Source organism: Bufo gargarizans, chromosome 7 (assembly GCF_014858855.1).
Source record: "Bufo gargarizans isolate SCDJY-AF-19 chromosome 7, ASM1485885v1, whole genome shotgun sequence".
Taxonomy (NCBI): domain Eukaryota; kingdom Metazoa; phylum Chordata; class Amphibia; order Anura; family Bufonidae; genus Bufo; species Bufo gargarizans.
In genome coordinates, this window is record NC_058086.1 from 45,004,404 (window position 1) to 45,292,761 (window position 288,358).

At 44.7% G+C, this 288,358-nt stretch overlaps 2 protein-coding genes and 1 long non-coding RNA gene across 8 annotated transcripts; 1 reads left to right on the top strand and 2 right to left on the bottom strand.

The window, feature by feature from the left end:
- Window positions 1-4,578: 4,578 nt before the first annotated feature.
- Window positions 4,579-210,159, bottom strand: ROR1 (receptor tyrosine kinase like orphan receptor 1). 5 transcript variants are annotated; one of them, XM_044301983.1, is made up of 10 exons: window positions 209,922-210,159; window positions 77,307-77,378; window positions 48,947-48,997; window positions 48,550-48,837; window positions 48,417-48,447; window positions 23,385-23,512; window positions 21,101-21,418; window positions 20,132-20,377; window positions 17,315-17,529; window positions 4,579-8,014 (listed from the first exon to the last, which is right to left on the bottom strand). In XM_044301983.1, exons 4-10 carry the CDS (start codon window positions 48,809-48,811, stop codon window positions 6,590-6,592), a joined length of 2,625 nt encoding a protein of 874 aa, XP_044157918.1. In that variant the 5' UTR covers window positions 48,812-48,837; window positions 48,947-48,997; window positions 77,307-77,378; window positions 209,922-210,159; the 3' UTR covers window positions 4,579-6,589. The 5 variants fall into 5 exon arrangements, with proteins under 5 accessions (XP_044157918.1, XP_044157916.1, XP_044157915.1 ...); XM_044301981.1 differs by lacking the exon at window positions 48,947-48,997; XM_044301980.1 differs by lacking the exons at window positions 48,947-48,997; window positions 209,922-210,159 and adding an exon at window positions 161,300-161,437.
- LOC122943890 lies at window positions 189,680-200,915 on the top strand. Its single transcript, XR_006390904.1, has 3 exons — window positions 189,680-189,733; window positions 192,324-192,398; window positions 200,732-200,915. It is a non-coding gene; the product is annotated as an uncharacterized LOC122943890 (long non-coding RNA).
- Window positions 210,160-246,529: 36,370 nt separating the features above from the next.
- PGM1 (phosphoglucomutase 1) lies at window positions 246,530-280,166 on the bottom strand. Of its 2 annotated transcripts, XM_044300725.1 has the most exons (12): window positions 267,710-267,874; window positions 264,462-264,723; window positions 261,534-261,696; window positions 259,651-259,797; window positions 258,590-258,715; window positions 258,195-258,385; window positions 256,701-256,855; window positions 255,229-255,344; window positions 252,857-252,992; window positions 251,557-251,740; window positions 251,230-251,364; window positions 246,530-246,769 (listed from the first exon to the last, which is right to left on the bottom strand). In XM_044300725.1, exons 1-12 carry the CDS (start codon window positions 267,856-267,858, stop codon window positions 246,680-246,682), a joined length of 1,854 nt encoding a protein of 617 aa, XP_044156660.1. In that variant the 5' UTR covers window positions 267,859-267,874; the 3' UTR covers window positions 246,530-246,679. The 2 variants fall into 2 exon arrangements, with proteins under 2 accessions (XP_044156660.1, XP_044156661.1); XM_044300726.1 differs by lacking the exons at window positions 264,462-264,723; window positions 267,710-267,874 and adding an exon at window positions 279,775-280,166.
- Between the last annotated feature and the right edge of the window lie 8,192 nt (window positions 280,167-288,358).

A 288,358-nucleotide genomic window follows, 5' to 3' on the forward strand; every position in this document is an offset into this window, starting at 1 on the left:
TTATCATTAGAGGGCAGGATCAGCAGAGTCATCTCATTATCATTAGAGGGCAGGGTCAGCAGAGTCATCTCATTGTCATTAGAGGGCAGGATCAGCAGTCATCTCATTAACATTAGAGGGCAGGATCAGTAGAGTCATCTCATTGTCATTAGAGGGTAGGGTCAGCAGAGTCATCTCATCATTAGAGGGCAGGGTCAGCAGTCATCTCATCATTAGAGGGCAGGGTCAGCGGAGTCATCTCATTATCATTAGAGGGCAGGGTCAGCAGAGTCATCTCATTGTCATTAGAGGGCAGGGTCAGTAGAGTCATCTCATTATCATTAGAGGGCAGGATCAGTAGAGTCATCTCATTGTCATTAGAGGGCAGGGTCAGCAGAGTCATCTCATCATTAGAGGGCAGGGTCAGCGGAGTCATCTCATCATTAGAGGGCAGGGTCAGCGGAGTCATCTCATCATTAGAGGGCAGGGTCAGCAGAGTTTTTGCATCAATACAGTATGCATGCAGTGTGCTCCCACTAGTGGCAGCTGCAGGTAACACAGTGCCTGTGTGAAGTGAATCAGGGGATTTGGAGCTCTGACCCATATATAAAAAATAATTGCGTTCATGATCACAGAACTGAAGACCTAAATCAAAATGATGTTCATAGCTCTAGAAATGACTTATATAGTGTGTGGCCCCCCCGTGTCAGTGCTATATCGGCAGTGGGCGAGGAGTGATGTTACATCGTAGACAGGACCCTTGTCTGGTTACACTCGTGTATTATACAGCAATGTGTACATTACCCGCCACAGCAGTCATTAAACCATAGGAGTTTGCGGTTTCTTGCCGCGTTGACCGGTGGTGAATGGACGGTCTATCATCTGGTGTCTTACCGTACGCACTGAGCTTTTCCTGCACATAACTTTTTAGGATCCAAAAAGAATGATTTTATGAATATGGATCGAACTCCCCCAACAAATGGGGACTGTATTTCCTGGAAATATATCTTTCCCTTCAGCTCTATACATTAATATGGAACATGGCTTCAAACTTTCCTTTAACGGGCTGACTGTGAAATCTGCAGCCAGAAGTTTCCTCAAAGTTTCCATTCATTGTGCAGTCGGCTAAAGGTGAAGCCACTCTGAATATTCGGTGACATTATTAGTACAAATATTATTAGTGTGAGAAGCCAGAGAGCGCCCAGCATTCCTCCCAGGGCTGCTCCGGCCGCTCACACCTCGGCCACGGATAGTTAACGCTTTTGTATCCTCTGGATGGGGGGTGGTGGGAACGTCCCTCTAATGCTCTGAAGTGAGGCCAGGCGAAAATAAGAACACTGTCCCTTTAATTAGACCCCTCCCCTTCTGACATTTCAGCTGAACCATGGAGCCAGCCAAACTGTGAAAGGTCCCTTCTTCTCTGGAAGATTTCGACAAGACTGTTTGTTTCACGGGTTTGCAGAAGCCGCTACAGACTGGGCTAAGGATGCAGGATTCTGATATGTTATATTTCTTAATATTCATTTCCAGCTTTAGTGTCCCTTTAAATCACACGGGGAATGTTAAAAGGGTTAATACCAATAATCCATCCTCTGGATTGATACCCAGGACCCCCACCGATCAGCTGTTCGAGAAGGCACCGGCGCCGCAACCTTCTCTCTGCTCACCAAGCACAGCGCCGTACATTGTATAGTGGCCGTGCGTGATATTGCAGCCCAGCCCCATTAACTTCGATGGGGCTGAGCGGCGCCTAGGCCATGCGACCGATGAACATGATGTCACATGGCCTAGGGAAAACTGTGAAGAGGCCGTGGCACTACTACGAACTCTGGTACTTTCTTAAACAGCTGATTGGAGGAAGTCCCGGGTGTCAGACCCCCACCGATCAGATACTCATGACCTATCCTGAGGCCGGGTCATCAGTAAAGAGAGCTCGGAAAACCCCTTTAAGGCTGAGTTCACACGGGCGAGTATTCTGCGCAGGTGCAATGCGGGAGGTGAACGCATTGCACCCGCACTGAATCTGGACCCATTCATTTCTATGGGGCTGTGCACATGAGCGGTGATTTTCACGCATCACTTATGCATTGCGTGAAAATCGCAGCAAGCTCTATATTGTGCGTTTATCACGCAACGCAGGCCCCATAGAAGTGAATGGGGCTGCGTGAAAGTCGCAAGCATCCGCAAGCAAGTGCCGATGTGGTGCGATTTTCACGCACGATTGCTAGGAGACGATCGGGATGGGGACCCGATCTTTATTATTTTCCCTTATAACATGGTTATAAGGGAAAATAATAGCATTCTGAATACAGAATGCATAGTACAATAGCGCTGGAGGGGTTAAAAAAAAATAAAAAATAATTGAAATCACCTTAATCCACTTGCTCGCGCAGCCGGCATCTCTTTTGTCTTCTTTTTTGCTGTGTGCAGGAAAAGGACCTGTGGTGACGTCACTCCAGTCATCATATGGTCCGTCACATGATCTTTTACCATGGTGATGGATCATGTGATAGACCATGTGATGACCGGAGTGACGTCACCACAGGTCCTTTTCCTGCACCCAGCAAAAAAGAAGACAGAAGAGATGCCGGCTGCGCGAGCAAGTGGATTAAGGTGAGTTCAATTATTTATTTATTTATTTAACCCCTCCAGCGCTATTGTATATGCATTCTGTATTCAGAATGCTATTATTTTCCCTTATAACCATGTTATAAGGGAAAATAATACAATCTACCCAGCACCTAACCCAAACCTGGGTACCAAACATGCAGATTTTTCTCACGTGAGTGCAAAACGCATTACAATGTTTTGCACTCGCGCGGAAAAATCGCGTATGTTCCCGCAACGCACCCGCACCTTTTCCCGCAACGCCCATGTGAACTCAGCCTAAATGTTAAAATTTTCATAGTTCCCAAGATATCTTCGCATTTACTTGAGCTGCAATACCAGACACAACCCATAAGGAGGCGCTGTTTCTAGAAAAAGGACAGCCATGTTTTTAAATGTTATTTTATACAACCCCTTTAAATGAGATGACCAGTATAACAAGCCCAATGTGCTAAAAGGGATTGTCCAGTTTGGTTTAGATGAGCTGATTGCGGGAAGGGAAGAGGGGGAGGGGTGTAGGACAATCAGTGGGGGGCTGATTTTAGGAATCAAGGGGCTGAAGCAATGATTTATTGTTTGCTGTTTATCCCTTCAGAGCTGCGCTCCTGGTCACATAGGTAACTGCTGAGGTCCATTCAATTGAATGGGGCCATCTGCAAATCCCTGCATAGCTGATGTCCACATACCCTGATCTGCAGGGGAAACTATCAGGGGGATGTAGCTCTGAAGTAACGCTGCAGCCCCTTCATTATAGAGATCGGTGGGGGTCTCAGGGGCTGATACTGTGGCCGCCTCTCCTGTAGACCAGGGTCATAGTTTGCCGATCTTCACTCAGGGGTAACATTGAGTCTACTGCCCTTGCTCTAAATACCTTGGCACCCCGTCCAGCACCCAGTACCTAAGGCAAATGCCCCATCAGCGCCTCCTGCTGTAAATAAGCAGTAATGCAATTCAATGAATGTAAAAAGAAAAGGCCACACGCAGACATAAAACACAGACTTGTATTTCCACTTCTGCTGTATAAAACATAACACTTTGTGCAAAACTCATAATACAAAACTGTCAACGGCTGCATCTCCCCCCTCCCCCATAATTACAAAAAACTAGTATTTATATACATAACCCGACAGTGTGAAGATCAGAATAATATCAAAAATACGGTCTGAGCAATGCTGAGTGGTTTTCATAAGAACAGTTCATATTCGCTACAAAATACGGTTCCAAAAGATTCATACAAGTAAAAAAAAAAAGAAAAAAAAAGAAACGGCACAGGGGGAGGTAAGTACCAGACTGTAGATAGGTAACTGCGGTTCACTGGTTGCTACTATATTGTCACCTAAGCAACAGGAATGTTTTTGTAGGTGCCCAAAGATAGTGACTCTAAGAGGAAAAACAAAAACATCTGGATACATTGTATCTGTGGCTTTCCAGCTGAGGTGAAACTACAACTTCAAGCATGCGGCTGTCAGGGAATGCTTGGAGTTGTAGTTTCAGCACAGCTGGGAAGGTTGATAAATATGGTATAGAGTGTAGTGTACTCTTTAAAGGGTAACTCCAACCACAAGTGATGGAGCAGTACATTTCCCTAAAATACCTAACAAACCAATTTTCCAAAAAAATATTAAAAATCTATCCCAACATGCCTCAGGTTCCAGCAGATTGCATTTCATCATGGGAGGAGCTTTCTCTTAGGGCTCATGCACACGACCGTATGTATTTTGCAGAGGAGGTGGCATTGACACAGGGAGCGGGTGCCGTCTTGCATTCTGAGCTCCGACACTAAACGCCCCTTTTTAGGCTACATGCACACGACTGTATGTGTTCTGCGGTCCGCAAATTGCGGATCTGAAAAAAATAAAAATAAAATGACGACATCCGTATGATTTTTTTTAACAATGTCTAAAACGGACAAGAATAAGACATGTTCTATTTTTTGCCGGGCTACGGAACGGACTTACGGATGCAGATAGCACACTGTGTGCTGTCCGCATTTTTTGCGGACCCATTGAAATGAATGGGTCCGCATCCTATCCGCAAAAAAAAAACAACGGAACGGACACGGAAACAAAATACGTTTGTGTGCATGAGGCCTTAAGGTAACCATAAAGGCTGTTTCACATAAAGGCTCCGTTCTCGATTAGCAGGAGCTCTCAGCATTATCATGCTTTATAATGCTGCGTGCCTCTGCTTGACCTTACTTCTGCTGAATCATACTGACATAAAGCTGTCAGTATGAGTCTGCATCTGTAAGGTCAAGCAGAGGCACGCAGCATTATAAATCAGTATAATGCCCTGTGCTCCCGCAAGTCCAGAATGGAGGATCACACACACGGAACGTGTTTCCCCCAATGGACTCGCTCGAGTGAAACAGTCCTAATGCTGATGGGACCCTCTGTGAAAATGAGCTTGACACCCCATCTAAAAAGTAGGAATTGCCCAAAGTGGAGAACCCCCTTTAAAGGGCCTGGACTGCTAAGGAGACAATAAGTCTGGCGCTGCCCTTACATTTTACAGGCCTGGATCCATTACTAGGAAGGTGGAGCCGTGACAAATGCCATGGGTGGATGGATTCTTGTCCTAACAACCTAAAAAAAATGACTTTAATGTGGTCTTGTGGTTGATTGATTATTGCAATTTCGCTGTACAAGGCTAAGGACCAATATTTAGATAGGAAAAGGCTTAAAGGGGTTTTCCAGGTCTTGTATACTGATGGCCTATCCTCAGTATCTGACTGGAGGCGGCGTGACTCCCAACCACCTGTTTGACATCGGACACGTGGCCTAGGCTCAGCTGAGTCCCACTGAAGGGAATGGGACTGAGCTGCAATACCACGCACAGCCACTATCCAATGGACATTCTTAGCTGTGAGGGGGGCTGCGGCACACACCGGAATGCCCCAGCCTCTTCAAATTGCTGATAACCAGGGGTCCCGGGAGTCGGACCCCCACCATCGGATATTAATGACCTATTCTGAAGATAGGTCATCAATATTAAACACCCAGAAAACTCCCTTTAAGAAAAAATAAAAGATAGTATTTTGCTTTGAAGGTTTGTTTAAATTGAAGGGCTTGTTTAGGATTAGACAACATGGCCGCTTTCCAAAAATAGTGCCACACCTGTCCACAGGTTGTGTGTGGTATTGCAGCTCAGCCCCAGTCATTTCAATAGAGCTGAGCTGCAATGCCTTCAACACAAGCTGTGGACGGGTGTGAGGCAATCTTTTGGAAAGCAGCCATGTTTTCTAATCCTGGACGGTCCCTTTAAGTATTCATACACTGTGCGCAGAGGGCAGACATCATACACTATAGAACTACATGAGGTGCACCACATGTCATTATTTTGCCCTGTTGGATACATATCTCAATGTTTTGCTGTCGTTTCGGACAAGGAGGTGATGTTCATAGGTCGGACTCGTCATGGAACGCTGATGACAATGACCAAGGGATTACAATCCGCAGGCAATGGCTTTTTAATGGGTCTCGTCTCACTCAAGATTTTTGGCAATATCATAGATGCATATATATGAAATTAAAGGGGTTGTCCAGGATTGAAAATAAAAATAAAACATGGCAGCTTCCTTCCAAACACAAGGTTAACACCAGTCTATGGGTTGTGTTTGGCATTGTAGCTCAGAGCCATGGAAATGAATGGGACTAATCTACAATACCACGCACAGCCGGTGGATAGGGTTGGCAGTGGTTTTGGAAGAAAACAGCCATGTTCTTCCAATCCTGGGATCCCGTTTAAAGGCAATTATCTAAGGCGATGACACTGATATGAAACGATAGAGTCACCAATTTCTGAACTGCATACAAGTCCACCTGTTGAGGACAATATTCAAACTTCACAGAAGATACATGAAGGAAACATCCGCGGAAGATCTGGAATGACCTCTGTTCAATAAAAATACTTTATATAAAACTTTTTCTTCTTCTTAAAAGGTCCATTCGATTGTTTTCCTGCATATAGTATGTACATATCTACCACAAAAAAAAAAAAAAAATTACAGCTCTGCTGAGATCATTGAGTCGTTGTGTCCACGGAGGTCCGAGTCTTCCAGTAAGGAGGACTGTTTCATGTCCACCTTGTACGGTTTCATACCTTTGCTTCCAAAGGACTGTACTCCTATACTACTGGGATGGCTCTGCATAGACATATGGGATAATAAAGGGATGTTTGCATCCTGATTGGATCCTGAAGATGGTAAGCTGGTCACATGACCAGTACTTGTTGACCCGCTTGCACTACTTGGAGAGCGGCTCTTTGGTGGTGGGCAATGCTGAATGACTCTTGGTGGCCCAGGTGGTTGGTAGTGAGCAGTTGGGAAAGCAGCATATCCTGGTGGGATGGGGTATCCATTGATAGGTATGAATCTTTGATTTTGAGGTAATGGTGGGCCTATAAAACCAGTAATCTGGGCCTGTGGCATTCCTTGTGCTGAGAAAATAAAATTAGGATACCTCTGATTGCTCAAATTGCTTACCGGGCTAGCACTCAGAGATGTGGTCTGCGTTGTGGCATTACCTCCCGACGGCGTCGTGGAGCTTGTATGGCTTGAAAGTCCTTCCCATGACCTCAGCCTCATGTGGATATCCTTGAACCTCGGCCTTCTTGATGGCATCTCCTGCCAACATTCAGTCATGAGACTGTGCATTCGCGGTGGACAGTCTTCAGAACATGGAAGCAGTTGCCTCTTCCTGACCATCTCGATGACTTCTTGGTTACTGAACCCATAGTAGGGTTGAAGACCAAAGCTGAAGATTTCCCACAACACCACACCGTAAGACCAGATGTCTGAATCGGTGGAAAATTTCCCATACATGATGGCCTCCGGAGGCATCCATCGAATAGGAAGAAGGGACGTGTTTTGGACTCTGTAGTAATCAGCCGAGTAGATTTCTCTCGAAAGTCCAAGGTCGGAAATTTTTACATGAAGTTGTTCTCCAACTAATATGTTGCGAGCGGCAAGGTCTTTATGGACAAAGAAATGACTTGACAAATACTCCATGCCGGCTGCGATCTGAACAGCAATGTGGAGGAAGTCTCCATGGTCGAGGCTTGACTTAACCGTCCCATCCTCATCGCTGCTACAGCCAACGTCCGAATGAGGGGACCTCATAATGAGGAACTCATGTAGATCCCCAAGATTCATGAACTCGAACAACATGCACACCGGCTGCTCCTGGGTGACCACTCCAAGAAGACACACAATGTTGGGATGGTGTAACTCCGCCATGAGAGACGCCTCCTGCTGGAACTCTGCCCACTGCTGTGGATTGTTATAATCCTTCAACGTTTTGATGGCTACAAGTTGAGCGTGATCCATCCCTGGGATGTAGAGGTGACCTTTGTAGATCTTCCCAAAAACACATTCCCCCAGCTCTTCCATGAAGCGCACCGCAGACAGGGGGAGCTCTTTAGCCTTGGTCTGCAAAGGTAAAAAACAGATGAAAATCAATGACTTGGGAACATTTCCACCCAAATAGTACACAGCACTCTGAATGCTACAGAATGCTACAGAATGCTAGCTTCCGTAGGCAGCTCTGATGGCATTTATGAGGAGCTGCTCAGTCACCAGGTCACCCGGCCTGCATACACAATTTATTTATTTCTCTTACCTCTCCTTTTACTCTCCTAAAGGGGTTATGTCATGACGGATGTAAAGAATGAAAATCAGACATCATAGATAATGACAATCTCTTTCTAACAAAGCTAGAAAAAGCCCTGCACCTCCCATGGATCCAGAGATCTCCCCATTCATTGCTCCACTTGTTCTGCTAGATTTATTTCAGACTGACAGCTCAGGGGATATGTCCTTTCTGCTGCAGCTCTCACCCTATCACAGCTCAGGAGACATTTCCTTTCTGCTGCAGCTCTCTCCCTTTCACAGCTCAGGGGAGTGTCCTTTCTGATGCAGCTCTCTCCCTTTCACAGCTCAGGGAAGTGTCCTTTCTGCTGCAGCTCTCACCCTATCACAGCTCAGTGGTTGTGTCCTTTCTGCTGCAGCTCTCTCACTTTCACAGCTCAGGGGAGTGTCCTTTCTGCTGCAGCCCTTTCCCTGTAACTGCCACAGAAGATATGGCTGGTGACAGCTGAAGATTTAAACTAAGCACATGCGACCACCTCAGTGAGTGGACAAGAAATAAGGAAAAGAACAGCAGGTGGCGCTATACAGATACATGTTACTGAATAGCTCACTGGCTGGTCTAAAAATTTTGAATATTTTTCGTGGCACAAATCTGTATTATGTAAGGGATTTAGCTCTCTACCAGAAGAAAGAAAACCGTCTCACTCGTGCCACCTGTTGGAGATAGCTACCTAAAAATTAACATCCAATCCATTAACTCCTGGTATATGACTAGGGATTTAGCAAGAGACTCCTCCAAAAGTAAGAGACACCCATCTGTAGACAGAAAGTTCTTGCCCCTCGTCAGTAGAGAGCAGGGTACGTGGCCTCCCTCATACTGACATTACCATAATTTACGTCAGAAACTAGCATAAAGTATGGTAGAACATTTTTTTTTTTGGGTGAATGGAGCCAAGGATGGGTGTGCCCCTCGAGAAATTTGGCGTATCTTCCTCCAGCTTACTTTGGATTAAGACTGGCGTATGAACCGCCGCCCTCGATAAATCTCCCTCTCCCTCTCGGACCACCTATTTGAGGAGACTATCCTGTAAGCCAGAGTCTGACTTTTTAATGGTTTGGCCTCACAGGGTAGCTAGCTCCAATAGGTGGCAGTAAAGAGACAATTTCTTATTAGTATTATGAGTATTATATCCTGGGGTAATACATGAATTACAGTGGAGGAAATAATTATTTGACCCCTCACTGATTTTGTAAGTTTGTCCAATGACAAAGAAATGAAAAGTCTCAGAACAGTATCATTTCAATGGTAGGTTTATTGTAACAGTGGCAGATAGCACATCAAAAGGAAAATCGAAAAAATAACTTTAAATAAAAGATAGCAACTGATTTGCATTTCATTGAGTGAAATAAGTATTTGAACCCTCTAACAAAAAAAGACTTAATACTTGGTGGAAAAACCCTTGTTTGCAAGCACAGAGGTCAAACGTTTCTTGTAATTGATGACCAAGTTTGCGCACATTTTAGGAGGAATGTTGGTCCACTCCTCTTTGCAGATCATCTCTAAATCCCTAAGGTTTCGAGGCTGTCTCTGTGCAACTCTGAGCTTGAGCTCCCTCCATAGGTTTTCGATTGGATTAAGGTCCGGAGACTGACTAGGCCACTCCATGACCTTAATGTGCTTCTTCTTGAGCCACTCCTTTGTTGCCTTTGCTGTATGTTTTGGGTCATTGTCGTGCTGGAACACCCATCCACGACCCATTTTCAGTTTCCTGGCAGAGGGAAGGAGGTTGTCGCTCAGGATTTCACGATACATGGCTCCGTCCATTTTCCCGTTTATGCGAATAAGTTGTCCTGTGCCCTTAGCAGAAAACACCCCCAAAGCAAAATGTTTCCACCCCCATGCTTGACGATGGGGACGGTGTTTTGGGGGTCATAGGCAGCATTTTTCTTCCTCCAAACACAGCGAGTTGAGTTAATGCCAAAGAGCTCTATTTTGGTCTCATCAGACCACAGCACCTTCTCCCAGTCACTCTCTGAATCATTCAGGTGTTCATTGGCAAACTTCAGACGGGCCTGCACATGTGCCTTCCTGAGCAGGGGGACCTTGCGAGCCCTGCAGGATTTTAATCCATTGCGGTGTAATGTGTTTCCAATGGTTTTCTTGGTGACTGTGGTCCCTGCTAATTTGAGGTCATTAACTAACTCCTCCCGTGTAGTTCTAGGATGCTTTTTCACCTTTCTCAGAACCATTGACACCCCACGAGGTGAGATCTTGCGTGGAGCCCCAGAGCGAGGTCGATTGATGGTCATTTTGTGCTCCTTCCATTTTCGAACAATCGCACCAACAGTTGTCACCTTCTCTCCCAGCTTCTTGCTAATGGTTTTGTAGCCCATTCCAGCCTTGTGCAGGTCTACAATTTTGTCTCTGACATCCTTGGACAGCTCTTTGGTCTTTCCCATGTTGGAGAGTTTGGAGTCTGCTTGATTGATTGATTCTGTGGACAGGTGTCTTTTATACAGGTGACTAGTTAAGACAGGTGTCCTTAATGAGGGTGACTAATTGAGTAGAAGTGTCTAACCACTCTGTGGGAGCCAGAACTCTTAATGGTTGGTAGGGGTTCAAATACTTATTTCACTCAATGAAATGCAAATCAGTTGCTATCTTTTATTTAAAGTTATTTTTTCGATTTTCCTTTTGATGTGCTATCTGCCACTGTTACAATAAACCTACCATTGAAATGATACTGTTCTGAGACTTTTCATTTCTTTGTCATTGGACAAACTTACAAAATCAGTGAGGGGTCAAATAATTATTTCCTCCACTGTACTCCATGCTCATTATACTGCACCACATCCAGCGTCCTCCAGGGGGCAGCAGAGTGCTCAGGTTTCTTTGAATATCTATGGCAAATTCCTAGGCGTCTATTAATAGGAGTCTATCAAACGAGCTACTGGCTGCAATTATAAGATGGAAACTTTCCGACAGCCGACGTATCAACAAGCAGATTCCATTGTGTCTGCAAAGCTACGTCTGCATGAGATGATGAGGTTTATACTCCTGCGTACACAACTAATCAGTGCTCTCTCGGCCGGGAGTAGTTCTGTATGTCAGATAATTAGTATAAATGGTGGGATCTATGGCTGAGACCCCATCTCTTCTTCTGTGGTTCCCAAGCCTTTGCAAATCTACTACAACTCCCAACATGCCAGCACGGTTATATGTGACCTCTATGGATAACCCTTTCCTGTAAGGCAAGTGGAGTTTATAAAGGGAGACGGGTCAGTGCAGAGAGAATGATTGCTACTCTTTAGATACAAGGGGGGCAGGTACCCCCTTTAATATATGGCAGTAATAATTCCCCTATTACTTTGTGGCTTCTAACAGCCCCGCATCCCCTACTAAGGGTCCGAGAGATCGGACCCCCACAATCATAGCATGATGGCATATGCTAGCGACATGCCATCACTTTATGATTTGGAATACCCCATTGAGAAAGGGGGTCCCTTATTTAGATACAAAGAGCGTCTCTCTCTCTCTCTGGAGGACCCAGCTTGTCCAAGCATTACACACACCATCAATGATGTCAATCAGCCCCGTGTAATTCTCAATTTCCCCTGCGGAGGCGCTGTGGAAGAAATGCCAGGTTCTCCCAAAGACTACAGCGGATTACTTGGTGGTCTCAGCAAGTCTGAGAGACCCTTCTAACAAAATAAGGCCTCATGCACACGACCCCGCAAAAAAGGAGTTCCGTTGTCCCGTGTCCGTTTTTGTTTCCGTGTGTCTTCCTGTATTTTTGAAGGATCTCCAAACATGAAGGAAAGTAAAAGAAAATCTAAGTTTAGTCTGCCATGCAAATGATAGGAAAAAAACGGACGCGGATGACAATCTTGTGTGCATCCGTGTTTTTTCACGGACCCATTGACTTGAATAGGTCCGCGAACCGTTGTCCGTGAAAAAAATAGGACAGCCCGTATTTTTTTCACAGACTGGCAACACGGCTCATGGACGCGGATGACAAACGGAGCATTAGCCGAGTTTTCCACGGACCCATTGAAAGTCAATGGGTCCGCAGAAAATCACGGAAAATGGAACAACGGACACGGGACACTACAACGGTCGTGTGCATGAGGCCTTAGTTCAGGGATGGCCAACCTACGGCTCTCCAGCTGTTGCAAAACTACAACTCCCAGCATGCCCAGACAGCCTACAGCTATCAGCCTACAGCAGGGCATGGTGGGAATTGTAGTCTTACAACAGCTGGAGAGCCGCAGGTTAGCCAGCCCTGCCTTAGTTGTATAAGGGCTCATGCACACATCCGTAGGTATTTTGCGATCCGCAAAAAAAAAAAGATCTGCAAAAAAATCCGGATGACGTCCGCGTGCATTCCGTATTTTGCGGAACTGATTGGTTCCACATACGGTCTGCAAAAAAATGGAAAGATAATATGTTCGTCTGCATGAGCCCTAAAACAGATCCCCTTTAACCTACAGTTTACAGTTATGCAATAGAGATGTGTAGTGCTTCTGATCAGAAAATCATGAAGCGCATAATTTTGTGTGACAAATTAAAAGGGGCTTTTACCCAAAAAGTACAATAGTAATTCTTTCGGTCCTCATGGCCCCACAGCTCCTTCTACAGCGGAGATCCCCCTAACAAGACACAAGCGTCCAATTTTTCTCCAATTACTAAACTATCGGCCCGATGTAACCGTACCCCGGCGCAGTCAGTGACCATGTTACTGCCTGATTTCTCTTCACACAATTAGTAAGGAGAGGATATCGGACCCCGGTACTGAAATATGGAGCCAGTTAAGTGCACCGCCACGTCAGGAAATTAGCTGTGTTGTCGGACTCCAGATGGTTCACGTTACACGAATCCTTTAGGCCAAACTTGTTTACATCTGGCATATTGTAAATTATATCCCAGTAATGAAAGCGAGGTGACCTCTCCCTCACCTCCGAGCCGGCCGGCCTGAACCCACATCACAGGGGCCTATTAATACAACCACCAAACTCGCCAAGACTCGGCGCTGCCGGAACGTGTGCAACGAGACGAAGCTAAGAGAAAGACAGAGACACACGGAGAACGTCTTCATCTTAGACATTGGTGGCATGTCGCTAGGATGGGCCGTCCAGGTCAGATCGGTGCGGGTCCCATCTCTGAGATCCACACCTAGCTCCAGAGCGCATGCGCAGTGCGCTCTCCTTCATTTTAGGGGGCCCCTTCTGGAAATAGGTGTGGATCTTAGAGGTGGGACCAAGACCTATCTGACTTTGATGACACATCCTAGTGATACACCATCAAAGTCTGAGAGGACACAACCCTGGAGGAACACAGAAGATTAAAGGGGTTCTATCATCTCAGACACTGTTGGGATATGTCGCCAATGTCAGATAGGTGCAGATCCCACCTCTGGAGCCTGCACCTATCTCCAGAACAGGCCCCAGAAAGTGAAGGGGAGTGAACTGTGCATGCTCGGCGTGCTCTCCATTCATTTCTATAGGAGTTCCGAAAATAGCTAAGCAAGTGTGCAGTATTATAGTAGTTATATTCTTGTACATAGGAGCAGTATTATAGTAGTTATATTCTTGTACATAGGAAGCAGCATTATAGTAGTTATATTCTTGTACATAGGAGGCAGTATTATAGTAATTATATTCTTATACATAGGAGCAGTATTATAGTAGTTATATTCTTGTACATAGGAGCAGTATTATAGTAGTTATATTCTTGTACATAGGAGGCAGTATTATAGTAATTATATTCTTATACATAGGAGCAGTATTATAGTAGTTATATTCTTGTACATAGGAGACAGTATTATAGTAGTTATATTCTTGTATGTAGGAGCAGTATTATAGTAGTTATATTCTTGTACATAGGAGGCAGTATTATAGTAGTTATATTCTTGTACATAGGAGGTAGTATTATAGCAGTTATATTCTTGTACATAGGAGCAGTATTATAGTAGTTATATCCTTGTACATAGGAGGTAGTATTATAGCAGTTATATTCTTGTACATAGGAGCAGTATTATAGTAGTTATATTCTTGTACATAGGAGCAGTATTATAGTAGTTATATTCTTGTACATAGGAGCAGTATTATAGTAGTTATATTCTTGTACATAGGAGCAGTATTATAGTAGTTATATTCTTGTACATAGGAGCAGTATTATAGTAGTTATATTCTTGTACATAGGAGCAGTATTATAGTAGTTATATTCTTGTACATAGGAGGCAGTATTATAGTAGTTATATTCTTGGACATATGAGCAGTATTATAGTAGTTATATTCTTGTACATAGGAGCAGTATTATAGTAGTTAAATTCTTGTACATAGGAGGCAGTATTATAGTAGTTATATTCTTGTACATAGGAGGCAGTATTATAGTAGTTATATTCTTGTACATAGGAGCAGTATTATAGTAGTTATATTCTTGTACATAGGAGCAGTATCATAGTAGTTATATTCTTGTACATAGGAGGCAGTATTATAGTAGTTATATTCTTGTACATAGGAGGCGGTATTATAGTAGTTATATTCTTGTACATAGGAGACAGTATTATAGTAGTTATATTCTTGTACATAGGAGGCAGTATTATAGTAGTTATATTCTTGTACATAGGAGGCAGTATTATAGTAGTTATATTCTTGTACATAGGAGCAGTATTATAGTAGTTATATTCTTGTACATAGGAGGCAGTATTATAGTAGTTATATTCTTGTACATAGGAGCAGTATTATAGTAGTTATATTCTTGTACATAGGAGGCAGTATTATAGCAGTTATATTCTTGTACATAGGAGGCAGTATTATAGTAGTTATATTCTTGTACATAGGAGGCGGTATTATAGTAGTTATATTCTTGTACATAGGAGCAGTATTATAGTTATTATATTGTACTTATTTTCTTGTCTAGGGAATCTATCATGTTAATATCAGTTCTGACTGTAATACGTCTTTAAAGTTTTAAGGCATTAGGCGCATGTTGCATTGGATTTGGAGGTTGGTTGTGATTAGATATTTTTGCAGGGATGTCTGTGTATTCAGGATAATCATAGTCATAAACTGTAATGTTTTTGAAGAATTTGCGGTTATGAAATCAGATTTTGTTATACTTTGAGAAATCACGTTTTATGTCTGTACATTATATTTGCGCCTGTTGGGTTCATGTAAGTACGCGATATTCTGCATCAGATTCATACACAAGGTCAAAATTGTGATAATTGGTAACAGAGCAGGCTTACACCGGATGATTGCTATTCTGCGACTAGATAAATATTCCTCTGACTTTTCTTAGCCCCATCTGTGAGTAACATTTCACTACATCATTTGGGATGCAGAATCCATGGGATCTAACACCTGCTGGATTATCAAGCATCAAATAGTTAAAAAACTGCTTAGAGGAGAACCTGTCATCTTTCTCCAGACATAACCACCTACCTAACCATGCCCACAAGCCAATGTATAATAATAAAATTTAGAACTTTCACGCTATCTGCACTGACTGGGAGTGCACCAGAGAAGATGCTCAGCAGGACAAATGCTGCTTCTGAAGAGCCTGCCCAGTGTTAATACATTCACAATGGCAGTATCCATGCTCCCTTAAAGGCTACATACACCTTCGGGGGCAAAAAAAAATTATGATTGCATTTTACTAGTTTTGGGCTCAAATATTTTTTTTTAATTGATTGTTATAAAAAATATTCAACCGTTCTGTCTCAAAGGATGAACAGTTTGTCTAGCTCTGCGAATTGTACCTTCACTTTGTGCCTGTCATCTAATAAACCTTATCTCTAAATTATTAAAAGGTCATAAACACTTATTTAAGCCTCGTTCTCATCAGTAAGATAAGAATTGAGCTCTAATGAGAGTTTAGGAGGTCAGAGATCAGAGATGAGGAGCCGTCAGCTGAGCTGCCTGACGGGAGACAGGAAAGATACAGAGCCTGCTACTAGAGAATCTCAAGGCTGTACAGAGAAAGGGACTCAACATTTTTAATAAAGACCAATTGAAAAAAATATTTTAAGCTCAAAATGAATGTAGTAATAATACTAATAATACTAATAATACTAAATGCCCCCAAAGGTGTACATAGCCCCTTAGTGACCACACATTTTATTTTTATTTTTTATTGCATTTCAAAAGCTATAACTTGTGTTTTTTCATCAATGTACTTGTATGAGGTCTTATTTTTTGCAGGACAAGTTATAGTTTTTAATGCACCATTTTAAGTACATGTGTTTAGCTAAAACCCCCTTTGTTTACGTCAGTAAAAAGGCGTATTGTTATGGCATATCAACTATGAATAATGGGAAATTATGCAGTTTAATGGGTGACTCAGTTGGCAAATTTTTCGTCTTAATTTGCAAAAAAAGAAACGCCAAATCATCCAAGTGATTTCCTCAATTGAACCCTTAAAGAGATATTCTCAACTTACACATTAATGGCTTAGCTTCCATTCTCCACCTACATGGAGAATGGAGGTGGCACGCTATCTCAGCTGTTTACATGTCTCCCACAGAAGCGAATGGAGAGATCTCTGCTCATGTGCGACCACCTCACCTAGATATCTTACCAGGCAGGCCAGGGGCCCCATTCTCCATATAGGTGCAGGACCCAAAGGAGAGACCTGCACCTATCGGACATATCCTGTGGAAGTGCCATAAATGTCTACATTGTGAATACCTCATTAAGGCAGCGGGGTCGGTCCTGAAACTTGATTTGCGCTAATCAATCCCCAAACTATAAACGACTTCATAATACGGAGAATGAAGGAGTTTGACTTCATAAGATATGGAGATGTCGTAAGACAACCTTCAGCCCAGTGATGGGCAAACTACGGCCTGGCAGACCTTTTTATCTGCCCCGCAGAGCTGTCCGGAGGCAGCAGGAGTGGAGATGAGCGTTTCCATTGTGGAAGCGCTCATCTCCATATTCATCTGTATCGCCGCCCTCAGGAAAGCTATACAGATGAATGGTGCGGAGGAGCAGGGGAGGCATCTCCCTTGCCCGTTCCTCTGATACAGGCCTAGTGCCTGTAGCCTATCAGAGGCCGGTGCAGGCAGCGCGATGACGTCCCACCTCTGGTATAGCCTGTGCTGAGGGTTCCCAATGAACGCAGTGTCTCTTTCTTACCTTTGGTTTATACGCATTTAACATGGACATCTCAACATTCTGCCCGCGGACGTGCTTGGGTTGTCGCTGCACTGCTGGAGAAGACGACGTCTTCTGGTTATTGCGACAGATGCAAATGAAGAAAAACAGCAAGGCGATCGCCAAAGGGATTGTGACACTTGGAACCAGGATGTAGAGAATCTCCATTTTGCTCTTTTCTTTGGAGTCCTGGGTTTCTAACATTTAAAAAAAACACTTAAAGTGAATTAAAGTTCCCTCTAGTGGCCTTCAAAGCCCACAGAGAAAAAGTGTAGATTAGGAGACCTTCCTGAAGAAATAAGTAGAAGTAATTAACTACTGGGAGATGTATGATAATGAGGCCCTTTCTGACTTCTGTCAGGTACAGCATCATCATGGAAACCTAGTGCGGACCCAAATCTACATGAATGTTCACATATATTCAAGCTGGAGAGGATGTTAGATATTGATGTAGAATTATCCTGATGACATCACTGCGCCAGAAGATGACGTGTGACCATCAGAATGTCCCAGTAGTACAGACTCAGGCTTTGGGCCTTTAACCTCAAGCGATCAGATCTCAGCCTAGAAGGAAAGCCGACCATACATATGGGAAAACGGCTATCCCTCCCGGTCACCCTGTACCTCATATGGATCCAAAGATATCCCTATTTATTGCTTTATTTGTTCTGCTACATTCATTTCAAACTGGCAGTTCATTGGTGTGCAGTTTCTCAGGGGGCATGTCCTTTCTGCCACCACTCTCTCCCTATCACAGCTCAGGAGCGTGTCCTTTCTGCTGCAGCTCTCTCCCTATCACAGCTCAGGGGGAGTGTCCTTTCTGCTGCAGCTCTCTCCTTATCACAGCTCAGGAGCGTGTCCTTTCTGCTGCAGCTCTCTCCCTTTCACAGCTCAGGGGGGGGGGGGGTGTCCTTTCTACTGCAGCTCTCTCCCTATCACAGCTCAGAGGGGAGTGTCCTTTCTGCTGCAGCTCTCTCCCTATCACAGCTCAGGGGGAGTGTCCTTTCTACTGCAGCTCTCTCCCTATCACAGCACAGGGGGGAGTGTCCTTTCTACTGCAGCTCTCTCCCTATCACAGCTCAGGGGGGAGTGTCCTTTCTACTGCAGCTATCTCCCTATCACAGCTCAGGGGGGAGTGTCCTTTTTACTGCAGCTCTCTCCCTATCACAGCTCAGGCGGCGTGTCCTTTCTACTGCAGCTCTCTCCCAGTAACTGCCATAGCTTCTAACAGTATATATTGCTGGTGGCAGGATGGAACTGAGCATGTGCGACCACCACAGTGATGTTACAGAGGTGGACAGAGAAATAAGAAAAAGAACAAACAGCAGGTGGAGCTAGACAGATTTCATTTCATTGGCTATATTACATTTTTTATTACAAAAGTGTTCAGATCCGGTTGCTGTTTTGAAAACTGCAGAATATTTTTCATGGGACAGACCCTTTAAGTTTTCATTTTAGAAACCATTTACAAAAAAATGCAAACTTTGTAACTTGGCGACTGATGGATCTGATGTGTGGCAGTAACCTTGAGAAATATGTACATGAGGCTTCCTATACAGCAAGTATAAAATCACCATTGTAGATGGAAACCACAAGGTCACAGATGGGAAACGGGCAGTAATGGGACCAATTAGTGCCGTAACTGGGGCCCTTCCGCAATGTTAGCAATGCTTTGGGCCTGAGATATCAGTGCGGATATTTTCTTTCCTTGTAAACATCTACAGTGAGAATATTTGCTGTAATTTCGGGACTTGCTGCACACATGGAGCAGCGGTGAAGCTTTGCCTTGTTGGGGAATTTCCTGTTTGAGATGTTGTGGCTTTCAGATCCCGGCTGCGCTCGGCTCCTCAGCAAGGCTCGTTTTTCATGTACTACAAAGGCCGCCTGTGTCCAGGGGCAGCCGCACCGCACAGTAGCACCGCTAACACGAAACAGGCGCCTCCCTCTCTCCACAATAAAGGGGCATATCGAACTTCCAGCCAGAGGGATGTGTATGGTGCATGCTATTGGAGGTATGACTGGAAACTGCAGGGGGTGCTCCCCCCCCCCCGGGTTCGTCCCCCCCTTCCCCCCCCCCCCCAAATCATTACTGGAAAGGTATCCGATGGGCCGGTTTCTGAGCAATGTGGCTGAGTTATCAAGTCTGCTTTTACCAAACTCTGCTTAAATCTGCTTAAAGGGGGATTCTGGTTAGAACAAGTTATGTTATCCCCGATCTAGTGGATAGGCAATAACAGTAGGATCAGTGTAGGTCCCACCGCTGGAACCACCACCCATCAAAACAGAGGACCCGTGTTCTCCATTTCAACAGAGCATTGTCAAGCATGGCCTATCAGTAGGATATGCATCAAATAGGTGCGGGTTCAAGCTGTGGGACCTGCTCCTGTCTACAAAAGGGGGGCTTCATAAGATATGGGAGTACCAAAAATAGCAGAGCGCACAGGGCGCCCAGCTGTATTCAGAAGTCCCATAGCTCGAAATGGAGAGCGCACCGCGCAAGCGCAACCACCACTCCGTTCATGCTCTGTCCCGGCTATATTTGGATCTCCCATAACAGTGAATGGAGGTGAGTGGCTGCTCTCTGTTCACTTTGCATGCCCCATAGTGGCGGTAGAAGTGGGTCCCAGACAAGGGATTGTAAGACCTCGCGGGCAGGGCCCTCTCTCCTTCTGTACCAGTCTGTAACTCGTCTTGTTCATGCTTGGTGCAATTGTCTGTATTATGTATGTGCACCGCTCCTCATATGTACAGCGCTATGGAACGAATGGCGCTTTAATAATAAGGGTCTCTCACGCTTACCACAGGCTGGGATGTCGCACACCTCGTGCTTGACGTTTTCGTCCAGTGTGAAGCACCAGGGAGCTTCTCTCTGATTCCCGGGGTTCCTGCAGTAGGAATGACCCCCGTTAAGCTCCTGGTAACGCATGGCGTTAAACATGTGGGTATGCGGATACTGGGAATTCCACGGCTGACACTGACGTCCTGATTTGGTGACGCTCACCGTTCCCCGATAATCCACCCCGGTGCTGTTGTAGCATTTATGGTCTGCAATGAGAACGGGCGCATTAAAGTAACAATCATAACAAAAAACTACAAACAAGGAGTAAAATCCGACCGATCACAGATCAGCTACTAGGAATCTGGAGCAAGATGACTAACTGGTCCCCACTGGTTCTATGGACGACGTGGACCCTCATCCTGCGGTATGTGCTAAAATAGGAGCCATGTGTTGCTGTGCGAAGGGGCGATTATGTAACATAATGAAACGATTGAGTCCGCGGTTTGTAGCAGATATCAAATTGCCGTGATCAAGAGCTGAGGCTCTCGACCGTGATAGTAAAAAAAAAATTACATATGGCCCTTCTGTGGTGTTCCGCAAAAAAAAGTCTGCAGGCGTCAAGGTCCTCATCGTGACATGATGGATCATGGTATACGGTAATAAAAGGAGGACAAGTCGGCATAAAAAGATACAGGCGGTCTCCCAATGATTATAGTGCCGAGCAGCGTGAAGGGGGCGGGGCTGCGGAGTGATTGACACATCTGTTCACACGTCTGAGGCGTCTCTCGGGGATTCCGACATATTTGATGGCAAGAATGGCCCAGCATGCGGCAGTATTCTTCTCATCAAAATGACGGACGCCATGACGAAACTCATAAGTCAATGAGGTCCACTGGGCGCCATTGGTGTCCGTCATATGGCGGATCTGGCGATGGAAGTGTGAACAAAGCTTAATCTGTCTCTCAGATGAGGTCATCGGAAGCACTTACTTTTATTGATCGGGTCCGCTATGGGTATTCCGATCCGTATACAGTTACTGGCCTCGGGGCTGTCCGGCTGCGGAAGGTCCTCGCAGTTGGGTAGTTTTAACGTCCTTAAAATAATCGGGTTGGATCTGGCGAAGATGTACTCGGCCTGACACAGGACGTTCTCCAGGATCTCACACTCGTCCCGGCACAGGTCTCGCGGTTTGGCCGACGAGGATGCTTCAGAGCAGTATGGGAAGGCGTAATGGCAGAGAGAGGGGATGGCAAACTTCGAGCACTTATCCGATAGGTGATTGGATGTACCGATCATTGTGAAGGCAGCTGAAATAGAAAGAATGGGTTAATAAGCTAGGGGGAAAAAAGAAGGATTCCCCAGAAACAGTGCCACTCTTGTTCTGGTGGCCGTGTCTAGTAATGCAGGTCAGCTCTATTCACTTCAGAGGCAGAGAGCAGCAAAACCAGACATAGGAGATCCGTACGCCATCCGTTTTTTTTTTTTTTGCTGATCATTGTAAATGAATGGGTCCGCATCCTATCCAAAATACGTTCATGTGCATGTAGCCTAAACCAGTACCTTGTGTCAAAATTCTGGGGCATGCCATCAATAAATCTGCCACATTCTAGAACAAAATGGGGGAGATTTATCAAGACCAGAACTTTCTGTGCCGGTCTTGGTATCCTCTGCGCTGCCGGAGGATGAGCCTAATTTATGACGAGGCGTAGGCCCTACGAGGCGTAGTCATAAATTAGGCGCATCCTTCAGCAGTCCATGCGCCTAAACAGAGCCCTGAGCTGCTGTAGAATCCTGGCTTCATTTGCGCCAGAAAACTGGTGTAAAATGAAGATAATTTTGTCTCCGCTTACGAAATAAAAAAAATAGAACATGTCCTATTTTGTCCGTTTTCACTGACCAACAGCCCCCATACAACTGGAGGGGACCGTTACCATTTCTCTGAAAGGTGAAAAAAAATCTGCGTTAAAAATGGATGGTTTTGCAGTTTTTAAGATTCGCTACTTTTTTTTCACTGTCGTGTCAATGCTGCCTTAGGGCTCGTGCACACGGACGTATTTTCTTTCCGTGTCCGTTCTGCTGTTTTGCAGACCATATGCTGAACCATTCATTTCAACGGGGCCGTGTGCATTGCGTTTCCGTATCTCTGTTCCGCAAAAAAATAGAACATGTCCTATCATTGTCCACATTAGCTGTTCTATTAGGGGCCAGCTGTTCTGCTCCGCAAAATATGGAATGCACACGGACGCTGTGCTTATTTTTTGCGGATCCGTTTTTTGCGGACTGCAAAATACATACGGTCGTGTGCATGAGGCCTTAGTCTGGTTTCACACGGGCGTTGCGGGAAAATGTGCGGGAGTGTTGCGGGAACACGCGCGATTTTTCAGTGCGAGTGCAAAACATTGTAATGCGTTTTGCACTCGCGTGAGAAAAATCGTGCATGTTTGGGATCGGTGTTCTGTAGATTGTATTATTTTCCCTTATAACATGGTTATAAGGGAAAATAATAGCATTCTGAATACAGACTGCAGATACAGTAAAATAGCGCTGGAGGGGTTAAAAAAAATAATAATAATTTAACTCACCTTAATCCACTTGATCGCGCAGCCCGGCTTCTCTTCTGTCTGTCTTCTGTGCTGTGTGCAGGAACAGGACCTGTGGTGACGTCACTCCGGTCATCACATGATCTTTTACCATGGTGATGGATCATGTGATGGACCATGTGATGACCGGAGTGACATCACCACAGGTCCTGTTACTGCACACAGCAAAGATGAAGACAGAAGGAGATGCCGGCTACACGATCAAGTGGATTAAGGTGAGTTAAATAATTTTTTTATTTTTTTTAACCCCTCCAGCGCTATTTTACTATGCATTCTGTATTCAGAATGCTATTATTTTCACCTGTGTGAAAGGGGCCTTAGTGTTTTTGAATCCTTGGGTTATGCTGAACCCCTGGGGCCCTGTTTTACCTGGTGTGTTCCTTTAAGAACCAAGAAGTTAAGTACAAAGGGTCTGTCACAAAGTATTAGAAGGAACTAAACACTAACATAAAATCTAAACACTATTGAGTCTTGTCTGCTACTGGGAAAGCTGGGTGAGGTTGAGCACAGTCCTGAATGCCAAATCTGCCTATTAATGGAGTGACATGTGATCTGCGGATACATTACGAGGCAAGAGTCTGGGAAAGCAGAGTGATGTCACATATCATACAAGTATATCAGACTTCTTAATGGATAAATATCAAACAAAATGCAAACCCAATGGTGTCTGCACCTGTGATCTGGTTCTCTATTTCTCCTTGCATGTGCAGAGACTCCATGTAGATGGTCCGGTTGCCGATAAATCGAGCGCAGGCAATTCCTCTGTACGGTTGGCAGTAACCGTCTTCTTCAAACTCATCCCTGGTCAATATAATAACAATTATTAATTATAAAAATAATAATAAATATAATAATAATACAGATTCTGATCCACCACTAGAGGGCGCCAGAAAACAGTGCACTAAAGAGTTCAGAGCTTCCTTCCTAAAACACAAGAATCCATCAAATGGCATGAGGGGTAAAATACAAGGGCAGGAATAAGAATCACCCACAAAAAGTCACCTTTATTATTCTGCTTAAAATTAAACAAATCCACATCCAAGATATTCTTACATAGTGGGGTATTATAGGACTCCTGGGCCCAATGCATAATTCTACACCTATACGTGTGTCCTCTTAGGTGGCAGAGGGAGGTCAAGCTCCCCTATGGGACCAGGGCCAGGGGGCGACTGCTACCTCTGCACCCCCTATAGCTGTGCCCCTGTAGGGGCTGTGAGGCCTCGTTCACATTCTGATTTACTGCCCTGAGCGCTTTTCAACTTCAGTGAACCTTAAGATCAGAAGAGCAGTCAGCCTTTGACCGTAAATTTTGTTAATTAGCTCCTATAGAGTGTCAGTATGACCCCTAGTCAAAGGACCTACTGGTATTCTGCTCCTTAAAGGGGCACACGCTGCATAATCCGCAACAAAGAGAAAATGGTTACAATTGTTGCAGATGCCTTTCATGCAGAATTCTAATTGGACGGATGCAGCACCAGAGAAGCGGATGGCATTTTAAGAAATTCCATCCACGCTGCAAAAAAAAAATTAAAAAATTTAATCTTGGGTACGGATTTTAAATCCACAGTGTCAATTTATGCTGCAGATTTCCTTAGTGGATTTCACACTGTGCAATGTATAAGGTAAAATCCACGGCAGAATTTTCTCTGCTCAAAATCCGTCCCTTGTGGCCGTCTCCTAAATTTTCCGACATAGGCCAAACTGCTAGACCCCATGTTGACAGTTTGTTACAATGTATCAACGCAGTTATACTATATCAGTCTGGACTCCAGAGAATTGTCTAGACTGGAAACAACTGTAGCAGAATCTCAGCAGTGAAAACTATCAGCTCAGGATGGGTAATAAATGTAAATGAAACCATTCCCATTCTCTGACAGCAAGCAGAGACCGTGAAACGGTAAGGAACTGAACTTATTAATATTCACAGTTTAAACTTTTATCGGAAAATTAAAAAAAAGATAATAAATCTGTTGAATGTTTAGTCTGGTGTAAATTCTGCAGAACATGCTGTTGACCAGCAGAGGGCAATAAAGGTATATGAAGCCCTGCACCCTGAGAACTTGCCGTAGATCAGCAGAATTTTGAATGCAGCTCTGGATGTAACTGTTGCATACAACATGATGTCACTCAAGTAATGCAGAGTACAGGGCTATACTCAGGGGTCTTATGGCAGGGGAAAAGTTTATACTTTCTTACAAAACTGGCTCTGGGTCAGATTCAAAAATGAGAGCTTTGCAAGTGACTGAGGGCTTATTCAGACAAACATAAGGGCTCCGTGCCCGTGCTGAGGACCGCAAATAGTGGGCACCGGCTGTGTTCACTCCGTGCTGCGGATGCAGACCCATTGACTTGAATGGGTCTGAGATCCTCAAAATACGTCAAAACATAGGACATATCCTATCTTTTGCGGTGTGGAGGCACGGATCAAAAACCCATGAAACCCTTCCGTGGGATTTCGTGTCCATGCCTCCACACCGCATAAGATAGGCCATGTCTTATCTTTTGCCGTATCTTGCCGATCGCGGACCCACTAAAGTCAATATGTCCGAACCTCAGCACGGTGTTCACATGGCCGGTGCCTGTGTATTGCGGACCCGCCATTTGTCGTCCGCAATACAGTGGCGGAGCCCTTATGTTCGTGTGCATGAGCCGGAATAGTAGGGATAGTACGCTAGTAAGAACTGGACTGAGGGAAGTGATACGGCAACTCTGGCACAGCATTCAGCCTGAAAGACTCCACTGGATTCTATAATCAGTAACAAAAGAGGGGCATTCAGGAGGTGCCAGGCGCATTCTGAGTGCCCCAGTGATTAGACTGCCTGTTGGCACTCCACAAGGTGAAATGCACCAGGGTGACGCCTATTGGCTGCTTTGTGATGTGAATGCAGGTTGTTGTTTTTTTTTGTCTCCTGTTTGGATCATGTTTTAGACTAAAGGGGAGTCCGGGCTCTGAATTCCTGGCTGCCCTCCATGCGAGTATTGTAAGGCCTTCAGGAATGGAGGGCTGGACGAGCAGACAAGAAACGCGTTGTGTGCGTGCTGGGGGTTTGGACACAGACTAGGAAATCCCTCTTGTCTTCATTTCCTTTTTCCTCCATAGGCATTTCTGTGTCCACGTTGGCTTGGAAGTTAGGTGTGATGTGTGTGTCCTCTTTGTAAAGGGCCATGAGCCTCCAGGTCTTAAAGGGACAGCAGATGCGCAGGTTGCCTTCATATACTGTGCGTGCGGAACATAGGAGGTCCGGGCTCTCGTCCCTTCCTGCACCAATTGTACAACTCACAGACTGGTATACACATGCCCACAGATGGGGGTCTGATCGCCATCTGTGACTGAGCATGCCAAATCCTGGCAATGACTTTTATTACCGACTGCTAATTATTTGTCAGACAGCGCTTGTAAACCTCCGCAGTTTGATCCTATAGAGCAGAACATCTGATTTACATTCGTCCACAGACCCGTTTACAGCCGCGCAGTAATTATGGGACCAGATGTACTGAGATCCCGGCTTCTCCTGACGAGATTCTCATTAGATTGAGCTCAAACGTGTCTCAGGGTGTAATATTTTAGGTGTGGCCTAAATAAGATTGTCGCCCTCCTCCGGCTAGGCTGCCTGCTCCTCGCATCCCTTAGGTCAGGGATGTCCAACCTGCGGCCCTCCGGCATGCTGGGAGTTGTAGTTTTGAAACAGCTGGCGGGCCGCAGTTTGGTCATCCCTGCCTTAGGTCAAGGCAATCCTGTGTGTGACCCTAATCATGGGACGCAGGTTATGGGGCCTTTTACTCCTACTGTACTTTTCATCCAGCACCCAAAATGGGGAACCCTTCTGGTGAATGACATCGCACCCCTGGCGGTCTATGGGAGCAGGTTCTGGAGCAAGCTTGCCCCATATCCCCTTGGCAAGGATCCTATCACCCATAAGGGGCTGGCCTCCCTCTGTCTAGGGACCCCATAAGTGACCGCTATGTACTTATGCCTAGTCATATAAATGGGGCGAGTCATGTTTAATGGGGTCCCCTAGGGCCATCGATATTTCATAGATGGGGGTCCAACCTCTGAGCCCTCCATGTGTAAATTCTGCACAGAAATCATTGTGTTATTTCCACCATGACCCTGGAATCCAGAAGCTGGGAATGACAATTGCTCCACTCCATGGTTCATTTATGTATAGGGCAATTATATGTATATGTATCTATACCACCAAACATCCTGGCACCACTTACTATATGGCACTGCTGTCAGGGTATAGGCAGTACTATTACTCTCCATGGTCCTCCTTCCCAAAACGATAATGTCAGCCCCTGACCCAATGTTACCTATGTGCAATGAGATAACACTACCCGCTGGCACACCCGGTCGGCTGGCATGACTCAGGGAGCGACGTCATCGACCAGAAGTTTCCGGCTGATGAGGTAATGTGATGAATGAATCCAGTGGAGGAGCTTAGGAAAACCCATTCCTCCGCAGTGCACTGATGGCTCCTGTGAGCAAAAGAGGCAGATAGTGCCCAAGGGGGATCTGCCACTCTGCCCCCAACAGGATCTAAATTGGCTGGGTCATTATTAGAAGCTATGTAGGGTTATATGGACATAACATAGTTCTGTTATTTTGGCAGTGTATACCAGTGCTGTGTGGCTTTATTATGTAAGCACTATATGGTGGTATTATGTGGGCACTGTATAGTATTAGATTTAGTACCACAGGGACATCTTAATCCAGCGTTAGGCTCTTTTCACACTGTGCCTTGTACGATTTTCAGAAGAGGAGCGTCATGTTACCAGATTCCCAAAGTGCAGATCCATACAACTTTGGAACAATAAGTAACTTTCTCCTACAAGCAAGTTATGAGTAATTAAAGGGTTTTTCCAGGTTTTTAATATCTGTGACCTATCCTTAGGGAAGATAATCAATAACTGATCACTAGGGTTCCGACACTTGGTACCCCCGCCAATCAGCTGTTTGAAGAGGCTGCAGCACTTCCATGAGCTCTGCAGCCTCCTCAAAGTTTATTAAGCACAGCGCCATACATTAGATAGTGGCTGTTCTTGGTATTGCAGCTCAGCCCCATTCACTTCTTTAGGACTGAGCTGCACCTAGGCCATGTGACCGTTGAACATGACATCACTGGCCTCTACATACAGCTGGTTGGTAGCCACTGAGGCACTACTGGGGGCACTATACCTCCTGGGGCCACTATAGGGGTGCAGTGTTACTACTGGGGGTGCTATAGGGGACATTATAACTGCTGGGGCACTATATGATTGGCTTTTATTACTACTGGGTGTACTGTGGGGGGCATTACTATTACTGGGGGCTCTATATGATTGGCTTTATTACTATTGGGTGTACTGTGGAGAGGGGCATTATTACTACTGGGGGCTCTATATAATTGGCTTGTAGAATGGCTTTATTACTATGGGGACTTTATGTGATTGGCTTTATTAATACTGGGTGTACTGTGGAGGGGAGGCATTATTATTAGTGGGCACAATTTAGAGGGCACTTATTAATGGAGAACTCTTGCGGAGCTTTATCACTATTGGGGGCACTTTGACTAATGTGGGCAACGTAGAAGACAATTACAATTGGTAGGATTTTGGAAATAAATATTACTGTGTGGGGACTATCTGTACGGCACTATTATTTCTTCAGGATAGTATCTGGGGGCATCAGATAGTACAGTGGGCACGGGGTGGCAGCAGGATGACATTGTGAGGCACCAGGAGGGGGAGGTTGATGGGAAGGTGAGAAATCTATGATATCTGTGTGATAAACTCTGCAGAGACAAGACGCAGCTGAAAGGTGTCATCATGGCGGTCTGCTCCTAATGGAGAAGATGAAGAAAGAGAACGTCTACATCAGACGAGAGGTCGCAGAAATTAACAGGTATGTGTCGCTATAGTCTCCTGTATATTTGATAGCACTGAATGTAATGTGAATGTAAATATGCCTATAGCACTGGGGTGGGGGGATATATATATATATTGCATATATATATTGTGCCGTATACTTTGGAACAGCCGAGGGCCTTTGTGCCACTTCATCTGCCCCTGGGTACAACGTGCATGCATTATGAGTCTGGAGCACTGCCCCATTACTAATCCCAGCAGACGCCGATGATATGCGCGTTTTATCCACGTTATTTACCTGAGTGATATGTCAGCACAGAACTGCTGACAGCGATATCTCTCCGAAATTAAAAACTGATGTGGAATGTATGGCAGGAAAGATAAGCCCGAGCCTTTCAGCACTTTTAATTACAGCTCATCTGGCTGATGGCGCTCGGCGACTTGTACGGTTCTGACTCCAAAACGGGGCAGATTTATTAAACTGTCTGAAAGAAAAACTCACTCTGTTGCCCAAAGAACCAATCACAGCGCAGCTTTCATTTTTCAAGAGGAACGAAAGCTGTGCTGTGATTGGTTGCTATGGGCAACAAAGGTGTTTTTCTAAATGTCTGACTGTGTAGGCCTCAACCAGACGACAGAGGGGGCCCAAGGTCTAGGAGGTTCTGTGATTGGTTGCTATGGGCAACAAAGACACCTTTGTAAATGTCTGACTATGTAGGCCTCAACCAGGCAACAGAGGGGGGTCAGGGGCCTAGGAGTTTCTGTATTTGGTTGCTATGGCCACAAGACACTTTAATGAATTTCTGACAGAGTAGGCCTCAACTGAGGGGGGCCTGAGGCCTAGGAGTTTCTGTAATTGGTTGCTATGGGGAACAAGACACTTTCTGAATTTCTGACAGAGTAGGCCTCAACCAGGCGACAGGGGGGTCCGAGGCCTAGGAAATCTGTAATTGGTTGCTATGAGCAACAAGATACTTTCATAAATTTCTGACAAATTAGGCCTCAGGTACTGGTAATGGAAACTTGGCAGTCAGGAATGAAACGTCACTAAACGGCGTCTACTGACATGCCAGTTTTAAGGATGAGACCGTGAAAAAAGGCACAAAGGTGTAAGCGCCACTCTCTACGCAACCAAGGTGGAAGGAGTAATGGTAGCCCAAGGGACCAGTGAGACAATAATCAGAGTGGAGTGGTGTATCCTCCACCCAATACAGTGGTGTTACTGGTAGTGATAAACAATTTAAAGGTGCCAGATGCTAAGATAAGGATATCAATAATATTAAAATCAAAACATCAATTAAAACATCAATCATGATATATTAAAACCGTAAGAAACATACTGTAATAAATCATAGAATGAAAAATCATAAGGTAAAAAACCCAACCAGAGTGTAAACTCTAGTGAACGCACTTCACTGGGGGGTTGGCACCAGGATAAAGCACAAGACACCTGGGGCAATACCCTCCGGCCGGGATCGCCTGTAGTGTGGTGGAGATTGAAGTCAGCGCTCCGCTCATGCAGTAGAGATGACAAACAGCACGCAGGTCACAATGGGAGTGGGAGTGGAAGCGGTGGAATCTATTTTACGTGAAAGATTTTTAATGGTGAAATGGTGGTGGAGAGTGAGTTTACGTATGAATTGGTTAAGGTCTACGAACAATTCAAAAAGGTCGGGTTGATTGGTAGGACAAAAGGAAAGGCCCTTACTCAACAGTTCTATTACTTTTTTAGTGTGGACATACTGTGATAGATTAAATATACCCACTTCCCTTTCTAAGGTTTTTTGGTCACCGATGTTACTCTTAGTGGTCTCAGAATTCCTTATTGTTTGGGTTTTGCGGGTCAGCAACTTCTTCTTCAATCACTTTATTGCAAGGATATGCGGCTCAACGCGTTTCGGGGAAAGCATAAAATCCCCTTCATCAGGAGCAATAATAATAATAAAAACCGGGTGACCGGTAGTACACATATAAATACACAAACGGATAACATCAAATAACCGCCAAAGGCCTAGGAGTTTCTGTAATTGGCCTCCTAGGTCCGAGGCCTAGGAGTTTATGTAATAGACCTCCTAGGTCCGAGGCCCAGGAGTTTCTGTAATTGGTTGCTATGGGCAACAAGATACTTTCATAAATCTCTGAGCGAGTAGGCCTCAACCGAGGGAGGCCTGAGGCCTAGGAGGTTCCTTCTAGCTCCCAGTCAACGGAGGTGTCTTATTTACACGGCTGTCCCTGTACAATCATATGAAGCCTGGTGGTTGCGAGGGGTTTCTCCACAGCTGGAACGCTTTGTAGCAATGCCCGCCCACTCCTACTAAGCCCCGCCCACCTTTAATCACCCCTTTTGAACAGTAGCGAGAGAAGTGAAAACTTTTACGCGGGAGTATATTATAAACTAAGACATCCCTTTACATACAACCTATAGGGCTATATGGACGTCATATAGCACAGGGTTTCCTACAACCCTGAGGCTTTTTATCTGCATCCTTCATTCTAGGAAGTTGTTTATAAGATCCCGTCGCCGATTTACAAGGTCTGTGGGGCTTAAATGTAAAAAAGGCAACTTCACGATATCTCAGGCCTTGATTACATGGAAGATTTACATACGTGCTCTCTGTAGCGCTGTAATGAAACTCACTGATTACAATTCTATGATGTCAAGTCTAATTACAATAGACCCACGCTGAGACAAGTCAGATTTGTACCGAGACGTAAACATCGGCTGCGGAAGGTGACATGTTAAATGTCCAAATTAAAGGGCGGTCTGCCGTCTAAGAGACGGTAAGAAATCGTGCCAGCATTGTGTGAAGACATTATTTATTGTAGAAGATACAGAAAAATGTAGACTGTAAAAAGACATAAAATGCAACACCTAAAATACTGTATATGAATAATAACAATAGTAATTAGATATGGAAATTTCCCAACCAATAATATTCATATAGTTGTTTATAGGGGGGCACAGCATATTCTTGTACATAGGAGCAGTATTATAGTAGTTATATTCTTGTACATAGGAGCAGTATTATAGTAGTTATATTCTTGTACATAGGAGGCAGTATTATAGTAGTTATATTCTTGTACATAGGAGCAGTATTATAGTAGTTATATTCTTGTACATAGGAGCAGTATTATAGTAGTTATATTCTTGTACATAGGAGCAGTATTATAGTAGTTATATTCTTGTACATAGGAGGCAGTATTATAGTAGTTCTATTCTTGTACATAGGAGCAGTATTATAGTAGTTCTATTCTTGTACATAGGAGGCAGTATTATAGTAGTTATAGTCTTGTACATAGGAGCAGTATTATAGTAGTTATATTCTTGTACATAGGAGCAGTATTATAGTAGTTATATTCTTGTACATAGGAGCAGTATTATAGTAGTTATATTCTTGTACATAGGAGCAGTATTATAGTAGTTATATTCTTGTACATAGGAGCAGTATTATAGTAGTTATATTCTTGTACATAGGAGGCAGTATTATAGTAGTTATATTCTTGTACATAGGAGCAGTATTATAGTAGTTATATTCTTGTACATAGGAGCAGTATTATAGTAGTTGTATTCTTGTACATATGAGCAGTAATATAGTAGTTCTATTCTTGTACATAGGAGGCAGTATTATAGTAGTTATATTCTTGTCTATAGGGGCAGTATTATAGTAGTTATATTCTTGTACATGGGAGCGGAGCAGTATTATAGTAGTTATATTCTTGTACATAGCGGCTGTATTATAATAGTTAAATTCTTACACATATGAGCGTATTATAGTAGTTATATTCTTGTATGTAGCAGCAGTATTATAGTAGTTATATTATTGTACATAACGGCAGTATTATAGTAGTTATATTCTTGTACATAGGAGCAGTATTATAGTAGTTATATTCTTGTACATAGGAGCAGTATTATAGTAGTTATATTCTTGTACATAGGAGCAGTATTATAGTAGTTATATTCTTGTACATAGGAGCAGTATTATAGTAGTTATATTCTTGTACATAGCAGCAGTATTATAGTAGTTATATTCTTGTACATGGGAGGCAGTATTATAGCAGTTATATTCTTGTACATAGGGGCAGTATTATAGTAGTTATATTCTTGTAGCTAGGAGCAGTATTATAGTAGTTATATTCTTGTACATGGGAGCAGTATTATAGTAGTTATATTCTTGTACATAGGAGCAGTATTATAGTAGTTATATTCTTGTACATGGGAGCAGTATTATAGTAGTTATATTCTTGTACATAGGGGCAGTATTATAGTAGTTATATTCTTGTACATTGGAGCAGTATTATAGTAGTCATATTCTTGTACACATATGGCAGTAGTATACCAGTTATATTACTGTACATAAGGACAGAATTATAGTACGGTAGTTTATCTTGGATGTAATATAGCTTGGGTGCTTCACTGTTTTTGTGACTCCCCTAACTGCCAGTTTAGGTGTCAAAGGATGAAATGCCCACGTATCCAGTTACCTAAAGACATCATTCTCCTACACTTTGGCGTTTGCCCTCTACAGACCACATGATTTCCTGATAATTTCCTCTTAATTACACAAGGTTATTTTCCAGGAGTGTAAATAAGGCTGTAAACACTATTTGTGGGGCAGGTCACATTAATGATCATATTAACCACAGGAGTCAATGAGAGCCTCATTTAGAGGGCAATTACTTATTTCACCACAAATGACCTAACCACAATTAATCACATCTCTTAGAACCGACTTAAGTTTTTCTTCCTCCCCTCTGGCCTCACATGCTGCTGGTAATAATAATGTATCCGCCATGATTTACAGCCATTAATACATTTATTGTTCTATAAAACTGGAGATATGTTATAACTGTTAATGTAATGCATCGTATGTCAGCTCCAGGCAGAAAACAGCTCAGTAAGAATTAATAAAAAAAGAACCTGACGCCACATGTACAGTTCCTCTAAACGGGGGCACTTATTGTACAGAAACTGCTTTATGAAGGAACCACAGCTGCACATTTCTGCTGGTGAGAATGCAAAGTACATCTGCAGGAGTCCCGGGCACAGAACAGTCCCCTAGCCAATCACATTGGGAAAAAGTGCCCCTACATGTCGTAGGACTGGCTAAAACCTACACATGATTAGTAGAGGGGGTTCCTCTATACCTCTGCAAGTGTCATTTGCATTGGCAGCAGGTAAGATTTCAAGGCTCCTTACTTCAACACTCACAGGATGTTGTAAGCAGTCTCTGTGCAGACACTAAATAAGCAGGGAGTATTGGGAGATTTCAGCTTTGAAACAAGAAGAATAGTGAATGCAGCTCTGGAGTATTACACAAGCCGTAACTCGGGATCAGTACAGGATAAGTAATGTATGTACTCAATTACTCCACCAGCAGAATAGTGAGTTCACACGAGCGTGACAGATTAGGTCCGGATGCGTTCAGGGTGCGTTCAGTTAAACTCGCACCATTTTGCAAGCAAGTTCAGTCAGTTTTGGCTGCAATTGCGTTTAGTTGTTCAGTTTTTTCCGCGCGGGTGCAATGCGTTTTGATGCGTTTTTCACGCGCGTGATAAAAAACTGAAGGTTTACAAACAACATCTCCTAGCAACCATCAGTGAAAAACGCCTTGCATCCGCACTTGCTTGCGGATGCAATGCGTTATTAACGCAGCCCCATTCACTTCTATGGAGCCAGGGCTGCGTGAAAAACGCAGAATATAGAACATGCTGCGATTTTAAAGCATTGCAGAAGTGATGCATGAAAAAAAACGCTCATGTGCACAGCCCCATTGAAATGAATGGGTCAGGATTCAGTGCAGGTGCAATGCGTTCACCTACTGCATTGCACCCGCGCGGAAATCTCGCCCATGTGAACGCAGCCTTACACAAGCCGTAACTCGGGATCAGTACAGGATAAGTAATGTATGTACACAGTGACTGCACCAGCAGAATAGTGAGTGCAGCTCTGGAGTATAATACAGGATGTAACTCAGGATTAGTACAGGATAAGTAATGTAATGTATGTACACAGTGACTACACCAGCAGAATAGTGAGTGCAGCTCTGGAGTATAATACAGGATGTAACTCAGGATAAGTAATGTAATGTATGTACAAGGTCACTGCACCAGCAGAATAGTGAGTACAGCTCTGGAGTATAATACAGGATGTAACTCAGGATCAGTACAGGATAAGTAATGTAATGTATGTACACAGTTACTGCACCAGCAAAGTAGTGAGCAGGGGCGTAGCTATAGGTGGTGCAGAGGTAGCAGTCGCTACCGGGCCCAAAGACCCTTGTGTCACATAAAAAGACACTGGTATTATAAAGTGCTTGATCGTCACATCTCTGGCTGGAGGGAAGGGGTTAGGTCAAGAATTTAGCATGGGGAAAGGGGGGCCCTTTCAATTTTTGCCTCAGGCAGCAGGAAGGCTATGTGCTCCCCTACCCCTGGCCACAGAGCACTGAGGGAAGGGGGGCCCAAGCTGAACTCTTGCACCAGGGCCCATGAGCCTTTAGCTACGCCCCTGGTAGTGAGTGCAGCTCTGGAGTATAATACAGGATGTAACTCAGGATCAGTACAGCATAAGTTATGTATGTACACAGTGACTGCACCAGCAGAATAGTGAGTACAGCTCTGGAGTATAATACAGGATGTAACTCAGGATCAGTACAGGATAAGTAATGTATGTACACAGTGACTGCACCAGCAGAATAGTGAGTGCAGCTCTGGAGTATAATACAGGATGTAACTCAGGATCAGTACAGCATAAGTTATGTATGTACACAGTGACTGCACCAGCAGAATAGTGAGTACAGCTCTGGAGTATAATACAGGATGTAACTCAGGATCAGTACAGGATAAGTAATGTATGTACACAGTGACTGCACCAGCAGAATAGTGAGTGCAGCTCTGGAGTATAATACAGGATGTAACTCAGGATCAGTACAGGATAAGTAATGTATGTGCACAGTGACTGCACCAGCAGAATAGTGAGTGCAGCTCTGGAGTATAATACAGGATGTAACTCAGGATCAGTACAGGATAAGTAATGTATGTACACAGTGACTGCACCAGCAGAATAGTGAGTGCAGCTCTGAAGTATAATACAGGATGCAACTCAGGATCAGTACAGGATAAATAATGTAATGTACACAGTGACTGCACCAGCAGAATAGTGAGTGCAGCTCTGGAGTATAATACAGGATGTAACTCAGGATCAGTACAGCATAAGTTATGTATGTACACAGTGACTGCACCAGCAGAATAGTGAGTGCAGCTCTGAAGTATAATACAGGATGCAACTCAGGATCAGTACAGGATAAATAATGTAATGTATGTACACAGTGACTCCACCAGCAGAATAGTGAGTGCAGCTCTGCAGTATAATACAGGATGTAACTCAGGATCAGTACAGGATAAGTAATGTAATGTACACAGTGACTGCACCAGCAGAATAGTGAGTGCAGCTCTGGAGTATAATACAGGATGTAACTCAGGATCAGTACAGGATAAGTAATGTATGTACACAGTGACTGCACCAGCAGAATAGTGAGTGCAGCTCTGGAGTATAATACAGGATGTAACTCAGGATCAGTACAGGATAAGTAATGTAATGTATGTACACAGTGACTGCACCAGCAGAATAGTGAGTGCAGCTCTGGAGTATAATACAGGATGTAACTCAGGATCAGTACAGGATAAGTAATGTATGTACACAGTGACTGCACCAGCAGAATAGTGAGTGCAGCTCTGGAGTATAATACAGGATGTAACTCAGGATCAGTACAGGATAAGTAATGTAATGTATGTACACAGTGACTGCACCAGCAGAATAGTGAGTGCAGCTCTGGAGTATAATACAGGATGTAACTCAGGATCAGTACAGGATAAGTAATGTATGTACACAGTGACTGCACCAGCAGAATAGTGAGTGCAGCTCTGGAGTATAATACAGGATGTAACTCAGGATCAGTACAGGATAAGTAATGTATGCACACAGTGACTGCACCAGCAGAATAGTGAGTGCAGCTCTGGAGTATAATACAGGATGTAACTGAGTATCAGTACAGAATAAGTAATGTAACGTTTTTACAAAATGCCTCTTCTTTTTATGTAGATTAATGTAATAACAAGCAAGTAGTCACAATACACAAATAATATTTGAACCAGAAGAACACATTTAGAATCCTCTTATTTCTATTACCACCTTAAATGAGGTCATCTTGGCTCCATCAGTACGTAGATTAGCTTGTATAATATCAGAATTTCCTTTCCTGCTTTCATGGTACATAACTGGTTCTGTACACAACTGGTGCGCTTTCGTGGCCTCAGTCCCAAGCGGCCTTGCAAGGGTTAAATGACAGTCCTAACATGTTTACAACAGCGGCTGCGCTGAGCAGAGTTAATGCAGCGCCGAAGCCACTGGACAATTAGAGTCCGGCCCACATCTGGAATTCATCTCGAGTCTCATTTCTAAAGAGCTGCCGCGAGATTGCTGCTTTCCCAATGACAAGTGAATGAGTGTGCGGGAGAACTTCACATCTCATTGATTATAACTTATTAAACACACAGCTCTAACTGCTTCTCCCAGAATGCTTCATTAACTCAACCGGAGCAGAACTCCCCCTCCCCCCACAAAACATATATTTCAACTGGAAAATGATTGAGGTTTATGAACTCGAAAGGACACAGCAGACTGAGCCCATTCCGTACGTGATTTACATTGAGAAGCCGGTTAATAATCGCCAATGGGGCTTTTTAATTCCAAAGTCAAAATTGTATATTAAAGGCAAATCTGCCCGACCTTTTCTAATTATGCAATAATATATCATTAGACGTCCATTATTCCACCCTGCAGCTACATTCACACTGCATGATCACAGGCATGATACCGTAACCTGCATTCCTGCAGTGCTGCTTCTTAAAGGGGCAGTAAAACTGAAAACAATCGAGAGATACTGGCCGTAATATCTTCCTCTTTCATGACCCTGCTTATTGTCATAATACACATCCATCCATAAGGGCAAAAATTCGATAAAGCCGTCTTCGCATGGTGCCTTGGAGACATACACTTTGTTTCCCTTTATCTTCACATTCTATTACTACAGCTATTGTGCAACATGCTTGGTCAAACGAGCGCGTGATGCCCGTTGCCGTATTGCGGACTGCATTTGCATATCCGCAATACACGGGCACCGTTCCGTGTGCATTCCGCATCACGGATGCGGATCCATTCACTTCAATCGATCCGCAAATCCGGAGATGCGGAACGGAACACTACGGAGTGCTTTCTGGGGTTCCGTTCTGTGCCTCCGCACCGCAAAAAGATAGAACTTGCTCTATCTTTTTGCGGAACGGAATGGGTCTGCGATCCTCATGCGCCTGCCCCACGGACGGTGCCCATGCATTGCAGACCGCAATCTGAGGTCCACAGTACGGGCTATTTAGGCTGTTTCTTCTGTGGCTGAGAGGCAACTTACTGCTGCAGTAACCTCCCTCCCTGCTGTGTCTGTAAGAGGGGCCAGGCAAAACTTACTGTAGCCTCACCACTTTATCTAATTCTACCCCCAGCAAATATGGAAGCAGCAGGAGGTATTTATTTGTTCTTCTGGTTTTTATAGGACTCTTATTATTTTTAGGTTCTGTCCCGAATAAAAGATTCAGAATGGCATGAAAAAAAAGTCATACTCATCTCCTCCACCGATTCCCTGCTGCTCCCGTTCCAGCGCTCCACTCTACTTCCTGGACACACAGGAAATTCATGCTCAGCCAATCACTGGCCGTAGCAGTGACCCGTCCCAGCCAATGGATGGCTTCGTAGGCATTTCTTGTGTGTCAAGAGTAACATTGTCTATGACAATGTATCACATTCTCCTGATGTACCAAATAGTTTGTTTTTTGTTTTTTACCGCCATTTCCGGAAAATTAGATTCAATACCACGAAATGCGAGGAAATTCGGCCTCACAGCGTATCGAATTTTTCCTGAAATTCGAATTGAAGTCAATTTGTTTGGCTTCGACTTGCTCAACACTACTGGTTACACACCTGACTGGCGTCTGTAATAGATCATTGCGTGCTTTTGTGGATTTGGACGTTGTTTTTAAAGATTTTGTAAAAAGTACATTTTAGTCAAAGTATTTTGCTGTGATACAGTGTATCAGGGCTGCATCGGGTTGATCATCATCCAATTCCGAGGAGGCAATTGATACATGCCAGTGACTGGATTTAGAAGTCATGTATGAGCGCAAATCCAGTTCTTCATCTTGATCTGGACCGCAAAATGTACACACGAGAGACAGGGCTGTCTTTAATATTGATTGGACCCTGGGCAAAAAATTTGTTGGGCCCCCTGGATCCCGCCTTTCCACACCCTAACAGGCAATCACACCTCCACCTCAACACACACACAAAAAATCCACACACCTGGTAGAGAACAGTGAATGACTGTAAATACTTCCAGTTCTGAAGACTCCAGCGGCTCAGGATCAGTGCTCAGGGCTGGAAGTGGGCACCGCTCTGTAGGAAGGAGACCGGGGCTCACCCTTGTGTTACAGTGCACCCCAGCACCCCACAGTATGCAGTAGAGCAGTATAGCACCCCACAGTATACAGCACCCTATAGTATATAGTAGAGCAGTATAGCAAACCACAATATACAGCATCCCACAGTATACAGCCCCACACAGTATACAGCACCCCACAGTATACAGTAGAGCAGTATAGCACACCACACTATACAGCACCCCACAGTATACAGTAGCTTACAGTATATTAGTATAACAGCCCCTGTCACCTTTTCCTGATGTAATCTTCACAAAAAAACAAACTTCTACAGCAACACTCCTGCTAGAAAGAAAGGACCTTTGATTACTTCATAGCCATGTGACCAGTAATATTGCTAGGTTACTGGTCACATGGTGATAATGTCATCTAAGGTCCTTTACCTAAGAGAATCACAGTCTGCTGCCTGGAGTGCCGGCAGGCAGGCATGGCAGTACCCCCTGTGTAGCTGACAGTCTGACACCCGGGGCAGTGGCCAGCAGGGCTCAAGAGGCAGCTGCCTTGGGCCCCCCCAGGAGAAACTGGGCCCGGGGCAGCTGCCCCTTTTGCCCCTTGTTAAAGACTGCCCTGACGAGAGAGGCTGTGAGCCCCATAATGAAGACATGTTCTAGTGCTGGCCGCACTGTGGTGAAGATGCAATGTTTTATGCGTTCTGTAACATATGTGGATGTCGGCTTCTTTACTTCTTGTGCTTTTTGTCTCTGGGATATTGGTGCGAATCCAAATGCTGATCCGTAAATGAGCTCCTGGAGATGGGTTTATCTCTGAGATTTCCCTGTCCTGCTCTATGTCTTTCTAGCTTTGTATCACATTTCTGGATGTTTTCATCCTGCACGGTGGAGGAAGAAGATTGCTGGAATTCCTTACTTGTTGCATGGACAAAGAGACGTTACCGCTGAACCGAAAATCATTCCGCTGGTTTCTTCTCTGGCATCTACAAGGTTATTTTAAGCAAATGCAAAGAAAGGAATCTAAAGAGATGTGACTACTGGGGAAGGAGGTGCTAAGAAGGGCATCCAACAGAGAGAGATATGGCTTCCAAGAACAGTTATTCGATTCCATGTCTTCATGGGTGGTGTAGACCTTTGAGATGGGGTCACAGACAAGCAAGGACCAGGTCTTCCGGTATGGCTTGAGTTTGCACAAGGACAGCGTCCAGTTTACATTTTGCTAAGTTCTCTCTTAGTCATGCATGTAAGCTCAATGTTAAAGGGGTTCATTAGACTAGAAAATGATGGCCTATTCTTAAGACAGGCCATCGATATAAGACTAGTCTGGATCTGACTCTCAACGCCTCTGTTGATCAGCTCATTAGAGGAGCTGTGGTATTGCGGAAAAGGCAGACATTTGAGACCCCCATAAATTGCCCGGAATAAAGAACAGCACAAAGAGCCTCCCTCTTCCTGGGGAACCAAGTAGGTCCATGTCTCATGGGCACAAATTCCTTTCAAGAAGCAGCATGTGATCCCTTATTTCCCCTGTGGTGGCGCTGCAGGGGAACCGGAGACTTGCTGTTAGGTCCCCCTGCAGATTACAACTATTTGTTTAGGGCTCCATCGATGGACGTCCTGTCATCGGCTTCTTTTTTTTTGGCCAAAATATCATGTAACAAAAATAACAGCTCCTTTATATATTTAAGGATGAGCACTTGAGGAACACCTACTGCTTAAAGGGGTTGTCCACGGTAGATAACCCAATTTTATAAAATCAGTTAGGGAATTCTGGGTTAAAGGAGGGTGTCCTCTGTTTAGGATCCTCATTTTTGACCAGATTGTAGAGCATTTATGAAGAGCATCTCTTTCTCTGGAGGACCCCTCCTGTCCTATATTACACAGACAATCCATTGATTTTAACGGACATTGTGTAATACTTCCTTTACTCTTTAGGGGCGCTGCAGGGAAACTCAACACTTACTGGCAGGTTTCTCCATTTTTTCTTATTTTGTGATCAGCTTCTTTTCAAAAAACCCTTCTACAGATGCAGTCCGTGTGCCATCTGCATTTTTTCTTTTTTTTTGCACACCCATTGACCTCAATGGGTCCGTGGTCCGTAATTTGCAGCGGAAATTTATCATGAGGGGAAAATATGAAGTCAGTTTTGCTGACATTTATCAAATGTCTTATGTTACTTGATAACTTTGTCTTATCCTTAGACCTAAGACTTTTGTCTAGAGAAGCTTCTCCAGTTTTCCTACTCCACCTCCTACTGGAGTGAGATTTTTATTTTTTTTAAATAAGTCTCAGTAATAAATCTGGAGTGACTCTCTTTAACATAGCTAAAACTAACCATACCCACTTCTCCAGCCAAATTACAAAACTGGAGTGAGTAGTGTAAAAATGCAAAAAGTCGAAAAATTTAGCAAAAGTGCAAAAAGTCACAAAAGCCCTATTTTTGCAACTTTTTGATGCCATAATTCTAAAGTGAAGGTATGATAAATCAGGACATACGGATGCAGAGAACACACATACAGTATTATCTACAACGTGCTTTCTGCATCTGTATGTCTGTTCTGCAAAACGGTAGAACATGCCCTATTCCTGGCCCCAAAATGCGGACCACAGACCTATTGAAGGAGGCAAAAAATGCCCATGCAACACGGACGGTATCCGTATTTGCGGACCACAAAATGCATACGGTCGTGTGCATGAGGTCTAACAAGTAGGGATTTTCCAAAGAGGAGAACTTCTTTAATATAGAAACCACCGCTGCCCCAGGGGCCAAACAGCGACCTACATTCTCAATAAGGAGGGCACCGAGTCGTCGATGAGCATGTAATGTGGTTCAATGTAAACACGAGCGTATATGTGAAAATGATTTTGCACGACCACAGACAAAACCACATCCCTCCCGTTGTGAAAAAGATCAATAAAACCAAGGTGGTTTAAACACCATTTATCAAGAAGGTAATGGAGGCGACTGCATTAAGCGCTCCGTCCTCTGCATGGTTTTAATTACAGAGGTATATTATGTAACACCTCGTAATTGCCTTTTTTTGGACCTCAATTTTTTTTTTATAATGTGATGGGACAATTGGTTACGTTTACCATTTCCAACTATTATAACCTTAGAGGGTAAATTATATTGTCAGGCACTTTAAGGGCTTTTTAAATGCTTTATAACGCACAGCCACAGAGGAAAGTATATTGGTCTAGCAGAAATTTTACGACCCCATTTAATGTTTTTATTAGGTCAGATAAACATGTTCCCCGGGCCGCTGGGACTGATACAAAGGTCCCTGCGCCGTGATTGACAAGTCTCTACAACAATGGCCTGCATTGTCACACCAGCACGCCCATTGTTCTCCTCGGCCCCCTATTATGTTTCGCGGTGCCCAGGTGGTCCTGGAAGCACAAACACCATCCTGATTAATGACATCTGAAAGAAGCTAAAATTTCCAAAGCACTAATCCTCAAGGAAGGAAAGAAAGGAATAGAAATGAGTCTTTCGGAAGTTCACACCAAGACCACAGTAAATCTAAGGCAATGAAAATATTTTTGAAATTTTTTGAATATCTTTGTACTGGAAAAAATGTGGCATTCCAGTAATTGAAGGATATTGATTGATGATTGGTGCGGGTCTGACTGCTGGGGCTTCAAGTGGCTTCTGTCCAAGTGCTGTGCCCCGTTCAAGTAGATAGGGCTGCAATATCTGTCCCTTGGGTCCACAAGTGATTCAAATACCCTATTTAAAAATAATTTCTAGATCCTTTTTTTAAAAAAGGTCATCAATAACTATTAACCTTTGATTGGTCCCATGGGCAACTGTCCGTGCTTCTCATTCCTATTTCCGCAGGATGCAGAAAACAGACTGAGGGCCGCTCTTCAGCTTTTGTCTGCATTTGATTGCTCATGTCTAATATTTTTTATTATATTGCTTTAACAGCCTCTGTGGCCAAATGCAGTACTGCACGTGAAATATACAGTACGAATTCAATACTTTGCAAGGAAAACAGTTTTGGGAATTTTTCACTAAAACAGAATAACATAGCAGCCTGTGGTGTCTATATATAAATGTATCCGGGTGGCATGAGCAGCATGTACAGTATATAGTGCAAACTGTGACAGGCACCTGAACAAGGACTAATCAGCCTTTACATTTCCGGGTTGCTTATTTTCTTCTGTCCTTCATACAATGGGTGGATGCTGGAAAAAAATACTTATGTGAATTCAGGATAAGCTGGGGTGAAGAACCACCTGGCCGATGATTAAAGCCTAATTCCTGCAAAAATATAGCGTTGCGAGGTGGTCTCCCGCCGGCCCGCACCGCACTGTATCCTGACCTGTATTCTCACATACACACACCGTCAGGAGGACAGTGTAGTGTGTGAAGAAGAGGCTGGAAGAGCTGTGGAGTGTCAGCAGTGCCCCTAGCAGGAAAGGTAAGTATTTCACTGGTGCTGGGGACTGATGGCTAGGAGGGGGAGATGGTGGCACTGGGGAGTAACTTATTGCACTGGGGGAGCTGGTGGCATGGGGGAGCTGATGCCACAGAGGACTGATGGCACTGGGGGGAGCTGATGGCACTGGGGGAGCTCATGGCATGTGGGGGTGATGGCACTGGGCGGGAGCTGATGGCACTGGGGGGAGCTGATGGCACATGGGGGGAGCTGATGGCACATGGGGGGGAGCTTATGGCACATGGGGGGAGCTGATGGCACATGGGGGGGAGCTGATGGCACATGGGGGGAGCTGATGGCACATGGGGGGAGCTGATGGCACTGGGGGGGAGCTGATGGCATGGGGAGGTGAGCTGATGGCATGGGGAGGGGAGCTGATGGCACTGAGGACTGATGAAAGGGGGGGCCAAAGAGTTTTTATTAAAGAAAACGTTCTTTTAATAACTTTTTTTCTTATTAGAGTACTTGATTAATCGTTGGATTCATTGGTAGAATACTTAATTACTAAAATGATCAATAGCTGCAGCCCTACCTAAGACCACCGACTCATTGTGCATGGCACATATGTACAGGACATGGCCCATAATACAACGCAGGCTATGGCCCCCTGTAGATTGTAAGCTCTAGCGTGCAGTGCCCTACGTCCCTGGGGCTCAATGCTTGCAGACATTAGAAGTAACAGGACGTAGCCTGAAGCCTCCAGGTGTAAAATCCTTACCAGGGACCCCAACCACAGTATTGCTGCCAGGGCCCCTTGTGACTCCCACCTCTGCGCCCCCTATAGATCCAACGCTGAATAATAATAGCGCTAACAATGATAATAAATTGTAATACGGCTGAGCTGCTGACATCTGAGACAAGATAGAAGTCCTTGTCTGATCCCATTAAGTCGCTTCTTAGGTTCCATTAGCGAGAGGCCAAATATAGTAATTAAGTCTCATTCGGCTTGAAATGTAAACCATTCTGGAAGAATTCTCTGTCGCTGTTATTAATTATCTCCCGGCTATTTGCTCATCCACATCAGAAGAGTCCCGGTTATGCCCCCCCCATGCATGACCAAGCAGAGACAAATACAGATCAAACAGACTGAAGCCGCAGCCCAAAAAAAAAACGGCTCAGATATTCTCAAAATAAGCATGAAAAAAAAATGTCATAAAACGGCAAGAAGGCCATAATAATGTACCACTAAACCCCCAGCATGCTCCGACACGTGCCTTCATGGGTTAAATAAAACGTAATCAGTGTATAATGAAAAGTTCTGCAACTTTGTAATATACATTTAGGGTCATCTACTAAACTGTCAGTCAGGGACTGGTAGCTTCCCAGCTTTTCTGATACTACTACTCTCAGCATGCACTTCCAGCTTCCAGAGGACCTGTAACCTCCCATGACTTGTCTGTTTTACCAAGTACTTGCATTCCCAATTAAATAACAACTCTGGGGCACCCATCCATATGACTCTGTTTTGTTCAATTCCTCTATTATACTTTCTAGAAGTTATAAATTCATTGCTAGCAGTTTGTAATAAAGGTCCAACTGGGTGTTACCAGTTGGTGGGGGGGGGGGGGGGGGGGCGTCCCTAACACTGGTAGCACTCACTGGATAATGTCAGACACTCCCCCAACTGTTAACACACGGCTGCACCTTTATTTCAGACTGCTGGCAACTAATTTATAATTTCTAAAAGGAATAATAAAGGAACAGAACAACATAAAGTCATAAGAATAGATTCTCCAAGACTGTTATTACATTGGGAATGCAAGTAGTCAGTAAGACATGTCAGTAGAGGGGGCAGCCCCTCTTTAAAGCTGATTGACAGTCTCTGACTTTGACTTTGTTTTAAGAACACTCATTCATTAACTTTGCCCTGGCAATCCCTGTGCATGCTGAGAGTTGTAGGTTCAGCTCATAGGTCTACAGCTAAGTGTTTGACTTCTTCTACCCAGCGGGAATTCTTAGACTTTTAATGGCCTTTAAAAATGGCGCCTGCTCAGAAGCTGAGCTGGGTGACATAACTGCCGGGTACCTGCTGTTTTACACAGCAGACACCCTTAATCAATATCTGTGATCGGCGATATGGCTTATCATGGACATTCAATTCCTCAGATGCTGTGGTCAACTGCGATCATGGTACCTGAGAGGTCTTTCTCCAGAAGCGATGCTCTCCTGGGGCCCGACCGGCTCCTCCACACTCCGTCTCGGGATAGAGGGAGCTGTTCGGTTTCTGTGGCAGCCTCAGGCCTTCTGAATGCTCCAAGGCCTCCCATAGGCTGCATTGATAATTCATTGCATTCTATGGGAATAGCAATCTGACATTGGCATATTAAAGACCCCAGGGGGGACTTAACAGAAAAGTGGCTGATTTGCCATTTTTTCTTCAGTTCACGTCTCAAAAATTGAATAAAAAGTAATCAAAGTCATAGGTACTCCAAAATGGTATCAATACAATCTACAGATCACCCCGCAAATGATGAGAACTCGCACAGCTCCGTAGATGTAGATATATAAAAAGCTATTTATGGCGATGCAAAGAAAAAACAAATTCTAAAGTATTAAACTACAAGAAAAACTAATTGTACTGACCCAGAGAATGAAATTAATAGGTCATTCTAGGGAACACAGCAAAAAAGAAACCCATTAACTAAATTTTTTCCCAATTTGAATTTTTTTTCTAGCTTCCCATTATATTGTATGCAATATTAAATAGGGCCATTAGAAACTGCAATTTATACCGCAAAAAAATAAGCCGTCATTTGGCTATGTGAAGAGAAAAATAAAAAAGTTATGGCTCCAGGAAGGCAGGGGAAAAGTAAAAAAAAATATGGAAAATCGCAGGGTCTTGAAGGGGTTAAATGGAGTTGTAGAAGTTCCAGCAAGATGACTTATGAAACATCTGTGATGAGCTATTAGGGGTACTAAGCCCTGACACCCGGCAGAGCGGCTTTCATGTGTTGCACATGTCAGTTTTAGCACTCCGGGCATCGCTAGGAAACATAAAATCTGAAACTTATATCCATATTTGTCAAAATCAAAATCGTACCCCCGTAGTGCCAGGGAAACTGGCAGGATATTAAAGAGAAAATATCTTGCAGCGTCGGCCGTTGGAGGCAGCGAGTTTGGCAGCTTTCAGTAACCACGTCAGGGATATTTTTGCTTTATTAAATGAAAGGGGAACTGGAGGGCAATGAAAGAATAGGGGGGAGCTATGAAGCTGCAGGCTGGGGGTGGCGGGGCGCATAACCATGTGGGGGGCACCCGGGCTGATATAGAATACAGTCACGCAAAGCATCCAGCTGTAAGAGGATATGAATCTAATCAAAAATCCAAATCCGCATTTAACATTGCTCTATAGCGCCCCCTCTGGAACAAACTTTTACAAAACTTACAATGAGTATTTGCAGATACTTTGTTTCGCTTATCTTGAGTTTTATACTGATGAGATACGCTGAGAGATGAGATCGGCAGGGGTCCGACGCTGGGCACCACTGATGATCAGCTGTTTGAGGAGGCCGCATGGCTACGGTAACCTACCAAGGACAGCGCCATCTATTGGATTGTGCCTGTGCCAGGTATTGCAGCTCAGCACCTAGGGACTGGGACTGATGAACGTGACGTCACTCGCCTAGGAAGAGGCCGCGGCAATCACTGATCGCCGGGGGCTGCTGGGAGTCAGGCCCACAACGATCTGTGGACAGGTCATCAATATCAAAATCTCGGACTCCCCAGTGTTTTATACTCCAGTCACATCCAAAGCTGCATTCAAAATGTCACTGGCTAATGACAGACAGACTTAAAGGGGTTGTCTCATCATGGACAATGGTGGCATATCGCTGGGATATGCCTCCATTGTCTTATAGGTACGGGTCCCACCTATATAGAGAACGGAGTCCCGCAAGTGAAGGCGGGCGCACTGCGCATGCACAGCCGCCCTCCATTCATTTTCTATGAGGCCGGCGAAAATAGCCGAGCGGGGGCCGCGCATGCTCCCATTCACGTCTATGGGGAGCCGGCTTGGTGTCCTCCAGAGTCCTCCAGCCACCACCTTGCGGGGCTCCGTTCTCGATATAGGTGCGGGTCCCAGCGCCTATCAGACAATGGGGGCATATCCTAGTGATATCGGGCAGCATGGTGGCTCAGAGGACAACATCTGCATGGAGTTTGTATGTTCTCTCCGGGTTCTCCGGTTTCCTCCCACACTCCAGAGACATATTGATAGGGACCTTAGATTGTGAGCCCCATTGGGGACAGTTGGATGCTAATATCTGTAAAGCGCCGCGGAATATAGTAGCGCTATATAAGTGCATAAAATAAATAAATAAATAAATATGCCCCCATTGTCCATGATGAGACAACCCCTTTAAGGCTCACACACACTGCCATATGTCAATGTTGTATGGATCTGTATTTTTGCATCCACAACCTGCTCCGGGCCCTCAATATATCCTTACATACAACCGGTAACAGTTCTAGCATGTTCCGTCATACAGTGAGACAGAGAGCTATTCTGCCCTTCATACTACAGGATGCTGGACTGAGGTTTGGGTAACAATTACATCTTCTACCAGGCACCACAGGTGAATACTGTCTTATCTTCCATTCTAATCCTGCCTGTAATGATATCACATCTGCGTATAGATAAGCAGATAACTGCAGTAAAGTGATCTGTACAGACCAAGAAGTGGCGACTATTATTAGGCTTAGTGGTCTCTGCGAAAACTGCAGGAATTCTTTTTTTTTTTTGTTTAAATACAGATATTGACATGGAAATTAAATTTGAAGAAATCACCAAACATTCATTAAAAATATGTTAAACATAAAACATGCTTTAGACAATAGGTCATTTTCTGATGATACATTCCCTTTAAGTGACAGGATTCTATGTAACAGGTCAGAATTAAAAAAGAATGTGTTACTTACACAGAGCCAGGACTTGCTGTAGGAGGGGGGCCTGGAAATGCAACGATAAGGAGTTTAATTAATCCAAATGATTCCATAATTACATTAATGTTAAGACACAAAGATTGTTTCTGTTCTCTTCTCAAAAACTCACCAAATTTGACAAACAGGACCCCGGTGGTGGAGACAGTCTTCCTCCCATTCGTGGCCACACACTGGAAATATCCGGTATCGGTTGTGTCCAGGTTTCGTATCCGCAGCCTGGAGCCATAATTAGTGGCGCGGAAGGATATCCTGCGGGGTTCTTGCACAACAGGAGCATCATTTTTCAACCATCGAATGGTAGGGGAAGGATTCCCCGACACCCTGCAGTGCAGCTCTGCCGTCTGGCCCAGCGACGTTGTTATATTATTCATTGGTTCATCAAGCGTCAAATAAATATCTGTCAGGACAAACCAGAGGACGGGAGTGTTACAAAAAGTTACATAGTTGCCTTGTGTAGAAACTGTTGACTGAATCCTATTGCACTTGTCCCACCCTCTTATACACACCTGTCAAAAGAGCTGTCAGCCTCTGAGCTGCAGTTTACATACAGATAGGATCTATATAAAAAGTTGAGATACTTTGTAAATACATTGTGTAACTTATTTTGTGCTGATATTGAGTTATGGCTGTACTGAACTCCAGAGCTGCATTCACAATTCTGCCCGTTGCCATGGCAAACAGTCAGCAAGCTTCTTGTCACACACCCCTAATAGTTTAGCTATAATTTAGGGAAAATGTTTTGCTTTTTTTCCATCAAATTTCTGTACAGTATGAAATCTTTCTGCAGACCCTGCTGGTTCAGTGTCTTTACAAATGACCCCCTGTTCATTTGCATTTCAATAACCTCTCACCTGTTTCTTTACATTCTGGGAGGTGTTTTCCTAAGGCCTCTTTCACACGACCGTTTTTTTTTTCCGTTTTGCGGGCCGTTTTTTGCGGTCCGTATACGGTCCGTATACGGAACCATTCATTTCAATGGTTCCGCAAAAAAAACGGAATGTGTTCCGTATGCATTCCGTTTCCGTATTTCCGTTTTTCCGTTCCGTTGAAAGATAGAACATGTCCTATATTTGGCCGCAAATCACGTTCCGTGACTCCATTAAAGTCTATGGGTCCGCAAAAAAACGGAATGCATACGGAAATGCATCCGTATGTCTTCCGTATCCGTTCCATTTTTTGCGGAACCATCTATTGAAAATGTTATGCCCAGCCCAATTTTTTATATGAAATTACTGTATACTGTATTTGCCATACGGAAAAACGGAACGGAACAACGGAACGGAAACGGAACCACAACGGAAGCAAAAAACGGAACAACGGATCCGTGAAAAACGGACCGCAAAACACTGAAATGGACATACTGTTGTGTGAAAGAGGCCTAAGTGACCTACCGCAAGGTAAATCATGATAAGAACAGACACTGAACAAGCAGAGAATTTTGTTTTTAACCAAGTTAGAACATCAGTGTGAATATAATACACAATGAAAGCAGATTTACAGTATTTTGAAAGTTGCTCAGCATTGTACATAGATAATATATAGCTATGAAATAAAAAGAACTGTGATCACAGAACAATAAAGACTTACATCTTGAGGAACACAGCGAAGAACCTGTAGATCATTAGGCTATGGACACCTTTAGGGGTATTTTTTATGATTGCATTTTGTGCTAAATTTTTATTTTTTTTCAATTGGTCTTTATTAAAATTCTTTAGCCATTTCTGAGATACAGGGGTAAACATCAGTATGTTTGTATTTTAATCCTGTCATCTGACAGTTCATGTGTAGCTGTTATCTCTCATCTCCTGACCTCATAAACACTTATTTAATTTAGGCCTCTTTCACACTTGCGTTGTCCAGATCCGTTGTGTACTCCATTTGCCGGAATTACACGCCGGATCCGGAAAAACACGTAAGAACGCATCATTTTTTCTTTCCGGATGCGTCTTTCCGGCAAGATACTGATCCGGAAATCCTGAAGCCAACATCAAAGTTTTTTTTCCGGATCCGTCGCACGGATCCGGCTTCAGGATTTCTGGATTTTCGCGCCAGCCAAGCCCTTCCTACTTCCTGGCGCAGGCGCAGATGCAACTTCCGGATCCGTCGTTGCATCATAACAACTGAAGATGTTAGGACGGATCCAGAATAATACATTTCAATGGGCTATTATTCCGGATCCGGTATTTTCTCCGGCCAAAAAAACTTTCCGGTCCTGAACTGAAGACATCCTGATGCATCCTGAACGGATTTCTCTCCATTCAGAATGCATTAGGATAAAACTGATCAGGATTTTTCCGGCATAGAGCCCCGACGACGGAACTCTATGCCGGAAAACAAAAGCGCAAGTGTGAAAGAGCCCTAAGCCATATTCGTATCAGTTTCAGAATTGAAATTTATCACTTTCTGTTTTCTTTTATTTAATCCTGTCATCTGACGGTTCATGTGTAGCTGCTATCTCTGATCTCCTGACCTCATAAACACTTATTTAAGCCATATTCGTATCAGTTTCAGAATTGAAATTTATCACTTTCTGTTTTCTTTTAATCCTGTCATCTGACGGTTCATGTGTAGTGCTTATCTCTGATCTTCTGACCTCATAAACACTCATTATAGCTCAATTCTTAACACACTAATAAGTATATGGTTTAAATAAGTGTTTATGAGGTGAGGCGAGCAGAGATAAGAGCTACACGTGACAGCTTGCAAACACACTGATCTTTAACCCATGAGCTCAGAATCAGCGGAACATTTTTGGGGGAAAAAAATAATTTTCAGCCCAAAAAAAGAGTCAAATGCTATTATTTAAAAAATACCCCCAAAAGTCTACATACGATGTTGCCAACTTGAATTATATACTGCAGTTCTCACAGTTCTCAGGGTCCCATATCTTCCTATAGACCCTGCTTGTTCAATATCTTTACAAACCACGCTGAGCCCAGTTTTTATTCCAGTGGCCTCTGACCAATTGTGTTTCATTCTAGGACACCTTCCAATATGTACATCATGATTAGAACAGACACTGAACAAGAAGGGTTTGCTTGGAGATTTTGAGCCTACAGCCAACTGGAAACCAGCAAAATAGTTTGCAGAACATTGTTGCTTGGTATTAGACTATAGAATATGCAGTGTATATCTGTACAGCGAAAAACAATGGAACGGCAAAGGTAACGAACATCCTGCGACACGTACAGGGTGTAACCAACATGAAAATGTTACCTATTTTCCCAGTCTTATATGAATTCTATTTGACCTATTGTATCATATGGATACATTGTGTCAACATAGGAATGTTTCCCGTGCCAAAATAACACACGGGATGACTAATAAAGCTATCCTTGTTTAATTCCTACTAGAAACTGTCTGTTTAATAGCATTCTTGGATTTTGCCAAGACAAACGCTTTGGACCAGTCTCTAGATATGACATGGACATCAAAGCCAGGGGGATCACATAAAAACAGAAGCTTCCCAGAACCAGTCAAACAAAAACTTATTTTTCCCTTTCTTCTTGGCACCGCGGCCACATTGTTCAGCTGCCGCCACCATGTGCGTCTCTTTCATGTCAATCTCCAGCTATTCCTTAGGAAATGAATACTTTTGCTTTGGCTCGGGAGTGCACTGTAAAACGGTAATAATCCCCGATTTTGCCGTGATTGTCACCAGACCATCTTAAGAACCAGCCAAGACAGACGGCTTCGTCAGGAGGGCCCTGATGATGGGACCTGGCAGATTGAAGACTTATCCTGTAATTCTACGGTAATGAAAAGCCAGAATGTTCTTCTAATGATTCGCAATCTTTACTTCATTATCCGAAGACACTGAACACAAGCTCCGCCGTCTCCAAGTAATCTTATCAGGAGAACGGACAGGGAAGGGTGTCCGACAAATGATTCAACCACTGCCAGGAGAACTCGCCAAAGATGCCACACAAACAAATGCACTGTACCACAAAAGTAACCATAGTGGCTGCACCTGGGTCCCCAAAAATAATGGGAACAAAAAAGGGCCCCTTAGAGACTGGTAACATAAATTGCGCATGATGGGGGCCCTGTTAGATCTCCCATTAGATTCTCAACTCAAGTCCTGCATTGATTACATATGAGGCAGTATTATAGTAGTTATAGTCTTGTACATAGGAGCAGTATTATAGTAGTTATAGTCTTGTACATAGGAGCAGTATTATAGTAGTTATAGTCTTGTACATAGGAGCAGTATTATAGTAGTTATATTCTTGTACATAGGAAGCAGTATTATAGTAGTTATAGTCTTGTACATAGGAGCAGTATTATAGTAGTTATATTCTTGTACATAGGAAGCAGTATAGTAGTTATATTCTTGTATATAGGGCAGTATTATAGTAGTTATATTCTTGTACATAGGAGCAGTATTATAGTAGTTATATTCTTGTACATAGGAGCAGTATTATAGTAGTTATAGTCTTGTACATAGGAGACAGTATTATAGTAGTTATAGTTCTTGTACATAGGAGGCAGTATTATAGTAGTTATAGTCTTGTACATAGGAGCAGTATTATAGTAGTTATAGTCTTGTACATAGGAGGCAGTATTATAGTAGTTATGTTCTTGTACATAGGAGGCAGTATTATAGTAGTTATATTCTTGTACATAGGAGCAGTATTATAGTAGTTATAGTCTTGTACATAGGAGCAGTATTATAGTAGTTATATTCTTGTACATAGGAGCAGTATTATAGTAGTTATATTCTTGTACATAGGAGCAGTATTATAGTAGTTATATTCTTGTACATAGGAGCAGTATTATAGTAGTTATATTCTTGTACATAGGAGCAGTATTATAGTAGTTATATTCTTGTACATAGGAGCAGTATTATAGTAGTTATATTCTTGTACATAGGAGCAGTATTATAGTAGTTATATTCTTGTACATAGGAGCAGTATTATAGTAGTTATATTCCTGTACATAGGAGCAGTATTATAGTAGTTATATTCTTGTACATAGAAGGCAGTATTATAGTAGTTATATTCTTGTACATAGGAGGCAGTATTATAGTAGTTATATTCTTGTACATAGGAGCCGGTATTATAGTAGTTATATTCTTGTACATAGTCGCAGTATTATAGTAGTTATATTCTTGTACATAGGAGCAGTATTATAGTAGTTATATTCTTGTACATAGGGGCAGTATTATAGTAGTTATATTCTTGTACATAGGAGCAGTATTATAGTAGTTATATTCTTGTACATATGGAGCAGTATTATAGTAGTTATATTCTTGTACATAGGAGCAGTATTATAGTAGTTATATTCTAGTACATAGGAGCAGTATTATAGTAGTTATATTCTTACAGCATTTTAGATGTGAGCATGTCTCCTAATATGCAAGAATGTTTGGCACAGTACTCCCTAAATGGTATAATTGTAGGCAAAAAAATATAAAAACAAATTACAATAATTATGTTATTATTTAACACCATCATTATTTCCAGATTACACTGTTAAAATGTGGCAGAGATTTTCTTCTTCAAGGGAGGGGGATAGAATCTGTGTTTTGTACAGTAATTGAATCGAAAATGCATCAGGTTTTGTCACGGTTTGGTTATAGAAAGCCATTTTGGGCCCATATTTTTATTTGAATCAGGCATAACCCCTTCCCACAATGAATAATATAATAGGCATGATGTAGATATAGTGGTCCAGGATTGCTAGTAATGGGTTAATGTGTTGATAATGGTCCAGTACCACTTTGTAAAGACCTTCTCCTTCCTTCATGTACCTTATCCTCATCCAAGACATCTGCAGCGACTTAAGCCCTTGGCACTTTACTCTGCATGATGCGAGCTCTACCAATCCACAGTCCTCCATTCACTTTCACCAAAGTGAGTTTGGCTCGAGAGCCCGAGACTGCAGCCAGTGTAATATGCCTGCCAGCTACTTCTCTATCTCAGATCTTAAAAAGTAGTAAGAAAACCCAGTAATTAAAGCCCAAAGCTGAAATACTAATTATTTTGTGTCAAAGCGTATCTTCTCTACGATAAATTTGGATTCACATATTTCATAGAATTTAACTGTCTTCATTCAGTTCACCTTATATTTACAGTATAATTCCACTTTTAATACGATTTCAAGACCTAAATTTACATAAAGGAGTGACTTTATCAATACTTTACTTTTGAGTTATATTTTTTTTCCCCCCATTTATATTCATAGCTGCTTTCAAATTTCCTTTGGTTGCCGGTTGAAACAGACAGAAGTTTAGCTCCACCCCACCGACGGTCATGTGACCTAACAAATGAACTCACGTGCAACATTGTTGCAAGGAGCAGATCTTACATGAAAGTTGCAGAAAACCGAGGATGAAGCTTCAGACTAGCAAAGTGATGACATCTTCACTCAGTGCGCCTGCACCGATGACGTCACCTCTAAACCCGAAAGAGAAGACGTCATCGGCGCAGGCGCACTGAGGAAGTGCTGAGGAAGAGAGCGTCCTTCTCTAAGAGCGCCTGCGCCGAATTAAGACACGTAAGGTGCAGGCGCGGGATTTGAATTGCAGACAGGGCCAGCCGGAGGAGGAGAGCGCTCCCTGGCCCTGTCAATCAACAGGAGGAGGGGGTGTTTTTTTGAAAGGAGGATGCGGCGGCTACCAGCAATTAGACGCCCTACTTGCTTGTAGAGAGGTAATTTACATATTATATAAAGTGTGGTTTTTAGTGAAGCCAAGCCACAGAACAAGGTAAGAGCCCTATATAGGAAATAGTCGTCCAATAAGGATTTTAATATGCCCAAAAATGAAAAATGAGTTTTGGGGGGGTGACAGAAGCCCTTTAAACTCATAACACACAAAGAATGAAAGGTTATCATGTTTTCATTGAACACACCATGTATACATTCACAGTGCAGGTGGAAAAAGTATGTGAACCCCTAGACTAATGACATCTCCAAGAGCTAATTGGAGTGAGGTGTCAGCCAACTGGAGTCCAATCAATGAGAGGAGATTGGAGGTGCTGGTTACAGCTGCCCTGCCCTATAAAAAACACACACCAGTTCTGGGTTTGCTTTTCACAAGAAGCATTGCCTGATGTGAATGATGCCTCGCACAAAAGAGCTCTCAGAAGACCTACGATTAAGAATTGTTGACTTGCATAAAGCTGGAAAGGGTTATAAAAGTATCTCCAAAAGCCTTGCTGTTCATCAGTCCACGGTAAGACAAATTGTCTATAAATGGAGAAAGTTCAGCACTGCTGCTACTCTCCCTAGGAGTGGCCGTCCTGTAAAGATGACTGCGAGAGCACAGCGCAGACTGCTCAATGAGGTGAAGAAGAATCCTAGGGTGTCAGCTAAAGACTTACAAAAGTCTCTGGGATATGCTAACATCCCAGTTAGCGAATCTACGATACGCAAAACACTAAACAAGAATGGATTTCATGGGAGGACACCACAGAGGAAGCCACTGCTGTCCAAAAAAACATTGCTGCACGTTTACAGTTTGCACAAGAGCAGCTGGATGTTCCACAGCAGTACTGGCAAAATATTCTACGGACAGATGAAACCAAAGTTGAGTTGTTTTGAAGAAACAACACACAACACTATGTGTGGAGAAAAAGAGGCACAGCACACCAACCTCAAAACCTCATCCCAACTGTGAAGTATGGTGGTGGGGGCATCATGGTTTGGGGCTGCTTTGCTGCGTCAGGGCCTGGACGGATTGCTATCATCAAAGGAAAAATGAATTCCCAAGTTTATCAAGACATTTTGCAGGAGAACTTAAGGCCATCTGTTCACCAGCTGAAGCTCAACAGAAGATGGGTGCTGCAACAGGACAATGACCCAAAGCATAGAAGTAAATCAACAACAGAATGGCTTAAACAGAAGAAAATCCGCCTTCTGGAGTGGCCCAGTCAGAGTCCTGACCTCAACCCAATGGAGATGCTGTGGCATGACCTCAAGAAAGCGATTCACACCAGACATCCCAAGAATATTGCTGAACTGAAACAGTTCTGTAAAGAGGATCGGTCAAGAATTACTCCTGACCGTTGTGCACGTCTGATCTGCAACTACAGGAAACGTTTGGTTGAAGTTATTGCTGCCAAAGGAGGTTCAACCGGTTATTAAATCCAAGGGTTCACATACTTTTTCCACCTGCACTGTGAATGTTTACATGGTGTGTTCAATAAAAACATGGGAACATGTAATTCTTTGTGTGTTATTAGGTTAAGCAGACTGTGATTGTCTATTGTTGTGACTTAGATGAAGATCAGATCACATTTTGTGATTTGTGCAGAAATCCATATCATTCCAAAGGGTTCACATACTTTTTCTTGCAACTGTATGTAGAGTAGAAGAAGAAATCAAAATGGCACCCCCTTGAGGAATCAGTTCACTTGGCCACATATTAAGTCCTTCTCATCTTTTTCTCCAGTATTAGAAAAACATGGCCACTTTCTTCCAAAAACAGAGCCACAGATGTCTACAGGTTGTGTTTGGTATTGCACATCAGCTCCACTCCTTTCAATAGATCTGAGCTGCAAAATCAAACACATGTAGACGTAATGTTGTTCCTGGAAGAAAGAAGTCATATTTATATAACCGTTTGCAAAGAGAAGAATGACCTCCAAGCTAATTCTACTTAGGGTCATTCAAGGCACTGGGATGGCAATGGCCTTGTGCCATATAATTCTGCACTCAATACCCGATAATTAGAAAGTGAGAACTGAACGATAGAAATTTTTGCTAACTAAAAAATATATGTTGCATTGACATAAGTATTCAGACCCTTTACTCAGGACATAAGTATTCAGTCCAGGGGCGTAGCTAGAACTGACTGGGCCCCACAGCAAATATTTTGCACGGGCCCCCCTCTTCATGACCATCCTGGCATTGCATGTATGCATATGTAAGAGTGGGTTCACATCACCTTTTTACCATCTGTTTGACGTATACGTTGGAAAAAAGGGATACAAAAACGCAGCACACCGCGCTTTTGTATCCTGCAGAGTCCGGCAAAAAAAGTACTTTTACAATAGAATCCTATATATGCCGCTGTATGACACTGAGTCATCCGTTAAGGTATATGTTTTTGTATATGTTAAACACATGGCAAAAAGGTGATGTGAACCCAGCTTTAGTGTGCCAAAGTAAGCATTAGTACACAGCGGAGCAACACATCAGAGAAGGGAGGCTGCCATGGACTGTAGGCTATACTACAGAAGGCTGGTCCTGGTAATATATTAGCCCTCCAACCAAATAATAACAGCGCCATACAATGACCTGATAACGCCTACATACAGGGACTGGATAACACCTACATTCAGTGACTGGATGATGCCGCCATACAGTGACTGGATGATGCCGCCATACAGTGATTGGATAACAACGCCATACAGTGACTGGATGACGCCGCCATACAGTGACTGGATGACGCTGCCATACAGTGACTGGATGACGCCGCCATACAGTGACTGGATGACGCTGCCATACAGTGACTGGATGACGCCGCCATATGGTGACTGGATGATGCCGCCATACAGAGACTGGATGATGCCACCATACAGCGACTGGATGATGCCGCCATACAGCGACTGGATAACACCATCATATTGGATAAAAATCGCCATAAAGTGACTGAATGAAGCCACCATACAGTGACTGGATAACGCTGCCATACAGTGACCAGATAACACCTCCATACAGTGACCGGATAATGCCATCATACAGTGACTGGACAACGCCTCCATACACTGGATAACACCTCCATACAGTGACCGGATAATGCCATCATACAGTGACTGGACAACGCCTCCATACACTGGATAACACCTTCATACAGTGACTGGATAACACCTACATTCAGTGACTGGATGATGCCGCCATACAGTGACTGGATGATGCCGCCATACAGTGACTGGATAACACCATCATATTGGATAACAACGCCATACAGTGACTGGATGACGCCGCCATACAGTGACTGGATGACGCTGCCATACAGTGACTGGATGACGCCGCCATACAGTGACTGGATGATGCCGCCATACAGCGACTGGATGATGCCGCCATACAGCGACTGGATGATGCCGCCATACAGCGACTGGATAACACCATCATATTGGATAAAAATCGCCATAAAGTGACTGAATGAAGCCACCATACAGTGACTGGATAACGCTGCCATACAGTGACCAGATAACACCTCCATACAGTGACCGGATAATGCCATCATACAGTGACTGGACAACGCCTCCATACACTGGATAACACCTTCATACAGTGACTGGATAACGCCGCCATACAGTGACTGGATATAGGGTATTAGGGGGCACAGTATAGAGTATTAGAGGGCACAGTACAGGGTATGGTAAGGGGGCACAATGGAGTGTATAAGAGGGCATAGTACAGGGTAGGAGGCACAGTACAGGTGTATCCCCTTATCCCCCTGTATTGTGCCACCAACAGTGTATGTTTAGGGGGCACAGTCCAGTGTAGGGGGCACAGTCCAGGGTATCAGACTCACCAAAGCTGGCAGGGAGTCTGAAGCAGGAGGGTCCTGACTCCTGGCTCTGGCTTGCAGGCAGCAGTGGTTCTCAGAGGTGGGTGGTGGGCAGCAATTCAAAGCTGCAGCTTGGCGGGCATACAAACGTACGGCTGGCCGGGCGGCCATACAATATGGCTGGGTGGAAGGGTGGGCAGCCATTCAACCATGCAGGGTGGCTAAGCAAGAAGGCAGGCAGCCATACAAACGTGCATCAGCAGTAGGAACCCCACTATCACGTCAGGAGTGGAATAGCACCAGGGCCGTCTTTAATATTGTTGTCTTTAATATTGTTTGGAGTTGGACCCTGGGCAACCCCACAGATCATCCGCCCTTTGTACTTGTTCCAGTGATCCGCTCCGTATTTGCGAGCTGCGTGGGCATGAGTTCAGTCACTTAGGTGCGCAATCCCGTCCTGCTACGCGTGATCCCGCGGGACCCTTGATTGCACACCGAAGTGACTGAACTCATGCCCGTGCCGCCCACAAGTACGGAGCGGATCAGTGGAACAATTACAAGGGGGGTGGGGGGATGATCTGTGGGGTTGCCCAGGGTCCAATCAATATTAAAGACGGCCCTAGAATAGCGAAATAAAAAAAATTTAAGAATTTAATAGGGCCCTGATTCCCCCCCCCCCCCCCCCCCTCCTCTGCTGCTGCTGCTCCCGGGCCCCTCCTCAGCCACTTCCCCAATAGCTACTGCCACTGATTCAGCCCCTTTATTCAAGACATAAGTATTCAGACCCTTTACTTAGTTGAAGCCCCTTTGGCAGTGATTCCAGCCTCTGGTCTTCTTGGAGATGATGCCACAAGATTTATTTACCTGGATTTGGGGATATTCTGCCATTCTTCTCTGCAAATCCTCTGTTAGGTTGGATGGGGGCTGTCGGTGGACAGCCATTTTCAGGTCTCTCCAGAGATGTTCCATTGGGTTCAGGGCTCTGGCTGGGCCACTCAAGGATATTCACAAGGTTGCCCCTAAGCCGCTCCTGTCTTGTCTTTGTGCTTAAGGTCATTGTCGTGTTGGAAGGTGGACCTTCGGCCCAGTCTGAGGTCTAGAGCTCTGGATCAGGTTTTTATTATGAATATCTCTGTACTTTGCTTCCATTCAGCTTTCCCACAGCATAATGCTACCACCTCCATGCTTCACTGTAGGGATTGTATTGGGCAGGTGATGGTGCTGGTTTCCTCCAGACATGACACTGAGAACTGAGGCCAAAAAGTTTAATCTTGGTTTCATCAGACCAGAGAATTTTGTTTCTCAGACTGAGAGTCCTTTAGTTTCGCTTTTGCTGAGGAGAGGCTTCTTTCTGGCCGCTCTGCCATAAAGCCCAGATTGGTGGAGGCTGCAGTGATAGTTGACCTTCTGGAAGTTTCTTTCTGGAGCTCCACCAGAGTGACCATTATGTTCTTGGTTACCTCTCTTACTAAGGTTCTTCTCCTCTGATTAGTTGTTTGATGGGACAGCCAGCTCTAGAGAAGAGTCCTGGTTGCTCCAAACTGGAAACGTTCAGTGCAGCAGAATTTTTGTCTCCTTCTCCAGATCTTTGCCTCCACACAATCCTGTCTCTGAGCTCTACAGGCAGTTCTTTCCTCCTCATGGCTTGGTTTTTGCTCTGATATTCATTGTCAGCTGTGAGACCTTATATAGACAGGCCTGTGTCTTTCCACGTCATGTCCAATCAACTAAATTTAGCACAGGTGACTCCAATCAAGGTGTAGAAACATCTCAAAGATGTTCAAGAAAAATGGGAGGCCCCAGAGCTAAATGTCAAGTGTCATAGCAAGGAGTGTGAATACTTATGTCCAGGCAAAAGTTTCTTTTTTTTCCTTTTTAATACATCTGCAAACATTCTGCTTTCACCTTCTCATTATGAGATATTGAGTGCAGATTGATGGGGAAAACTCGATTTATTTTTAATTTTAGCAAGAGGAGCAACATAACCAAATCTGAAAAAGTGAAAGGGTCTGAAGACTTTCCAAATGCATTGTAGGACCAGAATGGGAGCCACATTTTATTTGCCTCCATGTTATGTGCACCCTTGACCGTAACGATATTCCTCTACATATTCATATTTTCCAGCCCTATATCGCTGGAAATCTCACCTCCTCTAGACTCACAGGTCCTTCCTCCTTGCTTCTTCAGGCAATATCTCGTTCTCTCTACACCATTTTTATTGCCAGTTGTTAATTTAAAAGTTGAGAAAAAAGTTTAATTCTTTCCACAAATCAGTAAAACGTAAGAATAGTAGAGATATATCGTTGGCGATAATGTCTTGTGATGTATGGCGAGATTCATGGCTCTCTTATGTATAGTTCTGCTGTAACACTCAACATAAATATTGTTTAAAGCCTGTAAATGATCAACCACAAAGCATGAAATGTATGGGAAGAGCCGTCTCTGGCAGAGGAGAGCTGCGGGCCTTCAGGAATGGGGCTCTTTCCTCACTAATGAGAGAAGTCTTCCCAACAGTGCTTTTTTTTTTTTCTTTTCTGCTTCAAAAAATTGGCTTTCTAGTGGGTTCCTCAACATTTTTCTTGGCTCATCTTCTCACCAGCAGAGGAGACAAGGTTTTCCTTAATAAAATGTATCAATCCTGGTGTGACTTCCTTAAAGAACATTAGAAGCCGTTGCGTTTTTGAGGAAAAGTATCAGACAGGTACCGCCTTGCACTGAAGATGTATGGGGGAGGGGGTGAGAGGCAGCGCTGGGAGTAGTTGTTCCCCTGCCAAGTTCTAGACTCATGGTCTGAAGTGATGTTGCTGGCCACCAGTTCTTTCCTGAATCTTGATGTTTATGTGAACATTTAATGAGTTCCGTGCTGTAAGCATGAATCAATGTAAAATCACGGAGCAGCGAGCGGGGACAGTGAACTGATTCTGCAGGGCAGCAGATCTCAGCACAAGCTGTGAAACAACAGGGAATCAGAACAAAGAAGTGCGTGCAGGTTCAGGAGGGGCCACAGATTCGGTCAGGGCACTGTGCACTTTTTTTTCCCATTCCATTGCAAAACACTTAAAGAGCATTTCCAGTCACTACTCAGATAAAGATCAATGATGCAGTAACATTCCTCAGTTATATTGTAAAGATATAACAGAAATAGATTTTCTTACTAATTATCACTCCCATATTATGTCAGGATAGAGGGCACTGGTTAGATAATCTCTTTCTACTGGGAGAAGTGTTTGCTGTGTGCTCATTACTGCCCCCTATGGAGTAAAAAACTTTGTATCAGCTACCGTAAGGAGTGAGGGAAGAGGAGTGACAAATGCTCTGAAAATACTTCAAGAGTGACCTGCCAAATAAAGGAAATATACCATATTTTTTAGACTATAAGACGCACCAAACTAAAAGATGCACCTAGGATTTGAAGGAGGAAAATAAGAAAAAAATATATTCCATCAGACCTCAGAGCTGACCCCCAAATCAGATCCCTACTCTTCATCAGACCTCAGATCAGACACAAAAATCAGACCTCCAAGCTCTATCAGCCTCAGATCAGACTCCCCAACTTCCATCAGCCTCCTATCAGACCCCCTCCCCAGCTTCCATTAGCCTCAGACAAGCACCTTATCAGCCCCCCCAGCCCCCATCACACTCAGATCAGACCCCCAATCGGCCTCGGATCTGGCCCAGTCAGCCTCAGATAGGACCCCCAAGCCACAATCAGCCTCAGATTGGAACCCCCCCCAACCCCCATCAGTCTCAGATCTGCCCCATCACACTCAGCTCAGACCCCCAGCCCTGATCAACCTCAGATTGGAACCCCTATTAGACCCTATCAGTCTCAGATTGCACCACCATGAGCCTCAGATCGGACCCCCATCAGATCTTGCTTCCTTATCTTATAGTCCGAAAAATACTGCTCCTATGTACAAGAATATAACTACTACAATAGTGCTTCTATGTACAAGGATATAACTACTATAATATTGCTCCTATGTACAAGAATAGAACTACTATAATACTGCTCCCATGTACAAGAATATAAGTACTATAATACTGCTCCTATGTACAAGAATATAACTACTACAATAGTGCTCCTATGTACAAGAATATAACTACTATAATACTGCTCCTATGTACAAGAATATAACTACTATAATACTGCTCCTATGTACAAGAATATAACTACTATAATACTGCCTCCTATGTACAAGAATATAACTACTATAATACTGCCTCCTATGTACAAGAATATAACTACTATAACACTGCTCCTATATACAAGAATATAACTACTATAATACTTCCCCTATGTACAAGAATATAACTACTATAATACTGCTCCTATGTACAAGAATATAACTACTATAATACTGCTCCTGTGTACAAGAATAGAACTACTATAATACTGCCTCCTATGTACAAGAATAGAACTACTATAATACTGCTCCTATGTACAAGAATAGAACTACTATAATACTGCCTCCTATGTACAAGAATATAACTACTATAATACTGCCTCCTATGTACAAGAATATAACTACTATAATACTGCCTTCTATGTACAAGACTATAACTACTATAATACTGCTCCTATGTACAAGAATATAACTACTATAATACTGCCTTCTATGTACAAGACTATAACTACTATAATACTGCTCCTATGTACAAGACTATAACTACTATAATACTGCCTTCTATGTACAAGAATATAACTACTATAATACTGCCTCCTATGTACAAGAATATAACTACTATAATACTGCCTCCTATGTACAAGAATATAACTACTATAATACTGCCTCCTATGTACAAGAATATAACTACTATAATACTGCCTCCTATGTACAAGAATATAACTACTATAATACTGCCTCCTATGTACAAGAATATAACTACTATAATACTGCCTGCTATGTACAAGAATATAACTACTATAATACTGCTCCTATGTACAAGAATATAACTACTATAATACTGCCTTCTATGTACAAGAATATAACTACTGCAGAATAAAGCAGACTTGTGATTAAGATGCTGGGATACTCAGAGGACAACCCCAGCAGGAGTTTTAGAAGCCATATTTGTTGTCACCCTGGTTTCCCTGGAACGTTTGTGATAATTTTGGGTTTTATGGAAATCCTATGTACAGTGAATACTGTAAAATTCCTTACTTCTCACACCATATGGTGAGTTTCAGATGACACTGATTTTAGGACCATTTATTATGAATGTTAAGACACTGGATTCTCCAGAACATTTGGTGCCAGATTAACAAACCGCCATCAATATGGGGGAACCCCTCTCCCACACTGACATACACAGATCGTCTAGGATGTAACGTCTATTTTTCAATGCACCAGCTCCATGAATTATAGTCCCCCCAGATGTCCGGAGGGGTCTCCAGACTCAATTGATCACAAGAGAACAGTCGGAGTCTTTCACCTCCAGGACATGAGTGATCTGCTGTCACACGGGGTGCACATACATACGAGACAGGAGGGGCTCATTTATAAGCTTTCATGAATATCTATACGCCTGACTTTCAATAATAAATATCCACATTAGATCTATTTCTTTACACCCCATAATTCAGCCGCTTTGTGTTTTCGGCTGGTGGATGACATTTCCCAGGCGGGAGGAATGTAGCAGAGCTGTGTGTAAAGCCATCTCACATACAACATGCTCAGTCACTGGAAAGATGGAATACCATACTGGAGCTGGCTGACTCCCACCGACAGTCCAGGCGCTGCCATAACTCACCAGTGCCCTAAGTCATCAACATAGAATATTGTCCAGTTTTCTTTATTATATGCAAGTTCCTCCTTCACTTTCATGTTTATTTTTTTGACATATTGTTTGGTTTGTAGCCCGGGTGGAATGATGGTTTGGCAGTTGGACAGTAGCACACAACCCCCGAGCAAATGGTAAGACCAAGTGGTAGACCATCATCTGAACCTCCAATGAAAGCTTTGCCAGCTAATTGCTTCGCCTTGTCCCACTATGTGATGTCACAGCACTGGTCGATGATGTCACTGAGGAACCCATCTGTCCACCCTTCCTACAACACTATCGTTCTGTCTATTGCCCAGGTGTTCACTGGCCATTTCCAGTTGAAGTCTCCTGCAGCCACCTTTGGTGGCCAAACTATGGTGCACTGCAACACATGCGCACAGGAGGGAGTGTGCAAAGTTAAGGCTATGTGTAAAACCATAAAAAAATGCAATATTGTATTTTAATGTATGGCTCCATTATTTTATATCACTTTAGTTTATTAGCATGTGTCCTCCTGCAACTTTTGCATTTTTTTTGTTCATTTTAGCCATGAATTTATATAATTTGATACAACTGTAACAGAAAAATACAAAATAACCCAAAATATTATTGTCTATGGTGACACTATGGTGTGGATGTTTTGGAGACACCATAGAGATGACCATTGTAATGCAATAGCCTGATTGCCCGGTGGTCCTGAAGATACAGTCTTAGGCTACATGCACACGACCGTGGTGTGTCCGCAAATCATGGATCCGCAAAACACGGATGGCGTCCGTGCGCGTTCTGCAATTTGCGGAACGGCACGGACAGCCTTTAATATAACTGCCTATTCTTGTCCGCAAAACGCGGACAAGAATAGGACATGTTATATTTTTTTTGCGGGGCCACGGAACGGAGCAACGGATGCGGACAGCACACGGAGTGCTGTCCGCATCTTTTGCTGCCCCACTGAAGCGGCTCGGATGCGGACCAAAACAACGGCCGTGTGCATGAGGCCTTAGCCTGGACCCTCAGCAATTGGAATTTTACCAAAATCATATGTCCATATAGTTTTAAACACAATGCAACAGCACTCGGCAAACGAATAAAGTAAAGTGTGTGTTTCTATAAATGGCGGTGTGCACCTGCGCATTGGGATGTGCTGACTGACCCCCTTTTTTTGCAGTTTGTACTGGAGGTGTGGCTGACTCCAGTTGGTCTTGCACCCCTGACTAGCCTGTCTGCCCCACTGGCTGATTTTAATCTGTTTAAGGCCTCCTGCACACGAACATGTGCGCCCTGTGGCCGTGCTGCATAAACACCGACTGTGGGGCAGCCGCAGCAGATCGCGGACCCATTCACTTTAATGGGTCCGCGATCCGCCCGTTCCGCAAAAAGATAGGACATGTTCTATCTTTTTGTGGAACGGAAGTATGGGACGAAACCCAACAGAAGCACTCTGTAGTGCTTCCGTAGGGTTCCGTTCCGTGCTTCCGTTCCGCACCATTCCGCATCTCCGGATTTGCGGACCTATTCAAGTGAATGGGTCCGCATCCGTGATGCGGAATGCACACGGAACGGTGCCTGTGTATTGCGGATCCGCAAATGCGGTCCGCAATATGGCAACGGGACACCCACGGTCGTGTGCAGGAGCGACCAGGAGAGGTATAGAGTGGGCTCAGCATGCATGTTGGTACCTGCATTCCCTAGATTTAATGGAGGCCATCATGGCACCAAAACTGGTAAAAGGCAGAGTGGACCCGGCATGCATGTGGAACCTGCACTCCCTGAATATTATGGTGGCCAGTATGGCACATAACAGGTAGCATTTAGTGTTAGGTTCCCGTCTTCTAGAGCAGTGTTTCCCAACCAGTGTGCCTCCAGCTGTTGCAAAACTACAACTCCCAGCATGCCCGCACAGCTAAAGGCATGTCCGGGCATGCTGGGAGTTGTAGTTTTGCAACAGCTGGAGGCACACTGGTTGGGAAACACTGTTCTAGAGATCACCTTGACGTTTGGCAGACGGGCCCAAATAATTTTGAACAAAATGTATTTGCCAAGAATATCAAATTTACAAAATAAGCGCAGCATTGGCACCAGAATATTTTCTATAACTATGGCATTATTGTACTTTATTTGTTTGCAGAGCGCTGCTGCATTGTGTTTTATTTTTCATATAGTTTTAAAGTGTTTCTACCACCAGAAATACCGTTATGTAGCTGACTGACAGTAGCGATGCGCTAATGTCAGCACTACATAACAGTATGTTTCTGACATTTGTCCCTGCAGCCGTTTTTGTAAAATAAGCACTTTTGTAATATGCTAATGAGCCTCTAGGTGCTATGTGGGCATAAAATCAGCACCTAGAGGCTCCGTCCACTCACCCTTTATCCCGCCCAGGTCTCCTGTTCTGCCCGCCCCGCTACTCACTGTTCCCTGCATCGCTGCCAAAATCCCGCGCCTGCGCCGTTCACTTCTGTCTCCGGGCAGGCGCAGTGAGTGAATGATGCGGTCCTGGTGCCGGATTCCTCACTGCGCCTGCGCCGACTACGTCAAAGTGAGGAAGCCGGCATCAGGAGAGCGGCCTTCACTCACTGTGCCTGCGCCGAATACAGAAGTGAACGGGGCAGGCGCGGGATTTCGGCAGCGATGCAGAGAACAGTGACATCAATCAAGAGGAGCGGGGCGGGCAGAACAGGAGAAATGAAGCATTACACATGTCCATTCAAATCAGCAGGATGTTATGTCTGTGTAATGCCGGACAGGTCTACAAGAAGGAGAGATGAGGAACCAGAACAGAGGACCCCCCTCTACTAATCCCCAAATAGTGTGTGCCTGGCCTCCAGCTGAAAAGGACTGGGAGGAGTGTTACAAAAAAGTTCTGTCTGTTGCAGAAGACATGATATGATTGGACATAGAGGTGCAAATGGAAAACTATGACCTCTTTATGGACACAATTATATATTTTTTTAACGCCATTGAAATTCAGAGTCTTTACACCAGTGCACACCCACAATGGGTTAACGCCGGAGCGTGTAGCAGCGTAAACAGTTGTCACCCATGTTACATGCACCACATTGCCGTATACAGGAAACATTACTCATCGATTTCTGCCATAACTAACGCAGGACGTTTTATTTAGCCGATCCCATTCTTAATATGTTCCAAAATCTGCGTTCTGTTAAGAAAATGTTTTTTGTTTTTTTTTACTTGGAGAGCGCGTCGGAGCCCGTGCGTTTCGTATCTGTGTACAGTATATGTTATGTGAATTATGATGTGTTTCGTGGGAGCTGGCAAAATATCAGAACAAAGAAAATATCTCAGACTGACTTTGCAGATATTGGTGAACGTTCCCAAGTTTATAACTGCTGACTACCCCATTGTTATCCTTTATGTATACAGATAGTGCTGACAGAGTCCGCCGCCGCGCTGGACCGGAGCGGCCCCTGCAACAGCAAAGCATGCAATCTAATGGTCATGTCTGCGCAAATTAGACTCAGCTGCTGTGGAATACACAAAGGGGAAGGAGGGCAAAAAGCAAAAATGGAAAGGAGGTCCCCTCCTGTCACCTCCACCACCCCACCTACAGCTAGAAGGACCTGCTGCATGTTTTCTACAGCCTCCCTGAAGGAGAGAATGATGGTGTGGCCCTATAACCGGTTCCTCTCTCATTTGCTAATGTTCCTGTAGGGCAGGCATGCTCAACCTGCGGCCCTCCAGCTGTTGCAAAACGACAACTCCCAGCATGCCTGAACAGCCTACAGCTATCAGCCTACAGCAGGGCATTGTGGGAGTTGTAGTTTTGCAACAGCTGGAGGGCCGCAGGTTGAGCATCCCTGCTGTAGGGAGAAGGAGCATCAGCTGCACTTCCCCCCATCTATATGCTCATCGGGGGTGTATCTATAGGAGGTGCAGAGGACGCAGTCACACCTGCTCACCAGTCCCTGAGGACTGTCATAAATGGCTGCTATGTTACAGGTCTTGCATTAAGGAGGACCAGGTTCTTCAAGTTAATCCGTTGGGCCCCATAGATACATATGGCCATGCTCAACTGGGTCAGGGCCGTCTTTAATATTGATTGGACCCTGGGCAAAAATTTACTTGGGCCCCCTGGATTCCGCCTTCCCACACCTTAGCAGGCAATCACGCTCTCCACCACAACACCCACACAAAAATCCACACACCTGGTAGAGTCCAGTGAATGACTGTAAATACTTCCAGTTCTGAAGACTCCAGCGGCTCAGGATCAGTGCTCTGGGCAGCTGGGCTCAGGCTGGAAGTGGGCACCGCTCTGCAGGAAGGAGACCAGGGCTCGGCTCACCCTAGTGTTACAGTGCACCCCAGCACCCCACAGTATGCAGTATAGCACCCTATAGTATATAGCAACCCACAGTATTCAGTATAGCACCCTATAGTATACAGCACCACACAGTACAGCAGTATAGCACTCCACAATATACAGCACTCACAGTATATAGTATAGCAGCCCACAGTATACAGCCCCCCACACTATACAGGCCCCCACACAGTATACAGGCCCCCACACAGTATACAGCCCCCCACACTATACAGGCACCCCACACTATACAGGCCCCCCACACTATACAGGCCCCCCCACACTATACAGGCCCCCAACAGTATACAGTCCCACACAGTATACAGGCCACCCCCCACACAGTATACAGGCCCCCACACTTCTCCTGCAACACTCCTGGTAGGACCTGTGATGACCTCATAGCCATGTGACCAGTAATATTACTAGGTTACTGGTCACATGGTGATGATGTCATCTAAGGTCCCAGATCACAGTACGCTGCCTGGACTCAGTGCCGGCAGGCATGGAATGGCAGCACCCCCTGTGTAGCTGACAGCCTGACACCCGTGGCAGTGGCTAGCAGGGCTCAAGAGGCAGCTGCCTTGGGCCCCCCAGGAGCAACTGGGCCCGGGGAAGCTGCCCCTTTTGCCCCTTGGTGAAGACGGCCCTGAACTGGGTAATATAGGATCCTGCCCAAAGGGTAAAGTTTTGGGGTGCAGTTGGAATGTGTCAGAGGAAGGGATAAGGCAAAGTAGGACCTATGGAAAACCAACATGAACATGGGGAGAGCAAGCAGTTTTGTGATGGGGTCTGATGAACAGGGGTCCAGTATTGCTTCACTCACTTAATATTTATCTGCAATGAACATGGAAAGATTGGCCGAATTCCACCTGTACTATGAGGTCCCAGGATGGTGACCCAGATGGGCCCAATTCTACACAGCTTGAAACTCCTGTGCCCCCCTAATAGTTTGCGGACCCTTATAGTCCTCCAAGGTGCAAAAAGCCTTTAGGCCCCCAACAAACGTGACTGTAACCTCGGCTCTACACCCCCATAACTAACCCACTGGTCCCATTATGACTTTTTATGGATTGGAGTGAAAGAAAGTAAATCCACATGAACACCTCCTTTCAGTAGTCATGGGAGAATTAGGAAACAAGAGCAAAAGTTTAGCAAGTGAATTAGGACCGGATTGAAATCTAAAACAAATGTAGGACACGATATTAAATTACCAATTAGCAGATACCGCGTCAAAAAGGAAACTGCGCCAGTTGACATAGTGGTCATGTGATATGCTCCCCATAGAGGGCTGACCTTAGGGCCTGTAGCCGCCCCTCTCCCAACCTTAAATTAGACTTGACGCGTGCTAAAAGTTTGAGGGACTGTCCTTTTAAGAAATGGAATACATTGTTACAATGCCCGATCCATCTTAAAGGGCCATTACTCCTATTCTTTTGGGATATGGGGCATGTGTTTTCCACATTCTCTAGACTGTTATTTCTCCTTATCTCTCGCAGACAGGCAGAGGAGCCCCCGAGGGGCATTGGGGAGCGACGAGTGTAATAATTTATCCCCCACTACCACGTATCAGAAGTCGGACTCTGGGAATTCCTGACATGCACACGGAGACAAACTTTTCCGATTATCTAGCAGTCAGCACATACCCAATCAGAGTCATGAGAGGCCTGATGAAACAAAGGCTAATGTGATATCTGTCTAACACGATTAGGTTGTATAAGGTTATGCCCCCCCCCCCCTCCCATTTTTCTTTAATAAATGTTTGCAATCGGGTATTATTGCAAAACTCCTCTGGAGCGGCTGGAGATGGACCCCATCTGGATGTGCAGCTGTACGGACCATCTGGGTCATCTTATGAAATGATAACACAAATATTAACAGAAGGTTAAACGATCTATTACGTGGTGTGTTTTGCAGGGAAGAAGCATTTGAAGGGCAGTTCCATCCCGAGACAAAATTTACAATACTGAGTCCCATCAGCGGCACTGATCTATAGATGGGTCTTTAAAAGGGTTGTCGAATTCAGGGAATATTGAGTTGACCAGAGCATCTACAAAGAGTGTCTCAGTAAAAACCATGCATCACACATAAAGCCCATTGACTTTAATGGGAACTGTGTAATTCCTCATTTGCCCTTTAGTGGCGCTGCAGAGAAAATGACTACTTACAGCTGGGTTCTTTTGTGGATCTCAGCTGATTGCTAGGGTTCCCTGCAGTCAGATTTTGGTTGCGAGATTTTAAAAGCAATTGACCAAAACAGACAATCCCTTTAAGGGCATTCTGATCATCCCATAACGTACATAGGTAGTATTATAGCTACTAGTGGCGGAATGTGGTACTGCAAGACAACTGCAAATGAAAATAAGAAAGCATTATTCCTTAGTACCTAGAACGGAGCATTAAAAGGGACTGTCCCCAGATTTATCCTTATCTCCTTCTCACAGAATGGCAAATAAGAACATTATCGTGGGGGTCTGATAATGTATGAGTTGAGCATGCACGCTGGCGCTCCATGGGACTGCAGGAGATAGCCATGCCCTGTACTTAGCCATCTCCAGCAGTCCCATGGAGATAAATGGAGTGCCAGTGCGCATGCTCCATGGTGCCCCCATTCATAAGACCCTCGTTCCCAGCAGTCAGACACTCCACCATCAGACGATCAGAGATTTGTCACAAATGTCATTTTTTTATTATGTGGATGAAAATTATGCAAAGGAAAACTTAAAAAGAAAACGGTAGTGCTCACTGACTATACCTAACTTTTATGGCAGCGCTTCATAAATATGGCGCCCATTACGACGCCTGTATTTCTGAATGTACTTTTTGCAAAAATACATTGATAAATCTTCCGCTTACACAGCGTATTATAAAAGTAGCTGCCTGCAGTCACCACAAGGGGGAGCTCAGTGCAAAGGAATGTATACAGTTACCATTGAAATGAATGGAAGTTGTACAAATCTCTTTTCATTATGCTCCCTCTAGTACAGACTTCAGGAAAATGCCAATTGCTTTATGTCGGGACCAAAAGAAGGAGTTCAGCGCTGGTCCCCAGGCCACAGAGCAAGAGCAGTCTCTTGGTCTTCCTTCATAGAAGAAGGTATGGCACTGCATAGATCTAACAGTTAATAATGATAAAATGCTGCCACCACTAGGGGGGAGCTTAGGAACTTACTAAATAGTGTGTACACCAGGGATGCCCAACCTGCGGCCCTTCAGCTGTTGCAAAACTACAATTCCCAGCATGCCTGGACAGCCTACACCTATTAGGGCATGCTGGGAGTTGTAGTTTTGCAACAGGTTGAGCATCCCTGTGTACACATTGAACTGAACAATAGCACAGTATGCAGACAGCTCCCTCTAGTGGCAGCCAAAATTGTATCATTTAAATACAGTTTGTCTGTGCAGGGAATTTGGAGCTCTGTAACTGCGATAAAAAGAAACCAATATACCGTAATATGTTATATTGCATGTGAGTTTGGGTCCATTGCATTTAAACCATAAACTAAATGAAGACTATAAACAACTTGCAAAATTGACACCTATTGCATATATGTATACATGTTACGGGCAGAACAAGATCTTAAATGTCTGCACCGCGCTGTGGATGCAGGGGATTTTTAGGGTCTATTAGTGCTGGGCATTATGGAAAGTAATGGAGAGAATTTAATGGCAAAAAGTTCAAAAACGCCAACTATTCTGACACTAAGACATATGGCTTTTATTGACTTCGGCTTCCATTAGCCTAAAGTTTACCTGCTAAGCGTCTGGTTAACAGCAGTGTCATATGACTTCAAGCAGAAAGGTATAATGGGACAAGTCTCTTGACCTCTTCATCACTTAACGTCTCCAACGAACAAAAAAAAAAAGTGTTTGGCGAGCCCGGCAGGCATTATTAATATAATGTGTTTAATTAGTTATTTACGACCGCACAGTTTGAGATGAATGGATCCCAGGAGAATTACATTTCACTCGGGGTCTCCAGTCCTGGAAAGCATGTGATTTGCGATACAGTATTGTGCGCCCTATAAATATTCATAGACCGGTAGTACAAAAATAAATAAATTATCATATAAAATGCTGTTTCCTCGACTCCTATGGAAAAGAAAACAAAAGGAGTAAATGTTCTGCATCTACAATAATGTTTAAATAAACTGCTGGTAATTTAGTGCTCGGGGCCGGGGGGGGGGTCGCACGCAGGCCTCGCTGGGAGTGATTTAGTAAATGGCTGAGGATGACTGGGGGAGGGGGAATAAAAAGGTTAATTGGGCGTTCAAGCCTCTGTTTGTGTTCCACTTTATTGGATAGAAGTCATTTATTAACACAAGATTTAAAGTGATGGATTAAAAGTTCAAAAGTTTGGAAAGAAACAGAATTCCTGCTGGAGAGATCCAAATTATATGGATTAAAGGGGAGGCCATCTAATGGGAATGTCCTAATTTACCCCCTCCGATGGCGGATGTTGGGGCAAAGAAGGTTCGGCCTGTTGGATTTCAACATGTCCAATGGGACTCAATTCTTGGGAGCGCCTTATTTGCATTTCATCGTAGCCAACGGTCCCAAATTTTTCAGGGATGGTCCCTAATTTTTAGAGACCGTCCCGTCAAATGGGCCTGAAAATATAAGCCTTGCCCATTTGTGGGCGGTGCTTTGTGGGGTCGGTTGTTCCTGTGGGCGGGGATTAAATGTCCCAAAATAACCGACTACAATGTTGCCATTTTGTTGCAGCCATTTTAATCTTGACTTGAAGACAGAAGAACCAACCCTAAAGAAAACCCGTGCGGTGATAGAGCTAGTCTTGGAATATAAAACATGATGGGGGTCATTTATTAAGACTAGAATTATACACCCTGTCTTAAAAAAAATCTCTGCGTTTGGCGTTGAAGTTATGAAGGGGCACCGGCCTCTACATAACTTTGGCGCATCCGCCGCCAGTCTACATGTAGGACGGCTTCCTCGCTGTCTTACATTTAGATAATTTTCTACACTTACAACAGGCGTAGAAAATGATAAATGAGACGGTCCTACTGGCCCATCCCCACCCACGCCAAGCCCACTTTTTTTTAGACATGCCGCGAGCGGGGAAAAGTCGCAGATAGCGGCGCCTCAATCTGTGACGGATATACTCCAGAAAACTGGCGTATATCTCATAGTAAATGACCCCCGATATTTCTACACACTGTGAAGCAGGAGGCGGCACATGAAACACGTCTTTTCTCCTGTTGTAATGAATACGTTTTCTCCCGCGGATATTATTACATCACAGTACGACGTCCAATTTCCACCTGTCAATCAGGAAAAGCAGGAAAATTGCTCCACCTGTACCTGACGTGTGTCAGGGAGCCGTGACCCGCTCTCGCTATCGGATTAGGTCACTTCCACATGTGGCGGATTTACGAGGCAATAAGAAGCCAGTCTTTAGAGGGAAAGTTGACTCGCCGGGTCAGCCGTGGCGGCAAATTCAAGAACAATGGCCTGTATTCAGTGCAGATCCCGGCTGCGGCAGGGACATCCCGAGCCCAAAGGTCACTCATATCTGCAGAACCAACAGTAAGGTTTAAGATGCCCTATAGATTAGTTACAGGCCGAAGCCTGAGGCTGCACTACTGAGAGATTATGAGGCCACCGGGCCCGCTTCCCATTAATATCAAATAAAGAAACACACATCACAGAGCAGCTTTCATCTCTTAGGGCAGAGGTTCAGCAACCTCCGGCACTCCAGCTGTTGTGAGACTACAACTCCCAGCATGAACATTTGCTCTGCTGTTCTCAAAACCTCCATAGAAGAGAATCGAGCACACTGGGAGTTGTAGTTTCACAACAGCTGGAGAGCCAGAGGTTGCTGAACGTTGTCTTAGGGGGTTCACATCACGTTTATTTCATACGTTTAAGGGGCTGTTCACATCTCATTTTCGTTGTACACAAGCGGATACATTTGTAGAAAAAAAACATATTGAAACGTATTAGGCTACTTTCACACTAGCGTTTTAGTTTTCCGGTATTGAGATCCGTCAAAGGGGCTCAATACCGGAAAAAAAAACGCTTTAGTTTTATCCCCATTCATTGTCAATGAGGACAAAACTGAACTGAACAGAACAGAGCTCCAAAATGCATTCCGTTTAGTTGCGTTCCCAGACCGGAGAGCAAACCGCAACATGTTGTAGTTTGCTTTCAGTCCTGGGATGCGGGGCAAGACGGATCCGTCCTGGCACACAATGTAAGTCAATGGGGACGGATCCGTTTTCTCTGACACAATGGAGTTCATGACGGATCCATCATGGCAATGTTAAAGATAATAGAACCGGATCCGTTCATAACGGATGCAGATGGTTGTATTATCAGTAACGGAAGCGTTTTTGCTGAACCCTGACGGATCCAGCAAAAACGCTAGTGTGAAAGTAGCCTGACTTGACTAGTACCCATGCTTTTTTTTTTTTTTTTCAGGACTAAATAGCGTAGCATACCACGCTTTTCTATGTTGCACAAAAACGTATAAGTTTTTTGTTAAAAAAATACTGACACAAACGTATTGAAACGTATGCACATCCATCAAATGTATACCAAAAAAAAGATAGATAACCACAACATTGCATACGTTTGTGTTACTGTATAGCTAAACATATCCGCTTGACGTACAGCAAAAACTAGATGTGAACAGCCCCTGAAATATATTAAAGGGGTTGTCCGTGTGCAGAGCTGAACCCAGACACATCCTGTTTTCACCCAGGCAGCCCCTCTGAGTGGAGCATTGCAGCATGCTTCCTTGCCCTGTTTGTTTGCCTTTCGACGCTGCTAGGTGGAGGCTTTCTCCTAGCAGTGTTGCCACCTCACCGGCACCGATGGGTGGGCTTTACCGATGGGTGGGCTTTAGTGCTGGCCTAGCCATTTTACAGCGCTAAAGACCGCCCATTAGTGCCGGTGATGTCACCGGGCTCACTGCTAGGAGAAAGCCTAGTTTACCCATGGAGAGCCCCGATACGTCACCGGATCTCCAGAAAAAGCCATTTCGATGCAGGGCAAAGGGGAGCATCGGCTGCTCCTATGCTTATATCAGAGGGGCCGAGTTGGGGAAGAAGGGGATATGCCTGGGTTCTGCTCTAACAGATGCCACAGACCAATGTCATACAGTGGGATCTGTCACCATAGAGTTTCATTGTAGAAAAAAACTAAAACGTATATGTTAATGTATACATTGTTTTCCTGGACTTTGCAGGAAGGAAACGCTTAGTGTACCCCGTTTTTTACTATCTTGCTAAAAAATTTAAATAAGTATACATTAACGTATCCGTTTCTTTTTACCATGCCGCTCTGTGGTGACGGACGCCACATCAGTCTGAGATATATGTTTTGTTTCGTGTTTTTTTTTTTACACTGTAACCCACTGCGGTACCGTGCAGCCACAGTGGGCTCTAATTAATTAGGATACACTGTTTAGGCGGTCTGCTTCGGTAATGGCTGTGTGACCCCCCCAAAACTGCACAGTTATTGACAAAACAGTGCGGCCCTAATTAGTTGTGTGACTGGTCGCAACTGCAGCGCGCCAGCGCCGTGTGGTCGCACCCTCGGACGGTTTTTATAAATTTGCAGTACCCCAGAGCATGCGACCAATGTAATCTCATAAGGGACTCCGGGACTTCAGTTTTCTTGATCGCTGGGGGTCTCAAGGACCCGATTAGTGTTGACAATGAAATGTGTAACTTGCACCCAGGACCACCCGCTTTGGGGTTAGTTTAGTGCCCCCCCAAACACTGCCCCCTTGTGGTCCGCCCTGCCTGTTTCTTCACACTGCTGTCAACTATGGTCCCCATCACACACATCCCAGTCCTCTTTACTATCATCCCAGAGTAGACCGGCCTTCCACTCCATCAGCACACTCCTTTCCTTAAAAGCTCTGTGCTGCTGTGCAAATCTTGCAATACTGAAGCTCAGTCATTAACTGAGTCTGGTAACTAAAACTGCAAGAACAAAGGCTTGTCTGCCCATAAGAAGAACATGAGGCAGATGAACCGTAAGCACCGAGGCTCCGCTGGGGGGACGCAAATGACCAAGCAGGTGATCACTGCGCAGCCGGCGGTTCGTAAGTAATTACTTCAATTATAAATGTGCCCCAGCGACAACCCGCCCAATTGCACCAGTGATCTCCGTAACACAGTGCAGGCTTCGCGAGGTACGAGACATCTTGAAACATTTTCACCATGTGGAACATTTTATAAAAAAGGAAAAAAATAATTCCCGTCAAATCACCAAAAATATCACTACTTAGATGTCAGAGGGATTACAAGATAAAGGCAGCCGCCTGCGGATCGGGCCGGCTGATGGGACGCACCTTTGTCGAGGTCACTCGAAGCGTTCCACGGTGAGGTAGGCCGTAAATCAGCGTCAACTGTCAGCTCGCTTCCTGTTCGGGACAAAACAAGACACATTTAATATGCATCAATTTATGAGCTGCCACCAAGTCTGAATATACGAGGCCGCGGAAATCTCTGGGTGAAATGGCCGACGCGCAACTAATGAGATGTAAGTGACTCCAGAGATAGCGAGCGCGAACGCGGAGTCAAAGGGTCACATACAGAAGGGGCCACATATAAAGGGCCACATATAAAGGCAGCACGGTGGCTCAGTGGTTAGCACTGGTGCCTTGCAGCACTGGGGTCCTAGGTTCGAATCTGACCAAGGGCAACATCTGCATTGAGTTTGTATGTTCTCCCCATGTTTTGTGTGGGTTTCCTCCGGGTACTCCAGGTTTCCTCCCACACTCCAAAGACATACTGATAGGGACCTTAGATTGTGAGCCCCATTGGGGACAGTTGGATGATAATGTCTGTAAAGTGCTGCGGAATTAGTAGCGCTATATAAGTGTGTATAATAATAAATATAAAGGGTCAATATAAAGGGATAAGAGTTACATATAGAGGGCGATATATGAAGAATATAATAAAAAGGGTCACATACAGAGAGGGCTATATATAAAGGGCCACATATAAAGGGAAAAGAGTCAGACGCAAAGGGTCACATACTGTATGAAGGGCGATATCTAAAGCGTCATATACAAAGGGCCACATATAAAGGGAGGCTTCCGCCCAGCAGTGTATTCGGTGACATTACCGGCTCTGATGGGCAGGCTTTAGCACAGGCCTAACCATTTTACAGGCTAGGGCTTCACTAAAGCCCGACCATCAGTGCCGATGACGTCGCCGGGCTCACTGCTGGGTGGAAGCCTACACCTGGCAGTCCCCATGGAGAGCCCGGTACGTCATCAGATCTCCAAAAAACTGCCTTTGCCTTGCACAATTCAGAGCATCAGAGCATTTCATATCGGGGGGGGGGGCTGTTGGGGTGAAAATGGGGATATGTCCAAGACAATCCCTTTAAGAGGACAGCAGCCATGTCTAATCCTGTACAAACCCTCTTCTCCCACCTTACAGAATTTGCCATGAGTCATCCCTCACTACAACCACAATCATCCTTCTCCCAAAATATTCAAGGAATTTCTTCTAAATGGATAATATTTAATGTTCTGTAACATTGAGGCATTGACTCTGGATGATGGGTCCTGAGAGTAAATGACTGAGAGGAAAATCATCACCTACAATTAACACAGATATGTCCATCAATGATGCTACAAATGAGCAACGCCTAAGAGGACATATAGTAACCAGATCACCTTCCCGAGAAAGAGAATAATAATAGGAGGCAGTATTATAGTAGTTATCTTCTTGTACATAGGAGCAGTATTATAGTAGTTATATTCTTGTACATAGGAGCAGTATTATAGTAGTTATATTCTTGTACATAGGAGGCAGTATTATAGTAGTTATATTCTTGTACATAGGAGCATTATTATAGTAGTTATATTCTTGTATATAGGAGCAGTATTATAGTAGTTATATTCTTGTACATAGGAGCAGTATTATAGCAGTTATATTCCTGTACATAGGAGGTGTATTATAGTAGTTATATTCTTGTACATAGGAGCAGTATTATAGTAGTTATATTCTTGTACATAGGAGGCAGTATTATAGTAGTTATATTCTTGCACATAGGAGCAGTATTATAGTAGTTATATTCTTCTACATAGGAGCAGTATTATAGTAGTTATATTCTTGTACATAGGAGGCAGTATTATAGTAATTATATTCTTGTACATAGGAGGCAGTATTATAGTAATTATATTCTTGTACATAGGAGGCAGTATTATAGTAGTTATATTCTTGTACATAGGAGCAGTATTATAGTAGTTATATTCTTGTACATAGGAGCAGTATTATAGTAGTTATATTCTTGTACATAGGAGCAGTATTATACTAGTTATATTCTTGTACATAGGAGGCAGTATTATAGTAGTTATATTCTTGTACATAGGAGCAGTATTATAGTAGTTATCTTCTTGTACATAGGAGCAGTATTATAGTAGTTATCTTCTTGTACATAGGAGCAGTATTATAGTAGTTATATTCTTGTACATAGGAGCAGTATTATAGTAGTTATATTCTTGTACATAGGAGCAGTATTATAGTAGCTATATTCTTGTACATAGGGAGCAGTATTATAGTAGTTATATTCTTGTACATAGGAGCAGTATTATAGTAGTTATATTCTTGTACATAGGAGCAGTATTATAATAGTTATATTCTTGTACATAGGAGGCAGTATTATAGTAGTTATATTCTTGTACATAGGAGCAGTATTATAGTAGTTATATTCTTGTACATAGGAGCAGTATTATAGTAGTTATATTCCTGTACATAGGAGCAGTATTATAGTAGTTATATTCTTGCACATAGGAGCAGTATTATAGTAGTTATATTCCTGTACATAGGAGGCAGTATTATAGTAGTTATATTCTTGTACATGGGAGCAGTATTATAGTAGTTATATTCCTATACATAGGAGCAGTATTATAGTAGTTATATTCTTCTACACAGGAGCAGTATTATAGTAGTTATATTCCTGTCCATAGGAGCAGTATTATAGTAGTTATATTCTTGTACATAGGAGCAGTATTATAGTAGTTATATTCTTGTACATAGGAGCAGTATTATACTAGTTATATTCTTGTACATAGGAGGCAGTATTATAGTAGTTATATTCTTGTACATAGGAGCAGTATTATAGTAGTTATATTCTTGTACATAGGAGCAGTATTATAGTAGTTATCTTCTTGTACATAGGAGCAGTATTATAGTAGTTATATTCTTGTACATAGGAGCAGTATTATAGTAGCTATATTCTTGTACATAGGGAGCAGTATTATAGTAGTTATATTCTTGTACATAGGAGGCAGTATTATAGTAGTTATATTCTTGTACATAGGAGCAGTATTATAGTAGTTATATTCTTGTACATAGGAGCAGTATTATAGTAGTTATATTCCTGTACATAGGAGCAGTATTATAGTAGTTATATTCTTCTACACAGGAGCAGTATTATAGTAGTTATATTCCTGTCCATAGGAGCAGTATTATAGTAGTTATATTCTTGTACATAGGAGCAGTATTATAGTAGTTATATTCTTGTACATAGGAGCAGTATTATAGTAGTTATATTCCTGTACATAGGAGCAGTATTATAGTAGTTATATTCTTGCACATAGGAGCAGTATTATAGTAGTTATATTCCTGTACATAGGAGGCAGTATTATAGTAGTTATATTATTGTACATGGGAGCAGTATTATAGTAGTTATATTCCTGTACATAGGAGCAGTATTATAGTAGTTATATTCTTCTACACAGGAGCAGTATTATAGTAGTTATATTCCTGTCCATAGGAGCAGTATTATAGTAGTTATATTCTTGTACATAGGAGCAGTATTATAGTAGTTATATTCTTGTACATAGGAGCAGTATTATAGTAGCTATATTCTTGTACATAGGAGCAGTATTATAGTAGTTATATTCTTGTACATAGGAGCAGTATTATAGTAGGTATATTCTTGTACATAAGAGCAGTATTATAGTAGTTATATTCTTGTACATAGGAGCAGTATTATAGTAGTTATATTCTTGTACATAGGAGGCAGTATTATAGTAGTTATATTCTTGTACATAGGAGCAGTATTATAGTAGTTATATTCTTGTACATAGGAGCAGTATTATAGTAGGTATATTCTTGTACATAGGGAGCAGTATTATAGTAGTTATATTCTTGTATATTGGAGCAGTATTATAGTAGTTATTTTCTTGTACATAGGGAGCAGTATTATAGTAGTTATATTCTTGCACATAGGAGGCAGTATTATAGTAGTTATATTCTTGGACATAGGAGCAGTATTAAAGAAGTTACTAACTGCCTATTTACTAATCCTATAGATGGTGTAAGCTTAGACCGGTATGAGATTTATCACAGTGGCTCAGGCTGGATGGTGAATGTGGTGCAGGGATAGACCTACATGTCAATTGCACCCCTCTCAGATAGAAATGTGGAGCCTGATCCCCGCTTTCTTTGAACTTTTGAGGTCCCGGAGAAAGAATGCTCACCAATCATATTTTAATGGAAGTTCTTCAACTTCCCCCGCCTTTCACATTATTGATACAATGTTTTTACAGGTTAAACAGGATGAAACTCCATTACATAAACATGAATACTATATAAATAACCAAATGTTCTTCACGTGCCCCCAAAAAAACAAAAGCACAGAGTTTCACTTCTCTTCTCTACCACCATGCTGCATATTTTCTGTATCGGAGCAGACAGTGTTCCCTACTGGCATTCTTCCACCCCGATCTTATCTTCCTGCGGCTTCATCTCGCCGAGACGTTACAGTTTGATCTGAGCTTCTATTGTGTGGAGTTTTTTTTGATAAGACATAAATTATTAAAATATAGCGGACCACCCTGGAGACGATGACAGATGGGCCTCGCTCAAGCACTTTTAATATAACTGTAATGTGTCATTTGTATCCATCCATGCTATGGGATGTGGCGTCTGATCCTGCAACACTGGATCCTCTGCTATCAAGGCATGCTGAGAGTTGTAGTTTCAAAGTAGTGGTTTCTAACCTGTGGTTCTCCAGCTGTTGCAAAACTGCAAAACTGCAACAGCTGAAGAGTCACGGGTCTAGGAACGTTGGTGTAGGACATACAATGATATATGGTGGAGTCGGTAAGTATATCTAATAGGAATCCTCTTACAGAAATGTAGGTGATTGACGACTTTTGACTTAGCTCTTGTACCAACACGAGGATCAGAGGGCACTTGTCTCGAAGTCAGGATTTTTATAATTATTTGAAGTTTCTAGGTAAGTTGGGTGACAGCTCGGGTTGACACCCAGTTTACCAAATTCCTAAATGTCAAGTCTGCCTAATTTTGCAGTACCTGGGTGTCCCCATCACCTGGTGCTTCAAACTTTAGCTAAGACCAGTATGAGGTCCTGTGCAATGGGTGCATCTCTTTTACTGGCACATGGGGGGGGGGTGTTATTACTGGCACATAATGGGGGGGCTGTTATTACTGGCACATAATGGGGGCTGTTATTACTGGCACATAATGGGGGGGCTGTTATTACTGGCACATAATGGGGGGCCTGTTATTACTGGCACATAATGGGGGGGGCTGTTATTACTGGCACATAATGGGGGGGGCTGTTATTACTGGCACATAATGAGGGGAGGCTGTTATTACTGGCACATAATGGGGGGGCTGTTATTACTGGCACATAATGGGGGGGGCCTGTTATTACTGGCACATAATGGGGGGGCATGTTATTACTGGCACATAATGGGGGGCCTGTTATTACTGGCACATAATGTGGGGGCCTGTTATTACTGGCACATAATGGCGGGCTATTACTGGCACATAATGGGGGAGCTGTTATTACTGGCACATAATGGGGGGGCTGTTATTACTGGCACATAATGGGGGCTGTTATTACTGGCACATAATGGGGGGCTATTATTACTGGCACATAATGGGGGGCTGTTATTACTGGCGCATAATGGGGGAGCTGTTATTACTGGCACATAATGGAGGGGCTGTTATTACTGGCACATAATGGGGGGCTGTTATTACTGGCACATAATGGGGGCTATTATTACTGGCACATAATGGGGGGCTGTTATTACTGGCACATAATGGGGGGCTGTTATTACTGGCACATGATTGGGGGCTGTTATTACTGGCACATGATCATGATGGGGGGCACTATAGGGGCATCTACTGAGGCCACAAAGAAGGGGTGTTTTATATGGGGTGCTCTGTACAGTAGAACTTTATACTGGGACACATTATGGTGGGTACTATAGGGAAGGGGGGCGAGTAGTACTATGGGGTCATCTACGGGGGCACTAAGAATTGCTATTTCATACCTGCAAATTATGGGGAACACTGAGGGCATCTACTGGGGCATTTTATACTGGTACATTATGGGGGGCACTAGAAGGAAGGGGGGAGAGGAGCACTATGGGGGCATTTACTGGGGGCATTATATTAGGGTATTTTATACTGGCACATGATGGGGGCACTATGGGGACATTAGCTGAACTGGGGGCATTACAAGGGGGTATTTTTTGCACTGTCACATTATAAGGAGAATTATTTCTACTGGGGGGGGCTTTATTACTCCCCCATGGTATGACCCCCTAGTAGCAGCACCGGCCTCTCCCTGCTCTGCTATCCCTCTGCCCCTTCTCCAAATCCTTATTATGAAATCTTTCTCACTAGGATAAAACACAACATCAGCTCCGCCGAGCCCCCGGCCAAAGTGTGGAAGTGGCGTCCGAGATCCCCAAGGGCCAAGCCAAGTAATTGTAAGTTTTTATATGAAATATGTATGTTATACACATATAGCATCCACTGTGCCACACAATATACAGTATACCGCTACACTGTGCCACACAATATACAGTATACCGCTACACTGTGCCACACAATATACTGTATACCTCTACACTGTGCCCCACAATATACAGTATACCGCTATACTGTGCCCCACAATATACAGTATACCGCTACACTGTGCCACACAATATACAGTATACCTCTACACTGTGCCCCACAATATACAGTATACCGCTACACTGTGCCCCACAATATACAGTATACCGCTACACTGTGCCCCACAATATACAGTATACCGCTACACTGTGCCCCACAATATACAGTATACCGCTACACTGTGCCACACAATATACAGTATACCGCTACACTGTGCCACACAATATACAGTATACCGCTACACTGTGCCACACAATATACAGTATACCGCTACACTGTGCCACACAATATACAGTATACCTCTACACTGTGCCCCACAATATACAGTATACCTCTACACTGTGCCACACAATATACAGTATACCTCTACACTGTGCCACACAATATACAGTATACCGCTACACTGTGCCACACAATATACAGTATACCGCTACACTGTGCCACACAATATACAGTATACCGCTACACTGTGCCACACAATATACAGTATACTGCTACACTGTGCCACACAATATACAGTATACCGCTACACTGTGCCACACAATATACAGTATACCGCTACACTGTGGAGTCTGTTCTATAAGCACCATTGTTTTGTGGCGGCGGACAGAAAATAATCTGGAAGTGCCCCTCCCGAGACCAGGCTCTGGATCCGCCATTGAACCCAGGGCCCCCCTCCATGCCCCCCCAGTCCAGGCTGCACCTGCTTCCCAATAATGTCCCGGTCCGAATTATTTTTCCCCAATTATCCTGACAATAAATATTTGACTTTGGCTGTCAGTGTTAAGTGCTTGCGTTGCCTTTGGACACATCAACGACTCCATTCACTTCCTGAACGACTGCAAAAATGCTTATTATTTTCAGCCGCGTCTGGCGTGACATAAGATTTCCATACAAGGCCTATATTGTTCGGTGTGAGAGGGACAGCAGACCATCTGGACAGTGCTGGAGATTGTTTATACAAGTGTCAGCGAGTCTGGGCAGCGAGGGCGGCAGGAAAATGCAAGATCTTCATCCACCATCACCACGATAAGGGTCATTCTGTCTGGGGAGAAAAAAATCTGAAATCTGGAGGCAAATCTTCCTGTCTATGGGCAACTATATACCTAACCTCAGATACTTCTGCTGTATCTGACTATACGCCATGGTCCCGGCACCGGCGTCTGGTCTGCTCCTTAAAGAAGCGATCCAATCTAATTGAATAGGGTTTAATAGGAATCTGTCACATTGAACATGATGTCTAATCCGCAGGCAGCAGGTTAGAGAGCAGGAGAAGCTGAGCAGAACGATGTATAGTTCGGTGGGAAAAGATTCAGTATAACCTGTATTTTGGTCATGTAAATCCCTGCACTTTCTAAGCTGAGGAGTCAGTGGACGAGCTTTCTCTATATGCAGGACCGCCCACCGGACTCCGACGTATAGAAAGTGCGGCGATTTACAAGAAGAAAATACTGAATATTTTCCCATAAGAATATATATCAATCTGCTCAGCTCCCCCTGCTCTATAACATGCCGCCAGCACATTAGACATCACATTTAATGTGACAGGGTCCTGAGTCCAGTGGTCTCTATATGCAGGACTGCCCACTGGACTCCGAAGAATTGAAAGTGCAGGAATATTGCAAGAAGAAAACACAAGATTTACTCAATCTTTTCCCATAAAACTATATATCAATCTGCTCAGCTGCTCCTGCTCAATAACATTATAAGCATTCTTGTTTGCTGAGGATTTGTTACAATGTGTCAGCAGAGAACAAGTTCAGTCTGGAATCTATAAGGCAGATAGAAGTTACATCAGCTCTGTGAGCATGAATAGCTTAGGATGGTTTTTCAACAATTAGTATTTGCATTCAGTGGCAGTCAGATCTTAAAAAGGATGAAAACACAAACATAAAGTACATTAGAAAGATACACATAGCCAATGAGAATATTCCAAGATGTGTTAGTTTCCATTGTCAGTACAGGATTAGGAAAAAAAAACATTGTTACCTTTGTAGCTGGCCAGCTAAGACCTGTCCTGGGTTGCTAATATAGCTTATATGTTTATACAGCTAAACCTGCCAATAACCTTAATACAGTTCCTATGTTTGTGTGTTAAAGACAAAGGCAGAGTTATTTAAAGTGACATCATGTTTGGATGTCATATAACTGTTATATATATTGTGTGTTCACAGAAGCAGAAAAGATAACATGCCTTTAAGATTCATTATATAATGTAAGGTAAGCTCAATGACACAGCAGAAACAACAGAAAGCATAGAGTTAAACTGTTGTTGCTGGGCAGGAGTCTCGACCAATCACAGCCAGTCTCACACACAGCAAGAGTTTTGACCAATCACAGCCAGTCTCACACACAGCAAGAGTTTTGCCCAATCACAGCCAGCCCCACACACAGCAAGAGTTTTGACCAGTCACAGCCAGCCTCACACACAGGCTGTGTGGGAAATTCCCCTAGCAGGATCCGCTAGAATCATTGCACTCCACTAAGAGCTGTGTTTTATGGAAGCAGACAGGCCAAAATAGGTATTTAAACCATAGAAACATAGAAAACTGTTATATAATGTTCCTACTGTTAATATAGTGATTAGAACTGTATACTGAACCAGTTATATGTGTGTTTACTTACAGTTCCACCAATTGCATACAACCTAACTACTGAGCCATACAATCATACATTACTACAAACTGCGTACAAATGCGAACTGCTCATACCAGATCAAGCAATTGTATAGAGCAAACTGCAAATCAAGTAGAGCAAGTAGAACTATTAGTTAGACCTCAGATATACCTCTGAGATCATAAAGTGCTTAAATAACTTAAAGTGAGAGTACAGATACTGAAGAGAGAAATATATCCACCATTTTATGTTGAATGACAAGATTGAACAGTTGAACCACTATCTTATGCATGCTGCCATTTTATGATACTTTATTCAACACGTGTTTTGTACATGGACTATCTTCTGCGGAGGCGGCAGTGTTATATGAAGAAAAGTTGAAGCTAATAAAGAAGTTATTTCAAGCATTTGATGTGCTATTTAAACCTGCTGTTTCCATAGAACGGCGCTAGAGGAATTACAGAGTAATAGACAGTCTGGTTAGACTAAAAGTCAGAGATATCAAAATTCTTCTAATGCCACAGCGCAAAAGGCACTTCATAGTGTTGTGCCTGCCACAGTCGAACTATTACCCTCAGAGGGCGAAGTGATATCGCTCCTCAACTTGCAACTGTTCCCAGCGTGAGGAAGCAAAGACACCTCAGCGGAGCTACCATAGAGCCCATAGAACGCGTGCATTAGTCAAACTGCAGCCGATTCTTAAAGTTGCAGAACAGCAAAGGCAAAATAGTCAGAGAAAGAGCCAACCCTCTTGCGATCCCTAGAGAGAGAAAGAGACGCATGGTGGGAGGCCAAAGTCCAGAGCTTGAGTGCCCGCACAGCTATCAACGGAGAGACCACGTACTGCAGCCAGTTAATTTCCCGCCACTAGGCCCAAACCTACAAGCAGCGTATCCAAGCCAGCGCATCGCAAGTCTGCACAGAGCATCGTGAGTCTACACAGAGCATCGCAAGTCAGCACAGAGCATTGCATCATTTCAAGAAAAGACACGTCTCCTTTCAGACTGACATTTGTTCCTGCTCTTCAGAATAAGGTCAGAGCTTTCCTTTTATTACTTATCATTGCATATAGGCTTTGACATAAAGAGTAATTTTTTGTGTTCAGAAATAAGAGACTTTAAACTAAAAACAAAGAACAGTTTGTAGTATATGGTATAAAGTATGTAGTATATGGTCACTAAAGTATTTAAAGTGAAAGTCATTTATTGCCTGCATCTATTGCTATTGCATTAAAAGTGAAAGTCATTTATTTCTGCATTTTGTCAGTATTTAATTTAAAGTGAAAGTCATTTATTTCTGCATTTGTCAATATTGCATTTAAAGTGAAAGGTCCTTTAATATTCGTATTGATTGTTATAGCATTTAAAGTAAAATGTCTGAGCCTAGTATTACCATGCCACTGTTAGAGGATGCAAAGATAGATAGAGTAGAAGTTGAAGAGCAAGGGAACCTGTCTGAGGTAGAATAGTCTGATGCAGCATTAGTCTTGCCTCAAACAAATATAGCCCAAGCAGATAAACTAAGACGTTCATCACGTGCCAGAAAACCGACCTCAAAGATGCTGGATAATTTGGAGCAAGAAGCAGCATTAAAAGAGAAAAAGTTTGCCAGTATGTACTGTATGATAAGTGGAAATTATACATTAAAGACATTCGTAAAAAGCTAAAGCAAGAAAGTATAAAAGGGAACTTTAGTGATATGGTAGAGACGGTAGAAGAATCTGAATCAGAGCTTATGGCAGTATATGTCAACCTGCGGTCGACACCTTTCCAGGATATTTTAAGGAACATGGACACATGTACTGCAGTCGCTAATGATTTTGTAAAGAGATGAGAACTTTCATCTGCATTTACCGTATTTTTTGCCCCATAATATGCTCTGGCCCATAAGACGCACCTAGGTTTTATAGGGGGACAATAAGAAAAATATTTTTCATCACACCTCAGGTCAGTCCACCAATCAGACCCCCAATGTTAATAAGACCCTAATAAGACCTCAGATCAGATCGCCAATCAGACCTCAGCTCAGACTCCAATGTGAATGACCCCCAATAAGACCTCAGATAAGAGCCCCATGCCTCTCTTCAGCCCCCATATGCCTCTCTTCAGCCCCCATATGCCTCTCTTTAGCCCCCCATATGCCTCTTTAGCCCCCCATATGCCTCTCTTTAGCCCCCATATGCTTCTCTTTAGCCCCCATATGCCTCTCTTTAGCCCCCCATATGACTCTCTTTAGCCCCATATGCCTCTGTTCAGCCCCCATATTCCTCTGTTCAGCCCCTATATGCCTCTCTTCAGTCCCCAGTGCCTCCATCAGCCCTGAAATAAAATAAAAAAGCACTTACCTTTCCTGCTCCAGACGCTCTTCACCGCCCGCGCTCTGTAATCCTCCTCTTCAGTCGGCTGTGTGTGGCTCCCACAGTGTGAGGTCACAACGTGCCCACACATGTGCTCAGCCGTCACAGCAGAGCGCCGAGGACCAGGAAAAGTGAGTATAGCACTTTCACCGCTTCCCGGTCCACCGGTACTAATCAGCGCTTCCATACGGTAATTATGATGAAGTTAAAGCAAGAAGTAGAATAAATGAGCTTTATATGAGAGACTATGCTAGGTCCTCAGGGGGAACCACAATCTCCAGTGTGACTTCCTTTGCTAGCAGAAGTACCACCCACATATCAGAGTCCTCAAATACTTCAGCCAAAAGAAAGGAATTAGCTGAACAACTTGCTGTCAAGAGAGCGGAAACTGAAATGGAAGCTGCCATCGAGGCATAGTGCTGTCAAATGGAAACACAGCGCCATCAAATGGAAGCTGAAATTGAGGCACAGCACCATCAAATGGAAGCTGAATAGAAAAGTCTGGAAAGGCAAAAAGAAGTTAAGATCATAGAAGCCAGACTCAGAGTACAGGAAGAGGATATGAATCAGAGTAGTCATAGGTTCAAATCTGTACAATGTAAAGAAGCAGACTCCTACTTTCCTACATACTCCCAGGTGAATGGAAGGAAATCTCCAACACTTATTGAGGAAATAAGTCATTATCCTTCCATCCCTGCTCAGAAAGACAAAGAGAGGCCTAGTCCAGTGTTAGGAAAAAGGTGTGTGGATTTACCCTCTATCTCTACCGGAAAAGAAGAAGAAAGGGACTCACCTAATTCAGAACTAAGTGAGAAAATAGAACCGGATGATTCTATTCCTAGATGCCACGGCAATGCTCAGAAGAATGTTACAACCATTGTCCCAGCAAGACCACAGAGAACAGTCCTAACTAGACTTCCCATTCCAGAACCTACTGTATTTTCGAGAGACATACTGAAGTTCATAGAGTGGAAGGCAAGTTTTGAAATGATCATTGAGCATCATTGCTTCAGTCCAGTTGACAAGTTATTCTACCTTCAGAGATATGTTGGTGGGGAAGCAAAGAAAGTTCTTGAAGGTAACTTCTATAGAAAAGACGAAGAAGCCTACAAGCTAGCTTGGGAAAAATTAAATGCAATATATGGTCAACCTTTCTTAGTACAAAGAGCTTTTAGATAGAAATTGAATAACTGACCCCAAAAAAGGTCCTAAAGAACACTTCAGACTCCAAGAGTATTGTGACTTCCTGCAAGCATGCAGCAATGCCATCCCACATGTTCAAGGTCTAGAAGTACTGAACGACTATCTAGAAAACCACAGGATGCTAGCCAAGCTGCCTGAAGAAGTGGTTTCTAGATGGAATCGCTATGTGACTGAACAGTTAGATCTAGGCAAGAACTTCCCAAGTTTTAAAGAGTTCTCTGAGTTCGTCAATAAGGAAGCACGGATAGCATGTAATCCAGTAACATAATTTAAGTCGTAAAATCCTTAAAAGAAAGGCCTACAAGAGAGATAAAACTTGCAAGAGCAACTATCTTTGCAAACAACACAGCAGCTAAAGGTCCAGATAGCTACAAGAGCAAATTCAAAATCACTACTGGAATCAGTAGAGAAACAGAACCAACACATCTTTAGACTACCTTCAAACGTATGTTCTGTGAAGAGAACCACTCCATACACAAGTGCCAACAATTAAAGGAGAAGTCCCCAGGTGAAAAGAACAGGTTTGTACTTGAGAACCAACTGTGTTTCGGTTGTCTAAGAAAAGGCCATGTTACTAAGGAGTGTAAGAAAAAGGCAACATGCACCGTTTGCAAAGGACGCCATCCTACACCACTACATGAAGAACGTCCAAAGAAAGATAAATCCTCAATACCTAAAGATACTGAGGAAGGAAGGAAAGTATCGGGTTTCTCTTGCAGAGTGAGGGAAGGAGAAAGCAACAGCACATCAATGGTTGTACCAGTGTGCATTTCAAATCCTAAATGGAGGAACAAGAAGGTATACGCCTATGTACCACTGGATGCCCAGAGTGACGTCACCTTCATTGATCAAGAAATCTGCAAGAAGATAGCAAGTGGCTACAGAACCAGTGAAGCTCACACTCACCACAATGACAGGGAGAGACACATTAGTGAACAGTCAAAAGGTCAAAGGACTGAGAATTAGAGGACTTCATTCAAACTGCACATTAGATCTACCTCCAGCTTATACAAAAGACGATATACCTCTAGATCGAGATCGCATACCTACCTGTGAAACAGCCAATGAATGGGAGCACCTATCTGTCATATTACATGAAATGTCCCCGCTGAAGGAGTTTGGTGTTGGACTGTTGATAGGCTACGATTGTCCCGAAGCTTTGGTACCACGTAAGGTAATCACAGGAGGAAATGGTGAACCGCTGTTCAAACTGATCTATGATGGGATGTTGTTGGAGGAAAACAGCAGATCGCAAACTCAAGACTTGGATTGTGTCATCGAATATCTGTCCAAGAGGTACCAACTGCAAGTCCAGCAAAAGTAATCAAGATCCTTAAATCCGACTTTGCAGACATAAGTTCTAAAGAAAAGAGTGTATCCCAAGAAGACATAAAGTGCGTACACACTCTAGAAGAAAGTATTAAGCAGAATCAACAAGGTCATCTTGAAATGCCCTTACCTTTTAGAGAACGACCTCGTCTGCCAAATAACAGAAATCTTGCCCTAGCAAGATTGAAATGTTTGAAGAAAAGGATGGGAAGAGATCCCAAACTCAAGAATGATTATTTGAAATTCATGGAAGGCATCTTTAAAGAAGAACATGCAGAGAAAGTTAATAACCAAACTAAAGAAGAAGTGTGGTACATCCCACATCAAGGTGTTTACCACTCAAAGAAACCAGATAAGATTAGAGTGGTGTTTGATTGCTCAGCAAAGTACGATGGTGTTGCATTAAATGATCGTCTACTTAAAGGACCAGATCTTACAAACACTGTGCCTGGAGTAATCTGTAGATTCAGAAAGTATCCCGTAGCGGTCATGTGTGACGTTGAAAGGATGTTCCACCAGTTTCATGTGAAGAATGAAGATAGAGACTTCCTGAGGTTTCTATGGTGGGAAGATGGAGATACAGATACAGAGCTAACAGAATACAGAATGAAAGTACACTTGTTTGGAGCAGCATCATCTCCAGGTTGCGCCAATTATGGTATAAAGTACCTGGCCAATCAGAATGAAAAGGATTGCCCATCAGCAGCAAATTTTCTGAAGTAAAACGTTTATGTAGATGATGATCTCATAAGTCTAGTGTCCACAAAATTATGCGCAAGAGGAAACCTGCTCCTTCATATATTCATCTCAAACAGAGAGGTACTGGAATCCATCAGTGACTCTGAACATGCATCATCAATGAAGAATGTAGATCTCAATTATGATCATCTTGCAGTCCAGAACGTACTTGGATTGGGATGGAATGTAGAGAATGACAATTTCTTCTTTGAAGTGTCTATTGAAGAGATAATTGCAACTAGACGTACCATTCTTTCCACAGTGGCTTCTATATTTGATCCATTGGGATTCTTGGCCCTAGTAATACTCAGAGCAAAAGAAATACTACAAGAATTATGCAGACAGAAGTGGGGATGGGATAAGCCCATACCTGAAAATTTGAGACCAAGGTGGGAGAGTTGGAGACCTGCAAAACTTGAGAGAAGTTCGAATACCCAGATGTTTGGTACCTCATGATTTCGGAAAATACTAGAAAATACAAGAAAATAGAACTTCATCACTTTTCAGATGCCAGTAGTTATGGTTATGGTCAGTGCTCCTACATCAGAGTGATAGGAGAAGAAAGGATACACTGTTCCCTGGTTATGGAAAAGGCCAAAGTTGCACCTACCAGTATTCAGACAATACCAAGACTTGAACTGACATCAGCTGTTGTTTCAGCATCAGTAAGCAAGTTTCTGAGAGAATAATTGGAATTAAAAATAGATAAAGAATATTTTTGGATACACTCACAAGTTGTCCTAGGATACATAAACAACAAAGCACAAAGATTCCATATCTTTGTCGCCAACAGAGTTGAGAAAATTCGGGAAATTACAAATCCGGCACATTGGCATCACATTGACACAAAGCATAACCCAGCAGATCATGCTTCAAGAGGCCTGAATGTAACAGAATTGAAAAATTCCAATTGGTTCACAGGCCCGGAATTCCATTGGAAAAAGGAAATCACGCCCAATAAAGGTTACACAGAATTGTCTATGGGTGATCCAGAAGTAAAATTTGTACAAACATTGAGCACTGCTGCCAAGTGTCAAGATGACATACTTGAAAGACCAGCCAGATGTTCAAAATGGAATACGGTCATAAATGTAGTAGCTCGAATTCAATGTTTGGCAAAGGGAATCAGAAAGAAGGAATTGTTGAATGTAGAAGAAAGAATGAAAGCTGAAGAAACAGTCATAAGACTCATTCAACAGAGATTCTACAGTGAAGAGTTGAAGAGACTAAGTCAAGAACCTAAAAGGCTTCCAAACAACCACCCATTGTACAAGCTTAAAGGGAGTCTGTCATCAAAGTTTCACCTTTTTAACCCTTCCCATAGCTTTCTAGCAGCCTTACAGTTAATAAAAATGTTACCTTTATGAGCAATCCTGGACTTATAAAACCGGCAAAAAACAACTTAGTAGCATATGCAAATGAGGGCTCGCAAGTGCCCAGGGGCGGCGTTACCCTCGTAGGTGCCCAGCTAGCTCAGCCTTATTGTCGCTTCCCCCCGCCCATTCTTTCCCTCTGACCACCCATCTACTTACTTCTTGTTTCGCCGAGATCCGGCGCCTGCGCGCTCAGTCCGTCAGCCAGCACATGCGCACTGTGATGCCCATTCCTTGTACGGCATCACAGTAATTAATGCGCATGCACCGGCTAACGGCGCAAAGCCGGCGCATGCACATTAATTACTGTAAGGCCTACAAGGAATGGGCATCGCAGTGCGAGAAGTAAGTAGATGGATGGTCAGAGGAAAAGAATGGGCGGGGGGAAGCGACAATAAGGCTGCGCTGCCTGCGCTGCCTACTTTATGAATGAAGTAGGCGGCGCAGGCACGTGACATCAGTGAACTACAGCCGGCTGGCCGCCCTGCTCTGCCTGCTACAGGACATTTAGTAAGTAGTACAGATGGGGCTGGGGACCGGAACTTCAATTAAAGTTATTATTATAAAAGGTTTAGGCATTAAGGAAGTGAGTGAGCGGTGGGGCCAGGGTACAGTGACCGCACCGGCCTCACTGCATTTGCATTAAACCGGCCCCTCCTCCCTTCAGCTGATACATCGCAGTCTGCGATGTAAAATGGCAGCATTCGCCCCATAAGACGCAGGGGCATTTTCCCCACACTTTTGGGGGGGGAAAAGTGCGTCTTATGGGGCGAAAAATACGGTAAGTAAATGTGTAGTCTGCAGAAAGGCACGTAGACCTACCGAAGAACAAAGAATGGCAGATTTACCGGCAGATCGTGTAAATCCATCATCACCATTTCTTTATAGCGGAATGGATTACTGTGGCCCATTCATCACCAAACAGAACCGCAAGTAGTACAAGAGATATGGACTAATATTTACATGTCTAAGCTCCAGAGCAATTCACCTGGAAATGTTACAAGATATGTCAACTGACGCATTCATCAACGCCTTGAGATGTTTCATAGCCATTAGAGGTCCTGTGAGAGAGCTTAGATCTGACCAAGGATCTAATTTTGTCGGAGCGAAGAATGAATTGAAGAAAGCTCTAAAAGAGATCGATAAAGAAAAAGTAACTGAGTATTTGTAAGAGAAACAGTGTGATTTTTACATGAATGCTCCACATGCAAGCCACACAGGAGGAGTTTGGGAAAGACAAATCAGAACTGTAAGAAATGTGTTAAGTTCAGTGTTGAAAAAGAACGCCGGAATAATGGACGATGCTTCACTTAGGACCCTATTCTATGAAGTAAGTCGTCCACTTACAGTTGATAACATCAACGATACAACAAGTTTAGACCCTTTAACTCCCAACCATCTACTTCACCTTAGGTCAGATTACATACAGCCACCGCCTGGCAAGTCCACCAAAGAGGATTTATATGCCAGAAGGAGATGGCGAAGAGCTCAATATCTATCAGAACAGTTTTGGAATAGATGGAGGAAAGAGAACTTAGCTAATCTTATGCTAAGAAGTAAATGGCAAACACCCAGAAGAAATTTCCAAGTTGGTGACATAGTGTTGGTGAAAGAAGAAGATTGGAGTCAATGGAAATTGGCCAAAGTTCTAGAAGTTCTAAAAGGATGAAGACAAACTAGTAAGAAGAGTGTTGTTACAAATAGGAGACTCAAAACTTAACAAAAAGGGAAAACGTCTCACTACTCCACTCGTTGGAACGTCCTATACAGAAGTTAGTTGTTCTACATGAGAGTGATAAAAGACACTTGGAAGTTTGAGAACCTGATGGAAAATTCCTCAAATTCATGTTCAAGTCCTACCACTAAGAACAGAGAATTATAGGTAATTTTGGTAGGCGTGTAGCTGGCCAGCTAGGTTGCTAATATAGTTTATATGTTTATACAGCTAGTCCTGCCAAAAACCTTAATACAGTTCCTATGTTTGTTTGTTAAAGACAAAAGCAGAGTTATTTACAGTGACTTCATGTTTGGATGTCATATAACTGTTATATATATTGTGTTAACAGAAGCAGAAATGATAATATGTCTTAAAGATGCATTATATAATGTAAGGTAAGCTCAATGACACAGCAGAAACAACAGAAAGCATAGAGTTAAACTGTTGTTGCTGGGCAGGAGTCTCGACCAATCACAGCCAGCCTCACACAAAGCAAGAGTTTTGACCAATCATAGCCAGCCTTACACACAGCCTGTGTGGGAAATTCCCCTAGCAGGAGCTGCTAGAATCATTACACCAGAGGAGAGAAGCTGAACAGACATTCACTCCACTAAGAGCTGTGTTTTATGGAAGCAGAGAGGCCAAAATAGGTATTTAAGACAGTTATATAATGTGCATACTGTTAATATAGTGATTAGAACTGTATACTGAACCAGTTATATGTGTGTTTACTTACATTTCCACCAATATCATACAAACGAACTACTGAGCCATACAATCATACAATCCAAACAAATTGCATACAAATGCAAACTGCTCATACCAGAAGCAATCGTATAGAGCAAACTGCAAACCAAGTAGAGCAAGTGAACTATTAGTTAGACCTCAGATATGCCTCTCAGCGAGATCATAAAGTGCTTAAATAACTTAAAGTGAGAGTACAGATACTGAAGAGAGAAATATATCCACCATTGTATGCTAAATGACAAGATTGAACAGTTGAACCACCATCTTATGCATACCGCCCTTTAACGATACTTTATTCAACACGTGTATTGTACATGGACTATCTGCTGCGGAGGCGGCAGTGTTATATATGAAGAAAAGATGAAGTTAATAAAGAAGTTATTTCAAGCATTTAGTTTGCTCTTTAAACCTACTGCTTCCATAGAACGGCGCTAGAGGGATTACAGAGTAATAGACCGTCTGGTTAGACTAAAAAGTCAGAGATATCAAAATTCTTCTAATGCCACAGCGCAAAAGGCACTTCATAGTGCTGCGCCTGCCACAGCCTTCTTCCAAAAACAGCGCCACACCTGTCCTCAGGTTGTGTGTGGTATTGCAGCTCAGCACCTTTGCCTTTTTGCAATACCAGATGCAGCCATGGACAGGTGTGGCGCTGTTTCTAGAAGCAGCTATGTTTTTCTAAACTTATGCAACTTGACCAAACTTTTTTTTATTTTTATAAAACTATAAATTGCATCCCCTTCGCCCACTGCACCATAGACGACTGCCTAATCTGCCTCTTCCATGTGTCTCTGCTAAATGCAGTGCAAAACTTTTTAAAACCAGAAAATTGAGTGTATGCCTCGATTTGATAACAACACCAGCTAAAATCAAAAACCGTGCCACGAACAAAAACTTCACATGCTCCTACTGACTACCTGCAAATAAATCATCAATGTGATTAGAGCAACCAAAAATGGCAGAAAATGCCACGGAGTAAATATTACTAAATATAAAAGTAACAAAAAATAAAATAATAATATAAAATGTGCAAAATGATATAAATATGTAAAATTGTATAAATAAATTTAAAAAAATTTACAATACAAGGTAATATAAAAATAAAATACATTTTACAATTTTCCAAATGATATAATCATTCCTACAGTTTTACTATATTATATAAAAACTTCCATAATTCTGGGATCCTTTGATTAAGCTTCGGAAATTTTCCTGGATGAAATCTGAGTCCTATCACCCCGCTGCCGTGCCTGGATTTTAGGCCTCTTTCTCAAGAAACTGAACTGATGGTTTTGCATGCAAGTTTAATCAGTTTTTTATGCAACTGTGTTCAGTGTGTGCGTTTTTTTTCCATCCGGATTGTACCCGGTTTAGGCTACTTTCACACTTGCGCTTGATCGGATCCGTTCTGAACGGATCCGATCATATTAATGCAGACGGAGGCTCCGTTCAGTATGGATCGGTCTGCATTAATAACTTTTAAAAAATTCGCAAGTGCGCAAGTAGCCTGCGCGGATCCGTTCAGACTTTCAATGTAAAGTCAATGGGGGACGGATCCGCTTGAAGATTGAGCCATATGGTGACATCTTCAAGCGGATCCGTTCCCATTGACTTACATTGTAAGTCTGAACGGATCCGCACGCCTCCGCACGGCCAGGCGGACACCCGAACGCTGCAAGCAGCGTTCAGCTGTCCGCCTGTCTGTGCGGAGGCGAGCGGAGCGGAGGCTGAACGCCGCCAGACTGATGCAGTCTGAGCGGATCCGCTCCATTCAGACTGCATCAGGGCTGGACGGAGGCGTTTGGGTCCGCTTGTGAGCTCCTTCAAACGGAGCTCACGAGCGGACCAACGAACGCTAGTGTGAAAGCAGCCTTACATGCGTTTTTCAGAAGAAAAAACAGAAGAATAACCATCTACATCTCCTATCGACCATCAGTGAATAACCCAATGCACCCGGATGTCTCCGGTTTTCACGCAAGCCCCATTAACTTCTATGGGGACAGAGCTGTGTGAAAAACACAGAACACAGAACCTGCTGCAAATTTTCCTGAACGCAGAGATGATGCGTGAAAAACGACGCCCATGTGCACAGACACGGATGGCTCAGGACTCAGCATGAGTTTGCTACATGCATCGCATCTGGGTGGAAAACTCGCTTGTGTGAAAGAGGCCTTAAACCGGACGACTATTGAAACGCTCCCTCAGCTCTGCTTAGTCATACAAGATACATCTGTTCTGTGCAAAGTGAAGCAGGAAGTACGCAGGACTCATGCATCATGAATGCTGGTTACAGGGCTCCAGAGCTTTACCAGACCTGGCCGCAGCATTCTCAACCACTTCTGTGCACCGGGCCTGGTTCAAAGTCAACGCCTACCCAAAAAATATTAAAAGCCATAAAAACAACACCCAACTTCCTTGTATTAAATTTCAAGCATGTTCAGACCATGGCCAATTGGTATGTCAGTCTTTACTATAATATTTACTTTCAGTTCATGCCCCACCCAAACAGAATGTCATCTATATGGGGCGTCCAGTAATAGTTTTTATATAAAGGGATTGTACAGGATTAATAAAACATGGCTGCAGAAACAGCGCCCCCCTGTCCATAGGTTGTGTCTGGTATTGCAACTCAGCTACACTGTAAGTGAATGGGGCCGAGCTGCAATACCACCCACACTCTGCAGACAGGTGTGGCGCTGTTTTTTTTAGCAGGGAAGCAGCCATGTTTTATTAATCCCATACAACCCCTTTAACGAACCCCTTTATGACATGGGACGTGATCCAAACCCTGCAGGCGAACTCATCTTGCATTCAGCTCCACCACCTCGGGCGGCCGAGACGATCCTTAGGAATTTACCTACATTTAAATATGCCGAGGGATTACACAATATTCTCTGGATTTATTTTGGCACTTTGGGAGGACAGCGTGGCGCCATTTCTGCAAACGCAACGATTCTTCAGTCCAAGATTGTTCAGATTAGGTTTATTGAATATTTAGAAAGATCAAATCTTGACCCAATTTTGAATATGGGGGGGGGGGGGGGGGGTTTTGGAGTCATAATAAAAGAAGACATCTGTATGTCTGTTAAAATTAAAAAAAAAAAACTGATTCCCAGAATTCAATAAATTTTTATACTACAGTTAGAAATTAATTTATCAATCCACTTTTATTTTACCGCATAAACTGTACATATAACTGCAGTTTAAAGGTGGTGTGCTCTTTCTGCTGCAGCTTTCTCTCTATCACAGCTCAGGGGGCGTGTCTATTTGGCTGTAGCTCTCTGTCTATCACAGCTCAGGGGGCGTGTCCTTTTGGCTGTAGCTCTCTGCCTATCACAGCTCGGGGGCGTGTTCTTTTGGCTGCAGCTCTCTGGCTATCACAGCTCAGGGGCGTGTCCTATCTACTGAATCTCTCTCCCTATCACAGCTCAGGGTACGTAACCTTTCTCCTGCAGCTCTCTCCCTATTACAGTTCAGGTGCTGTGTCCTTTCTGCTGCAGCTCTTTCCCTATCACAGCTCAGGAGGCTTTCCCTCTCTGCAGCTCTGTTCCACTGACAGCTCCGGGGGCATGTCATTTCTGCGGCAGCCCTTTCCCTATCACAGCTCAGGGGGGGCATGTCCTTCTGCCGCAGCTTCCTCCCTATCACAAGTCATGCAGTTTGAAAAGTATTCAGATCCAGGGGCTGGTTTGAAAAATGTGGAATATTTTTTGTGGGGGGAAAACCCTTTAGCTATAAATGCTGCTCGTTTCTGGTCATTTTTCTGAGATAGACCTGCCAAAATTGTGACTTTTGGCAAGACTGTGTCATCCAATGACTCTTAGGTCGGCAATACACATTAGATGGCTGCAGAGCGAATGTTCATTGGACTGACTGCAATCTCTTTTGCCACCTTTTACATGCATACTCAGCTCAGACGAGCATGCATGTCTCCTAAACACGGAGAGGGAAGAAAGCCATGGCCACGCTCCTCTGGAGGCATCGTATATGAATGTGTTGAAATCTAACAGCCGACATCTGTTCCACCACTCTGGTGCATGGACGCCTATTGAAGTGATACCAGGCACCGCCCAGGGGCAATGGTGGCGTTATTTCTAATCCTGGACAACCCCTTTAATGAGAAATCACCCCATTATCATGCAGATTTCATCAGTTTCTGGTGACTCCCCACTGGTCCCTATGTAACGAGGTCACGCTCATGGCCACTTCCAGGACAGGAACCAACCTGCACGTGATACTGGCAGCTGTAATGGATCATTTTAAGACCCATCATGTGGCGATGATTGCTCGGGTTTCATCATGTGGAGAATGCAGGGATTTCTCTGGAGACCTTTCAAGCCTCAATGTTTTCTTAGGAGGAAAGAAGCAGAAAAGCCGAACAGATATAAACAGATTTGTTGTGTGTTAAAAGCAAGAAGTAAATCCGATATTGTCACAACACTGCAGCGGATGGAGCGGCCTCCTCCATAGCTCCAGGGGAGGCCGAGAACACGTCAAGAGCCACGACAGCAACGTTACACCTTGTGGTAATGAAGTGACTAGCGTGAACGGAGGAGAATTCTCTCATAGACTGAAGTAACGCAAAATATCGCAATAAAAAGCACGAGAATATATTTATAATTAACAGTAATTTACCAGCCTAGAATAACTGTGTACATATATTATATTAATTATCCTGTATTATACTCCAGAGCTGCACTCACTATTCTGCTGTTCAAGACCTTGCGTGCATACATTACTTATCCTGTACTGATCCTGAGTTACATCTTGTATTATACTCCAGAGCTACACTCACTATTCTGCTGGTGCAGTCACTGTGTACATACATTACTTATCCTGTACTGATCCTGAGTTACATCCTGTATTATACTCCAGAGCTGCACTCAATATTCTGCTGACGCAGTCACTGTGTACATACATTACTTATCCTGTACTGATACTGAGTTACATCCAGTATTATACTCCAGAGCTGCACTCACTATTCTGCTGGTGGAGTCACTATATATATACATTACATTACTTATCCTGTACTGATCCTGAGTTACATCCTGTATTATACTCCAGAGCTGCACTCACTACATTACTTATACTGTTCTAATCCTGAGTTGCATCCTGTATTATACTCCAGAGCTGCACTCACTATTCTGCTGGTGCAGTCACTGTGTACATACATTACTTATACTGTTCTGATCCTGAGTTGCATCCTGTATTATACTCCAGAGCTGCACTCACTATTCTGCTGGTGGAGTCACTATATATATACATTACATTACTTATCCTGTACTGATCCTGAGTTACATCCTGTATTATACTCCAGAGCTGCACTCACTATTCTGCTGGTGCAGTCACTGTGTACATACATTACTTATCCTGTACTGATTCTGAGTTACATCCTGTATTATACTCCAGAGCTGCACTCACTATTCTTCTGTTAGTCACTCAGTCTGTATATTATTTACTTACCTTATGGGGGAGAGAGCAATTTTAATGGGGCTTTTCAGAACTTTAATTTTGATGGTGTATCCTTCTGCCCTCTTCACCAGGCTCAGCCACTACTAAATATACAGCACCATGCCTGGTCAGCAGTGAGGAGGACCCTTCAGGCAGGTGATCAGCGGGGGGGAGTCAAGAGTCAGACCACCGCCAATCTGGTATTGATAGTTTATCTGAGGTATAGGCCGTCAACCTCCCCCCAAAAAAAACCTTTAACGTTTTTTCATTGACATGAAGTGGATTTTGGAGGCTCCCCCTATTCTGGGGTCTCTGCTGGGGGTCCGGTAACAGGAGACGCTCAGTAACAAAACTGCCTTTGTGATGCTGAGAGACAGCAGATGGGATCCTGCAGGTTCGGGAGGAACAGAAATACCCCACAGACTTCATACCAGATGCCAGGAGCGCCACATACAGAGCGAGAGCGAGACAGAGAGAGCAAAAGAGACAGCAAGTCAGCGAGACAGAGCAAGTGAGAGACAGAGAGCAAAAGAGAGAGAGCGAGAGTGAGTCAGAGAGACAGAGCAAGTGAGAAACAGAGAGAGCAAAAGAGAGCGAGTCAGAGAGACAGAGCAAAAGAGAGACAGAGAGACAGAGCAAGTGAGAGAGAAAGTCAGTAAGATATCAAGTGAGAGAAAGAGAGAGAGAGAGCGGGATAGCATAAGTAAGAGAGAAAGAAAGCAAAAGAGAGAGAGCGAGAGACAGTGAAAGAGAGCAAATGAGAGAGGGACTGAGTGAGAGAGAGTGAGAAAGAGCAAGAGAGAGCAAAACGGAGAGCAGTACAGAGAGAATGAGAGCGAGAGAGAGATTCTCCTAAAGGACTTGTCTTATTGGCTCCTTAACTTACAGGTGTAGCTATGGGGGGCAGAGCAGTCACATCCTGGCCCTGGTGTCTGGGGGGCCCCTCTGCCTCATAAGAAGACACCAGTATTATATATAGCACATGGTGTAGGTGGGGCCCCCTGTTCAAGATTTTGCTTTGGGGCCCAGGCGCTTCAGCTGTGATCACATCCTATAATATATCTGGTAAGGGAAACCTTCTTCTCCAATGGAGAGGAGTAAGCGCTCCTTAAAGGCACTTCACCATGCGGGCAGAGACATTCCGGATTAGTTTTGCCCCAATTAATGGACTTGTCCTGGGGCTTTCACCTCTCAGAGGTCTAGTGACAGGCCTCTCCTGAGCTTATAAGACATCCATAGGGGCAGCCATATTGCCTCCAGGCCCGAGGAGTAACCTAAAACTCCTGAGCCCCTATACAAAATCACAGCTCTATTATTTTTGCGGGGCTACGGAACGGACATACGGATGCGGACAGCACACGGTGTGCTGTCTGCATTTTTTTGCGGACCCATTGAAATGAATGGGTCCGCATCCTATCCGCAAAAAAACCCAAAAAACGGAACGAACACGTAAACAAACAACGTTCGTGTGCATGTAGCCTTATTCAGTAAAAATGTATCCGTATGACGCTACCTGCTGTTTGCTCTATTTCTTATTTTATGTCCACCTTGCTGGGGTGGTCACACATGCTCAGTTCTATCCTTCAAATGCCACCACTCATATCTACTGTTAGAAGCTGTGGTAGCTACAAGGAGAGAGTTGCAGCAGAAAGGGCATGCCCCCTAAGCTTTGATAGGGCGAGAGCTGCAGCAGAGAGGGAACAACCCCCGAGCCGCAGCAGAAAGGACACAGCCCCTGAACTGTGATAGGGAGAGAGCTGCAGGAGAAAGCTTACATTTCTTAAGGCGTGATAGGGAGACAGCTTCAGTAGAAAGGACACGTCCCCCGGAGCTGTGATAGGCAGAGAGCTGCAGCCAAAAGGACATGACCCCTGAGTTGTGAAAGGGTAAGAGCTGCAGCGGGAAGGTCAGATCACATTTAAAGTGCAGCTATATGTACAGTACTTGCGGTAACATACAAGCGGATTTCCGGAAAAGGACACACCTCCTGAACTGTGATAGGGAGAAAGCTGCAGCAGAAAGTGCACGTCCCCTGAGCTGTCAGCTTGGAAATAAATCTAGCAGAGCTATCGGAGCAATGAATGGGGAGATCTCTGGATCCATGCGAGGTGCAGGGCTGGTTCTACTTTTGTTAGAAAGAGATTCATGGTTTAACCCCTTGATGGATGAGGACCGGCTTCTCTGGCACGTCTACAGTCAGCTGACCTGGAGACGGCTCAGGTCCTACTGTTTAGCTTTGCTGATAGCTGGAGCTTTATATGGGCAGCCAGATACATGAGTCTTGGCAGTGGTGGACAAGAAGCTAATTCCTTGCATCACCGGAGGAAGCTGCTGACGTCCCAGAGAAGAGAATTTCCAAAATGAAGATGATCTTGCAGACAAGGGAGATGCACTGTCTGTGGGCGACGTGTGGAAGGATGACCACGATCCTCCTTCAGATGGAAAAATTAAACACAAACACATGGACAGGTAATTGCCCCTAAATGCGCCAATTACAGGAGACATCATTTGGTCATTTTCGGTAAAACGATACAGAAAATTAGGCGAAAAGTGAAAATAACTAATTCGTCCTGACATACGAAGATTTAGGAATTATGTGAAATAAAAAAATGTGGGGGTCTGGGTCACCCCGTTACAGGGCTTCAATGTCATATCCCACATGTGGGTCAATCACTTCTGGAATTTTTATGTCATTTACAAAAAGTTCTTGATTTCCTTCTGGGTGTCATTTTATTTTTAGTTTTTTTATTTAATTAACATATCATGAAAAGTTGTACAGTTTTCTAATATACCTAGTGCTTCAATTCTGCATCATATTCAAGATCTTTGCTTGCTGTCGATGAATGGAAATACTTACCGTAGATGCATCAAATCCAAGTGTCTTTATGCCTTTTAGGTGAGAAATGGCTAGAATCCAGTCAGGACAATGCTCTGTGGGCGAAGCACATCAGCAGCAGCTGCACAGATCTGGTTTGTGACAATGTATCAGTCTGACGTCACAGAGCGTTGTCTAACCTGGTTATAATTGTATCCACTTCTCAGCTATCAATGTACTGTATTTTTCACCCCATAAGACGCACTTTTTCACCCAAAACAGGGGGGAAATGCTAGTGCGTCTTATGAAGTGAATACTAATGAGCGCTTCCATCAAGGAAGCGTTCATAAGTACTGGAGGACCGGGAAGCGGTGAATGCAGCACTCCCCGGGCTCTCTACTCACCGCCCTCTGGTCTTCCTCTGCCATCGGCTGTGCTGTGACTGTGCACAGAGTGAGGATGTCAGCACTCTGTGACCTCACGCTGTGCGGGTCAACTCACAGCAGAGCGCCAGGCAAGAAGAGATGGTGCCGGATCCTGGGACCAGCGGTGGCAACGCCCAGCGCAGGAGAGGTAAGTGGATTTTTTTTATTTTGTTTGCACTGAGCAAGGGCGTCTTACTGAGGTCTGGGGATCATTCACATTCAGTGGTCTGATCTGAGGTCTAAATGGGATGGGGGGGTCTGGGGATCATTCACATTCAGTGGTCTGATCTGAGGTCTAAATGGGATGGGGGGGTCTGGGGATCATTCACATTCAGTGGTCTGATCTGAGGTCTAAATGGGATGGGGGGGGGGTCTGGGAGTCGTTCAAATTGGGGGTCTGATCTGAGGTCTGAATGGGGGGGTTCTTATTCATATTGGGAGTCTATTCTGAGGTCTGGGGGGTCATTTACATTGGGGTCTGAGATGAGGTCTGATTTGAGGTGTTATTGGGGTCTTATTAACATTGGGGGTCTGATCTGAGGTCTGATTAAAGGTCTTATTAACATTGGGGGTCTGATCTGAGGTCTGATTGAAGGTCTTATTAACATTGGGGGTCTGATCTGAGGCCTGATTGAAGGTCTTATTAACATTGGGGGGTCTGATCTGAGGTCTGATTGAAGGTCTTATTAACATTGGGGGTCTGATTTGGGGTCTGAATGGGGGGGGTTCTTATTCATATTGGGAGTCTGATCTGAGGTCTGGGGGGGTCATTCACATTGGGGTCTGAGATGAGGTCTGATTTGAGGTGTTATTGGGGTCTTATTAACATTGGGGGTCTGATCTGAGGTCTGATTAAAGGTCTTATTAACATTGGGGGGTCTGATCTGAGGTCTGATTGAAGGTCTTATTCACATTGGGGGTCTGATCTGGGGTCTGAATGGGGGGGTTCTTATTCATATTGGGAGTCTGATCTGAGGTCTGGGGGGTCATTCACATTGGGGTCTGAGATGAGGTCGTATTTGAAGTGTTATTGGGGTCCTATTAACATTAGGGGTCTGATATGAGGTCTGATTGAAGGTCTCATTAATATTGGGGGTCTGATCTGAGGTCTGATTGAAGGTTTTATTAACATTAGTGGTCTGATTGGGGGGTCTAATGAAAATTATTTTTTTCTTATTCTCCTCCTCTTAGGTGGTGCGTCTTATATGGCGAAAAATATAGTATATAAGTGTGTTCTCAGCAAACAGATATCTTGAAAATGGTGAGGAATTGAAACACAATCTCTATTAGAAGATGCAGCACTTTTTATTATATAGTAATTAAAGGGGTGTTTCAGTAATAACAAGTTATCCCCTATCTACTGGGTTAGGGGTAACGGCTAGGTCGATGGGGATCTGACTGCTGGCTTTCAATGAAATCTGAGGATCCTCACCGGGGGACACCAATGACGTGATTGATGGCAATCTCTAAACAGAAGGAATCGGCAGCAGAATTTTAACGAATTTTGAATAAATTAGAATTCATGCAAAATATATTTTTTATGTACATGATTTTAGACAAACTATAAACAAGCAGAATATAATATAACACAACTGTTCTATAAACCTAAACAAGACTATAAGACACTGGACGCCACCAGCCCCTTGTTTCCCTCTCATATGATTCGTGACCTTAAAGGGCCCCATTAAGACTTAAGGAGTAAATCTTATATCTGTCCCTCCCGATTATATCTGTTTAGTAAATCTATCCTGAGAGTGACTCCCTGTGAGCTGCAATGAACTGTTCCTTCAGGGATAAGCTCATTAAAGAATGTTAATAACCTAAAGCAAAGTCATGCGTAGTGATACAAAACACAAGAAGTACCCGGGAAAAACAAAAACCTGCAGAACCCACATCACTCCATCGCTATATCTCCTAAATCCCCGCCGAAAGCCAAGGAAGCCATCAGGAGATAGCGACCACGGCTGATAACTGGCGCAGTCTGGCGGAGCAGGGATTCTAACAAATGACCTGATATCTCCATCCCTGTGATCGTCCTTCAGGCGGAGCAGATAATATATCTGGACTGGGCACATGCTGGATGTTCAGCCCCAGGTTTATCTCAGACCTTTGTTGTTGGAGTGATGGGTAACAAGTTGCAGAGCCCAACAACATCCTGGCTCCTGGCCTAACATTCTACCGCCAGATATCTGACAGGGCCACTAAGCCCAGAATAGAATTTGATCCTTTTGTAAAAGGTCTCAGCAAAAAAAATAAAAAATGGGAATGTTGTATTTTATAAATACATTGTATAAATACAAGTTGAAACATGTATCCAATTTTTTTACTGTTTAGATTAAAAAAAACTTCTCTAAATAATATTGAATATTAAATATATTGAACTAAATAAAATCCCATTTAAATGGCATCTGTCAGCAGTTTTGTCCCTATGACACTGGCTGACCTGTTACATGTGCACTTGGCAGCTGAAAGCATCTGTGTTGGTCCCATGTTCATGTGTGCCCGTATTGCTGAGAAAAATGATTGTATAATATATGCAAATTAGCCTCTAGGAGCAACGGGGGCGTTACCGTTACACCTAGAGGCTCTGCTCCCTCTGCAACTGCTGCGCCCCCCTCTCCACTTTAATTGACAAGGGCAGGTGTGATGACGTTTTCTCTGCTTGACCCTGTCAATAAAAAATAAAAATAAATCCCTGTCTGTAACTATAGAGGAGTAAAACATAATGAAATGACAATAAAATAAAATTCATCAAAAAAATGTCTTACGTAAATACATTTTCTTTACAGGATTTTTACGGTGCCATGGAACTAAATGGTGCTGTCCTAAGGGACTAGTGTTGTAGCTGGGCTTTCCCTTACTCGGGGTAAAGGTCCCGTTCTCTGCCCCCATAACTACCAACATTTAGAAAGTCAAAAATGGGACATTTAAGCCCTGCCCCCAGGGACTCCCCAAGCCTGCCTAGGAAGACCACCAGACACCCACTTTTGGATGGGCTTTCCTGCCTCGTTTTGGCAGTGGGACTTGGTTTTCTGGCTCAGTTGTGAATGTTGGTCAAGGCAAAGGTGCTTATTTGCATCGGCTGGCGCCCGGCACTCAGGTCGCATGCCCGGTAGCCCCCTCCAGCTATGACCTGGACTATGGCCCACCCTATAACATCTAAAAATGATGTAAGAAAGCCAGAATTTGGTTACTCACTGCTAACAAATCCTTCAAAACATTTTAACATTATACACTATTAAAGGGGTTGTCTCATCTCAGACAATGGGGGCATATATCGCTAGGACATGCTCCCATTGTCTGATAGTTGTGGGACCCGCACCTATATTGAGAACGGAGCCTCAAAAGTGGTGGAGGGCGCACTACGCATGCACAGCAGTCTTTATTTCATTTCCATGGGGCCCATAGAAGTGAATGGGAGCGGTGGACGGTCATGCGCTCCCGTTCACTTCTATGGGAAGAGCGCTTGGTGGTGGCCGGAGTCCTCCGGCCATCACCCTGCGGATAGGTGCGGATCCAAAAATGATCAACCTTCCCATATACAACAGCTACCCCTGAACTGCACAAAATATTATTTATAATGAAACCTAAAAACGGGAGCCTTGACAATTACATTTACAGGTGAATCTGCTCCACTCCCAGATCTGTGTTATTAATCTTAAAGGGGATGTCGACTAATAGTAAAAAGGCTATTCGTTTTCCAAGCAGTAGCGCCACCATAGGCAGTGAATGGTATTGCAACTTATTCCCATTCAAATAAATTGGCTCAGCTGCAATACCAAATACAGTCTATGCACACGTGTGGCACTGTTTAAAAAAGTATCCTTTAAATTCTGACTTTACGGCGAACGGATATAGACAATGATGGCGAGGACGTGAAGCAATCACCAACTGTAATGGAGAATTAATACGGGGTGGTGAGCAGCCAAGTGAATATTTCAGTTAATAAGTTGGATCTCTCCTCTTATTCTTCGAGCAAAGCCAGCAGGAATTCCCAGCGACTGATCTTCCAAGGCATTAAATTTCCATGAAAAGTTTTCCTTCCAAAACCACAAGTAATAATCTGTCTGAAGAGGCCGGGAAGGATTATGAGATTTATGCTCCGTACAGGCGGCTCCAGGTAGTTCGCGAAGGAGCCGATGACAACGTCTTTGTCTTTAGAGGCCGAAGATGAAGACATGTTAAGTTGCGAAAGGCTTTCGTCATTATACCAACCAGTCGGTAACAAAATCTGAGCGTCAACAAGAAGGTCTGGAAATGATCCTCCAAAAAATAGAAAAAGTGGCAAAATTCTACGGTTAGAAAGAAACCTGTGTAACCCATTAAACTGATATAAAACAACCCCCCTGCCAATATAATTTTTATGCAATACATGGTGTTTTTTGGCATCTAGGGAGGAGATGCTGCACAACTGGTCCAGTATAGTGCCATCAGATTTTCTATACACATCTCCATCCAATGGCGTTGGTGGGACCAAAAATGGGCAGATGTCTCAAGGACCCTTTCTTACAATATCTACCCAGCTACTTCTAAACCACTGTTTACCTATCTATAATCTGCATGCCTGATATGGCACAAATGCCGGCTGTCGGCCAGACAAAGAACGGTGCATGCAACAGTTTTTGTCTCGAAACTCGCCATCTATGCCGGAAAGCAGATGGATCACCGTTGGACCCCATTATAGTCAATGGGGGTCCGGCAAACTGTAGAATCCGGAAATGCTGGATCCTTTGAAATCTGGCAGGCTGCTCTGCTCTGGAACAGCCTCCGCTGATGCATATGTGAACGTACCCATATGTGAACGTATGCCGCTTTCTCCTGCCCATAAAAGTTGGGTAAACTGGGCAATTTTGGTCAACTATTGGACTGTTCATGATGGCCGGCCTCTCTGCCAAGCTAGAAAATTTTGGCCATGGTGGGCTGCACCTACAGTGGTACAGGCGTGATCAAGCTGATTTCTCACTACTCTGCCCACTTTTTGTCTACACTGGTTCCCTGATGGGCCAGTTTTGCCAGTTTTCAAAAACGGAACCGCTTTTGAGAGCTGAAGCTTTACATGGTCCTACAGGCCTGGTCCTGAATGAGGATACCATGTGGCCCCTTTTAATAAATGTATATAATACTGGTGTCTTATGTGGTAGAGAGACCTTTGGGCAGGGGTGCACCTAGCCTTTCTGCTGCCTGAAACCGTACCCCCCATCCCATGCCAATTTCTTAACCTAACCCCTTTGCCACAATGAAAGCGCTCATTGCCCGTGGCCCTTCCGCTGCCCCCCTCTTGCCCCTTCGTGGTGCGGCCTGAGGCGATCGCCTCACCTGGCCTCATTGGTGGTGCACCCCTGCCTTTGAGGCCTGTCCCCCTCCCCTGCAATCAATACAATACTGGGAAATGACGTGAGCCAATCCATAACATGCACCATATTTGTCCATTTTTGAATTTTTTTAAAAAAAATCTCTGCCTCTGCATTTCAAAAAAAGCAAAGGGTCAAAAAAATGTGTTACATGTACAGAAGACGTGCACCAATCAGTGTACATGTATGTTAACCATCTGTGCGTGGACACGACTGCCTTTCAGGTATAATTGAAATTTAAAGGGGTGACATCACCATCTCCTACATTATGACCCTCCAAACGTACATTGACTTCACTACTCACCAAGCACTGGGATGTTATTTTCCAGATATTCATGTCACTTGTGTAATATATAGTCATATACAATGTAGGCAGGTGTGCTAATTGGCAAGCGTCGGGCCCACAGAGCATTCCTTTTCCATTGTGTGATCTTTTTTGGCAATTTTGAATGTTTCTTTTTATATTATTTTTTATTTGTTTTAATAAATCTGCTTCGTTCTTTATGGCTTATTACACTGGCAGGATGTACGCAGCCCCGGCGCTGTCGCTCTTGTTTTATTATTATTTTTTACAAGTATTTTGGTGCAGAGGGGCTTCAAAACTAAAGTATGTTTTCCTTGGCCGATACGTCACTTTTTAATGCAGTTTCGACTGACATTTTAAGATTTTTTTTTATAGCACTGCTCTCTGCGCTTAACATCCGTGGAGGTCAAAAAGGAAATAGCTGTTCTAGAAAAATATAGATCTGTGGCATAGAAGACAGGAGTCAGCTGTGAATGGCTGCATTGTGGCCGTTCTACATGTTGGGTCTTCAGGGATGCGGGTAAAATTCAGGTTTTATTCCTAGGTCCTTGCTTTACAGACATAGGGAGGAAGAGTATCACTTTATAGAAGAAATTGATCCAATATTTAATATTTTATCATTATAGAATTATTATTTTTTTCCTCCTCTACAGATATACTACTATAAAGGTTTGGGCTCCTCATGGGTGTGGTCAATTTATTTACCATCAGACTAACCACACCCACTTCAGTAAAACTCTGCCCCTTCTTAACTGATGGAAATTGGACTACTGCAGGCGATAGGAGTAGGCTGCTGTATTGCAGACTAAGCCAATATACAAGGTATAATTAGGCACCAATTAATATTTCTGGTGTTATATAAAAATTATTAACAACAGATATCTATGAAGTGGAATAAAGCCACATACTACAAAGAATCGTGCAATTTCAATTCACCACTGGCTAAGGGGAAGAGTTCAGTAAATTAAAGGGGCTCTCTGATAACATCCTAGTCATGTTCTACCAAAAGACGGATGGGCTTCAGGACCCTTATATATTAGACAGAGGAGACAGCAGCTACAAAGACCATCTGTCTCTCTGGAGGACCCGACATAACTATGCATTCCATTCTAATTTAAAAGGAACGGTGTAATCCTTCAAGTTACCTGTGGTGGCGCTGCAGGGGAATTGAACACTTTCTGCTGGATCCTTTCACAGATTACAGCTGATCACTAGGGAATTTTGCAGCAGAACATCCTGTGACCACCTTATGATTAGGGGAAGGGACCCTTCTAAATTGAGGAGGAGAATCTAGATAGATAGATAGATCGATAGGAGATAGATAGATAGACAGATATGAGATAAATAGATGGATAGATATAAGATATGACATTTTTAGATATGAGATTTTTTTTAACACTTAACAAGTGACAAAATATCACTTTCTAGTTATTTCCGTGATATAATTCATTACAATATGGAGGTGTATTTATATCTAATTTATTTTTGCAAATTTATTTCCATTTTACGATGAATATTTTTTAGCATTTATGGAGGCAGTAGAAATATGCGGTACTTATTTTTTTTTTTATAATTCTGTATCATCACTCTGTAGTGGGCGGAAAATAAATTCCACAAGAGCTTTACAAGTAGGCGCTCTTCAAAGGTGAGGGATTTAGAAGGATATGCACTCGTACACCTCACAGGTCAAATTAAAAAATCAAAGTCGGGAACCTGGATGCTTGACATAGCTGAGACAAGCGAACAAATTCATCCACCGCTCCTGATGTGACGCCCCCGGGGGGCGAGAGCATCAGGCGATATCAATCACAAGTCAGGAGGGGAAGTATAGATAATAGAGGGGCAGATGTCCACCAATCACCTGCAATCATAATGTATAATATGTTACACAAACGCGGGACTAAGGCTACTTTCACACTAGCATCCTTTATGGATCAGCAAAAACGCTTCAGTTCCTGATAATACAACCATCTGCATCTGTTATGAACGGATCCGGTTGTATTATCTTTAACATAGCCAAGACGGATCCGTCATGAACTCCATTGAAAGTCAATGGGGGACGGATCCGTTTTCTATTGTATCAGATTGGGTCAGAGAAAACGGATCCGTCCCCATTGACTGGATCCCATGATGGAAAGAAAACTACAGCTTGCTGGGGTTTGCGCTTCGGTATGAGAACGCAACCAAACGGAACGGAATGCATTTTGGAGCGCTCCGATCTGTTCAGTTATGTTTTGTCCCTACTGACAATAAATGGGGACAAAGCCGAAGCGTTTTTCTCCTGTATTGAGACCCTATGACGGATCTCAATACCGGAAAATGTAAACGCAAGTGTGAAAGTAGCCTAAGACTGAAGAGGATGTCACTGCGGAGCACGAGGAGAGCAGTAACCAGAGGGCGGAGTGGTGGAGTGAAAAGGATACAAAGTAAGACAATGTATCTAACGTATCCACCGCCAATGGCGCTACTCCCATCATTCAGGTCCTGAGGCTGATAACTCTAGGTTCCTCCGCTGGCAGCACAGGTCCAATCACCATAGTTCTGCTACGTCCTTGGATGTAGATAGTGATGGAGGAGTCCGGCTGGTAAGTCTACTTTCACACTTGCGTTGTGAAGATCTGGCAGGCAGTTCCGTCACCGGAACTGCCTGCCAGATCCAGAAATCCGTGTGCAAACGGATACCATTTGTAGACGGATCTGGATGCGGATCCGTTTAACAAATGCATTGAAACACCATCCGTCTCTTCGGTGTCATCCGGAAAAATGGATCCAGTATTTATTTATTTTTGCATTTTTAAAGGTCTGCGGATCCATTTTGCCGGAACACTTGGTGCCAGGATCCAGCATTAATGCATTTCAATGGAAGTGTTCTGGAATGTTCTGGCATGCTGCCGCCAAATACCGTAACGCTGGGTTCACACCTGAGCGTTTTACAGCGCGTTCCTACGCGCTGTAAAACGCACAACAGGCAAGAACCAATGATTCCCTATGGGAAGGGTTCACACCTGGGCGTTTTACAGCGCGTACGATCGCGCTGTAAAACGCCCGACGCTCAAACAAGTACAGGAGCTTTTTTTGGCGCGTTTGACGCGCGTTTGGGCCATAGACTCTTTGGACAACACTGCCGTCAATCACCCAAACGCGCGTCAAACGCGCGTTCACTATTAAAAAAACCGCGCATAAAACGCGCAACAAAAACGCGCATAGAAACGCGCGTTTGAGAAACGCCTAGGTGTGAACCCAGCGTAAGAGTGACTGAACCGAAGACATCCTGATGCATACTGAACAGATCGCTCTCCATTCAGAATGCATGGGGATGAAACTGATCATTTTTTTTCCGGTATAGAGCCCCTAGAACAGAACTTAATACCGGAACAGAATAACGCTGGTGTGAAAGTACCCTAACCTAACTCCAAAATGTTATTTTTATCATGTATGATGACTATACTATGATTACTATTATTTATATCCATTTCTGAAACCAAATGTCGCAACCATTAGACATAGTATATGTCTAACCCCACTTGAATGGGGTGGGGGGAGGGGTGGGGCATAAGAGGAGAGAGGGCATAAAGAAAAGTCATTACACCATCTTTACCAACTAATCAGGGCAGTTTGCAGAACAGGGACTCAAGAATAACACAGTATACAGTGAGCTCCCCCTAGTGGTGAATGAAGGTAACCAGGATTTTCTCATTTACCTCTATGTCTGCATCACAAAAACAAAGCTCCGACCTCTATAAAGATATGTTAGGAAATTACTCCGCACAGAATGTTCTATCCAAACCTGGTGTTAATATTTGGAGATCGCATTGTTGTTTCTGAATTTGCTCCCCCGGACTAAGCGTCTCCTGTTAGTTTAGAGGATCTGAGTGTTGTTTGCATTCGCAGACAATCCTCACCTAGACTTCTACTTACTCTGAAGTCAGATACGACTAATGCACAGGGGGGGGGGCGCTTCATGCTGCATTGTAATCTGTCATTCTGGTCGGGGGGCCTGGCAACCCCTGCGGGGTAGAACAGATGACACAGGAAAGGGAACGTCATTCATGTACAAAGTACAGATACAAATATTTTGAATTGCTTTGATGGTCAGTGGAGCGTGACGGGAATACCTCACCCCATGGTGGAAATATTTGGGGTGTCTTTTAAAACAGGAAACAGAAGTAAAAAATAATAATTATCACTAATAATAATAATTTATAAGAGATGAATCAAAAGAGACTTAACAGTCTATACCAGTGATGTCAAACCTTTTAGAGGCCGAGTGCCCAAACTGCAACCCAAAACCCACTTGTTTATCGTAAAGTGCCAACACGGCAATTTAACCTGAATACTATAGTTCAATATAGTATATATGCCATGTACTTTATCATTTAGCTATGCCTGCCTACATTCAGTGCCCTGCCTGTGCTGTTCATAGTGCGCCCTGCGCTCATGAATGGCAGGAAAAGTCTAAGGCATATTGGTACACCATAGACTTTTTTCACAGTGCGGGTGCCCACAGAGAGGGCTCTGAGTGCCGCCTCTGGCACCCGTGCCATAGGTTCGCCATCACTGGTCTATACTATATTGGAATATTATAATGTAAAATGATACTGTAATACTGCACTACTATAGCATACCGCACTCCGATACTACTAGATTGTACTATACTAATTCTATACCATTATACTACACTAGTACTAGTCTACTATGCTCTTACATTACACTGTAATGCTGCACTAATGCCATTATACTACTGTACCTCTATTCTATACTGTTATATTTTACTGTACTCATTTTATACTATTGCACTATTAGTACTATTTACATGCACTTTTATATTCTACTGAAGTACTGCACTATTACCATATATTGCACTACTATTCCATTATGCTATACTGCACTATTATATTCTCATAATTATATACTATTATACTATATTTGTACTATTAAACTGCACTCTTATATTATACCATAATACCACTATACCATTATGCTATACTTTACTATATTGCCATATTATACTATTGTAATGATATACTATTGTCCTATATTAGTACTAATGCACTGCACTATTACTTTATACTACACTGCACTAATACTATACTAGTAGTATGTTAGTATAATATACTATAGGATCATATTTTACTAGGATACCTTAATTCTATGCTATTATACTACATTAGTTCTCTTCTACTCCACTATTACACGACACTATAAGGCCTCTTGCACACAAACGTTTTTTTTTCCGGTTATGTTCCATTTTTTGGGTTCTGTATATGGACCCTATACGGAACCATTTATTTCAATGAATCCGCAAAAAAAAAAAACGGAAGGTACTCCGTATGCCTTCCATTTTCCGTATTTCTGTTTTTCCGTTCCGTTCAAAGATAGAACATGTCCTATTATTGCCCACATAATGGAAAAGGATAGTACTGTTCTATCAGGGGCCAGCTGTTCTGTTCTGCAAAAAAACGGAATGCACACGGACGTCATCCGTATTTTTTGTGGATTCGTTTTTTTGCGGACCGCCACATACTGAAAAAGCCATACGGTCATGTGCAAGAGGCCTAACACTGCACTAAGGCTACTTTCACACTAGCGTGTTGGAATCCGGCAGGGTTCAGCAAAAACTCTTCCGTTACTGATAATGCAACTGTCTGCATCCGTTATGAACGGATCCGGTTGTATTATCTGTAACATAGCCAAGACGGATCCGTCATGAAATCCACTGAAAGTCAATGGGGGACGGATCCGTTTTCTATTGTGTCAGATTGTGTCATAGATTCGTCCCCATTGACTTGCATTGTGGGTCATGACGGATCCGTCTTGCTCCGCATCCCAGGACGGAAAGCAAACTGCAGCACGCTGCTCTCCGGTATGAGAACGGAACAGAATGCATTTCGGAGCGCTCCGTTCTGTTCAGTTACATTTTGTCCCCATTGACAATGAATAGGGACAAAACTAAGGCGTTTTTTCCCGGTATTGAGACCCCATGACGGATCTCAATACCGGAAAATATTAACGCTAGTGTGAAAGTAGCCTCATACCATACTAATACTATACTACTATACCATACTACTATATTTACTATAATTCTGTGCTATTTTATATTACCCTAGTATACAAATACTACCCAACTATACTATGATAGTATATTGCATTATGCTACACTGCTAATAGTTCCCCGTTATTATACCATACTAAATGATACTGGATTATACTGCTCAATTATATGACAGTGTTACACAATACAAAATGCTGCTGTATTATACACGATTATATTATTATGTACAAAATGATACTGTTTTATATGACACCGTTATATTATACTGTTATGCTATACAAAATGCTAGTGTATTACACATTGTTATATTATACTGTTATTTTATGTTGTACAAAGTGACACCGTTATATTATACTATACAAAATGATAATACATTATACCACATAGTACACTATACTGTTACCCCATTCTTTTCCGCTCTCCCTCCATCTACATAGACAGCTCTGCTTTTAAAAAATTCTTCCTTTTCATCGCTTCATAAAAAGTTTTTTACAACTAGATGATTTCAACCTGATTTTTTTTTATCTTATCAGCAAAATACAGCAGATTGCACGGACACATGACATCATGCGATGACATCGCGGCGAGGGGATGAAATTACCGCTATTATGATGTGGACATTTCCCAGGGGCCCAGAACCTTGAATGATTTCCAATTTGTCAATGAACTGCTTTACATTTCCTGCACAAATCACAGCGATATTAGTCATTGGGAAGGGTTTAGCTTCCCCCTCAGGGGAAAAGAAGAATGGAATCCGATTCCCCCGGCACTTTGTGGTAACGGCGAAGAGGAAGACGGATTGTGTTATGTTTTGTATCTTGTGCGGCCATTGTACTTGTTATTACCCTGAGTCTGGGAGAGGCTTCTGTACAACATCAGCTCCTATGACACAGTGAGATAGTAGGGGACTAGAAAACATCCAGGAGTAGAAAAACATGGCTGCTTTCTTGTAGAAACAGTGCCCCACCTGTCTGCAGGTTGTGTTTGGTATTGCAACTCAGCTTTTTGGTAGTGAATGGGGCTGAGCTTCAATACCACACACAACCTGTCAAGAGGTGTGGCGCTCTCCTTGGAAGAATGCAGACTTTTATTTTTTATTTTTTTTATTTATAATTCTGCAATGAGAGGCCCCTTTAAATTAGGGCACTTGTATCTGCCTTAATATAGGTAGCATATGCAAGAACAGCCATTATTAGGAGGTCAAAATGAAGCATGCTCCAGAAGACATCAGTGCAAATACTCATTGTCTACAGCTCCTATACAGACCTATGTGTCTCCATGGTAACAAGCTTCAAGATGTGTATCTAATTCTGCAATCACAGTTGCTTCCATCTGTCCCCCGCGTCTTATATAAATGTGGCAGGTTACCATAAAGGGACAAATGGACAGCAAAATGACTGCAGGATCAGACCGCACACTGGTTGCAGTCTGTTACCATGGAGACGCACAGGTCTGCATAGAAGCTGCAGTCACAAAACTAAGGGATATTTTTAAATAACATTATTTGCAAAGCTGTTTCTTTTTCTGCACCAGAGGCAATGGCGTAAAATAATCCCTGGCTGTGATGGCGGACATGGCCTTTAAGAAACCCTTTTCAAAACCAATGAAGCCATCGGATTGGTTGCTTTTGATAATGTAGCCATTCACCAGTTATTGTGTCTGAGAAAACGGATCCGTCGCCATTGACTTGCATTGTGTGTCATGCCGGATCCGTTTTGCTCCACATTCCATGACGGGAAATGTCTGGGACTGCAACCAAATGGAACAGAATGCATTCTGGAGCGCGCTGTTCTGTTCAGTTCCGTTTTGTCCTCAGTGACAATGAATTGGGACAAAACAGAAACGTGTTTTTTTTTCCAGTATTGAGACCCTATGACTGATCTCGATACCAGAAAATGTAAACGCTAGTGTGAAAGTAGCCTAAATCTCAGTAACAATAGTTTATTTACAGTTTATCGGCGCTGACACCGCGCCAGCATCTCCGCGTCCAAAGTAAACCCATTAGTGGAGCTTGAAAGGAAGCAGTTAATGCTATCTGGCAGAAAATAACTGTAATAAGATTATGAGAACGATATCAGAGACGTGGAGACCGTCCGCGAGGAGAATTCCAGAAGAATGACTTATTTCAGGAGAAGGAGATCAGGTTATTAGAGTCGAGACTGATAGGGGCAAAGTCATGTCATGAGAAATAACTGTAATTACGGTACTTTCACACTAGCGTTTTAATTTTCCGGCACTGAGTTCCGTCCTAGGGGCTCAATACCGGAAAAGAACTGATCAGGCATATCCCCATGCATTCTGAATGGAGAGCAATCCGTTCAGGATGCATCAGGACGTCTTCAGTTCAGTCTTTTTGACTGTTCAGGCAAAAAAGAAAACCGCAGCATGCTACAGTTCAGTGATGGTCAGTTCGCAGTGTTCGCCAGCGAACACACGCGGGCTGCCATCTTTAGTAAGGTAGACTCACCCGTCCGGCGATGCACAGGTAAGCCCTTACCTGTGCGGGGAGCCGGTCTGAAATCAAACGCAGTCACAGGGAGCAGGCAGTTCCAAGAACAGCCGCCGGGGGCCTTCATCGGGCTGTTCTCAGAACTGCCTGCTCCCTGTGACTGCGTTTGATTTCAGACCGGCTCCCCGCACAGGTACCGGCGAAAAAAACTGAAGACTTGCCTGAATACCGGATCCAGCGTTTTTTTTTTCCCATAGGAATGTATTAGTGCCGGATCCTTCCATGCGTAGACCGAAAAAAAGGTGAAAAAAATAAATGCTGGATCCGTTTTGCCTGATGACACCGGAAAGACGGTTCTTGCATTTCAATGCATTTTTCTGACTGATCATGAGCCTGACAGTCTCAGGCTCCATTCACACATCCGCAGAATGTGTCCGCATCCGTTCCGCAATTTTGCGGAACGGGTGCAGACCCATTCATTCTCTATGGGGACGGAATGGATGCGGACAGCACACAGTGTGCTGTCTGCATCCGCAATTGCGGAGCGCGTCCCCGATCTTCGGGTCCGCAGCTCCGCAAAAGATAGAACACGTCCTCTTCTTGTCCGCAGCTGCGGACAAGAATAGGCATTTCTATAGGAGTGCCGGCCAGGTGTGTTGTGGATCCGCAAATTGCGGGTCCGCAACACACCACGGACGTGTGAATGGAGCCTTAGGGCTCGTTCACACGAACGTTTTTTGCTTTCCGTATACGGGCCGTTTATTGTGATCCGTATATGGTCCGTATACGGAACCATTCATTTCAATGGGTCCGCAAAAAAAACTGAATGTACTCCGTGAGCATTCCGTTTCCGTATGTCCGCAATTCCATTCTGCTAGATTTTGAGTCTTGTCCTATTCTTGTCCGCAAATCACGGTCCGTGGCTCCATTCAAGTCAATGGGTCCGCCCAAAAAATGGAACACATATGGAAATGCATCCGTATGTCTTCCGTATCCGTTCCTTTTTTTGCGGAACCATCTATTGAAAATGTTATGCCCAGCCCAATTTTTTCTGTGTAATTACTGTATACTGTATATGCCATACGGAAAAATGGAACGGAAAAAAACGGAACCGAAACGAAAACACAACGGAAACAAAAAACGGATCCGGGAAAAAAAGGCCCGCAAAACACTGAAAAAGCCATACGGTCGTGTGAAAGAGGCCTAACTAATGCCATCAGTTGGCATACGCTTTGCCGGATCACTCTGCCGCAAGTGTGAAAGTAGCCTAACATGTAATTAATGCGACAGACAGATAGATAGATAGACTGACAAAATCCTTGGGGAGTCATCTGTTAAGACCAACGTTTTAGATGTCGGTCTTAATAAAACCCTGCACTGACGGTGAATCCGCTGAAGTTATGTAGAGGCGCCGGCCTGTACATAACTTCGGCGCATCCACCGCCGGTCTAAATCAGGAGTAGAAAGTGATAAATGAGACGGGGCATATATCTGATAGTAAATGACCCCCTTGGTGTTTATGACTTGACATTTGTATTTCCAGATCATCAGGTACCAGACTAAGGCCTCATGCACACAACAGTATTTTTTCACGGTCTGCAAAACGGGGTTCCGTTGTTCCGTGATCCGTTTCCGTTTTTGTTTCCGTGTGTCTTCCTTGATTTTTGGAGGATCACCAGACATGAAGGAAAGTGAAAAAAAATCTAAGTCAAGTTTGCCATGCAAATGATGGGAAAAAAATGGACGCGGATGACAATCTTGTGTGCCTCCATGTTTTTTCACGGACCCATTGACTTGAATGGGTCCGCGAGCCATTGTCCGTGAAAAAAATAGGACAGGTCATATTTTTTGGACGGACTGGAAACACGGATCACGGACGCGGACGACAAACGGTGAATTATCTGAGTTTTCAATGGACCCATTGAAAGTCGATGGGTCAGCAGAAAATCACGGAAAACGGAACAACGGACAACAACGGTCGTGTGTATGAGGCCTAAAGGAATGAATGACAGATATGAGATAGATACAGATGTAGCAAAGCTAACAGTCATGTTAACTAGATGTGATAACTCACAGAGTGTGACTGTTAACCCTGCTACATCTGTAGATAGAGAGGCGATATGCCCGCCTTCTGCCTCCATGTATGAGACACCTACACTCCATGGTAATAGCTTGGCATTACCATGAAGGGTTAACGCCGCTTGCGCAGATGACTTCATGCTGGGTGGGTAGAATATTACACTCAATTAGTCCTGTGAAGCTATTTTGGGGCAGATTAGGGCCCCGGCCAGAATGGGGTTTAGCAGCATGTGCACGGTTTGGGTGGAGATCCCTCAGACATGTCTGCTCTGCCCCGAGAATTGATTACGTGAGATTTCGGAGCCCTCTGGGGGCGATTTACCTCTACGGAGAGACGCTGAGAACTCTGCATCATCCACATGTAACACGCCTCACTCCCAGACACCATTCATAGTGGAGATCAACCATCCCAAGGACTCCTTTTAGGAGGGCAGATATAGCAGAGCTGAGTTTGTCAATGTAGAAGATTAGAGTTTCTAATGCAGAAGGGTTGAATTTGTCAATGTAGCTGAGCTGAGTTGGTCATAGCAGTACTGAGTTTATCAATGTAGCAAAGCTGAGTCTGTCAACTCTGTCCATTCTCCATCAGAATTCAGTTTGTCTATGTAGCAGTACTGAGTTTGCTTATGCAACAGGACTGAGTTTGTTAATGTAGCAGTGCTGAGTTTTTCAATGTAGCAGTGCTAAGTTTGTAATTGTAGCAAATCTGAGCTTGTTAACCTAGCAGGCCTGAGTCTGGTAACATAGCAGAGCTGATTTTGTTTACGTAGCAGAACTGAATGTGTGAATGTATTAGAGCTGAGTATGTCAGTAGGGCAGGCCTTGTCACAGATGAGTTTGTTAATGTAGCAGTGCTGAGTTTCTCAACGTGGCATAGATGTATTTGTCAGAGTAGCAGGGTTGAGTTTGTATTGTAGAAAAACTGAATTATTCAATGTAGCAGGGTTGAGTTTCTCAATGTAGCAGAGCTGACTCTATTAGAGTAGGAGAGTGTAGTTTGTTAATGTAGCTGGGCTGAGTTTGTCAGCTTAGTGGTGTTGAGTTTGTATTGTAGAAAGGCTGAATTATATAATATAGCAGGGCTGACTTTATCCATGTCGCTGGGCATTTCAGGGACAAATGCCAATGTCAACCATGAAAAAAACCCTGCAAAATCAAGTCCTTATGCAAACGAGTCAAGGTCCCATGATGATTGTGCAGTCATGAAAGAATTCACACACATCTCACAAAGTCTTCGGCCTATGTCATGCAATGGTAAGGGCGCAGTAACGTGCCCACAGCGGGGGGCTGCCCGCTACAAATGCAGTACAGGGACCACAGACTGGCAGCAACAAAACCATCAGGTCATTTATTAACAGTGACGAGCCGGATTAATTAATGCACAAAGTTCACCGAGAGGTTAATACAGAGACAGCATTGAGGGCCCGAATGTCAATCACAAGATGGATGGGACGGACAGGAATATTCTGTCCTGGTTTCCCAGGAGGGGACCTTACAGTAGATCCTGATACAAAGGGGACATTCATCTGCTCGTTACTCATCAGCCACTAATAAAGTCTCAATAATGAGGAGGACACGAGAGGCTAAGGGGACATTAGATGAGTTCTGGGACAGGACGACGTCGTCATCTAAAGGGTCCCCCCCAGTGTAAAATCTGTGTCAGGGCCCCTCATGTATTATAAAGGTTCATAGAGGGGGCCCTGGGTTACAAGCAAAGCAGGGTCCCTATCTTTCCAGTCACAGACAACACAATAGCACCATATAGTGGAAAGATAATTATATATATATATGTGTAGTCCATGTAGTGCTTTTATATAGTTCCAAAGAATATCGCCAGATAGTTCTCACATAATCCTGTTATATAGATTCCCCATAATGCTGCTATATAATGGGCTACTATATATTGTCCACATGATAATACCATATAGTTCCCACATTATACTGCCACACAGTTCTTACATAATACTGCCAAATGGTTTACATATAATACTGCCATATATAATCCCCATAATACTACCATATATAGTCCATATAATACTGCCATATAGTTCACAAATAATACTGTCACACAGCTGTCACATACTACTGCCATATTTTTTACATATATAATACTGCCCTATATAATCCCCATAATACTACCCTATATAGTCCACATAATACTGCCATATAGTTTACATATAAAACTGCCATATATAATACACATAAGGCCGCCATACAGTTCATACCTGAATCAAATTTCGTGGCCAATTTGGACGAATTGGACCGAAACCAATTTTAGGAAATAATCTCTATTTCACATAATAGTGCCATATAGTTTCCACATAATACAGCCATACATAGTACACATAATACTGTCAAACAGCTCCCACTTCCATATAGTTCCCACATAATACTGCAGTAGAGTTCCTACCTAATACTGCCATATCGTTCCCACGTAATACTGCCAAAGAGTTCCCACATAATACTGACATATAGTTCCTATTTAACACTGCCATATAGTTCCCACATGATACTGCCATATAGTTTTTATAAAAGACTGTCATGCAGCTTCCACATTATACTGCCACATAGTTCTCATATAACACAGTTTCCACGTAAAACTACAATGGATTTCACAGATAATACCACCAAACATCATTGCATAATACTGGGTGGGTTCAGTGTCCTTCTAGGGTTCTTGTCTTTGGGGGGCACCTAGGAAATTGGGGAGATGCCCGTTCAGCTGCGTACTAATGCCAGCCGTTCTCTTACGTGGCAGACATGGAGGAATGCAGAGCTGTATCACACATGATAGGCTTAGATACAAGTGGCAACTATGCAGAGCTATATAATGAAGATATATGGGGGAACATCAAAATTATTATTATTATTATTTATTATTAAAGCCCCATTCATCCCATAGCGCTGTACATATGATAAGCGGTGCACATATGATAAGGGGTGCACATACATAACACAGACAATTGCACTAAGCAGGAACAAGACGAGTTACAGACTGGTACAGAAGGAGAGAGGGCCCTGCCCGTGAGGGCTTACAATCTACATGGTATGGGAGAAGGACACCGTAGGTGCGGGTGAAGTATGTCATGGCGGTATAGAGGCAGCAGGGTCACTGGTTGTAGGCTTGTCTGAAGAGGTGGGTTTTCAGGTTTCTTTTGTAGGATTCCACTGTAGGTGAGAGTCTGATATGTTGGGGTAGCGAGTTCCAGAGTGTGGGGGATGAACGGGAGAAATCTTGGAGGCGATTGTGGGAAGAGGCGATAAGAGGAGAGGAGAGAAGGAGGTCTTGTGAGGATCGGAGAGTGCGTGTGGGGATGTATCGGGAAAGTAGCTCAGAGATGTAGGGAGGGGACAGGTTATGGACGACCTTGTATGTGTTTGTCAGTACTTTGAAGTGGATTCGTTGGGCAATGGGGAGCCAGTGAAGGGATTGGCAGAGGGGAGAGGCAGAGAAGTAATAGGGTGAGAGGTGGATTAGTCGGGCAGCAGAGTTGAGGATAGATTGGAGGGGTGCGAGAGTGTTAGATGGAAGGCCACAGAGGGGGATGTTGCAGTAGTTTAGGCGGGAGATAATGAGGGCATGTATAAGTATTTTCGCAGATTCAAAGTTAAGGAAAGCGCGGATGCGGGAGATGTTTTTGAGTTGGAGGCGGCAGGTGGTGGAAAGGGCTTGGATGTGCAGTCTGAAGGATAGGGCAGAATCCAAGGTCACGCCAAGGCAGCGGACTTGGTTGACTGGGGAGAGTGTGCAGCCATTGATCGTGATAGATAGGTCTGTTGGGGGGGTTGAGCAAGATGGTGGAAAGAGGATGAATTCGGTTTTATCCATGTTAAGTCTTAGAAAGCGAGAGTTGAAGAAGGAGGATATGGAAGATAGACATTGTGGGATTCTGGATAGTAAGGTGGTAATGTCTGGACCAGTGAGGAAGATTTGTGTGTCGTCAGCATAGGAGTGATACTGAAAGCCATGGGACTTTGTGAGCTGTCCCAGGCCAAAAGTGTAGATAGAGAAGAGCAGGGGTCCTAGGACAGAGCCTTGCGGGACACCAACAGAGAGGGAATGAGACGAGGAGGTGGTGCGGGAGTGGGAGACGCTAAACGTCCGGTCTGTGAGGTATGATGTGATCCAGGAGAGGGCCGGGTCAGTGATGCCAAGAGATGAGAGAGTTTGCAACAGAAGGGAGTGGTCGACAGTGTCGAAGGCAAAGGACAGGTCAAGGAGAAGGAGGACAGAGTAATGGAGAAGGCAGAGGACAGGTCAAGGAGAAGGAGGACAGAGTAATGGAGAAGGCAGAGGACAGAGTAATGGAGAAGGCAGAGGACAGGTCAAGGAGAAGGAGGACAGAGTAATGTTTTTTGGTTTTGGCTGTTAGTAGGTTATTGGTGACTTTGGTAAGGGCTGTCTCAGTCGAGTGGTGGGGTCGGAAGACAGATTGTAGGCGGTTAAAGAGGGAGGAGAGGTGAGAGGACAGTTCAGAATAGAAATGTTCAAGTAGCTTTGAGGCATTCGGAAGAAGTGATATGGGGCGATAACTGGACAAAGAAGATGGGTCAAGTGAAGGCTTTTTGGGGATGGGTGTAATGGTAGCGTGTTTAAAAGCAGAGGGGAAGACACCAGAGGTTAGTGATAGGTTGAAGAGATGAGTTAGGGCTGGGATAAACACTGTGGTGAGGTTAGGGATGAGGTGGGATGGGATTGGGTCAAGTGCACAGGTGGTTAGATGAGATCTGGAGAGTAGGGTGGAGAGTTTTTCTTCTGTAATGGCGGAGAAGTGGGTTTTGGGAGAAGAGGACCGAGCAGTTGTGTAGAGGGGGTCTGTGGGGACTGTGCACTGAAGTTCCCTTGTCTTCAGAGCTCCCCTTCAGGATTAAGAGGCTGCCATAGTGCCGACAGACAAACCAGAGTGTCGACAACTGCCAAGCGGCCGGGGTCATGGCTCCACCAGTAGAAGGCCGGGCTGACAGTCGCCCAGTTGGTTCGCCCTATCGATAACACAGCTGTTATTTGCCATTGTATCAGGTAGACCGTGGGAGATTGATCTTGTGCACTGCTGAGCCCCCAGCTCATATTCTCATGTAATGTACGCAGAGCTGGTCCCTTCTGTACTGTACTGCCATTTAAAGGTACGGAGCACCACAATGACAGATGAGGATTATGTTGTCCCACTGGACATGGTCCCTGTCCCTGCAGTTGTCACTCTTTCCACATTGATAAGATCTAGATAGATTTGTCAATGACAAAACCATAGGGACAGAATATACATCAGAGGGCTGGTGGGGATTAACATGAGCCAGTGAAACAAAGTATCCAGCAATGTATAAACAAAGAAGATTTATTGTTACAATGCATGAAATTGCGGATTTAAAGGGCAACTCCATTCTATGTATTCATTAAAAAAGACAATGTCAGAGCATGATGGGAGTAACTGTGTTTGCAGCTTGGGGACTCAGAGGATGAATCCATGATTAAATAATTAATTTTAATTTGTTATGTTGTGAATAAACATGTTTAAATTGCTGTCTAGCCACAGGCTGAGCAGACTACAGGTGACATCAGCGCGGCACCTTTCTCTTGTGTTGTCACTTATCGGTTTGTAGAATTTCTGGATTTTGTTTCTTTACTGCCTTTAGAGTTAATAAATGGGAGTCCTCCATTTAGGACCCTCGTCCATTCACCAGAGCAGAGAAAAGCCACAAAGAGCATCTCTCACTCCGGAGGACCTGACGCGTCCATCCATTACACGGAGAACCCATTCTTTTCAATGGGGACTGTGTAATACTTTATTTCTCCTGTGGTGGTGCTGCAGAAAAACGGAACACCTGCTTCTGGGTTCCTTTACAGCTGATCACAGGAGCTAGCAGCGGAACATCCTGTGATCTGCCTGGAGTTGGAGGACCCCTTTACTTTCTAGTGCAATAGATCAAATGCTAAGCATGCTTTCTGCAAGTCTGGAATTTCTGGAAGATGACGCCATTTCTGCTTCATATCTGGACAGAGAAGTTTCCCGCTCACCACTGGCAGGACCGCTTCTAGACCTCTTTAATCATCTGCTGATGAAAAAGTCCCTTGGATTCCATCAGTATTATCTGCTGATCAAAGCCTTGAGGAAAGACAGACATGAGCCTCGGATCCAGCCCCCCAGACGCCATGCTGGGACAGAAGGACTGCTGATCTGAGAGCAGTGCAGAGGCTATCCTTAATAAAAACAGCATCACATGAGCAGACTGACAGCCGCGCCAAACTGGACCGTGCGACGTATGTGCACCACAGGTCGGCACATGTATGTAGTATGTGTCATATACTTATCAATAGTGTCCTACAATGAAACAATATTGAAATGCAGCAGATTATCTATCTGTCTGTCTATCTAATATCTATCATCTATCTCATATCTATCAATTCACAGGAGTATTAATGCATATTGGGTAGGTATTTTATCTGTAAATCACTGAAGAATTAAACCTACTTTAAGACTTAACTTTTATATAGGATAATTATTAAAATAAATCCCACAAGACAACATATGTTTCAGATAACTGCAGATCATTATCTAGCGGAGTGTTTCCGTAGGGTATACAGTACCTAGGGACAGATAAATATCAAACTAAATCGCTTACAACCACTCACGGTTTAGATGTACGATAGTTAAGGTGTCTGTGCTGGATCCATTTTGAACCTCTCTGGAATATTTTCTGCAGTGGAAGGACCCTATCTACAGCCTGAAAAAGGAAACCGCAGCTTTGGAGTCCGTAATCGTGGATCCAGCACAGACACCTTAACTATCGTACATCTAAACCGTGAGTGGTTGTAAGCGATTTAGTTTGATATTTATCTGTCCCTAGGTACTGTAGACCCTACGGAAACACTCCGCTAGATAATGATCTGCAGTTATCTGAAACATATGTTGTCTTGTAGGGTTTATTTTAAAGGGCTTCTGTCATCCCCCAAAAGTCATATATTTTTTTTAGGCTAATTAAAATCCTTATACTGCAATTTTTCAATATATAGGGCTCTTACTCTTTTCTGTTGGCTAGTTTCTTTAAAAACGGCACTTTTATAATATGTAAATTACCTCTCTACCAGCAAGTAGGGCGGTTACTTGCTGGTAGCCGCCGCATCCTCCTTTCAAATAAACGCCCCCTCCTCCTGCTGATTGACAGGGCCAGGGTAATTCAAATCCCGCGCCTGCACCTCATTCGGCGCAGGCGCTCTGAGAGAAGGACGCTCGCTTCCTCAGCACTTCCTCAGTGCGCCTGCGCCGATGACGTCACCTCTAAACCCGAAAGAGAAGACGTCATCGGCGCAGGCGCGCTGAGGAAGCGAGCGTCCTTCTCTCAGAGCGCCTGCGCTGAATGAGGTGCAGGCGCGGGATTTAAATTGCAGACAGGGCCATCCGGAGGAGGAGAGCGCTCCCTGGCCCTGTTAATCAGCAGGACGAGGGGGCGTTTTTTTGAAAGGAGGATGCGGCGGCTACCAGCAAGTAGACGCCCTACTTGCTGGTAGTGAAGTCATTTATATATTATAAAAGTGCCGTTTTAAAAAAAACTAGCCAACAGAAAAGGGTAAGAGCCCTATATATTGAAAAATCGCAGTATATGGATTTTAATTAGCCTAAAAAAAAAAGACTTTTGGGGGGTGACAGAAGCCCTTTAATAATTATCCTATATAAAAGTTAAGTTTTAAAGTAGGTTTAATTTTTCAGTGATTTACTATCTCATATCTATCTATCATTGATCTGTCTATCTATTATCTATATCATATTTATCTATCTTACATCTCATATCTATCTTCTATCTATCTATCTCATATCTATTATCTCATATCTATTATCTCATATCTATCTATCTGTCTATCTATTATCTATATCATATTTATCTATCTTACATTTTATATCTATCTATCTATCCAATATCTATCTATCCAATATCTATCTATCTATCTATCCAATATCTATCTATCTCCTATCTATCTATCTATCTATCATCTATCTATCTATCTATCCAGCTATCTATCTATCTCATATCTATTTATCTAAAGCAAAAATCTGGCAGCACTACATCCAACTTGAACAAAAAAGGGTGCACGCCCGAAAGGACTAGACTAGGGGTCAGCAACCTCCGGCACTCCAGCTGTGGTGAAACTACAACTCCCAGCATGCTCCACTTACTTCTATGAGAGTTCTGAGAACAGCCAAGCAAGTGTGCATGATGGGAGATGTAGTTTCACCACAGCTGGAGGGCCGGAGGTTGCTGACCCCTGGTCTAGTCCTTTCTGCCGTGCACCCTTTTTTGTTGGTTGCTGACCCCTGGACTAGACTATTGCCCAATACACAAAGTAGCAAAAAGGCAGCACTGATTTTGGAATGCTGACTTTTTGCTACTTTTTTTTAATTTTATTTATTTTTCTATCTACCTGTCTCTCTATCTGTCACTCATATCTGTTTATAGTTTCGCTTTTTAACACTTGATGCGCTGGAATTGGCCACTTGTGGCCTGTAAATGGCTTGTTAAATGCTGGTAAATGTTACCTCGTAAAAGTAAAACATCTACAATGTAACCGCTTGTAAATGGCAGCAATAACACCGTTTACTGGCGCTCTCTAGAGGGACTGATGTTTGATCTGGGACTTTCCCTCATTAGCGCCGTTTCATGTAATTAGTAATATCATGGAAGCGTCTTCAGTACTTTCTTACAAGAAACGCAAAATGAAAAGTGAGACGTCTGTAATTGGGACAATGATTGGCCCTATACTTACAATTACAGAGCGCTCTACTGCGACAGGCCGGATCCTCGGGCGCGGTATTTTCTGGATCTCGGAGGACTTTCAGTCTTTTTAAGAGTTTGTGGTTGTTAAGCCCCTGGAAGAACGCGCCCTCCTGTTTTCTTAATTTATTGGACCTGCCATGTTTGGGGCTCTCCAATAAATAAAAGTTCTTAGAGATTCAGTGAGCACATGAAGATATATGTCTCCTATAGTAGATCTGCGGTCAGGAATGCTGGGAGTGCGCTACTATAAATCTACCGCATATTTTTCCTGTTAGAAAAATTGTTCTCATAAACCATAACCTACAAAGGTTGGGATGAACATAGAGCTGCGTGTGTTCTCCTCCAGCACTGGATAGCCGCTGGGTGACTACCCGGAGATCTGCACACTCTTGTGGAGCTCCAGGGTGGTCACCACTGCTACAGAAGGTGATCTGGTGCACTAGGCAGGTAATAATTGCACCCAACCTCCCATATACACTGTGCTTAGTTCCGGAGAGTTCCTACCACTCAAATTAATGTCTAGGCACATTCATGGCTATTCCTATATACAGGGCCTGCCAGGGAGCGCCCACCTATAGTGCTCCAGCCAGAGAGGAGCCACACCGTAATCCTATATACTGAGCCTTGGCCAGAAAGACCCCTAATCATCATAGCGTTGGGTCAACCTGAAGATCCTCCTGTGCCGACCTTCAGTGTAAAGGATGGAAATGATGCATTACATGGCACCCAATGAAAAAATGGCAGCAGGTGCCTGTGGTGCTTCTAGAACCGAGATTTTGGCTTTGACTATTGGGGAGGGAAGGGGGGTCCGGTCCCCTTAATTCCCTTACTATGGCATACGAGAGTAATTTGACTGGGGTTGTCTAGAACACTTAATAGCTAAGCGCTGCTGAGTGGCTTCCAAGTTTCCACATTCCTGTTCCAGGAAAAATTTCAAGTCAGAGATTAAATATTTATCCTCAATGTCACCGAATAAGCCCTGATAGTCTCCTCTGTACAGGTTAAAATCTACCTCTGAACGTAAAATGTTTCCTTAATTTCCACTGACGTTGTCTTTGTACCAGTGCAACAGATGGGGGGGGGGTTAAAGAATATGATATGGGGAATGGACTGTGGTTTACAGAGTGCAGGATACAGACTGCAAGTTACAGACTGCAGGTTACAGACTGATTATAGACTGCACGTTACAGATGGCAGGTTACAGACTGCAGGTTACAGATGGCAGGTTACACACTGCAGGTTAGAGATGGCAGGTTACAGACTGCAAGTTACAGATGGCAGGTTACAGACTGCAGGTTAGAGATGGCAGGTTACACACTGCAGGTTAGAGATGGCAGGTTACAGATGGCAGGTTACACACTGCAGGTTAGAGATGGCAGGTTACAGACTGCAAGTTACAGATGGCAGGTTACACACTGCAGGTTACAGACTGCAGGTTACAGACTGATTATAGACTGCACATTACAGATGGCAGGATACAGACTGCAGGTTACAGACTGCAGGTTACAGACTGATTATAGACTGCACATTACAGATGGCAGGATACAGACTGCAGGTTACAGACTGATTATAGACTGCACGTTACAGATGGCAGGATACAGACTGCAGGTTACACACTGCAGGTTACACACTGCAGGTTACAGATGGCAGGTTACACACTGCAGGTTACAGACTGCAGGTTACACACTGCAAGTTACAGACTGATTATAGACTGCACGTTACAGATGGCAGGATACAGACTGCAGGTTACAGACTGATTATAGACTGCACGTTACAGATGGCAGGATACAGACTGCAGGTTACACACTGCAGGTTACAGACTGCAGATTACAGATGGCAAGTTACAGACTGCAGGTTAGAGATGGCAGGTTACAGACTGCAGGTTAGAGATGGCAGGTTACAGACTGCAGGTTAGAGATGGCAGGTTACAGACTGCAGGTTAGAGATGGCAGGTTACAGACTGCAGGTTAGAGATGGCAGGTTACAGACTGCAGGTTAGAGATGGCAGGTTACAGACTGCAGGTTAGAGATGGCAGGTTACAGACTGCAAGTTACAGATGGCAGGTTACAGACTGATTATAGATTGCACGTTACAGACTGCAGGTTACAGACTGCAGGTTACAGACTGCAGGTTACAGACTGCAAGTTACAGAGTGATTCTAGATTGCACGTTACACACTGCAGGTTAGAGTTTGCACGTTACAGACGGCAGGTTACAGACTGATTATAGACTGCACGTTACAGACTATGGGCTTATGCACACGACTGTATTTATTTTGCGGAACGGAACAGCCCGCCCCTAATAGAACAGTACTACCCTTATCCATAATGCGGACAATAATAGGACATGTTCTATTTTTTTTGTGGAACGGAAATACGGACATAAGGAAACAGAATGCACACAGAATAACTTCAGTTTTTTTTGCGGACCCATTGAAATTAATGGTTCCGCATACGGTCTGCAAAAAAAACAGGATGGACACGGAAAGAAAATACGTTTGTATACATACAGGCTGCAGATTGCAGACTGCAAGTTACAGACTGCAGGTTACAGACTGCAGGTTACAGTCTTTTCTACTTCCAAAGAAAAAAGGAATGAAGGAACGGTGGAAAGGATGGAAGGAGAAATGCAAAAAAAAAAGAGGTAAGAGGGAAAAAATGTGAAAGGGATTTTCTGTGATCAGCTCTGATGCTCCCCACGAGTCTTAGTCTTTGCTGCAGTAATGAAGCGCCCATCTACCCCGTGACCTTTGCAGCCAATCAACAGCCTGAGCAGTGTGCGGCATAAGACTGAAGAGCCCAGTGATTGTGCTGCGGCGATCATGTGGATAGACGGGCTAGTCACTGCTGCAGTCCAGTGGAGCTGGAACAGAAACGTTTTTAGAATGTGAGCAATGGGTCTTTTATGATTTAATGGCATTTACCCAAATCCAGAGGATGGGTCAATTCAATAAAAAAAAAATATTTTGGACTGTGGAAAATAGGAAAACTAAGAGTGTGACAAGGAAGCAAGAAAGAAAGAACGATCGAACGAACAAATGAGACAGAAAGAAAAGGCTGTAAGGAAGAGAATTCCATTTAATTTGGACTGTGGAAAATAGGAAAACTAAGAATGTGACAAGGAAGAAAGAAAGAACGAACAAACAAACAAGAAGGAAAGAAAGGGAAGAAAGAGAAGGAAAGAAGATTGGACGGAAGAAAATAAAAATTGGGAGGAAGGAAGGAGAAAAAAAAGGAACAAATAAAAAGAAGGAAGAGACGTTAAAGTTGGGAGGGAGGAAGGAGAGAAGGAAGGTAGGCATTAAGGAAGGAAAGGAAGAGAAGTAAAATTGTGAGGAAGGAAGGAACAGAAGGAGGGAAGGCTGGGATTAGGGAAGAAAGGAAGTGATAAGAGAGATAGTAGAGGAAAAGCATTAAAAGAATGACAGGTGAGGGGAAGAACAGCGATGTGGAAGGAAGGTTGGAATATCCTCATATTTTATTTCTACTTATTTCACTTGCTTCATTCTCCTCCAGAACCTTTTATAGCAGAAAAGTTTCTCAATACTTTCACTGAGATTTTTATTAAGAATAGGCTTCACCGAATGACCTCAGCAGTGAAATATAACTTTACAATGATCCTGAGAATACATTCCAGGAAAATCATTCACTGATAAAGAACATGTGACGCCTATTGTTTCCCATTGGAAATTGCTGCCAATATTCTTAGCGAATCCCACATTTTATTACAGAGAATTCTACAGTATGATGTCTACTTATTGCTAACCTTTTATGATCACCAGATAAATATACATATATAATCTATTTACAGAGGAAGAAATGCACTCCTGCCCTCACTGCTCCGTAATACAGTTCTCTGAACTGCAAGAAAGAGTAGGAACCAACTACTACTCCAGGCATGAGTCTGCCTCACAAATCATTCATTCATTGCCCTAATCAGTATTGTAATTGCACCAGCACTAAAAATCTAAATACTATTTCACTTCTATACCTGTGGTGATGGCGGGGGACTTTAATGTTACTTTGTCATCAGGTGACAGGTCCTCGGGCAGAGCGGTGGTCATAGACTCCAGAGTCTTACATGACATGATACTGCATGCTGGCCTAAGTGATGTCTTTGCACTGGGTGGTAGGAAGCCAAACTTCACGTATTCTTGTGCTGACAGGAGCAGTAGAATAGACATGGCGTTTGTGAATCCTACAGAGACTGTTAGCGGGATGAGTGAGAAGGTCGTCCCCTACTCTGACCACCTGGCTTTGGTTTTCTGCTTGGGAGCCACTAAACGCTCTGATATTGGTAGGGGGCTATGGAGGCTTAATTCCAGCATCCTGGATGATGTCTATGTCCAGGACTGTGTCCACTTCCTTTTTCAGGTTCAGCTACAGAGAGTGGACTTTTATAACGACATGGCTGACTGGTGGGAGGACGTCAAGGAGGAGATCAAATCCCTCTTAAAGAAACTGTCAGTTAAAAGAGGGAAGAGTAAGTATAGCCAGTATCTCAGGCTGCGGAAAGAACTGGAGTCACTCTATTCGGCGAGTGGGGATGACAAACAAAAGATCGACCGACTGAAATCTGAGATAAGTCAGTAACAGTACAGCAGGTACACCTCCATGGTTCTTGAACAAGATTATGGGTCCTTAGGGGCTCCTGATCCCTTTGAGAATTGCAGAGAACGTGTGGCTAATAAATCAGTCGCAGGTCTCACTGACTCTCAAGGTGTTTTGCAGGAATCTCGGGAGAGTATCCTGGGGGTGGTGAGATCTTACTATGCTCACTTGTTTCAGAAAAAGTTTTTGGATAAGGAAAAAATGGCTCAATTCTTGGAGGCAACTACAGACCCTGATACTAATGATGTGGATTTTTCTCCTTTGACAGCAGAATTAACGGTGGAGGAGGTTAAAGTGGCCATTGATAAGTTACATCTGAAGAAGGCACCAGGTCCAGACTGAATTACCGCAGAAGTTTATAAGAAATTTAGGAACTGGAGGCCGATTGCCCTCTTGAATGTCGACAGGAAGATTCTGTCAAAAATTCTGTTCTCTAGGTTAGTCTGTTTGTCCAGGTCACTGTTGGCAGGCTGTCAGTTCGGCACAGTAAAAGGGTGGAACATCTCTGGAGAAGTCATCTCGATAAGGGAGATGTTTGAGAGATGTAAAACATTTAGGTGTGGGAGATATGTTGTTGGTCTTGACCAGGCTAAAGCCTTCGACAGAATAGACCATGAGTATCTTTGGGCCATTTTGTCAAAGTACGGTATCAAGGGACAATTTATTAATTGGCTAAAAACTTTATATTGTGAGGCGAAGAGTTTTCCTCTGATCAATGGTTGGCAAGGGGACACTTTTGAAGTAGAGGCAGGGGTGAGGCAGGGTTGCCCGTTGAGTCCACTACTGTATGTGTTTGCCTTAGACCCGTTCCTGAGGTCGCTGCAGTAGTTGCCTACGCGGATGATGTGACTGTGGTGATATCTGAGCCTTGCGAGGTGCAGATGTTGTCAGCAGTCATCAGAAGCAACTCAGAGGCCTCCGGGTCTCTGGTCAATCTTGAGAAGAGTCAAGCTTTCTGATGACAGAGGGTAGGGATAAGTTCAGCCCTAAACTCCACCCCACCTCTGTCCCTGCCTACTTGGACGGCCCATCCTAACCAAAGGCGTACAACTTGGCGGAAGTCCATCGCTTAGCTATGTGCATGAGCCTAAGAAGATAACAGAAGTACCGTAACAGAGTCAGACAAGCCAAAGTCACGCCGCGTCCTCGCTCCTGCACAGAAGCGGGATGCCGGCAGCACCGCAAGGAGGAAGCGCGTCGCCGGCTCCCCGCTACACTTTCTAGACTTACTGATCCTGGCTTTGATCTGCCACAATCTGCAAAGGCCTCCACCTATATTAAAATCCTTGGGGTCAAATTTAAGAGGGATGATAATGCCAAACTAAATTGGGAAAAAAAAGTTGGAATCCGAAAATGCAAAGGTTCAGCAATGGAAGAACTGGAGGCTGACCTATAGAGAAAGGGTTACTATTTTGGAGACTTACCTGGTCCCTGTCTTCCTATATATGTCTCTGTTGTGTTTCCTTTGCCAGAATCTTTCTCGGCTAGGCTCTTTAGCCTGTTCTTCTAACTTTTGTGGGGGAACAGGTTGAACCCAATAAAAAGAGGCATCACCTACCTACAGAGGAGAGAAGGTGGTTTGGACATGTTAAATCCAAGGGTGTTCTTTGACTCCATGTTTCTAAAAGTTAATTTTGGTAGCCTGGACTCAAACAACAGTCCCCTGTGGGTGAACAGTGTCAGGGACTGGATATTGCCTTTTGCAGAGTCTTGGGTTCGAGGCGGCAGTCTCAAGAGGGGTCAGTAGACTCATGGCTTCCTCCCCCAGTACCAGGAATATGGTCTTAGGTGCCTGAAGAAGTGGGGAATAGAGAAGGTTTATCTGGAGACTAAGACCAGGAAGGATCTCTATATCACGATCTGTAGGACCTTCTATTACCTGCAGCCAGCACTGAAAGACTCCACAACGGCCACCTTGCAGGAAGGTCTAAAGTTCCTCAATGGACCAAGGCTCCCTGCTAAGTATTTTGACATCGCCTAGCTGTCGTTACATGGGAAGCTTTTTGTCAGAGGCAATTTAAGATCGCATGTGCCCCTTGGGCTGTCAGCAGGAGGAGACTATCGCACATTTTATAACCGAGTGCTGGGGAGGGTGACAGATATGGCAGCAGATAACCAGGAAGCTAAAAATCCCAAGGCTGTAGTCTCTAACCTACCCAGACATTGTATACGGTGTAACATCACAGGTAGCTGACATTGACTGGGGACCATGCATCTGATTATTACCACCATCAAATATTACCAATGGCATACAAGAATGAGAGTGTCCATCCACAGTGATCCCTTCAATCATGTGAAAGCCGTAAACCTCATCCTGTCAGAACTAAGGTGGATCAGATCTATAGAGGTTAGAAAAAAGGGTCTGAATGAAAAATTATGGAGGAATGTATATTTGGAGTAATTTTGGCTCAAGTATCCTGAAATAATGTTTATTTATCAACTTATTTTTCCCCATTTATTTGTGATGGACTATTAAGTTAAAGATAATATACATTTATTCTATTCTTTAGATGATAAGTATGAGTTCAGTTGTTTGTTCATTCTGTTTCTGAAATGTATTACTGTATTTTTGCTTGTTTTTACTAATAAAAATTGTCTCCTATGTACAAATATGTAACTACTAGAATACTGCTCCTATGTACAAGAATATAACTACTATAATACTGCTCCTATGTACAAGAATATAACTACTATAATACTGCTCCTATGTACAAGAATATAACTACTATAATACTGCTCCTATGTACAAGAATATAACTACTATAATACTGCCTCCTATGTACAAGAATATAACTGCTATAATACTGCTCCTATGTACAAGAATATAACTACTATAATACTGCTCCTATGTACAGGAATATAACTACTATAATACTGCTCCTATGTTCAAGAGTATAACTACTATAATACTGCTCCTGTGTACAAGAATATAACTACTATAATACTGCTCCTATGTACAAGAATATAACTACTATAATACTGCTCCTATGTACAGGAATATAACTACTATAATACTGCCTCCTATGTACAAGAATATAACTACTATAATACTGCCTCCTATGTACAAGAATATAACTACTATAATACTGCTCCTATGTACAAGAATATAACTACTATAATAGTGCTCCTATGTACAAATATGTAACTACTAGAATACTGCTCCTATGTACAGGAATATAACTACTATAATACTGCTCCTATGTACAGGAATATAACTACTATAATACTGCTCCTATGTACAAGAGTATAACTACTATAATACTGCTCCTGTGTACAAGAATATAACTACTATAATACTGCCTCCTATGTACAAGAATATAACTACTATAATAGTGCTCCTATGTACAAATATGTAACTACTAGAATACTGCTCCTATGTACAGGAATATAACTACTATAATACTGCTCCTATGTACAGGAATATAACTACTATAATACTGCTCCTGTGTACAAGAATATAACTACTGTAATACTGCCTCCTATGTACAAGAATATAACTACTATAATACTGCCTCCTATGTACAAGAATATAACTACTATAATACTGCTCCTATGTACAAGAATATAACTACTATAATACTGCCTCCTATGTACAAGAATATAACTACTATAATAATGCTCCTATGTACAAGAATATAACTACTATAATAATGCTCCTATGTACAAGAATATATCTACTATAATACTGCTCCTATGTACAAGAATATAACTACTATAATACTGCTCCTATGTACAAGAATATAACTACTATAATACTGCCTCCTATGTACAAGAATATAACTGCTATAATACTGCTCCTATGTACAAGAATATATCTACTATAATACTGCCCCTATGTACAAGAATATAACTACTATAATACTGCTCCTATGTACAAGAATATAACTACTATAATACTGCCTCATATGTACAAGAATATAACTGCTATAAAATTATAACAATTTGTGGCTGTAATCTAAAATAAAAAAAATTCACATAGAAACAGAAATAAACTCTTGCAAGGCTCAAACTGGATAACACAGTCTTATTTCTTTATACATATGGGTCGGCTTCTTTACGTCTGTTACTTAGGAAAAAGTTTCTGACAGTTTCCTGAATTCCATTCCTTTAGGACTGACCTTCTCAGATGAAAATTCCTAGATCCTTATCTTTGGGCTGAGATTCAGTATAATTTTTATGTATTCTTGGACGGCAGAATTTGGGGTGACTTCTTGTTTGGCCAAAATGCTTATTGTTCAATCAGAATATTTATTTATCTTCCAACAATGAACAATTTTAGAGTCTGTACAAATGGCCGCCGCAAAGTCACTTCTTGTTTTACATCCTCTTGTGTTTTAGTTTATTATTATACTCTGGGCAAAGTCCTGTCCAAATAAACGTGACAGGCTATTTACTCGGTAGTTGGCTGAGGCCTCACTGCCCCAAGAGCGGTGATGACAGAACCTCTTGGGTGTCTGTAGCTATGGGTTAGCGCATACAAGTATCAAAAACAAAGGCTGTCAAACCGAAAATGTGCTCATGCAGGAATATAATTCTAACATATTCTGTGCCCTGGGAAGAGGGGTTGGGGGCTGTAGGGTGGGGGATGCATGGCAGAAACATAGAGTTGAACATTTTGTCATGTAACATTCACACAGTCCAATCACATAACTAAAGAAAAAACTTTAAGGGCATAAGAAATTCTCCCAAAAATATACTTAACATAAGGCCTTTAAGTTTTTCTTTTTTCTCAACTTTTTAGAAATTTTGCTAATCCCATTTCTTTGCTACAACTTTTTCTTCCTCGTAAGTTTTCTAGGAAGAGGCTTCCATTACATCCCCAACAGAAGTAGTCACCTATTGTTTCCAGACTATTGTAAGGATAACTGGTTACACTCTGATATTTTGTTGCCCCTTCATCATTATGTCACAGGTGACAGCGAGTACAGGGGTTGTAATGGCTGCCGCTTTCTGGGGTCGCTAACATTTAAAAAAAATATTAGACGTAAAACATTTGTAGGGCTTGCCTTCATTAATGATTTTTATTTTAAGGTGAAAATGCTCTTTATAGGTTAGAAGCGGCCATATGAAAATGAAAAAATTTGCAAAAGATATGAAAATTCTCCAATCCATTTAAGTTAATATTCTTGGCCATAGGGGGCAAAATTAAAGTCAGGTCTCACTGGCTGATAAAAACTGCATTACGGCGCCAATGAGCCCAGGAGAAAGCTCATCACATGGAGACTAAGCGCAACCTGTGCTCCATAAGAATTAGAAGAATGAGAACTTTTTGAAACTCAAAAACAGTTCTACGCAGTGTGACAACCTTCCATTCAGTTGTCCTCAGGGTTGACCTGATTTCCTTCTGAATCCCGTATGTTAATTATTTTATTCGGGGCTCATGAGGGGTTGGTAAGAAAAATACGATATGTAATAGCCATAGGCAGAAGAAAGAATTTGGTTCAGGTCAGAGAGACGGGAACGCCAGCCTTAAATAATTAGAGGGATTAGTTTTGTATAACACACAAGGCAGATTACTAATGATGTTATGATACAAGATCGTGGGCACCGGCGTACACGGTATGGAACACTTAACCCTCCGCTGGTCCTCAACCCAAGTTACTTAAGGACACGTTAAGGAACAGATTAATAAATGTGAGTAAATCCACATTTCTGGCCTTCAAGCCAAAAACCCAAAAAAGCCTGTTACTGGGATAGACATTTGATGTGAAACCTGACCTCTCCACCGCTTAAATCTTTAAGTCCTCCAAACAAACATCTTGGAGGAAACCTTTGGAAAGCGGCAGACCCTCAAGATCATGAGCGTGAATTTTATACTTAGGAAGGAAAACCATTAATTCCTAAGAGAGGAAACAAAAAAAAACATTACAATGTATTGTTGAAAACCTTCAGACCTCCAAAGGCAAAATAGTATCTGGTGTATATGGACCATATGGGTCAGTGCAGCCCACACAAGGTCAGGTCTGGGGTGCCCAGGTTCCAGAATGTCAAATAATCCCACACTAAGTAGGAAGATGTGCCTTCAGGACTCAAGTAAAGCTAACTGGAAACCCATTTGAGAAATGCAATGGCAGCCATACTGGTTGTCACCCAACTTTCCCCTAAACCAAACCCATAAAGACGTTATCCAATGTTCTGAACTATACTTTGTTAGGAAAGTGGAAATTATAAGTTTCCGTTGCTGAAACCCCCATCGATCAATTGTAATATGCAGAAGAATAGAACAGCAACTGCTTAGTGTCCCTGCAGCTCCCCCACAGGAGAAATGAGGCATTGCATGGTGCACATAGAATTCAATAAGTTTTTCACATACTCTATGAATATGCCGGATCTTCCAGAAAGAGAGGTGCTCTCTATAAGCGCTCGTCCTTTAATTGAAGGAGGGTCCAAACAAGGAGCCACCCACTGTTAATGTTCTAGAAACCAGATGACCCCATTGAGAAATAGTTATATACTATAAACATAAAATAGGAATTCCACTGCAGTTAGTCATTCATCATGTCTGTTAGACCATGGATAAGGTATCCAGAGAAAGACACCCTAGATGCAGCAGGGGGCAACCAAAACTGGACTCAAGAATCCTCTGACCAAATTTTTCTCTCTGGGATCAGTCACTGAAGCAGCATTTTTCAGAAGACAGCAGAGACGCACAATAATACCCTGGAGATTCGCAGTTTCAGGTTCCCACAATTACCAACCCGGCTGCCCTGATGCTTTTACATGTCCAGGGAGCCTGGTGCCAAATCTGTAGGGGCTCAGATATAATTACATACCCTAATAAGGAACAGTGAATGTCTGCCCTCAAACTGTTTATTTGGGGCTGATGGAATTCACAAGTCTGGGCTAATTAATTTAATAAATCAATTTTTATAGCGGTCAGACATTTTTTCTCATGCAAAGCTCCATATCTCCTACATAGACATAAAATGAGATGGCACAATTCTGACTGCCTGCACCCACCACTAGGGGGAGACATGAGAAGCTTACTGTAGACATGGTTTGCATTGAATCCAATCATAAATCTGTCTTCAGTAAGCTTTTAAAGGGCTTCTGTCACCCCACTAAAGTGATTTCTTTTTTTGGGCTAGTGAAATTAGTTATATTGTGATATATGACAATATAATTGTGTTACTTACTTTGATCCAGCAGTTTCTGCAAAAAACGAAGTTTTATAATATGTAAATTCGGTCTCTAGCAGCAAGTAGGGCGTCTACTTGCTGGTAGCTGCTGCAGAAATCCGCCCCCTCGTCGTGTTGATTGACAGGGCCAGCCGGGATCTCCTCCTCCGGCTGGCCCTGTCAGTATTTCAAAAATCGCGCGCCTGTGTGGATTCGGCGCAGGCGCTCTGAGATGAGGAGGCTCGCCTCCTCAGCACTCCCTCAGTGCGCCTGCGCCGATGACGTCTTCTATTTCGGTGATGTCATCGGCGCAGGCGCACTGAGGGAGTTCTGAGGAGACGAGCCTCCTCATCTCAGAGCGCCTGCGCCGAATTCACACAGGCGCGTGATTTTTGAAATGCCGACAGGGCTGGCCGGAGGAGGAGATCCCGGCTGGCCCTGTCAATCAACACGACGAGGGGGCGGATTTCTGCAGCAGCTACCAGCAAGTAGCCGCCCTACTTGCTGGTAGAGACCGAATTTACATATTATAAAACTTCGTTTTTTGCAGAAACTGCTGGATCAAAGTAAGTAACACAATTACACAATTATATTGTCATATATCGCAATATAACTAATTTGACTAGCCCAAAAAAAAAAAACACTTTAGTGGGGTGACAGAAGCCCTTTAAGCTCCTTCAAGTGGATGGTAAGTCTGACCCCTATAAATAAAGTATTTCTTAGAAATGATTAGAAACAGAAGCTCAGATCTTTTTTAAAAAAAATGGTACTAAAAGACAGAGATTCAGTATAAGCGGGTCATAGACGTTGAATATTTGTAGGCAGGTCCTGCAGATATCAACTGAATCTACCGAAAGGATAATGTCAGGTTGTAATCTTTCCGATCCTTAATTGTCCACATTGTAAGCAATGAAAAGGTAGTCCTATGAAACAACTATTGGTGGACTGCTTATTTGCCAAACAGTCGTCCGTTCCCACCCCCTCACCCCCATTCGCATGCATATTTGGCTTGGTTGAGCATACATGCGTTCAGAATGGGGAGAGGAGAGAAAGTCGCCACCAGACACCTCCAGCCGCTGCTTAAATCTTGAAAACAAAAAGATCAGGCATATTGAAATCGAACAGCCCTATCCCAGACGTTGGGGGAGAGTCAGGGGGCTTAGGTTGGCCAATCCTGCCAAATATAGGTGGGCTGGACTGAGATGCATCCGTGGTATGGCTGTGTATGGCGATTTTACTAAAATAAGCTGGATCAGCCACTGATCTGCAGATAAACATCTCGGTCTGCGGCCAGCACTAGCTGCAGGACCCTCGACTACAAAGAAATCCGCATTAGAGCTGTTTTCGTTTTATTGAGTCTTTCCAGATAAAACATTGTTTTCATATCTTCTAAGATTTATCCAAAAGTCATAAAGTCTGCAGCATTTTCACATCTCAGTCAAAAAATATTGTTACTTCAGATATAAAAATACAGATAATAGGGTCTGATCTGGCAGCTCGGTGAGAAGGAACACAGGCGCGATGCCATCACACACGCCCGAAAGCGGCAAGACCGTAATGTGAAGGGGAAGCTCTGCTCGGGGGAGCCTTTCACCTCACACAGAATATCATTTTGTAACATAAACTGGTCATGCACATTGATATTGACCGAAGCTCCGATTTTGGCAGAACCGATCGACCATCTAATGTGTATGGGAGGAGAAGGGGGGGGTGTCCAAACTTTTTCCCAACAGAATGACACCTTGCAGGATAAGGCTGTTGGATTTCAACATGATACTGATCCTATTATGTTCAGGGCAAATAAGCCATCGCCAGTGGAGTTTGGCAGCAGTTTACTCCCATCTCGCCATCCAGAACACATGCATGCCCGGCTGGGGGGAGGGTGGAGAAGCCAGCTATAGAATATACACTAAGTTTGTGACACAAAATACTATCGTGTGATACTAAATAAAATAGGAATAAAAAAAGGATACAATTTGGTGACACATTATGCTCGTTTATTTGACTATTTGATGTCACAGAGTAATATTTTGTGACCTGTAATTTTACTTTCTATGTCATTTTGTAACAGTTGCTTTTAATTTTGATCAATATATGTATTTTGTGTTTACAAAATATGTTTTTTACTACAGAATATACTGTTTACAAACATCTGGACTCTCGCCCCTGTAGCTGCTGTACCACAGGCAGAGCCGTCTGCAGTACAAGCCGCTTATCGACAAAGGTTAGGGGAGCCCCGGAGGGTTTGGTCCGAGATTATGACAAAAGCAATTTTTGCAGATTATAATTTTTTTTTAGTAAATGGCTCCTGATACTATAGGTATAATAAACACCTTTTCTTGGAAGAAAGCGTTAAGACACAACAAGGCATTACTATTCCGAGTAATTATAGCTTCTAAGGCTTTGTTGAGCCTTGGACTTAAGACCCCCTAATGTCATTAATTTACAGCACTTTAAAGCCAGGTCAACCATTCTGACCCCGGGGCTTTACTTTCAGACACTTCCCTTTGAAGGTGTTTTCCATTCTGCTCCTGTTGACTGTTTACAAACCTCTCGCCCTCCAAGTAAGGGCTCATGCACACGACCGTATGGCTTTTTCAGTGTTTTGCGGGCCGTTTTTAACGGATCTGGTTTTCCGTTTTTTTTTTTTGTTTCAGTATTTTTTCCGGTTCCGTTCCGTTTTTTACATATGCCATATACAGTATACAGTAATTACATAGAAAAAATTGGGCTGGGCATAACATTTCCAATAGATGGTTCCGCAAAAACGGAACGGATACGGAAGACATACGGAGTACATTCCGTATGTGTTCCGTTTTTTTGCGGACCCATTAAAATTAATGGTTTAGCATAAGTAACGCATACTGAACTAAAAAAACGGCCGGTATACTGAACGCAAAAAAAGTTTGTGTGCATGAGCTGAAGGTGGGCGATCCGTTGGTTATATCTTTACCCTATGTTATTCCCATGAGCTCCATTACAGCATGTGGACATTAGAGGTGGGAGACCCCCTGTTTGAGTCAGAGTGAAGAGCCACTGGCATTCATATGCATGGCCTCCATTTAAAGGCATGTTCAGATGGTGGGTTTTTGTGTTGGAAAAATCCACTGCAGAAGATGACGCTCATAATTCCACAGCAGATATGCAGCCTTACATGCCGCAGATTCAGCCCCATTCAATGGGGTCAATCTGTGTGTGGCCGCCTGCTGCAATTTCCAAATGGGATCCGTGACACGTCAGTACTTTTTTTCTGCAGGGAGGATTTCAAATCTGCATCGGAAAATCCAAAAACCTTATATTTCCCATTAAAATCAATGGGGTGTAGATTGTGACTGTATTTAATGCAGAATATGCGTCAAAATCTTCGTTAATATTCCATCGTGTGAACATGCCCTTGGAAGCTATTAAAGGGGTTGTATGGGAGTAGAAAAACATGGCTGCTAAAGCCCAAAAAAATATACCGCCATTCCTACCTCAGGTTGTGTGTAGTATTGCAGGTTAGCTCAGTTCACTTCAATAAAGCTAGGTTGCAATACCAGATATAGGCCATGTATAGGTGCGGTGCTCTGTCTGCAAGAAAGCCGCCATGTTTTTGTAATCCTGGACAACCACTTTACGGGGATAGATCACACTAACTACTGGAGGGGCATCTGTTATCATAGAAGGAACACACAATGCTGATTTTCCAAAAATTAAGCACTTGAAATTGAAATCAATGGGCGTCCCCTGACTTTATTGGCCCTTAAGAGAAATAAGTTCTGCTTGCCCTTCTGCAGGTAGACAACCTTGCGGTCATGGTTTTGAATGCTTACGTGCTTCCTTCCTTACTACAAGAACCTTTTTTGTGATTCTTTTATTAGATTTTTGTGCAAAAAGAAGCAAGACCAGAAATATGTAATACGGGCATGAAGTACTGAAAGAACTCATTTATGTCCGACTAACACTTAGCTCAGCAGTGGCGGACGGTCTGGTGATAGATCAGATCCCGCTGTCTCATCACAAAGAACCTGTATTGAGAGCTACAAGTTGATTCCTAAGACAAACTGCTGGAGCGGGGTCATTTGTCAGGGTCTTTGGGGAATGATACAGATGTTAAAGTCTTCTCGATGTACCGCACTGTATATCCACCCAGCTCTCGGGGGCTCAATGAAGTTCTAATCTTTGAAGTAATATTTAAAGTCAATTACATTCCAAACTCTTCTAAAAGGGAAAGTTTATGTTTCTATTTGAAGCAGAACTGTGGGTTCTGCTACTCAGACTCACTTCTCGGCTCTCGGGGGTCCGGACGGTGGTCTTCTCCGCTCACATGGTGACTGGCAGCTTCTGCTATATACATTTTTGTACAGGGAGTGGTATCAGATGTTCCAGACCATACAGATAATTACGTGGCTGATAAATCACAGATAGGCAATACATATACCTATTATCCCGTACCCTGCACTGATCTATATGGCCACGCAGTTCAGGAAGAGAAGGACAAATGGGTGCATCACATTCAGATTCCTGCATCAGGCAGCACAGAAAGCGGTGGGGCCTTCACTACCCTACACCACCAGGGATACTGATGTTACCACTTCTCTAGACTATCAGGGATGGTGGCATTAATCCCTTTACTGCCCTAGATCACCAAGAATCCTTCATTCAAAGACTTTTCTGGAACTTAATTATTGATGACCTGTCCTCAGTATATCTGATCAGTGGGGGTCTAACTCCCAACACCCTGCCCCCAGCACTCAGTCAATCTCCATGGCCTCTTTCTTGGCTCGTGACATCACATCCATCGGTCACACGTGTAGCTCAGTCCCATTCAAGTGAATGAGCTGCAATACCAAACACAGCCAGTATACAATGTGTGGCAATGGGCTTATACTGGGCTGAAGCCATAGTGCTTTTCAATGCACTGGGGCCCATTCAACTAGTTGATCGTTGGAGGTGCTGGGTGTCAGACCCCCGCAGATCAAATATTGATGAACTATCCTCAATATATAAATCCCCCAAAACATATTTCACCCTTCCAGTAGTCCATCAGGGATGACGGTACTAAACTCTTCACTCCCTTTCACCACCATGCACGGTGGCCCGTTCAACCAGTTGATCGATGGGGGAGCTGGGCGTCAGACCCTCGCCAATAAGATATTGATGACCTGTCCTCAATATATAAATCCCAAAAAGCTAAATTTTACTCTTTCACTAGGCCACCAGGGATGGTGGTGTTAAGCTTTTTGCTACCCTAGACCACGTGGGGAAAAATAAACCTTCACTAATCTAGACCTCCAGGGATACTGAGCTAGCCCTCTTCACTATCCTAGACCACCAAAGTCATTGATCCACATAGTCTATCTAGGATAAAAGTGTGCAGGTGCATGTAGTAGTGTACCACCCAAGACTACCAGGGACATTATTAACCCCTAAGAAATCTCATACCTCCTTATGCAGGGGGAGGGGTTCAATAATTTAATCTTGGTAGGAAGCCCAGAACTTTTTTGAGTAGGAATGTATGTGACATCTAATCCACTGTTAGGGCCAACAATGGACTGAAATGGATAAATATGTTTGGCCCCCTACCTCTATGGCAGGTACGCTACTGAAAACTAGATGGCCAAGTATTTTTGGATGGTGCTGCCAACTCTACTGAGCTCACGGCTTGCACTACGCCATATTTGCACCAGTCTCCGTATTGAACATGCACCCTTAAAATACATTAGACAGACGCGGATAGCAGTGACATGTGTTTATATACAGGGATCTGCTCCCAAATACAATACTGTCCTTTAATGTCCTATACACAAACAATAAGGAGCTGGACATCATTACTCAAGTAATACTCAGGTTAAAAAAAAGGGACCAGGATTCCCATCCATCAGACTTTGTTGTCCCCATGAATTGGTCGGCCATAAATCATGACGTAGTGTTTAGTAAACCCCAGTCACATGACAGAGTGCAGGATTTAGGATTCCCGACAAAGACAGCCTATGTTTAACAGTCATTAGTCTTAATGATCCCGTTAATGATCCTAAATGGCGGCTGCGCCTGCTTTCAAGCTCTGTTAAATGTTACATGGCAGGAAATGGTCTAACCGTATTAAACCACCATGAGCAGCGCAGTCTGGAGTCATTTGTGGAAGAATTAAAGCGGTTGTCACTAGGGGCAATCCCCACCGGAGAGGAGTATGGAGGGGGCATGCTAAGGACCTACATAGAGCACGACTCCCAACATGGCCATGATACAAATCTATTGTACTGTATACATAGAACACTATAACCAACAAGATGACCATAATACAATTGTATTACGCTCTATACTTGGAGCACTATAACCCCCAACATGACCGCCACACAATTCTATTATACTATATAGATAAAACATTATAAACCCCAACATGACCTGACCTCTATTATACGCTATAAATAGAATACTACAACTCCCAACATGACCCAACCACTGGACAGGACTGTAATACAATTCTATTATGCTCTATAAATAGAGCACTACAACCCCCAACATGACCTGACCGCTGGACATGACCGTAATACAATCCTATTATACGCTATAAAAAGAATACTACAACTCCCAACATGACTCAACCACTGGACAGGACTATAGTACAATTCTATTATGCTCTATACTTAGAGCACCATAACCCCCAACATGACTTGAGCACTAGATATGACGATGATACAATTCTATTATACTCTATACATAGAACACTATAACCCCCAACATGACCTAATCATTGGACATGACCATAACACAATTCTATTATACTGTATACATAATATACTACAACCCCAACATGACCCAACCACCGGACAGGACTATAATACAATTCTATTATGCTCTATACATAGAGCACTGCAACCCCCAACATGACCTGACCACTGGACATGGCCATAATACAATTCTATTATATTTCATACATTGATCACTACAACCCCCAACATGACCTGACCATTGGACATGACCATAATACAATCCTATTATACTGTATACATAGAACACTATAACTCCCAATATAACCCAACCACTGGAAATGACCATAATACAATCCTATTGTACTCCATACATAGAATACTACAACTCCCAATATCACCCAACTATTGTACATTACCATAATACAATCCTATTGTACTCCATACATAGAATACTACAACTCTCAACATGACCCAACCATTGGACATAACCATAGTACAATTCTCTAATGCTCCATACATAGAACACTATAACCCCCTACATGACCTGACCACTGGACATGACCATAATACAGCTCTTTTATACATTCTACATTTGAAAAAAAAAACTACTCCCCCCATCATGACCTGACACAGTCATTCAGATTCAGTAACAAGTCTAATGACTCTATTGAAATGTCATCTGCCCTGCTCTTGGGTTAATATCTGGACTGTCAGAAGCTCTTGGACTTTCTTCTTCTTTCTTCCAGGCCCGGACACAATCAAGTAGAAGGCACTTTCCCAAATTGTAATATTTCAGCAGGTCCAGTCCATGCATTATCACTGGGCGTGACCTGCACTGGTCATGGTTTATTTGCAGGATGGCTATAAGAAATCTGTCTGCAAGCCACAGCACAAAGAAGGAGGAATTCAAAGACTCTGAGATCCTAGACTCATGTATCCATGATTGCTGAATAAACATAGGTAAGAAGACACAGATCAGATGTCACAGGAAAGTTTCCCTTTCATACACAGTTCCAGCAAGGTCACGGCCACATGTGTTCAGGAGATCACAGGGCACTCTCATGCAGAGAAGGCTGCCATTAGTCAAATTCTTGGTCCTTACCCTTTAGACCTTGAGCATTGAGGTTAGTGAGATGTCTCCTCTAGACACTGAACATAAAGGTGGGTGAGATGCCTCCTGCAACCAGATATGGGACAAACACAATGCAAATTCAACATCTAGGCTCAATCCATCTGCCCTATGATCAACCTTAAAACTAAACAGTACAATCTAGAAGTCCAAGTCCAATTGGACTTCTAATGCATGCAAGTATGACTGAAGAAGGTCCAGGTTTAGCAAAGGGGAACATACAACAGAGTAGTGGTCTTCAACCTGTGGTTCTCCATATGTTGTAAAACTACAACGCTCAGCATGCTCTGACCGCCTGCAGCTGTCAGCAGCATGTGGTGTTCAAAGGCGGCCAGTCAGATGAATGTCCGTCCGTGTGGTATCTGTGAGAGCAGATCCTAATTTGGATTCATAGAGGCGATTTCAGAGCAGGGCCCCCACCAGTATGGCATCCAAACAGGACATTCGTAGAGCCCCTTTAAGATCTAACAAACCCACACAAATTCCAATATATTTGGTAACATAAAGCTCCAAAATAAATTTCATTAAGATCCGGTGAGGTCATGGGATTCCAGATAATTTTGGCTTTTTCCATTGTGTACATAGTGGAAATGTAAAGTCATAACATTAAGTCAAAATACATAATATCTAAAGTAAATACATTAAATACATTGTATCAAATGATTTCGTCTCAGATACAAAGTACATTTTCCTGAAGAAAATCTGAAAATATTCCCCCCCAAAAAAAATGCAATAATTTATATACTAAAAATAATCATAATAGGGAAGAAAATAAAATGTAATTTGTGTTAGCGGCATCCAACATTTTTGCTGCGGTCATTTGTATGGGCTTAATAGCCACCACATCCTGGTGGTCTGCACGCTACACAAATTGGGTTGTAATTTAATAAAAAGTCTGGATGGGTCGGGCATTCCTGGGTCGTCCCAGAGCCCTTTGTGGCTCCACGGATCTCAGTTGGTCAGCGACTTGAGGCTTAGCCAATATCTACTGGTATCGGCGGCTACAGAATGGTAATTTTAGAAGAATATTGTACTGTCTGATATTTATGACGGTCGTCCTTATTATGCCAAATTTCAATCAAAACATCCACAAAGGAAGAAAAAGAAAGGGGCACTACACCTAATATCAGTCACACACTGGAGGAGCATGGCCATAGACAGCACAGCCAGCCGGCTGATTTCAATGGGCACAGTGTAATACTTTATTTCTCCTGGGGTGGCGCTGCAGGGAACCTGAACACTTGCTGTCAGATCAGCTTGAAAATTACAGCTAATTACTGGGGATCCCAAGGTGGGACAAACTGAGATAAAATTATTTTTGGGGTACGCTTCTAACAAAAGGGGACTGCGGACTGCAAACAGACCCTTTTAATATACACTGAACAAAAATATAAACGCAACACTTTCGGTTTTGCTCCCATTTTGCAGGAGCTGAACTCAAAGATCTGATTTCTACAGACACAAAAGACCCATTACTCTCAAGTATTGTTCACAAATCTGTCTAGATCTGTGTTAGTGAGCGCTTCTCCTTTGCCGAGATAATCCATCCCACCTCACAGGTGTGGCATATCAAGGTGCTGATTAGACAGCATGAATATTGCACAGGTGTGCCTTAGACTGCCCACAATAAGAGGCCACTCTGAAATGTGCAGTTTGATCACACAGCACAATGCCATAGATGTCGCAACGTTTGAGGGAGCGTGCAATTGGCATGCTGACTGCAGGAATGTCTACCAGAGCTGTTGCCCGTGCAATGAATGCATATGCCGTCTCCAAAGGCGTTTCAGAGAATTTGGCCGTACATCCAAATTCAGACCACGTGTAACCACACCATTCCAGGACCTCCACATCCAGCATGTTCACCTCCATGATCGTCTGAGACCAGCCACCCGGACACCTGCAGCAACAATCGGTTTGCATAACCAAAGAATTTCTGCACAAACTGTCAGAAACCGTCTCAGAGAAGCTCATCTGCTCGTCGTCCTCATCGGGGTCTGGACCTGACTGCAGTTCGTCGTCATAACCGACTTGAGTGGTCAAATGCTGACATTCGTTGGCGTCTGGCACGTTGGAGAGGCGTTCTGGTCACGGATGAGTCCTGGTTTTCACTGTTCAGGGCAGATTGCAGACAGCGTGTGTGGCGTTGTGTGGGTGAGCGGTTCGCTGACGTCAACGTTGTGGATCGAGAGGCCCATGGTGGCGGTGGGGTTATGGTATGGGCAGGCGTATGTTATGGACAACGAACACAGGTGCATTTTATTGATGGCATTCTGAATGCACAGAGATACCGTGACGAGATCCTGAGGCCCATTGTTGTGCCGTTCATCCACCACCATCACCTCATGTTGCAGCATGATAATGCACGGCCCCATATTGCAAGGATCTGTACACAATTCCTGGAAGCTGAAAACATCACAGTTCTTGTATGGTCAGCATACTCACCGGACATGTCACCCACTGAGCTTGTTTGGGACGCTCTGGATCGGCGTATACGACAGCGTGTTCCGGTTCCTGCCAATATTCTGCAACTTCGCACTTGAAGAGGAGTGGGCCAACATGCCACAGGCCACAATCAACAACCTGATCAACTCTATGCCACGGAGATGTGTTACACTGCGCGAGGCAAATGGTGGCCACACCAGATACAGTAAGGCAAAACTGTGCACATTTCAGAGTGGCCTTATATTGTGGGCAGTCTAAAGCACACCTGTGCAATATTCATGCTGTCTAATCAGCGCCTTGTGAGGTGGGATGGATTATCTCGGCAGAGGAGAAGCGATCACTAACACAGATTTAGTCCAATTTGGGAACAATATTTGAGAGTAATGGGTCTTTTGTGTCTGTAGAAAAATGTTTCAGATCTTTGAGTTCAGGTCATGCAAAATGGGAGCAAAACCGAAAGTGTTGCGTTTATATTTTTGTCCAGTGTGTTTCTAGATGAATCTTCTCCTCTGATTAACATTAGATCTAAAGTCAGAAAAAATAAATTCCAAAATGTTTTATTTTTTTAATTATTTTTTATGACCTTTTCTTTGCTAATTTGTCTTCACTGTACAACGTAGGGTAAATATAAAAAGATTGCTTACTGGAAACTGTCAGCAAGCAGATGCTGACTGATGCACAGTTTAATTCAATAGCACATGAACATGCAAATGGCCTGACCTGAGACTATCTAGTAACTATATTGAGTATTTATGTGTTAATAAGTAGTGGCTGCAGGGGGCTATTAAGGGGTTAATGAGCAAATGAACCCATTCACATGAGGAAACCATCAGGGTATATTTACAGAGGGACGTAATAGGGCAATGACCAAACTTCTGCAAATCCTCATGTACTTACATGCACGGTTGTACCGCAGATGCAGTTTTGCTCTCTGTCGCACGGTCACCGCCCTGTGTGAATAGACGCTTAGGCCCCTGGCTGTATATATTGAGTCCCTACGTAGGAATCAGATGTCGCAGGAAAGAATTTGATGCCTTCCTTCACACTAAAACTAATTACTGAGCGGAACCAAACTAGTTTGCATATAAGGATAAAAGATCTGTCAACAGCAGCTTGTTGTTGGTCTCCTGGAAATATTTTTCATCAGACTTTGTAGTTTATCAGATGGCAGATTAATAATACAGTTATTACGCTTTCCCTTTCACCCCCTATGGGGTCGGTGACGTCTCTGAACACAGGACTCACTGACAGATGATGATTCTTCCCTTCTGGAGGAGCAGGTGATGGAGGAGCCATAGATAAAGGGAATGTCCTCCTAGACTCCAGACACATACGGTGAACGGCAGGGGGTGCGGTAACCGATCCCAGCGTTCCTCCTCTTCTTGGACACGGGGTCCTACCCTTTGTAATGTTATGCAGGGGTATTACCTCTCCGCAGGAGGACTGGACCCTGGTATAATAATTATCTGCTCATCATGATACATAATACATGACAAAGAGCCGAGGGGTTTACACTAGGAAGGATGAATTTAAAAGGGACAGTATGCCAAAGTGGCGAAAAGTTGCATCATTCGCTAAACAGCTGCATAAATCACAACAGGGCGGCAAATATGTGATATAACCATGTGATTGTATGACCCACGGACTCCAGCTCATGCATACCCTGAGGTCAAAGTGGGACTCATTATGTCCGCCTCCATAGGCTATTATGGGCCCATACCTCCATATAGCCACTCCATCACATGACAAGCACAGCTCCTGTGGGAAAACGCGAATGAGTCGCGTCCAATGGATCACGGACTAAGGGCTCATGCACACGACTGTATGTATTTTGCGATCCGCCAAAAATACGGATGACCTCTGTGTGCGTTCCGTATTTTGCGGAACGGAAGAGCTGGCCCTTCATAGAACTGTAGAATCCTTGTCCGTAATGCGGACAATAATAGGACCTGTTCTATCTTTTTGCAGAACGGAAATACGGACATATGGAAATGGAATGCACACAGAGTAAATTCAGTGGTTTTTTTGCGGAACCATTGAAGTGAATGGTTTCGCATACGGTCCGCAAAAACCCCCAGAACGGACACGGAAAGAAAATACATTTGTGTGCATGAGCCCTAAAGGAATTTTTAAAATACATGTAATAATTGCAATCAGCCATGACAAGATGAAGGCGGCTCCCCCTGCACCCGCCGCCATATAGACCCCAGATCAGGTTTTCCTCCTTCCTTTGCCTACCCTATCAATGGAACAAACCGTGTAAGGAATGCAACATGGAGAGGGAAGCGGCATAAGGATCACGTCCCCTGGGTGGCAGGTCTGGTCTTACACTAAAAAATGTCCACTTTTCCATTTAAAGTTTTCATAATTTCAGGCTGAATATGGCCATATCGTGAAAAGAGGGAAAATACTATATAGGGTCCACATAAAACCACCACAGAGTGCTCAAATAATATGCCGCATCGGAATACTCCCATAGAGATCTCACATAATACTGCCATATAGATCATATTATACTGCCATATGGTTCACATATGATACTCCCATAGAGATCTCACATAATACTGCCATATAGTGCCTTATTGTGTCAGTGAAAACGGATCCGTCCCCGTTGACTTACATTGTGTGTCAGGACGGATCCGTTTGGCTCAGTTTCGCCAGACGGACACCAAAACGCTGCAGGCAGCCTCCAAAGCGAAATGGAGAAGGAACGGAGGCAAACTGATGCATTCTGAGCGGATCCTTATCCATTAAGAATGTATTAAGGGCAAAACTGATCCGTTTTGGACCGCTTGTGAGATCTCAGAACGGGTCTCACAAACGGAAACCAAAACGCAAGTGTGAAAGTAGCCTAATACGGCCATATAATGTGCCTCACACATAATACTGCCATATAGTTCATACATAATACTGCTACATATTGCATACATAATATTATCATACAGTTCACATATAATACTGCCATATAGTTCACACATACGGTAATACATAATTGATAAATAATGAGTTGGGTGGTATGAGTTTGTATATGGAGGTTTTATCTATGATGCCCCCATTAAATAGTGGCCCAGGGCTATTGCCCAGCTTCCCAAAATGTGTCCTAGCATTTTGATTTTCTATAGTCCCCTCAATCCATGAACTTCTGTTCAATAAATCTAGAAGGTTGGGGGACATTGGGCCAAAGAATCCTCTTCCTGGCCTGGAGAAAAAAGTTAAAAGCTACTACAACCTCCAACAGAAGCGGATAATCGCAGCTTCACAGGCGGTTTTATTCCACATTATTGGAGAACATCACAGCCTAAGAAAACAACCTTGAATACAAGGTCCTCAGGGGGTCTATGATTTGCAAGCAACATTTCAAAATTTTCAAAGAACTCCCACAAAAGCTGAAGTAACCCAACTTTGGCCTTGAGAACCAACGATAAATTACATCCTACAGTAACAGCAGCACCATGAAGAGATGTCAGCCATACCAAAGAGATGTCCATAGCGTCGCAGTGTGCGCTGACAGGCTCCATATGCTCTGTTTAAACAAGAGTTTAATGCTAAGGAGAAAGATCTGAGGCCTGACATAACAAATAGATCACACCTCAGTAATCCTGCCCCGGAAGATACTGGGAAAATAACGCAAAAAAAGAGGTTAACTCCTTCAGAACGACATGGTGGCGTTTACAGACCGGTAGTTACAGGATATTCTCTGATGGAGTTCAGACATATAACATGACATTGGCTTCACATACTGTAGCAGTGACAGGGTTGGGTCGAAATTAAGAAACTGAGTAGACGAACTACTAAATACTGCCCCTATGTACAAAAATATAACTACTATATTACTGCCTCCTATGTACAAGAATATAACTACTATAATACTGCTTCTATGTACAAGAATATAACTACTATAATACTGCCCCTATGTACAAAAATATAACTACTATATTACTGCCTCCTATGTACAAGAATATAACTACTATAATACTGCCTCCTATGTACAAGAATATAACTACTGTAATACTGCCTCCTATGTACAAAAATATAACTACTATATTACTGCCTCCTATGTACAAGAATATAACTACTATAATACTGCTCCTATGTACAAGAATATAACTACTATAATACTGCCTCCTATGTACAAGAATATAACTACTATAATACTGCTCCTATGTACAAGAATATAACTACTATAATACTGCTCCTATGTACAAGAATATAACTACTATAATACTGCCTCCTATGTACAAGAATATAACTACTATAATACTGCTCCTATGTACAAGAATATAACTGCTATAATACTGCGCCTATGTACAAGAATATAACTACTATAATACTATTCCTATGTACAAGAATATAACTACTATAATACTGCCTTCTATGTACAAGAATATAACTACTATAATACTGCTCCTATGTACAAGAATATAACTACTATAATACTGCCTCCTATGTACAAGAATATAACTACTATAATACTGCTCCTATGTACAAGAATATAACTGCTATAATACTGCGCCTATGTACAAGAATATAACTACTATAATACTATTCCTATGTACAAGAATATAACTACTATAATACTGCCTCCTATGTACAAGAATATAACTACTATGATACTGCTCCTATGTACAAGAATATAACTACTATAATACTGCCTCCTATGTACAAGAATATAACTACTATAATACTGCTCCTATATACAAGAATATAACTATTATAATACTGCTCCTATGTACAAGAATATAACTACTATAATACTGCTCCTATGTGCAAGAATATAACTACTATAATACTGCCTCCTATGTACAAGAATATAACTACTATAATACTGCTCCTATGTATAAGAATATAACTACTATATTACTGCTCCTATGTACAAGAATATAACTACTATAATACTGCTCCTATGTACAAGAATATAACTACTATATAAGACCAAGATTGTACTAGATGCTAAACTTGTTCTGGTATGGTGCCCTAACGATACCCTTACTCCTGCTAAGAATAACCTCCCGACAATGCTACTTACCGCAGCGAAGCTGCTTATCCCTTTTTTGTGGAAAAATGATTCCCCACCGTCTCTCCATATGTGGTCAGATAAGGTTGACCAGATCTACCGTTTTGAGGAGTTGGCGCACTGGGAGAGTAACTCACGCTCTCGCTTCTTAACACTGTGGTCCCCATGGAAAGTATATAGACACTTTGCTTGATAGAGCAGAAATGTATCACTTCCTGTTTCCCCTCCCTCCTCCCCTTCCTGACTTCTCCTCCTTTTCCCCCCCCATCTTTTTTCATATGTCATGTTTGTATGATTTGCTCATTGACAATGATAGCTTGTGATGCCCTCACATGACATGTATGCTGGATGACTATTCTGTACTTTTGGCCATTGTATGGTCATGTGTGGGCCTCGGCCTTGATTTTCTTTCAATAAAAAGAAATATGGTTAAGAATATAACTACTATAATACTGCTCCTATGTACAAGAATATAACTACTATAATACTGCCTCCTATGTACAAGAATATAACTACTATAATACTGCTCCTATGTACAAGAATATAACTACTATAATACTGCTCCTATGTACAAGAATAGAACTACCATAATACTACTCCTATGTACAAGAATATAACTACTATCATACTGCCTCCTATGTACAGGAATATAACTACTATAATACTGCCTCCTATGTACAAGAATCTAACTACTATAATACTGCCTCCTATGTACAAGAATATAACTACTATAATACTGCTCCTATGTACAAGAATATAACTACTATAATACTGCTCCTATGTACAAGAATATAACTACTATAATACTGCCTCCTATGTACAAGAATATAACTACTATAATACTGCCTCTTATGTACAAGAATATAACTACTATAATACTGCCTCCTATGTACAAGAATATAACTACTATAATACTGCTCCTATGTACAGGAATATAACTACTATAATACTGCTCCTATGTACAAGAATATAACTACTATAATACTGCCTCCTATGTACAAGAATATAACTACTATAATACTGCCTCCTATGTACAAGAATATAACTACTATAATACTGCTCCTATGTACAAGAATATAACTACTATAATACTGCTCCTATGTACAAGAATATAACTACTATAATACTGCCTCCTATGTACAAGAATATAACTACTATAATACTGCCTCCTATGTACAACAATATAACTACTATAATACTGCTCCTATGTACAAGAATATAACTACTATAATACTGCCTCCTATGTACAAGAATATAACTACTATAATACTGCTCCTATGTACAACAATATAACTACTATAATACTGCTCCCATCTACAGGACGGTATTATGTGTTTTATATAGTGGCTCATGATACATTAATAATCTTAGCTACAGAGACATTTACAGAATTTCTCTTAGGTACAGTCTCTGACTTCAGTCAGGTCTTTAAGTAAGAGATAAATGGGCGGCCTGCCCCGGGCAGTGGACCCCTGTGTGTTTGTTGGGGCCCATCCTCCGATTGGTCAGCTCCGGACGTTTTTTTATGTTTCATATTGATTGTAAATTACACAGAAAAGAATCAGGTCAGTGTGCAGAACAGCAGGCCCCGGCTCATGCTGCTGTCGCAGGGACAGACGGCCCCTCTGCAGCCCATGGGAACTTATGAGAGGGGAGGATTCAGTGTCAGCCGCGCCAATTTATGAAAGCCAGATGTGTGAACAGTGGGCTAAGGTGACTCCACAGGAGTATTCTCCATATACCGGCTGGGGACGCACCTACTGTGCAAGTCCATGTTTCTGACCCCAAAAATGTGACTTTCCCCATTTTCCGGATAACGCTTCTCTCTAGAAGCCAAGTTAGCATTTCCCTGCGCAAGAGCGCGCCGGATGCGACATCTGTACAACAGATTGCACAAACATGGACGCCAGCTGAGCCTCCTGATATCTCAGGACGACTTCCGTGAATTAATCAGAGGAAATAGTCATCACATACAATACATTTAACCTTGCAAGCGCCGAGCTCATTTTCACTCTTAGGGCCAGTTCACACAGAGTTTTTTGGCGCTGAATTTGCAGCGGTTCCATCTCAAAACAGCCTTCCATTCATTTCAATGAGAAGCCCGTGTAAAAAAGAGGCAGCGCAACCAACATTGGGTTGGAATCCGCACTGAATCTCCCTTTGAAATGAATGGGAAGTGTCAAGAAATCGCCACGTACTTGTATGTGCGGTTCTTGCGCAATTTCTGCATGAGTCCGCACCAAACACCGCAGGAATTTTTCGGTTTCTGCCTCCCCACCGTCCGTCAGCCATATTTATTTTATGACTACGCTGCTGTTTGAGGTCTTGTTATTTGCGGGATAATTTGCAGATTTTTTCCACTGAAGGTTGGATCACGTTCACCGTCATCCGTTACAATGTAGCAGCGCAATGTTACAATGTTACCACGCACAACCTCAGGGCGCCATGTGGCTTTCGCCTTTACCACTGAGACGACTCCTTTCTATTTACCCAAGTCACATGAAACCTTCTCTCTACTAGTAAGAGCGGACCTGGTCCATCTACGGATTTCGTGGCCGGCCATTTTTCTGGATGAGGTCATGTGATATCCCCAGCATCCGACGCCGCAGAATGAACGCATGGACGGAAAATAAATACATTGTGATACCAGCGGTTCATCAGAAGCCAAACAAAATGATTTAGGGCTCATGCGCACGAACGTATTTTCTTTCCGTGTCCGTTCTGGTTTTTTTTTTTGCAGACCGTATACGGAACCGTTCATTTCAATGGGTCCGCAAAAAAAACCAGAAGTAACTCCGTGTGCATTCCATCTCCGTATGTCCGTATTTCTGTTTCGCAAAAAAATAGAACATATCCTATTATTGTCTGCATTACGGACAAGGATAATACAGTTCTATTAGGGGCCAGCTGTTCCGTCCACAAAACACGGAATGCGTATTTTTTGTGGATCTGTTTTTTGTGCACCGCAAAATACATACGGTCGCGTGCATGAGGCCTTACACATAGCAGGCTTAGATACAGCAGCTCAGCAGCATAATATCACACATAATAGGCTTAGATACATCAGCTTAGTAGGCAGGATCACGTGTAATAGGATGAGATACACCAGCTCAGCACAGTATCGCATATGATATGATAGATTAGATACAGCAAATATACAGACTGTATCACACATAATAGGATTAGATACACTAATTCAGCAAACATGATCACACACATTATGATTAGATTAGATATATTGGCTGAACATAGAGTCCTACATATAATAGGCTTAGATACACAACCTAAGTAGGAAGTATCACACAGGATAGAATGAGATACATCCGATAGCATCCTACATGATAGGCTTAGATACAGCATCTCAATAGACAGTACCACGCATGAGAGGATTAAATATATTAGCTGAACAAACAAATCAACACGTGTTAGGCTTAGATACACTACCTCAGTAGGCAGTATCACACATGAGAGAATGAGATACACCAGACAGCATCATACATGATGGACGTAGATTCAGCAGTCAGTATTGCAGATGCTAGGCTTAGATACAGCAGATCAGTAGACAGTATCACACATGCTAGGCTTAGATACAGCAGTTCAGTAGACAGTATCCCACATGATAGGCTTAGATACACAGCTCAGCTTTTAGTATCCCACATGATAGGCTTAGATACAGAGCTCAGCATTCAGTATCCCACATGATAGGCTTAGATACAGAGCTCAGCATTCAGTATCCCACATGATAGGCTTAGATACAGAGCTCAGCATTCAGTATCCCACATGATAGGCTTAGATACAGAGCTCAGCATTCAGTATCCCACATGATAGGCTTAGATACAGAGCTCAGCATTCAGTATCCTACATGATAGGCTTAGATACAGAGCTCAGCATTCAGTATCCCACATAATGGGCTTAGCTACAGAGCTCAGCATTCAGTATCCCACATGATAGGCTTAGATACACAGCTCAGCATTCAGTATCCCACATGATAGGCTTAGATACAGAGCTCAGCATTCAGTATCCCACATAATGGGCCTAGGTACACTACTCAGCAGACAGTATCACACAGGATAGGATTAGATACACAGCTCAGCAGACAGTATCACACAGGATAGGATTAGATACACAGCTCAGCATTCAGTATCCCACATGATAGGCTTAGATACAGAGCTCAGCATTCAGTATCCCACATGATAGGCTTAGATACAGAGCTCAGCATTCAGTATCCCACATGATAGGCCTAGCTACAGAGCTCAGCATTCAGTATCCCACATGATAGGCTTAGGTACAGAGCTCAGCATTCAGAATCCCACATGATAGGCTTAGGTACACTACTCAGCAGACAGTATCACACAGGATAGGATTAGATACACAGCTCAGCAGACAGTATCACACAGGATAGGATTAGATACACAGCTCAGCATTCAGTATCCCACATGATAGGCTTAGATACAGAGCTCAGCATTCAGTATCCCACATGATAGGCTTAGATACACAGCTCAGCAGAGAGCATCACATATGACAAGCTTAGATACCTATAATAAAACATCCTAGTAGGAGTCTGGAGGAATAAGGAAGGAATTAGTGACAGATGTAAAAATAAACCTACTATTTCTTATAAAGTGATGAAGATACAGGAGGAGAGAAGAGCTCGTCCCATTCGTCTCGGTGAAGTCATTCATTTTGACAACCCGCGTCACTCTCACTCTGTAATTTTCCACCATAAACTGAAGATGGTCGTCTTTGAAGACAATGTGCGCAGATGGTCCAAGATTAATTCCCTTTCTCAACTGTCTCTGTACAATCATCGATGTCCCGATCAGCGGGGCCCCCCCCCCCCCCCCCAAGCTTCCTACAAGAATAACACAGGTGTTCCCCCGGCCGCAGGAGCAGGAAATACCGAGCTGATTAAAAAGTGGACTGACACGAGACAAAGCAGCAAGGCGGTTTTATATTTGACTTTTTTTTTTAAATAGCAGAAATCACAAGAACTGCGTTTACCTCAAAGTTCACACCTAAACAGCAATAAACCAAAGAAAATCTGACTTATTAGAGGTTACGGGTAAACACAAGAAACAAAACTTTCTGACTCTAGAACTAAAAATCCAAAAACATTTACAATAACAACAGAGTAGATTTATATATATGGTCTTCACACAAGGCAGTCTTTATAGTTCCTCCACTAAACAACAACAAGTAGCCAATATTGTATCCAGAAAAAAGTTGAAACAATCCATAAAATATTTTGTATATGTATTTGTCTCAATTAGAAAGCTAAGACAAGGATCACAGGTTAGAGGGTCTTAAAGGTGCGCTTCCGACATCATACAGCACATGACAGTCTCTTTCTAACAAAGCTAGGACCAGTCCTGGACCTCACATGGATCTAGAGATCTCCTCATTCATTGCTCTGCTACATTTATTTCAGGCAGACAGCTCAAGGGCGTGTCCTTTTGCAGCTCTCTCCCTGGCACCTGGCACAGCTCAAGGGTGTTTCCTTACTCAGGGGGTATGTCCCTTATGCTGCAGTTCTCCCTCTCTCACATCTCAGGGGACATTTTTTCAAGGGGCATGTTCTTTTGGCCGCAGCTCTCTCCCTAACACAGATCAGTAAGTGTGCCCTTTCTGCTAAAGTTCTCACTCTATCACAGCTCAGGGGGCATGTCCTTTATGCTGCAGCTCTTTTCCTATCACAGCTCACTAGGTGTGCCCTTTCAGCTGCAGCTCTCTCCCTATCACAACTTGGGGGGTGTTTTTCCTGCTTCAGCTCTTTCCATATCACAACTCAGGAGCTGTGTCTTTTCTGCTACAACTCTCTCCCTATCCCAGCTCAGGATGTGTGTCCTTTCTACTGCAGCTCTCTCCCTATCCCAGCTCAGGGTGTGTGTCCTTTCTACTGCAGCTCTCTCCCTATCCCAGCTCAGGATGTGTGTCCTTTCTACTGCAGCTCTCTCCCTATCCCAGCTCAGGGTGTGTGTCCTTTCTACTGCAGCTCTCTCCCTATCCCAGCTCGGGGGGGGGGGGGGGGGGGGGGGGGGTCCTTTCTACTGCAGCTCTCGCCCTATCCCAGCTCAGGGTGTGTGTCCTTTCTACTGCAGCTCTCGCCCTATCCCAGCTCAGGGTGTGTGTCCTTTCTACTGCAGCTCTCTCCCTATCCCAGCTCAGGGGGTGTTTCTTTTTTGCTACAACTCTCTCCCTATCACAGCTCAAAGGGTGTTTCATTGCTACTGCAGCTCTCTCCCTATCCCAGCTCAGGGGGGGGGGGGGGGGTCCTTTCTGCTGCAGCTCTCTCCCTATCCCAGCTCAGGGGGGCGTGTCCTTTCTACTGCAGCTCTCTCCCTATCCCAGCTCAAGGGGCATGTCTTTTCTACTGCAGCTCTCTCCCTGTAACTGCCACAGTAGATAGGACTGGTGGCAGTTGATGGATGGAACTGAGCAAGTGCAACCACGCCAGCGATGTTACTGCAGTAAATGGAGAAATAAGGAAAGGAGTAAACAGCAGGTGGCGCTACACAGATACATTTCATTGGATATTTAGTGGCTATACTAAATCTATAATGACCTGTAGATGCTATTATAAAAGTATTCAGATCCCGCTGCTGGTTTGAAAAAAGGTATAATATTTTTTGAATGAGAACATCTCCAAAAATAAAGTCAATATAACACACAAAATATAGCAAATAAAGCAAAATAACCAAGAAATTATTTAATAACATGCACCTTTTTCAACCAATACTGCATTTAATAAATTAATAAAAAAATAAATGTGAAAAAACATATTAACTAAACATGCTATTATTTCACGAAATGCAGTATTTGCATTTGGATTTGTATGTTAGGCAATACTGAATATAAAAAAGCTTTAAAAAATCTCAAATTATAATGAAAACAATATTATTTAATAATAATTTTTTTCTCATTTACATCTTATTTTCTAAATTAAAAAAAAAAATTCTGCCTATACCATATAAAAAAAATGCAAACAATAATAAAAAAAAACCCACAGGATATGATTTTATAAAATGCCTTTTTTTCCCATTTGCAATTTTTTGATGCAGTTCGCTCAGGATGATGATGTGGAGGGGCTTTTATGATTAGACAGTTTTCATTGAAAGTGAAGGTACAGGGCCATATGTAAAAGCTATTTATTTTACATGCAACTAAGCCAGAGCATGCACACAACTGTAATTTAGCCTATAAATGAGCCCATACCGCACCTATACGCGCCCCTAATTTTGCATTAGGTCAGGTTCTATTGGACACTGTAGAATCAACACACAGGGGCCCTAAAGCTCCATAGTACGGATCATAGGGGCTCCTGGTGCCTCCATACAGGCTCTGCACCTGGTCACTGCAGCAAAATATCATAGCAGCTAAATCAAAGTTAAAAAAATAAATAAAAGAGAAAAATAAAATAAAAATCAAGGTAAATAAAAAGTATTTTTTTAGACCATTAGCTTTTATTGTTTCTTTCTTGCAGTTTTCAGGTTTTTTTTTTAGCTTTCAGGATATTTTACACTACATTGTCATATTAAGGGGGTATTTGTTTTTCAGGCAGGAGTTGTGTGCGAGGAAATTACCCGTTACGGGTCAACGACTCCCAGAAATCAGAGTCTTTTTCACCTTTGCCCTAAATTGTAGATTGCAGTAATCTTCCTTTAAAGCCACAGGGACTCGCAGCACATTGCTGGGTTATGGCCTGGAACTTTGCAGGATTTTCCCTTCACAGAGGGATTAATGGTGACCCAGACTCAAACACAGTAAATTCCTATAAATAAAAAAAGATTAAGTCCCGGGACAATTATCGAGGTATTGATTAAGTTAAGTCAACACCGGGTTGTTTGCTGTGTAAAATTGGTCTTTAATAAATTGCATCTGTCGGCCGCCATATTGCAAGGCAAGGCAGATGCAGAGGCTCCTATAAATTCCTCTTGAAGACTGGCCGTAACACTATATATGGTAGAGATACATTGTTACAACGAGCACCATTATTACCATACATCAGGCATGCTCAACCTGCGGCTCTCCAGCTGTTGCAAAACTACAACTCCCAGCATGCCCAGACAACCTACAACTATCAGCCTGCAGCAGGGCATGGTGGGAATTGTAGTTTCACAACAGCTGGAGAGCCGCAGGTTGGCCAGCCCTGCCATACACCATGTTAGTGAGGCTTAGACCTGTGTTACACCAACAGATTATCTGACAGATTTTCTGACCAATCATTGCTCAGATGGCCGTTTACACACACAGATCTTTTGTTATACACACAAATATTGTAAGAAATGTTTAAGGATCCAGCACCTTGGAATTTAAGATAAAACATAGCTTTTATTTACATGACTAAAAAAACGTCATGGTGTCCTCGGCCGTGGAGACCAACTATTGGTCTGATTGGACAGAAATTGGTCAGATAATCTGTTGGTGTTACAATAATCGTCTGTCTGATTGTCTTTCCGCCTCTCAAGCTGTTTCCATTACAGATGACAAGCAGGGGCCGGTTTACACCAGTGAATTTATGGGCAATCAATGGCAAATGGACAAATTATCACTGATTGATATGAGATGGATAGATAGATAGGAGAGTGTTATGAGATGAATACCAAATAAGTGGGGGGGGGGGGGGGGGGAATAGATGATCAACATGTATCTTTCTCCCCCAACTATACAATGTCGTACAACCAGAGAGATAGAAAAGACAAATAGATGGATAGATAAATATGAAATAAATAGAAAGACCGAGATGATAGATGGATAATAAATAGATAGATATAAGGAACATAGATAGATATGAGATAGACACCGACCCCGGGTGTGTCCCCATTTCTCAACCCCCTATTTCCCACATGCTTTGGCAATACTAATGTATAATTTAGATCTGCCAATAAAGCTTTATTGATTGATAGATAGATAGATATGAGATAGATAGATATGCGATAGATAGATAGATAGATAGATAGATAGATATGCGATAGATATATATGAGATAGATAGATATGAGATAGATAGATAGATATGCGATAGATAGATATGAGATAGATAGATATGAGATAGATAGATAGATAGATAGATAGATAGATAGATAGATAGATAGATATGAGATAGATAGATAGATAGATAGGAGATAGATAGATATAGATAGATAGATAGATATGAGATAGATAGATAGATAGATAGATATGAGATAGATAGATAGATATATATGCAATAGATAGATAGATAGATAGATAGATAGATATGAGATAGATAGATAGATAGATAGATAGGAGATAGATAGATATAGATAGATAGATAGATATGAGATAGATAGATAGATAGATATGAGATAGATAGATAGATATGAGATAGATAGATAGATAGATAGATAGATAGATAGGAGATAGATAGATAGGAGATAGATAGATAGATAGATAGATAGATAGATAGATAGATAGATAGATAGATATGAGATAGATACCAACCCCGGGTGTGTCCCCATTTCTTAACCCCCTATTTCCCACATGCTTTGGCAATACTAATGTATAATTTTAGACCTGCCAATAAAGATTGATTGATAGATAGATAATAGATAGATGATAGATAGATAGATAGATAGATAGATAGATAGATAGATAGGAGATAGATAGATAGATAGTATATAATTATAATCAAGTACATTTTATATATAATTATTTTAGATGCTGGTATTATGGGGCGAATATTCATTTCCCCAGATTTGCGGTTCCCCGCACACCGCTCAGGCGGTTTGTGTCTTCCATGTTAGTCTGGACTCCTAGGCCTGTGTTGCTGTAGAAATGAGAGGCCTCCGATGTGAGATCCGTGCTGCGCCAGAACGGCCTATACCGTGCCAAAGAAAGGGACCATTGATGGTCCAATATGACTGCCTCATTGTCCTTCCCTCACGCGGGGACCTGCAATTATCCTCATTCCTTCAAAGACCGGCACAGTTACTCAACCTCGTAATCTTATCATTATGATGTCAAATTATATCACAGGAATCATCTTCTGTAAGAAGGGGCCTTTATGAGGAGCAGACCCCGAGCTGTCCTGCAGATCAAAACACATGAAGACGACGTCCATACATCCGCATCTACACAAATAATCCCGGACGGTAACTAACTGTAACTAATACGGTTCAGGAGATTCTATCTGTGCAGCATCAATGCACGGAAACCCAAACAAACACAGCGGCGGCGGCATGACCGCTACATGGTGCGCAGTCAGTGAAAAGAAGGCGTACGGCATAGGGGCTTCTGAGAATGTCTGATCTCATGATTATACGTTTTATACACGCAGATCAGGGCTCTACGTAAAATCTCTACCGCGGTTCCCGATTACACATTGGGGCACATTTACTAATAGTTTACACTGCTGAGGAATATGAACGGTCTTAGGATGCATTCACATGAACGTAAGCCGTCTGTACTGCGGACTGCAAACTGCCGCAATGCACGGGCACCGGCCGCGTGAATCCTGTATTGCGGCACAGACCCATTCACTTGAATGGGTCCACGATCCACAATATTCGGCAAAAGATAGGACATGTCCTATCTTCTGCGGTGCAGAGAATTTGTAAATTTGGAGTATGGTAAATCCGTCACCAGATTTATGCATAAAAAAAACGTCTAGTTGAAGTTTACACTACCTGTGATGTGTCCTAAGGACAGGCCATCAATCCCAGAAGGAGAGTCCCAAAAAATCAAGTCAATCGAACATATTGTTGGGGAACTGCTGACACATACAAGAGCCAAGTGCAGTCCGTAAAGATGATGCCTGCTTTGGACAATGCCTCCTTATTAGAAATCACAAAGTGATCAGAGCGATCAGCTGTAATCTGTGGGAAAACAAGTGTTCAGTTTCCCTGCAGCACCACCACAGGAGAAAATAAGTATTACACCGTGTCCATTAAATTCAGTGGTTGCCTGTGTAATGCAGGACAGGGCAGGTCCTCCAGAGAGGGAGACGCTCTGAGCTGATGACATGAGGACTAAAGCCACCAAATCAAATGGAGGTGACATAACCCCCCACTGACATCCCATAAAACTCTAGTCTGAGAAACACAAATTTGCTTGTAAAACAAAATTTTACAAGGTTGAAAAGTTGGACGGTAGCTCCACCTGTAAAGGCACTGGCTCAGGGGAGGGGCGATGGACAGCTGCATGAATCAGATGTGACGGCCTTTAGAAGATACTATGAATGATTCAACACAACTGACAGGATCCTGAGGAAGAGCCTGTCTGATCAAATACATGGCCCCAAGGTCTGGGAGGATAGGCGGATTAGCCGGACCTTGCATCCTTGTCACTGGAAAAAACCTTGAGGTGCAATTTATTTCATAAAGTGTAAAAACCGACATGCTTGGGATGACAGCGGACGGCGCGAAAGCGAGGCCTGAGGGCGCACAGTACGTAACGCCGATCACTATCTGCTGTCCCTGCAAGCGAGGAGGGCGTATAGGTACAATTATATTCTTATATTGTGTTATTCCAGCCTGATAATCGGAGGCTAAGACTGGCCCTTTACATGGTAGGTTGCATAAATAATAGCGCCATATAATGAAAAACCACAGTGCTACATAGAATCCAAATTCATCAGCAAAAGGCCTCTTTCCCACGGGCGTGTGCGCCCCCCGTTGCCGTATTCCGGACCACATTTGCGGATCCGCAATAAACGGGTGCCGTTCCGTGGGCATTCCGCATCACGGATGCGGACCCATTCACTTTAATGGGTCAGCAAATCTGGAGATGCGGAATGGTGCAGAACGGAAGCATGGAACGGAACCCTACGGAAGCGCTACGGACTGCTTCTGTGGGGTTTCGTCCCGTACTTCCGTTCCTGCCTATCTTTTTGCGGAACTGCCGGATGGCGGACCCATTTTAGTGAATGGGTCTGCGATCCGCTGCGGCTGCCCCACAGACTGTGCTCGTGCATTGCGGCCCGCACACGCCTGTGGGAAAGAGGCCTAACATTTGCCACGATAGAAGAATTTTAACGCAGGCATGCATGTCTCCGCTATGATCCGGGCCTGGTGATAATAGTGGAGGACACACTGCACATGCATTCATACCACCGCACCACTGTGTCCGGTAGGGTCAGGCTGTCCGCTGCGACATTCCGCTGAATTAAAGGCGCACTCTTCCTCCGTGCATCCCATGCCACGGGTGCAGCGATAGGATGAGCTGAGTGAAAACAGAGTCCTGCAGCGCACAAGGGGTTAATGCCTTCCAATAACAAAGTCTATGAGTGAAAAAGGCATTTGGGAACGTTACCAATTGTGTTAATTTCCTCCCCAAGACCCATGTGTCAGAATATCACTCCTGATACAGCCTTGGCCGCCTGCACGCCTCCTGCACGCCAAATATTAAACCCGCAGAGCTTAGGAAACGTGACACAAAAATTCTTCCCGTCTGTAGGATGGACGGCGCACGGACCCGGAGGGGGTTTTACGCTGGAGAAAGGCGCGGTGGAAAAACACTTGGATCAAGAACATCAACCCTTGTTATAGCGAGACGGTCGTCCAGGTTGGACGGTAGAAATTTATTTATTTTTTAAGTGGGGGAGGGGTGTTCACAATAATATATGAAGTATTGGAGCCATGTAAAAAGGAACGGCTCTTACGGCACAGTACAGATGGGGATGTGAAAAGAAGCCACGCCCACATTTTCTGGATGCGCAATTTTGTAGCGCTGAAAGATGTTAATGTTGTGCTGACATTTTAATTAGGTTACCCCCAAAATAGCTGCACATTCCAGAGGAACAGGTGTGACAGCGATGGTAGCAGCACTGAAGGTTTATAAGGCTGCGGACGCAGAATGATAGCGGCACGTAAATCACAGAAAAGCCGCCCTCACCACGCGAATCGTCTCCTGCAACCTCTGTAACCACAGGGCACAATGACTGCGATCTGTGAGCATTTAGTCACAATGAATGACTAGAGACATGTATTCTGCTTTCTTCCAGAAGATCTGCAGGTGGTGTGTGCGGTATTAACTGGAACAGAGCTGCAATACTACAGACAGCCTGGAGACAGGTGTGGTGCTGCTTCTGGAAGATATCTCATCAATAAATGTTATGAGGATTTCAGCTGGAAATGACGTTCATGATACAGAGTGAGGTTTCCCATAAATAGGTACAAAGGAGCAGTATTATAGTAGTTATATTCTTGTATATTGGAGCAGTATTATAGTAGTTATATTCTTGTACATAGGAGCAGTATTATAGTAGTTATACTCTTGTACATAGAAGCAGTATTATAGTAGTTATATTCTTGTACATAGGAGCAGTATTATAGTAGTTATATTCTTGTACATAGGAGCAGTATTATAGTAGTTATATTCTTGTACATAGGAGCAGTATTATAGTAGTTATATTCCTGTACATAGGAGCAGTATTATAGTAGTTATATTCCTGTACATAGGAGCAGTATTATAGTAGTTATATTCTTGTACATAGAAGCAGTATTATAGTAGTTATATTCTTGTACATAGGAGCAGGATTATAGTAGTTATATTCTTGTACATAAGAGCAGTATTATAGTAGTTATATTCCTGTACATAGGAGCAGTATTATAGTAGTGATATTCCTGTACATAGGAGACAGTATTATAGTAGTTATATTCTTGTACATAGGAGCAGTATTATAGTAGTTATATTCTTGTACATAGGAGCAGTATTATAGTAGTTATACTCTTGTACATAGGAGCAGCATTATAGTAGTTATAGTCTTGTACATAGGAGCAGTATTATAGAAGTTATATTCTTGTACATAGGAGGCAGTATTATAGTAGTTATATTCTTGTACATAGGAGGCAGTATCATAGTAGTTATATTCTTGTACATAGAAGGCAGTATTATAGTAGTTGTAATCTTGTACATAGGAGCAGTATTATAGTAGTTATATTCTTGTACATAGGAGCAGTATTATAGTAGTTATATTCTTGTACATAGGAGGTAGTATTATAGTAGTTATATTCTTGTACACAGGAGGCAGTATTATAGTAGTTATATTCTTGTACATAGGAGGCAGTATTAAAATAGTTATATTCTTGTACATAGGAGCAGTATTATAGTAGTTATATTCTTGTACATAGGAGCAGTATTATAGTAGTTGTATTCTTGTACATAGGAGGCAGTATTATAGTAGTTATATCCTTGTACATAGGAGCAGTATTATAGTAGTTATATTCTTGTATATAGGAGCAGTATTATAGTAGTTGTATTCTTGTACATAGGAGGCAGTATTATAGTAGTTATATCCTTGTACATAGGAGCAGTATTATAGTAGTTATATTCTTGTATATAGGAGCAGTATTATAGTAGTTATATTCTTGTACATAGGAGGCAGTATTATAGTAGTTATATTCTTGTACATAGGAGGCAGTATTATAGTAGTTATATTCTTGTACATAGGAGGCAGTATTACAGTAGTTATATTCTTATACATAGGAGCAGTATTATAGTAGTTATATTCTTGTACATAGGAGCAGTATTATAGTAGTTATATTCTTGTACATAGGAGGCAGTATTATAGTAGTTATACTCTTGTACATAGGAGCAGTATTATAGTAGTTATATTCTTGTACATAGGAGCAGTATTATAGTAGTTATATTCTTGTACATAGGAGCAGTATTATAGTAGTTATACTCTTGTACATAGGAGCAGTATTATAGTAGTTATATTCTTGTACATAGGAGCAGTATTATAGTAGTTATATTCTTGTACATAGGAGCAGTATTATAGTAGTTATATTCTTGTACATAGGAGCAGTATTATAGTAGTTATATTCGTGTACATAGGAGGCAGTATTATAGCAGGTATACTCTTGTACATAGGAGGCAGAACTATGGTAGTTATGTACTGTATTATTGACTAAAATTTCCTGTGGTCATTTTCAGCAAACAAGGAATTAATTGTCAAGTGTGATTTTTTAACAGTAAGACAGACACAGTTAATGTTATTGAATGTGTCACAATTAAAGAGGTTCATTGGGGTTTTTTGTAGATCATTTTTTTGTGACTGCCCCAGCCCTTACAAATCCCCTTGTAGCTTTGGGAAAGTCTGCAGCCTTAATGAAAAAGTTTCACAATGAAACAATTGTACTGAGCAGATAATAAGTTGTTCCCAAATGAATGTTGACATCTGAGTAAAGTCGCTGAGTCTGGGACACGGGATCAACTGACAGTCAACAGGGAAAACAGATATAGCAGAGATAATGCCCTTTCTGCACCTCAGTGAGTCCTGAAAATGAAGTAGATTGTTGACCACGACGCGTTTCGCATCCAACACTCCCTCACTTAGTGGTCGCTGTTCGTGCTCCAAGCCCACATTTCCAGGAATATATTATTGTTCTCAATGTCTCCTGGAAATCACAGGCCCCGCTGCCTCAGTGACTCCTCATGGCAGGAATGTTCCTCATTTTCTGCTTCATGTACTGAATGCTATTGCGTTTCAGAGGCTGAGGCAGAGCAGTGGTTATCATTCATTATCTGTGGTTGTGGCAAATTATAGGGTTTACTTAACTGGCATTGCTGGTATACCGTACTAGGCAGCAATGACATACCAATATTTGGGGGCCCTGGGGTGTGAGCGGGCACAAAGGTCCTGACCACATAAGAAGACATGAATATAACAAATGACACATGAAAGTTTGGGGGCACTGGTACACATCATTGAGGTGAATTCTTGTTAAGCCACTGACAAACCCCCCTATTGATTAGGTTATATGGGATTAAAGCGCATCTGTCTGCAGGGTCAAACCTATGAAATCATGCATACTTCCTGTTAGGGTTGATACTGCTGATTAAAACAATACCTATTTTGTGAAAATCGGCTGTGGCGTTCCTGAAAAAAAAAGCCTTTTATTCTCGAGCACATGGGGGCTTCAGTGTACCAAGGGGTGTGGCCGACACAGGAAATTAGAGGAGCTTAGCCACGCCCCTCATGGCACTGAAGCTCTCATTTGCCTCAATTATAAAAGTATTTTTTCTCAGGAACGATTTAACCGATTTTCACAAAATAGGTATAGTTTTAATCAGCAGGATCACCTCCACTCAGTGGTATGCCTGGATAAATAGGGTTGATCCTGCTGAGATGTACTCTTTAAGTGAAACTAAATGATATTCACATATAGTTACAATATTAAACTGTGGCCACTTATCTTAGTCTCAACATGTGACCCCAGGTGGGTTGTACAGGCGCCTCATTGCAACCCCTTGTGACTCTGGGCTGGCAACACAGGTGCCTCATTGCAGCCGCAGTGTATCACCCTGGCTCCATATAACCCTGCTGGCAGTCATCTTCTGAAACACATACTGCAGAAGGTTTTATTTAAAGTACATTAAGAAACTGGCAAATACAGAATGAGATTTATCTCGCAGCCTCGGATTCTGGGGCAGCTCATTTATACAGGCGCAAAAATCCACTGGATGCAACGTGATATTGAAGTCCATAAACCTGGACGCTGAAAGTCTACAGCCCAGAGGATTAGATGAATGAATCGCTGCTCCGTTACAGTCTAACATGGCCTGGCCAAAAAAAGAGTGCAGTATTCATAGTACAGTATAGTTGCGGTAGTATAGTATACATGTGGTAGTGTAGTATGGTAACAGTACAGTATAGTTGCGGTAGTATAGTATACATGTGGTAATGTAGTATGGTAACAGTACAGAATAGTTGCGGTAGTTTAGTATACATGTGGTAATGTAGTATTGTAACAGTACAGTCTAGTTGCAGTAGTATAGTATACATGTGGTAATGTAGTATAGTATACATGTGGTAATGTAGTATGGTAACAGTACAGAATAGTTGCGGTAGTATAGTATACATGTGGTAGTGTAGTATTGTAACAGTACAGTATAGTTGCAGTAGTATAGTATACAGTACATGTGGTAGTATAGTACACAGTAGTGTATAGTTGCGCTAGTATAGTATACAGTATATGTAGCAGTGTATTACAGTATACAGTACAGTATAGTTGTGGTAGTATAGTATACAGTACATGTGGTAGTGTAGTATAGAAACAGTACAGTATAGTTGCAATAATATAGCATACAATACATGTAGTAGTGTAGTATTGTATACAGTACAGTATAGTTGCAGTAGTATAGTATACAGTAAATGTGGTAGTATAGTATACAGTAGTGTATAGTTGCATTAGTATAGTATACAGTATATGAAGCAGTGTAGTATAGTATAAAGTACAGTATAGTTGCGGTAGTATAGTATACAGTACATGTGGTAGTGTAGTATAGTATAAAGTACAGTATAGTTGCGGTAGTATAGTATGCAGTACATGTGGTAGTGTAGTATAGTATAAAGTACAGTATAGTTGCGGTAGTATAGTATACAGTACATGTGGTAGTATAGTATACAGTAGTGTATAGTTGCATTAGTATAGTATACAGTATATGAAGCAGTGTAGTATAGTATAAAGTACAGTATAGTTGCGGTAGTATAGTATACAGTACATGTGGTAGTGTAGTATAGTATAAAGTACAGTATAGTTGCGGTAGTATAGTATGCAGTACATGTGGTAGTGTAGTATAGTATAAAGTACAGTATAGTTGCGGTAGTATAGTATACAGTACATGTGGTAGTATAGTATACAGTAGTGTATAGTTGCATTAGTATAGTATACAGTATATGAAGCAGTGTAGTATAGTATAAAGTACAGTATAGTTGCGGTAGTATAGTATACAGTACATGTGGTAGTGTAGTATAGTATAAAGTACAGTATAGTTGCGGTAGTATAGTATACAGTACATGTGGTAGTGTAGTATAGTATAAAGTACAGTATAGTTGCGGTAGTATAGTATACAGTACATGTGGTAGTGTAGTATAGTATAAAGTACAGTATAGTTGCGGTAGTATAGTATACAGTACATGTGGTAGTGTAGTATAGTATACAGTACAGTATAGTTGCAGTAGTATAGTATACAGTACATGTGGTAGTGTAGTATAGTAACAGTACAATATAGTTGCCATAGTATAGTATACAGCACATGTAGCAGTGTAGTATTGTGTACAGTATGGTTGTAATGGTGCAGGTTTAGTAAAGATGTGGTAGTGTTGAATGGTAACAGCATAGTACTGTTGCTGTATTATTGTACAATATAGTTGTTGTAGAGCAGTGTCAGTTTTTACTACTGTCTTGCATTTTACTCAATAATCAGAGTGCTCAGGATGAACAATTCTATAGGTCCTGACTACACAGAGGAGAGCCTGTAAGAGCGCATGGAATTGTGGGAAGTCAGATAACGGATAAAGACAGTTGAATGAATGTATTCATGAATAAAACCCAAGACAGCAGTATAAACCGACACTGTCTCTTATAGGGACCTCCTAGAATATGGGGAAATTTCCCCCTCTACTCATCTAAATGGCAAACCCCTCGGTCTGCGGAGGATGGGGGTCTTAGCGCACGTTTTTCCTTCCAAATTCTTCTTTTAAGCTTCTTATTTTGCTGCTTGTAAAATGTGAGTGAAATTTCTGTGAAACACCAATGAAATCAGTGATTCGGCAGCACCTGGCGGTCAGCGAGCAGTAAACCGTACCCTCCTCCGATATATAAAACAGCGTTTGCCCCTCGTAAACGCCAGGACTGGGAAATAGGGAGTTCGGCTCAGTGAACTGCCAACTGGAACCAGTGTCAGGTGCGCGGCACCAGTAAAAGCCTCCACGGCGGCCAGGTAAACACACACAAAGCCGAAGAGTGAGGGAGTCAGCCAAGGCAGCCATATTGCCCACAGCAACCAATCAGAGCTCAGCTTTCATTTTTTAAAACCGAAACACAGACTTGAAGGGTTGCTACGGGCAACAAGGGTCATTGCTAAGGGCGACATGGATAGTCTTCATACATGGGGCTAATTGTGGTCCCATATCACAGACATAAAGCCATAGACATTTAGCCAGTCCAAGGCATCTATGTTTCCTACGGCAACCAACCAGAGTCCAGCTTTCATTTTCTAAGCTGACCCATGGACTTGAATTTGAACGGTTGCTACGGGCAACAAGGTTTGCTGCTCTGGGCCAACATGATAGGTTGCTATGGGCAACAGGGCCTACAAAGTTGGCTTCCAATACACCAGGATTAGCCCAAAGTTTCAAAGGCAATCCTAGCAAATTCAGGTTGCCTCGGCTTGGAATTGGGTGGGGTTTAGGGAAATCATGCCCATAAATGGGTGTTCCCAGTCAGGTTAGGGGCGGGGCTTAAATACCCCAACACAAATGTTGGCAAGTACGGGCCTATTGTATTTCTGCACCATAGAGGCGAAAGTCCAGTTGTTGACCCAAAAGAGGCCATTCCCGATTGTTTGGGGGGCGTTCTCCTGGGGTGGAACTTACATTTAAATTTTACATATGTGAAAATAGGAATCTTTCCTGGATACGGCGGTGCCTTCAAACAATGAGAACTTTATTGCTCAGTGTAAACGAAATTTAAGAACAACGTATTTAGTGCAACAGCCTGCAAGGGCCGTGTGGTTCCAGCATCTGACAGAATGCGCTTTTGTGATGTATTACACCATTTTGTGACGCACAATATCATTTTTGTGATAAATAATATGATTTTGTAACCGACATAAAATGCTATTTTGTGATGCATAACACAGTTTTCTTGCCGAGTAGATTTTTATGTCACTGACTATTTGACGGCACAGTGTAAGAGCGGGTGCCATGTAGTATCATTCTGTGACGCGGAATTCACTTTTTACAAAATATATTTTTGTGCTAGGAAATAGTAGCCATAGCGAAGCTGGTCAGAGAGCGTCAGTCAGTCAGTCGTGGGATGCAGGAAGGCAGGAAATTTCTTACAGCTGCCAGGAGAGAAGATTCTGAAGGCTTTGTCAAGGTTACTTTGTATTATACTTCAGAGCTGCACTCACAACTCTGCAGGATTCAGAGCTCAAATCTCCCAGCATTTCCTGCTTGTTCATTGTATGCACAGACATTGCTTTGGTGAAGTGTATTTGGGAAAGAGTCATCTTTACACCAGAAATTGTAATATAATCTGATGAGGAAAAGTAACTGCTGCTTTATTGAGACTCGGCTAAGTCGTTATGGGAGTGTCTATCAATATACTTACTGATTGTTTCCAATAACCAGCAGAACTGTACAATACAGGATGTAACTCAGGATCAGTACAGGATAAGTAATGTATGTACACAGTGACTGCACCAGCAGAATAGTGAGTGCAGCTCTGGAGTATAATACAGGATGTAACTCAGGATCAGTACAGGATAAATAATGTAATGTATGTACACAGTGACTACACCAGCAGAATAGTGAGCGCAGCTCTGGAGTATAATACAGGATGTAACTCAGGATCAGTACAGGATAAGTAATGTATGTACACAGTGACTGCACCAGCAGAATAGTGAGCGCAGCTCTGGAGTATAATACAGGATGTAACTCAGGATCAGTACAGGATAAGTAATGTATGTACACAGTGACTGCACCAGCAGAATAGTGAGCGCAGCTCTGGAGTATAATACAGGATGTAACTTAGGATCAGTACAGGATAAGTAATGTATGCACACAGTGACTGCACCAGCAGAATAGTGAGTGCAGCTCTGGAGTGTAATACAGGATGTAACTCAGGATCAGTACAGGATAAGTAATGTATGTATACAGTGACTGTACCAGCAGAATAGTGAGTACAGCTCTGGAGTATAATACAGGATGTAATTCAGGATCAGTACAGGATAAGTAATGTAATGTATGTACACAGTGACTCCACTAGCAGTATAGTGAGTACAGCTCTGGAGTATAATACAGGATGTAAGTCAGGATCAGTACAGGATAAGTAATGTATGTACACAGTGACTGCACTAGCAGAATAGTGAGTGCAGCTCTGGAGTATAATACAGGATATAACTCAGGATCAGTACAGGATAAGTAATGTAATGTATGTACACAGTGACTGCACCAGCAGAATAGTGAGTGCAGCTTTGGAGTATAATACAGGATGTAACTCAGGATCAGTACAGGATAAGTAATGTTTGTACACAGTGACTGCACCAGCAGAATAGTGAATGCAGCTCTGGAGTATAATACAGGATATAACTCAGGATCAGTACAGGATAAGTAATGTAATGTATATACACAGTGACTGCACCAGCAGAATAGTGAGTGCAGCTCTGGAGTATAATACAGGATGTAACTCAGGATCAGTACAGGATAAGTAATGTATGTACACAGTGACTGCACCAGCAGAATAGTGAGTGCAGCTCTAGAGTATAATACAGGATGTAACTCAGGATCAGTACAGGATAAGTAAAATGTACACAGTGACTGCACCAGCAGAATAGTGAGTTCAGCTCTGGAGTATAATACAGGATGTAACTCAGGATCAGTACAGGATAAGTAATGTATGTACACAGTGACTGCACCAGCAGAATAGTGAGTTTAGCTCTGGAGTATAATACAGGATGTAACTCAGGATCAGTACAGGATAAGGATAATGTATGTACACAGTGACTGCACCAGCAGAACGGTGAGTGCAGCTCTGGAGAATTATTATAATCACAGACTACATACTCGCGCCCATCCTTTTGCTTGGTCTGAGCGGCCACAGGTTTAGTATTGTGGATCTTTGTCCCTCACCTGACAATAGTTCGAGCCCATTAAATGATACAAAGCTGTGAATTCGTCCACCAGTACAATGCACTGGAAGTCAATGGCCAAATCCCCATTTAATTGCGTTTGATGCATGACAAGGCGGTGAATGTCCCACATCTCGTCTTTCGGAGGCAGGAAACGAGATATATTTGTAGTTCAGTTTGAGGAGCTTATCTGCTGCACAGAACACCTGCCTTCACTTAACCCAAAGGGAACGTTCTGTCTCGGCTCGCCTTTTCAGCAAGGTCAGTAAATCAACAGGGGCCCGGGTTCTTTGGAAGGAGAACGCTTCCTCTACACAAAGTCTCACCGGCCACCTCTTTCTCTTTGTGCATTCAGTCTCCAGTGTCCTCAGCATCATAGAAAAGTCAGGACAAGGCGGTTTTGTTCCGACTGAGCGTTTCAATGTAGCCTTCCCCACTCGAGTCACGATGCCAATCAGTTGCATTCTCATAGGTCAAAAGTTACTCGCCAGCCCCTGGAGCTGTGCGATCCTCGGCCATTTTTATTTTCCTTGGACAATTCGAAAAATGCTTGACCTTGAAATGCGAAGTCAGCTTATTAACAAGGTGAATATTGTTTGCATGGCGTTCTCAGAATTGTGCCATTGTTTAGACGTAGAGACGGAATGGCAAGGGCATGGACACATTAAGCAACCACCCCAATACCACCAATTTGTTGATGATATGGTCACATATGGGATCTTAAAGGGCATCTGTCAGCAGTTTTGTATCTATGACATCTGACAGCTGATGGTATCTGTGTTTGTCCCATGTTCATATGTGTCCGCATTGCTGAGAAAGATGATGTTTTAATATATGCAAATGAGCCTCTAGGAGCAACGGGGGCGTTGCCATTACACCTAGTGGCTCAGCTTTCTCTGCAACTGCAGCGCCCTCTGCAGTTTGATTGACAAACCAGGTGATGACAGTTTCACTGCCTGGTTCTGTCAATTACAGTAGATTGGGTGCAACGCCTCTAGGTGTAACGGCAACGCCCCCGTTGCTCCTAGAAGCTCATTTGCATATATTAAAACATCATCTTTCTCAGTAATGTGGACACATATGAACATGGGACCAACACAGATGTCTTCAGCTGCCAAGCGCACATGCAACAGGTCAGCCGGTGTCATAGGTATAAATCTGTTGACAGATTCCCATAAAACAAACAAACAGTCACTATGGCGGTATAATCACATCATAGCCGTATCATGTTTTTTTCAGCAATTTATTGGGCAAATCATACTGCAGTAAGGAATATACCCAAATGAACAACCCCATTCAACCATTTCTGGGAAAATTGGGTAGCACCCAATATGGCTACCATTATAGCGTATCTCATCCGGCTTTCCATAAATGTCACGTCATCTTAGTTTCTTCCGGGGGCAATATTCAGCAGTCTCATAAAGGTGCATGGAGCTGCAGCACGCCTGGTTGACTGCTGCTCCATGCGTACGTTCATTCATGCTCTATTCATACAAGAAGACACAGGACCCCTTTATATGATACTACCCTACAACTAACTGTGAATGGTCAGCTGTGTGAGCAGGCCTACGTTCATTCACAGGCAGCAAGCAGAGATCCTCTTCTGAGCCAATCAAATTTTCACGTTTGAGTTTTTCTTAAAGGGGCTGTCTTACAATGGACATTTTCCATGGGGTTTCTTTCTCAGGGCCTCGTCTATGATCCTGGGTGTAGAGCTGCTCCCACAAAGGTGTGGTGGACCTGGCCCGTTCATGGATGACCTGGTCCACTGTACTGATTGCTAGGAGTAAGAGAATCCAGACCCAAAGCTTCTTTGTGAGATAGAGAAGGTACAGTGCCTTGAAAAAGTATTCACCCCCTTGACTTTTTTTTCGTATTTTGGTGCCTCACAACCTGGAATTAACATGGATTGTTTGAGGATTTGCATCATGTAATTACAGAACATGCTCACAATTTTGAAGATGTTTTTTATTTATTATTATTGTGAGGCAAACAACAAATTAAACAAAATAACAGAAAAAGTCAATGTGCATAACTATTCACCCCCCTAGAGTCAATACTTTGTAGAGCCGCCTTTTGCGGCAATCACAGCTCCAAGTCACTTTGGATAAGTCTCTATGAGCAGTTGCCACATCTTACCACTGGGATTTTTGCCCGTTCCTCCTTTCAGAACTGCTCCGGCTCCTTCAGGTTGGATGTTTGCGCTTGTGAACAGCAATCTCTAAGTCTGACCACAGATGTTCTATTGGATTGAGATCTGGGCTGTGACTCGGCCATTCCAACACATTTACATGTAAACCCCTCAAGTGTTGCTTTAGCCGTGTGTTTGGGGTCATTGTCCTGCTGGAAGGTGAGCCTCCGTCCGAGCCTCAGATCACGCACAGAGTGGGACAGGTTCTGCTGAAGGATATCCCTGTATTTAGCACCATCCATCTCTCCCTACCCCCTGACCAGTTTCCCAGTTCCATCCCACCAGCATGATGCTGCCACCACCATGTCTCACTGTGGGGATGGTGTTCTTTGGGTGATGTGATGTGATGGGTTTGCGCCAAACATAGCGTTTTCTTTGATGGCCGAAAAGTTGAATTTTCGTCTCCTCAGACCAGAGCACCTTGCTCCATTTATTTTGGAAGTCTCCCACATGCCTTTTCGTAAACTCACAACGCGCCTTATTGTTTTAAGTGGAAAGTAATGGCTTTCTTCTGGCCACTCTGCCATAAAGCCCAACTCTATGGAGCGTACGGCTTATTGTCGTCCTATGTACAGATCCTCCAGTCTCTGCTGTGGAACTCTGCAGCTCCTCCAGGGGTACATTAGGTCTCTGTACTGTCTCTCTGATTAATGCCCTCCTTGCCCTCTCTGTGAGTTTTGGTGGGCGGCCGTCTCTTGGCAGGTTTGCTGCTGTGCCGTGTTCTTTCCATTTGGTTATGATAGATTTGATGGTTCCCCTGGGGATCATCAAAGATTTTGATATTTTTTATTACCTAACCCTGACTTGTCCTTCTCAACGACATTGTCCCTTACTTGTTTGGAGAGATCCTTGGTCTTCATGGCAGTGTTTGGTTAGTAATGCCTCTTGCTTAGGTGTTGCAGCCTCTGGGGCCTTTCAAAAAAGGTGTGTATATGTAATGACAAATCATGTGACACTTAGATTGCACACAGGTGACATCATTTCACTAATTATGTGACTTCTGAAGGTAATTGGTTGCACCAGAGCTTTTTATGGGCTTCCTAACAAAGGGGGTGCATACATACGCACAGGACAATTTCTGTTTTCTATTTCTAAACAATAGTTTTAATTATATATTTTTCTCATTTCACTTCACTAACTTAGACTATTGTGTTCTGATCCATCACATAAAATTTAGATTGACAAAACATTGAACTTAATGCTGTAATGTAATAAAATCAAGAGGGTGAATACTTTCGCAAGGCGCTGTAAATCTAGTATCGGGTTTTGACCCCTTGTGTGGTCGTCATATCCGTTATGCTCATCCACAACGTAACCAGTTCTGTCTAATTTGCCCAGTTGACCTGTTTTATGGCCATACAGAAGATCTGGGGCGCTGTGGGTGGGAGGAGGACCCCATGCTGATAAGTCAATAGTAAGTTCACAATTCATGTTTACATAAATGATCCAAAACAGAGTCAGCCGGAAATGAAGTCCTTGGTAGTGATTCCCCCCCCCCCCCCCCTCCTCAAAGCTGCCCTCCGGGGGGGATCTCTCTGCAGGATCTCTGCTCTCCCCCCCCCCCCCCTTCGTTCTAACAGGCTTTGAACTTATTTGATGAAAACCCCATTTGTTGTGACAGAATACAGGAAAAGAGTCCTCTGTCCCCGTTCCTGGACACCGGACTCCTCAAGGAAAAGATATAGCCGGTGTGCAAAAGAATGAGACACAAAGACGAGGAAACATTTCTCAAGTCGAAGACGTTCAGATCATCACCACGAGTACAGAGGAAAGAGGACACGAGAATGACCTGAACCTTCTGTAATATCTTGGGAAAAAGGCTATGAACTTTACATAGGTTTGAAGATAGATAGATAGATACATATGAGATAGATAGATAGATAGATAGATAGATATGAGATAGATAGATAGATAGATAGATAGATAGATAGATAGATATGAGATAGATAGATAGATAGATAGAAATGATAGATAGATAGATAGATAGATAGATAGATAGATATGAGATAGATAGATAGATATGAGATAGATAGATCTGTAGATAGATCTGCCCCCCCCCCCCCCTTAGACATACAGCAGATGATGTATTTTTCCCAGACCTGTGTGTTCTATACAGAAATCCTCTCCCAGTTACAGAAATTGTTCCATTATCTCATATGTTTAATTAAGCGTCCGGAGCTCGTGCGTCTGTGACTTTTCTCAGATGTTTCCTCAGAAAGGTCTTTACAGGCAGCATTTTACTGAGCACTCTGGGCTGATGGAATAAAGATAGGGACTGATGGGGAGATTGGTGGCCGCCCCCGAAGTGACGCCCATTAACACTCATTATCTGTCTCTTTATCTAGGAAACCACCACTAATTGCAGCCATGTTACAGATTATCAGGCGGGCTGCTGTTGGACGTTATCCAGGACCACCAGCATGGAGTCACTTACAGGAGAGCCCGGGTCTATAACACAAACATCAGGGCAGTAACATTCACTCAAAGAGACGGGAACTTCTGTACAACAATCACAGCAAATCCACATCCTTGAAATATCCTGCTAGTAAAAACCTTCACGGATCTTTGGGTTTTTATAGACACAACCCCCACCTTCCCAAAATGGAAATGTTTGTATTTCTTTTTCTACTAGCCCAAAAGATCCTGAACTATGGCAGTTCTCACACTGACCACTAGAGCACATGATGAGCTGACATGTCTTGCTTTCTGCAACTCACTTAGCTTTGCTGTATGCACTGGGACAGAATGAGCAGAGTCATTTCAATACGATTAGTGTTTAGGAGAGGTAATGGTGGCTCTATTGTACTTCTGGAGGCTTAGATAAGGTAGGATAGTAGTGCTGACCACAAGCATTCATAGCACACTCCTCCTGACTCCCCGGCTCAGTATGGCCACCCACCCTGACAACACAGGAACAAAATGAATAGCTGACAATAGCAAAATTTGGCCTTGAAAATCGATGGGGTTCACATATGGGCATTACTGGCAGGTTAAGGGGGTGTAATGGACGTTACTGGCAGGTTTGGGGCTTAAATGCCTTAAATATCCAATTCAAATGTTGGTAAGTATGGGAAATGTGTGTCTCCAATACGGCCCCTTGTCACCACCTAGCCTGAAACTATCCGATAAGTGAGTCAAACTGTGTGATAGATGCCCTATAATCCATTTCTTTACACATTTTTAGGATGACTAACAGAGGGACAGCACAATGCACAGGGGAAAAAAAACACGCCTCATGATTGTTTTTTCATTGGGCACACAAGTATGTAGTAAAACAGATAGGTAAGGAGAGCCGGAGTTCTCCTTTAAGTTGGAAGTGAATTCAATCCAATCTGGGGTAAAGTTGGTTGGGGTGCTTTGACAACTTAGGCGACAGAATAACCAGAAACTTGCATGAATGGATTTGGATTGTGCTCAGTTCTAGCCGGAGCAGATTTATGAAACTGCCTAAAAGAAAAACTGCAACCAATCACAGAGCAGTTTTCATTTTATAGTCTGCTCTCAAGAAATGAAAGCTGTGTTGTGATTGGCTGCTATGGGCAACAACTACCGGGGCCAGATTTAGGAGACTATGAAGAAGAAAAAAACTGTCCAATCATAGCGCAGCTTTCACTTTGCGCTCTGCTTTTAAAGAATGAAAGCTGTGTTGTGATTGGCTGCTATGGGCAACATACAAGGGGCTGATTTATAAAGATGTGAAAAAGAAAAACTATCCAATTGTAGCTCAGTTCTCATGTTTCAAGAGTAGCATACAAAATGAAAGCTGTGCTGTGATTGGTTGCTATGGGCAACATACAAGGGACAGATTTGTAAAGCTGTAAAAAGAAAAACTATCCAATCGTAGCTCAGCTTTCATGTTTCAAGAGCAGATTACAAATTGAAAGCTGTGCTGTGATTGGTTGCTATGGGCAGCAGACAGTTTTTAGTTTATACAGTTCCATAGACCTAGACATATACTGTATTTTCGGTGAAGGGCGCACGCACGGCGTTGGCAGCAGCACTGTCTTTCTGTCATGGAACCATGAACCAGACGTACAACAGAGATAGGTGGAATAAGAAGGCTTTATTGAAAATCAAGCCGTAGCTAAAGTCCAAACGGATGGCTAAACCGAAGCAGGGTCTTGCGTAGACGGAGGTCAGGAACCAGGAGGGTAGTCAGACGTAGCCAGGATCAGGAACCAACGGAGTAGTCAGACGAAGCCAGGATCGGGAACCAACGGGGTAGTCAGACGAGGCCAGGATCAGGAACCAGAAGCAGCAGCAGTCTTTGAAGCATGTGCACACAGGAGGACCAAGCAAGGAACTGAAGCCACAGACCTTCTATATATATGAGCTAGGCATCCAGCTCCTCCCAGTGGGAAGGAGGAGCCGCAGGGTGGGAGGCTACAAGAAACCCAGAAACCAAGATGGCCGCCAGCACATGTCAAACGAAGGAGAACAGTGAGAAGGTAAGACCATGACAGTACCTCCCCCTCAAGGGCCCCTCCTCCGCGGAGTAAGGAACGGTTTCAGAGGGAAGCGTGCGTGGAAGGCTCGGAGCAACGCAGGAGCATGGACATCTGTGGAGGGAACCCAGGAACGCTCCTCTGGACCATAACCACGCCAATGGACCAAAAACTGCAACCGACCGCGGACCAGGCGTGAGTCCAGGATATTGCTCACCTCATATTCCTCACGATTGCCCACTTGGACCGGACGGGGCCGAGGAACCGAGGAAGTGAAACGATTACACACCAATGGCTTCAACAGGGAGACATGAAACACGTTGGAGATCCGCATGCCAGGAGGAAGCGCAAGGGCATAGGCTACCGGGTTTACCCTGTGAAGCACTCGGAAGGGACCAACAAAGCGAGGCGCCAGCTTGGGAGTGGGCACTCGAAGGTTGAGGTTGCGGGTGGACAACCATACACGGTCTCCGACCTGGTAGGAAGGAGCGGGCGCTCGTCTGCGATTAGCCTGGAGTCTCTGGCGTTGCGCAGAGACCTCAAGGGACCTCTGGATCTGTACCCAAGAAGTACGTAGGACGGAAAGGTGATCCTCCACAGCCGGAGTATCCTGGGGAGAGAATACCTCCGGTAACACGGCAGGTTGGAACCCATAATTGGCCATGAAGGGAGACGTCCCAGAGGAAGAGTTCACCGCCGTGTTCCTGGCAAACTCAGCCCAAGGCAGGAGGTCAACCCAATTGTCTTGGTGATCGGAGACATAGCAACGAAGGAATTGCTCCAAGGCCTGATTGGATCGTTCTGCGGCCCCATTGGACTGAGGGTGGTAGGCCGAGGAGAAAGAGAGATGAATCCCCAACTGGGAGCAAAAGGCGCGCCAGAACCTGGACACAAACTGACTCCCCCGATCCGACACAATCTCCTTGGGCAAACCGTGCAACCGGAAGACCTCCCTGGCAAAAATCGAGGCCAACTCTTGTGCAGAGGGTAACTTCTTGAGAGGAACACAGTGGCACATTTTGGAAAACCGATCCACAATCATGAGAATGACCGTATGGCCTCGGGATGCAGGAAGGTCCACAATGAAATCCATCCCCAGGTGTGACCATGGACGCTCCCCGGTGGCTATGGGTTGCAAAAGGCCCAACGGAAGGTGCCGAGGGGACTTACTCTGGGCACAAACGGAGCATGCCGCTACATATGCGGCGATGTCGGAACGTAGAGAAGGCCACCAGAACAGACGTGAAACCGCCCAGGACAGCTGATTCTTTCCAGGGTGCCCCGCGGCCTTGGAGTTATGGTAGGTTCGCAACAACCGAGTGCGCAACTCCTCAGGCACAAAACATCTGCCGTTGGGTCTCCCAGAGGGAGCACCAGATTGAGCCGCCAAAATCTGCTCACCCAGAGGAGAGGTCAGGCTGGTGCGAATAGCAGCCAGGATCTGATTCGGGGGTATGACCGTAGTCGGAATCGACTCCTCCCCGGACAGCTCGGAGTACTGCCGTGATAAGGCATCCGCTCTGATGTTCTTGGAGCCGGGTAGGTAGGAGACCACGTAATTAAAACGTGACAAGAACAGAGCCCATCTGGCCTGACGTGGTGTCAATCTCTTGGCCTCAAAGAGGTAGGTCAGATTCTTGTGGTCCGTCAGGATGAGAACCGGAACCACCGAGCCCTCGAGCAAGTGCCTCCATTCTTTAAGGGCCTGCACGATGGCCAATAACTCCCTGTCACCAATCTGATAGTTGCACTCCGCGGAAGACAGTTTCCGGGAGTAAAACCCACAAGGAAGCAGAGGACCCTCTGGTGTTCTACGCTGAGACAGGAGGGCGCCTACTCCCGTCTCAGACGCGTCCACCTCGAGGACAAAAGGCAACCCAGGGTTGGGATGCGACAGAATCGGAGCCGACACAAAGGCGGACTTTAGAGCCTCAAAAGCTCGGATGGCCTCGAGCGGCCAGACCTGAGGATTACTGCCCTTCCTGGTCAGATCCGTGAGAGGCTTGGCTAGCATGGAAAAGTCCCTGATGAACTTCCGATAATAATTGGCGAAGCCCAAAAAGCGCTGCAGGGCACGAAGCCCACTGGGCTGGGGCCACTGTAAGACAGCCGAAACCTTCTCAGGATCCATGGAGAACCCCTCAGCGGAAATGATGTAACCTAAGAAGGTTACCTGGGATCGGTGAAATTCGCATTTCTCAAGCTTACCGAACAGCTTGTTCTCTCGTAAGCGTTGCAACACTCGTCTGACATCCAGAATGTGGGCCTCCATGGATGCAGAATATACCAAGATGTCATCCAAATAGACCACCACACACTGCTGCAACAGGTCACGGAAAACATCGTTGATGAATTCCTGGAAGACTGCGGGCGCATTGCACAACCCAAAGGGCATAACCAAGGATTCATAATGACCGGTCCTGGTGTTAAACGCGGTCTTCCACTCATCGCCCGCCTTGATCCTTACCAGGTTATATGCCGCCCTCAGGTCGAGTTTGGTAAAGACCGTGGCCCCTTTGAGGCGATCGAACAGCTCGGAAATCAAGGGTATTGGGTAAGCGTTCTTGATCGTGATGCGATTGAGACCCCTGTAGTCGATGCAAGGCCTCAACTCACCGCCCTTCTTTTTCACAAAGAAAAATCCAGCCCCTGCCGGGGACGAGGATTTGCGAATGTGTCCGCGTGAAAGCGCCTCCCTCACGTACTCCTCCATGGCCTCATTCTCCGCTACCGACAGTGGATAGACTTTGCCACGAGGAGGAACGGCACCAGATTGTAACTCTATGGCACAATCGTATGGGCGGTGCGGAGGTAGGGCAACCGCACGCACCTTATCGAATACATCCCGGTACTCCTCGTATTCAGGAGGCAACAGAGAGTCCGAGGAAGTACACAGCAACTTGACAGGCCCATGGATGCAACTAGCCCCACACTGCGGTGACCACGAGAGGATCTCGGCCGATCTCCAATCGAAAGTCGGATTATGCTTCTGGAGCCAGGGGTACCCCAAGACCACCGAGTAGTGTGGAGACGAAATAACCTGGAGACAGACCGACTCTCTGTGAACGGCACCAATGGCCATCCCCACTGGAAGGGTCTCCTGAGTCACGTGTGGCGGCAGAAGGGGTCTGCCGTCTATCGCCTCAAGAGCCAGTGGGGAACCTCGAGGCTGCAGAGGAATGGAATTGGCGGCGGCGAACACACTATCAATGAACAAGCCACCAGCACCAGAGTCCACCAACGCCTGGGTCGTCACCGAGCCCCCGACCCAGGAGAGGACAACAGTAATCAGTGGTTTGTCAACACGGGAAACCGGGGACGAGGAGACTCCACCCAAGATCTGCCCCCGACAGGATCTCAGGTGCGAGCGTTTCCCGGACGGTTCGGGCATGCCAACCGAAAATGCCCACCGAGACCACAGTACATGCATCGGCCCTCGCGTCTCCGGAGTACCCTCTCCCCCTCGGACAGGCGAGCAACCCCCAGCTGCATGGGTTGACCCCCAGACCAGTCATCCCCAGGAGGCGTGGGAGGAGAGGGAGGCACGGGTGGGACAGCAAACGTAGGCGCCAATCTGTTAGAAGGCCTCCGCAGGCTCTCCTTAAAGGAAGGTCTCTCCCTGAGTCTGGTGTCAATCAAAATCAGGAAAGAAATAAGGGACTCGAGCTCCACTGGTAGGTCCTTGGCTGCAATCTCATCCTTCAAGGCATCCGAGAGACCATGAGAGAAAGCAGCGACCAGAGCCTCATTATTCCAGCCCACCTCTGCTGCCAGGGTACGAAACTCAATGGCGTATTCAGCTACGGATCGTGAACCCTGTCTGATGGACATAAGGAGCTTCGCAGCAGAGGCAGCACGAGCCGGCACATCGAATACCTTCCGAAGAGAAGCAACAAAACCGGAAAACTCGGCAACCACCGGATTGTTGTTCTCCCATAAAGGGCTGGCCCAGGCCAAGGCCTTGTCCGAGAGCAGCGAGATCAAGAAGCCCACCTTTGATCTCTCAGTAGGAAAGGCATGTGGCAGCAACTCGAAATAAATGGCCACCTGGTTAAGGAAACCTCGGCACTGAGTTGGCTCTCCCCCAAAGCGCTGTGGAAGGGGGGCAGAACCGGTCATACCCCGAAACACCGCAGGTGCAGCAACAGGTGTCGGGGTAGACTCTGGCGCAACAACCGGAGCGGCAGTAGGAGCGGGCCCAGGAGCGACAACCGACTCATCGGCAACGGAAGCTAAATGAGCCGTGCGTTCAAGCAGGGTTTGTAACGCCACAGCGAACCGACCCAACAGGTGATCCTGCTGATCAAGTCTGGCAACCAGCGTGGGTAGCGAGGATGGCCCTGTACCGTCAGAATTCATGGCTTGGTCCTAATGTCATGGAACCATGAACCAGACGTACAACAGAGATAGGTGGAATAAGAAGGCTTTATTGAAAATCAAGCCGTAGCTAAAGTCCAAACGGATGGCTAAACCGAAGCAGGGTCTTGCGTAGACGGAGGTCAGGAACCAGGAGGGTAGTCAGACGTAGCCAGGATCAGGAACCAACGGGGTAGTCAGACGAAGCCAGGATCGGGAACCAACGGGGTAGTCAGACGAGGCCAGGATCAGGAACCAGAAGCAGCAGCAGTCTTTGAAGCATGTGCACACAGGAGGACCAAGCAAGGAACTGAAGCCACAGACCTTCTATATATATGAGCTAGGCATCCAGCTCCTCCCAGTGGGAAGGAGGAGCCGCAGGGTGGGAGGCTACAAGAAACCCAGAAACCAAGATGGCCGCCAGCACATGTCAAACGAAGGAGAACAGTGAGAAGGTAAGACCATGACACTTTCTTCACGCACAGTAAATTGTCCACTTCTGATTCCCACAGTCTATTAAATCCGAGGTCTTATTTTCAGGCTCTTGTTCTGACTCCCAGTCAATGTGCGGCAGCGGCGGCCAGGCCTGAGTAATCAATCACTGTCTAGGTGTGTGAGTCAGCGCGGACCTTTCCTCCTGCTCACTGTTATCAGCAGAGGGAGCGAATGTAATCCTCCAGCACAGACGTATTCCCGCCAGGATGTGGAGGCTGCCGGTTATTCAGGCGCGGATCAAGTCTGCCCAATGCAAAATGCAAAATGAATGGGGGAGAACTGGTAGTTATTACGATCGTTCATCCCCCATTCAGCGCCACAGGGTGATGTGCTGCCGGCAAACAACTATATGCATATAGACTGCCTGCCGGATCCGGAAATCCGGGCGCAAACTGATGGCATTTGTCAGACGGACAGTATACGGAACCATTCATTTCAATCGGTTTCCAAAAAAACGGAAGTTACCCCGTGTGCTGTCCACATCCCTATATCCGTTCCACAAAAAGATAGAACATGTCCTATTATTATCCGCATTACGGACAAGGATAGTACTGTTCTATTAGGGGCCAGCTGTTCCGTTCCGCAAAATACGGAATGCACACGGACATCATCCATATTTTTTGCGGATCTGTTTTTACGGACCGCAAAATACATACTGTTGTGTGCAAGAGGCCTTTCGTACAGAGAGTATCATACAGCATAGGCTTAGATACACCAGCCCAGCACCGAGTATCAAACATGATAGGCTTAGATACATGACTCAGCAGGCAGTATCATTCATGATGGGCTTAGACACGTGAGCCCAGCAAACAGTATCACACATGATAGGCTCAGATACATGGCTAAGCACACAGTATCATACATGATAGGCTTAGATACATGAGTCAGCAGGCAGTATTATATATGGTAGGCTTAGATACACCAGCCTAGCAAACAGTATGACACAGGATAGGCTTGAAAACACGACTAGGCATACAGTATCACACATGTTAAGCTTAGATACATGGCTAAGCAGACAGTATCATACATGATGGAGTTAGATACACCAGCCTAGAAAACAGTATTGCATAATAGACTTAGATACACAGCTCAGCAAAAAGTATCATACATTATAGATACAAAGCTCAGCAGGCAACATCATATATGATATGCTTAGATACACTAGCCAAGCAAACAGTATAACATAAGATAGGCTTAGATACATGGCACAGCAGACAGCATTATTCATGATAGGCTTAGATACATGGCTCAGCAGACAGTATCATACTTGATAGGCTTAGATACGTGGCTCAGTAGACAGCATTATACATGATAGGCTTGGATACATGGCTCAGCAGACAGTATCATACTTGATAGGCTTAGATACGTGGCTCAGCAGACAGTATCACACCTGATAAGCTTAGATACACCAGCACAAGGTATCACATAAGATAGGCTTAGTTAAATAGCTCAGCAGAATGTATCAAACATGGCTAGGTTAGATACATGGCTCAACAGACAGTATCATACCTGATAGGCTTAGATATGTGGCTCAGCAGACAGCATCATACATGATAGACTTAGATACACCAGAACATAGTATCACATAAGATAGGCTTAGATAAATGGCTCAGCAGACAGTATACTAAGCAATAGGTTTAGAGACATCAGGCAGTACCACACATGATAGACTTGGATACATACACTTGGATACATACACTACCACGTTATTTGCTATTGCTGCATGTCACCCTTCTCTCCGCTCGTTAGCGCTTGGCGTTGTGCGGATAATGGGGGTGATGACTGCTGGAGCTGCATGCTAGGTCCTGATAGATCTCTTATTAGAACTGAACAGGTTGTAGTATTTTAATGACGCTATCACGTGGCTTTGGCTCGGGTCCCAATGGCTACCACTGCCAACACGTGAAGACTTCCAAGAGGAAATGAAATAACTGCCCAGCTGGAAACATAAATCTATCTGTAGTGGTCAGATCCCAGCCTAAAGCACAGCCGTAGTGTCCTAGTGTCCTTAACAGGAAGCTTTTCAGGACGGGGTGGGGGGGGGGGTGTTTCTATTCAACTCTACCGGTTCTGGACATGAGATGGTTACGAGGAGTATTCAGCTCCAAATCCCCTGCCTACAAACTGAGCTAAAAGGGACATGTCAATTCTCTCTGATATTCCTCCTGGAAATATCAGAACAATTTGACAACTAGGTGTTTCCAACCCCTTTGTCAGTTCTGACGCGGTCCCATATGCGCTGACAATGTCTGACACAAATTATCAGCAAGGATAATTCTGGCTTCCTGGCTTTAGCTGCCACTAGGGGGAGCTCAATACATAATCAGTATGCAGTGAGTTCCTGAGCTCCCTCTAGTGGTGGCAACCACACAGTGCTTCTACAGACATCCATTATGGTTATCATTACTCAGGGATTGTTACTCAGCATTCCTAGAATCCAGAACATCAAATCTTCCTAAACATATGTGATAAAGTATCATGACTTTGTAGATTTATATTCTTAATGCTCCTCCTCTTCAATTATTTACACATAGACAGTTCTTCTCATAGATGTGCCGTGGAAAGTTCCATCTAGTACAGGACGCTGCCAACGCTTCATCCTCCAGTCCACTACACAGGACACCGGTAAGGTCAACGCTCCGCGCACACTGAATAGAATTAGCACAAGATTGTCGCTTGCTTTATCAACGCAAAGTAAACACCGGCTGATGCCCGCACCGCGCTGGAACAAACGGACAAAAGGCAGACGGCACTAAATCAACACAAACCTTTTCCCACTATTGAAAAACACTCGGATAACTTGCTGGAGAGATCTTAATCCCTTTAAGCAGACCGTACTGAATGGATTATCAGACGAAAAGTCTGTGTAAATCACAGCTAAATTAGATGAAAAGAGATGTACAAAACAACCTGGTACCACAGGGGGGGGACATAGATAGATAGATAGATAGATAGATAGATAGATAGATAGATAGATAGATAGATAAAGTAGCAAAAAGGCAGCACTTTAAAATCTGTAAAAAAAATGAAGAAAATGCTTTTATTCACCCATGTGGATACGCAACGTTTCGGCTCAACACTAGAGCCTTTCTCAAGCCAAGAGAAAGGCCCTAGTGTTGAGCCGAAACGTCGCGTATCCATATGGGTGAATGAAAGCATTTTCTTCATTTTTTTACTGATTTTGGAGTGCTGCCTTTTTGCTACTTTGTGTATTAGGTAATAGTCTAGTCCTTTCGGGCGTGCACCCTTTTTTGTTCAAGTTGGATGTAGTGCTGCCAGATTTTTGCTTTATATAGATAGATAGATAGATAGATAGATAGATAAGTAGATAAGTAGATAGATTGTTATACTGGTGACCCCTTTTTCTATCACTGGGTCTTACAATGATTAGGTTTTTAGAAATATTTTAGTATTTTTCTTACTTTGACACTTTGTATCACACAGCGGCCTCTATACGGCTCTGACGGGGCAGGAGTTTATTACAGAGGTGGAGGATGGATTCATATAATGTATTTCTACCACATTTGATTCCTTTGTGTTTCGTGGCTGGGTCACTGATCTTTCTACCAATCTGTTCCTAATGCAAATCCCAGGACACAGAGTCAGTGACCCATACAGCCTAACGGATGACCTGCGGGCAGACTTCTGGTGTCGGCTGCCAACGCCCTTGAGTTACCAACCAACCTTTTTGTGAGTTAGCCAAGTACCAGGCGGCACAGTCCGGCCATATTCTGGTGTCCCCTGTTACAACCAAACCAACCGCCGTGAGACTATCAAATTTAAAGGGGTTTTCTGAGATTTTAAAATTGACGACCTATCCTCATGATGGGTCATCAGTATCTGATCGGTGGGGGTCTGACACCTGGGACCCCCGCCGATCAGCTGTTTGAGAAGGCACTGGCGCTGGCAGTAGTACCGTGGCCTTTTCTCAGCTTTCCCTAGGCCAGTGATGACACATTCATCGGCCACGTGGCCTAGGAGCAGCTCAGCCTCATAGAAGTGAATGGGGCTGGGCGCGATACCAAGCACGGCCACGATACAATGTACGGAGCTGTGCTTGGAGAAGGCCACGGCACTCAGAAGGCACATATAATGTAAAAACATATATATCAATCCTCTCAAAATCCTTGTGCCTCTGGGGTAAAGAAAAAAAGGACCACATGAAATAATACTCAGACTCCCTGACACTGGCAATTTGGAATAAATAAAGCTGACATGGCACTGGCGGATAGATTTCTCGTGTGCCTTGGCAGCCGACATGCCGTACGCTGTAAGGTAGCGTGTTTTTCTTTCATACAAATTTTTGTTACGTTTTTTTTTTTACATTGTAATTTCTACTGAATTGGAAGCGGCCGAAGCACACACGTTAATTGCCTGGGGACCCCTTAACTCCTGAGACAGTTACCTTTTTATGGGCCGGGGGGTTTGTGGCGGCCTCGGAATACTTACAATGGCTGCCATCCAAGGCTCACTACGGCTGTCTGTTATGGTTTCTACTGCGACAGAGGACAACATGCCAGCTACATACGAAGAGATCAAGCTTGAATCCACGTAAATTTTCAGTTTTTCAATTAAATGTTCTTTTTTTTTCTTTTTTAATTTTTTTTTACAAAAAATGTGTCCTTGCAAAAAAAAATGGAGCAGCAATCTAAGGATATATGCACACGAACGTTCTTTGTTTCCGTGTCCGTTCCTTTTTTTTTTTGCGGATAGGATGCAGACCTAATCATTTCAATGGGTCCGCAAAAATGCAGACAGCACACCGTGTCCTGTCCGCATAAGTATGTCCGTTCCGTAGCCCCGCAAAAAAAATAGAACATGTCCTATTCTTGTCCATTGAAGGCATTGTTACAATGGATTGCAAAAAAAAAGGATGGCATCCGATTTTTTTTTTTTTTGCGGATCTGCAATTTGCATACGGTCGTGTGCATGTAGCCTAAGGCACATTTCTATTTCAGGGAAATATCCACTTAAAAAAAAACGTTTTTGGGACAAAATCCGCGGCACGTACAAATGCAAATTTAGGGCAAAAATATAACATTTCTTCTGTGGATTCCACAACATGAGGCCTCATGCACACAATCGTATGTATTTTGCGGTCCGCAAAAAATATGGATGACGTCCGTGTGCATTCCGTAACTAACCCCTAATAGAACAGTACTATCCTTGTCCGTAACGCGGACAATAATAGGACATATTCTATTTTTTTGCAGAACGGAAATACGGACATACGGAAATGGAATCCACAAGGAGTATTTTCAGTTTTTTTTTGCGGACCCATTAAAAAGAATGGTTCCGCATACGGTCCGCAAAAAAAAACAGAATGGACACGGAAATAAAATACGTTTGTGGGCATGAGCCCTGACTGTGAACATCACATGGATCCAGAGATCTCCACATTCATTGCTCTGCTAGATTTATATCAACCTGTTATCTCAGGGGCATGCCCTTTCTGCTGCAGCTCAGGGGGCGTGTCTTTTCTGCTGCAGCTCAGGGGGGCGTGTCTTTTCTGCTGCAGCTCTCTCCCTGTCACAGCTCAGGAGGCAGTTGAAGGATGGAACTGAGTGCGTGCGACCACCTCAGAAAGGTGGACAGAGAAATACGAAAGAAACCAGACAGCAGGTGGCGCTATACAGATACATTTTATTGAATAACTCATTGGTTATCCTAAATTTTTAATTACATGCAATTACAAAACTATTCAGATCCAGGCGCTGGTTTGTGAACTGCAGAATATTTTTCATGGCACAATCCCTTTAAGTATCAATAATAGTATTTATTTTTATTAAACCTTTTTTTGCCCACCCAACCCGATTTCTAATGGGCTACAAGGGGAGCGCGGACTTGTCTTTTACTCTTGGACTTAGATTCTACAAATAATATTTCTTATTTTTTTCCATCTGCATACAGCGCTCTCCAGGTCCGCGCCGGCCAAACCTCAGCCTGATCTAATTTGTGATTTAAATGATATTCATAAGAAAAAATTGGAGATTTAAAAATTTCAATTTTCTCATCAGAAACCCACAGGAAATTTGCGCCGAGAGAGGGCAGAGAGTGGATCACAGACGTGTCAGGAGCGCGGCGCAGGTTACGTCGTTACGCGCTTTCCACATAAAATCTCTTCCAAAGGGAAGACGGGAGGGCGGGGAGGATTTGGTTTCTTGACTGTAATGATTTCTGACATGGAAACAGAACGGCACAAAGGCTCAGACATGATATCATATTAAAGACCGTGTCCTGTACGAAATACGCACTTGGCAGCGGCGACGGCCCCCGGAACAATATAGAACGGGAAAATGTATAATAAGGTCCTTCAAGAAAACCTATAGGCTTATGGCATCTGGCATAAGACAGGACATTGTCCCAATACACGGGGATCATCGCCCCTAAAGGGAAACGCCTCAGAGAGGTGCGCGCTCCAAAGTCGCCATCTGCGAAAATACTTTAGTTGGCAATGATCCGGCAGTGATCATAAGATCATAATGTATCATAGGAATGCTCAGGCAGACTTGTCTATATACTTCTCGTAGTCTTTAACAGACCTAATAGACCAGACTAGTATTGGAATAATGGATTATCACTCTGCTTGCTGTCAGTGAATGGGAAACTGAAACCTCTACATATATTAGGCTCTGTTCGCATCACATTTGGAGCCTGGATTTGGCGTATACCATAGTCTATACCATAGACCAGGGATGGCCAACCTGTGGCCCTCCAGCTGTTGTAAAACTACAGTTCCCACCATGCCCTGCTGTAGGCTGATAGCTGTAGGCAATCTTTGCATGCTGGGAGTTGTAGTTTTGCAACAGCTGGAGAGACGCGGGTTGGCCATCCCTGCCCTAGAGCGCCAGTCACCCTACATAGGCCAAAAGAGTGTCCTTTAGGCAAGCCGATATATGTCGATATATATTTTTATTTCTAAGGCTATTCAATATAAAGGTATAAAGACAAAAATTGTATACAGCCTATGAGCGTCATATCCCTCTGTCTGCCTATGGCAGGGATGTCAAACTCGTGGCCCTCCAGCTGTTGCAAAACTACAACTCCCATCATGCCTGGGCATACTACGGCTATCAGGGAATGCTGGGAGTTGTAGTTTTGAAACAGCTGGAGGGCCATGAGTTTGACATCCATGGCCTATGGAGTGGGATACCTTGCAGCCGTCCCCTCAGCGTATACCTCTGACAGAAGCTCCAAACACGAGGTGAACAAACGAATATATCTCGCTACAATCAGGTCCGATCTAGGAACAGCGACGACCCCAGATTGATATATTTTATCTGCAGTGATACATTGTAACAAGTTATCAAGTCAAGGATAAAATCAGGCTGGAAACGGTCGTGTGCATGAGGCCTCAGACAGATTTTCCTGCAGGTTTTTCAGCCAAAGTCAGAAGTGGCTTCAAATGGAATCAGAAATATAAAGGAAGGCCTTGTGGATCCACCTCTGACTCTGGATGAAAAACGTGCAGGAAAATCTGCCTCAAAACTTCCACCAAAAAACCCTGGGTAGGTTTTCGGATGCGTTTTTTTATTCTGATACAGTTTTTGATTCTTCCCATTTCAACGGGAAGTTTGCATGCGGAATCTACAACAAGAATGAACACGTCACTTTTTTCCACACTGCAGTTTTTAAAACCGTGGGTGACAAAAACAGTGCAGTGTGAATTGGCAAGCGCTTTTCCCATTGAAATGAAGGGAGATGATTTGCAAGCGCTTTTGGTGCCGTTTTGGGGTGCAGAATCTGCACCAAAATACACAGAAGAAACTCCGTTTGAACATACCCTAAGGATAGGTCCATCGCAAATCTTCTGGCAGATTCCTCTACAAATCCCACAGTGAATCTGTTGCAAAATCTGCATGTGTCAAATGTAGATTTTGCTTTGAATTTCAAAGTGGATTTTTTTAAGTCAATTTCTGCCACTTTGCTGCTACCGTGTTCCCCTGTGGATTCTCCGTCCACGAACCTGATATAAAACCTGCAGCGCGTCTATTCCCGTGTACATAGCCGCGCTCGTTAGCGATTAAACAGCACAGCAGCACAGATCCCTCTCCTGTCCTCATAGTTTGTTACAATGTATCAGGGCAGATAAGATGCATCAGTCTGGAGTGTTTACCTCACTGGATACAATTGTAGTGAACCCTGAGTATTAGGTCTGATGGAGTTTCCAGCTTCAGAATTTTAAGCAAAGATGTTTCTGTTCACTGACAGCATGCAGGCATCCTAAAAATGATGAAAAATTGAATTAAAAGTCTATTAAAAAGTTGCCCAGCTTTTTATTATATGACGATTAAGCTTTTTTTTTTTCCTGCATCACCGAGAGCAAAGCAGGCTAAAAGTTCTGTAGAAATCTCCTCCGATACTTCCGTGACCTCAATAATACAATCCGCAGCAGATTTCGCTCCGTGGCCTCTGGTTGCCCCGACCCTACAGCCTTGGAAAACAACACGCCTTTGGGAAGAGAATGTAGAAGGCTCGGTAATAAGTAGGAAGGGTCTTGGGATCTCCTGCTGGATCATGTAATAAACTCTTAATGATAAAAGGCTTTGTGTTTAATAAGGACATTAACTCATTAAGGGATCTGGATTCCCACAGCCGCCGACGTCCTCGTACTTACACGTTTCCTGTAATTTGGATTTTTCTTAAAACAGCGTTTTTAGGCACGGGATCGGCTTGTAAAATAATAAATTATATGTTATGTGTAATTCTGTGGCTTCAGCTATTCATTTACCGGAGACAATGTTACACACCCACGTACAATGGCCGTACTGTGTCTTTAAACGTCATGGGCTCCGCTATTTCAGCACAATTACAGTTTCCGAAATTGCCTGTAAAAGTGGACCCTCGGTGGTGGCATGATATGCAGTCCCTTTTATAAACAGTTACAGAACGCTGCCACCTAGTGGACATTTCATAGCGAAGTTTCCACAATTTTCTTAAAGGGGTATCCCGATCTGGCCATTTATGACATATCGATTGGTTATGCTATAAATGTCCCACCTTTGGGACCAGCTCCTATCATAAGAACAGGGACCCGATGTGAATGAAGAGCACAATGGCGCCCCCTAGATGGTCAACTGAAGTGCAAACCTGGGGGCAAAAATGCCTTCCCATATTTGCCCCCCATCAGTAACCCCTCCAAGCCAATCAGCACAGCGGAGAAGGGTCACATGACTCCATTCCTTTCAGTCCTAACCTCAGTGGGTGCCTTGCAAGAGGGAGGGGTGCATTATATATTCACTACTCCTCGATGGCTCTTTAGGGGCCAATTTTTGGGCAAAAAACTCTGCATCCACCACTCAGCTTTGATAGGACATTGTATGATAGCTCTAAAACGTGATGACTGGGTTACCCTTAAAATATGATCTGGTAACTTTTATGTAAAGACGCTGATCAAAATTAAAGGGGTGATCCATGCAAAACTGGTAAGGGGCTTAGGGGGGAGTGGGGCAGCATGAATCCCTGTGTCCTGCTCCGCCCCCTCAGCATATATTGTATTGGTTTTGCTGGTGTGCTCCTTTAGATTAGTTTGGTGCATTTACACACCAGTTCTGGAGACAAAATATCTGATTACCTGGTGGAATCCCCTAAAGGTTATCAGAGGTTGTCGACCTTTGACCTGTTTACTAAACCCCGGGATAAAGCTAAACCTTGTGCTACCTGATAGATGACATAGTACACATATGTAGATAATAGTGGCATGTTCTATCTCACCAGTGTACTGCGACCCCTCCATCACCCCCTCGAGGGTCCGACTGTCTGTACACATCAAATAGAGAGGCCTTTAGACTGCTGTCATATTGATGGAAGTTGGCACCTTCTGGAAGACCCCACAGATTGTGGAGCATCGTCGGAATCGGCAGGATCGGCCAATTAGATTGTAATCTACATAAGGGAAGGACTATATTCCCTCGTTACCCCAATGATAAGCTGGTCACACTGTATCTGCTGAGATCCCCAGTGATCGACTGATCTGTGTTCAGTTTCCCTGCAGTGCCTCCACAGGACAGATGGAGAATTACATGGTATCCACTGAACTCAGTGGGCTGTCTGTGTAATGTATGGACAGACTGGGTCCTCCAGATAGAGAAACACTCTTTGTAAGAGCTCATTAATGGACCCCTATAAATCCAATCAATGTCTTCCTTAAAGGGTTTTCTGGGAATAAAATATTGATGACCTATTTGCAGGATAAGTCCTCAGTATCTGATTGGTAGGGGGTCTGACCCTCACCGATCAGCTACTGCTAGGCCAGTGACGTCATGTTCATTGGGCTCAATCCCATTCAAGATAATGAGCTGCAATACCAAGCACGCCCACTATACAATGGACGGCGCTGTGCTTGGTAAGCTTAGAGGAGACGGCGGTGCTCACCGGAGTCCCATGGTCTCTTCCAAGAGCTGATCGCCAGGAGCTAGACTCCCACCCATGACATACTGATGACCTATCCTGAGAAAAGGCCTTCAATATCCAACTCCCACGAAAACCCTTTAATATTTTGGGAGCCACAGGCTGAAATCCGAGCAGTCAGTCCCCTGTCTCCAGCTGCTGTCCAAAAAACCACGGCTGGACTGTTACTACGGAACCATCATGTTTAGCCAACTGACATATTGGTACTTGTAGTCCCACCCCAGCTGTAGAAACCGCAACCTAAAGCGACCGGGACAAACTAAAGCCGACACAAAATACTATTGTGCTTTTTTTTTTTTTTTTTTTCTTCTTTTTTTGCAAATGCAATTTTGAGGCGACGCAGGAGTTTATTTTTACAGTTTGCGGGTAACTTCAGGTCCATTTAAGTGTAAAAACAGAGCAGGACGGCCGGTGAGTAAGACACAACATAGGACAGGGAACCGTGGCGGCGGCCTCCATACATAAAGGGGGGAATTGTTCTGTCTCGAGTCTTTGTTTATTTAGTAATATTTGACATGCGGCGAGCAAAATGTGTTGCTTTCTTTCAGTCTGCGCTATAGGACGCATGGCACTCGTCAGCCGTCTCACGAGGAACGTGCCAGATCTGCTTCATTCCCTGGACCTCAGTCAGGCCTGATCCTAATGGAGACATGAACCCATATTGTTCCAATTGATAAAGGGGATATTCACACATGGAGGCGCTGATGCATTTTTGAACCCCCCCCCCCCAGTCCTCCAAAAAATAAAAATAAAAACTTTGGTGCATTTTAAAAGTGTTTCTGGATATAAATCTTAGTCTTTCTTCTCCAAGTCTAAAGTTCTCCAACTTTCTAATACTTTATGTTTCAGTTCCTGACCTTTTTCAACAGCTCTGCTTGCTGTCATTTTAAAGGGATTGCGCACCTTGGGCAAAACCACCCCTCCTGTGCACCTAGGCCACCAGACGGATGAATGTGATGTCACATGGCCCAGGAAAAGCTAGAGAAGGCTGCGCCACCACTGCGAGCCCCGGTGCCTTCTCAAACAGCTGACTGGTTTTCAGAAAATGCCACTAAAAAGGAAAACAGTCTGAAAGAACACAAGCAGTTTTCATGGGTTTTTTTTTAGCTGCCAGACATTATATTGTCATAGAGAAAACCCTCAACCATAAGCCTTATTAGTTAATAGACTTAATACCTACGGAAAATTGTCAAAGTAAATCCAAACCGTGTCAGAGAGGCAGTACTATCTGTACCTACATCATATATATAGAGAGACAGGAAGGCAGTACTATCTGTACCTACATCATTTATATAGATAGACAGTGAGGCAGTACTATCTGTACCTACATCATTTATATAGAGAGACAGGGAGGCAGTACTATCTGTACCTACATCATTTATATAGAGAGACAGGGAGGCAGTACTATCTGTACCTACATCATTTATATAGAGAGACAGGGAGGCATTACTATCTGTACCTACATCATATATATAGAGAGACAGGGAGGCAGTACTATCTGTACCTACAGCATTTATATAGAGAGACAGGGAGGCAGTACTATCTGTACCTACATCATTTATATAGAGAGACAGGGAGGCAGTACTATCTGTACCTACATCATTTATATAGATAGACGGGGAGGTAGTACTATCTGTACCTACATCATTTACAGGGAGAGACAGGGAGGCAGTACTATCTGTACCTACACCATATATATAGATAGACGGGGAGGCAGTACTATCTGTAACTTCATCATTTACAGGGAGAGAGAGGGAGGCAGTACTATCTGTACCTACATCATTTACAGAGAGGCAGTACTATCTGTACCTACATCATATATATATATAGAGAGAGAGAGAGAGAGAGGGGGGGAGGCAGTACTATCTGTACCTACATCATTTATATAGAGAGACAGGGAGGCAGTACTATCTGTACCTACATAATTTATATAGATAGGCAGGGAGGCAGTACTATCTGTACCTACATCATTTACAGGGAGCGACAGAGAGGCAGTACTATCTGTACCTACATCAATTACAGGGAGAGACAGGGAGGCAATACTATCTGTACCTACATAATATATATATATAGAGAGAGAGAGAGAGAGAGAGAGAGAGAGGGAGGCAGTACTATCTGTAACTACATCATTTCTACAGTGTATAGTTTTTAAAGGGACAAAAAGAGGCGTAACTTGTAGTCCTGGGCTCCAATGCAAAATCTGTAACAGGACCCCCACCTACCATGTGCCATTTATGATACTGTCTATAGGCCCACACAGCCACCAGTGCCTGATGTAAGTGCCACCTCTGCACCCCCTACAGCTCTGCCCGTGGGGTTGGCTGACAGCTCCAGTATAATGCCTTCCCTCTTTGACATGTACATCCATATGTGTGACCAATATCCTCTGATGATTACCTTGCTTAAAGGGGCGTTACACCTAAAGTCAACCATAAAATAGAATTCTCTGTAATTTACATGCTGCAGAGATTGATTTAATGCAAAGCAACAAGACTTTCATGGTGGTTCCCAGGGCTGAGCTGTGAATTCTGATGGACATCGCTTAATGTGGCACCTTAGGGTTGCGTCCCCAGCAGACTGGGGTATTTGCACGGATAGGGCACTGCGTCTGCTCTCAGACTAATCTAATTTAATGAGGTTTAGTTGGGCTGAGCAAATATCAGATAAAAGAGACACCTTTAATTATCGCTCATTAATACCTGCTAGTAATCTCGGGGCACGTATGGCACACATAGGGATCCATACATCAACACAAGGAGCCTGGGATGTCTCTGCTTAATTACCAAACCCAGACTGCAATAAAACAGCTAATTATCTTCACTCGATACCTGTACATCATACTGTGGGGGGCGCCACCTGACAAATATGAAGAGCCTCGGCTGGTTCTAATAGCAATGGCCAGTGGAACACATGGCAAGAACAGAAGGGTCCTGGAAGCTGAGAAATGTGGAGCCCAGAGTCCTTATTCTGTTGGGCAATGGAGCCATGTTGGGGGGTTACCTCTTTTTGCTGAGGACCACCTTCTGAACTGTGACCATGATTACAAGTTACACCATTTATGCAGCCCCCCCCCCCCCCCCCCACTCTAAACTACCACTCTAGTTGCAAACTCATATCTTACTTATAGGAACTATCTGGTGTCATTGTTTTGTTTGGGTTCTATATACTACTGGCAATGTTACAAAGGAACTGTGTGATACTATGACAACACTGCCATAATAGACATGTGCCTGTATTATTTATATAAAAGACAGGGAGGCAGTACTATCTGTACCTACAGCATTTATATAGAGACAGGGAGGCAGTACTATCTGTACCTACAGCATTTATATAGAGACAGGGAGGCAGTACTATCTGTACCTACATCATTTATATAGAGAGACAGGAAGGCAGTACTATCTGTACCTACATCATTTATATAGAGACAGGGAGGCAGTACTATCTGTACCTACAGCATTTATATAGAGACAGGGAGGCAGTACTATCTGTACCTACATCATTTATATAGAGAGACAGGAAGGCAGTACTATCTGTACCTACATCATTTATATAGAGAGACAGGGAGGCAGTTCTATCTGTACCTACATCATTTATATAGAGAGACAGGGAGGCAGTTCTATCTGTACCTACATCATTTATATAGAGAGACAGGGAGGCAGTACTATCTGTACCTACATCATTTATATAGAGACAGAGAGGCAGTAATATCTGCACCTAGATCATTTATATAGAGAGACAGGGAGGCAGTACTATCTGTACCTACAGCATTTACAGGGAGAGACATGAAGGCAGTATTATCTGTGCCTACATCATTTATAGAGAGAGACAGGGAGGCAGTGCTATCTGTACCTACATCATTTACAGGCAGATACAGGAGGCATTACTACATGTACCTATATGATTTACAGGGAGAGACAGGGAGGCAGTACTATCTGTACCTACATCATTTATAGAGACAGGGAGGCAGTACTATCTGTACCTACATCATTTATATAGAGAGACAGGGAGGCATCACTATCTGTGCCTACATCATTTATATAGAGAGACAGGGAGGCAGTACTAACTACCTACAGCATTTACAGGGAGAGACAGGGAGACAGTACTATCTGTACCTACATCATTTACAGTGACAGACAGGGAGGCAGTACTATCTGCACCTACATAATTTATATAGAGAGACAGGGAGGCAGTACTAACTGTACCTACAGCATTTACAGGGAGAGACAGGGAGGCAGTACTACATGTACCTACATAATTTACAGGCAGATACAGGAGGCAGTACTACATGTACCTATATGATTTACAGGGAGAGACAGGGAGGCAGTACTATCTGTACCTACATCATATATAGAGAGAGACAAGGAGGCAGTACTATCTGTATCTACATCATTTACAGGGAGAGACAGGGAAACAGTACTATCTGTACCTACATCATTTACAGAAAGAGAAAGGGAGGCAGTACTACATATACCTATATCATTTACAGGGAGAGACAGGGAGGCAGTACTATCTGTACCTACATCATTTACAGAGAGAGAGACAGGGAGGCAGTACTATCTGTACCTACATCATTTATATAGAGAGACAGGGAGGCATCACTATCTGTGCCTACATCATTTATATAGAGAGACAGGGAGGCAGTACTAACTGTACCTACAGCATTTACAGGGAGAGACAGGGAGACAGTACTATATGTACCAACATCATTTACAGTGACAGACAGGGAGGCAGTACTATCTGCACCTACATAATTTATATAGAGAGACAGGGAGGCAGTACTAACTGTACCTACAGCATTTACAGGGAGAGACAAGGAGGCAGTACTACATGTACCTACATAATTTACAGGCAGATACAGGAGGCAGTACTACATGTACCTATATGATTTACAGGGAGAGACAGGGAGCCAGTACTATCTGTACCTACATCATATATATAGAGAGACAGGGAGGCAGTACTATCTGTATCTACATCATTTACAGGGAGAGACAGGGAAGCAGTACTATCTGTACCTACATCATTTACAGAAAGAGAAAGGGGGGCAGTACTACATATACCTATATCATTTACAGGGAGAGACAGGGAGGCAGTACTATCTGTACCTACATCATATATATAGAGAGACAGGGAGGCAGTACTATCTGTATCTACATCATTTACAGGGAGAGACAGGGAGGCAGTACTATCTGTATCTACATCATTTACAGGCAGATACAGGAGGCATTACTACATGTACCTATATTATTTACAGGGAGAGACAGGGAGGCAGTACTATCTGTACCTACATCATTTATATAGAGAGACAGGGAGGCAGTACTATCTGTACCTACATCATTGATATAGAGAGACACGGAGGCAGTACTATCTGTACCTACATCATTTACATGGTGAGACAGGAGGCAGTACTTCATGTACCTATATCATTTACAGGTAAGCAGTACTATGCTTGTACATTTCAACTACAGGAAGAGGCATGAAGGCAGTACTGCAGTAGTACCAGTGCCTAACAGTTTTGTACTGGGCCTCTTAGCAAAGTGCCCAACACATTACACTGAATCCTCAGTATGAAGAAGGTGGTATACAGATAATTCTCACAATGCACAGGAGACAATACAGGTACAGGGGGGTAACACAGAGCATAAATATTTGCTGCAGTTTAGCTACAATTTTCCTAATTTTTCTGCCCTGCCCGGTGGCAGTAACCGGTCTTCGCCGCCCTGTTAAGGCTCAGTTTCTAAAATGGACCCAGATATCAGAGGGCGACTCATTACTAAAGATACAGCCATTAATCAGGCTTAAACAAAGGTCACTGGTCTAGAAGTGGGCAGATAAGCGGCCACCGGTGTGTGTCCCAGATAACTTATCTCCTAAAGCAGAAAAAAACACTAACTTCTTCAAAAAACCCAAATAAAGTTAAAATCAGGTAACAGGGTGGCGCTGCGGGTATACACCGCGGCTGTGATCAATCACCTGGTGTGTGTTTTACGCTGACGTCTCATAAACAGGGGGCTTAGTGCAGACATACAACTTAGCACATGGACAATCCCATAACATAAATTCTGCCCCGTGTTTAGGAATGGGGGCTCGGTGTGGGGTCACCGCGGCGGTAATATTATATCAAACCTATAAATCATACTGCAATCATGTCTGGAGGTCATCAATATCTGTCTGACAACCCTTGGAGTCACCATTGCAGCACCTACAGGGGTTGTCACTTGGCTTTTCCAGACGCCTGAATGGCAAAACCGCCGCACCTCTGAGGAAGCCAGGAAAGCTGGGTGACAACCTCTAGTGATGGCCTGGGTATACCTTACCCCTCCCCTCCAGATTCCTATTCAGGACTCCAGAAAAGCTGAGTGATAACCCAGGTGCACACTGTACCGGCCGCCATATTTTTTAGACACCTAGCTTTCCCAGGAGCAGATACAAGACGATTCTAGCTGGCACTGGCAACCTATAGGGCAGGTGGCCACGCCCCCAGATTTGCTTTTTACAGAGTGGATTGTGGTTTAACCCCTCAGGCCCTGGACAGCTGTTCCATGCAGATTAATGAAGCAGGCTTCAAAGGCCAACCCCGCCAGGGTCACAAGGGCTCTTTGTGCCTCTTTGCCCCCTGCAGGGCCAGAAGAAATGCCCGGGATCTTTCTATTAGCTTTTCCCCAGATCTACCACATCCCTATTAGCTACGCATTACAATGGTGTCCACTTCAGCACATTCATCGCCCTCCTCATTACCCGCCATGTATTCCTGAAGGGTTATCTGCCGCGTTACCGCTGACAACCCCCTAAAGGGTTATCTGCCGCGTTACCGCTGACAACCCCCTAAAAGGTTATCTGCCGCGTTACCGCTGACAACCCCTAAAAGGTTATCTGCCGCGTTACCGCTGACAACCCCTAAAAGGTTATCTGCTGACAACCGGCCGTGCAGGATACCCACACCTCTATCTGTCACCACAAGCACCGTTCAAGACTGGAGCAGATGAAAATCACATGGACTGTTATAAATGTCCGCTGCTGTGAGGAGGCGTCGGGGGCCTCGTACCTCCTGGACCCCCAGAACACAGGGACGCTGCATCTCTCAACACCTATGACGAGGCCAAAGCCGGGAGCGGGTCCAAATGACGGACAGACTGATACGTCTCCGCTTTTGTGTCCATTCATGTGTTTGGCTCCAAAACTGCAACTTGAATGGGTCCGTGATCCGTCGGCAGCGCAAAAAAACTACAAGTTCTCCTTTTTCGTGGTACAGAAACTCTGTAGTGCTTCCATGGGGTTCCGTGCCGCCGCACTTTCCGGATTGCGGACCCATTCAAGTGAATGGGTACGCATCCGTGCTGCGGTGCACAAACGGCCAGGGACCCGTATATTGCGGGCCCGCTGATAAAGAGCCGTAATACGGGCATTAGCCGACAACGGTTGTGTGCATGAGCCCTAAAGCAAGAAAAAAAAAAAAAAAACAGATGGGCGAGGAAAAAGTTGTCAGAAAATATGGTGGTCAGAACATCTGCCACATGTGTTTTCTAAAGGGGCGCGGCTAATAAATCGCAACATTGTTACCAATGTATCCACTCATCAGCAAGATCATGGAATCCATCAGTTGACAGGCGCGAATCCACTGTAGATTTGGCGACACAACGGTTACGATAAATGTTGTACGCGGACACCCAGAGTCTCTAACAAGATCCCACCAATGTCCAGTCCACCTCACAGGCCACAGGACCGCAGCCCCATCCATCGCTCTATAGATTGCAAGCTCTTTGGCCGAGGCTTCAAGCCTCACCCAGAACTGGAGTCAGATACATAAATAACACGACAACTTATAGAGTGATTACCGCAATTACATAGAAATGTTCCCTGCCAGACGAGCGCACCTCGGGGCCCCGGGGCGTCTGTCGTTTGGAGCCCAGGTTGTAACAAGTTGTTGCACATTATTAATATGCAGATGTGAATTATAAAGTGTGTGAACCATAATAGATGTATAATGTCCGGCACCCCAGCTACATGATCGGGGAGGTCACACACAATGTCCATACATGTCCTAACCGTGTACTCATATAGGTAAGTGGCCACCACATGTCCTAACCGTGTACTCATATAGGTAAGTGGCCCCAACACGTCCTAACCGTGTACTCATATAGGTAGGTGGCCCCAACACGTCCTAACCGTGTACTCATATAGGTAGGTGGCCCCAACACGTCCTAACCGTGTACTCATATAGGTAAGTGGCCCCCACATGTCCTAACCGTGTACTCATATAGGTAGGTGGCCCCAACACGTCCTAACCGTGTACTCATATAGGTAAGTGGCCCCCACATGTCCTAACCGTGTACTCATATAGGTAGGTGGCCCCAACACGTCCTAACTGTGTACTCATATAGGTAAGTGGCCCCCAACAAGTCCTAACCGTGTACTCATATAGGTAAGTGGCCCCCAACAAGTCCTAACCGTGTACTCATATAGGTAGGTGGCCCCAACATGTCCTAACCGTGTACTCATATAGGTAGGTGGCCCCAACATGTCCTAACCTTGTACTCATATAGGTAAGTGGCCCCCAACAAGTCCTAATTGTTTACTCATATAGGTAAGTGGCCCCAACTTGTCCTAACCGTGTATTCATATAGGTAGGTGGCCCCAACATGTCCTAACCGTGTACTCATATGGGTAAGTGGCCCCCAACAAGTCCTAACTGTTTACTCATTTAGGTAAGTGGCCCCCAACACGTCCTAACCGTGTACTCATATAGGTAAGTGGCCCCAACACGTCCTAACCGTGTACTCATATAGGTAAGTGGCCCCAACACGTCCTAACCGTGTACTCATATAGGTAAGTGGCCCCAACACGTCCTAACCGTGTACTCATATAGGTAAGTGGCCCCCACACGTCCTAACCGTGTACTCATATAGGTAAGTGGCCCCAACACGTCCTAACCGTGTACTCATATAGGTAAGTGGCCCCCACACGTCCTAACCGTGTACTCATATAGGTAAGTGGCCCCAACACGTCCTAACCGTGTACTCATATAGGTAAGTGGCCCCAACACGTCCTAACCGTGTACTCATATAGGTAAGTGGCCCCAACACGTCCTAACCGTGTACTCATATAGGTAAGTGGCCCCAACACGTCCTAACCGTGTACTCATATAGGTAAGTGGCCCCAACACGTCCTAACCGTGTACTCATATAGGTAAGTGGCCCCAACACGTCCTATCATACAACTTTCCCTTTTGCATGGGACTGTCCACTCCTTTATGTAAGTGCCCCTCCCCCACACCTGACCCCTTTATTACACTACTGTACACTTTTTAGTGACCCCCCCCCCCCCCCATGTCCAGTCATACAGGACCTTCCACTTCTATATGAAATTAACCCTTACATGTCCAATCATCTAAATGACCTCTTTCATACAGCACTGTCCACTTCTATATGGTATTAACCCCCACATGTCCAATCATAAGACTGACCCTTATATGCAGGATTAACCCTCACATGTCCCATCACACGGATGACCCCTTTAGTGCAGGGCAGTCCACTTCTGTCTGTAGTTAACCCCCACACAGCCAGTCATGAGACTGACCCCTGAAATATAGCACAGCCCCCCACTTCCATAGGTAGGTACTCCCTCCACACATCACATGAAAGACCCTCTAACATAGGACAGTCCATATGTGAATGAGCCCCTCTGCCCCCACACCAGCAGCCATGACTGAGGACACCTCCAGGTGGTGGTCTGCAGACTTACCTTCAGTCCGGTGTCCCCCAATGTCCAGCAGCACAAGGATCAGCATGGAGGACCAGGCGCATCCCCGCCGCTGCCTGCCCGGGCACATCCCTGAGGTCCTGCCGCAAGTCCTCCGCAGAGCCGGAATTCTGGGTCCCTGTGGCCCCTGGGATGCCCTGCTCGGGTGCGGGCAGCTTGCAGAGCTCCGGGGGCTGCACACCGCCTCTCTGCTGATGGAGACTGTGAGGGGTCGGAGCTGCTGCTGCCTCCTCTGCCCAAACTTTCTCAGCCCCCCTTCACTTGTCACTTTCCAAACTGCGGAGCGGAGGGAGCAGAGCGCGCAGCGCCACCTGGCGGCCGCTCCCCCTCACGGCAGCTCCGGCTCCAGCACCATCAACAGCGCCAAGGGAAATGGAAACCATCAGCAGGGAAAGGAAAATGTAACAAAGTAGTGATGTGGGAACCTCTAGATACTGGCTTTAGAGTGGATGGTGCCCGGGCCGTGTGTTATATGGTATGATGGGTGTATCAATAAGGCTAAGTTCACACCTGCGTTATCAATTCCGTTTTTCTACAGTTTCATAGGAGTGCCTGAAAAATTGCAACTGGGACACCAACCCACTGATTAGACGAGACGATAATTTAGGTGCCTACACGCGCGTTTTGCTCATTTATCGGGGGATCAGCGGCGCCTTTACGCGGGCAGATTGTGGGACCGATTATATGGGCATCTAAGTCCATCTGATAGTCCGGGGCGCTACCTGTGCGGCCACGCTGGGCTCATCCTGTTATCTGTCGCAGCAGTGGCATTGCGGTATTTCACATTAGATTGTGAGGTGACAGTGCGGATTACAGCAGCCGCAGCTCTTATATCAACAGCCCACTGTTTGCTGATCCCTGTGACCTCTGGGGGCTCAGGGCAGCGGTCGGGGGTCTCTACGCATAGTATGTATATAGGGCGGAAAGCAGAGGGTCGTCCCTGAGCTGCCCCCAAACCATGCTTTACATTCTAACATCACACCATTATACCTCACATGTCATCTCCAAGATAGATGGACTGATAGATAATCAATAGATATGAGATAGACCAATAGTATAGAGAGATAATCGATAAGAAATTCCACGGCACATCCAAGCAGTAAAAGAAAAGTCACTGCTTGAGAAAGGTCCCAGCATTGGAGCGAAACGTCGCTGTCTGGTGAATAAAGTATCTACCTTGGATGTGCCGGGGAATTTCTTATCTATTTGATATTTCGGGGGTGGATCGTCCCTACAGCCGCTGGCCCCCCGCATCTACAAGCTTAACTGCTGTGCTGTCCAGACTTTGTATCTTCTTTTTAGATAGATAGATAGATAGATATTAGATAGATAAGAGATGCGGTGCCCCAAATACTCAGCAGTGAGGGAGACTCACTTTAGGAGACTGTCTGATCTCTGCCCAGACTTCACCTCCATGGAGGAGGAAGAGAGACTCTCCATACTGCTGGGGGAAGAGGAGAACACAGCGGCCACAGCAGCACAATATATTACTGCCTGCCATAGACTGAGAGGAGCCTGATATACCATGGACTCCTATACCCCCACCCTGGACGTGTCCCCATCCCCCAACCCTACCCAATTATTTCCCACTTACCTTGGCAATGCTACAATGTATTTAGTCCTGCCAATAAAGCTGATTTTATAGATAGTTATGCGATAGATAGATAGATAGATAGATAGATAGATAGATCCTGAGCCGGTACAGACTGAGCGCCCACAGCCTGCTCATCGAATCCGGGCGTCACCGACAGAGGTACAAGCCCAGGGAGAGCAGACTGTGCCAGCAGTGTGACCAGGAGGCTGTGGAGGATGAGGCTCATTTCCTGCTGCGGTGCCCCAAATACTCAGCAGTGAGGGAGACTCACCTCAGGAGACTGTCTGATCTCTGCCCAGACTTCACCTCCATGGAGGAGGAAGAGAGACTCTCCATACTGCTGGGGGAAGAGGAGAACACAGCGGCCACAGCAGCACAATATATTACTGCCTGCCATAGACTGAGAGGAGCCTGATATACCATGGACTCCTATACCCCCACCCTGGACGTGTCCCCATCCCCCAACCCTACCCAATTATTTCCCACTTGCTTTGGCAATGCTAAAATGTATTTAGTCCTGACAATAAAGCTGATTTGATTTGATATTAGATAGATAGATAGATATGGGATAGATAGATAGATAGATAGATGATAGATAGATATGGGATAGATATAGATATGAGATAGATAGATAATAGATAGATCGGAGATGGATATAGATACGGGCTGTGGAGCCGCTCTATGGAGGACAGTTCACACTGAAGCTCCGCCTCCTGGGCACTTGCAGGTCCAGATTCTGGCAAAATAAAACTTCACATTTACACTAAGGGCTTGTTCACATACAGGTCCTTCTCAAAAAATTAGCATATTGTGATAAAGTTCACTATTTTCTGTAATGTACTGATAAACATTAGACTTTCATATATTTTAGATTCATTACACACAACTGAAGTAGTTCAAGCCTTTTATTGTTTTAATATTGATGATTTTGGCATACACCTCATGAAAACCCAAATTTCCTATCTCAAAAAATTTGCATATTTCATCCGACCAATAAAAGAAAAGTGTTTTTAATACAAAAAAAAGTCAACCTTCAAATAATTATGTTCAGTTCTGCACTCAATACTTGGTCGGGAATCCTTTTGCAGAAATCACTGCTTCAATGCGGCGTGGCATGGAGGCAATCAGCCTGTGGCACTGCTGAGGTGTTATGGAGGCCCAGGAGGCTACAATGCGGCGTGGCATGGAGGCAATCAGCCTGTGGCACTGCTGAGGTGTTATGGAGGCCCAGGAGGCTTCAATGCGGCCTTAAGCTCATCCAGAGTGTTGGGTCTTGTGTCTCTCAACTTTCTCTTCCCAATATCCCACAGATTCTCTATGGGGTTCAGGTCAGGAGAGTTGGCAGGCCAATTGAGCCCAGTAATACCATGGTCAGTAAACCATTTACCAGTGGTTTTGGCGCTGTGAGCAGGTGCCAGGTCGTGCTGAAAAATGACATCTTCATCTCCATAAAGCTTTTCAGCAGATGGAAGCATGAAGTGCTCCAAAATCTCCTGATAGCTAGCTGCATTGACCCTGCCCTTGATAAAACACAGTGGACCAACACCAGCAGCTGACATGGCACCCCAGACCATCACTGACTGTGGGGACTTGACACTGGACTTCAGGCATTTTGGCATTTCCCTCTCCCCAGTCTTCCTCCAGACTCTGGAACCTTGATTTCCGAATGACATACAACAGTCCAGTGCTGCTTCTCTGTAGCCCAGGTCAGGCGCTTCTGCCGCTGTTTCTGGTTCAAAAGTGGCTTGACCTGGGGAATGCGGCACCTGTAGCCCATTTCCTGCACACGCCTGTACACGGTGGCTCTGGATGTTTCTACTCCAGACTCAGTCCACTGCTTCCGCAGGTCCCCCAAGGTCTGGAATCGGCCCTTCTCCACAATCTTCCTCAGGGTCCGGTCACCTCTTCTCGTTGTGCAGCGTTTTCTGCCACACTTTTTCCTTCCCACAGACTTCCCACTGAGGTGCCTTGATACAGCACTCTGGGAACAGCCTATTCCTTCAGAAATTTCTTTCTGTGTCTTACCCTCTTGCTTGAGGGTGTCAATGATGGCCTTCTGGACAGCAGTCAGGTCGGCAGTCTTACCCATGATTGCGGTTTTGAGTAATGAACCAGGCTGGGAGTTTTTAAAAGCCTCAGGAATCTTTTGCAAGTGTTTAGAGTTAATTAGTTGATTCAGATGATTAGGTTAATAACTCGTTTAGAGAACCTTTTCATGATATGCTAATTTTTTGAGATAGGAATTTTGGGTTTTCATGAGCTGTATGCCAAAATCATCAATATAATAAACCAATAAAAGGCTTGAACTACTTCAGTTGGTGTGTAATGAATCTACAATATATGAAAGTCTAATGTTTATCAGTACATTACAGAAAATAATGAACTTTATCACAATATGCTAATTTTTTGAGAAGGACCTGTATACGGTCCATATGCAGAACCATTCATTTCAATGGTTCTGCAAAAAAAACGCAATGTACTCTGTATGCATTCCGTATTTCCGTATTTCTGTTCCGTTGAAAGATAGAACATGTCCTATTATTGCCCGCAAATCACGTTCCGTGGCTCCATTCAAGTCAATGAGTCCGCGAAAAAAACGGGACACATACGGAAATGCATCCGTATATCTTCCGTATCCGTTCCGTTTTTGCGGAACCATCTATTGAAAATTTTATGACCAGCCCAATTTTTTCTATGTAAATTACTGTATACTGTATATGCCATACGGAAAAACGGAATGGAATTGGAAACACAACGGAAGCAAAAAACTGATCCGTTAAAAACGGCCCACAAAACACTGAAAAATCCATACGGTCGTGTGAACAAGCCCTACGGCTACATGCACATAAACTTTGTTTGTTTCCGTGTCCGTTCCGTTTTTTTTTGCAGATAGGATGCGGACCCATTCATTTCAATGAGTCCGCAAAAATGTGGACAGCACACCGTGTGCTAACCGCATTCGCGTGTCCGTTCCATAGCCCCACAAACAAATATAACATGTCCTATTCTTGTCCATTTTAGGCTTTGTTACAATGGATCCACAAAAAAAAAAAACGGATGGCATTTGGATGTCATCCTTTTTTTTTTTTTTTTGCGGACCGCAAAACACATACAGTCGCGTGCATGAAGCCTAATCCTGATAATAAAAGCTCCACAGAAGGTACGTTTTCTCGCCCCCCCAGCCCCCACTGAGTGCTGTCAGCAGTTTGTGATGGTCAGTGCTGCTGACAGACTCCCTTAACATCCTGCTTATTAGTCAGTTCTAACAGTCGGACTGTAGAGCGCGGTGTGTGTCTGGTGTGTGGTACAGACTGAGTGTTTCCGTCTGTCCCCCGGTCACCCCGCTGCGCTGTTCTCTGGAATATTCTGGCACGTTATAAATAAATGTTAATAATATTAATGAGCTGTTGGTGAAACGTTTCAGTGCAGCCTCGAGATCGCGGTGAACGCTCACCCGGGAAATGTGCGACTTCTCCTTCCTCCATCCAGTTCTCTACCAGCAGAATGAGCTCCTCGGACTGACACAGTCGGATTTTATGGCCTGGATTTGACTTTGTTAGAGATCCCCCATATGAAATGAGATCATTTTGGCTGCTGCTCTTAGACCTCGTACACCCGGGGACGGATCCCGCGTCCCTTCCAGGCCTCGATACTGCGAGCTCTGAAGATGTATAACCAAACTGACAGAGGGGTAACTCACCGGCCCTGGGGCCCAATGCAAATCTATCCAGGGGCCCCACATCTACCATGTGCCATTTATAATACAGGCGTCTTCTTTCGTGGCAAAGGGGCTTTTTAGCCTCCTCGGGCACCAGGGCCTGAACGCAACTGCTACAGATACATCTTCAGATAGATAGATAGATAGATAGATAGATAGATAATAGATAGATAGATAGATAGATAGATAGATAGATAATAGATAGAATATAGATAGATAGATAGATAGATAGATAGATAGATAGATAGATAGATAGGAGAGATAGATAGATAGATAGATAGATAGATAGATAGATAGATAGATAGATAGATAGATAATAGATGGATAGAACATAGATAGATAGATAGATAGATAGATAGATAGATAGATAGATAGATAGATAGGAGAGATAGATAGGAGAGATAGATAGATAGATAGATAGATAGATAGATAGATAGATAGATAGATATGAGATAGATAGATAGTTTATAGATAGATAGATAGATAGATAGATAGATAGATAGGAGAGATAGATAGATAGATAGATAGATAGATAGATAGATAGATAGATATGAGATAGATAGATAGTTATAGATAGATAGATAGATAGATAGATAGATAGACCTATGGATATAGATAGACAAAAAGACTGCGATAGAAAGAAAGATAGATAATAGATAAATAGATAATAGATTGAAGATAGATAGATAGATTGATAGATAGAGAGATAGATAGATAGATAGATAGATAGACAGTGGCAGTCTGTGTCAGCCTCCATTGCTGGTGCGGTTGTTCACATGATGCGGTGATCTCTCGGATGTGACAGCCGGGACTCGCCGCTCTCTCTCTCTCTCTCTCTCTCTGCTGCAGGTGGAAGTGATTTGCAGACGTGTTTGATGCTTTTATTAGCTGCACATTTCCTGATCCTCCATAGATGAGACGCAGAGAACAGTCCTTTCATTCCATACCTTGCGCTGTATCTGGAGCTCCTTATTAGTAGAAGAGGAGCACCGCCACATGTGAGGGGCCTCCGCCGCCGCCCTACTTACATCTCTAGGTTTCATCAGTTACAACTATTTTAAGACAAACATGACATACACTTCACTGTGCATTATGTATCTCAGCCCATCACGGGTGATACAGTCTACTGGGTGAGTATGTTTCCAGCGTGTAAGGAGTGTAAACCCTGGCACCGCTTATGAATGGACTCTTTTCCTATAGAAATGATGTCTCTGCTGTAATTGTCTATATGGAATGCTCATGTGTGAGTTAAACCTGCAGTATAAACTGTTGTCACTAGAGGTCGCTGTTGTCGCAGAAACTAGAAGCTTATAGAAAGAGCTGCCAGCAGGAAGTGAGTCAGTGTGTGGCTGAGGCCACATGGTAGACAGAGGTCCCCCGTACTAAGAAGATCTAGGCTGGAGGCAGTAAGCAGTTCCTAAGGAAGTGGTCTGACAAAGAGGAGGACTCAGAGAAGATTGTTAAGAGAGCTGCAGCTACAGAGAGACCTTCTAGTGATGACGTGGTTGCAGTAAGCTTCATCTCAGCCCCAATGATATGCAGGGCGAAAAACTTTGGGAACAGTTGGCTGTAGTGCAGGGGACAGACTCTTGGACTTGTGGATGATGGATGTCTTCTGTCTGGCTTCCAGGGTCTGTTAAGATACCTGGCTGAATGAGTTACGCTGAGGTAGGTGTGTGTGTTGTGGTGTCAAAGTGCTGCACCACAATGCTGGCAGGAGCAGTGAGTAGTAGTGCATACAGGAGAGTGATATGCCACCGGGGAAGGAGGTGCAGTTAGATCGTGTCCATCATGGAGGTGTTGCCCTCTAGAGTTATTGGAACCATCAAGTTTATTGTACCTTCCGTGAACAGAAACCATCAAGCATAATGTGCCTTTTTTTCAAAGGTATTATGCAACCGTCGGGTATTGTACCATCTAGTGTGAACTGTGACCATGGAGCTTAATGTACCACTTGACCTCCAGAGGAGCATGAATGGCCTATAAGTCTCCTCACGCCGATTAAGGCGCTCTCTCCCCAAGGAGAGATAGGACCCCCCAAAACTTGACTTCTTTGTAACCATCAAGGAGTTGTGTCTCTGTCTTAGATAGTTTTAAAGTATTTTTTTTTCAAGTTCTTTTAAAGTTTTTTTAAAGGAGAACCTTTAGCCACCTCAAGCAAACCTATCATGAGTGATACAGTTTGTTGGATAGGCATCATCTAACCCTATCATGTGCACTACGGTTGACAACCAATATGGCCGCCATTCCAAGCTTTTCTAGAGCTCTAGTTGGCCACTGATGCCCCGGTGCATATTGCTGTATAATGGCTCACGCACACGACTGTATATGTTTTGCGGTCCGCAAAACAAGGATCCGCAAAAAATACGGATGACGTCCATGTAACATCAGTATTGCATCCATTTTTTGCGAAGCCATTGAAGTGAATGGTTCCACATATGGGCTGCAAAAAAAAAAAAAAACGGAATGGACACGAAAAAAAAAATACGTTGTGCATGAGCCCTAACTAGGTGGGAGCAGCCTTCTCAGTTGTCATCCATCTTGACTGAAGACGCCTTGAAGATTTATCTTTACGGATCCTCCAGAAAGCTCCTGGCAGATCTTGTGTATAGAAGGACGTGTCGAGGTCAAAGGTGCCCGGAGGAATTGTAATCGGCTGTCAGGTCCCGTGATTCAGCTCCAGGACTCTCTGCACTGGTAATAACGGGGTTAATGAGGATTTAAAATCGGCCACGGTTTGTGGTTGGAGTCTTCCTCCCCAGAAGTGGAATCCAAACAATTGCGCCGCATGTCGTCGGTGAGATGACGGGAGCGGCGTCTGGAATCAATTCTCCGCAACATCGAAATAATACCGTTATTTTTAGAAACATATTCCCAGCGGCGAGTGATACATTGTGTCTGCGCCGCCTGATGAACTGACGGAAGACGACTAATTACCACACTGTACATCCATGCCGCGTGTAACGACGTGTGTGGGGGAGGGGCGCGCGGGCGGGGGGGGGGGCAGAACAATGTGTTATTGATCAAGATTGGTTGAGATGGACGTCCCTCTATTAATTTCATCCCGCGCTGCAGAGATCATTCACGAGGAGATCTGGTAGTGATTACATCCATCTCTGGAGGAAACCTAGATGGAGGCCATCAGCAACGCAACGTCTTAAAGGCACAGTGAGCAAAATATAGATTTAAAGGGGAAATAGAGGGCAACTTGACATCCAAGAGACAGTCCCTGCCAGTGACCCCCAGGGGCCACCAACAAGCAGCAGTTCTCACTCATACCCACCGTGGTGGCTTCCAAAGGAGTAGTCTGTGGAAATGATGACGCAGAAGACCCGGGAGCACATCGGTTACCCACAATCATCTGATGAAGTCTCTCTGAGCTATAAACGTTCCCCACATTTATTTAAAGGGGTACTCTGAACATTGGTGGGGTCCTAGCTCTGGCATCCCTCCCGTGGAGTGCGCCCAATATTAGAGTCCACAGAGTACGTCAAAAATAATTGTGCCAAGTAGAATGCCCTCGACACATAGGGCTCCCCTACTGTGACCCCAACAGTAACTGAGCTAACCAGAATGCCCTAATAGTGGTCTGCCATGGTGCCCCCCATTATAATAGTACCACCAACAGCAAGCCCCTACTCTACTGAAAAAACGTTTTCCCTCAGTACAGATCTCACCATTGTTCCCGACTTTAGGACACCCGGACTTCCCAGCAAGTTCCTTAGTCGGTCCATTTAAATCTGGGAAAATGCCGCGTTCCTCATTGTAGAACATTGGGACAATGGCTAACCTATTCAGAACCGCTCCACCTCTCTGACCCCTGCCAACCGGGCCCCTGGAGGACCAGGCCGTTATCCCATTTTTTATCTGCTCTCCCATCACGCGAAGGATATGCATTCGACAAAGCCTGCACTGGCTCCGGTATCCTCCGACACTCCGAACTCGGACATCTCCTCTGATCAATGCTCCCGGTTATTTCATTTTACCCATAAGCTTCACCAATAGCTAATAGATACTAAGAAGCGGGTTACACACTACTGACCAGGTGGTACTATCAGGGGTGCCCAAGCCTTTCTGCTGCCTGAGGCGATAACCTTCCCCATCGAATGCCAATATCTTAACCTAACCCCTTTCCCTTCAGCCCACGGTCCTTCCGCTGCCCCCCTCTTGCCCCTACCTGCTGCTGCCTGAGGCGATCGCCCCACCTGGCCTCATTGGTGCCGCACCCCTGGGTTCTATGTCCCAACACGGCTGCACACAATGTCTCCTGCATCTTCCCCAATGTGCTTTCGCTGCGACTCGGCAGAGGGCGCGCTTTTTAATATTTTTTGGCAATGCCGTAAGCTCAGACCTTTTCGGGAGAAAATACATCTGACTTTGGCTACATACACACGACCGTACGTATTTTGTGGTCCACAAAAAAAAAAAAAAAAATTAATCACATCCGTATGCCATCCGTTTTTTGTTTTTTTTTGAGGATCCATTGTAACAATGCCTAAAGCGGACAAGAATAGGACATGTTCTATTTTTTTTGCGGGGCTACGGAACGGACATACGGATGCGGACAGGACATGGTGTGCTGTCTGCATTTTTTGTGGACCCATTGAAATGAATAAGCCCGCATCTTAGCCGCAAAAAAAACCCGGAACGGACACGGTAACAAACAACATTCGTGTGCATGTAGCCTTTCTCTCAGATTTTTCCTTTCACCCAATACACCAGAGTTCTTTTTACTACACTTATCGGACCTTCCGATCCTTCTCCTTCGCGAATCTGTCGTAAGATACATAGTAAATGCTGCCCGTTCCTCCAGCTCTGTGGACATCCTCTTCTCCACCCTCCATGTCTCAATGAATTCTCACAGGTAAAGAGGCACCGCCACCATCTCTTCATTGACATCTCACCCGGCCTTTATAATCTCACATCATCTCCAGGTAGCGGTGCAAGCGTGAGCAGTGACGGCGTGTGAACGAGTAATGGCGCATGAACAGTTGCTGCTCCAGAAGCTTGCACCTTTACGTGGAGCAGGGGCACAGGTGCAAGATTCTCAGGGCCGGGCAAGATGTCCAGCAAAGGCTGGGGGGGGGCCTCAGAGATGTCCAGAAAAGGCTGGGGGGGGGGGCTCAGAGATGTCCAGAAAAGGCTGGGGGGCTCAGAGATGTCCAGAAAAGGCTGGGGGGGGGGGGGGCTCAGAGATGTCCAGAAAAGGCTGGGGGGCTCAGAGATGTCCAGAAAAGGCTGGGGGGGGGGGGGGGGCTCAGAGATGTCCTGAAAAGGCTGGGGGGGGGGGGCTCAGAGATGTCCAGAAAAGGCTGGGGGGGGGGCTCAGAGATGTCCAGAAAAGGCTGGGGGGGGGGGGCTCAGAGATGTCCAGAAAAGGCTGGGGGGGGGGGCTCAGAGATGTCCAGAAAAGGCTGGGGGGCTCAGAGATGTCCAGAAAAGGCTGGGGGGGGGGGGGCTCAGAGATGTCCAGAAAAGGCTGGAGGGGGGGCGGCTCAGAGATGTCCAGAAAAGGCTGGGGGGGGGGACTCAGAGATGTCCAGAAAAGGCCGGCTGGGGGGGCTCAGAGATGTCCAGAAAAGGCTGGGGGGCTCAGAGATGTCCAGAAAAGGCTGGGGGGGGGCTCAGAGATGTCCAGAAAAGGCTGGAGGGGGGGCGGCTCAGAGATGTCCAGAAAAGGCTGGGGGGGGGGACTCAGAGATGTCCAGAAAAGGCCGGGTGGGGGGACTCAGAGATGTCCAGAAAAGGCTGGGGGCTCAGAGATGTCCTGAAAAGGCTGGGGGGGGGGGGGCTCAGAGATGTCCAGAAAAGGCTGGGGGGGGGGGGGCGGCTCAGAGATGTCCTGAAAAGGGGGGGGGGCGGCTCAGAGATGTCCTGAAAAGGGGGGGGGGGGCTCAGAGATGTCCAGGAAAGGCTGGGGGGCTCAGAGATGTCCTGAAAATGCTGGGGGGGGGGGGCTCAGAGATGTCCAGAAAAGGCTGGGGGGGGCTCATCCCTAGTATCAAACTCTCAGCTCAGCTTTCAACGGAGGTATCAGGTCCATACGGGTTTTTAACCTCTAGATGTAAATAGAAGGGTACTCATTCACAGACAACAAGTAGAGATCTTGAATTTCATGCCGAAAGTGTATTAGAAACATGTGTGATAACTCAGGGGTCTTCACTGAGGGGACATGCGGTTAGATCTGGTCCCTCCCATCTATGGGCACCCATGAAGACCCATTCGTCAGTGCCGTTTCACCCGCTAACCCGGCGTTATAAAGGGATCTCCCACTCATTGACTCCGACGTGGTGTCATGTTCCCTTTAATACTCTTCACACATTAATGCTGTCACATGGTGCCACAAACAGCACATAATGCGGCCCAGCTGTGACATCATCCGCTCCCTCTTTATTTTTCCGATGCAGTCGCTTCACCAACCTCCCGTCCTTATTTTTCTCATTATTTACGTCAATGATCTTATCAAGATGAATGAGGTCTCGAATATTAGTTCATAGAAGCCATAAATAAGAGCAGAGCGCAGCCTGCGCCGCATCTGTCCGACTGAGCCCCGCGGAACTCTCTGATTTTATGTCCCTGAAACCTGTTACCTGACACATGAAACGAGCGCGAGGCCAGAAGTGAGCCCGATGCGGGGGAAAGAGAGCGTAACCATATGTGTGGCCGTCATATAGAGCGCCACATGGACCGGGACTAAGCCACATATACATATATTATCCAAAGGGGGCCGTGTTATAGCAGTTATATTCTTGTACATAGGAGCAGTATTATAGTAGTTATATTATTGTACATAGGAGCAGTATTATAGTAGTTATATTCTTGTACATAGGAGGCAGTATTATAGTAGTTATATTCTTGTGCATAGGAGCAGTATTATAGTAGTTATATTCTTGTACATAGGAGCAGTATTATAGTAGTTATATTCTTGTACATAGGAGCAGTATTATAGTAGTTATATTCTTGTACATAGGAGCAGTATTATAGTAGTTATATTCTTGTACATAGGAGCAGTATTATAGTAGTTATATTATTGTACATAGGAGCAGTATTATAGTAGTTATATTCTTGTACATAGGAGCAGTATTATAGTAGTTATATTCTTGTACATAGGAACAGTATTATAGTAGTTATATTCTTGTACATAGGAGGCAGTATTATAGTAGTTATATTCTTGTACATAGGAGCAGTATTATAGTAGTTATATTCTTGTACATAGGAACAGTATTATAGTAGTTATATTCTTGTACATAGGAGCAGTATTATAGTAGTTATATTCTTGTGCATAGGAGCAGTATTATAGTAGTTATATTCTTGTACATAGGAGCAGTATTATAGTAGTTATATTCTTGTACATAGGAGCAGTATTATAGTAGTTATATTCTTGTACATAGGAGCAGTATTATAGTAGTTATATTCTTGTACATAGGAGCAGTATTATAGTAGTTATATTATTGTACATAGGAGCAGTATTATAGTAGTTATATTCTTGTACATAGGAGCAGTATTATAGTAGTTATATTCTTGTACATAGGAACAGTATTATAGTAGTTATATTCTTGTACATAGGAGGCAGTATTATAGTAGTTATATTCTTGTACATAGGAGCAGTATTATAGTAGTTATATTCTTGTACATAGGAACAGTATTATAGTAGTTATATTCTTGTACATAGGAGCAGTATTATAGTAGTTATATTCCTGTACATAGGAGCAGTATTATAGTAGTTATATTCTTGTACATAGAAACACTATTATAGTAGTTATATTCTTGTACATAGGAGCAGTATTATAGTAGTTATATTCTTGTACATAGGAGCAGTATTATAGTAGTTATATTCTTGTACATAGGAGCAGTATTATAGTAGTTATATTCTTGTACATAGGAGCACTATTATAGTAGTTATATTCTTGTACATAGTAGTTAATATTATAGTAGTTATATTTTTGAACACAGGGGGGCAGTAATATAGTACTTTGATGATGTTTGTTTATAGAGGTAAATCCTTTTTCTAAGATCCTCTTTAATGCTCTGGCCTTTAGTAGTTGTACTGAATAAACTGGTGAATGCAAAGTTACTGATCCCTCCCATAACGCAGCAAGGCCCCTTTCAGTAACATATGCCATGCATGACCACTATCAGGTTACACATGGGAACTGTGTATCCTGAGAACGGTGTTATCTGCGGGCACCATGATCCTGGGACAAGGTATATGCTGTCTGGAGGTTTTCATCATGCAGATATAACGCATTTCACTGGAGTCTGTCACCGTAGGGCAAAAAGTAACACGTTCAGTCTGTTCCTTGAGAGTGTGCAGCATGATGGGGCTCCCACACCTCATTATGAGTTCTCCTCTGCTTTCATCGGATTCATTCTTTATGCCCGGCAATTTTTGGGAAGTTCAGTTCACACGTACCAATTATGCGATTAGAGAAACTTTGCAATTATAGATTATAGGAACCATTGTCTCTGCCACAACATTTACAATGGGAAGAAGTTTTATCACAACTTAAATTTGTAACTTTAAATGCACAAACGTTAACTGGATAAGCGTCATAATGAAGGTGGCTGATAACAGAGAACTATATGTCACATCTACTGGAGGAAAGAGGCCAGAATAGGTTTGGGTTTAAAATAATGACCACAGATTCTATGGAAAATATGTATCTATCATATTGCACTGAATAAACAATAAAAAAAAAAAACTCATTTAAAACGATATAAACAGTTTTGGCCTCTTGCTTCTCCTGATTCCTCTCATGCATTGTCAGTAGGGGGCGCTCTGTCTACTCCAGGTATATCATCTGAGAATTTTTGCCCCTTTTCTTCATTTCTCAATTAAAATCCATACATTCAATGGGAATATAATAGAATGCAGCTAAATCTATATTTTTCAATCCTGTAATAAAAATACATATCCGCCCCTCGCTTATGAATTACATTGTAACCTCCGTAATAAAGCGACCCCCTCCTCCCCCGTCGCCCAGCGCTGAATGCTACAATAAAAATCACTCTATCTTCTTTCCATTGATCAGAACCAGAGGAGAGGAACTGAGCGAGATCTGATAACGAAGATGAAGTCACCGCATACAGATTTTTTTTATTTCCATCGTATTCTTTTTTTTTTTTTTTTTTTTTAGGGCTTTTTTTTTTTTTGGTTTTTTGCTCCAGTCCCTCGCTCGCTGCCCCGGGGATTTCATGTGTTCTGCTCTGCGAGGTTCTGGGTTTGATTATTTTCGCTCTGTAGGCTGGTTAAGGGGGGAAAAGTGCAAACTCGCCGGGTCACAGTCTGTAACGTGAGATCGCTGAAACGTTCTGAAGTTTTATGGGAACGAGAAGGAAACTCTATACAGTTCAAAAGATGGATTTAATGTTGCATCATGTGAAAACAATTGAAGGCCCTTAATCCCGTCCTGCAGCTTTTAATAACGCGGCGACCATCGATCACAAGCAAAAGTCAATTTCATTTGCCTGATTTGACGTACAATTATCCGATGCCCCTCCCCCTATTGCCGGTCCACCGGGGCTGCAGGACACTTACCGTACGCTGGTACTCGCCAAGCCTCGTCTCATCAATCGGTAAAGCCCAACAGGTATGTGCACACAGAGGGCCAGATATATCATTAGGCAAAGTCACTTTTGTGGAGTGGAAAAGTCGCAAAAAAGTCCCAAAGGCTAAAACTGCGCACAAATTTGCGACTTTTTTCTGCTCTGCACTATGCTCGCCAGTTTTCTGAAAGTGGGCGTGTTTTCGTATGTAAATGAATCTCTAGACAGATTTACTATTGGGACTTTTTTAAAAAGTCGCAAAAAAGTAGCAACTTCACTCCAGTGAGGACCATGCTTATCTTATGAGACTTTTTAATAGAACATGCGACTTTTTCATAAAGATGTGCGACTTTTGTAAAGCTGCTTACTGACGGATAAACTGCTACCGTCAAACCATTTATTACAGTCTTAAAGGGGCGATCATAAATCTGACTTGGCTAAAACTGACTTTAGCCATATGTGAAAGTGGAGTGAGAGGTCAGAGTCGTGATAAATCTGGCCCAGAGTATTTTCTGCGCTGAAAAAAGCCTGATGCTGAATTCACATACTTTTTTTTTAATACTTTTTTTTTAATACTTTTTTTCCTGACTCGGTTTTTTTAGAGCGGTTTTGGTGCAGATTTTCATTCTCTGCCCATTTTCAATGGAAATTCTGGACACAGAATCCGCGACAAGATGGACGGGACACTTCTTTTTTTCTGCAGATGTTTGAATTGGGGCAGGTTCACATGGAGGATTTTTTGTGTGATACTGACAAGAATAGGACATGGTCTATTTTTTTAATTGAAGTAAATGGGTCCACATCCGAGCCGCACAAAATGCTCGTGTGTTTGAGGCTTTATGAGGAGGGAAAGTTGGGGGTGGAAGAAAAAATACAAAATGTCCGACCATGGGCAGGGGCGTGATTTTATGTAAATACAGTTTAATCATTGTATAATGGAAAGTTTCTAAGACTTAGGTCCCTTTCAAACGAGCGAGAATTCCGTGCGGGTACAATGCGCATGAAAAACGCATCAAAACGCATTGCACCTGCGCAGAACAAAAACTGAACAACTGACTCGGAGACAAAACTGACTGAACTTGCTTGCAAAATGGTGCGAGTTTCACTGAACGCATCAGTACAGGATAAGTAATGTATGTACACAGTGACTCCACCAGCAGAATAGTGAGTGCAGCTCTGGAGTATAATACAGGATGTAACTCAGGATCAGTACAGGATAAGTAATGTATGTACACAGTGACTCCACCAGCAGAATAGTGAGTGCAGCTCTGGAGTATAATACAGGATGTAACTCAGGATCAGTACAGGATAAGTAATGTATGTACACAGTGACTGCACCAGCAGAATAATGAGTGCAGCTCTGGAGTATAATACAGGATGTAACTCAGGATCAGTACAGGATAAGTAATGTAATGTATGTACACAGTGACTCCACCAGCAGAATAGTGAGTGCAGCTCTGGAGTATAATACAGGATGTAACTCAGGATCAGTACAGGATAAGTAATGTATGTACACAGTGACTGCACCAGCAGAATAGTGAGTGCAGCTGTGGAGTATAATACAGGATGTAACTCAGGATCAGTACAGGATTAGTAATGTATATACACAGTGACTGCACCAGCAGAATAGTGAGTGCAGCTCTGCAGTATAATACAGGATGTAACTCAGGATCAGTACAGGATAAGTAATGTATGTACACAGTGACTGCACCAGCAGAATAGTGAGTGCAGCTCTGGAGTATAATACAGGATGTAACTCAGGATCGTTACAGGATAAGTAATGTATATACACAGTGACTGCACCAGCAGAATAGTGAGTGCAGCTCTGGAGTATAATACAGGAAGTAACTCAGGATCAGTACAGGATAAGTAATGTATGTACACAGTGACTGCACCAGCAGAATAGTGAGTGCAGCTCTGGGGTATAATACAGGAAGTAACTCAGGATCAGTACAGGATAAGTAATGTAATGTATGTACACAGTGACTCCACCAGCAGTATAGTGAGTGCAGCTCTGGAGTATAATACAGGATGTAACTCAGGATCAGTACAGGATAAGTAATGTATGTACACAGTGACACCACCAGCAGAATAGTGAGTGCAGCTCTGGAGTATAATACAGGATGTAACTCAGGATCAGTACAGGATAAGTAATGTATGTACACAGTGACTGCACCGGCAGAATAGTGAGTGCAGCTCTGGAGTATAATACAGGATGTAACTCAGGATCAGTACAGGATAAGTAATGTATGTACACAGTGACTGCACCAGCAGAATAGTGAGTGCAGCTCTGGGGTATAATACAGGAAGTAACTCAGGATCAGTACAGGATAAGTAATGTATGTACACAGTGACTGCACCAGCAGAATAGTGAGTGCAGCTCTGGAGTATAATACAGGATGTAACTCAGGATCAGTACAGGATAAGTAATGTATGTACACAGTGACTGCACCAGCAGAATAGCGAGTGCAGCTCTGGAGTATAATACAGGATGTAACTTAATGATTTTCCTAGTCTACGACGTAAAGTCATAGTTTTATTAAGACACGGAGGCGAATATTGCTTTCTCTTCCTTTACTGATCACCATAGCAGCAAGGAGAAACAAAAAACAAATGCAAATGGTCACCATAGTAACCCATATGTCCCACCCCTACAGCCCCCATATAAGGCTGTGTCCAAGGTGGCACTTCCTCTTTCTCTGCGAACCAGTCCATAACAACCAATGAACAGCAACTCAGGAACAGTCCAAGAACAATCCGCGTCAACGAAACCCTCAGAATCCAAGCAGGAACTCTCCAGCGACAGGATCCACATCAGGAGACGGACTGGAACCAACATCCAAGACTCCCAGCACATCCAACGTGGAAGCAGCAGGAGCCGAAGGGAACAACCTCATCCAAAACAGGAGCAATCAAGGGCAGGAAGGCTCAACCTGAAAGAACAAGAGAGATAAACACCGATAAAGCGAGGTCATGGCACCAGCCAAAACCCATCTCCAGTGGACACACAGGTCCAGGCCGATGGTAAGCATACAATCAAGCACGAGCACATAATGGCGAACAACTGAACCCTCCCAGCGTACCAACAGACCCAAAACCTGCCTACCCACTAAGTAGAGGTAAGCGGCCAAACACACCCCCCCATACAACCAGAGTCCAGGGGAGGGAAGGGAGGGCAATATTCGCCTCCGTGTCTTAATAAAACTATGACTTTACGTCGTAGACTAGGAAAATCATTAAGTTTTACATCAGACACGGAGGCTTCATATTGCTAGTTCAAAGCTGGTTAACCAAGGGATCAAATAAATGAGGAGGAGGACGGAAATAATACTCACGGAACGTGGAGGAACTCGACCAGTCCGCCAATCGTAGGATGTCCTCCAGGCGAGCACCCGAGACCGCCAAGGAGGTAGACGTCGCCCCGCGCGCCGAATGAGCTGTAAACACCGAAGTGTCCACACCGGCAAGAGCCATAACCCATTTTAACCAACGGGCCAAGGTGGGACTAGTCACCGGGCCGAACGGGTGACGGATGGAGAGAAACAACTGCGGCACAGTCGGAGACCTGTGAGGACGAGTCCTGGCCTCGTACTCTTTCAAGCAAGCCACCGGACACAAGGCCGGGGAAGCTGGAAAGCTGGGATACGAGACGACCCGGATGTTCGTCTTCGTGCGTCTAGAAATGTTAAATGACACGCCCTCCGGGGTGAAGGATCTGGCGTCGTGGTCCAGAGCCCGCACATCAGAAACTCTTTTACAAGAAATCAAGCAAAAGAGCGTGAGCAACTTCGCGGAAAGCTGACGTAAGGAAAGGTCAGCATTGGAAGGCCAAGAGGACAAAAAGGTAAGTACCAGGGAAACATCCCAAGTGGAAGAAAACCTCGGGCGGGGAGGCCGAGAAAGACGTGCGCCTCGGAGGAGGCGCGAAACGGAAGGATGCTGTCCAGCCGGAACGCCATCAAACCCTAGGTGCGACGAAGAGATCGCCGAACGAAAAAGGTTGATCGTCCTGTAAGCCTTACCCCCTTCAAACAGAGAGGTGAGGAATTGCAGCAACTGAGCTACAGGAGCTGAAACGGGATCCAGGTCCCGTTCCAGGCACCAGCCAGCCCAAGTTCGCCAGGCCGCCCGATAAGATTTTCGGGTGCCGGGAGCCCAAGCGTCGTCCAAGAGGCGCCTAGCTGCCTCCGAAATTCCGTCGACCGCTCCTGGAGTCCTGAGAGCCGGCAGGCCATCAAACGGAGGGATCCGTCCAGGAGCAGGGGGTGGGGAGTCCCCTGAGGGCAGCGCAGGAGAGAGGTCGGGTTCGGTAGAAGGACTGGGATGTCCACCAGAAGCTCCAGGAGAGACGGGAACCATACCTGAGATTCCCAGAACGGGACTATCGCCACCAACTCCGCCCGATGGCGACGCACTTGGAGAAGCATCCGAGGAATCATCATGAATGGGGGAAAAGCATAGAGAAGGCCGGAGGACCAGTCCTGCAGAAACGCGTCCGCCGCCATCGCCTCCGGATCCGGGCGCCAACTGTAGAAACGAGGGAGGTGAGCGTTGAGCCGGGAGGCGAACAAGTCCACGGAAAAGGGTCCCCATCTGGACGACACCACCGAGAAAATCGACGGGTCCAACTGCCAGTCGCTGCCGTCCGTAAGAAGGCGGGAACTCCAATCCGCCCGTACGTTGTGAAGTCCCGGCAGGTACTCGGCTTGCACCATGATGTCCCTGGAGAGACAATACGCCCAAAAATCCTTCGCCAACCCCGCCAGGGTGGCCGACTGGGTTCCGCCCAAACGGTTGATGTAGCGAACCGCTGAAATATTGTCCATCCGGAGACGGATACATGCATTGGCCAAACCGTTGGTAAAACTCTTGACGGCCAAAGAGCCGGCCAGCAACTCTAGGGCATTGATGTGCAAGCGCGTCTCGACCTGCGACCAAGGCCCCCCGGTGGAGACCCCGTCGCAGTGTGCTCCCCAGCCCTGAAGGCTGGCATCCGACTCGATGGTGAACTCCGGCTGGAAGCCAAAAATCGCCCTGCCGTTCCAAGCTTCCAGATTGGCGATCCACCAACGGATCTCTTCCTTGGCCTCCGAATCCAAGGCCACCAAGTCCGCAAAGGAGGACCCCGAGCGGAGGTGCGCAATCTTCAAGCGCTGCAGGGCCCGGTAATGCAAGGGCGCCGGGAAGACCGCCTGTATGGAGGATGCCAGTAGGCCGATGATGCGGGCTAGATGACGCAGGGACAGGTGGGCACTGGCCAACGCCCGCCGCAGTTCCTTGCGAATGGACCGTAACTTGTCCCCCGGCAGGCTGAGGGATTCCGAGATCGAGTCCACCGTGAAGCCGAGGAAGTCCAACCTCTGGGAGGGAGTGAGCCAAGACTTCTCCAAGTTGAGTAGGAAACCGAGCGACTCCAGGAGATCCGACGTCCATCGGAGGTGTTGCAGCAGCGACGATCTGGACTGATGCATCAGGAGGATGTCGTCCAGATAAATTATGAGGCGCACCCCGCGACTCCTCAGCCAGGCCATGACCGGACGCAGGAGCTTGGTGAAACACCACGGAGCCGACGACAAGCCGAATGGAAGGCATGTGAATCTCCAAACCTCGCCCTTCCAGAGGAAACGAAGGAGATCCCTGGACTGGGGGGCCACCGAGACCGTCAGGTACGCGTCCTTCAGATCCAGCTTCACGAGCCAATCCCCGGGGGAAAGGAGGTCCCGAAGTAGATGGATGCCCTCCATCTTGAAGTGACGGTACCGCACGATGCTGTTTAGCGCCCGGAGATTGATGACGGGACGCATCTGCCCCCCTTTCTTCTGGACTAAGAAAATGTTGCTTATCACCCCCCTTGAGTGACCGTGAGCTCTCTCTATGGCCCCCTTGAGGAAAAGGGAAGAGAGCTCCTCGTCCACCCGAGCGGAGTCCGATCCCCTCCGCAGAGGGGCCGGCGGGAGCTGCACCGAGCAAGGGGCGTCTATGAGCTCTATGGAGAAGCCCCTGACCGTCCCCAGAACCCACGGGTCTGATGTGATTAGTTCCCAAGCGGGTAAAAAATGCCGAAGCCTGCCCCCTACATAAGGTACCGAAGAATCCCCGACCGGGGTCTGACTTACCGGAAGACTTGCGGGGAGCCGTGTTTCCTCGGAAGGAACGGGAGCGCCATTGTCCCCCTCTGGATGGGAAGAACGTCTGGGGAGACCGCTGGTCTTGAAACGCAGCTCGCTGGGAGAAGGAGCCTCTGGAAACACCCCTGCCTCGGGTGCTGGAACGGCCGGACAGACGGCCCCTGTTGCTGCCGGCCCTGTGAGAGACCCGGCCCTGGAAGACTTTGCGCATAGTGGCCTGCGCCTTGTCCAGAGCGGAAAACGTGCCGACGAAGCGGCTGAGGTCCTTAATAAAGGAGTCCCCAAAAAGTAGGCCTTCCGCCTCTTTGCCCGTCTCCGTCTGGGCGAGATTGATGAGCTTGGGGTCTATCCTAAGCAGGATGGCCTTGCGCCTCTCCACAGATAGGGACGCATTGGTTCCCCCGGCGATGCAAATCGCCCTCTGGGCCCAGCCCGTGAGCTCCTCCGGGTCAATGTGGGAACCCTCCTGTCTGGCGGACTCCGCCAACTCCATGATCTTTGCCAGTGGGCCGAAAATATCCAGAAGCTTATCCTGGCAGCCTCTAAGGGCCGAATCTAGACCCTTCTTGGCATTCCACCCAGACTTAGACAAAAACTGGGTCATCTTTGGGTCCACGACGGGCGTGTCGCAGACCTTATGGGGTATAATGGGCCGAGGGCACTCAGCCCGCAGTTTACTGCGCGCCTCTTTGGACAGAGGACGGCGGGCCCAATGCTCCAGATAGCTACTAATCTGGGACTCGGGGAGCCACTCCGCTGATCTGGGATGATGGAGGGCCTCAGGGTCAAACATGGGGGCCCCGGAGGAGTCCAAAGGTAAATTGTCAGCTGAGGTAGTGGAGGAACCTCTAGCTAAAGGCATAGCAGGGGGAGTGGCAATGGGGTCGGACCCCCGAGGGGAGTCATCCTCCACAGAAAAATCAGAAGCCTCTGCTGGATCCTCCGGGCCCGAACCCAGATCCGAGTCAGAGACGGCATCTGCTAGGGCTCTAGCGTGCTTCCACACCCGCGATTTGTCAGCCTGGCGGGGACAAGCTCTCTTACGCGACCTCAGCGCGTCGTCTGTGGTGGTCATCAACCCACCGGTCATCGTCTCCTGTCCAACAGGAGGTTCAGGAGCAAAAGAGTGCTGTGCAGTCTCAGGTGGAGCCAGTCTGGCCCCAGCTAGGGGGTGTGCAGACAGGGCCTGGGAGATGGTCTGGGACAAAACCGTGGACATGGACCCCATGGCCTGCAGGATTGCATCAGACACAGAGCGCTGGATGAGTTGCGCCTGTGAGTCTGAGCCAGGGGGACTAATATTGCCAGAGGTTCCACCCCTAGGGGGAGATTGGGCCGAGGGGTCCATGCTGCTTAAGCAAAAGAAACAGGGCACCTGTAAAGAGAGGGCAAAGAGGAGAGCCGGAGGCCAAGAAAAACGCAGCGCCAGTTAACTAAGGGGTTAATCACCCCAGGAGCGAGAGGACAGGAGCGCTAATACAGAGGAACCGGCAGCCGTCACGCAGGAGACCGGATGAAGCGAGATCTCGCGGGAACGGGAACCAAAATGGCCGCCGGAATCTCGCGAGATCTCGCTCCAGTCAGCCAGAGCGAGCGCGAAAGCGGGAAGAAAAAGGGCGCCGACCAGAGCGAAGACGCGCGCAAGGTGAGGGGCGTGCCTGAGGGGAGAGCCCAGCACAGGGGAGGTAAAATGGCGGCGAAGCCAGAGAATCGGCCCGGCACTGTGTGGAGTCCCAAGTAAAAGTCCCAGGGGATAAACAAAGTTAGACCACCGAAGCGACGGCACTGCACATAACCCTGCTTCCTGCTGTAGCAGAGAGGGGATGAGCGGAAGGGGCCCCAGGGAAAACGCCGCGCACGATCAGGTCCCAGAACTACTGGGGTAGGCAGAGGATGCCCCGACAGGGGAACAAAGATAAAATATATCTTTATATCTCGCTGCCTAAACGTCAACACCTAAAGGAGAAAACAAAACCCCAGGGGAGAAATATAACCCGGGGAATAGCCAGAATTAAACACTTAGGGAATAACAGCCAGCAGATAAAATAAAATGTCACTTATCTGGTGAGCAGCAAGAAAGAGGAAGTGCCACCTTGGACACAGCCTTATATGGGGGCTGTAGGGGTGGGACATATGGGTTACTATGGTGACCATTTGCATTTGTTTTTTGTTTCTCCTTGCTGCTATGGTGATCAGTAAAGGAAGAGAAAGCAATATGAAGCCTCCGTGTCTGATGTAAAACTCAGGATCAGTACAGGATAAGTAATGTAACGTGTGTACACAGTGACTGCACCAGCAGAATAGTGAGTGCAGCTCTGGAGTATAATACAGGATGTAACTCAGGATCAGTATAGGATAAGTAATGTATGTACACAGTGACTGCAGCAGCAGAATAGCGAGTGCAGCTCTGGAGTATAATACAGGATGTAACTCAGGATCAGTACTGGATAAATAATGTATGTACACAGTGACTGCAGCAGCAGAATAGTGAGTGCAGCTCTGCAGTATAATACAGGATGTAACTCAGGATCAGTACAGGATAAGTAATGTATGTACACAGTGACTGCACCAGCAGAATAGTGAGTGCAGCTCTGGAGTATAATACAGGATGTAACTCAGGGTAAGTAATTTAAGTACTTTCCCATAATAATAACAACTATTATATACTGTATATTATAATGTCTGGTGGGACCTGAAATGCTGAAGTTCTGCTCTATTACTTATATTAGTATAAGGTAAACTCCGATGATTCTGATTCTTGAATACAATGTTATCTGTAGAATTGGGGGAAATGCAGAACATCACAAAGCACCAAACCCTCAGCTTCTGCCTTTAAGACTTTAAGCAAAGACAAATAATTGATCAGAACGTTTGTCCAGGGCCGAGGAGGAAAACACAGATGGCGCCTCCTCCGCCTCGCTCTGTATGTTCCTGCACTTTGAATATTCATGTCATGGAGTAGACAGACGTGACCATGTACCTCCATACTCTGTGTAGGTGCTGTCACCCTGAAACGCATCCAAAAACACCTGACTTGTGCCGAGTATTTTTAAAAGTTTTTTTTAGCGTTTTTGTCAAATAGTGTGCCTGAGCACCTGCCTTTTTTAGGGAGTCTTCTTTGCAATTCATTGACTGTAAGTTTGTCTCTTCCTCTGGTGTTGCTTCCTCTGTAGATCAGTATAAAAAAATACCTTTGATAAATAAACAAAGAAAAAATAAACATCACATCCTGGCACTTGCAGTTCTTTTACGCCAGGTCAAAAAAATAAAATAAAAATCAGTGGAGGCCTATGGGAATAAGTAAAATGCCAGAAAATTTGGGAAAAATGCCAGATCCAGAGCAGGGACGAGCATTTGTGAATAAAAACTGCCTGGACTTTACATGGATACATTTTACCTGCACTGATACATTGTAACAAATTATCAGGACAGAAGAGAGGATTGTTTAGTCTGGATACAACTGTAACAGATCCTCAGCTGTGAGAATTATCAGGTCTGTACAGGTTTTCAGACCATTGATGTGAATAAGAATGTTCCCATTCCCTGACAGCAAGCCGAGATCTTGAAAATGGTGAGGAGTTGAAACAAAGAATATTTTTAAAAAGATGAAAAACGTAATGTTGTAAAGATCAAGAACAGCATGTGTGGGTCACGCACCCAAGCTAGGAGAACAGGGTGCCCCCTGACGGCCTGTGTGTGGGGGAAGGGACTGTTACATCATGGTTGGTGAAGGGGTTGTTACAGTTGTTCCTCAGGGGCCGTCCTTCAATAAAAATAAAAAAACGGACGCATAGGTGGAGGGAGGAGGCAAACAGGGACGCAATATAATTTGTTCGATCACACTTTGAACATTTTTTTTTTAGTTATTTTTAGAGCCATTCTAATTTAATTGTCACAGCAGACTTTTCTTGCGCTGTCACCTTCCGTTTTTTTGTTTGGTCATTAGGCAACTGCAGGAATTGTGCAACAATCCGACGCTAATGTCTTGTTTAAGGGAGATTTTTTTTTTTTTTAAACTTTTCCACTAAGTGGTGTTACTTATCAGTAACAACAGAACCGGCCAGAGAGGGGGGGGGGGGGGGGGGGGTAAATTGTTTTATGGCCTAAATAACACCCAGACTCTGAAGGCAATTATTAGGTAATTAACCCTGTAAAAGGTGGAGGGGGGGGATAAATTCTGTTATCAGTTTTTGCGGACACTCACTTAGAGGGACCTTTCATATATACAAGCCATTTTCCATACAGTCCCGGCTTCAGATCAGCTCTGATCACCAGGAACAAGCTGCACCCAGCCGTTCATTTTTCTCAACAGTGGCCTCTAGAGGAGAAATGCGGTATTACATGATGCCCATGCAAATGAGAAGGCCTTCTATGAAATACACCGCATGTTGAGTCCTCCAGGGTGAGATCCTTCACTCTGATTCATAGAATTTTTTATTCCTTGGCATATGGAGCTTCTTAGGGAACTCTTGCCCCATGGGGTAATACAGTTTTGGCAATATCATAGCTGCATTCGTCCTTTTTGCAGGATGTGTTCAGTATTGCAACTCAGCCCTATTGACTTTGATTGAGCTGAACGGCAATAACATTCACAACCTGTGGACAGGCTCTTCTAATTCTGTAGCGCTCTTTCAAAGAGCCGCTGTCAGCAGGATTAACCCTATTAAACCAGGTATAATGTCTGGTGGGGTCGATTCTGCTGAGTAAACCAATACTTCATTGATGTTCCTAAGAAAAACACATTTTTATTAAAATGTAAATGAGAACTTCAGTGCACCGAGAAGTCACTCCCCCCATCCTCTTGATTTAAAAGGTGAGATATCTCACCAGGCCCTGCACTGTAACCTACACAATTGGCGCATGTGCAGTTTATCAGACTCTACTTCCTCAGCGGTGCAAAGGACTACTGCGCATGCACTGATAAGGTCATCCTACTCAGGGAAGATGCTCATCATTGTTCAGGGTGAAGGATGCCATCATCGGCACATGCGCGGGAGTCACTTGCACTGCTGGGGATGCAGAGGCAGGTGCACTGCGCATGCGCCAATAGAGTAGGCTACTGCGGAGGATTACAAGGCCAAACAAGATGTCAGACACAGTCAATCTAGAGCAGGGATGGCCAACCTGAGGCTCTCCATCTGTTGCTAAACTACAACTCCCAGCATACCCAGACTGCCTACAGTTGTCAGCCTACAGCAGAGCATGATGGGAGTTGTAGTTTTACAATATCTGGAGAGCACCAGGTTAGCAATCTCTGATTTAAAGAATAAGGGAGTGGCTCTAAGTGCAACGCAAAGGAGCTCTGATCCGCCACTTGGTACACGAAGACCTAATTTACATATTATTGGCGCAACATAGGGATGTACATGAGGTATCGTTTTACTTAGCAGGATCAACCCTACAAGGCATTATGCCTGGCTTAGTAGGCTTCTGACAGATGCAAAGCACCGCCAAAAATCACACCACACCATACGCATGTCAAATGTGGAATTTTTTGCAGTTTTTGCAACTTCTTTTTTCCCATAAGGAATAACAGTGAATTTTCTGTTGGATTGCAGCCTGGAGCGGCTCTGTTCACACGCATCCTGTGTGTATACGGGGACAATGCAGAGTGCGGGGCGCTGTGTGCTCGGCTCATGGGGGGGCTCAGGTGAGCACACAAGTCCTGCTGTTTATCCAGTCTCCTGCTGATGCCGGATAAATATTAGACATTGTGCACCACGTTATTATTTGAAGAGCTTTCTACCGCCCTCCTGACATTTATATGAGGCCAAATGATACATAATTAACATGCAAACATTAGAGTGCGAGGACATGTAATGTGGCTATTGTTCCCGGGGTGGGGGGCACAGGACTAAAGGGTGGGCTCAGAAATGTAAAGGTTTGGGGCCTCAGTGTTACATGATTGTGCACGTAAGACCCGCAGTCTCTCTGCACCTAGTGTGGCCCTCAGGACATTCCCTCTAGTGCGATCAAGGTACCCCCCACCCCACTACTAATATCTTAAAGGAAACACTGCACAGAAGGAGGCTCAGTGTAGGAAAGAGAATCGTCCACTTAGTTATCTGTGCTAATGATCTCTAGAGAAGTGAATCATATGAACTCTAAGTGTCTTAAACTGCAGCATCCACCTCCAGGCCAGTGATAATTACACACCGCTCCAGCGCTTTCATGTCACCGACACAACGTGCAAGTATTAGCCTGAGAAGAGTCGGGTAATCTGCATGAATCCGAGGGCATCGTCACCAAGATCCCCTCCCCCCTCCCCAACAGCTTCAAGACCAAGAGGGGCAAATCTTATACATTATTACCCAGAACTAATAGATGTGATTACAGCACAAGGAGAAAGTGCTCTATGGCATTCACATGCAAAATATTATACATAGGAGCAGTATTATAGTAGTTATATTCCTGTACATAGGAGCAGCATTATAGTAGTTATATTCTTGTAGATAGAAGCAGTATTATAGTAGTTATATTCTTGTACATAGGAGCAGTATTATAGTAGTTATATTCTTGTACATAGGAGCAGTATTATAGTAGTTATATTCTTGTAGATAGAAGCAGTATTATAGTAGTTATATTCTTGTACATAGGAGGCAGTATTATAGTAGTTATATTCTTGTACATAGGAGGCAGTATTATAGTAGTTATATTCTTGTACATAGGGGGCAGTATTATAGTAGTTATATTCTTGTACACAGGAGCAGTATTATAGTAGTTATATTCTTGTACATAGGGAGCAGTATTATAGTAGTTATATTCTTGTACACAGGAGCAGTATTATAGTAGTTATATTCTTGTATGTAGGAGCAGTATTATAGTAGTTATATTCGTGTACATAGGAGTAGTATTATAGTAGTTATATTCTTGTACATAGGAGCAGTATTATAGTAGTTATATTCTTGTACATAGGAGGCAGTATTATAGTAGTTATATTCTTGTACATAGGGAACAGTATTATAGTAGTTATATTCTTGTACATAGGAGCAGTATTATAGTAGTTATATTCTTGTATGTAGGAGCAGTATTATAGTAGTTATATTCTTGTACATAGGAGCAGTATTATAGTAGTTATATTCTTGTACATAGGAGCAGTATTATAGTAGTTATATTCTTGTACATAGGAGGCAGTATTATAGTAGTTATATTCTTGTACATAGGAGGCAGTATTATAGTAGTTATATTCTTGTACATAGGAGGCAGTATTATAGTAGTTATATTCTTGTACATAGGAGGCAGTATTATAGTAGTTATATTCTTGTACATAGGAGGCAGTATTATAGTAGTTATATTCTTGTACATAGGGAGCAGTATTATAGCAGTTATATTCTTGTACACAGGAGCAGTATTATAGCAGTTATATTCTTGTACATAGGGAGCAGTATTATAGTAGTTATATTATTGTACATAGGAGCAGTATTATAGTAGTTATATTCTTGTACATAGGGAGCAGTATTATAGCAGTTATATTCGTGTAGATAGCAGAAATATTATAGTAGTTATATTGCTGTACATAGGAGCAGTATTATAGTAGTTATATTCTTGTACATAGGAGGCAGTATTATAGTAGTTATATTCTTAAACATAGGAGCAGTATTATAGTAGTTATATTCTGGTACATAGGAGGCAGTATTATAGTAGTTATATTCCTGTACATAGAAGGCAGTATTATAGTAGTTATGTTCTTGTACATAGGAGGCAGTATTATAGTAGTTATATTCTTGTACATAGGGAGCAGTATTATAGTAGTTATATTCTTGTACACAGGAGCAGTATTATAGTAGTTATATTCTTGTACATAGGAGCAGTATTATAGCAGTTATATTCTTGTACATAGGAGCACTATTATAGTAGTTAGTAGTTATATTCTTAAACATAGGAGCAGTATTATAGTAGTTATATTCCTGTACATAGGAGCAGTATTATAGTAGTTATATTCTTGTACACAGGAGCAGTATTATAGTAGTTATATTCTTGTACATAGGGAGCAGTATTATAGTAGTTATATTCTTGTACATAGGGAGCAGTATTATAGTAGTTATATTCTTGTACATAGGAGCAGTATTATAGTAGTTATATTCTTGTACATAGGAGCAGTATTATAGTAGTTATATTGTTGTACATAGGAGCAGTATTATAGTAGTTATATTGTTGTACATAGGAGCAGTATTATAGTAGTTATATTGTTGTACATAGGAGGCAGTATTATAGTAGTTATATACTTGTACATAGGAGGCAGTATTATAGTAGTTATATTCTTGTACATAGGAGGCAGTATTATAGTAGTTATATTCTTGTACATAGGAGGCAGTATTATAGTAGTTATATTCTTGTACATAGGGAGCAGTATTATAGCAGTTATATTCTTGTACACAGGAGCAGTATTATAGCAGTTATATTCTTGTACATAGGGAGCAGTATTATAGTAGTTATATTCTTGTACATAGGGAGCAGTATTATAGCAGTTATATTCGTGTAGATAGCAGAAATATTATAGTAGTTATATTGCTGTACATAGGAGCAGTATTATAGTAGTTATATTCTTGTACATAGGAGGCAGTATTATAGTAGTTATATTCTTAAACATAGGAGCAGTATTATAGTAGTTATATTCCTGTACATAGAAGGCAGTATTATAGTAGTTATATTCTTGTACATAGGAGGCAGTATTATAGTAGTTATATTCTTGTACATAGGGAGAAGTATTATAGTAGTTATATTCTTGTACACAGGAGCAGTATTATAGCAGTTATATTCTTGTACATAGGAGCAGTATTATAGCAGTTATATTCTTGTACATAGGAGCACTATTATAGTAGTTATATTCTTAAACATAGGAGCAGTATTATAGTAGTTATATTCTGGTACATAGGAGGCAGTATTATAGTAGTTATATTCCTGTACATAGAAAGCAGTATTATAGTAGTTATATTCTTGTACATAGGAGGCAGTATTATAGTAGTTATATTCTTGTACATAGGGAGCAGTATTATAGTAGTTATATTCTTGTACACAGGAGCAGTATTATAGTAGTTATATTCTTGTACATAGGGAGCAGTATTATAGTAGTTATATTATTGTACATAGGAGCAGTATTATAGTAGTTATATTCTTGTACATAGGGAGCAGTATTATAGTATTTATATTCTTGTACATAGGAGCAGTATTATAGCAGTTATATTCTTGTACATAGGAGCACTATTATAGTAGTTAGTAGTTATATTCTTAAACATAGGAGCAGTATTATAGTAGTTATATTCCTGTACATAGGAGCAGTATTATAGTAGTTATATTCTTGTACATAGGAGGCAGTGTTATAGTAGTTATATTCCTGTACACAGGAGCAGTATTATAGTAGTTATATTCTTGTACATAGGGAGCAGTATTATAGTAGTTATATTATTGTACATAGGAGCAGTATTATAGTAGTTATATTCTTGTATATAGGGAGCAGTATTATAGGAGTTATATTCGTGTAGATAGCAGAAATATTATAGTAGTTATATTGCTGTACATAGGAGCAGTATTATAGTAGTTATATTCTTGCACATAGAAGCAGTATTATAGTAGTTATATTCTTGTACATAGGAGCAGTATTATAGTAGTTATATTCTTGTACATAGGAGGCAGTATTATAGTAGTTATATTCTTGTACATAGGAGCAGTATTATAGTAGTTATATTCTTGTACATAGGAGCAGTATTATAGTAGTTATATTCTTGTACATAGGAGCAGTATTATAGTAGATATATTGTTGTACATAGGAGGCAGTATTATAGTAGTTATATACTTGTACATAGGAGGCAGTATTATAGTAGTTATATTCTGGTACATAGGAGGCAGTATTATAGTAGTTATATTCCTGTACATAGAAGGCAGTATTATAGTAGTTATATTCTTGTACATAGGAGCAGTATTATAGTAGTTATATTCTTGTACATAGGAGCAGTATTATAGTAGTTATATTCTTGTACATAGGAGCAGTATTATAGTAGTTATATTGTTGTACATAGGAGCGGTATTATAGTAGTTATATACTTGTACATAGGAGCAGTATTATAGTAGTTATATTCTGGTACATAGGAGGCAGTATTATAGTAGTTATATTCCTGTACATAGAAGGCAGTATTATAGTAGTTATATTCTTGTACATAGGAGCAGTATTATAGTAGTTATATTCTTGTACATAGGAGGCAGTAATATAGTAGTTATATTCTTGTACATAGGAGCAGTATTATAGTAGTTATATTCTTAAACATAGGAGCAGTATTATAGTATATGTATATAGTAAATACTAAATATCTGTAAAATACTTTTTGCTGAACACCAACAGATATTACACATGAAGCCAGAAAAGGGTTTAGTCATTATTACAATAAAAAGCCCCAGAAAACTAGTCCTGACATTACGACTTCATTGTGATCTCAGCCAAAAAATACATCTGAAATCCCTTATTCAACATCAAACAGGTCTATAAAACGGAGCAGGCTGATTATGATAAAACAAGACGAATCCTGTGATAATGAGGAACAATTCCAACAGACATTGATCGCAGAATATTCCATCGTAGCAGTATGGACCTGTGTACAAGACTAGTATACACCTAAAATGTCGTCATTGCCTATAGCAATCGATTAGCTTACCCTTTTCTTTGACATTCGTTGTAAAATTTGACATGAAGTCTGTGTTAGTCATCACTCAGCAATTAAAAATCAAGTTGCAGAAACAGCGCCGCTTTTGACCTTGTGGCTGTGTCAGGTATTGCACTTCATTTATCACCATTTAATCTGTACAGCAGAGTCCTAACATTATGTCACATAACTTTATAGGAGAATATTTAACCCTTACATCACAGTTCCTCACCGACCCTGAACTTAGGCCCCCTGCACACGAACGTATAAGCGGATCCGCAATACACGGGTGCCGTTCCGTGGGCATTCCGCATCACAGATGCAGACCCATTTACTTGAATGGGTCCGCAAATCCGGAGATGCGGAATGGTGCGGAACAGAACCCTACGGAAGCACTACGGAGTGCTTCCTGGGGGTTTCGTCCCGTACTTCCGTTCAGCAAAAAGATAGAACATGTCTTATCTTTTTGGGGAACGGCCGGATCGCGGACCCATTAAAGTGAATAGGTCCGCGATCCGCTGCGGCTGCCCCACAGACTGCGTTCGTGCATTGCAGCCCGCATTTTGCGGGCCGCAGGACGACCACGGGGTGCACACGTTCGCGTGCAAGAGGCCTTAGTGTCACAACAGCTGCAGAGCCACAGCTTGGAAATCAATGCAGTACATTATAACTGGGCCTTCATATGTGAATATTTAACCTTTCCATCCATGTTCTTCTCATCCCCTGGATGAGCATGATGGGAGTTGTAGTGTATCAAAAGCTGAAGAGCACAGTATATTATAGCTACGTCTTTAAGGCCTCATGCACACGACCGTTGTGTTTTGCGGCCACGAAATTGCTGATACGAAAAACATGGATGGTGTCCGTGTGCGTTCTGCCATTTGCGGAACGGCACGGACAGCCATTGATATAACTGCCTATTCTTGTCCGTAAACCGGACAAGAATAGGACAGGTTATATATTTTTTGTGGACAACGGAACGGAGCAACGGATGCGGACAGCACATGGAGTGCTGTGTCTTCTGTCCACATCTTTTGCGGCCCAATTGAAGTGAATGGGTCCGCATCCAAGCCGCAAAAACTGCGTCTCAGATGCGGACCAAAACATCGGTCGTGTGCATGAGGCCTAAAGGCGAATATTTAAGGCTCCATTCACACCCCAGGATATTATAACCCGACCTTCTTATGTGAATATTTAACCCTTACATCTAGGTTCTTCACATCCCCAGATGTGTCTGGATGAGCATGCTGAGAGTTGTAGTTTATGAAAAGCTGCATAGCCACAGCTTGGAGAACATGCCAGTATATTATAAACAGGCCTCTATATGTGAATATTTCACCCTTAGGGCTCATTCACACGAACGTGTGCTGCCCGTTGCCGTATCTCAGACCGCATTTGCGTTCCGTGTGCATTCCGCATCACGGATGTGGATCCATTCACTTCAATGGGTCCGCAAATCCGGAGATGCGGAACGGAACACTACGGAAGCACTACGGAGTGCTTTCCGGGGTTCCGTTCCGTGCCTCCGCACCGCAAAAAAAGATAGAACTTGCTCTCTTTTTTTGCGGAACGGACGGATCGCGGACCCATTCAAGTGAATGGGTCTGCGATCTCCATGCGGGCTGTCCCACAGACTGCCTGTGCGGTGCGGACCGCAAGCCCTTACATCCAGGCTCCTCATGTCCCCAGATCTTGCAGGCCGTAAGGGCACGCTGGGAGTTGTAGTTTATTAAAAGCTGCAGAGCCGCCCACAGTATATTATAACTGCGTCTTTCAATGTGAATATTTAAGGCTCCATTCGCACCCCAGGATATTATAACTAGGCCTTCATATGTGAATATCTAACCCTTACATCTAGGTCCCTCACCTCTCCTGGACCTACAAGGCTGCAGGGGCATGCTGGTAGTTGTAGTGCTGCAGAGGCACAGCTTGGGGAACACGCCAGTCCATTATAACCAGGTCTTTATATGTGAAATATTAACCCTTTGCCTCCCCCGGACCAGGACCTACGAGGGAGAGAACATTGAAGCACTATTAATAGTCGAGCCTTTCATGGTCCCCAATTCTTAATCCCGGGGAAAAGAAAAAAAGCCGATATTTGACTCCAGGTCCCTCCAGCACTGATGGAAGCTGAGGGCAGGTTAGGCCAATGTCTTCACAAGGTGGCCTCTCTCCATCACTAAATAGAACCTTGTTTAATAATCTTTCACTGGAGGCCGAAATGTAAGGAGACTTTTTTTTTTTTACCCCCTTACATGACATTTTAAATGACTAGGGTCTGCGGTATTACAGTACGGCACTGTTACATGCCCGCATGATGTCATTAGGAAGGGGGTTAGGTTTAGGAGAAGAGCTTTCATTACTGCTTGGAGCGCCGCCAGCGCTTTTCAGTCGAGTGTCTACCGCGGAAAATTGGGTTGTTTTGTGCTGGTGTAACACGATCCAGAAAATATGTCGACTTTAAAAAGAGACAATTCACGTCTCATATCATCTTAATAAATAATTGGTCGGGTGCCAGAAGGGTTAAATTATTTTATTTCGAGGTATCACGCCAATCTAAAAAGGTCTTTAGGGGAATTTTTGGGAAAATGGCGACACCTACTGGTCAGTGATCAGTCTGCAGCCATGGCTGTTCTATAGCGGAGATTTGGTGGACTGAGAGCAGTGTGGACTAAAAGGTGGCCGCACACATTAGATACAGGTCACTATAACCTGCTAATTTCAGTGGGACCAGCCGACCGTCTAATGTGCAAGGTGGTGCCCCGACTCTCCACCCACCTTTCAGGACACATGCATGCTCAGCTGGGAGGAATAGCTGACAGCTAGTTAAAGTACATGGCCCACTTAAAGGGATATTCACATCTGGCTATTTAATGCATATTAATGGGATATGCAACAAATAACCTCTAAGTGCGGGTCCCACCTTTGGGACCCGCTCCTACCTCTAGAACGGGGCCCCGACTTACATGAAGAGCCTGCCGCACATGCATACCTTTCTCCATTCACTGCAATGGGACGTCCGAGCATATTTGAGCGGCGGCTTGGTTATCTTCAGAAGCCTCATAGCAGTGAACGGAGAAAGCCATGCATGTGCATCATCCTCTCCATTCACTTCGGGCCTTGTTCTTCAGATGGGAGGGGGTCCGTGCTCCTATCGGACATTTATGAGCCATCCTATTGTCCAGGCGGGAATATCCATTTAAGGCCATTACCACCCAGTACACAAAGGAATAAAACACTCCAAGGGCGAGGCAGAAGTATGGACACCCATTTAACGGGTGTCACTTGTAGAACACAGACTTCCAGGGCATGAAAAGTATTTATTGCAAGGGAGGCGGCATTATTTGGTGGTGGAAAAATTTTAGGAAACCATTTTAAATTCACCATATTGAATTCAGTTCCGGGTCTTTCCAATGACAAAGGGGGTCATGTGATATATTAATCTTGGCTACAATTTACCCAGAAACGCAAGTCTCAGTTTCGACCAATGGGTTCAAAGTTACCTAAAGTGCTCGACATGACGTGTTTAATGCGCCCATCGTTCTGCTGGATGTGCGGTTAAACGTTAAATCCTGTCTTTGGGAATGCGCTAAAGAATAGCAGATGATACTTCTTCACAGCGCTGCAGTAAATGGACATGGGTTGCTAGATGGCCGCTAACACATCCGCAATATCCAGTCCCCATAGCTCTGTGCGCTTTTATGGTGTAAAAAAACAACGATTTAATTATATATATATTTTATTATTTTTTATGTAAATGAGGCTACTAACGTTTCTGGAGCCCAGCCACGCCCACTGTGAAGGAGCCCAGCACCGCCCCGCATCCTCCGAATCTCCTCCTTGCGCCCCGACGTCACAAAGCTAGAGCGCCGTAATCTCGCGATGTGCGAGCTAGTGCATGCGCAGTTCGTTCCCTGAGGCTGATGCCAGGACAGGGAAGGAACACTGACGACACTGCGCAGCGTGAGAGTACGGCGCTCTAGCTTTGTGACATCAGGGAGCAAGGAGGAGATTCGGAGGATGCGGGGCTGGGCTCACAGTCAGAGAACGCTGGACTCATCTCTCAAGCATGGAGGAGACAGGACTCATCTAAGGTTCATTTACATATCTATAAAATATTTTTTTTTACACAATAAAAGCACACAGAGCTATGGGGACTGGGTATTGCGGATGTGCTAGCGGCCATCTAGCAACCCATGTCCTCAGCTCTATACCCAAAATCCCGGTGACAGGTTCCCTTTAACTTCTGACACAGGTTAGACGGTGCAAAGGGGTCAGTCTGGCCATGAAAACAGCCAGGACATTTTTGATGCCCGCTATTGACTGGCCATGTAAATAGCCCCATATACTGCAATGGTTCTAAAAACTGCCATGGAACGACGAATTTAAAAAAAACCAGTTTGTGTAAATGAGACCTTCTAGGTTGACCCTGATCCGTCAGAATGGTGGCCACACAGAACACGTCATGTAAAGCACTTTACAGGTAGAGATGAGACCTCCAGTGTGTTTTTGAGTAAATTCAAGCCAAGACTGATATATCACATGACTGCCTTCATATTGGAAAAACCTGAGCCGAATTCAATATGGCGGATTTCAAAATGGCGGCTGAAAACATTTCCACCACCACAAATAATGCCGCCTCCCTCCCAATTAATATTTTCACACACTGGAAGTCTTATTTTCTACAAACCAGTTAAAAGGGGGTGTCCAGACTTTTGCCTCACCCTGTACAACGTCTTATGCAGAGTGTGAGGGGGTGGAGCATGACACCGCTTTCGCAGATATGCCCCGCCCATCTGACCTTGCTCTAGCCATAACCCAGAATCAGTTCCACCCCGAGTCTTGGTTGAACATTCAGCTTGAGGTGGGGTCTGACAACGGCTCAGGTTCCTGTGTGGAGCAGAAGGAGACCTTGTGGCCCCGTTATGGGGCCCATTATTAGCACCTGGAAGAAAAACAAGACACAAATCTCCATTTCCAATGACTTTTACTCTTCCCGCTCTCCATCCCCGGTACATACACGTGTGTGATGGACATGGATCAGACATGACAGGGATACAATGGAGACGTTCATAGGCATCTACACAAAAATAATACACTTCTGATGGGGAGGTGGCGCTTTAGGTGATGACTGTCGGGGCCGTGCGGCCTGTCCGTTCTTCTAATTTGGAGATCTTCAGGGCTATGGTGATGAGGGGAGCCAGCATGACCTGCGGGGAGAGCGAGAAAGAGGAGTCGTTCATTTCATGTGACCCCGAGAGCAGACGAGCCACATTCACTGACTGACACCAAGGTTACGTTTTTTCTGTTATTAAAGGGGTTTTCTGAGATTTTTTTAACTGATGACCTATACTCTGGATAGTGAATGGGGCTGAGCTGCGAAACCAAGCACAGCCGCTATACAATGTACGGCGCTCACAGGAGCGCCGGTGCCTTCTCAAACTGCTGATCGTCGGGGGTCCGGGGTGTCAGACCCCCACCGATCAGATACGGATGAGGACAGGTCATCAGTATAAAAATATCTCAGAAATCCCTTTAAACAGTAGCTGACAACCCTTGTCCACATATCTTATTGGGGCACAGGGGTTGTCAGGACCACACCAACAGCGTCAGCCCGTTTAGCTTTTACGGAACATGAAACTTAACAAGGGGTGCACAAACTTTTGCTAAATATTATTGAAGACCCACTAATACTGAGAACAGGTCCTTAATGGATCTTATATACAATCCATGTCACTACAGGGAAATGTCATTGATGGAAGCGGACAGGTGCCGGAAAATCAAAGGTTTTGGAATATCAGATGAAAGAAGAGCAGAAAACAGAGGATTAACCCACAACCTGCTGGCGTCTCTAGTCTTCTGCTCATAGTATTGTGAACTTCCACACTAAAAATGCCGGATAATCAGAATTTCTGGATTAGGAGAGGCTGGAATTTCCTCTTTTCTTTGCTTAGTTGTGAAACTGAAGTTATTGTTCTAATTTACCAGCCATATCTCTCTATATAAAACACATATGAATAAACTCAATAAGCGCAGGTTGTCCCCTGTATTAAGTTTGTGCCCCCACAGGTGGGTATACACGGGCTGTATAAAGGGTGGGTGCAATGCCACTACCCACTCCGGCTACTCCCGAGTCACATGTGTCGTCCTTTTACAGCGTTTGATACATTGTTGCATTTTCTAATTTCTAACTACTAGGATATAATAAAGTGAAAATACTTCATTTATTTTCCTTCGCCCCCATTTTATTATCCTGGACCCGCTATATGTCAGAGCTGCCTAAAACGACAGGAAACTCGACCGAAGCCAAAAACCACAGCAGAGAACAGGAAGGAATTCGAGTTTGGCAGCGTGAGGGGGGAGACGCTATCTTGGGAGCATAGGAAAGACATTAGGAATTAAGAACTCATTAAAGGTTCGATTCCGGCGCTGCAGCGAGCATTGTGGGCAGACAAAAGGTTAACTGTGCCCAATCCAAGGGGTAAGAGGGAACGTTGATTAAAATGTCGCTCACATTGTAAAAGGCTAAATTAAGTTACGTCGCTTTTCACGCGGGGAACAATTCGCTGGCACGGGAGAGGCGCAGGTGCGGGTAACTGGAGGAGCTGGAGGATCCGCCAAGACATTTCCTGTTTGGGAACCTCTGTAATGAGGGATTTGCAGGTGACAACTACACACAGGTTGGACGCGGTCCTAAGTCAGCAGTGACATGGCTGCCACCGAGCCGCTGCATCGCTATGGGGCCTAGGAGGGAGCCTGGCACTGAACCACTCCACCACTATGGGGCCAAGGAGGGAGGCTGCCACCGAGCCGCTGCATCACTATGGGGCCCAGGAGGGAGCCTGGCACTGAACCACTCCACCACTATGGGGCCCAGGAGGGAGCCTGGCACTGAACCACTCCACCACTATGGGGCTCAGGAGGGAGCCTGGCACTGAACCACTCCACCACTATGGGGCCAAGGAGGGAGGCTGCCACAGAGCCTCTGCATCGCTATGGGGCCCAGGAGGGAGCCTGGCACTGAACCACTCCACCACTATGGGGCCCAGGAGGGAGCCTGGCACTGAACCACTCCACCACTATGGGGCCCAGGAGGGAGCCTGGCACTGAACCACTCCACCACTATGGGGCTCAGGAGGGAGCCTGGCACTGAACCACTCCACCACTATGGGGCTCAGGAGGGAGCCTGGCACTGAACCACTCCACCACTATGGGGCCAAGGAGGGAGGCTGCCACCGAGCCGCTGCATCACTATGGGGCCCAGGAGGGAGCCTGGCACTGAACCACTCCACCACTATGGGGCCCAGGAGGGAGCCTGGCACTGAACCACTCCACCACTATGGGGCTCAGGAGGGAGCCTGGCACTGAACCACTCCACCACTATGGGGCCAAGGAGGGAGGCTGCCACAGAGCCTCTGCATCGCTATGGGGCCCAGGAGGGAGCCTGGCACTGAACCACTCCACCACTATGGGGCCCAGGAGGGAGCCTGGCACTGAACCACTCCACCACTATGGGGCCCAGGAGGGAGCCTGGCACTGAACCACTCCACCACTATGGGGCTCAGGAGGGAGCCTGGCACTGAACCACTCCACCACTATGGGGCCCAGGAGGGAGCCTGGCACTGAACCACTCCACCACTATGGGGCCCAGGAGGGAGCCTGGCACTGAACCACTCCACCACTATGGGGCCCAGGAGGGAGCCTGGCACTGAACCACTCCACCACTATGGGGCCCAGGAGGGAGCCTGGCACTGAACCACTCCACCACTATGGGGCTCAGGAGGGAGCCTGGCACTGAACCACTCCACCACTATGGGGCTCAGGAGGGAGCCTGGCACTGAACCACTCCACCACTATGGGGCCAAGGAGGGAGGCTGCCACAGAGCCTCTGCATCGCTATGGGGCCCAGGAGGGAGCCTGGCACTGAACCACTCCACCACTATGGGGCCCAGGAGGGAGCCTGGCACTGAACCACTCCACCACTATGGGGCCCAGGAGGGAGCCTGGCACTGAACCACTCCACCACTATGGGGCTCAGGAGGGAGCCTGGCACTGAACCACTCCACCACTATGGGGCTCAGGAGGGAGCCTGGCACTGAACCACTCCACCACTATGGGGCCCAGGAGGGAGCCTGGCACTGAACCACTCCACCACTATGGGGCCCAGGAGGGAGCCTGGCACTGAACCACTCCACCACTATGGGGCCCAGGAGAGAGCCTGGCACTGAACCACTCCACCACTATGGGGCCCAGGAGGGAGCCTGGCACTGAACCACTCCACCACTATGGGGCTCAGGAGGGAGCCTGGCACTGAACCACTCCACCACTATGGGGCCAAGGAGGGAGGCTGCCACAGAGCCTCTGCATCGCTATGGGGCCCAGGAGGGAGCCTGGCACTGAACCACTCCACCACTATGGGGCCCAGGAGGGAGCCTGGCACTGAACCACTCCACCACTATGGGGCCCAGGAGGGAGCCTGGCACTGAACCACTCCACCACTATGGGGCTCAGGAGGGAGCCTGGCACTGAACCACTCCACCACTATGGGGCTCAGGAGGGAGCCTGGCACTGAACCACTCCACCACTATGGGGCCAAGGAGGGAGGCTGCCACCGAGCCGCTGCATCACTATGGGGCCCAGGAGGGAGCCTGGCACTGAACCACTCCACCACTATGGGGCCCAGGAGGGAGCCTGGCACTGAACCACTCCACCACTATGGGGCTCAGGAGGGAGCCTGGCACTGAACCACTCCACCACTATGGGGCCAAGGAGGGAGGCTGCCACAGAGCCTCTGCATCGCTATGGGGCCCAGGAGGGAGCCTGGCACTGAACCACTCCACCACTATGGGGCCCAGGAGGGAGCCTGGCACTGAACCACTCCACCACTATGGGGCCCAGGAGGGAGCCTGGCACTGAACCACTCCACCACTATGGGGCTCAGGAGGGAGCCTGGCACTGAACCACTCCACCACTATGGGGCCCAGGAGGGAGCCTGGCACTGAACCACTCCACCACTATGGGGCCCAGGAGGGAGCCTGGCACTGAACCACTCCACCACTATGGGGCCCAGGAGGGAGCCTGGCACTGAACCACTCCACCACTATGGGGCCCAGGAGGGAGCCTGGCACTGAACCACTCCACCACTATCGGGCCCAGGAGGGAGCCTGGCACTGAACCACTCCACCACTATGGGGCCCAGGAGGGACCTGGCACTGAACCACTCCACCCACAAGTACAAATAGTTCAATATGGCAGCACTGGTTATTACTGGAAGTGGGGGTTCCTAACCTAGGTGGTGCATAGCTGATAATGGGTGGGCGCTTATGTCAGCTGAGAGCCTGATTCTGACATGGGCCTCTCCTTTCTCAGTTTATGCCCCTGTTCACTGATAGACTTCTGCCCTCCAGCAGGATGATGACAGCAGAGCAGAATTTATTGTAACATAACTGGTTGTTCTTCCAGATGGCACATGAAATATTGGAGGAATTTATCAACGGCTTTGTATTCAAAATTTTTGGCTTAAGCATTATTTCGGCAAAAATTTGCAACATTTGGCTGTTTTCCGCCAGTTTCTAAAATATGGGTGGGACACTCTAGAGGAAAGGAGGTTTTAAGATCAGACGAGGGGCCCGGATATCATGTCACTCGTGCTACACCTTACTGTACTTACCTGAGGGTCCTCATATATTTTGGCGGCGTCCTTCTCGTAGCTGTCTATATACAATCGTATGGTTGCTCCGGCACTGCCGGTACCGCTCAGTCTGAAGATTATGCGGGAGCCATCGGTAAAGATGATCCTTAACCCCTAATGGCAAAAGATTGGGGAAATGTTGAATGTGAGGCATTACTGGCGTGCTTCCATCAGCAGTGGTCTCAAACCTGTGACTCTCCCGCAGGTTGTCAGGGAATACTGGAGGTTGTAGTCTGGCTACAGCTGGAGGACCTCAGGATGGAGACTGCTGCTCTACAGAATGACTACCACTCCACGCACACATACCTGGTTTCTTGAAATACTTCCATCCACTGGATCGCTATATTCAAAATCATCCGCTTTCTCCACAGTGTAAACCTTGTCCCCCACCGAGAACTTCTGCCCAATAAATGAGCGATCAAACATGAGAGTCTCCAGGTCTTTCATCATTTGGTTAGCTCCCTCCGAAGCAACCTCTTCATAATCGTACCTATAAGACGGGAACAGGGGAATAAAGTGATTATAAGAAAAATTGCTGGGGACCCCAAAAACTAAATTCAAAAGTCAGGGACCCCGACCCCTTAGTATACAAATAAATTATAAATATAATACAGAGTCACTGTGTACATACATTACTTTACTCATCCTGCACTGACCCTGGGTTACATCCTGTATTATACTCCAGAGCTGCACTCAGTATTCTGCTGGTGGAGTCACTGTGTACATACATTACTTATCCTGTATTATACTCCTGAGCTGCACTCACTATTCTGCTGGTGCAGTCACTGTGTGCATACATTACTTATCCTGTACTGATCCTGAGTTACATCCTGCATTATACTCCAGAGCTGCACTCACTATTCAGCTGGTGGAGTCACTGTGTACACACATTACTTATCCTGTACTGATCCTGAGTTACATCCTTTATTATACTCCAGAGCTGCACTCACTATTCTGCTGGTGCAGTCACTGTGTACATACATCACTTATCCTGTACTGATCCTCAGTTACATCCTGTATTATACTCCAGAGCTGCACTCACTATTCTGCTGGTGCAGTCACTGTGTACATACATTACTTATACTGTACTGATCCTGAGTTACATCCTGTATTATACTCCAGAGATGCACGCACTATTCTGCTGGTGGAGTCACTGTGTACATACATTACTTATCCTGTACTGATCCTGAGTTATATCCTGTATTATACTCCAGAGCAGCACTCACTATTCTGCTGGTGCAGTCACTGTGTACATACATTACTTATCCTGTACTGATCCTGAGTTACATCCTGTATTATACTCCAGAGCTGCACTCACTATTCTGCTGGTGCAGTCACTGTGTACATACATTACTTATCCTGTACTGATCCTGAGTTACATCCTGTATTATACTCCAGAGCTGCACTCACTATTCTGCTGGTGCAGTCACTGTGTACATTACATTACTTATCCTGTACTGATCCTGAGTTACATCCTGTATTATACTTAATTCTAGGAGATTCCAGCTCTAAAGTCTGCAGAATTGTAAATGCAGCTCACAGCTGAATACAGGCCGTCACCCAAGAACAGTATAAAGTAAGTGAAGACCTGGATTTAGAGACTTACCTGGTGAAGAAATTGCGTCCATAGGTTTGCCAGTGATTTTTCAGGATGTCTTCTACGCTCTGTTTGCGTGAAGCAATGATGGATAACCAGGCGAGAACAGCCCACAATCCGTCTTTCTCCCTGATGTGATCCGAGCCTGTAAAAAAACCAAACAACGAGAACCTGTAGTCGGACGCTGTACGGCGATGCCTTTAGACAGAGTTACCCGGAAGGGAGGTCCGGCAGCTAGGACCCTCAATGTCCAGGAGGAGCCGGTATATACCAGGCCACCTCTGTATCACAGGAGTGTCTCACAAAAGTGCTATATACTAAGCCAGACAGCTGTCAACCCCGTAATGGAGATACAGCAGAGGTAAGTCATAGTTACATAATGACAGAAGGCAGGCTCACAGCAGCACTAAGTATTTCAGGAGATAATTGTGCTCATCCTATGGGGATCACTCACAAGGACAGGGCCGCATGTTACTGGGGCATTTATATGATGTGAGGAAGAGAAGAGAGACAAATCAGTGACCGTGAAAGGAGATGGAGCCCAGCAGCACAGAGTATGTCAGGAGAGCATATCCAGCCCTTTGCGATAGGTTGTGACCTGTTCATCCACATCATAATGTTACTGAAGAACTGTACTTACGCTTCAAAATCCTGCCCTCCAGTGGTGACTGAGACTAATGACACCCGAGACAGCGGCATTGAATAGAGACCGCCGGGAGAATGAAACGCTGCCGCCCTAAAAATAGTCCTGAAAATGTCTTCCAATAATAACGTAATTACGCCTCTGTGTACCGAAATGACACGACCCTCTGTCACAGGCAATTACTGGCTCCGATAAATTTCCATCTAAAACGCTAAATTTAATTTGTACATCTGTAAAATAATAAAAGAGGGGAAAAAAGTCCCACAAAGCGTCCGCCAAATGAAATGTTTATGTACAGGCGGTCTCGGCAGGAAGGGAAGTGCGCGGTTAGCCTCTTGTCCAGCACCCATTTATACCCCGCCGGGGTCACATGTCACAATAATCCGGCTCTGCCAGATATGAGCGCACTGAAAAAATGTGGAATCTGTTCCAGAGTCACAGAAATGCAGCTTCTGCCGGGGAGGATTCTACACAAACATGTACAGCATCTCTGACCGAAAATAATCTAATAAAACTCCTCCAATCTGGCATCTGATGATCCAGCAATATAATGCGGACAAGACCGGAAAGAAATGATAGAGCAGAGGAACCACCTCTGTGGCATAGTACTCATTCTGTATTGTACTGCAGAGCTGCACTCACTATTCTGCTGGCGGAGTCACTGTGTATGTACATTACTTATCCTGTACTGATCCTGAGTTACAGCCTGTATTATACTCCAGAGCTGCACTCACTATTCTGCTGGTGCAGTCACTGTGTACATACATTACTTATCCTGTACTGATCCTGAGTTACATCCTGTATTATACTCCAGAACTGCACTCACTATTCTGCTGGTGCAGTCACTGTGTACATACATTACTTATCCTGTACTGATCCTGAGTTACATCCTGTATTATACTCCAGAGCTGCGCTCACTATTCTGCTGGTGCAGTCACTGTGTACATACATTACTTATCCTGTACTGATCCTGAGTTACATCCTGTATTATACTCCAGAACTGCAGTCACTATTCTGCTGGTGCAGTCACTGTGTACATACATTACTTATCCTGTACTGATCCTGAGTTACATCCTGTATTATACTCTAGAGCTGCACTCACTATTCTGCTGGTGCAGTCATTGTGTACATACATTACTTATCCTGTACTGATCCTGAGTTACATCCTGTATTATACTCCATAGCTGCACTCACTATTCTGCTGGTGCAGTCGCTGTGTACATACATTACTTATCCTGTACTGATCCCGAGTTACATCCTGTATTATACTCCAGAGCTGCACTCACTATTCTGCTGGTGCAGTCACTGTGTACATACATTACTTATCCTATACTGATCCTGAGTTACATCCTGTATTATACTCCAGAGCTGCACTCACTATTCTGCTGGTGCAGTCATTGTGTGCATACATTACAAACAGCATTTAAAGGTGAACATGCTTTAAAGGGGTTTTCCTGGAGTAGAAAATAGATGGCTATCTGTATCAGATCAGTAGGGGTAGACTCTCTGCGTTCCTGCTGGTCAGCTGATTGAAGGGGCCTCAGCTCTCCAGCGAGTTAACGAGGCACAGCTCCATACCTCCAGTGGTGGCCATGTCTGGTATTACATAGAGCAGCCCTGACCATTTCATGTGAATAGGACCCTCATCATTCTGATACGGACTGCTTGTCCTACTCCCAGGTCATCAGTTTTCTAGTTCTAGAGAGTCCCTTCAATACCGCCATATGCTGATCCTCACCAGTCCCGAAGCTTTCCTCTCCGCACAGCGAGAGTTTATTTGCATCCATTAAATTTCCGAAGAATTTCCAGCCGGTCGGAGTCTCGTATAAAGCGATCTTTGTAGCTTTTGCCACTCTAGAAAAAATAAAAACACCAGAATAAAACACGCCGGATTAAGGTTTTCACAGCTCCGCTTGGGTTGTGGAGCCGCTCGCTCTAATTAACCTCCGGCTTTTATTTTTTTTACCTTCATGTAATTTTTTTTATGAAAGGGACGGCTTCACGCGCCGACAGGACATATAATAAACACGTCGAGTTTTTAAGGTTTTATGGCCTCGGCTTTCTCACAACTTTTAATTTTTCACGTTGTCATGGCGACAGTGGGACGGAGGCGAAACACAAGGACGCGTGTTTAGCCGGTCACATTTTTTAATCTTGACTTTACGATTTCTTAAATGTCACCCTCCGACAGGCTGTGTTTTTGATGGCTTGGAAGCAAAAAAAGCAGGGACGAGTCTTATGTATACAGGGATACGTAGCGGTCCGTGGGGGACATGGGCGTCTATGACCACCACCGTGGCTCGGGTACTCTTTAAGTGGATATATACTTAAAGGATGACTCTTTCATGTGCATTAAAAATGTGTAAACGGTTTTGTATTATCTTACACCAATCCTGAGATACCATCACTTGAAGTTTCAGGCCCAAAGCCTGAGGCTGCACTAGTGAGAGATTCTGTCATGCAGCCCTTACCGTACGCACCCATGTACCTACATAAAGGTGGAGTGTAGACACTGATCAGGTTAGAGATCTGGATCCACACAGGTTCCCTCTAATAATAATGCATCTAGCAGGAAACCAGAAGGCGTCAGAATGTCTCAGTAGTGCAGTCTGAGGCTTTAGGCCTGTAACTTCAAATCGACCATATCTCAGCCTAGCAAGAAGATATTTAAAAAATATTTTCACATTTCTAAAGACCGTTAAAGGACCTTCGCCACAGAGTTAGACGCAGAGGTGACAAGTTTGACAGACTGAGGTCTCAGGAAAGGACGTCAGTGTCTGATTGGTGGTGGACAAGCCGGTCATATACATTGGATAGAAGTCCCCCCCCCCCCCCTTTATGTGTCCTCAGTTATATTGTGGGTAGTCTGTAGTGATGGGGGAGGGGACGACTGTGTGATTTTGGTGGGGCTGTAATGTGTACAGGGGTCCCTCCTGGTTCTTGTCGCTGCTGTATTTGCCAATTAGGGGCATTTACACATTTAGGGTCCATTCACACTTCCGTAAGTGTTTTGCGGATCCACAAAACACAGACACCGGCAATGTGCGTTCTGCATTTTGCGGACCACACATCTCCGGCACTTAATAGAAAATGCCTATTCTTGTCCGCAAATGCGGAACGGAATTGCGGACGTGTGAATGGAGCCTTACAGGGCTACTAAAAAATAAATAAATAAAAAAGTAAAAAAATAAATAAATGTTTTCGTCTTACCTGTCAAGTGCTCCGCTGGTCGGCATGCTCCTCGCCAATCCACGGACACCCGTCTGCTGGAAGTAGGGAATACTGAAAATATTTGCTGCAATCACAGCCACAGAGTCCGAGGGGTTAACGAAGAAACTGTGCTTGCCAAGAATCATGTTGCGGTCCTGATGGCGAAGAAGAGAAGGTTACACGGTACATAAGAGAAGGGGTCAGTGCCCCTTATATGAGGTCACTGTGTGCAGCCGCTCTCACTCCAGACACCAGGAGGTAGCTGTCTGATCACTACCCCTGTCGGCCATGTTAACTTTACTGGACTTGGTCACCGAACAGGAAGTACCTGTGTGACAATGTCAACCATATTAACTGTATTGGAGCGGATTCTTCTGTCACCTGGTCACTAGACAGGAAGTAATCTGATTGTTACTGCTGTCGGCCATACTAACTATAGTGGAGCTAATTCTTCCGTCCTCTGGTCACTGGGCAGGAGGTAGCCGTCTGGTTACTACTACTGTCAGCCATATTAACTTTACTGAAGCGGATTCTTTTGTCACGTGGTCACTGGATAGGAAGAAGCTTCCCATTTATAACCACTGTCAGCCATATTAATGCAAATGGATCCAACTCTTGGCACCTGGTCACTGGGCAGGAAGTAGCTATCTGATTGCTACCCGTCAGCCACATTGACTTTACTGGACTTGGTCACCAAACAGGAAGTACCTGTGTGACAATGTCAACCATATTAACTGTATTGGAGCGGATTCTTCTGTCGCCTGGTCACTAGACAGGATGTAGCTATCTGATGGTTACCGCTGTCGGCCGTATTAACTATAGTGGAGCCAATTCTTCTATCATCTGGTCACTGGGAAGGAGGTAGCTGTCTGGTTACTACTACTGTCAGCCATATTAACTTTACTGAAGCGGATTCTTTTGCCACGTGGTCACTGAATAGGAAGAAGCTGCCGGATTATAACCACTGTCAGCCATATTAACGCTAAAGGATCCAATTCTTTTGGCACCTGGTCACTGGGCAGGAAGCAGCTGTCTGATTGCTACCCGTCAGCCACATTGACTTTACTGGACTTGGTCACTAGACAGGAAGTAGCTATCTGACCGTTACCATTATCAGCCATATTAACGCTTCTTGGTCAGTGGGGAGGAAGTGCCTGTCTGATTCTTACCAGCGTCAGCCATATTATTTCTACTGGTGTGGATTCTGGTCACTGGACAGGAAGTAGCTGTCCGACTGTTACCACTGCCACCCACACTAACTGTTATGGGGCTGATTTTACTGTCACCTTGTCACTGGACAGGAAGTAGCGGTCCAATCGTGGCCATTGTCGGCCATATTAAGTCTAATGGAGATAAAGATTTTGTCACCTGGTCAATGGGAAGGAGGCAGCTGTCTGACATCTGCCATTCTTAGTCGTATAAATTCGGATAGGCCGATTGTAATTCTGGTGTCCTGGTGACAAAACAATGACACTCCTCGACCATGTAACCTACCCCATCTCCATCAAAGGCTGCACCAAAGTCATGTTCTCCGGTCTTCATCGTCTCCACCAGTTCTGATGCATAGGTTAAGTTTGGGTCAGGATGGTGACCCCCAAAATCCTCCAGGGGGATGCAGTTTATGGCAGAGTTTGCAGGGGCACCAAGTTCCTCGCAGAGAATTTTCTTCACGTAGGGTCCGACAACTGGTTAACAGCAGAGACGTAAATCAGAATGTACACTGTAATTATCACACTGACTAGATATACGACGTCCTGGGCAGAATATATGATCATTACTGCTCTTCAGAAACAGATCCGTGACTTAACGGGCCCCAGATAGGACTATTGTGGGGGCCACCACTTTATGCCATGAATTACAATTCCACCACCCTGCGGTGCACGCGTTACCTCCATGCATGGCGTCAATCCGGATCTTAAGCCGGTTCTGTCCTGAGAGAAGTTCTTTTAAGGCACTGAAGTCAAAGATGTTCCTCAGCATGTTCCCGTACGCCTCCACGGAGTCCACAATCTCCACTGCCGGTCAAGAAAGACACAAGAGGACGTCAGAGGCTGAGAAAATCTAACGCTCACCCGTCATCCCTGACTACGGAAAATACTTGAATTTCCTATGAAATAACAATTTTGGAGCAACTTGTGCTGTCCCTCTGTTATTCCTCCTAGAAATGAATAAGCACATCCCTAGGTATTACCAGTTGGGAGCGTGTCCCTACACAGTCTGACACTGTGCAGTCAGTGCAGGGAGAATTGGTAACACCCAGTTGTCAGCTTATTCACAAATTTGTAGGAGGAACAGCAGAGACCTTGCACAATGAAGCTCATTAACCTGCCCTTAACCCTCTGAGGTCGAGACTATAGGGATTCTTCTTTTTCATCAAAACATTCCAAATTTTTATTTTATTTTTTCATACTTTTTCTTTTCTGTGTGATGAAGTTTGAATAATGTTTCTGTCTTTTCTATAGGTCGCTACAACTGCATCTGCCAATGGTCAAGTGCCTCTGATGTACCTGGGGCCCTTGGTGAGGCCCCTGGCTGCCGTGTAAACCCGTCAGCACTGCGCACGCTTCGCATCGAGGAACTGTTGGGCTGCCAAACTCCTCAGATGCTGGGCTTATGATGGCCTCCGATCCCGGCCATTGTGTTATGACTGGCGGGGCCTAAAGGGGCGGAGCTTGACACAGGATTCCAAGAGCATAGACAGGAACCCCCTGCCCCTCCCCTTCAGGCCCTGCAATAGACGTAACAGACCACCCCTGCCAAGAACGTTCCTCTAACATCTCCCACACACCGGCCATACATCAGTCAATGTGCCCCCGACGCTTCCCTATATTTTGCACTGGAAAAACATGTTACAAACAGGCACTTGCATCGGAGCCTCCGTCCACCAGATTTGACTGCAGCAGTGTGAACAAGGCCCTAAACTTTCCGGGACAGGGAGGCTCAATCTCACCTGTAAATGGCTTAAACTTATTCTCCAAATCAAACTGCTGCTTCCCGATGGTTGATAAGTCGACTTTGAGGTCGGGGCAGATGGCGTATTCCTCGATGGTCTTGCTGAGCTGGAAGATTTTATCAGTGATGGCTTCAGGCGCAGGACCTGCAGGAAACAAGGGACCTGTGAGCATGAACTGACCCTTACTGCACCCGCCAAAACCTTATCGGACCCCTAGTCATGTGTGTCCCCTGCAAAAAATGACGTTCACATGTGCAGCACTAAAATCATATAGAGGAGGGCATTGTAAAACTGCAGGCGGTTCTTAAGAATTACAGGCGGGATCACTTTGCTGTTTAAAGGGGCTCTCTGAGACCAGGGACACCCCCAATGAGAAGGCTGGGTAGGGTGCCAAAGGGACTCCAGGTCCAGTGCCGGGCTGCTGTCCCTGCTGGACTGGAAGCGCCAAATGCTATAGACATCAGCGGCCTCAGCAGTACTGGGGCGTTGTCACAAAATGGCATTTTTTGTGCAGAAGATTTATTTTGTGATTCTGTGTTGCAAAATTACATTCTGTGCAACAAAATGAAGGATGTCGCAAAATGAATTCTGGGCCACAAAATCAGTTCTGTAAAAAAAATATATATATATAATAATAATAATAATAATAAATAATTCTGTGTCACAAAATAACATTGTGTGGGACAAAAAAAATTCTGTAAAGAGAAAATTACTTCTGCGATTACTACATTCATTTTGTGTCACAGAACACATTTTGTGTCACAAAATACTTTGCGAACAAACTGCACCTTCATATTCTGCACCGACCACTGATTGGCTGGCAGCGGTGACAGGTCTTCAATATGTGACAGTGGGGACCAGAAGCGACAGAGAAGGGCCCCCGACACTGGATCCAGATCACTGGTGACAGTCCAGTCTTTTTTTAATCTGACACCATGCTCAGCCTTCTGAACATGGATTCCCGCTCTCAGAGTTCTTTGCCCTTTTCAACATCTCTGCTTGCTGTTAGTAAATGGGAAAATTACTGTTTACAACCCAAGTATAATACGTCTCACAGCTGAGGGTTCGCTACCACTGTATCCAAACCTATGCACCATCAATCGCTGATATGTCCTCATGCAGGGGCATAGCTAAAGACTCATGGGCCCTGGTCTAAAGGTTCAGCTTGGGCCCCCCCCCCCCCTTTCCCTCAGCCTTCATGCTGCCTGCGGCAAAAATTTAAACAGTAGACCCCCCCCCCCCCCATGACAAATTCTTGACCCAAGCCCTTCCCTCCAGCCAGAGCTATACCTTGACAAGCAAGCACGTTCTATAATACTGGTGTCTTCGTATGGGGCGCAAGGGTCTTTGGGCCCCCTCCGGCTCCTGGGCCCGGTACCTCTGCACCCCCTATAGCAGTGATGGCGAACCTATGGCATACGGGTGCCAGAGGCGGCACTCAGAGCCCTCTCTGTGGGCACCCGCACCCTGGAGAAAGTCTATGGTGTACCAATATGCCTTAGACTTTTCCTGCCATTCATCAGCGCAGGGCGCACTATGAACAGCACAGGCAGCGCATTGAATGTAGGCAGGTTATTATAGCTAAATGATAAAGTACATGGAAGATATATGATATTGGTGTTCAGGTTAAATTGCCCCGTTGGCACTTTGCGATAAATAAGTGGGTTTTGGGTTGCAGTTTGGGCACTCAGTCTCTAAGAGGTTCACCATCACTGCCCTATAGCTATGCCCCTGTCCTCATGGTTTGCTACAATGTATCAGTGCAGGTGCCCGGAGTCCTCGCAGGGGACTTGCACCACGTCTACAGGGGCGATTTCATTTTTCACTCCAGTTTGGCAGCCACTTGGGAAGATGTGGAGCTTCTGGTTTTTGTTTCTCACCTCCACTGGAAGTGTTGAACTTAATGCCGAAGTCTCCATTGGGGCCCCCGGGGTTGTGACTGGCTGTTAATATGATTCCACCTATAGCTTTGATTTTGCGGATGATGCAGGACACGGCGGGGGTAGAGAGGATGCCGTTCTGGCCGATGACGAGCCGACCAATCTGGAAAACAAGGGCTGATAACATTAACACAATGGTGAGGACATAACCCTGCACAGCTTGTACACAACGCAGAGATTAAGATTTGACGTTTTTTTCTAAAATATTTGTTGAGAAATGTGATGCAGCCCCCGACACACTCCTTCCCATAAACCAGCATCCAACCACTCCGTAAAATTCCAATAATTCAGCATCCATGGCATCATTAACAGGGTTGTCACACTAAAAATATTCTACATTTTTTCAAACCAGAACCTGGATCTGAATACTTTTGGAATTGAATGTAAATAAACATGTAATACAGCCACTGAGCTATTCAGTAACATGTATCTGTATAGCGCCACCTGCTGTATTTTTGTTTTCCAAAAGGGCTCATGCACACGACCACAAAAAACGGATCCGTGTGCATTCCGTTTTTTGTGGAATGGAACAGCTGGCCCCTGATAGAGCAGCCCTATCCTTGTCCGTAATGTGGACAATAATAGGACATGTTCTATTTTTTTGGCGGAACGGAAATACAGACATACGGAAACGGAATGCACACGGAGTAACTACTGTTTTTTTTTTGCGGACCCATTGAAATGAATGGTTCCGCATGCGGTCCGCAAAAATACTGACACGGAAAGAAAAGACATTCGTGTGCATGAGCCCTAATTCTCTGTCCACCTCATTGACATCACAGAGGTGGCTGCACATGCAGAGTTCCATCCTTCAACTGCCAGCGGCCATATCTACTGTTAGAAGATGTAACAGTTACAGGAAAAGAGCTGCAGCAGAAAGGTCACGCTCCCTCAACTGTGACAGCGAGAGCCGCAGCAGAAAGAACACGCTCTTGAGCTGTGATAGGGAGAGCTGCAGCAGAAAGGACACCCCCCCTGAGTGGTGATAAGGAGAGACCCGAAGCAGAAAATACATTCCCTCTAGGAAAGGACACGCCCCCCGAGCTGCCAGCTTGAAAAAAAAAAATCTAGCAGCACAAATGAAGCAATGAATGTGGAGCTCTCTGCATCCATGTCAGGTACAGGGCTGATTCTAGCTTTGTTAGAAAAAGATTGTCATGTACTGTATTATTTTTACATCAGTTATGGGACCACCGCTTTAATACGATGGATTATTGGCTGCCCATTGTTCCTGTTCCCAACCTCCAAGCAGTTGTCATGGCAGCCAGAGGCCTAGTGAAGGCGCTTCTATTAAGCCCTGTGGCAGGTCTTAATAGGATTCTGCTTCACAAGCACATTACTCTGCAATACAGAAGTACTGCAGCACGTTCTAGAAATGATCACAGGTATACAACCCCTAGGGCGACATAAATAAATAAAATAAAAAGTTTTAATTTTTTTTCAAAGATCATAAAAACACATTAAAAATGATCAAAAACCTTTCCCGTTTATCATGTTAAAAATATAGTAGGAACATATGATAACAGAAAAATAAATGTCAAAAAAATAAAAAGTCAAATCTACTTCAAAATAGTACTAATAAGGCTACTTTCACACTTGTGGCAGTGTGATCCGGCGGGCAGTTCCGTCGTCTGAACTGGCCGCCGGATCCGCCGATCTGCCACTGACTGAAAGCATTTGTGAGACGGATCCGGATCAGTCTCACAAATGCATTGCAAGGACGGATCCGTCTCTCCGCTTGTCATGCGGACCGACGGATCTGTCTTGTACATTTTTCTCATTTTTACCGTTCTGCGCATGCGCATGCCGGAACGACGGATCCGGCATTCCGGTATTCTGAATGCCGGATCCGGCGCTAATACATTCCTATGGGAAAAAATGCCGGATCCGGCATTCAGGCAAGTCTTCCGTTTTTTTTGCCGGAGATAAAACCGGAGCATGCTACGGTTTTCTCTTCTGCCTGATCAGTCAAAACGACTGAACTGAAGACGTCCTGATGCATACTGAACGGATTGCTCTCCATCCAGAATGCATGGGGATATGCCTGATCAGTTCTTTTCCGGTATAGAGCCCCTAGGACGGAACTCTATGCCGGAAAAGAAAAACGCAAGTGTGAAAGTACCCTAAAAACTATAATTTGCCCTGCACGAAACAAGCCCCCAAACAGCTCAACAGAAAAATGCAATTATTTAAGTGGTTAATATTTTTAAAGCAGTAAAACATTAAACAAAACCTATAACTTTATTATTCCCATAACTGGATCTCAGAATGTCACTCTTGCTGCACAGTGAATGCCGTAGGAAAAAAAATAAGCATAATGGGGAGTTTTATTTCCATTCTACTTACTTATCTATATAAAAAAAAATTGGGTAAAACTATTAAACATTATAAATATGCACACCCAAATTAGAAAACTAATTATATGCAAAAAAATAAAATAATAATAAGTGTTGTAGTATAAATCATATCGCTACCAGAAAAAAAACTAAAAAACTCAATGACATACTTGGTAGATCCTCCGCACTAAAAATTAATGTGACTACAAAGTGGAATCACCGCTCAGTCATTCACGCCTCTTGTCAAATGTAAAATCTCACTCATTCATGGAATCTTAAAAGCTTCCGCTACAATGTGACTTACCGGGAGGCGCGCAAAAACTAATTAAAAAATAAGAATAATATCCTAAAAAAAGATAAATAAATACATTTTATAAATATTTATAAACAAAGAACATGTTACAAGTTACTGAAAAATATTTAAAAATTTACTTTACATTTTAAAATTTATAAAATTATAAAAAATCAATTTAAAGTAAAAAAACAGCTTTTTCTGTAAAGAAGACCGATGTCACCAGTCAGCGATACCCACCCCATTTGCAGCCGCCATCTGAACTATAGTTTTAATCGCCGATTTATTAAAATATCTGCCGTCTCCACCGACTACCATAGTTGATCCCTGACGATCCCGGAGATCGATGGAAAAGAAAATGCTCTGGATGAAATTCTGAAGGTAGCTTCTCTTGGTCTCGAAATAATAAGTCTTCTTTCTCAGCCCGCTGGTTCCCGGTCTCTGGTCATAGTACGGCGCCGTTGGTAACGTCAGTAATGGGATAGGGCCGTCATCCATTGCGCTAATTCATAGAGGCCGTGCAGTAAAAAAAAATTGAAAATGTATAAAAATTTCAAGAAAAATAAAAGGAAAGGGGAAGAAATGCAAGAAACTGATTTAAGGAGCAGCAATGTCAAAGACATTCGACGAGGAGAGACCAAAAATAGCCTCCTGGATGCGAGGACGATGTGGTTTCTAAGTGTAACTGAAGAACGCTTCGTCCACATGTCTTCAACCGTCAATGTCACAGGAGGGAATATAAACGTATGCATGGATTTTACTTTACACCTTCGCAGGATAATCCACCGCTCATGTTCGGGGGTCCCGTGCAAGGTGAGAAAGGACGACCCCCCCCCCTGCTTTAAATGGTGACTGAGCAGAAGGGGCAGAAAATGAGGAGTATTCCAGGATTCACCCAGTAGCCCTGGTCCGGTGCCAGCGAACACAAGGCAGAGATTGTTTGAGGGTGACAAATGCAGACGAGCCGGGTCTTCACCTGCGTCCTGAGACCACCGCAAAATCAGGATTAAGCAGCAACGTTCAAGTCTTGACTGATGAATATGTAGGTTTTGTTCCATCACCATTTATATTGACAAGATCTGTCTCCAAAGATATTGTTGCACCCAAACCTGTAAGAACACAAACTGCACCAACCCCCACCATGTCCTAACACCACAAAACCACCTGGATAGCTTCAGACTCTCCTGCAACAGACCAAGGGTTCTCAGTACTGCCCTGCTCTACAGCGCCCCTCCACTACATACTGGTTATCCTAGGTACTGCCATGCTCTATAGCGCCCCTCCACTACATACTGGTTATCCTAGGTACTGCCCTGCTCTATAGCACCCCTCCACTACATACTGGTTATCCTAGGTACTGCCCTGCTCTACAGCGCCCCTCCACTACATACTGGTTATCCTAGGTACTGCCCTACTCTATAGTGCCCCTCCACTACATATTGGTTACCCCCAGAACTACCATTTTCTCTAGTGCCCCTCTGTTACCAGGCATCCCAGGTACTGCCCTGCTCTATAGTGCCGTCTACCACATACTGGTTACCCCCAGTACTGCCCTGCTCTCTAGTGCCTCTCTACTACATGCCAGTCATCCCAAGTACAGTCTGCTCTCTAGTGCCCTTGTACTACATATCCTGCATCCCAGGTGCTGTCCTGCTCTCTAGTGTCTCTTCTGCAGGTATCTCAGGTACTGCTATACTCTCTCGTCTCAGGTGTTACCTGCAGGAGAGACACTAGAGAGCAGGGCAGCTCAGATATTACCCTGCTCTCCCATCTCTCCTGCAGGTATTCCAGGTACTGCCATGCACTCTAGTCTCTCTCTCCTGCAGGTCTCCCAGGCACTGTCCTGCTCTCTAGTCTCTCCTGCAGGTCTCCCAGGCACTGTCCTGCTCTCAAGTGTCTCTTCTGCAGGTATCCAGGCACTGCCCTGCTCTCAAGCCACTCTCTCCTGCAGGTCTCCCAGGCACTGTCCTGCTCTCTAGTGTATCTCTCTCCTGCAGGTCTCCCAGGCACCGTCCTGCTGTCAAGTCACTCTCTCCTGCAGGTCTAGCAGGCACTGTCCTGCTCTCTAGGCTCTCTCTCCTGCAGTTATCCTAGGCATTGTCCTGCTCTCTAGTCTCTCTCCTCTGCAGGTCTAGCAGGCACTGTCCTGCTCTCTAGTGTATCTCTCTCCTGCAGGTCTCCCAGGCACTGTGCTGCTCTTTAGGCTCTCTCTCTCCTCTACAGGTCTCCCAGGCACTGTCCTGCTCTCTAGTGTATCTCTCTCCTCTACAGGTCTCCCAGGCACTGTGCTGCTCTTTAGGCTCTCTCTCTCCTCTACAGGTATCCCAGGCACTGTCCTGCTCTAGTCTCTCTCCTCTGCAGGTATCCCAGGCACTGTCCTGCTCTCAAGTCTCTCTCCCCTCTGCAGGTATCCCAGGCATTGTCCTGCTCTCTAGTCTCTCTCCTCTGCAGGTCTCCCAGGCACTGTCCTGCTCTCTAGTCTCTCTCCTCTGCAGGTATCCCAGGCACTGTCCTGCTCTCTAGTCTCTCTCCTCTGCAGGTATTCCAGGCACTGTCCTGCTCTCTAGTCTCTCTCCTCTGCAGGTATCCCAGGCACTGTCCTGGTATCTAGTCTCTCTCCTCTGCAGGTATCCCAGGCACTGTCCTGCTCTCTAGTCTCTCTCCTCTGCAGGTATCCCAGGCACTGTCCTGCTCTCTAGGCTCCCTCTCCTGCAGGTCTCCCAAGCACTGTCCTGCTCTCTAGTCTCTCTCCTCTGCAGGTATCCCAGGCACTGTCCTGCTCTCGTCTCTCTCCTCTGCAGGTCTCCCAGGCACTGTCCTGCTCTCTAGTCTCTCTCCTCTGCAGGTATCCCAGGCACTGTCCTGCTCTCTAGGCTCCCTCTCCTGCAGGTCTCCCAAGCAATGTCCTGCTCTCAAGTCTCTCTCCTCTGCAGGTATCCCAGGCACTGTCCTGCTCTCTAGTCTCTCTCTCCTGCAGGTCTCCCAAGCACTGTCCTGCTCTCTAGTCTCTCTCCTCTGCAGGTATCCCAGGCACTGTCCTGCTCTCTAGTCTCTCTCTCCTGCAGGTCTCCCACGCACTGTCCTGCTCTCTAGTCTCTCTCCTCTGCAGGTATCCCAGGCACTGTCCTGCTCTCTAGTCTCTCTCTCTCCTGCAGGTCTCCCAAGCACTGTCCTGCTCTCTAGTCTCTCTCCTCTGCAGGTATCCCAGGCACTGTCCTGCTCTCTAGTCTCTCTCTCCTGCAGGTATCCCAGGCACTGTCCTGCTCTCTAGTCTCTCTCTCCTGCAGGTCTCCCAAGCACTGTCCTGCTCTCTAGTCTCTCTCTCCTGCAGGTCTCCCAAGCACTGTCCTGCTCTCTAGTCTCTCTCCTCTGCAGGTATCCCAGGCACTGTCCTGCTCTCTAGTCTCTCTCTCCTGCAGGTATCCCCGGCGCTGTCCTGCTCTCTAGGCTCTCTCTCCTGCAGGTATCCCAGGCGCTGTCCTGCTCACCACATGTTTCTTTTTCCATCATGCCCGGTCAGAACAGCAGACACTGCGTCGTGATATGTGGGCACAGGAAGCTGGCACTGCCACCAGTCAATGATGAATCTGAAGACCCTGCTCTCCTGCGGTCTGCTCATCCATATATTTCTGTGCATTGAGGTAAATGCTGGACTCTCCTTCTGGTCAGTAATTTGTCAGAGGTAACGTCTGTGGTTATAGGAGCTCCTCTGTAACTGGACCCAACCCAGACACCTGTTTCTCTTCCCTGCTCGCTGACCTTTGCACAGAGTCCACAAGATGGGGGATAGGTGGACGCAGTCTGGTATTTAGTTCCCAAGTCCCGTAACTTAATCCTTTCTAAGTTTATTAAGGTCACAGAAAGAAAAATCTGCCCATTAGTGACAGAGACAGGACTGTAAATAGGAGCGCACCTCTTCGGAGCGCCACATAAAGACAGACGGATCCAGAGCCATTCACTTCCATGCGGTACATTTATATAGTGGCTAAACTATACAGTCACATTCTGTACAGTGGCATTAAAGGGGTGATCCTATGACTAATATAAAAAAAAATCTAAATCATATAGTACAGGGATGGCCAACCTGCGGCTCTCCAGCTGCTGTAAAACTGCAACTCCCACCATGCCCTGCTGTAGGGAGTGTGGGCATCCTGGGAGTTGTAGTTTTGCAACAGCTGGAGAGCCTCAGGTTGGCCATCCCTGATATAGAACATGCCAATCTCTTTCTAACAAAGCTAGAACCAGCCCTGCACCTTACATGGATCCAGAGATCTCCCCATGCATTGCTCTGCTAGATTTGTATCAAGCTGACAGCTCAGGGGGCGTGTCTTTTCTGCTGCAGCTCAGGGGGCGTGTCTTTTCTGCTGCAGTTCTCTCCCTATCACAGCTCAGGGGACGTGTCCTTTCAGCTGCAGTTCTCTCCCTATCACAGCTCAGGGGACGTGTCCTTTCAGCTGCAGTTCTCTCCCTATCACAGCTCAGGGGACGTGTCCTTTCAGATGCAGTTCTCTCCCTATCACAGCTCAGGGGACGTGTCCTTTCTGTTGCAGTTCTCTCCCCATCACAGCTCAGGAGGTAGCTGAAGGATGAAACTGAGCATGTGCGGCCATCTCAGCGAGCAGGACAAAGAAATAAGAAAAAGAACAAACAGCGGGTGGCGCTATACAGATACATTTTATTGAATAGCTCAGTGGCTATGCTAAATTTTTAATTACAATGCAATTACAAAAGTATTCAGATCCAGGTGCTGGTTTGAAAACTGTGGAATATTTTTCGTGGGACGACCCCTTTAATGATTCACGTGAATCGGGCATTATTAGTTACCTGTTCAGCTGCTTTCTAGAGCTCAGAATCAGCCACGTTTTCCACAATTTAAACACTTTTACCATCACAACTATATCGCAGCCAGTTCTCAGCATGTATAATACTATACTAGATTTTAAACAGTGACAAATAGCCGCAGGGCACGCAGCACCATTTATAAGGACCGCCATTGTTTTATTCTATATTGTTTTATTTCCTTTGGAATAAATGCCACCATTAAATATATATTTTATAATAATATATTGCGTTTGCTGGTTCATTGAGACTCGAGACCAACACCTTAATTATTCTATAACCTGAGGTGTCAGAGGCTGCAAACTGGATGAATTCAGAAAACTGGGGCTCAGGGTAAAGGGTTCCACCTGGTGGTGAAACTGGGGAACTACATCCATGAAATATGAACTGGTCTCTCTGGAAATACAATCCAGGTTAACACGTTGTGGCTTTGCAGCTGCTACGGGGATTTTGTGGTGGTTTTAGATCAGTCTTGATAAATTGCTGCCCTTAAAGGGTTTTTCCAAGAATTAACTACTGAACACCTATAGACAGAATAGGCCATCCATATCTGCTCAATGGGGGTCCGACTCCTGGCACTGCCACCAATCAGCAGTTGGGAGGGGCGCAGTGCTCTGGTGAGCGCTTGTGGCCGCTTCCTTGGTCTATGATGTCACCTACATTGGTCACATGGTTTTTCTGCAGCAGAGTCCCAATTAGGTGAACGAACTGCAATACCAAGTTTAGCCACAGTACAATGTATGGCGCTGTGCTTAATACACTACGAAGCGGCTGCAGAGCAGTTCGTTGGAGTGCTGGAAATCAGACCCCCGCCAACCAGATATTGATGACCTATCCCGAGGGTGGGTCATCAATAAACACCTTTAACCCCTTAGTGATAAGGAGCTCATGCAATCTGTCGTTATGATGGTTGCATATGACAGCTGACACTCTGCTGCAAAGGCCGTGAGCAGAGATCCCTCCTATCCCAGCCACTTAACCCCTCAGACGCCACAGTCAATAGCAACAAGGGGTTCAGACAGAGGCGGGGGGCTCCTTGTCACTCATCGGCCACCACAGAACGCAGCTACCATGGCTGATGCAGAATTTGTGCCAATTTTTTTTTAAAAAACACGGTGCGAACATAGGCAATAATAGGCGATATTATGGGGCATGGAGCGGATTTGTACAGTCGTGCAAAAGAAAAACTGAGGTTTGTTTGTAAAAACTCTGCAACCTTTGATCAGGATGTGAAGTTTTACTGCAGAACATCCAAGGCCAAAAACACTTCACTCCTCCGCTCCCGTGTCATGGGATTCAAATATTGAATTTTTCAGGTTAAGGTCCCATGGACACGACCATATGCGTTTTGCAGTCCACAAACCGCGGATCCCGGACGTCTGCATGCTGCTTTTTATATATATATATTTTTTTACTCCTGTAGATATGTCCTATCCTCGTCTGCAAAACAGGACATGTTCTTTCTTTTTTATGGTCTGGCAAAACGGACGGACATACGGATGTGGACATCTTCTGTGGCCCCAATGAAACGAAGGTGTCCACAAACAATCTGTAAAAAAGGCAGATAGAATGCGGGACAAAAAGTGCATGAGGCCTACGGCTAACCTAGCGGGCAATACGGTTTTGGTTATAGGTCACAGGTATATTCGATCCTTCCCTCCTCCTCCTATAGAGGAGAATTACACTCCCTGATAATGGATTGTATTTTTAGAAAGTTAATGGGATTGATTAAGTCCCAGCCGCATTCAATAACGACTTGGACAAGGTCTCCTGAAAGTGTGGAAGCAGCGCACTCTACCATCCCCCCCAAGATCCGTCATCAGCAAAGGGGAAAAAAAAAAGCGTAATCATTATATAATGACGGGAGTCTGCGTGAAAACGGAGCAAAGCAGAGCGGGTGCCAGCACCCCTTATGTCAGGGAGTAAAGCACCCCCCCCCCCCTCCCTGGACAGCCCCTGTTAATATTCCCTATCCTGGGATCCCCAAATCTGAACCTCTCTCCATTGTGGATAATGGAAAGAATGCTGGTGCCCTCATTACTCCAACTCATTGGGGGCCATGTGCTAAGGATGGCGCAAAAATCGTCCATGCAACAAAATATTGTCACACAGGCATTTAAAGAGTCGCAAAAAGGGGTCTTGCAACTTTTGTATACACCAAAAACTGGTGTAGTGCAGTTAGTAAATGGCCCCCATTCTTCCCTTCCCTCCCGGAATAAGGGGAAACCTTCCGGAAAGCCAGAAGAGAAGAGTTGTCAAATCTACTGGGCGCTGCCGAAATCTCCCAGAAGGAAGCGGTTCTCTTCCCCGACACTGAATGCTGCATCAGCAGGCTCAACCCCGGCATCAGGACGCACTACTGTGTGCAGCAGCAAGCTCAGCCCCGGCATCAGGACGCACTACTGTGTGCAGCAGCGGAAACGTACCCTCAGTGGGGACGGGTATATGACACATGGGGTGCGTGCGTGTTCTGGGGACTGTATACATGGGGGCTATGACCCGAGTTCTGTACAGATGGGGGTCAGGTCTGGGGTCTGCATAAATGGTGTGTCTGGGGCAAGGGCAGATCGGCCACAGAACCTACAGAGAAATTTCCAGGTGGACCGTTATCCATGTGGCCGCCTGAGCCCTCTGCACGATTGCTGTCCAGGTACATAATGATCTAATCCTCTCAGCTGCAGGTGCCTTTCTGAATTTAACTGTTTTACCATCCTCCGTATGGTGATAGGGCGGTATTGTATGCTGCACTGTGGTATCTGGTTCTGTTGGGGCAGTATTGTATGCTGCACTGTGGTATTTGGTTCTGCTGGGGCGGTATTGTATGCTGTACTGTGGTACTTGGTTCTGCTGGGGCGGTATTGTATGCTGCACTGTGGTACTTGGTTCTGCTGGGGCGGTATTGTATGCTGCACTGTGGTACTTGGTTCTGCTGGGGCGGTATTGTATGCTGTACTGTGGTACTTGGTTCTGCTGGGGCGGTATTGTATGCTGCATTGTGGTACTTGGTTCTGCTGGGGCGGTATTGTATGCTGCACTGTGGTACTTGGTTCTGCTGGGGCGGTATTGTATGCTGCACTGTGGTATTTGGTTCTGCTGGGGCGGTATTGTATGCTGCACTGTGGTACTTGGTTCTGCTGGGGCGGTATTGTATGCTGCACTGTGGTACTTGGTTCTGCTGGGGCGGTATTGTATGCTGCACTGTGGTACTTGGTTCTGCTGGGGCGGTATTGTATGCTGCACTGTGGTACTTGGTTCTGCTGGGGCGGTATTGTATGCTGCACTGTGGTACTTGGTTCTGCTGGGGCGGTATTGTATGCTGCACTGTGGTACTTGGTTCTGCTGGGGCGGTATTGTATGCTGCACTGTGGTACTTGGTTCTGCTGGGGCGGTATTGTATGCTGCACTGTGGTACTTGGTTCTGCTGGGGCGGTATTGTATGCTGCACTGTGGTACTTGGTTCTGCTGGGGCGGTATTGTATGCTGCACTGTGGTATTTGGTTCTGCTGGGGCGGTATTGTATGCTGCACTGTGGTACTTGGTTCTGCTGGGGCGGTATTGTATGCTGCACTATGGTACTTGGTTCTGCTGGGGCAGTATTGTATGCTGCACTGTGGTACTTGGTTCTGCTGGGGCAGTATTGTATGCTGCACTGTGGTACTTGGTTCTGCTGGGGCGGTATTGTATGCTGCACTGTGGTACTTGGTTCTGCTGGGGCGGTATTGTATGCTGCACTGTGGTACTTGGTTCTGCTGGGGCGGTATTGTATGCTGCACTGTGGTACTTGGTTCTGCTGGGGCGGTATTGTATGCTGCACTGTGGTACTTGGTTCTGCTGGGGCAGTATTGTATGCTGCACTGTGGTACTTGGTTCTGCTGGGGCGGTATTGTATGCTGCACTGTGGTATTTGGTTCTGCTGGGGCGGTATTGTATGCTGCACTGTGGTATTTGGTTCTGCTGGGGCGGTATTGTATGCTGCACTGTGGTACTTGGTTCTGCTGGGGCGGTATTGTATGCTGCACTGTGGTATTTGGTTCTGCTGGGGCGGTATTGTATGCTGCACTGTGGTATTTGGTTCTGCTGGGGCAGTATTGTATGCTGCACTGTGGTATTGCTGGCCCCGTCTACTTCTTTTCCCTGCCCGTTTGTGGCTTGTGTTGGCCCTGCCTACTGTCAATTTGAACTCACCTACAACATGGGGCCACTTTTAGTTTTTTTTTTTCCAGGGCCACTTTAAATTATCAGTCCTCCCCTGGTCTCTGGTCTGTACAGATGGGGAGGGGGGGAATCTGGGCGTTCAGATTAGGGGTCTTCATAGATGGGTGGCCCGGCCTGGGGTCTATATAGATGAGGAGGTCTGGGGTCTCTATAGATCTGGGGCCTGGTTTGAGATCTGTATAGATGAGGAGCCTGGTTTTGGGGCTGTCCTGCAGTCTATATAGTTGGGGGCATCTGGTCTGGGGTCTCTATATAATATGGCGTCTGTATTCATTTTGAGTTTTGCTCAGGGGAGTTGGGGGGGGGGGGGTCTACATTCCCATTTTCAGAATCTCCTTGACGTCCCTTCTAATACCTGCTTGTGGTTCTACCAACCAGGGATCGTTGTAAAGTCCTATAGTAATCAGAGATTTGGTTCAATCGGACCTTGGTGGGTTTGGGTGAAGCCACAATCCAGACCCCATAATATGGCCATAATGGCTGTGTCATCGGCCTACAGTGATGGGACGACCAGCTCACAGGGCTGAATCTCCACCGCCTGGAGTAGAAGTTTTTACCCGGTGATTCATCGGCTGAACAGGAGGGCGCGGCAATGACATTAGTAATTCGTGGATCTGTACGAGAGCCAAAACTGCTCGCCATCGCTCCGGGATTCAGAAACTGCCAGCCTGTATCAGGGCAGGTATCAGAGGGCGTGGTGCCATTTACCTGCTGATACTTGGGTGGGGGGGGGGGGGGTAGAGATTTATCAATACTAGTGTAAAGGGAGACAGGAGGGGGGGGGGGTGCAGCCAATCGTTCTGCTGTCACTGGACCGGGGCTCAGAGCTGTCAATCACACTGCAGTCCCGCCCACACTCAGCTGCTCGGCAGTGTAAACTATGGGGAGAAAAGTCATTTTGTTTTGAAATGTACCTTCAGGGAAACTCTCCCAACCAAACATCAGGAGTAGGGGGCTACAACTGCACGCTGGGTGGCATAGTTGGCAAGGAAACCATAGGATGCCTGGGTGTATGGTACTTGCTGTGCGTTGTACAGTTGTCCAACACATAAACCTATGGGAAAAACTGCAAAAACACACACACACACCATAAAAAATAAAATAAAAAAAAGCATATGGGGAAAAAAAATAATACAAAACCTCCAAAAAATAAAAACACTATAATGCAGCCTCTCTGATGCCAGTCAGCGCGCGCCGTCCTTCCTCACCAAACAATGGCACATTCACAGGGTGTGCGGGTGGTGCGGCAGATAGCTGCATCCTTACTGCTGGACAATCACTGTGAAAATGCAACAAAACTGCAGCTCTCTGCCGCACCATGTGAATGCGCCCTGAGAGTGAGCACGCTCAGCTGTTTTTTCATCTCGCATGCACCTTAGGTGGAGGCTAAACACGTCTACCCCTCTGACCAGAACAGACACCCCCATAGTCCCAGCAGACAGACCCCCACTATTCTCAGGAGCGTTCCTTTTTTTAGGCTCTTGTGCAGGAGACGCGAGAGACGCTCAAGGAAACCTATTGAAAACTAAACAGAGCACAATCCGAGGCCTCGTGCCAGAGACACGCACGGAGCATGCAGAGCACGTGGTTCTAATGGAGAAGAACCTGTAACACAGCACACTATGGCGGCACTATACGTACACTCTGAAATGGGAGCCACGGAGGCTGTATACTACTGCACACTACTGAATCTGAAGTTTTTATCATGGCAGCCCTAGTCACGACAGTATAACTCAAGTGTTCATGTTTTTTTTATGTAATACTACATACGACCTGTAGTGGCCACTGCAGAAGAGATGCCTGGCTGGTTGAGGCTTCCCCTGGCAAAATCAACTGTTTGCCTGGGGTGCTGGAAGCGTCCACATCTTCAAAGTTCTTGACTCTTTAAAAAGGGGTGTTCAGAGTTTCAAAAAACAAAACAAAACCACATTCACTCCCCCCCTGGCTTCCGTATATCATGGATGCTCCGGTGGTCCCTACTGGTCCTGCAGGGATGAGGTTAAGTATATCATTCATGTGACTGCTGCATCCAATCACCGGCTTCAGCAGTGACACTTTGAACGTACGGCTTGTTTCCACTGAGGTCAGTGACTGGCTGCAGCAGTCACATGAATGATGCAGTGTCAGCTCTGGAGTCTTACTGTCCTGATCTCTCTTTGTGACATGTCTGACAGTAAGTGACTTCACCTACACGTCATCAGGCCGCGCAGACAAGGTGTCGTTATCTGTGTAGTAACAGGAGGAAGTTTAGCAAGCGGCAGTCACATCCCCGGCAAATTGTTACATTGTGGCGAGATCTTACTACATTGTTACATTGTGTCCACACACAAAAATATGACATGTTCTATAATCTGCGGAGCAGCCACACGGATGACATCCGTCCGTGTGCTGTCCTCATTTTTTTGCGGCCCCATAGTAATGAATGGGTGCAGATCAGAAGAAAATACGGTCGTGTGAACCCTCCCTAAGGATGAAGATAAGGTCCTATCCACAAGACGTGTCCGTTTTGCGGCTTTCATGCTCAAAAGATAGGACATGTCTTGCGGATCGCGTAGACACTGAAGTAAATGGGTGCGTACCGTGATGCGGGGTGCACACCTCCTTTGTCCGTGTTTTGGGGATCTGTGGTTTGTTGTCCACAAAATGAACATGGAGGCTTTTTTTTTGCCTTCCTTGAAAACACCGCCCCAGTACGGACAACGAAAGAACGAGCTGCGGACCTCGGACGTCAAAAGCCAAGTACAGTTTAGATTCAGATTATTTTTTTTTATTGCTCCAGTGCGTTTAAAATAGAACATTTTTTTTTGCAGTTATTTCATTTGTCACCGTCGTGTGTATACAGCTCCCATGCAGGTCCACATCTACAGGAGTTACCCCCTCGTCTACACTTCGATGGTTATCAAGAAAAGCAGGCCGAAGTAGAGGAGTAACACGACTGCAGCATCAGACCACAGAGTCTGTTTGTAGTCTTGTTACCATGGAGACACATAGGAGATGAATGCACAAAAATGATACATTTTCTATTAAGGCTTTTTACAAAGCAACTTTTTTTTAATTTTTATTCTGGATGAACGGAAACATTCAAAAACACAGACGCCTGCACCGGCTGCCAACTACCGTCCTATCCGGAACTTCCATATGGACTTGTGTAAATGAGGCCTCTCGGGCATCCCATAGAGATGAGTGTAGCGGTAATGTGCTTACTCTAACTGGTGCTCAATTCTGGGGATATGTGGCCCCCATTCTCGTGATCATGAAGATCCCAGCTGTCAGAGTCCCACTGATTGAATAGCCATCCCCTATACTGTGGATGACTTCATCTAACCGGAATACCCCTTTAAGCTCGCCATACACATTAGATGAAGGTCCGCCGAACCGTTCAGCCATCGGATATGTACAGGGGTGCCCCGACTCTCACCTGACAGCAGGATTTGGGGGTGAGAAGGATCGTGCTGATGGATTTCAGCATGCCTGATCCTTTCGTTCTCAAGAGAGAGGTCACCATGTCTTGAAGGCGATCGCTCCCCTCTTCCTAATGAGAATACATGCAAGCTCTGCAGAGCCAAGCGTGCAGGTGTGTGGAGGAATGGTTGTCAGCAGGACCAATGTTGTGTTCAGTGCTGGAGGACAGTTTTTGGAAATGCTCTACAGATAACGGAGATCATCCTATTGTATGGAGTACCCATAATCCTCAGCCGCTGTGAGAGGAGAATCCATAGAGCGTGTCCAGTACTGTGCACACAGGAGCCACGAGAATTCAGTTTGCTACATGATGATATGTAGAATGTCCCCCGCCCCAGCCTACAGGTCATCCTGGGGGGCGCTCACGGACAAGGAGTGGACACACAGGGTTGGAGGCACACAGATCAGGTACAGGGTCATAACAAGAAATGCATCATCGATGGAAACGTCTGCAATCATCACCCGGTGGCAGAAGGATCAGTCAGGAGTGCAAAGACCTACATATAAAGTCCCTGCAGATTCTGAGCTCGCGGACGGCATACATCCTCATTCTAAGCCAGCGGGGAGGGTCAAGGGCAATATGGCGGCATAGGCTGGGGTGCAATGGGATACAGGTCCGTGAGTGCAGGGGTGCAATAGTCTGCAGGTCTGTAAATGCTGGGGTGCAATAGGATACAGGTCAGCGAGTGTGGGGTGCAATAGTCTGCAGGGCTGTAACTGCTAGGGTGCAATGACAAAGATCAGCGAGTGCGGGGGTGCAATAGTCTGCAGGTTTGTAAATGCTAAGGTGCAATGGGATACAGGTCAGCAAGTGCAGGGGTGCAATGGGATACAGGTCAGCGAGTGCAATAGTCTGCAGGTCTGTAAATGTTGGGGTGCAATGGGATACAGGTCAGAGAGTGCAGGGGTGCAATAGTCTGCAGGGCTGTAAATGCTGAGATGCAATGGGATACAGGTCAGCGAGTGCAATAGTCTGCAGGTCTGTAAATGCTGGGGTGCAATGGGATACAGGTCAGAGAGTGCAGGGGTGCAATAGTCTGCAGGGCTGTAAATGCTGAGATGCAATGGGATACAGTTTCCCAGTCACATAGGTGGATGTGCACTGCGAGTTTTGAGTCCCCGATGCAATTTCAATTATTTTTTTTCCCAGTGATTTTGACCAGAGACATGAAAAAGCGGAACAGCGTGCGTGATTTCTCATGCCGTTTTTTGATAATGATACTTCACCTGCAAAAGTCAATGGCGTCTCTTTTGTGCAATTCACGCTTCATAACTTTATCTCATAGATGTCAATGACGAAGCTACAGAACTTCGGTGTAACACTGTAACGCTACTTCTGCGGCGAGCACATGTAGCCTATTACGTGCGGACTTTATATACACCAATCGACGTGTCAATTTAGGGCTCATTCACACAACCGTATGTTTGCTCAGCATCTGCCAAAATTGCAGATCGGAAGTGGACCCATTCATTTCACTGGGGCCGAAAAATAGCCGACAGCGCACCGCGGGCTCTCCGCGTCCGTATGTCCGTTCCGCGGCCCCGCAAGAACGATAGAGCATGTCCTAATCTTGTCCGTTTTGCAGATAAGGACAGGCATTGTTATAGCGGGGCCCACAAAAAGTGCAGGATGCCAATGGACCACAATTTGTGGACAGCGTAATCGATACGGTGGTGTGAACGGCGCCTTATCGTGCAGATTTCCCAGCCCCCATTATGGCGCAGGATGCACGCGGTATATTCCCGCCGGCTTCACCCCTGAGGTTTCTATTTCAGGTGATTATCCGGGACATTACTTCACCCAAATCCAGTGACAGGGGTGGGAGCGCACCCTCCGCTCTGGATTCCTGCAAGGGCACTTTAAATGTCAAAGGTCACATGATGCCGTCCACAAGGCGACACTAGATCCTGCCGTCAGGAGTCAGCTGTTCCCCGGCGGCAGTGGACGGCGCCCTGGGCTCAGTGATCGACACCACCCGGCAGAGCGGCCGCAGAATCCTCTACAACCGCAGGACGTCCCGGCCGACAGCGCCACACGTGCGATATAGGAACATATATGACGTTATCCCGTGATGCCGCAAAATGTCATAGCAGCACATTACACCCCACAGAACCCTGTACTCCATTATAAAATGATCTGCAGAACATTGCGCCCATTTCTTGACCTGTATAACATAAGAATTCAGTCTGAACTCCAGTCCTTACTGCCCTGCAGGCCATTGCATCCCGGCATCTACTGCCCTGCAGGCCATTGCATCCCGGCATCTACTGCCCTGCAGGCCATTGCATCCCGGCATCTACTGCCCTGCAGGCCATTGCATCCCGGCATCTACTGCCCTGCAGGCCATTGCATCCCGGCATCTACTGCCCTGCAGGCCATTGCATCCCGGCATCTACTGCCCTGCAGGCCATTGCATCCCGGCATCTACTGCCCTGCAGGCCATTGCATCAGCTGCACTCACTGACCTATATCCCATTGTACCCCAGCATTTACTGACCCACAGACTATTGCACCCACTGAACTGTATGCCATTAAACCCGAGCATTTACAGCCCGCAGACTATTGCACCCCAGCATTTACAACCCTGCAGCCTATTGCACCTCAGCATTTACAACCCTGCAGACTACTGCACCCCAGCATTTACAGCCCTGCAGACTACTGCACCCCTGCACTCACTGACCTATATCCCATTGCACCCCAACATTTACTGACCTGTATCCCATTCCACCCCAGCATATACAGCCCTGCAGACTATTGCACCCCAGCATTTACAGCCATGCAGACTACTGCACCCCAGCACTCACTGACCTATATCCCATTGCACCCCAACATTTACTGACCTGTATCCCATTCCACCCCATATACAGCCCTGCAGACTATTGCATTCAATCACTGCAGCATATTAGCCCCATAGCATTTACAGCCATGCAGAAGATCGCACCATCATGCCCTTGCAGCACATCGCCCCCCATAGTACTTTGCCCTTGAGATCCCACTCCCCGTCAGCTGCAGCACATCGCCCCCCGGACTACTCACCCCATTGGCCGCCGCGATCTGGATGATGAGCTGGATGGCCTCCTTCATGTAGAAGCGGCCGTCCCCCCCGACCACCAGCGTGCCGTCCTGCCGCTCCGCCGGTTCGGTGACCGAGATGATGCTCTGGATGAAGTTCTGGGCATAGTTCGGGCTGTTCTGGAAGACGGTGACCCGCTTCCGGAGCCCGCTGGTGCCCGGCTTCTGGTCCGGGTAAGGCTGGGTCTTCACGATCTGAACGTTCACCATAGCGCCGGGAGGAGGCTGCGCCGGAGCCAGGAGCCCGCAGTCTGTATGCACAGGCCGCTCGGAGACGGGAGGGACCGGAGGGAGGAGGCAGGGCGCCCGCTCCAATGATAATGGCCGGCCGGTGCCTGAGCTGTCAGCCCGGGGCAGTCCGGCCCCCGTCAGCGGCCTATGAGCAGCGAGTCCCCGCCCGCCGCCTCCTCAGTGACAGGGATCACGTCGTCACCTCAGACCGTCACCTACGGAATGAGAACACGCCTCACACTGGCCTGTACAGGTCCTTCTAAAAAAATTAGCATATTGTGATAAAGTTCATTATTTTCTGTAATGTACTGATAAACATTAGACTTTCATATATTTTAGATTCATTACACACAACTGAAGTAGTGCAAGCCTTTTATTGTTTTAATATTGATGGTTTTGGCCTACAGCTCATGAAAACCCAAATTTCCTATCTCAAAAAATTAGCATATTTCATCCGACTAATAAAAGAAAAGTAGAAAAAGGAGAAGAACCCGCGCTGACTCTATTTATGCCTGAAGAAATGCTGGTAATCTCAGACTTCCTATGGTATATAGGACCTTCTGGTCTTCAATATCTATTATGATAGCTCTATTCCTGTCAGTGCTGAGTGGATAGCTGCGCTTATCCTTTACATGCAAATAAGTGTTGCAGAAGGTAAAAAACTGTTGCGGACTAATATGGCAGTCTTAGGCACTTACTGTTCTGTGCTCCGCTCGGTTCTTTTCTGAAAAAGTTCAATCTTCATAGTTTCATCTGACTATGAAGATTGAACTTTTTCAGAAAAGAACCGAGCGGAGCACAGAACAGTAAGTGCCTAAGACTGCCATATTAGTCCGCAACAGTTTTTTACCTTCTGCAACACTTATTTGCATGTAAAGGATAAGCGCAGCTATCCACTCAGCACTGACAGGAATAGAGCTATCATAATAGATATTGAAGACCAGAAGGTCCTATATACCATAGGAAGTCTGAGATTACCAGCATTTCTTCAGGCATAAATAGAGTCAGCGCGGGTTCTTCTCCTTTTTCTATTTATCAACAATAGGTCTCCTCCTATTTTGTGGGCTGTTTTTTGGCAATTAACCCCACAGCAGAACCCTGCAGCGACGGGGCTCACACATAAGTTTGTTTGTACAAGTTTGTTTGTGTGAGCTCACCCCTACCCCAATTTATCCAGACGGCAGCGCGAGTGTTTATCTACCTTTTTTGTTTAATAAAAGAAAAGTGTTTTTAATACAAAAAAAGTCAACCTTCAAATAATTATGTTCAGTTCTGCACTCAATACTTGGCGGGAATCCTTTTGCAGAAATGACGGCTTCACTGCGGCGTGGCATGGAGGCAATCAGCCTGTGGCACTGCTGAGGTGTTATGGAGGCCCAGGAGGCTGCAATGCGGCGTGGCATGGAGGCAATCAGCCTGTGGCACTGCTGAGGTGTTATGGAGGCCCAGGAGGCTTCAATGCGGCGTGGCATGGAGGCAATCAGCCTGTGGCACTGCTGAGGTGTTATGGAGGCCCAGGAGGATTCACTGCGGCGTGGCATGGAGGCAATCAGCCTGTGGCACTGCTGAGGTGTTATGGATGCCCAGGAGGCTGCAATGCGGCGTGGCATGGAGGCAATCAGCCTGTGGCACTGCTAAGGTGTTATGGAGGCCCAGGAGGCTTCAATGCGGCGTGGCATGGAGGCAATCAGCCTGTGGCACTGCTAAGGTGTTATGGAGGCCCAGGAGGATTCAATGCGGCGTGGCATGGAGGCAATCAGCCTGTGGCACTGCTGAGGTGTTATGGAGGCCCAGGAGGCTTCAATGCGGCGTGGCATGGAGGCAATCAGCCTGTGGCACTGCTGAGGTGTTATGGAGGCCCAGGAGGCTACAATGCGGCGTGGCATGGAGGCAATCAGCCTGTGGCACTGCTGAGGTGTTATGGAGGCCCCGGAGGCTTCGATAGCGGCCTTAAGCTCATCCAGAGTGTTGGGTCTTGCGTCTCTCAGCTTTCTCTTCCCAATATCTCACAGATTCTCTATGGGGTTCAGGTCAGGAGAGTTGGCAGCCAATTGAGCCCAGTAATACCATGGTCAGTAAACCATTTACCAGTGGTTTTGGCACTGTGAGCAGGTGCCAGGTTGTGCTGAAAAATGACATCTTCATCTCCATATAGCTTTTCAGCAGATGGAAGCATGAAGTGCTCCAAAATCTCCTGATAGCTAGCTGCATTGACCCTGCCCTTGATAAAGCACAGTGGACCAACACCAGCAGCTGACATGGCACCCCAGACCATCACTGACTGTGGGGACTTGACACTGGACTTCAGGCATTTTGGCATTTCCCTCTCCCCAGTCTTCCTCCAGACTCTGGCACCTTGATTTCCGAATGACATGCAACAGTCCAGTGCTGCTTCTCTGTAGCCCAGGTCAGGCGCGTCTGCCGCTGTTTCTGGGGAATGCGGCACCTGTAGCCCATTTCCTGCACACGCCTGTACACGGGGGCTCTGGATGTTTCTACTCCAGACTCAGTCCACTGCTTCCGCAGGTCCCCCAAGGTCTGGAATCGGTCCTTCTCCACAATCTTCCTCAGGGTCCGGTCACCTCTTCTCGTTGTGCAGCGTTTTCTGCCACACTTTTTCCTTCCCACAGACTTCCCACTGAGGTGCCTTGATACAGCACTCTGGGAACAGCCTATTCCTTCAGACATGTCTTTCTGTGTCTTACCCTCTTGCTTGAGGGTGTCAGTGATGGCCTTCTGGACAGCAGTCAGGTCGGCAGTCTTACCCATGATTGCAGGTTTGGAGTAATGAACCAGGCTGGGAGTTTTTAAAAGCCTCAGGAATCTTTTGCAGGTGTTTAGAGTTAATTAGTTGATTCAGATGATTAGGTTAATAGCTCGTTTAGAGAACCTTTTCATGATATGCTAATTTTTTTAGATGGGAAATTTGGGTTTTCATGAGCTGTATGCCAAAATCATCAATATTAAAACAATAAAAGGCTTGAACTACTTCAGTTGTGTGTAATGAATCTAAAATATATGAAAGTCTAATGTTTATCAGTACATTACAGAAAATAATGAACTTTATCACAATATGCTAATTTTTTTAGAAGGACCTGTATATATAAAGTAGCAGGAAATGGTTGCCCTTAGCAACCAATAGGAGCGCTGCTTTCAGCTTCTAACCTGTACTGTAAAAATGAAAGCTGGAATCAGATTGGCTCTCCAGACCTTGTGAAACTACAACGCTCAGCAGGCCATGGAGCTGAATGGTGGGGGTTGTACATTTAGACCATAGACTAGTTAACAGTTATATACTATCTATGGGTATATACCGGAGGTGGAACGTTAATTGTTAACGAACAGAACAATTTTATGGAATAATTAGTGAGATATTTGGAAATATAATGAGAGGGCCCCATAGAGCAGGACACAGCCTTGTGCACTCCAGCTGTTCTGAAACTACAACCCCCAGAATCCTCCTTTGACTTCTATGGGAGTTACAAGAAGAGCTGAATAGGTGTGCATGCTGGGAGTTGTAGTTTCAGGGCAGCTGGAGTGCCAGAGGTTGCTGATCCTTGCAAGTTTAGAGAAAGCATGACGTGTCAGAGCTCCCCCTACTGAGAGGGCAGAGTCCCCCCATATACAGCACTAGAGCTTCCCCTACTGACAGGGCAGAGTCCCCCCATACACAGCACTAGAGCTCCCCCTACTGACAGGGCAGAGTCCCCCCATATACAGCACTAGAGCTCCCCCTACTGACAGGGCAGAGTCCCCCCATACACAGCACTAGAGCTCCCCCTACTGACAGGGCAGAGTCCCCCCATATACAGCACTAGAGCTCCCCCTACTGACAGGGCAGAGTCCCCCCATATACAGCACTAGAGCTCCCCCTACTGACAGGGCAGAGTCCCCCCATATACAGCACTAGAGCTCCCCCTACTGACAGGGCAGAGTCCCCCCATATACAGCACTAGAGCTCCCCCTACTGACAGGGCAGAGTCCCCCTATATACAGCACTAGAGCTCCCCCTACTGACAGGGCAGAGTCCCCCCATATACCGCACTAGAGCTCCCCCTACTGATAGGGCAGAGTCCCCCCATGTACAGCACTAGGGCTCCCCCTACTGACAGGGCAGAGTCCCCCCATATACAGCACTAGAGCTCCCCCTACTGACAGGGCAGAGTCCCCCCATATACAGCACTAGAGCTCCCCCTAATGACAGGGCAGAGTCCCCCCATATACAGCACTAGAGCTCCCCCTACTGACAGGGCAGAGTCCCCCCATATACAGCACCAGAGCTCCCCCTACTGACAGGGCAGAGTCCCCCCATATACCGCACTAGAGCTCCCCCTACTGATAGGGCAGAGTCCCCCCATGTACAGCACTAGGGCTCCACCTACTGACAGGGCAGAGTCCCCCCATATACAGCACTAGAGCTCCCCCTAATGACAGGGCAGAGTCCCCCCATATACAGCACTAGAGCTCCCCCTAATGACAGGGCAGAGTCCCCCCATATACAGCACTAGAGCTCCCCCTACTGACAGGGCAGAGTCCCCCCATATACAGCACCAGAGCTCCCCCTACTGACAGGGCAGAGTCCTCCATATACAGCACCAGAGCTCCCCCTACTGACAGGGCAGAGTCCCCCCATATACAGCACTAGGGCTCCCCCTACTGACAGGGCAGAGTCCCCCCATATACAGCACTAGAGCTCCCCCTACTGACAGGGCAGAGTCCCCCCATATACAGCACTAGAGCTCCCCCTACTGACAGGGCAGAGTCCCCCCATATACAGCACTAGAGCTACCCCTAATGACAGGGCAGAGTCCCCCCATATACAGCACTAGAGCTCCCCCTACTGACAGGGCAGAGTCCCCCCATATACAGCACTAGAGCTCCCCCTACTGACAGGGCAGAGTCCCCCCATATACAGCACTAGAGCTCCCCCTACTGACAGCGCAGAGTCCCCCCATATACAGCACCAGAGCTCCCCCTACTGACAGGGCAGAGTCCTCCATATACAGCACCAGAGCTCCCCCTACTGACAGGGCAGAGTCCCCCCATATACAGCACTAGAGCCCCCCCTACTGACAGGGCAGTGTCCCCCCATATACAGCACTAGAGCTCCCCCTACTGACAGGGCAGAGTCCCCCCATATACCGCACTAGAGCTCCCCCTACTGATAGGGCAGAGTCCCCCCATGTACAGCACTAGGGCTCCCCCTACTGACAGGGCAGAGTCCCCCCATATACAGCACTAGAGCTCCCCCTACTGACAGGGCAGAGTCCCCCCATATACAGCACTAGAGCTCCCCCTACTGACAGGGCAGAGTCCCCCCATATACCGCACTAGAGCTCCCCCTACTGATAGGGCAGAGTCCCCCCATGTACAGCACTAGGGCTCCCCCTACTGACAGGGCAGAGTCCCCCCATATACAGCACTAGAGCTCCCCCTACTGACAGGGCAGAGTCCCCCCATATACAGCACTAGAGCTCCCCCTAATGACAGGGCAGAGTCCCCCCATATACAGCACTAGAGCTCCCCCTAATGACAGGGCAGAGTCCCCCCATATACAGCACTAGAGCTCCCCCTACTGACAGGGCAGAGTCCCCCCATATACAGCACCAGAGCTCCCCCTACTGACAGGGCAGAGTCCCCCATATACAGCACCTAGAGCTCCCCCTACTGACAGGGCAGAGTCCCCCCATATACAGCACTAGGGCTCCCCCTACTGACAGGGCAGAGTCCCCCCATATACAGCACTAGAGCTCCCCCTACTGACAGGGCAGAGTCCCCCCATATACAGCACTAGAGCTCCCCCTACTGACAGGGCAGAGTCCCCCCATATACAGCACTAGAGCTCCCCCTAATGACAGGGCAGAGTCCCCCCATATACAGCACTAGAGCTCCCCCTACTGACAGGGCAGAGTCCCCCCATATACAGCACTAGAGCTCCCCCTACTGACAGGGCAGAGTCCCCCCCATATACAGCACTAGAGCTCCCCCTACTGACAGCGCAGAGTCCCCCCATATACAGCACCAGAGCTCCCCCTACTGACAGGGCAGAGTCCTCCATATACAGCACCAGAGCTCCCCCTACTGACAGGGCAGAGTCCCCCCATATACAGCACTAGAGCCCCCCCTACTGACAGGGCAGTGTCCCCCCATATACAGCACTAGAGCTCCCCCTACTGACAGGGCAGAGTCCCCCCATATATCGCACTAGAGCTCCCCCTACTGATAGGGCAGAGTCCCCCCATGTACAGCACTAGGGCTCCCCCTACTGACAGGGCAGAGTCCCCCCATATACAGCACTAGAGCTCCCCCTACTGACAGGGCAGAGTCCCCCCATATACAGCACTAGAGCTCCCCCTACTGATAGGGCAGAGTCCCCCCATATACAGCACTAGAGCTCCCCCTAATGACAGGGCAGAGTCCCCCCATATACAGCACTAGAGCTCCCTCTACTGACAGGGCAGAGTCCCCCCCATATACAGCACCAGAGCTCCCCCTACTGACGGGGCAGAGTCCTCCATATACAGCACCAGAGCTCCCCCTACTGACAGGGCAGAGTCCCCCCATATACAGCACTAGGGCTCCCCCTACTGACAGGGCAGAGTCCCCCCATATACAGCACTAGAGCTCCCCCTACTGACAGGGCAGAGTCCCCCCATATACAGCACTAGAGCTCCCCCTACTGACAGGGCAGAGTCCCCCCATATACAGCACTAGAGCTCCCCCTACTGACAGGGCAGAGTCCCCCATATACAGCACTAGAGCTCCCCCTAATGACAGGACAGAGTCCCCCCCATATACAGCACTAGAGCTCCCCCTACTGACAGGGCAGAGTCCCCCCATACACAGCACTAGAGCTCCCCCTACTGACAGGGCAGAGTCCCCCCATATACAGCACTAGAGCTCCCCCTACTGACAGCGCAGAGTCCCCCCATATACAGCACCAGAGCTCCCCCTACTGACAGGGCAGAGTCCTCCATATACAGCACCAGAGCTCCCCCTACTGACAGGGCAGAGTCCCCCCATATACAGCACTAGAGCCCCCCCCCTACTGACAGGGCAGAGTCCCCCCATATACAGCACTAGAGCTTCCCCTACTGACAGGGCAGAGTCCCCCCATATACAGCACAGCTCCCCACAGAGGCCTCATTGACACATGGGGAAGGCAAGTATAAGGCAGTGGTGTACATAGAGAAGTAAGGGCCCCATAGCAAGGATCAAACCAGGGCCCTCACACAGGACAGAAGGGGTTCTGCCTAAACCCCTATTTAATGACCCTTAGGCCTTTTTCCACTGCTTCATTTGCTAAAAGTTGTTTCTTTAGAGGGTAGAGTCCTGACCACGTTTTCACCCCCAGCAGAAGAGGGGATAATCCCAACTAAGACTGGGCCCCCTCTTGCCCTGGGCCCCGTAGCATTCGCATGGTCTGCCGCTATGGTAGCTACGCCCCTGCAGGAGGGGTTTTATGAGTTTCCCCCCGAGTAAGGCTAATTGAAGAACATTTTAGGGTTAGTTTTACTCTCTTTGGCAATTAATCTCTCGGTCTCTAGTTTGGCAGCTTTTATTTGTTTTTTACATATTCTATTTTTTTCCTATAGTTTTTCTGTGCTTCCGCCACCCTCCTGCTTTAGTGATTTAAATGCTTTCTTTTTGTCATTTATTGCTTTCTTTACAGTTCTATTTATCCATATTGGTTTCTTCTGTTCCTTAACCCTTCATTCCCATAAGGTATGTACCTCTCACAATGAGATTTTAGGATGATTTTAAAAATATCCCATTTTGTGGCTGTATTTTTATTTTTGAGGACTTTGTCCCAGTTAGGCTGGTTTCACACAGGCATTGCGGAAAAAGATGCGGGTGTGTTGCGGGAACATGTGCGATTTTTCTGCGCGAGTGCAAAACATTGTAATGCGTTTTGCACACGCGTGAGAAAAATTGGCATGTTTGGTACCCAGACCCGAACTTCTTCACAGAAGTTCGGGTTTGGGATTGGTGTTCTGTAGATTGTATTATTTTCCCTTATAAGATGGTTATAAGGGAAAATAATAGCATTCTGAATACAGAATGCACAGTACAATAGCGATGGAGGGGTTAAAAATAATAATAATAATAATTTAACTCACCTTAATCCACTTGTTCGCGCAGCCGGCATCTCTTCTGTCTTCTTCTTTGAGGAATAGGACCTTTGATGACGTCACTGTGCTCATCACATGGTCCATCACATAATCTTTTACCATGGTGATGGATCATGTGACGGACCATGTGATGAGCGCAGTGACATCATCAAAGGTCCTATTCCTCAAAGAAGAAGACAGAAGAG

Bases quoted from the DNA above. Each gene is read 5' to 3' on its own strand.
- ROR1 (XM_044301980.1), bottom strand. From the start codon at position 161,414: ATGGTGGAAAATTACAGAGTGAGAGTGACGCGGGTTGTCAAAATGAAT. The intron at 21,419-23,384 runs GTGCAGACACCA...TTTCTATTTCAG, and splicing joins AATAGAGAACCAGATCACAG to CTGCCTTCACAATGATCGGT. The intron at 20,378-21,100 runs GTAAGTGCTTCC...TTCTCATTGCAG, and splicing joins AGCGGACCCGATCAATAAAA to ACCATAAATGCTACAACAGC.
- PGM1 (XM_044300725.1), bottom strand. From the start codon at position 267,858: ATGCACAGAAATATATGGATGAGCAGACCGCAGGAGAGCAGGGTCTTC. The intron at 256,856-258,194 runs GTAGGTTACATG...CTTCGCCATCAG, and splicing joins CAGCCTTTGATGGAGATGGG to GACCGCAACATGATTCTTGG. The intron at 251,365-251,556 runs GTATGTGTGCGT...TTTTGCCATTAG, and splicing joins GAAGTATTTCAAGAAACCAG to GGGTTAAGGATCATCTTTAC.